General features: G+C 40.9%; 1 protein-coding gene, 1 long non-coding RNA gene, 1 other non-coding gene and 1 pseudogene across 6 annotated transcripts; 3 read left to right on the forward strand and 1 right to left on the reverse strand.

Annotated features, from left to right (window-relative positions):
- The first annotated feature begins 16354 nt into the window (after nucleotides 1-16354).
- CAND1 (cullin associated and neddylation dissociated 1) lies at nucleotides 16355-59795 on the forward strand. Of its 2 annotated transcripts, XM_045465764.1 has the most exons (15): nucleotides 16355-16902; nucleotides 28228-28371; nucleotides 38621-38775; nucleotides 40554-40677; nucleotides 42274-42530; nucleotides 42610-42715; nucleotides 44092-44237; nucleotides 47640-47932; nucleotides 49690-49831; nucleotides 50162-51655; nucleotides 52371-52466; nucleotides 55131-55300; nucleotides 55382-55546; nucleotides 57159-57266; nucleotides 58239-59795. In XM_045465764.1, the coding sequence occupies exons 1-15, from the start codon at nucleotides 16835-16837 to the stop codon at nucleotides 58461-58463; spliced, it is 3693 nt and encodes a 1230-aa protein (XP_045321720.1). In that variant the 5' UTR covers nucleotides 16355-16834; the 3' UTR covers nucleotides 58464-59795. The 2 variants fall into 2 exon arrangements, with proteins under 2 accessions (XP_045321720.1, XP_045321721.1); XM_045465765.1 differs by lacking the exons at nucleotides 16355-16902; nucleotides 38621-38775 and having other exon boundaries at nucleotides 28259-28371.
- Nucleotides 22037-229093, reverse strand: LOC123591443. Of its 3 annotated transcripts, XR_006709322.1 has the most exons (12): nucleotides 228851-229093; nucleotides 228526-228607; nucleotides 220109-220191; nucleotides 188502-188640; nucleotides 169643-169748; nucleotides 158093-158148; nucleotides 153506-153723; nucleotides 131424-131628; nucleotides 130024-130099; nucleotides 54967-55015; nucleotides 48874-48951; nucleotides 22037-22217 (listed from the first exon to the last, which is right to left on the reverse strand). It is a non-coding gene; the product is annotated as an uncharacterized LOC123591443 (long non-coding RNA). The 3 variants fall into 3 exon arrangements; XR_006709324.1 differs by lacking the exon at nucleotides 48874-48951; XR_006709323.1 differs by lacking the exons at nucleotides 22037-22217; nucleotides 48874-48951; nucleotides 54967-55015; ... (3 more) ...; nucleotides 158093-158148; nucleotides 169643-169748 and adding an exon at nucleotides 186421-186772.
- LOC123591441 lies at nucleotides 76830-77408 on the forward strand (annotated as a pseudogene).
- On the forward strand, nucleotides 120320-120426 carry LOC123592250. Its single transcript, XR_006709650.1, has one exon. It is a non-coding gene; the product is annotated as a U6 spliceosomal RNA (small nuclear RNA).
- Nucleotides 229094-250181: the final 21088 nt, after the last annotated feature.

Here is a 250181-nt window from a genome sequence, read left to right on the forward strand (position 1 = left end):
ATTCAATAAATGATAGCACTGTGGCAATTATGAAGTTACTGCTAATTATTTGCTATTGCCAATCTCAAGCTGATAAATAGAACAGCACAATGATACTTACTGAAGCCGGGGGCCAAGCAATATGGAGTGCTTCTGTTTTTGTTGTTGTTGTTTAAAAAAAAAATAAAATAAAAAACACCTACAATGGTGAAGCAAGCATAAAAGTCCAAATGTAGCTCATAAACCCATCTACTCTCTGACAGAAGATATGCTAAATGACACTGAAGGTTCGGGTTATTTCTGTTGTGTGACCAACCCCAACTTAGTCCCTGGAGCATAAGATTCAAAGGGCACTAACTCTTATGCAGTGCATCAGTGTTTGCAATTGCACATCCCTAACATTTAAAAATAACTGAGCACATCCCCCCAACTTACCTAAATGCTTTTTTTGTTTTGTACAAATTGGATACATATGTTATGATGGTAACCAAGTATGCGCAGGATGAAACAACATATACAAGGAGAATGTAAAAAACATGTATGTAAACATAAGTCCTCATATTTTCCAGCTGTATCTCAGTGGGTGGTTTTGAGCATGCCTGCATGCACAAACCTCCCCCCACCCCCCACTTGGTGCACTGCTAGTCTGAACTAGACAAGTACAGGCTGGCCTGTCCTTTCTTTGGAATCCACAAGTCCCCTGATTAGCAACTATCTTAATGTATTTAACTTTCAGGAACAAGATTAGGGAACATTAAAAAAAAAAAAAACAACAAAAAAACAGCACATTCATTTAGAAACAACAGTTCTAGAGAGATTGTGTGCAATAGTGAAAAAACAATTTCCCTACCGTCTAAGCTATTTGTCACGTTGTGAAGCATTCTGCTTAAAACAGAGTTGCACCCAGTTTGAAAGAAGCCAGGAAAATAGATTTTGGGCTGTGCAAGATTTTAACACAAGGTTAGTAATAAAGACCCCACTGGATAAAGGTGGGACTAATGTACAGAATTCTTTAATTATTTACTTTAAAGATCATTTTTGGTTAACTATATACCATAGTAGGTCAAAAAGTGGTATGTGCTTTGGGTTTTATCAGATTATAATATTTTCAAAGCATATTCACTTGGATGTGTCATAAAATATAAACAACAAAGTAGCACATTTATGTACAGTGGTAAAACAACATGTATGTTCATTATGTATAGTTAATTATTACATTTATATTATATAATTACTATAATATAATTAATTATAACATTTAGAACCCTTATATTAATTAAATGGATAGGGCAAATAAGAAGACATAAATACTTTTAAACTTTGGATGTTTTATTTATAAACCAAGGAGTATTCTTTTTCTCCTGGCCCTGCCTTAGTTTCACCCTCTGCAGTCCTACTCATGTTTGAAAGTTTCCTTCTAATTCCATTTCTTTGTCAAATATTTTCAAATTCATCCTTACTAATCTCAGAACTAGTCACTTCCCTTCAGTGCATACGCTGAACATTGTGGTACTTTTCATCAGCAGCCTGAATAATAATAATAATAATAATAATAGCTATTTTGCCCAATATCACAGTTTGTAAATGGCAGATCAAAGAAGAGCTGAAATCGATCTGACTTCCAAGTCCATGCCCTTCTGCCATACTGTATCTTGTGAATTATAATAACCAGATTGGGGTTGTTAAAGGGTTGGTATGGTATTGCAACAGCTAACACAGCACCTTGTACAAAATGTGGAATCACAAATGTTTGGTAATTTGAGTCAATAAATGCAAAACAGCTACCTTGAATGTATACATTCAAATTATATTTATTCATATAATTTAATAAGTCCTTAAATTGACATTTAAAATTCATATTGTTCTTTAAATATATTTTTGTCATCTTTTGAAGGAAAAGAATGTGGAAAGGAATGTGGGAAGAGAATCAGTGGACAACAATAATGTACTGTTCTAAAGAAAAGTACTAGGAGCACCTGGGTGGCTTAGTTAGTTGAGTGCCCAATTCTTGATTTCGGCTCAGGTCATGATCTCACAGTTTGTGAGATGGAGCCCCCGTGATGGGCTCTGTGCTGACAGCACAGAGCCTGCTCATGCTCTCTCTCTCTTTCTCCCTCAAAATAAATAAGAAAACATTAAAGAAATAAAGAAAAGTATTAGGAAATAAAAGAACACAATTTAAGTGGGAAAATACTGAAAAATTCATCACTTGAGAGAATGGGCTACTTTTGTGATCTACATTGAAAATTTTTGTTCTTTTTTGACTTTTCTCAATTCACAGTATATGCTTAATGATACATATTAAAAATATAGAAGAATTTGACAGGAAATTCACTGCCACATAGTAGTATTTGCACACCCTTGTCAACAATTCCGGATGTCAGAATAGGCCATCAGAAATACTCTTTGACTGGAGCTTCCCAGGAGAAACCATGAAGATACCTTTGTTGAGACCCTTGGGAATGCCGGTGTAGGGGATTACAGGATACTAGCAGATGCCTAGGGAGACAGAAATTCCTTCCAGAGATAGGAGAGAATTATGTCATGGAAGATGAGTCTGGCCTTGGGAATTTCAGCTTGGATACAAGAGAGCTTTTTTGAGAATAAACTCTGGAGGGTTTCTGAATACGCTCCAGGGCAGCTCTTGAGAAATTGTTCTAAATGTCCCGTAGAGAAGCTTCTAAAGCTAAAAGAGTATGGCTAACTCATCAGAGCCCCAAATAGCTGTATTCATCATGTAAAGTCAATTCAAGGTCTTCTAAGAGAAGTAAAGACAAAACAAAACAACTCTTTGGACTTAAAAGACACAAAGCTCAACACGTTAGGAAAGCTCTCAAAAAAAAAAAAATGAAGTTCTGATAATAAAGTTATGAATGACTCTGTTGTAGAACTATTTTGAAATATCTTCTGGTGTATTTTCCTTTTTCAAGAACTCGTCTTTACCATCCATGGTCCTTCTGCCAGGTAGAGTTGGCTTACCTGTGGGCATCTTATCTCTGGGAAAAGGAAACAAGTAGAGTTTTGAAAGAAAAAGTCATTGATCAGCCTTTAGTTCCAAATTTGACTTGTAAAAATTTATAGGAAGACAACAGTCTTGAAAGATGATTTTTAAGAGAGAAAAAAGGATTGTCTCACCATCATCAAAGTTTAAATTTTATTCTAGAACCAAAGTTTAAAGGATTGACCAGAGGGGTGCTTGGTGGCTCAATTGGTTAAGTGTCTGACTCTTGATTTCAGCTCAGGTTATGATCTCACAATTCATGGGATCGAGCCCTGTGTTGGGCTTTGAGCTGGTGGCTCAGAGTCTACTGGGGACTCTCTCTTTCCCTCTCTCTCTGCCCCTCCCCTGTGCTTGCTCTCTCTCCCTCAAAATAAATAAACTTTAAAGAAAAAGGACTGACCATAACTTGGATATACAGAAGAAACAATGAGAATGTAATGTGGAAAAGTTCTTGCCACCCTGTAAGGGAAAGAAATAGTCTGCCTGCTGCTGAGAGGTGGAAACAGGAGAGCTGTGGCTCTCTCCCTCCCTAGCCTAGAGGTGAATTTCAGAGGAGAACACAGCAGTAGAAGCAACCAGATATGTTTAGGAGAATTCCAGGTCAGAAGTCTGTAGCTGGCTTCCTCAGGTGAAGACTGAAAACACTTTCAATGCCTCCCAAAGAAAACCATGGTTAAAATAGCATCACAGACTTTAGGCTATAGAAATGGTAGAGTAGAAGGCTGAGGGAGGGCCCTAGATTTGTGGGTCGGAAGGCAGCCTCCCAGTGTCCAGCACAGTCTGACTTCATGCAAAGAAAGTATCTCACTGAGAGGTCCTGAGCCTACAAGAAGATAGCATAAATAGAGAAGAGACAATGATAACCAAACAGGCTTCATTTGGGGCAGGCCATAGAGAATAGGCACTTTGGAATAAGAGTCAGGAGAAAGGTCATGTTCATCATCAATGGCTGCCAGTGTATGACCCAAAACACTAGGTAGGACCAACTATACCTCAGTCAGGAAGACAAAGCTGTACCATAGTGAAGGAAGTGAGATTGGACACGAGGGTATAGAGACCCTGGGTTAAGAAATCTCAGTTGGAAAAAAAAAGTCTCAGTTGGGTTAAGAAGTCACAATTGACATCAACCATAGGTCATAGAAGACCAGGCCCTCCATCCCAAATGTAGCCATGACATATAAATGTTTCTTGTATGGCCTGATGCCATTTTGGAAAGCAAGACAGCATAGAAGAGAAGAGAGAGAACCCCTGAGGAAATAAACAAATATCCAGAAGAGACCTTTACAAACCTTGAGGCTGAGATACCATCATTTGCAAGGTGAATTTGTATGTGTTTCTATTTTAATTTCCTATGGCTGTTGTAACAAAGTAAAACTAACTGTGTGGTTCAAAACAACAGTAATTTATTCTCCCATGGCTGGCTAGAAGTTCAAAATCAAGGTGTTGGTAGTACCATGTTTTCTCTGAAGGCTCTGGGGAAGAATCTGTTCTACGCCATTCTCTTAGCTTCTACTGCTGCCGATAACCCTGCAGGTAATACTCTGCTTCTTTACAGAAAAAAATCTTGTACCTCTGATCTACATTGATGGGGGAGAAAAAGGGAGAAAGATAAAGTGATGGATATGAATGCATGGAGAAATCTCCAGGAAGTTCATATTTAAAGGACTCTTGAAAAAATGAAAAAAGAAATACAATGCAAAGGCAGAAGGAGGAGGAGGAGGACAAGAAGAAGGGGAGGAGGAGGAGGAGGGGAAGGAAGAGGTAGAGGTGAAAGGAGGAGGGGGAGGAGGGGAATTTGTGGAGGAGGAAGAAGGGGAAATAATTGGGAGGAGTAGCAAGGAATATATGGAAATGTCAGTGAAGCTAAAAGTTCACAAGATACTGAGGCTTGTGAAAATTATGAATAGCAAAAAAAAAAAAAAAGACTTGTAAGTTAAGGAAACAAGAATGGGGTACAAGGCTACACCTGGGGGTGAATGGCACAATGCTACTGAATAGAAAAAAATTAAATTCAGCTACAGAACTCTCTTTACTAACTTTACTTTTACTAACTTTAAAGGCGTTTCCATTTTTTTTCTGTGAAGATTTATCATCTCTTGGAAAGGACAAAATAAATAGTAACAAGAAGCAAGGGAGATCAAGAGAGTAAAGTAGCAAAGAAATACCCATCTGGTCAAGTTTATCTCAAGGCCTGGGTGAACAATATGTCAAAAAGATACCATCATATCTATCCATCAAAGAGCTGTGGATGATTACTAAGTGGCTATTGATAATCTTCAGGAATTTTGAGAGAACTGAAGGGTGCTTAAAATATTGGAAAATAAAATCTCAAATTAAAAAGAAAAAAAAAGAATCTGCAAGCTATTGAGTTGAGAGCATGCTATAACTCCCAGTGAGACTCTAGGATGAGCTGTTGAGTCTTTACGAACTGAGAAAGGAAACTTGTGATCAGGAGGAGAGCAGGTTTACTAGAAAAATCAGGCCATACAAACTTCATATCATTTTTAGATAGGATCATAATATATATATTGATTTTAGAGAGTCCTTAACAAGGTCTCTTATAGTACCCTTAGTAGGAAAAGATTTAGAAGGAGTGATGTTTGCACATCAAGAAATATTGTCAGTGTAGTTATGTGGATTTATAATTAGAGTAATCGATTAATGATATTCCCCAAAGTGCTGACTAATGAGTTGATGCCAAGTTATGGAGAATTCTCCAGGAGTATGTTAGGGTCTTATTCTCTAATTTTTATGAATGATTTGGTTAAGGACATTGCTGACACGATGGCTAAATTTGCAGAAACTGGGTAGTACAAGGGGTAGGTAGCATGTCTTATGGTAAAACCAAGATCCAAAAATATCTTCAGAAATGGATGCAAAATTCTACAAGTAGGTCCGAAACAAAACCAAGCAAACATGAACAATGCAACTGAACGCAAACCAGCAAAACAAAGCTGCGGTTCTCAATGCCAACACTGCATGTTAGAATTGACGTAGAGAGATTTTTATTTAATTGGTCTGAGTGTGGCCTGAGCATCAGTATTTTTAGGGGCATTCCAGTTCACTCTCAGTTGAGCCAGCTGAGAATCACTAACTATGCAAGGAGAGGAGGATGGTATGTAGAATAACCGAAGCCCAGGGTGTGTAGGGAAATGTTCGGAGGCTTTGTGGGCTGTAAAATCAGCGAAGCAACAGTGAGACGTGGTGACTGAAAAAGCTAACATGATCTTAAGTTGTAAATATTGAACAGAGAATTAGAAAATGGTAAAAGTAACCCCCCGTTTGTCAGATAATTACTCTTGTACGGGCACCGGAAAAAGGATTTTTAGTCCTCGCAGAACTCTACGAGGTCGATATTACCACCCCCCACCCCGCATTTGTAGTGGAGACACTGAAGCTTGCTGAGGCTAAGTAACCCAGCTAGTGCCTCAATCACCCAGCTAGTGTCTACTGTGGTTATGGTTTGCTGAACAACTATATAGCAAAGAGTTCAAGAGGGTCTGGAGAGACCAACTGTACTGGGAGTCGATTAGAAAAGAAAAATCTAAGTAACCTTCTCATGAAAAATTGGTGTTCCAGTGAATGAAGATAATGAAGGGAACACAAAATTCAAATATTTTCCCAAGATTTTCAGTCTAAAAGATGCGAATATTTGCGGGAGCTACAAAAAGAAATATGGTGATAGGGAAGGAGGGTTAAATTTTTAGAGAAAACTAATTTTGTTCTTAAATAAGAATGGGTAATATTTATTTATTTATTTATTTATTTATTTATTTATTTTAACAAATTGTCAATGTAATTTTATTTTTTTCTTTTTTTTAAGTATATGAAATTTATTGCCAAATTGGTTTCCATATAACACCCAGTGCTCATCCCAAAAGATGCCCTCTTCAATGCCCACCACCCACCCTCCCCTCCCTCCCACCCCCCATCAACCCTCAGTTTGTTCTCAGTTTTTTTTTAAATATATGAAATTTATTGTCAAATTGGTTTCCATACAACACCCACTGCTCATCCCAAAAGGTGCCCTCCTCAATACCCCTCCCCCCCTAACCCCCCCCCCCCCCATCAACCCTCAGTTTGTTCTCAGTTTTTAAGAGTCTCTTATGCTTTGGCTCTCTCCCACTCTAACCTCTTTTTTTTTCCCCCTTTCCCTCCCCCATGGGTTCCTGGTAAGTTTCTCAGGATCCACATAAGAGTGAACACATATGGTATCTGTCTTTCTCTGTAGGTAATATTTATTAAGTACCTGTGCCAGGCGTTTCATATAGATCTAGTTTAAGCCTCATACAATCCTAGGTACTATCAGTAGTATTCTCATTTTAGAGACCTTGCCCAAGATTACAGGATAAGTGGTATAGCCAGGCTTTGAATCCAGGTCTCTGTGAGGTCGAGTCTGCTCTCTGAATCACCTGGCTATACAATATGGCAACTTGGGTTTAAGGTGAACGTGCAATTTGTAAGCAGAAACATGCCAGAACACTTGGACCTATGGGGATGGAGCACAGGCAAAATGGTTTATGTTTGAGTAGTGAATAGTTTTTAAATAAATGTATATACTAAGTTATTTCAAATGAGGCATTAGCACATAAATATTTTTAAGTGTCATAAATATAGTATCACTAGTTCCTAAAATTTTTTTATCAAGACTGTAAATGTATTTTATTTGTTTGTGTTTGAGAGAGAGAGAGAGTAGGAGGGGCAGAGAGGAAGAGAGAGAATCTTAAGCAGGTTCCGCGCCCAATGTAGAACTCTATCCCACCACCCTGGGATTATAACTTGAGCCGAAATCAACAGTTGACGCTTAACCAACTGAGCCACCCAGGCACCCCAAGACTGTAAATAGGTATATGGTCAATATATACTCTTTTTTCTACAATTCCTGGTTCCTCCTTTGAAGTATCTCTTGCTCTCCAGGGGTGACAATACTGAATTATTCTTCTAATGTCTTGGAGCAAATGCTCTCTTTGAGGGAAAATCCATGAAAGAAACTGAAGTTATTCTGACTCTTGTATTTTAAAAAAGTTTGTTTATTTTTAGGTAACTCGCCTCTATTTTAATCATTATTTTGGCATCTTTGTTGAGGTATAATTGACATCCAACAAACAGCACACATTTAAAGTGCACACGTTAATGGATTTTGACATATGTATACACTTGCAAAATCATCACTACAGTTAAAATAACACACATTTCCATCAATTCCAAAACCGTCCTGGAGTCTTAATCCGTCCTCCACCCTCATCCCTTGGCCACCCATTGATCTGCTTTGTGTCTTTACAGATGAGTTTGCAGTTTCTAAAATTACATATCAATAGACTCAGAGTCTGTACTCTTTTTTTCCTCTGATTTCTCTCATGTAAAATGATGCTTTTGAGATTCATCCATGCTGGTGGGTTTATCAGTGGTTCCTTCCACTTTGCTGCTAGGAAGTAATCCACTGTGTACATATATCACAGGTTGTCTTTCTGTTCACCTGTCGGCAGACATTTGGGTTGTTTCCAGTTTGCACTACTACAAATAAATCTGATATTAACATTCATGTTCTTCTCTTTGCGGTAGACACCCAGGAATGGAGTGGCTGGGATATATGGTAGATGTGTGTTTCACTTTTGGAGAAACTGCCAAATTGATATCCAAGAGCAGTGTCTTAATGTTCCAGTTGTGCTGTATCCTTACCGACACATAGTATGAGCAGCCTTTTTGATTTTAATATTCTGAAAACTTTGTAGCAGCATCTCGTTGTAGCTTTGATTTGTCCTTTGATGCTAATGATATTGGGCACGTTTTCATGTGTTTATTTGTCATCCTGTAACTTCTTTTGTGAAGAGTTTGGTCATATCTTTTGTCCATTTCGTTAATAGGAATTTCTGTCTTCTTATTGAGCTCTGTAAGTTCTGAGTACAAGTCCTTTCTCAAATGTATCTTCTGTAAGTATTTTCTCCTGTTTTAAGCCTTATTTGGACTATTAAAAGTAATAGTTTGCCCCAAACAAGAAACATTTTCCTTAAACCAATTCTAGATTGTGACATATGTTAAGAGTTAACAACTGCTTCCATTATAATAAAGCTCTCACACTTGTTAGGAAATGATGCAATTTTTTTGTAGCATTCTCCACGAAATGTAAAATGAGTTTGAGGTTTTTTTGCTTAGATCATACAGAAAATTTTGTATTTTCCAAAGTGATATAAATACAATAAAAAAGTATTTTATATAATCAGCAATTTCTTTCTAGAATGTGTTATTTCTATCACTTCACCTATTAGTATACATAATAATGATGGACTAATTTCACTGTATAAATACCCACTGTTGAAAGAATCCCAATACCATTTCATTTAATTTATTTTTATTAAAATTGCCATTTTTTCCAACCTCATTTTACTGTACCATTTTTTTCAATCTCTGATCCTGTGGACTCATTATTTCCCTTTAATTACTTTTTCACACTTTTTCTCAAAAGTCAAAACTTGCATCTGGTGGTAAGCAGAATACCATTTTAAACAACGGGATCAGACCTCATCAGTACAACATCCATATTTAAAGCAAAATGCAGCGTTTGCTGAATTCTAGCACTTTCTTCTGCATCCTTCTGTAAAAACTGATAACCAGATTTACATTTGTAAAGTTATATTTTTAGTTGTCTGAAAATCCTGGACAGTGTTCTTATAAATTTAAATCAGAGGGTGTTATGATTTTAAAATGCCAGACTTATGAGTCAAAAGTAATAATGCAATGGTAGATGTTCCAAAGGAAACACCTCTGTGATATAAATAATCTTTGTAATGTTCTCTAATACGCTACAAATGTATTTCTAACTCTAAAAGAATAATCCCTTCATAGAATAACAATTCAGTTTGATTTAGAGTGCCACTAAAAATTAACCAAGAGCGTCTAGCAGTTGTTTAGAAGAGAGTAGATCATAGAAAAAACTCTAGCTGTGGAATTGTTTCCAAACAATTGGAAATAAATCTTCTTAAGATCAGTCTTCTACAGCATTTACTTCCGTTTTCATCTAAGGTGAATTCATTATTAACGAATGATCTGTTACAGGTGCATTTTGTGTTTATTTGTGTGCAAAGCTGTCTATGCTGACACACAATGACAACCGCCCTTTTTCTCCACTATTAACACATCAGCTTTGACATTTTACAAAGAATTATATTTCAGAAATTAGTAACTGGTTGAATAAGTATAGTTCTGTTCTCTTTATTTCCTTTAACTCAGTTTACAGCAAATCTATGAATTAAGCACAATCCACATTTATTTGGCAGAAGGCTGTTTTAAAATGAATGTCAAATACACTTATTTTCTGCCAAGATTGTCTTTTTCCCCATCACCCATGCAGCATTCAATTCAGAATAAAATTCACCAATGAAACAAGATTTTCAATGTTTTGTGGTACTCATTCCTTGAAATGGTAATAGGTAGGACTCTAAAAAAACCTCTATGCTCAAATGTGTAAAGTACCTGCATACTTGTATTAGTCAGCTTAAGCTGCTATAAGAAAATACCATAGACTGGGGTGGCTTAAAACAACAGAAACTTATTTCCCACAGTTCTGGAGGCTGGAAGTCCCAGATTAGGGCGTCAGCATGGTTGAGTACCAGTGAGAGCTCTCCCCCTGGCTTGTAGTTGACTGCCTTCTTTCTGTGTCCTCACATGACCCAGAGAGAGAAAGAACTCTCGGTGTTTCTTCTTAAGGGCATTAATCTCATCATGAGGGCTCCATCCTTATGACCTCATCAAAACCAAAATACCTCCCAAAGGTCCTGTCTCCAAATACCATACCGCTGGAAGCTGGCCCTTCAGCATCTGAACCTGTCACCCCTGTAAGGGTAGGGAGTGAATGAAACACACAGGTCAGTCCATAGGAATTCTATATATTCTTCTTGGGTATTCACATCACATTAGCATATGGAATGTCCTGAGATTTTTCTGGATTTAATAAAACTGTTTCCTAAACTTTTTTTTAAACCAAAATGCTACCCTCCATAACACACACACCCCAATAGTATCTGATTCTATTGACATCTTATGGAACTAGTATTTGGGACCAGTACATGGTTTGGGAAATGCTATGTTATAGCCCCCTTGTAATAATGGGGAGCCTCCTTGTAACAATGGAAACTGATATAAAGCCCTGAAGCATCTTTTGGAAAATTAACCTGAACTGAGTAGCATTCCTCTCAAATCACTGGGAAATTGTACGGTACTTATTAAGGCTTCAATAGTCATGAAACAGAAAAAGAAAGTTTCATTCTTTGTCATATACTCCAGACCTATCATTTCCCTATACAAGAGTCATTGTCATTTTAAACTTGTCTTTGTTGCCCTTCCACATTCTCAGATGTCTCTTCACATTCCCTCCACATATGTATAAAATGAGACACTTCTATTTTCTTAGAAGCCCTTAGGTTGAAAATGTTAGGCATAAAATATCCCATTTTTAAAGAGACCCACCAAGCCATCCCTCTTAGAAGTGACTTTGTTACCATCATCCTAGCAACATCCTCTCAGTCCATAGAAGAGGGCTACCATGGGATAAGAGAACATTCTAAGAGAAATGTGGAAATCATCAGTTGACAGAAAGTGCTCGGTGCTGGGTCTTTCCTCCCCTTCCCGTTCTAAAAAACCAACCAACCAACAAACAAAATATCCCCACCACCCAGAAGAAATGAGAATCTCTGAAGGAAGAGAAAGTTCTGGAGAGCTTTGAGGTCTGCCCAAGATGTGTTCTTAAGGGTAAAGGAAAGTATTTGACAGAGTGTATTTGAAAGCAGTGATGAAAAAAACCAAAACAATAAATAAATTTCATGTTGGTACCCCCCAACTCCCCCTTGGGTGGTCGCCTACTGATTTGTGCCCTTTTGAGGAGAGCAGAAGAAAAATGGTGAGAAATGGCAGTACAGGAAGAGGTCTTGCGGTGCAGCAGCCTGAACCCCCTCCATAATGGCGAGGATGCCTGAGTTTCAGCAGGCGAAGTAAGCAACTCCCTTCAAAATAAGATAGGCAGGAGCCTTCGTGAGGGCCTCCATCTGTGAGTGCTATTTGCCACCTGGAGGACTAGGGAATGCTCAGATGTGTTAAGTCATGGACGTGTGCAGAAGGAAGACCTCTGAAAGACACGTTAAAGAACTTACAACCTTGACCCTCACGAGCCAGTCGGTCTTTGGGTATCTGCGATCAACAGTCAAGAGAGAGGTAGAACTGTAAGCAGGTAAATAAAGAAAAATTTCCTCTTTCCCCTTATCTTCTCCCTTGTCATTCCCTTTAACTGTAAGGGGTATAGAAGCAGGAGGTGGTGTCAGGATGGACGTTGAACAAAACTAGACTGAACTTTGAAGACTTCAAAGGTAAAGTTCTGGGATCTGCCCAATATGTCATTAAGAGTCATGTAAAAGAATTAACAGCGTTTGTTTGAAAAACAAAACACAAAGTAACATTTCATGCTTGTACCCCAACAACTTCATATGAGTCAATTGTATTGTTTCCATTGCCTTCTCTTTACTGATATTTATCTTTTAATAGTTATTTACATTTTACCATATTTACCTTTTATCATATTTACATCTTAAAGGCAATTTCAGGATCCATTCTTTTAGGCAAAATACAAAAAAAAATTGTATGAAATTTAAGATTTGGTCAACATGAATGTCTCCCCCAAAGGAAGGAAAATGTCTTCTTTCTCATCTTTGCATCCCCAGTATCTAGTACACTGCCTAGAACAGTGTAGTCACTCAATAAATGTTTGTGAATTAAGCCAACCTACTGGTTGATATTTGAAGAAACTTCGAAGAACTGAAGGACACCATTTTTCTTCTTTTCTTGTCTCAGTTTTCCATTATGACCATTGACTAGAAAGACAACTCTTGGACGACAGCCTTGTCTAGGTTTATTTATTTCCTTTTGCACTTAAAATTAATTTAGCAATTACAGATCCTTAAAGGAAAGCATTTTCCCACTGTTTAGTTACAAGCTATATTCAACAATACACAGATCAAATCTCTAAGAGGTCAAGAATACAAAATAGAATTAAGTATTTTTTGTGTGTGTGAAAAAGAAAGAGAGCGTGAGCAGGGGAAAGGGGGAGAGAGAGGGAGAGAGAGAGACAGAGAGAGAGAGAGAGAAAGAGAGAGAGAGAGAATCTTAAGAAGGCTCCATGCCTGGTGTGGAACCCAACATGGGGATCTATCTCATGATCATGAGATCATGACCTGAGCTGAAATCGAGAGTCTAATGCTTAGCTGACTGAGGCACCCCCAAATTAAATACTTTTGAGTGTCTCTTATGAATTTGGCATGGGCTAAGTACTTGAAAGAAGCAGTAGTTGTTTAAAGTTGGTATACGCTCTTAAGAAACTTACACTCTAGTTGGAGGCTAGAATATAAACACTATTATAGTGGTTCAAGATCCTAGAAAGAGACAGGGGAGATGAATAGCATTCCAGGTGGGGACAAGCGTTTTAGTACCAAGATTTGGAGCATAGGCTCTGAAACCACATTGCCTGGATTTTAATCCCAACTGTACCTTATTGGTGACCTTTAGGAAGTTACTTCAGCTGTTTGTGCCTCTCATACTTAAAATGCGGATTAAATGAATTTAGCACCTGACCTATAAGTAAGGGCTTATTATTACAGTGATGATTGTACAAAAACTTGGAGTTGGGTCTTTGAGGGACTCCAAAAATTGATGGGAGCAATTCCTATACTAGAATAGTGGGAGAAAGTTCAGGAAAAAAAGGGTTAGGGACAGATGAAGGGGGCCACTGATTGCCAAAACATTTGGACTTCATTCAGTAGTAGAGAGCCACTGAACTTTTTAAATTGCTGAGTGGCACTCTAAAAATGATGTTTTAAAACACTCTAAACTGGCTATGCAGAATGGTTTGGGATAGGACAAGTAAAAGACCGAGAGAATATACTACTAATAATAGCTGACTTTTATTAGATGCTTTCCACGACCTTTATAATGCCAGAAATATTATTTACAAATATTATTATGTTCCAAGTACTGTGCTGAACAGTTTATATGGGATATCTGTTATAGACTGAACTGTGTGCCCCCCAAAATTCAAACGTTGAAGCCCTAACTTCCAGTGTGACTATATTTGAAGACAGAACCGCTAAAGAGATCTCTGAGGTTAAATGAGGACCAACTACAATTGAATGAAGTTAAAAGGGAGGGACCCTAATGCAATAGGATTGGTGTCCTTAAAAGAAGAGAAGGAGATACTAGGGGTGTGGGTGCACACAGGAAAGACTACATGAGGACACAATGAGAAGGCCACCATCTGCAAACTAAGCCCTTAGGATAAACTGACCTTGCTATTACCTTGGACTTGGATTTCTAGCCTCCAAAACTATGAGAAATCAAGTTTTTGTTGTTTGAGCCACCCAATCTATGGTATTTAGTTATGGCAACACTAGCTGGCTCAGACAATGGCTCCTTTGACTCTTTTTTTTTTTTTTTAATGTTTTTACTTTATCTTAGAGAGAGAGAGAGAGCATGAGAAGGGGAGGGGCAGAGAGAGAGGGAGACACAGAATCTGAGGCAGGCTCCGGGCTCTGAGCTCTCGGCACAGAACCCCAAGCGGGTCTCAACCCCACAAACCGTGAGATCATGACCTGAGCTGAAGACGGTCGCTTAACCTGCTGAGCCACCCTGACTCTTAAAACAGCCAGATTGGATAATACTGTACTCTGATGATTGTAGTGTTAGCCATAAAGAAAGGAGGCTCAGAGACCTTAAAATGAATTGCTTAAGACAGCTAATAAGTGTCAGTAAGCAGAATTTATATTCAAGCTGTCTGGCAACAAATATCATAGTTCAGTTGGAAACTGAAAAATGAAAGGATTTAATACACAAATGGAGAAAACGTGAGTTGGTGTCTGACTAGATTCAGGCTAAAAAAAAAATGTTATCACCAGATGACTGAGATTTTAAGCCTTGGGGTCCACCCGAGGTAAATGACCAGCTTGTTTGTGTGTGATGTGCATAGCATAGTTTGTATAAATATTGTGGAAAGGTTGTTCAGAAGGGAGTCAACTGTGGCTGAAACTCTTAGAGAATGATGGTTGACTTGGGTAAAATGAGTGAAAAGATACGGTGCTACTAGGGAGAAACACAGCATTAAAGTAAAAGGACATGTGGGGGTAAAGGAGGGGAAAATTTAGGTATGAATTATGAGGCCAGATCACATTTCATCGGTTTTAACCGTTATTGATTATAACAGTGCCTGACTTTTAAAAAAAGACAACTACAGGAAAGAACAGTAGGGAAGCGTCAGATTTTATAGTTGGAAGGAAGGAGCTTTTTCTTTTTCTTAACAAGAACAGTAAGAGAGACCATTTTCGTTGTCGCCTGACTGCGCTTTCCCATTCTTTAGAAAGCCCTGTTAGCTAGCTCCAATTCCAATTAAACAGATAAAAACGTGGGTACTAAAGCAAAAGATTTGGTATCTGATCTCCCACTGCTGTGTGTGTGTATGTGTGTGTCTGGAAACAATAAAATACACAACTGCAGGATTATTAAATCCATAAGAGCTGACTACAGAGGATAGTCCTTTAGGTAATCTGAATAAAACGAGTAGGCCTGAATACAATCGTTCGTCGTTGACCTTCCTTGCTTTAGGGAGCTAGCTAGCTCTTTCACGCACTGAGGGAGCCAGCAGAGACTCCGCTACCTTCAGAGGATGAGACTACCATCATTCTCAAGGATTAGCGCTAGGAAATCTCTATTACATCTCTGCCAAGAACACTAACTGATCCGCAATGCGCCTGCCCAAACCGCAGCAGCCAAGCTCTGCAGACACCCCACAACAGCAAAAAGAGCTGCAAGAGGAAATCCGAACCCACGGCAGAAACCAAGGGCGCGGGGAGCTAAACGTTTTATCCACCACAACTGCCTCGCTAGACTACAAATCCCGGCATCCACTCCTCTCACGGAAGCCAATGAGGAAGCTGCAAGTTCCTTCAGCCAATCACATCCTGACTCAGTGTAACAACCCCGACTGCATTCTGGGATTTGTGGTTTTCACGTGGCAACACTATTCCCCCGTGGTGAAGGCGAAGTAGGCCACGCGTCCGATTCGAAATGAAAGCTCCTTTTAATAATTCTTATGTTGGTTCCCACGCTGCACCTTAATTATCAGTACTCTATGGCCTTATACTCCTTAAGAATCGTAAACCTTCCCCAGTACTGTCGTACAGAAAAAAAAAAAAATCAAGTTATTCTCAGATTACAGCATGCTCTTCCCCCTCACCCCCCCGTCCTTTAACCGTCGCTTTCAAGTCTCGCGAGAACAGCCCCTTTTGGTCGTTGTCATGCTTTCTGAAAGGCGGGCCACGCGAAGACTGACGGAATCTTCAGCCAACAGGATTGCCTTTTAACTAGCGTCGCTACAGCGTGCGTGGGGAGACCTTCGTGAACCCTGACCTCAGCTTTCCGTGGCGTCCCGCGTTCGCCGCCCCCGCCCCTGGAGCGAAGGAGGCGGGTTTTGGCCTCTTGCCCTAGGGAGCGAGTGCGGAGAGAGTGGGAGCGAGACGGATCCGAGTAGAGGCGTCTAGCTCCCCGGAGAGGCCCTGCTGTATTCCTCGCTGCCCATGAGCTCGTTCTCCTGCGAGCAGCGCCGTCGTTAGGCCGGCCCCGAAGCCTCTGCTTCCTCCGGGACAGGCCCGCTCCTCGCCGAGGAGGAGGCAGCCTGTCGAGGCGCCTCCCTAGTCCGCGTCGGCGTCGCGCTGCGACCCTGGAAGCGGGAGCCGCCGCAAGCGAGAGGAGGAGCCCCAGCTACAGCGGCGCCGGCAGCGGGCAGCAGCACCAGCAACGCCAGCGGGCGGGATCGAGGCCGTCAACATGGCGAGCGCCTCGTACCACATTTCCAATTTGCTGGAAAAAATGACATCCAGCGACAAGGACTTCAGGTGAGGCCGAAATCCGACCCTGCGCCCACCTTGGGGTGCCCCATCCGCGGCCCTGGCCCTCACACAGGCCTTGCCCCACCCCTTTGGCCTTGGCGGGTCCCTCTGCCTTCCCGAGGTCTCCGGCCCACCACCCCGCTCCCCGCTGCCGCAGGCTCCTGTGCGCTCCCACCTTCCAGCCCCCTCCCCCCATTCTTTACTCTAGGCGGTTGCCCGCCGCTGGTCTGAGGCCCCTTCTGCGTCCCCAGACGCCGCCACTGCATTCCCTGCCCCCACCCCCAATCCCGAGACATGATTCTCGCGTCCCAGGTGGCGTGAAGGGGCAAAATCACCCGCCGTTGTGGGGAAGGGACTTGCTCTAGGCTTGGGGACCGGGAGGCCGGGCCTGCCGGCCCTCCCGCCTCAGGCACTAGGCCGCCCTGCTCGCTGGGGCTCTGGCTGCTGCCCACTCCGGGCCCCAGGTGCCGCCTCTTTTCCCGCAGCTGGGAGTGGGCCTAGGTGCATTCAGCTTCAATGATGTGCTTGTTTTGGGGTGGCTGTTCCTGGATTGGGTTATAAACTTTTTCTTTGGACCATTCCTTTCGGGAAGGTGGGAAGAAGGGGGTGGGGTGGAGGGGAGCCAGGCTGGGGAAACTTGACTCGCAGGGTTTTCCCGCCAGCGTCTCTTGTCATTTTTCCTTGTCAGGTAAAAACTAAGCAGGAATTGGGGATTCCAGTCTCATTTCCTTATATCCAGAATTACTGCCAGAAAGGTGAATTCCTGAACCTTAAACAGAAGAGTAAAATGAGCAAATGGATCTTACTGATAGAAGTTTTCAAATACGAGGGTGGTGAATATGAAGCCTCATTTATTAGCAGTTCTGTTCCAGAAGACTTGTACAATCGTTTCCAAACCTTGTAGCATGCATATTGAAGAAATATTATATTTTCACGGGTTATCTTGGTTTTTCTCTCTCTCTGTCTCTCTTTTATTTTTATTTTTTGCATTACAGTATTTGTTGGATTTCTTCCTTCCTACCTCCTATCCTTACTGATCACAGAATAAATAAGCTCCTGGTCTAAAAACAAGCTTTATATTTCTTTGATACCTGTTTTGTTCTCTAAGGCTCGTTGATTGTGTTTTGTGTGCATTTTAAAGAAAAGAACAGATAGTCTTCTATTAAAATCGTGGCTGAAGTCAAAGTCTTAAGGCTATAAGTTATAAGTCTACACAAGTTTTATGTAGATATGAACAGTACCCTTTAACACCTGAAAACCCATCCAGACCTTATCTGCCAGGAAGAAATTTCCCCATTTGTGAAAAGAGAACCATGAAAAATGTAATGATCACGTTCCTAATTAAATTGATGTGCTGGCGTATTCAAATGGCCAGTGAAATACAGTTCTGGTTCTGTGACTTCAAAGCCAGAAATGAATTTTTTAAAGTTTTGCTACCTACGGAGTTAAGTATTGCATTTGAAACTTTTTAAACCCGGTTTGCTAATACCGAAGATTTTAGTGTTGTGACTTTTTGGAAGAGACATGTTTGTTTTGGGTAGTGTAGATCAAAATCAAGATTATTGGAGAAAATAAAAGTTTTGGTGTTTTTTTTTTTTTTTTTTTTTTTTTTTTTTGCTTTTTTTAGAGTTAGAATTCTGTTTACTTCCCTTTGGAGCTTTGCTTGCTCCCAGTGCAAGACACTGAAATTGAAATACATATTTGGGTGATATGTACACACACACATTTAAGTGTGTGTGTGTGTGTGTGTGTGTGTGTGTGTGTGTGTGTGTATTCATACTTACGGCTGTGTAGAGTGTGTGGTGAGATTTGCCCCCTTCCCATTTCTGTTGGTTTGGCTCATTCTGTAAAAGTACTCAATATCATTCTGATTGTATGCAATTTCATACTAGAGGTAGGTAGCACTTTCCTATAATGGCACTGTTTTGGTCAGCCAGTAAGACTTGTGTATGGGTGATATGTTTGGTATAAACAAATCAAGTCATGTGAATGTTGCATATGTGATTTTTGACTGAAGATACTTAAATTTCTTATAAAGATAATACATACATGCTTTCATGTTTTCTTTTTTAAATAAACTATATGAAAGAAATATTGCTCTGATGTTAAGTTACAGTCAGTGTTGAACTTGATAAGAATTATCTACCAGTTTCAGCCAGAGTAAATCAAAACACTGCTTGGTGGATTATTTTTCTAAAAGTGTAATATTGATATATTTCTTTTTTTTTTTTTTTAATTTTTTTTTTCAACGTTTATTTATTTTTGGGACAGAGAGAGACAGCATGAATGGGGGAGGGGCAGAGAGAGAGGGAGACACAGAATCGGAAACAGGCTCCAGGCTCTGAGCCGTCAGCCCAGAGCCCGACGCGGGGCTCGAACTCACGGACCGCGAGATCGTGACCTGGCTGAAGTCGGACGCTTAACTGACTGCGCCACCCAGGCGCCCCGATATATTTCTAATAGTTGGTGAACATTATAGAAAGATAAGTGTGGAAACCGTGACTTGAGCAATTTGACATTAAGATTTTTTTAAAAAAATTTTTAATGTTTATTTTCGAGAGAGAAAGAGAGAGACACACACACAGAATGTGAGTGGGGGAGGGGCAGAGAGAGAGGGAGACACCGAATCTGAGCCAGGCTCCAGGCTCTGAGCTGTCATCACAGAGCCCGACGTGGGGCTCAAACTCACGGAGTGTGAGATCATGACCTGAGCTGAAGTCGGACGCTTAACCGACTGAGCCACCCAGGTGCCCCTTGACATTAAGATTTTTATTAACTCTGTTCTAAAGACCTGTCTTATGTTCAAGCCATCTAGTTAACAGACAAGTCTTTGGAACTAAAGCACTGTGTATATTAAGTTACAGATATTTAACAGATTGATTAAAATAGTGAGCACTTGAAGTCAAGTATTTTGAACATTTTTCTGTATAATTGCAGTACAGACATTTGAATGTACGTGTTCTATTTTAAAATTATGCCTTTTAACTTCTCACTTGAAATTTATTTTGGTATAAATATCATACTTTGTTGCTACATGTTTTAAAATATCTACCAACAGAAAGATCTTGAGGACAAAGTTAAAAGTCTGGAATATCAAACATGTGCAAGGGCACTTAGCACTACTTGTGCTAAGGGCAGAAGAAAACAATGCTATATCTAAAAGGAAAAAAAAGATTATTATTCTCATGGTGGAATCCATAGAGAATATGACCTGCTGGTCACAAAATATGGGTTCTAGTCATGGGTTCTAAGGAGTCTTTTCTTTGAACCATCTGTGAAATCTTGGGCAGGCTACTTTACTTGGGATTAAATTTTCACTTTGTACATGAGTGATTACAAAAAGTCCCTAATAGGCCTGAAATTTTAGGTCTCTGGATAACTACATAGTCCGTTCATGTAAAGAAATGGGTATAGGCTTCAAAATTTTCAGATGTCAGCATTTTTAAAGAACCATTTTGTAAGATTTAAATCATGGGTTCAATTGGGGGGGGGTCTAACGTCCTTTTCTTTCGTGTTTTAGTATTCTGTATTCTTTGAAGGTGGTATCTTTTTTTCTTAACGTTTATTTTTGAGAGAGAGAGAGAGCGAGCACACGAGCACGAGCTTGAGAGGGGAAGGGCCAGAGAGAGAGGGAGACACAGAATCCGAAGTAGGCTCCAGGCTCTGAGCTGTCAGCACAGAGCTCGATGCCGGGCTCGAACTCACAAACTGGGAGATCATGACCTGAGCCGAAGTTGGACGCTTAACCAACTGAGCCACCCAGGCATCCCTGAAGGTGGTATGTTAAGGTTTAGTGCCAGTAGTTAGGTAATTCTGTAGATAACAAAATGAAAACTTTAGTGGTCATGAATCATGTGAATGCTCCACTTATGAATGTTAATGTTGAAAATTCAGTGAGTTGAGGTAACTAAAGTTTTGCTTTTATTTTCATATGCTTCACCACTAACTGAATTATGGTATTACGAGGAATCAAGAGCTAAAGAAAATTTACCATTATTTTATTTTTTTCTATATAGTAGTTAACATTAATGCTTACTGTCGACTTCGTACACTTGATTCTAATTATCTTTATTATGATACTAGTAAAGTGAGTACTAACAGTCTCTTTTCCAGTTGAGGAATCTTAGATGTGGTGATATTAATTAAGTACTTGCCCAAGGTGGGTTTGACATTAGATCTGGGATTTCCAGACACCCCCAGAGCATGAACTCTTAGCTACCATGTTACATTACTTCTCCAGAATTTTGACTAGGGTACATTTAAGACTAAGAACTTAAATTTCAGTTCCTTCTCAGGAATATTCAGTTCCTTTGGGAATATTATGGAATATTTTGTGCTAGAAGATGCTTTTAGTAATTCCCTGAGAAGGACTACAAAATGTTTAAGATCTAGTGCTTGCCCTCAGTAATACTCCATGCTTGTGGAATGGTTAAGACATTTTTATAAAAAGGTGGAGAACCCAGGGCAGTATGTAGTTATTAGGCTTAAGTGGCAGAGAAGATGAAAGCAAGGAGGTTGATGTTCATAGAGTGATCTGAGCTAGGCCTTGAAATTGTAGGTAGAGAAAATGAGTATAAGTATGAAAGCACACTGTACAAAACTCCATTGGGGGAGAGGGAGTAGGTAATTTTGACTGGAGCTGGGGGTCAGTATTGTGTAGGGAACTGATTGAGGGTGGGGACCTTGTTTCACTGAACTGAATCCTGTACTGTTTTGGCCTTGCGGGTTCTTAATAAGTGCTTGTTTTAGTTGAATTGGATTTTAATTCCAGAGTTGAGAGAAAAGCATGTAAGGATTTTGGGAAATGTCTTCCAGAAACCACTGTAAAATCTCGCAATCTTTTTTTTTTTAATATCATTTGATACAATTTAAAATAATTTTTTAGTGCATTGCAGAATTTCCTAGCTTGATAATGGTTTATGTTACCAAATTTATTTATTTATGTATTGTTTTGGACATTAGAAGGTATTTTCTCTTGGAAACTTTAAAATGCTAATTAATAAAAACATCAGGTCTGGTATGGAATCATAGCTTTTCAGAGCTGGAAGGGACCGTAGAGGTCTTACAGCTGAAAGTACTACATGGGCATTTACAATAATGTAACAATAAATACTAGCTAAGTTCTCTGGACAACTTGTGTTTGCAGAAAAGTAAGTTTAATCAGAAGAAATAGATTTGTAGAGGTTAAGAAGGTGATGTCTGGGCACTTTTTACGTACTTTGCTGGTTGATGGCAGTAAGCTACTGGATTTCACTTACGTGATTTTTCTTGATAAAGGTGTACTGCTAATGCTGATTATCAGCAATGATTAAGGCTCACCACTGAAAAATAGAAGAAAGACCTCATTGAGGAAACTGGAAAGAAGAAGGAGTACTAAAAATTAGTCTTATTTACATGAACAATACTAAGACTGTCCTAAATTCATGTTCTAAGGGAATAAATAAGAAAAAATGAGATAGTGGTAAGTTCTTTGAAAGATAATTGGTTCACTACATGATGCACTTGGCCGGTATTATTTAGCTTTCTTTTGGTAACAAGGGTAAAATTGTGTTTGTACATGAGGGGAGGGTTGTGAGAGCTGCTCATTGTGCAATACAAGGTGTCTATTTCTACCACTGTTTCTACATCTCTACCTTGGATTTACTAGAGATGAATAACTCACCTCAAGGAACTTTCAGTTCCAGAATAAGCCAGGTGTTCCTAACTGTTTGCAGAGCCTGGCACGGTTCCTAATGATGGTACCCCCCAACTGCTTATTGAATAATGAATGAAATGGCACTGCCTGTAGGTTACATCCACCTAGGACTCCTGTAGAAGCCTGGAAGTTAACGTTCTAACTTCCCTGTCTCCCGTCTTAAGCCATTTTTATTCTTATTTTGTCCTGTTAGATTACCATCTACCAGATGGCCCAATTTGGAAAACCTTGATGTCACCCTTCTACCTTTCTCTGTCTCATTTAGTTCCCTGATGAGTATTTCTCAAATTAGTCTTCCTGTCCCAGGCCTCTTTTTAATCCAGTCTGTTGGTAATTCTTCCGTTGGAGTTTTCTTTCTAAATGTCACAGCTGATCATTGCCTTCCCCACTAATTCCCATTGACTGCAAGACAAACTCTAAACTCCTTAGCTGTTGCCCACCTAAGATCACCAATGCTACTTTTCCCCAAATTTCTAACAAGCTCTATGTAACTAATTCAGTGGATATTTTCTTTGTTTATCTACTTGATATACAAGGACTGTTTACCACTTGTTACTCCTTGAAATTCTCTGTAGAGTCATCCCTGACACAGGTTGGGTTTATTACCATTACAGTGAGGGAGAACACACACTATGCGAAGTCTCAGTAAAAAGATGTTGGGTCCTATTCATTTGGGTAATTTTGGGAAGGGTCTGAGGAAGTGGAGTTTCACATTAGATTGGATTGTTGGAAAGTGGGGCAATTCCATCATTTGACATCCTAATACACAGAGGGCAAGACTAAAGCAGAGGCAAAACTAATTGAAGAAGCAGCAGTCACTTAATGAGTTAGAAAGGGGATGTTCCGTATTTTGTGGTAAGTGAACTTGTCTGAGATGGATGTTCTATGAGGTTGTTTATGTACAGGAAAACAATATGTTTTAGCTGTAAGCATCAGATTGGTTTGAAATAACATTGAGATAGAGGTATAAGCCTCAGATCAGTTCCTGAAGTGCAGAGCTACAGTTTTTTTCCTTCTCAGTCCTCACTTTTGGCTGCAGGGCATTGATTTATGGTGTTCACACCTTCACTCTTGCCGAGATTTTGTTGATTAGGATTCTGAGGAATGGACATTCAGTGTAGTCTGTGGTTGAGCCAGGTTTCTTAATCCTTTCTCCTGTTGTAAGATGAGTGGTTGAACCATCCAATGTGGCAGTGGCTGTTAAATCACAGTAAGACTCCTGCAGGGGTACATAACCTGACTGTAACACCCAAGTCCTGTGGTTTTCCTCCTCCTTCTTTGTCCATTTTCTAACTCATCCCTTACCATCCCCATATCTAATCCATTTCAAAGACTTACTTTAACCTTTTAAATCTCAAATGATTGGTTCTTATTATTCTCAGTAGTTAGTACTATAAAGTTACTATGAATGTTGAATTAGTGATTCTAAGCCTTCTAGAAGTACAGTGGTAGGTTCCTGTGAGCCTCTAGTCACAACATTTTCATAGTTGGTTAGCTCATAACCTTGTTTTGTGTATTCCTGTTTAAAGACACCTTATTTAAACTACGTTGTTGATTCATTCACACATGCTCATGACCAGCAGCACTAACTTCATGCTTGAAAGAAGCTTATCTAATACATGTGTTTTTTTCTGGAAGATACATCACAGCCTTCTTGTAGTTTGGTAACACTAGACAGTACTTCACTATGCTTGGGGTTCATTTTAAACAGCAAAATTACTAACAAAGCACAAACATGCAAAAGATGTGGCAATACATAGAGAAGAGGATACTCTACAGTGTGTGAGCTGAAACAAGAATGCATTTACTCTGCTAATAATGAGGATCGATTGTATGTCCAATTTTCTTCCTCCATTGATTGTCATAACCCTGATTCTGGCTACCATCATTTCTCACTTAGACTGCTGCACGAACTCTTCTAACTGTTCTCCATTCAAGTTGGCTGAAGGAAGCTTGGTTCTCTCCAAACTCTTACCATAGTGTATGTAGCTGGAGGAATGTTTCTGAAATGCACATTTAATCATTTCCATAGTCTCCCCATCTCTACCTCAGATGCCTTTCAATAGCTTCCCATTGCTTTTAAAATAAAGACTAAAATCCTAATAAGACCCCCAAATCTCTTTAACCTCCTGGTCCTTGCTTACTTGGCCATCTCCCTGCTCCCCACCCCCCCAAAAAAATTTCCTGCTCATGCTTCAGGTCTCACTCTTCCCTGGTGCACAACCCCCAATGCAGTCTACATCAGGTTATTTTGTTATACCATTGAGTTCTCTTTGTGCCATATTCCTTTTCTTCCCTTCTTAGCATTTATCTCTGTTCATAATTACGTATATAATTAACCCATATATGTAGTTTTTTTTTTTTAATTAAAATGTCTCTATTTGACTGTATTGTAAGCTTCAAGACCGCAGAACTATGTGCTTTTACCATCTCTTGTTTATACAGAGCCTAGCATAGTACTTGGTACATAATAGGTTCTCACTACATAGTCAGTGAGTATGTAAGATCTTTCTTATCCTGACCTCAACCTACATTTCCATCTTCTTCCTGTTAGGTTTGTTTCTATTTGTGCCCCAGCCATTCTTAACTGCTTCTTGGCCCTTCACTCATGAAGCGTTACATCCCTTAGCATTGCTGTTGGTGCTACCAACCCCACCCCACACTAACACAGACAAAAATGAAAATTTTAAATCCCAAACCAGCTTTCCCCATGCAAATTAACACTCAAAGGTATTAATCCTTTGAGATCCAAACCAATAGTCTGTTCTTTGGTGGGATGATTGTCAAATGTCCTTGAGTATTTTTCAAAATCTGTAAGATTGGGATTTGTACATTTACCTGTCTGCCGTATTAGATGAAAAGGTTAAGAGGAAGGGACTGAGTCTGTTTTATCATCTTCGTTCTTGGCACCATACCTAAAATAGTAAATGCTTAAGAGACATTTTACAAATTGTCTTTTGAATCTGCTATGGACAGATTTTAAGCTCGTCAAACAACTTTCTTATAAGATGATTTATAGTGCAAATTTTTATATCAAATTAACAGAAGGAAGAAATTCTTAGAACCTTCTGGTTTTGGGGTCACCATAAAAAGTAACTTTTGGTATAACTTAATACTATTTCAATCTGTTTTTCCTCATTTGTAAAAATACCTGTTGCTAATTTTACTGGTGCTTATTTCAACTTTAAAAAAAATGTTTGACCATTAATCATAGGTTTAAATTAAAAAATACTTCTATTGAAGTGTAGTTGACATACAGTGTTATATTTCAGGTGTATAACATAACGATTCGACAGTTTTAATTTTGTACATTACACATTCGTCACCATAAGTATAGTCACTATCTGTCATCATACTAAATTATTACAATATTGACTATATTCCCTATGCTTTACTTTTCATCCCTGCCATTTATTTCATAACTAGAGTTTGTGCCTCTGAATCCCCTTTAATACCCTCTAGGTCCATATATGCTGTTGAAAATGACAAGACTTCATTCTTTTTTATGGCTGAGTAATATTTCATCATTCTTTATCTATCAGTGGACAGTTAGGTTGCTTCCGTATCTTGGCTATTATAAATAATGGTGCAATGAAGATAGGGGTGCATATATCTTTTTTTTTTAATTTGTTTAATGTTCATTTATTTTTGAGAGAGACAGAGAGAGAGGGAGACACAGAATCTGAAGCAGGCTCCAGGCTCTGAGCTGTCAGCACAGAGCCCGACACAGGGCTCGAACTCACAGAGTCTGAGATCATGACCTGAGCTGAAGTCAAACGCTCGGCCAACTGAGCTACCCAGGTGCTCCGTGTATATATCTTTTTGAATTAGTGCTTTTGTTTTTGGGGGGCAGATACCCATCAGTGGAATTGCTGCGTCCTATGGTATTTCTATTTTCAATTTTTTGAGGAACCTCCATACTGTTTTTCCTAGTGACTACCAGTTTGCGTCTTAACCATCAGGGCATGAGGGTTCCCTTTTTTCCACATCCTTGCCAGTACTTGTTATTTCTTGTATTTTTGATATTGGCCAATCTGACTGGTGTGAGGTGATACCTTGTGGTTTTGGATTAATCATAGATTTTTGAAAATGAGTAGACTCCTCTGAGGTCAGGAGCCAAGGTTTATTTACTTTTTGTCCTTTGCTCATAGTCCAACCTTTGTAGCATAATAGGCAGTGAATAAATAAGTGGTAAATAAAGGAAAGAACCTGTGTACCAGTAGACTCCCTTCAGAACCATAAAACAACTTTTTGCCTTTAGATTATTTGCTTTGTTACCTAAGTTGAAGTTTGCCATATTCTCTTCAACCAGATAATAAGCGTTTCAGGGGTCTTTAGAGCACCTAACTACTAACTACTGACGTTTTATTTCATGGATTTTATGTAAGTTGAATGGCTAAGATGTTAAATGGCTTAAGGTGTGTAAAGTGCCTGCATTAGTATGCTGCTCATTTCTGTTTTTTATTTTCTAGAATATCGTGTGGTTTTAATTTCATTTGTCATCATATAAAATGGAGAGGAGCTTCCAATTAGAACTGTGTTCATTTAAAAAAAAGTGCATGCTTACTTTACCTTGTATAATGCCAATTTGAACACAGGCTTTTCTTTATAAGCTGTTTCATAAAACTTGGTAAGAATTGTGCTTGCATTATAGTTTAAAACTTTGTCAAATCAGCATTAAGTGAATGAACATACTAACTCCTTAAATTCCTAAATAAGTTGTTTTGCTAGTCCTTATCCCATAGTTTATTGCCTATATTGCCAGACTATTTGTGTAGTTATTTATCGTTTCAGCTCCAATAGTTGTGTTTTTTAATTGATCTAAACATGGATTTGACATTTCTGTACGTAACATAAAATAACTACACTTTTCCTCAAACTGGATCTGGTTCAAATACAGGAGAAAAGCATTAAGTAATTGTTATTTAAGTAAGGTTATTTCAATAAGTAGAGAAGAACCAAGAACTATGGGAAAAATTCATTTGGCCCTTAAACAGATTTGAGAGGCTTTATTTCAATGTGATTATATATTACTACGAGAAATTACTTTTAAGACCGTTGTTTGGTGAGGTATATGAGGAAAAAATCTGAACATCTGTTTACCTTATTTTTGTCTCCTGTTAACCCTTTACTTTAAAGCTGAGATTAGACAGTTGATCAGTCTGGGTTTTTTGTCAGACTATTCAGTATTAAACTTGTCTGTGGAAGTGGTTTTTGAGGGGTCTGGATGTCAGATGGAATGATGTTCTAGAATCACCTCTTTATCATTTTGAAAATACACCTGATACCTTGTGATGGGAGTTGGGGTAGAGGTGAGAATTTGTATTTTGGAAGTTTCCCAGTAATTTTGTAATGTGTGACCCACCCCCCGTGCCCCAACACACACAATATTAAACAAGAAGGTATTCTTAATGTTTGTAGTTAAAGGCTTCCTAGATAAAATTCAAACTGCATGCAAAGAAAAAATAAAGGCACCTTTCTCCTCCTGGAAGCAATGATGCTATTAATTAGAATGAAAGAGCATTCACTGTAGGTCCTGTCAGTAACTTAAAACAGGACTAACCTGGAGGAGAATCTTTTTTTTAAAATTAATGCTTAAAAATGTTTAATTACCAATCAATTTAATTTTTTGATAGGTTTATGGCTACAAATGATTTGATGACAGAACTGCAGAAAGATTCCATCAAGTTGGATGATGATAGTGAAAGGAAAGTAGTGAAAATGATTTTGAAGTTACTGGAAGATAAAAATGGAGAGGTACAGAATTTAGCTGTCAAATGGTAAGTGTTTTTTACTTGCTTCCCACCTCCACCACCCCGTTAAAAAATTTAGTGTAATGGTTGGTAAATTATCTTAGTCTTGTGCTGTGTCTTTCTGTAGTTTTCTTTAGGGTTTGCAGGTGAGTCGTGGGTGTTTAATGTTTGTAAGTGGTACATACACACTTCTTAAAGTTTCTATATTGACTAGATGTGGCTTTTTATGGTATTATTTAAAAAAATTTTTAATGTTCATTTATTTTTGAGAGAGAGACACACACCGTGTGAGTGGAGGAGGGGCAGAGAGAGAGAGGGAGACACAGAATCTGAAGCAGGCTCCAGGCTCTGAGCTGTCAGCACAGAGCCCAACGTGGAGCCTCGACCCTTATACCTAGAGATCATGAAGTTGGACACTCAACCGACCGAGCCACCCAGATGCCCCTATTTATTTATTTTTAAAGTTTTGAGAGAGGGAGGGAGGGAGGGAGGGGAGGGGGAGAGAGAGTGGGAGAGAGAGAATTCTAAGCAGGCTCTGCACTGTTGGCATGGAGCCCAATGCGGGGCTCAAACTCATGAACCCTGAGATCATGACCTAAGCTGAAGTTGGATGCTAAACCAGCTGAGCCACCCAAGTGCACCTATGGTATTTTAATTTGCGTGAAATACATATATGAAACTTCAGAAAGAGCGGTTCTTTCACTTGTTTGACTTGATTTTTTTTAGCTGGGTTACAAGGCCTCCCTGCCTCTAGTCATCTCTGTATGAAAATTTAGGAACCAATGATCAAGGGAAATAAAAAATAAGCAGACTTTGTAAACAATAGCAGCAGTTAAAACCATAGTTAGTCCAAATTAACAGTGATGACACAGCAGTTACAAAGAATTGTTCCTAAAAATTGTGGGAATTCCAATTGTCTTTGTGTACAGTGCAGTAGGAGCATCTAATTGGGCACGATGTTGACAGTTTGCCTCTTACTTTTAGTAATCAGGTACAGAATTTGAGTTCTCAGTAAATTCTATTAACAAATAGTTTAATTTATGCATATCAAATACTAGAAAACCTTAACAATTTACATAGTAAGTTATTAGAAAGTATAACGTTTAGTTTCATATGACAGATTAGGGAATTTTGTCATTTTGTATGCCCTATGATAATTAGGCATCAGTTTAAATAAAGCATTGTCTCATGACTACTTTTTTATTGCATTTTATTTATAAAGGTTTTAAGTTTGTTTTAGGCTAAGCTTTTACATACTTGCTGTAAAAACAGGCAAAAATGTGAGAAATCATTGGTCATCATAGAATTTCTAGACCTGCAGTACAATTTTCTTTAACTTGGGACATTTGCAAGTTTAAAATAAAATGTGTCTTCAAAAGATAAGATGCAGAATAATGTAAATGAGTATAATTTACTTTAATCATGATTTTTTATCTTTTATTGTTTTTGCCTGTGCTTAATAAAATAAAGTTCTGTTCAAAATATATGCTGAGCATTTACCAGCTTTTGAAAGTAGTGTTTGTCCCAGATTGAGAGTTGAGAGGTACATAGCTCTTACTTGGATGTATCATTAGGAACCTGAGCTTTTGATGTTTTGAAGACCTTTTATACTTAAAATCAACACGTTGGGGGAAGAAATGACATATGTTCAGGAAAAAAGAAAGGAATTAAGATGTAAACAAAAGTAATACAGTAGGAGATAAAACCCAAGAGTGATTCTTGGAGGAGGGAAAATCACAGTAGATAAATTACTAAGTAGCCTTATTGAGAAATTGGGAAAATTGTTAAAGAACCTATCACCCAAAAGAAACTCAGGCCCAGAAATCTTTCACACGAGTCTTCGAAACCTCAAAGAACAGATAATTCCAGTACAGAGAGTTCTAGGACTATTTCAGAACATAAAGTATGAAAACTTCCCTGTCTTTCATTTAAACCCAACTACTGATAACAAATCCTGACTGAAGATAATACTAAAAAAGAAAAGTACAAACCATTTAAATGTTAAAAGTATAATCCAACAATATAGTAAGTGTAATAGACCACGATCAAGTGAGATCAATCCCAGGAATATGAGGACAATTCAGTATTATGTGCTTGATCAGTATATCTCATCATGTTAACAGATAAGAGGAAGAAAAAACAGTTGTCAATGCACTGGTAAGATTCAGCATTGACAATTAAAAAACAACAACACAAAACACAACACTTAGGTCAACAACAACAGCAACACAAAACAGAACACTTAGTTAGGTTACTTAGTGTAATTAGAGGAGTGAAACCCCTTCCAAAGACCAATATCCTACTTAATATGTCATTGGAGTGAAAAACAGGTCAGGTCAGGGATGCTTTATCTGACTAGGGAAAATTCGCTGTTTTCAAGGGAAACATTTAATAACATGGAGTTGACAAGACCTTTTTTAGCATTACAAGTACACAAACATATACATTCATACCTCAGCCCAAAAGCCAATAAATTACCAGATACCTTTACACTAAAATCAGCTACAAAGCAAAGATGGTCTCTATCTCCACTAGATTCTCTTTGAAGGTATTAGTCACTGTCGGACAAGTGGGTAATAAAACTGGTCACGTAAGAATTGGAAGAGGTTCATGGGAATGTGGGAATAATCAAGTCAGTCAAAAAAATTTAACGCAAATAGGAAGAATTCAGTGAAGTAATACGATGTGAAAGTAATGAACAAAAATCTGTAGCTTTCATATAAGCAAGCAGTAACCAATTGGAGTATCTCATGGAATCAAATGTTCATTTATTACAGCAACAGAAAGACAAAATGCCTAGGAATGAAATGTAACAAGAAATGTGAAGTGGTGACCTTGAGTAAGGGTATTGTATGGTGTATGTAAGGTTATAGTTTTATCTTTTTCAAAACTTAAGGAAAACTTTAAAATATTTTTGACCCCTAACAAAAATGTACTTGGAATAAATGGAAAGACATTCCATGCGCTTGGATAGGATAACTCAACAAAGTTGTTGGTTCTCTCCAAGCTTAGTGCTAACTTACTTGTAAAAATCAGTTATTTCCGCAAGCTAGACAAGTTGATTCTAAAGTATATTTTAATAAATATTTTTAAATTTTCTTTTAATGTTTATTTATTTTTGAGAGAGTGAGCACGAGATGGGGAGGGGCAGAGAGAGAGGGAGACGATGAATCTGAAGCAGGGTCCAGGCTCTGAGCTGGCAGCATAGAGCCCGACGTGGAGCTTGAACTCATGAACTCTGTGAGATGATGACCTGAGCCAAAGTTGGACGCTTAACCAACTGAGCCACCTAGGCGCCCCATTCTAAAGTATATTTTGATGGGAGAGGGAAGGAGGCAGGTGTTTGCCAAGAAGTCTGAAAAAGTATATCAGTTGCTGAAGTTGGAGAGGTATTGCTTAGCCCTGCTAGATATGAAGAGACTATTATGTTTCTCTAATCAAGTAGTGAGGCATTAATGGACAAATGGAGTTAAATAGAATAGAAACTACGTGATGGGAAGTTGAACTTTTTTTTTTTTTAAACACTGGTTAACCATTTGAAAAAGATAAAATTGTATCCTTATCTCACATACAACATTCCTACTTAAGGTCACCATTGTTTTGTTTACCTTAAAGTAGTTTTGCCTGTTTTAGAACTTCATATAAATGGAGTTATACAGTATGTCCTCTTTTGTGTCAGCTGTTCTCACTCACCATATCTGTGAGATTCATCCATGTTGAGTGTATTAGTATTTCTTGACTTTTTATTACTGATTAGTAGTCCATTGATATCTGTTTATGTATTTGGTTTCTTTCTTGGGTTTGGCCATTTTGAATAGAGATAAAATGAACATTCTTGTATGAGTCCTCTTTATGATATAGATCTTTCCTTATGGATAAATACCTAAGAATGAAATTGCTGTTGTCCATTTAGATTTTTAAGAAACTGCCCAGTTGTTTCCCAAAGTATTTTATCATTTTACACGAATGTCCCAGTTGTCTCCACATTCTCCTCAGCGTTTGGTTTTGTCACTTTTTAATTTTAGCCATTCCAATAAGTGTATAGGTGTAGTTTTTTTGTTTTTGTTTTTGTATAGGTGTAGTTTTAATTACATGTCCATGATGACAGTGCTGTTTTGTGTTTGTTAGACTGTTTTTTTTTTTTTTTTTTGCTGGACTTTTCCCAATTGACGCAGGGAAATATATGCAATTCATATATATGCATATATTTTATATTTTCTTCCAACTTGATAAGCTTAAGTTTTTAATTTTAGTTTTAAATTCAGTTTTGTTTGATTTAACTTATAAATTAATTTTAACTTTCATGGTAATTGTTTTCCCTATCATAAGAAACCTTAGTTTTACCTTTTGTTGCAACAATTTTCTCTTGTTTTTTTCTAAAAGCCTAGGAGTTTCAGCTTTTACTTTTAGTCCTGTGATCTGTCTTGAATTTTTTGTGAAGAATTGAGTTTTTTTTTTAATTTAATTTTTTTAATGTTTATTTAGAGAGAGAGCACGTGTGCAAGTGGGGGAGGGAGAGAGGGATACACAGAATTGAAGCAGGCTCCAGGCTCCGAGTTGTCAGCACAGAGCCTGATGTGGGGCTCGAACGCAGGAAATTAAGTATCATGACCTGAGCCAAAGTCGGATGCTTAAGCAACTGAGCTACCCCAAGTTCATTTTTTTCACATAAATTTCCAGTTGCTGAAGCAACATTTCTTGAAAACACCTTCTTTTCTCTATTGAATTGCATTGATATCTTTGTCAAAAATCATTGACTATTAAAATGTGGGTTTATTCCGAGGCTCTGTTGTGTCTCTGTGTATTCTTTTGCCAGTACAAAACTGTTACATTAGTGTAGTGTATTAGTCAGCCTTGCCACTATTGACTTTTTGGGCAGATAATTCTTTGTTGTGAAGAGCTATCCTGTGCCTCCTGTGTATTGTAGGATGTTTAGTAGCATCGTGGCCATTAGCCACTATTTGCTAGTACCATTCATTCCTTCTTCCCCCGGGAGTGACAACCAAAAATGTCTCCAGATATTGGTAGCTGTCTGTTGGAGGGTAAAAATTGCCCTTTGTGCAAAAATGCTGGTATAGATCTGTAGAAGCCTGATGTAAGGTAGTGTAAGTTCTGTAGCTTCATTCTTCCTTTCCCAAGAGAACTTTGATTTTTAGTTGTTGGTTTTTGTTTTTGTTGTTTTGAATTTCCATGTAAATTTTAGAATCAGTTTGTCAATTTCTCTTCTTCAAATAAGTTTGCTAAAATTTTGATGGGGATTGTGTTGAAGCGATATAGATTTCTGAAGAGAATCAACATCTTAACAATACTGAGTGTTTTCACAGGGAACCATAGTATCTCATACTTCCCTGGTTAATAGTAGTTTTTGTTAATTCCTTGGGATTTTCTACCTAAACAGGGGTCATCAGTGTCATCGGTGAATATCCTCTTTCAGTTCTGATTTTGATAATTTGTGTTTTCTCTTTTTTTCCCCTCAATTCATCTAATTAGGGATTTACCAACTTTACTTACTAAAGAACTAAGTTTTGTTAATTTTCTCTATTGTTTGTTGCCTATTTCATAGATTGCTTCTCTTTTACTATTTTCTTTTCATCTTCTTCCTTTCACATTTTTAAGCATTTAAAGACATATATGTGCCTCTAATTACTTCTTGAGCTACATTCTACAAATTCTGGTACAAATCTATTTTTTAAGATTTTAATTTTATTTTTAATTTTTTTTTTAATGTTTATTTATTTATTTTTGAGAGCGAGAGACAGAGCACGAGCAGGGGAGGAGCAGAGAGAGAGGGAGACACAGAATCCGAAACAGGCTCCAAGCTGTCAGCCCAGAGCCCGACGTGGGGCTCGAACTCAAAAACCATGAGATCATGACCTGAGCTGAAGCCGGACGGATGCTCAACCGACTGAGCCACCCAGGCACCCCAAGATTTTATTTTTAAATAATCTCCATATCCAATGTGGAGCTTAAACTCACAGCCCTGAGAACAAGCGTTGCATGCTCTACTGAGCCAGCCAGTACCCCTAGTCTGAAACATTTTTAATTCAGCGTGATTTTTCTTTGATCCATGGGTTATTAGAAGCAATTGTCAAATGTTTGGAGGTTATCTAGATGTTTATTTTTACTGGTATCTAATTTAATTTCCATTTTGGTCAGAGAACCATACTCTTTAAAATTTCAGGATGTTTGTTTTGTCTACTTAGGTTTCTTTTATGGTTCAGCGTGTGGTACGCCTTGGTGAATGTCCCATCTATACTTGGAAGAAAGTATATTCTGCAGTAGTTGGGTATAATGTTTTAGAAAGGTCAGGGTAGTTGATAAGGTTCAGATTTATATCCTTTGTGATTTTTTTGTTGTTGTTGGTATTAAATACCGAGGAGTGTTTAAGATTTCCAACTATGATAGTTTATCTTTGATAATCAGTTTTTGCTCCCATGTATTTTAAAGCTATATGACTTAAGTGCATATACATTTATAATTATGTCTTCTTGATGTTTGACCTTTATGGGCATAGAATATTTCTCTTTAAATATACCTTATTGTGAAATATATTTTCTCTTATGTTAATATGGAAAAGCCACCCTAGCTTTTTTTCAAAGCTTTTTAAAAAATGTTTTGTTTACTTTAGAGAGAGAATAAAAACAGGTAGGTAGGGGAGGGGCAGAGAGGGGGAGGTGCCGAGGATCTGAAGCAGGGTACGCACTGAGAGTAGTGAGCCGGATGTGGGGCTCAAACTCAGAAACCATGAGATCATGACCTAAGCCGAAGTTGGACACTCAACTGACTGAGCCACCCAGGCACCCCCACCCCAGCTTTTTTAAGATTAGTGTTTGCATAATGTATCTTTATTTTTCAGTTTAATCTGAATCTGTGTTTTTATCTTTATTTTTTTTTTTTTAATTTTTTTTTTTTTCAACGTTTATTTATTTTTGGGACAGGGAGAGACAGAGCATGAATGGGGGAGGGGCAGAGAGAGAGGGAGACACAGAATCGGAAACAGGCTCCAGGCTCTGAGCCATCAGCCCAGAGCCCGACGCGGGGCTCGAACTCCCGGACCGTGAGATCGTGACCTGGCTGAAGTCGGACGCTTAACCGACTGCACCACCCAGGCGCCCCTGTGTTTTTATCTTTAAATGATGTGTCTTGTAGACAGCAGATAGTTAATTCTTGCTTTTTTTTCTGATTGTTTCATGGTTTTTGCCCTTTAATAGGAGTGCCTATGTAGTCCATTGACATTTATTGTAAATATTTGATTTGTTTGGATTTAGGTGTGTGTCATTCTTCTTATTTTGTTTTTGTTGTTGTTCTGGGTTCTTTTTTTTTTTTTTCCCTGCCTTCTTTTGGGTTAATCAAATATATTTTTAAAAAATGTTTATTTACTTTTGAGACAGAGACAGAGACAAAGAAAGAACAGGAGTGGGGGAGCAGAGAGAGGGAGACAGAATCCCAAGCAGGCTATGCACTGTCAGCTCAAAGCCTGACTGGGCGATCTCAGGACTGCAAGATCATGACCTGAACTGATAGGAAGGGTTGACACTCAACTGACTGAGCCACCCAGGGGCCCCTGGATTAATCAAATATTTTATAGCAGCAGTTCTTAAAGTTTGATTCAGGGGACCTTGGAACATCCCATGACCCTGGAAGCATCAAAATTATCATGTGAATAATTCTAAGGTGTTATTTTCCCCTTGGCTCTCCATTTTCTTTTAAGTGCATGGTTTAATTTTCCAGAGGCCACATGACATGTGATATCACAACAGACTGAATGCAAAATCAGATAATGAGATCCATTTTTTTAAGCGCAAACATATAAAACAGTGCTATTATTCTCACCTTTTTTGAGAGTATAGTTTATTTTCATTACTTGTAATTTTTAATATGGTATAAACATCGACAGATACAGTGCACATAAAGAAAAGCTCTTTGGGATCTTGATTGATTTTCAAAGTGTTAAAACCAAAAAGTTGAGAATTGTCACTCTAGGGGTTATAAATTGCATCTTAAATTTATGGCAATCTATTAAAAGTTAATATTGTACTAGTTGATATAAATTGTATAAAAACCTTGAAACATTTTTCATTTACTTTCTTCCTGTATTTGTGCTTTTTTTTTTTTTTTTTTTTCCAACGTTTATTTATTTTTGGGACAGAGAGAGACAGAGCATGAACGGGGGAGGGGCAGAGAGAGAGGGAGACACAGAATCGGAAACAGGCTCCAGGCTCTGAGCCATCAGCCCAGAGCCCGACGCGGGGCTCGAACTCACGGACCACAAGATCGTGACCTGGCTGAAGTCGGACGCTTAACCGACTGCGCCACCCAGGCGCCCCTGTGCTTTTTTTTTAAAATATATGTATGTGTGTCTATAATACAATATTATAGTTTGAAGAAAAACTATATAGTCTTTTTAAATTTTAAATTTATTTACTTGTTTTTTAGTACTCTATACCCAGTGGGAGGGCTTGAGATCAAGAGTTGCATGCCCTACCACTGAGCCAGCCAGGTGCCCCATATAGTCTTCTAAATATAGCCTTTTATGTTTACGCACATTTACATTTCTGGTGATCTTTGTAAATCTGAGTATCTGGTTTAATTTTTCTTCAGCCTAAAGAACTTTTCTTTGGCAATTCTTGTAGTATAGGTTTGGTGGTGATAAATTTTCAGCTTGTGATAATAAATTATCTTTACAGTTTTAAGGAATAATTTCATTGGATTTGGAGTTCTGGGTAGATCTTTCTCTGGTTTTAGTTACATCATTATCTGGCATTCAAGTTGTTGTTTTCAAAAATACAGTTTTAGAGAGTTGACAGACATTATTGCAGAAGGGTTAGTCCAACAAAACTATTTTGCCATTGCCAGAAGCTAAACTCTTTAAATTCCTTTTTGGAATCCCTTTTATTTTCACTCTCAATGTTTTCATTGTTTCACCTGGGTCTCTACATATATGCCATGTCTCTTTTGTCATTGCCATCATTTTGGATTGGACTGTTGTTGGAGAAATCCAATCTTCCTGATTTTTTTTCGTCCTTCTCCTAATTCTCCAAATTGCACTGTCTTTGACTTCCCTAGTCAAGTAGTTGACAGCTAATTGAGCATCTGTATATGAAACATTGATCTGACATTTATCAAATTAAACTATTTTTATCATGTCACGTGTGCTTGACAAAGTGCATTGGCTCCCAATTTTACCACATCACATTTAAATTTGCTGGCCTGACTTTAAAGGTTTCCATAATGTCTCAGGGGCCTACCTTTCCTGTTTTCTTTTATGTGTATTTTGTATCAAACAGTTCTTTTCACCCCTCATTTCTTTCAGTATGCATTCCACTCATTCTGTTCTCTGATCTTTCCATTTGAAATGCTCTTCTTTTTTTAACAATATTCCACCAAAGTCCAGTACCTAAAAATCTGTCCGTAAGGTTCAGTCTCCTGTCCTGTAAATGCTAATAACATTGAATTTAAAAGTTTTTTTTTGTTTTTTTTTTTTTTTTTAAGAAATTGTGCAGAGTAGTGAATGCCTTCATTTCTCAAGTAGTTGTGTGAATTCCTTACCTTATCAACCAGTGGTAAATGTATGGAGATAGGAGCCATATTTTTCTTATTCAGTATAGTCTTGAATACAATGGCTCTTCAGTGAAAATTCATGCACCAAACATCTATTTTAAATTCTATGGGAAGCATGCAAAGGAAGAACTTTTCTTCATCCTCAAACAGTTGACCTGCATGCAAACCTATAATAATAGTGTAAGATACTAATATGGAAGGAATATACAAGGTTCTTTGGGAAGACAGAGTAGTACTAACTTTTTGCAGCAGATTATTTAGTGCTTTAAAAATTTAAACAAGAAAATAAGAGGGATGTAAATTTTTTTGGTTCACAAGATAGAGTTGGTGATGATAGGAGGAAGGAAGGGTTAAAATTGGCAAAGTGAAATATTGGATGGCATTGCTATTTCATTTAAACTGTAGAATCCCTGTTAGGAGCAGACTCCTAATTAGCCTTTTTATTACTAAAAAAATGTGTTGTGTATTTGAAGGGTTGGGGGGGTGGTAAGCATCTTGTTTCATGATACCATGGTAGAAATCAGTGGGGAGATGTGGGAAACCCATCAATCAAATTTGTTTTAAACCCTTAATTCATATACTATCTGTGATTCAGGCATAGTGTATTTGCTTTGTGCCGGTAGTTGCTAGGCAGAAGAAATTCTTTTACTTGTCTATTTTTCTGTTTTTGTATTTAATGTAAATTAAAAACTTTATTTTCTATTTTATATTACAGTCTTGGCCCCTTAGTGAGTAAAGTGAAAGAATATCAAGTAGAGACAATTGTAGATACCCTCTGCACTAACATGCTTTCTGATAAAGAACAACTTCGAGATATTTCAAGTATTGGCCTTAAAACAGTAATTGGAGAACTTCCTCCAGCTTCCAGTGGTAAGCAAGAGCACCATTTTCTTCCTAGTTCCTTTTTACTTGGAGGTATTTGCCCTCCACCTTTTTTTTCTCCTGGTCAGGGAGGGAGAGCAGTGCCTGTCAAAAGGTCTTTGTAAAGATCCCATTGAACAATCAAGGGAAAAAAAAGCCTGAAGTCCTATTTTTGCTTAAAAATAAATTCAATTTTCAGTTTTAAATTAATATCTTTTGATTGAATTTAAGTATCTTGTAGGAATACCAAGATTTTATATTGTTGTATGTACCATAACTACAGAATAGAGTTAATGCCAACCTATGCAATGAGGGAAAAGATAACCAAAATTTTGAGTTATTTCTGATTAGTTCTCTATTTTCAGTATTAATTTTGCTTTGTATCAAAATTCATGATGTGTAATACTTAACACCATTAAAACAGCTGTGAAATAGTTGAGTTTACTAGTATCTTTAAGGCTGAATCTACAGCTACCTTGGTAATTTAAAACTACAATTAATGAATTTGTCTATTAATTAGATTTTGGTCTCTGGCACAAATATTTAGGTAATGCAGATTTTAGAATTGGTTTTGACTACTAAGCTATCAGCTAAAATCAGCAGGCTAAGGTTTTTGATGGTCTGATTCACAGATGGGGTGAAATTATTACCTCCCTATTTCGTGGAAAGATGGAGACTAGTGGTAATGTAGTCTAAGTGTGTAGGTTTTACTCCTTTACTTAACAAGTATTGATTAATCATTTGCTCTACTAGCTACCGTGCTAGATGATTCACGTGTATTATTTCAGTCTAAAGATCAGCCATATGGGAGGTCTTAATATTTCCAGTTTATTGTTGAGGGAACTGAAAGAAAGACTAGGTTAATTCACCCAAAGTTTTGATTACCTGTTTGGGTAAAGATTCAAATCCTCCATTATCTTTTAATCCAAAGCTGATGCTTTATCTACTGTATCTTACCAGTTTGTCCTTACTCTTATTATTTCAATAAAATATCTCTTATATTATTACATTGATTAATTATGTCAATAAAATATCTCTTGTATTAGTTAACACTGATAATCATCCTTAGTTCTTTTCTCTCATTGAAACATGTTTTAGTTGGTTTCTGGTTCTAACAAGAATTCTAACCATTTAGATTATTTCTTGTTCCTTTTTTTCTTCCACTTGCCAGTAACAATACGAATCTACGTCAGAGTAGTAATAACCTTGATTTATGAGTTCTTTGGAACAGCATTTCTACTTCATAATGAAGTTTTGGGATCTTTGGATTGGAGTACGAAGGATCTTATTTTAGGTTACAGCTCTCTCTCTCTCTCTTTTTTTTAAGAGACCATGTTAGGTGTTGGAGATTAGAATATATTTGGTTTTTAGTTCACAGAAATTTTAAAATATCTAGGTTACTAGTAATAAGAGTATTCAAGTAGAAGAATAATCATTTCTGCTTTCCAGTCTAGAGGTGCAAACACTATAGCCATTACTGGCTCCACAGGCGAGTCATTTCTGTATATAGAAGTAGTTGTCCAGGAGAGTCTGTTGAATTGGTATTGTTTTGCCTATGTCGTGTACTCCTTCTGCAGTTATTATCTCTTATTGTTTATGTCTAATAAATTATTTTATTGGAAAACAATCTGTTTTGAAATACATATTTTTCTGACATGAATCTCTTGAGTCAGTCTTGATTATAATCAAGTTTTGAGTTGTTGAATATCTGGTAACCACCATAAATACAAGGTGGAATCAACATACTTACTTGCCTTGAAATTATAATTGGTTTATTATTTATGCAGGCTCTGCATTAGCTGCTAATGTATGTAAAAAGATTACTGGACGTCTTACCAGTGCAATAGCAAAGCAGGAAGATGTCTCTGTTCAGCTAGAAGCTTTGGATATTATGGCTGATATGTTGAGCAGGTAAACATGCCTGTGATTTATATTACTTGTAATACAAAAACTGTGCATTTATTAAAACGCCTTTTGATAAAAATAAAATTTGGCCTAAAATTGTTCATGTTTGTTTATTTTTAATATTGTTATTTTTTAATTGTTCATATTTAAATTGTGGCTGTTTTATAGATATGTGGTTAGGGGTAAGAGGAGAAATAAGCTAATTATTTATCATGTAATCCTGCACAGCAAGCATTTTTTGTAGTTTTGAAAAGTAATAAAATTTGTCATTTGAATGTTTCATCACAGTTTTTATATTTAGTTTTTTACTCTTATATTTTGAATATAATGATCTATTTAGATAAGAGTTGTGTGGGTAGAAGTAACAAATTTTCCAGTTAAAATCATGCTGGTATACATTTTAGCACCCATGATTATACTGCATGTTTTGGGAGGAGGGAGCTTGACTTTGTACATTTGTTCTGTGTTTGCTTTCATCTGGAGGTCAAACTTGGGAAGATAGGAAGATCTAAGCAACTCTTAGGGGGAATATACCTTAAAAGACCTGTCAATTTCATTTTGTCCCTAATTCTCCAAATCATTATGTCTTCATTGTATATTGTTTTTGCCTGATCCACTGCAACTTGAAAATAATCAAATGCCTTCGTCTGGTACATACTTATAGTGAAAGGTAAGAGTGGTCATCCTGGCACACACAAGAGCTTATGTGGTACTATAGGAGATAAGGACAAAAATGACTACAATGTAAGATTGAATGAGACTAAATACTGAAACTATTAAGTGTATTTTTGGGTTTAAAATGGACGATTCCAAGAAAGACTGGCATTTGAATTTAATTTTGAAGAATGGATAGGACACTGGTGTATGTGCCCAGGCTTAGAATATATTAGCATTAAGTAATCTTGGAGTTGGGAAACATTGTATTCTTGTTTTCCATCATATATGAAATGAATAGAAGAGTAGTAGGAAATCATTTTCATAGGTTGTGGTTATGTTGAAGAGGGTGAAGGATTTATACTTAATTTGGTTAAGTAGGAACTATTCAGTTAGACTTCTTGTCCTGTGACTGGATCAGTTGCAGTGTCCTGGCACATAGATGCTTAACTGCTATTGACTCCCTGAACTGCCCATGTGAAATGATTTAGAAGAGAGGGTTGAATCAACAAGATCAATGCAACTTTGTATATAGATGTGTTGAGGAAGGCCGCAGGGATAGTCAAGAGATGCTGAGATTTTGAGTGTTGTGAACTCCCAAAAAGCTATAATAGAGAAAAAGCTATTAATAGAGAAAACAATTAGAAATCTGGGAGGGGGAGAAAGGGACAAGACCATTGGTTTTTTCATGTATTCTCAAGCTTGTTGGTTGGATAGGGATACAGTTCTAGATTGCAGAAGGAATTTTGGGATACAAATTTCAAAACTGTATTTACTTAACTTTTTAGTTGGGTTGGTAGAGTAAGAATTTAGTTTTACTTGAATTCTGAATTTGAATTAGTGCCTTCTAACATTTTTACTCTTTGACTACATTGGGGTCAGAGGCCAGATATTTAAGTAGTGCTCAAACATCTTGAATTTATTTATTGTTTTCTTTTTTATTTTAAGGCAAGGAGGACTTCTTGTTAATTTCCATCCTTCAATTCTGACCTGTCTGCTCCCCCAGTTGACCAGCCCTAGACTTGCAGTGAGGAAAAGAACCATTATTGCTCTTGGCCATCTGGTTATGAGCTGTGGAAATATAGTTTTTGTAGATCTTATTGAACATCTGTTGTCAGAATTGTCCAAAAATGATTCCATGTCAACAACAAGGACCTACATACAATGTATTGCTGCAATTAGTAGGCAAGCTGGTCATAGAATAGGTAAGAAATATTTAAATACTTTAAAATTTTCTTTAAAGAAAAAAATGAATATTTTTAAGAACCAATATGCTTTTCTTAGGTGAATACCTTGAGAAGATAATTCCTTTGGTGGTAAAATTTTGTAATGTAGATGACGATGAACTAAGAGAGTATTGCATTCAAGCCTTTGAGTCATTTGTGAGAAGGTAAGTCTTAAGATCTCTGTTTTTCAAATAAAAATGTTCCCTTAGAGTAATAATTACGCTCTAGGTTAGGTGGGTGTGGAGAAATGGATTGTTTTGACAGTCAGGATTTGAGTTTTGGATTTCAGATGTATCTTGATTAAATTATTAAGCTGATCATATAGTATTTGAAGTGGATATCATCTTATATTTCAGAATACAGTCTTTATTTTGAAATGTTTCCATTTCATTCTTAGGACTTGAACTTAGAAAGTCATTTATCGTTGTCTTTTGGTTTAATTTGATAATGTGGTTACTATCCTAAAGGGCATTAGGGTAAATTAATTATCTGGCCAAAAATCAATAGTGAATTTTATATCTTTTCAGCAATTGTTGAGGTTTATCACCTCCATTTTGCTAGGACAGGGGATCTCAATTTGGAAACCTTGGTTCTAATAATAAAATCTGCATTTATGTGCTAGAAGGCCATACTGGCTAAGTAGCAGATTTTTTTTTTTTTTTTTTTTTTTTTTTTTTTTGCCTTTGGTGAGAATTAAGTTTGGTAGCACAGTGTCTTGAGACTTCACTTGTTATCTGCAATAATCCTTTGTCCCACTCATGGTTTTGAGAAGCAGCTTCATGGTCATACCAAATTTTTTTTTTTTTTATGTTTATTTTTGAGAGACAGAGCATGGGTAGGGGAGGGGCAGAGAGAGAGAGGGAGACACAGAATCCGAAGCGGGCACCAGGCTCCGAGCTGTCCGCACAGAGCCCGACGCGGGGCTCGAACTCATCAACCGTGAGATCATGACCTGAACCGAAGTCGGATGCTTAACCAACTGGGCCACCCAGGCGCCCCCATACCAAATTTTTAAAATCAGAAATTGTGGGATTTGTTTCTGTTCTTTTAATTATTCCTTTATTGTGGGGCATTTCTGTGTTCTGTCTCAGAACATATAGCCAGAGCTAGAACGTATAGCATATAGCTAGAAGACCTAGCCTAGAAGAGTGTGCACTGGCATTTTTACAAACAGTCCTAGTTGCTGAAGAGCATGTTCACTTAGGCTTGGTCTTCTAGTCATATGTTCAGAAGATAGACATAAATATACAGATTTCTATTCCACCCTAAATTAACCACAGTATATCATTTATTGTAAGAATCATCCTGATTTCAGAGATGTGAAAATGCGAGGGGGAAAAGTTCATCTTAAAATTAAGTGTCATTTGAAAAGTAAATATTTTAAAATATGTCGAGTCATTGCTATTGAAAAGGCTAAGAACCACTTTTTCTGTGCTACGTTAAAGGGAAGAAAGAAATCTGGTAATAAAGCAAAATGTGTCAGATAGTAAATGAAGGGGAAAAATAGTTATTCAAGGCAGCTTTTATTTTTTTTCTTCAGATGTCCTAAGGAAGTATATCCTCATGTTTCTACCATTATAAATATTTGTCTTAAATATCTTACCTATGATCCAAATTATAATTATGATGATGAAGATGAAGATGAAAATGCCATGGATGCAGACGGTGGTGATGATGATGACCAAGGTATTTCAAATTATATAGAAGCAATGTGTTAAATTTTCATCAAAGAGCCAGTGTTATAGATGGAGAGGATTCTTTTTTTTTATTTTATTTTTATTTTTTTATTTAAAAAAAAAAAATTTTTTTTTTCAACGTTTATTTATTTTTGGGACAGAGAGAGACAGAGCATGAACGGGGGAGGGGTAGAGAGAGAGGGAAACACAGAATCGGAAACAGGCTCCAGGGTCTGAGCCATCAGCCCAGAGCCCGACGCGGGGCTCGAACTCACGGACCGTGAGATCGTGACCTGGCTGAAGTCGGACGCTTAACCGACTGCGCCACCCAGGCGCCCCTAGATGGAGAGGATTCTTAACCCCAAATTGTACCATTTATTTATAATAGTGAAAGTGGAAATGACCTCAGTATTCAACAATAGCAAGTTGATTAAATAAATTATGGGGCATCTATGTATTAAACTGCTATACAACATTTTCAGAGTCCTGTTTTAGAAAAATATTAAGGCACTTATTAATAAGCTTTGTGAAAAAGTGGGACAAAGTTATGTCCCAGTTTTATTTTTTTTTAATATACAGAAAAAAAAGATGTTAGTATTTTTCCCTTAGCTAGCAATATAAACGATACTTGTGTTTTGTGTGTGTGTGTGTTTTGTTTTGTTTTTATTTATTCAAATTTCTACAAAGATTTTGTAAGGAGGGAAATGAATGTTATTTTAAACTGTGATGTAGATATACATATTCAGTTGTTTGGCTGGTTGTATACATACTTTCATGAAAAATCCTAAATATTGTTTGAGGCTCCGTTTAACTTTCATAAATAATCTAGACGTTTCTCAGGCTCCTAAGATTGATGTCCTCATGCTGATTTGTAGTATTTACTCTGGAAAGGGATAGCACTTGTAGGAACATAGATGTTTGTGTTAAGTTGTTTCTGCTAGTATTAAAAGAATCATAGTGGAGATAATTAAATAGGCAAGTTATGTGGTATATGGGTTGGTGGATTTCATGATAGTTTTCATACTTTCGATTTTTGAATTTATGTCCTCTTAAGTCTATAATTTCATTTGTCTTAAAACAACAAGCGACTATAAAAAAAAAAATCTCTCTTAACCCAATATTACACGGGCAGCTAATGCCCAGTGTCTCTTACAACCGAACTGAAAAGAACGCTCTCCAGTTCCTTTTTTCTTCTCTCTTAAATCTAGTCTTCAGTGATGGACAGGATCACCAGCGATCTCAAATGTTTGCCTGTTACTAAGTTCGGCAGTGTTTCTTGAACTTCCAGGGTACCACACTCTCCTGGGTGTAGTCCTGTTTTTGTGATTATCCCTTTTCAGTCTCTGTGCTGGTTGCTCTTCATAATCCTGACCACTAAACTTCAGAGTATTCCAGGGCTTAGACTTCTCTGTGAACTCATATTCTTGTTAATCTTACCTAGTCTCCTAGGTTTAATATCCTTAAATGTCATTTAATATCATTATGCTGAAAACCCAAATTTTTCTTTATTCCAGATCTTTCCTGTGACTTTTAAGTTCATGTATACATCTGCTTAATTGATTCACTGCTTAGATGTATAAAATATCTTCTCCCCACTTTTCCCCTATCTCCTGCCTAACCAGTTTATTCTTTAGCCTTTTCCATCTCATCTTAGTCTCTCAGGCCAAAAACTTTGAGGTTATACATAATTACTTTTTCTTGTATACCCCCCTCATTCAGTCTCTCATCTCCGGGCTTTCCTCTTTATTTATTCTTTCTCAGTGTTTTTATTTTCATTGCATTTAATCCCTTTTGACATATTGTAATTATTTTCCACATCTAGGATGTAAGTTTCATGAAGACAGAGAGTTTTAGTCTCTCTGTTGACTGCTTTATCCCAGTGCCTAGGGTAGTGCTTGACACACAGTAGGCACTCAGTAAATGTGTTGTATTAATGAAGGGATTATAATAGAATATCCTTTGAAAAAAGCAGTAGCAATATCTTCCAAGTTTTGATTGTTGGTTTTTAGTGTGCCAGGTACTTATGTTGAATAACTAACCAAGTCCTTTAGCTGTTACATCAGTTTTCATGGGTTATACCTAATGACTGTCTTTGCACCATAGTGTTACTATAACATAAAAGCACCATAATTTCAGTGATTAGGATATTTAATGTTTTAATAACCCTTTTTTTCCAATAAAGTATATTTCTACAAAATAATTCACATGGGTTGCCATGGGGAAAACTTCATTTATTTGTTTGCTTTTAAATAATCTATTTTGATATAGTACCTTTTAATTTTCAAGTATGTATTTGCAAATAAGTCATATGCCTTGGGTTTAGTAGTATTTGGTTAGGTTTTCCTATAATATGCCAAAATGAGATTAAGTAAACAAAACTTTAATATAATCCTAGGATTTTGTAAGGCATAGCTGGCCACATTTAGCTGTCATTAAGCTAATTGGAATATAAGCCAGTGAAGAGATGACATCTTTTCCCCCCACTGAGGAATCAGCGTGTCAGGGCTATAATCTTATCTAATAACAAAATTATTGTTAATTTTAGACTGTTCTAAGAACTGCTAGCATTTTTGCCATCCTCCTGACTTTATGTTGCCCAACTGATTCAGTCTGATAGTGTTGGAAGGAAATAATTTTCAGAGATTTCACACACATTACATATGTATGTAATGAAGCATACATAAGTGAGGTGGAGTTGATAATGCTTATACTTGGAATGCTTATTGTTTTAAGGTTTAACAGGAATTTGGAGAAGATGGTGCTTTGTTGTTAGAAGGATTTTCTTGTAATTGAGGAAGTATTGTGTTTTTAAACTGTCATGAGAATACGTTGAAAGGTTGAAAATACACATATTTTTTCCTAAAAGCCCATCATTAAATGTAGTGAAAACCCTTGTAATCTCAAAGAAAGCTGATGTCAGTCAGGATTCTTTCTCTCCCCAGAAAATTAGTCTACAGCATGTCCTAGGATTGTAACCATGCTTTTTAATATATCATCTATAGTCACAAATCATATTTGCTGGTTTATCTTATTAACGCCTTCTGTGATTGATTGATTGCTTTTCCTATAGTGTCAAGTAAGTAAACATACTGTTTAAAAGGTTGGGATGAGAGATTTATGTTTTACAAGTTTCATGTGTTAATAATTTAAAAATGATGTAAATGATTTAAGCTGCTCATTACCCGTAATAAGTGAGAAGATGATTAACAAGTTAAAAACAATTACGATTATTTTCTTTAGAGGTTAATTTATATGTAACTTGGTATAATTTCTATCTGTTAAGTACTTGCTCTTTTAAGACTTGCTGTACTTAAGTGAAAAGTTTTAAAACTGTCTTAGTTTGAATATCGATTCACTTTCTGTATTAAATGATAAACTTTTCTTACCTGTTAACATTAAAACTTCTCTCTAGGGAGTGACGACGAATACAGCGATGATGACGACATGAGCTGGAAAGTGAGACGTGCGGCCGCTAAGTGCTTGGATGCTGTAGTTAGCACAAGGCATGAAATGCTTCCAGAATTCTACAAGACTGTCTCTCCTGCACTGATATCGAGATTTAAAGAGCGTGAAGAGAATGTAAAGGCAGATGTTTTTCATGCCTACCTTTCTCTTTTGAAGCAAACTCGTCCTGTACAAAGTTGGCTGTGTGACCCTGATGCTATGGAGCAGGGAGAAACACCTCTGACAATGCTTCAGAGTCAGGTCAGTTTAAAAGTATGATTGAGGGGCGCCTGGGTGGCTCAGTCGGTTAAGCAGCCGACTTCGGCTCAGGTCATGATCTCGCGGTCCGTGACTTCGAGCCCCGCGTCAGCGCGTCAGGCTCTGTGCTGACAGCTCAGAGCCTGGAGCCTGTTTCGGATTCTTTGCCTCCCTCTCTCTGACCGTCCCCCGTTCATCCTCTGTCTCTCTCTGTCTCAAAAATAAATAAACATTAAAAAAAAAAAAAATTAAAAGTATGATTGAAAGTCATGTTCATAAGTATGATCTTGTAAAATTGGGTTTTTATATGGAAATGTGAGTGTCAGAACATCTTCAGAGAAGCAGAGTTCTGGGATATACTTCTATAGGAGTTTATGTATACTCATTCATGCTATGTCACTTATAGTTTATCCTGATTGAGGTATTCTTGATTTATTAGATAAGCAATATTAAAATAATTTTAAGATTCAGTAAAATTATCTCTGATGTTAACAGAGGAATCTTAGGAGTGAAGCAAAGTATGAACACAAGTAGTGTGACTCCACAGCTCTAATTTAGCTGCATGATCCTGGACAAGGTAGTTATTTTTTTAAACCTCACTTTTCTCACGCGTAGTAATGGTTTACTTAGAATTGTCTACCCAGGGAAGTAAGAGATGAGATGATCTATGTAAACATTTAGTGTAGTGCCTAGTACATAGTAAGTACGTACGGATTTTTATTAATAAGAGCTGGCATTGATATTTTTCACTTTAGGACATCTCTAAGATTCTAAAGATCAGAGCTAGATAGCTCCTATTGAATGTTTGGTGCACACTAGGCATTTTCCTATCTTGTATTTAATCCCTACAGCGGCCCAATGGTGTACACATTGGTTCATTTTTATAAATTACAAAACAGATGTTGAGAGGGACTGAACAACGAAACTATGGGAGATGTACATACCGTATGTCTCTTGCTTTCAAGTAGTACAAATTAACAGAAAATTCCTGGTGAACTTAAAGGTGAACATTGAAGAATGCACTGTAGAAGGAAACGAGATAAAGTGTATGGAGGACACAGCCATTAAATAAATGTATAGAAGTCAGGTAAAATCATGGGACATTCTGATGGTTTGACAAATCAGGTTGTCGTCTTTTGTCTCTAGCCCTCAGATCACTCTTCAACATGGTATGTGTCTGTATGTATCCTCCCACCCAAATACCCTATTTATGTTTTACCAGCTAACAAAACGGTAGAAAGTTTAGAAGCAGATGTCTTTGAATCATAAACTTGCTGCATGTAGCTATATTTTGAAGTGAGGTCTTATTTCATTGTGAGAGCAAACTAAAAGCAAAAATAAAGACCTGTTTAATGGTTTATTTTCCATAATTTGTCCCTTTTCGTTTAATGCGTATCTGTGCTATTTTTGTTCAAAAAGCCATTTATAAATTATGTTGCTAAAATTTTGGTTGAAAATTTACTATTTGGTTAGATTTCTACTTAGTCTTATGTATTTCAGAATCAAAAATTAAGGAAGACTTGTTGCTCTGTTAGAGAGCTAATGCTAGCTTTTCTCTGTTATCAGTATAAAGCAAATACAGTTCAAAGAAAACAAATGTAGTAGGTACAACAAAAGCTGCATCAGACAATCTTGTTAGTAGATAGCGGAATTAGGAATTTGACAAAAAAAGATAAACTGTTCATTCTCCCCGTCCCCTATAATTTGTGGTAAGTGTACTGAGGAAATACCAATAGCTAATGAGTGTGTGATAATTACAGGTTCCCAACATTGTTAAAGCTCTGCACAAACAGATGAAAGAAAAAAGTGTCAAGACCCGGCAGTGTTGTTTTAACATGTTAACTGAACTGGTGAATGTACTACCTGGAGCCCTAACGCAACACATTCCTGTACTTGTACCAGGTATGAAAGATAAATCACTTTGGGGACTTATCACAGACTATTAAGTCTTTGATAAGCTTAAATCGTTGTTTCCTTCAAAAGCGTAATTTGTGACAACTTAATTTGCACGTACAACCATCTTGAACTCAAGTTAGAAACTTTCAAGTACAAAGTTTAAAACCTTACTGTAACTTTCTTGGCTGTCCTATTTATCATAGATTGTGGAGTCTCTACTACTTTAGAGATAGTATGACGAAGTGGGAACTTTAGTAATATTTTAGGGATTAGGTTTTAATTTTTTTCTTTCATGAAACTAAGAATTATTGGACTTTTTTTTTGTTGGCTTTTTAGGAATCATTTTCTCACTGAATGATAAATCAAGTTCATCAAATTTGAAGATTGATGCTCTGTCGTGTCTGTATGTAATCCTCTGTAACCACTCTCCTCAAGTCTTCCATCCTCACGTTCAGGCTTTGGTCCCTCCAGTGGTGGCTTGTGTCGGAGACCCATTTTACAAGATTACATCTGAAGCACTTCTTGTTACCCAACAGCTTGTCAAAGTAATTCGTCCTTTAGATCAGCCTTCCTCGTTTGATGCAACTCCTTATATCAAAGATCTATTTACCTGCACCATTAAGAGGTTAAAAGCAGCCGACATTGATCAGGAAGTCAAGGAAAGGGCTATTTCTTGTATGGGGCAAATTATTTGCAACCTTGGAGACAATTTGGGTTCTGATTTGCCTAATACGCTTCAGATTTTCTTGGAGAGACTAAAGAATGAAATTACCCGGTTAACCACAGTGAAGGCGTTGACACTGATTGCTGGGTCGCCTTTGAAGATAGATTTGAGGCCTGTCCTGGGAGAAGGGGTTCCTATCCTTGCTTCATTTCTCAGGAAAAACCAGAGAGCTTTGAAACTGGGTACCCTTTCTGCTCTAGATATTCTAATTAAAAACTATAGTGACAGCTTGACAGCTGCCATGATAGATGCAGTTCTAGATGAGCTCCCACCTCTTATCAGCGAAAGCGATATGCATGTTTCACAGATGGCTATCAGTTTTCTTACCACACTGGCGAAAGTGTATCCCTCCTCCCTTTCAAAAATAAGTGGATCCATTCTCAATGAACTTATTGGACTTGTGAGATCACCTTTATTGCAGGGGGGAGCTCTTAGCGCCATGCTAGACTTTTTCCAAGCTCTGGTTGTCACTGGAACAAATAATCTAGGCTACATGGATTTGTTGCGCATGCTGACTGGTCCAGTTTATTCTCAGAGCACAGCTCTTACTCACAAGCAGTCTTACTATTCTATTGCCAAATGTGTAGCTGCCCTTACTCGAGCATGCCCTAAAGAAGGACCAGCCGTAGTAGGTCAATTTATTCAAGATGTTAAGAACTCAAGGTCTACAGATTCCATTCGTCTCTTAGCTCTGCTTTCTCTTGGAGAAGTTGGGCATCATATTGACTTAAGTGGGCAGCTGGAACTAAAATCTGTAATATTAGAAGCCTTTTCATCTCCTAGTGAAGAAGTTAAATCAGCCGCCTCCTATGCACTAGGCAGCATTAGCGTGGGCAACCTTCCTGAGTATCTGCCATTTGTCTTACAAGAAATAACCAGTCAACCCAAAAGGCAGTATCTTCTGCTTCATTCCTTGAAGGAAATTATTAGCTCTGCATCAGTGGTGGGCCTTAAACCATATGTTGAAAATATCTGGGCCTTATTGCTAAAGCACTGTGAGTGTGCAGAAGAAGGAACCAGAAATGTTGTTGCTGAATGTCTAGGGAAACTCACTCTAATTGATCCAGAAACTCTCCTTCCACGGCTTAAGGGGTATTTGATATCAGGTGGGTACCTAGATTTTCTTACTTAAAATTTTATTAGCAGTTGGTAACCTTGAAAGATGCCTAATGCAGAAGCTAAAACAATCTTGTGTTATATGTAGAACCTATTGCCATATTCAAGTGACATTTTGTTGTTTAAAAAGATAGAATAATAAGATAACGGTTAAATGAATCTGTTCTAATTTCCAGTGTTCATTATGTTTCAGTGCTACTTTTTAATCTTAAAATTGTGGAAAAGACAGATGTTTGTTGAATTAACGTCTCCTAAGGAGCTTGGTAGTACTAATTATAATACTAAAATTAATGAATTTAGCTCAAAGGAAAGAACCTAGGAGAGTTTTATTTTCAGATTACCAGTGTCAACTCCTTTCGACCAAATAGGGGATAATAATAGCCATTGCTTTTTTTAGAAACTGCTTTTTTAAGAAATTGTGGGTTTAAACACTTCCCTTTTGTGAGGGCTTAGATCCCCCACTGCTGTTCTTTCAGCCCTTCTCCTTCCCAGAAGACATTATTTCTTTTGAAACCTAATGGGATTATAGTTTACGAGTAAAACTTTGCTTCCCTGAGAACAGTAAGTGTCACCCCTCTGGACCAAAGAGAATTTTAAGGAATTGAAGACACTGGTATTAGTTGAAAGTGGTTTGAAAATGATAAAGATGCCCGTGGATTTTAGTGAATTTACATACCAGTAGACTTAAAATTTATTTTTAATTAGGCTCATCGTATGCCCGAAGCTCTGTGGTTACAGCTGTGAAGTTTACTATTTCTGATCATCCGCAACCTATTGATCCATTGTTAAAGAACTGCATAGGTAAGTGGAAACAAAGATGAACATACTGATTAATAATTTCAGTAGCCAAAAATACTACCAAGGAACTAAAATGCTTTTAAGGGTCTGGTAATTATTTCATTAAAAAGATAATTGATAATGTGTGATTATCTATCATCCCTCAGTTTGCAGTTGTTACCAGATAATTTTGCAAATCACTGAAATTGGTAAATAACACTAGGATGTGCTTCAGAGTCAACTACATATTTGGTTCTTGCTTTATCTGTGGGAGCCCCGGTTTTCTGTTATTACTTGTAAACCCTCCAGCTCCCAGGGAGATCTGTGAAGACTTCATATGTAAGGTGGAAACGGTGGAAGAATAAAAAACTGAGTCTGGTAGAACTAAGCCAAGAAAGACTAGGGCTGTCTCTTTCTGTGACGTCAAGAATTAGCTTCTAGGATTATTGGTGATGATTTTATAATTTCTTGTGTTGATTTCATCATCATCAATTTTCTTAGAGTTGGTAAAACTAAAAACCTTTAGAACTTAGTTTGGTGTTTTCTTGGAAACAGAGCAATGACAATAACAGCAGAGAGAATAGAGGGATATGACAAAGAAGCTTTGTAGTTTCATGCCATTGTGCAGTAGGCCAACAAAGGGAAAAAACACAATTTAAAAGAATTGCAGTGGATTACCTGGTGACCAAAAAGAAGGAAATCTTGTCATTTGTAACAACATGGATGGAACTAGAATGTATTACGCTAAGAGATAAATCAGAGCAAGATGAATATCATGATTTCACTCATGTGGAATTTAAGAAAACAGATGAACATAGGGAAGGGAAGGAAAAATAAGGTTAAAACAGGGAGGCAAATCATAAGAGACTCTTAAATACAGAGAACAAACTGAGGGTTGCTGGAGGGGTACTGGGTGGGGAGATGGGCTGAGTGATGGGCATGAAGGAGGGCACTTGTTGGGATGAGCACTGGGTGTTATATGTAAGTGATGAATCACTAAATTCTACTCCTGAAACCATGATTACACTACATGTTAACTAACTTGGATTAAATAAAAATGAAAATGGATTTTCAGTTAAGAAATGGATTACCAGTTAATAAGAGGGATGCAGGGATAAATGGATGCTATCGCTGGGACCTAGAAATAATTTAAAGAAGGTCTGTATTGGAAGATTCTTGCCTTTGTTCTCCTCACCTGTTTTTTTGCTTTGATATATTTGTTGACATTTTTTGTGTTGTACAAGATAGGACAAAGAATCCTGCGCCACATCTCTAGAGACATATTTCCAAGTTGACAAGTCAACTATTGTGTATCGTTGGTGTAGTTATTTGATCAGATGATTGTCATTCTCTTTGAATTATGATCTAGTTTAGTATTATTTGTGACTAATATGAACATCAGAACCACCTAGGAAGCTTTTTAAAAATTATAATTTTTAAACTGAAGATTTGGGGATCTTTGATCCTAGTCCATGTCATCGTTTGTCCATAATAATAGCAATATTTTAGATGCTTTTCTGAAAGCAGATAATTAGAATAAAGTATTATTCTCATTTACTGTCTTAGTAATTCTAAGCAAAGAGAGGGATGAGGAGATTTAGTCTGGTGTATTTGAATTCTTTTTGAATCCAAGGTATCTCCTGAACTTTTTTGTAATCAGAAGTTTCCTGGGGGGTCAGCCTTGAGTTTGCCCCCCAGTGTATGGTGTCTGAAGTATTACTTCCTTTCCATTTTTTCAAATTGCTGTTGTGATACAGTCAAATGTTGGCACTGCTCTTTTTCCCCATGTATTTCAAAAGATTGCTGATTATAGGGTTGAGACTGCATAATGAAGAATGGTAGCTCCATAAGAATACCAGGTATGTCCCAGACTATTCAACAGTGTACATGCAGCTTATTCTACTCATGTAGTCTTAAAAGGTTTGCAATGCGCATTTTATAAGCTGAGAAACTGAGGCTCTTGCCTAAAGTACCTTGCCAAAAGTCATAAAATTGGCAAATGAAGTGATTTGGATCCCCCTCTGTGTGACTCCAAACATCTTTGCACTATAATTTCTTCCCCACGTTTGCAGTTTCTACTTTTTGTTCTGTGTTGAGTTTCAGGTTCCTCCTTCTGTATTCTTAACCTCTTAAGAGGTTACATTCGGCATTAAAGATAGAAATAAAAGTATTTTGAAGGCGCATGTCTCCTTATCATCCGATAAATTGTGTACTTGTTAATAGTGTTCAGTTTATCAAGCAGCGGATCTGTCTCAGGCTAATTATTTTATTTGAACTCAGTTTTTTCTATTTTTGTTGCTTTTAGTGAAAATACTAATTTTGAACTCTTGAGTGCACCATTCGCAATATTTTTATACCTGCTGGTTCCGTCACTTCTCTGTGCAACCTACCTTTTTTTTAAATTAAGTATCTGTAAACGTAATTGAAGAACTTTTGGGGCTCACTCATTCCATACCCTCTGCATTATATAATGGTGCTAAGAATCGGTTATCATGTCTGAATGTGAGTGGGTCTAATTGATTACCTGTTGCCAAAAGAAGTTCTGTATTTCACTTATCGTGTCCTTCTGTCACCTGCATGGAAGAAATAATAATATCAACATAAACTTAGCCATTTAGAAAAAGTATATAATGTATATTGTATTTTAAGCCTACCACGACTATATGATGTTTCTCTTAAAATTTTCAGGTGATTTCCTAAAAACATTGGAAGACCCAGATTTGAATGTAAGAAGAGTAGCCTTGGTCACATTCAATTCAGCAGCACATAATAAACCGTCATTAATAAGGGATCTTCTAGATACTGTTCTGCCACATCTTTATAATGAAACAAAAGTTAGAAAGGAGCTTATAAGAGAGGTAAGTTAGTTACATTACTGTTTATCTAAGCTTGTCCTTTACATTTTAAGAATGTCCACACATTCTTTTTTGTTTCAACAGGTAGAAATGGGTCCATTTAAGCATACAGTTGATGATGGACTGGATATTAGAAAGGCAGCTTTTGAGTGTATGTACACACTTTTAGACAGTTGTCTTGATAGACTAGATATCTTTGAATTTCTAAATCATGTTGAAGATGGTTTGAAGGACCATTATGATATTAAGGTAAGATATTTGTGCCTGTTTATAAATTGCTTTAGAGGAAGACTTTGCTACAGTGACTTTCACCCTTGCAATTTACTCCTGTGTATTAAGAAAAATTGATTTGCTTGTCATGATTTAATAAGTGTACTATAAACTAGAATATGCAAAAGTAATAGTAATACAGTGTAACATTACAGGGAAAATCCAGAAACCTCATTGGAGGAGGAAGTCAAGTCTAAGTTATGGATGGAAAATTCTCAAATTCTGTATGCCAGCTTGCTTTAATGCATAGACCAGAGATCTTTCCATTACTTAAAAGAAGAGTCCAGGCAGGTTTTGGTGTTCAGAGTATAAGGAGTGAAATTATTACTACTACTACTACTACTACTATTTTTTTTTTTTTTTTTTTTTGGCCTGTCTTAATATTGGACAGTAATCTTCTCAAGGGAGTTTTTTCTTTTCCTTTTTAGTTTTCCATCAGTGTCTTGGCTAATTCTTTTGTCTGTCTTTAGAGCTGTTCTATATGATAACTGTTTTACTTACATGAATGGGGGATTTTTATTTTCCAGTATAATAGGCTTAGTATCAAAAGTATTGTTAAAGGATAATACAGAAGGACTGTTTCCACATATACATAGCAATCTGTAGAAATTAGAGAGAAATACCCTTAGCTGCTCTGTTTTATTTGCTCATGTCCATTTTAAATATGAACTATAAAAGGGTGATTTAAAAAACATTGTCTCTTCTTCAGGCCCTTTAGTCAAGCAGGGCAAAAGTGGTAGTTGAAAAGTAATTCAGCCATACTATCAGAATTCCAACTTGTTTCCTATGTGGTAGTAACCTGACCCTCCCAAATTCAATGAAGATAACCCCAAAAGAAGTAATAGGATCCTCCTGTTTTATTCTGTAGTTTATAGTGTAAGAGAAAAAAAAGATTATGAGTTACTGGGCTTTATATGGATAATATAAGGATAACATAATATATTATAATATATATTCTATACATATATTCTATATATTTATATATAATATATAGATATATAGAATATATATAATCTATAGAATATATATAATCTATATTATATATATAATCTATATATTATAAGGATAATATAAGGATAATATAATATATGGATAATATAAGACTGAATAACCAGCCTTTTTGATTTTTTTAGGAATATCTGCTAAGACAGTGGAAACTTATTACAGAGCTTTTCTCCTAGTTATTTTCTTGTTCAGTGGTTTCCATTCTGTTATACACAAGGCTTTTTAACAAATACTGTATCTGTGATCCTATCCTGACAGGTTAAGTAAAAATCTCTGGGAAAGGGGTTGAGGAGTTGGGCAGATTTCTAAAGCTTTCCAGCGCTGATGTGCAGCCAGGATTGAGAACCACTTTACTAGTTTTGGACTCTAGGACCACATTATAAGGTCGATCTGCCTAATGCTCATAATTAATATTCCTCAGAATAAAGTTTGAAACAAATTTATGTGATTCCAAATGGCAGATTACATTAAAATGAAACTTGATGGTACATGCTATGCATTTCCTCTTAAAAGCTTTGTCAGAATTTGGAATTTTGTCTTTAGAAAATAATGCAAAGTCTAAATTTTTTGTTTTAATTTCTAATAGATGCTCACATTTTTAATGTTGGTGAGACTCTCCACCCTTTGTCCAAGTGCAGTGCTACAGAGGTTGGACCGACTTGTTGAGCCATTACGTGCCACATGTACAACTAAGGTAATCACTGATAGACATCACCCTAGGCCAGACTTGGTATATTCAAGAATCCTAGTTGATTCCATACTGTAGTTTTCCAGATTTAACCATGCTAACACCCTATGTATTAGTTGGCTTTAAAAGTGAATCTTTTAGGGGCTCCTGGGTAGCTTAGTTAAGCATCCGACTTTGGCTCAGGTCACGATCTTGAGGTTGGTGGGTTCGAGCCCCGCGTTGGTCTCTGTGCTAACAGCTCAGAGCCTGGAGCCTACTTCAGATTCTGTGTCTTCCTCTCTCTCTGCCCCTTCCCCACTCACACTCTGTGTTTCTCTCAAAAACAAACATTTAAAAAAAAATTTAAAAAGTTCACCTTTTAAATGTGGATGTTTTAGAAAACGTAGCACCATTAAATGCCATTCTTAAAAGCTTTTACTTAATGTTATAGATATGTATCATGTGTTGAAGTATCGATTCTGAGACCATAAAGGAGGAAATGGTGTATTCTGGTAGAGGAGGTGGTGAGTGGGAGTCCTAGAAAACTTCATATGAGCACGATGACATATAAAATGGACCTTGAAAAGTTAGAATTATTTTTAGATTCAGAAGGAAACAGGACTTTTCATAGAAGAAATACACAGTACATGGCAGTACATGACATGTTTGAAGAAAAATGAGTGAACAGGGTAGCTAGAAGAATAGTTTCTTAGAGGCCAGAGTAGGACTTGCTTAAGCAGGTAAGGCTCTGGGTCCCATTCTGTTTTCAACCATGAGGGCTCTGGATTTTGTTTTTATAAGGGGGCTTTGTATAAAATGTTCCCTCAAAGGTAGAGAGCTACTGCTCAACAGTTTAAAAATAACTGTGTTTAGGTATAATGTATCTTTTGGACCTATAAGACAGTGGCTTTGCTTTATTTACCAGAAATTTCTACATGCTTAAATTTTGTTCAGGAGCTGTCTTTATAACCTAAAATATAAATTTACTCAATGTTACAGGTGAAAGCAAATTCAGTAAAGCAGGAGTTTGAAAAGCAAGATGAACTGAAGCGATCTGCCATGAGAGCAGTAGCAGCATTGCTAACCATTCCAGAAGCAGAGAAGAGTCCACTGATGAGTGAATTCCAGTCACAGATCAGTTCTAACCCTGAGCTGGCGGCCATCTTTGAAAGTATCCAAAAAGATTCATCGTCTACTAACTTGGAATCAATGGACACTAGTTAGATGTTTGTTCAACACGGGGACCATTACTTTGACCATATGATGCACTGAATTGACAGGTTAACCATAAGACATGGAAAGAGAAGTATTTAAGGCTTCAAAATGTTCCATTTTTTTCCCTCTTCTCATGGAGACAGTTTGGCTTTCTTCCATTGTTGTTTTTGTAGCATTTATTTCAGAAACATGTATTTCCACAATCTCCAGAGGTTGTAAAGCCACTAATGTTTTAGTGGTTAGGGCAACATTTAAAAAATGGAAATTAAAATTTAGGATTTATGGAGATAGGGTCCAGTATCTATTTGCCCTGTAATGTTTAGGATTAAAATGTTGAAATTTTGTGACCATGAATTTCTTTCTTTTATAATTTTTCTTTAAAAAAAAAAATCAAAAAATTTTACAAGACGAAAACCATGTTTTTCTCGTATAACTTTTTGTTTCAGCAACATAAATCGATTTTTAGCTGGCAGACAAGAATATCTGTGTAAGATTTGTTACGTTTCAGAGGGTTTGGCAGTTTAAAAAAAGATAAGGTCTCATTTTTTTTTAAGTATGGGGATTAACAGTATCCCTATTGTGCACACTAATTTTGCATGAGCAAGTTTACAAATATGTATTGTCTGTAAAGCAGCATGTGCAGATTATTCATAATAACAAAAGTGAAAATAGTATTATTGTATTAGTGCAATTTTCAGATATTTATTTTTGCACAGAAAACATATCTGGAGAAAGAGAGAGAGAGGAGTAAATTTTTGAAACTTTGGTTTTCTTAATGCCAGTGTGAATTTGCAGATGTTTTCAGCAAATCAAGTCACAATAACAGTTTGCCACTTTTTCTATTATAAATTTTCTTACACATTTAAAATTTGAATATTTAAGTACTCAGTTTTTCTCAGTTACCCATTTGTGTGCGTGTGTTTCAGCTTAGAAATTTTTAAAGCCAGATGTTTCTTTCATTCCCTTTGGATCCCTACATTCCTTATTGAAGGATACAAATACTGTGTACGCTTTTGAATTTTATTTTTAGGAAAATTCTGAAGCTGTCACAGGTTTGTTAGCTAATATAGTGTTTTCTTTTAGTTGAGTTAGATTTTCCCCCCTCTTGTAGCGCTAATTCACATATTGTATTTGGTAAGTGTTGACTACTTTTCCTGATTAAGGGTCTGTGCTGGGGGGAAGCAAAGCTTTGCAGTACTTTATATTGTAGTTAAATTTTTATTTAACATATCCTTCAGTGAGCTCATTTCACACTGTAGCCTCTTCCTTCAAATTTGTGGTGCTCCTGTAACAGTAAGAACTAACTTCTGAAATAAAAGACATCTCCTAATGCTGTGCAAACATAGTTTACATGTATTGAAGGAGGCAGTTGTTAAATCGACCAATTTAAGCAATCAGATATTTGAAAACTGCACCCTTTATTTTTGAAACTGTGAATTAGAAATATTTTTCCTGCTGTATAACTTCCTGCTTTAACATCTGAATATGCAGTGATTTTAATTGATAACATACTGTGGTTATTCGATTAACAGCTTGATTTCAAATGTTCAGATGATAATGCATAAGACATCATTACCAGTAAGGATTTTAGTACATTAATCTAGAACGTTACATGAAGTTGGTGCCATTTCAAAATGTGGCAGGTGATAATCTTCTACCATAATTTGCATAAAACTGTAATAGAAATTTATTTTGAGATGTTAGTATATTATGTACTATGCATTACCGTGGTATAGATGTTGTGGATATATTTAAGTATTTGGTTACATGGTTTCACAATAAATTACAATACTGCAGGCTCTAGGACCATATAGGAGACTGACATGCATATGTTGTGTGACTGTCTTAGTTAATTGTCTAACGTTAAATCCAAATACTTCTCATGTATTGGATTTTTTTTTTTTTTTTAACTTCCAAGATGCATGGTTTTTTTTGTCTTGGAAGACGGCTGATTTTTCTAACAGCTGAAATTCTTTTAATACGAAAGTAGATTACACTTTTTTTCTAGTAGATCTGGTTTTAGTAGTTTTTAAAATATATATATTCACATATATATATTTACATACATGACAAAATTAATTAACAGAGAAGAATACTCCGATTTTAAATGTTGAGTCATACCGATTAACTTGGTACTTCTAGTGGCGATGTACCAATTCTGGAACCGAGGTTGCGAGCTGTGGGGTCTGGTCGTAGTCTGCCATTCATACTACTAAGTGGTCTTTTACCTACTATGGCAACCATTAAGCAAAACCTCCTTAATATGTAGGTTTCTCTGGAGAGCTACAAGTTAATAGAAAACAGCTGTTTGCCGATTTTCTTGAGGACATATAAACTGTTTAGATCTGCTTTTTAAAAAAAAAGTTCAATACAGGGTTGCATTTTGAGGCTATTTTATGAAACCAAGGCAGAAAGGAAATTTGGTATGGCAAGGCCTAACCTAAAAATTTATATATAAAATCAATAGCACTGAATAATTTTTAATTTTGGAGAGCGTAAGCAGGGGAGAGGAGATGAGAGAGAATCTTAAGCAGGCTCCATGCTCCACGCAGAACCCAACATGGGGCTTGATCCCATGACTCTGGGATCACACTACCTGAGCTGAAATCAAGAGTCGGATGCTTAACCAACTGAGCCACCCAGGCACCCCTGAATGATAATTTTTGAAAAGGTGGTCATGTCTTCAGTAGTGATGGCTAAAACTTTCTGACCGTTGGGAATTAGAATGCTTAAAAGATTGAATAGTTACAAAAAATTTTATGTAACCATAATTAAATCAGTTTTTTTTTTTTTTTTTTTTTTTTTTTTTACATTTTTGTTGGGTAAATAACATACCAGCATATCTATTTTAACCATTTCTAAGTGATTTTTGTTTATACCTCGTTCAGGCTTGGGGACAACAAACGAATATGATTATACAGTCATGGTTGAAGTTCAAAAGAATGAGATATTTAAAATCCCTAGTCAGTGAAACATTTCACTAGTTAATAAGCCATGAGCTTTATTCAGCCACGTGACAAAGTATATAGCAATACTTCACAATTAAAATGTTGAAGTAACATTTTCTGCCCACATTAAATTTTACCAAAAATTTAGATTGTTAAAGTTAACTGCCATTCTTTACATATATTATGCTTCGTAAATATTTTGATATTAAAGAGCTTAAAAATTTCAGCATGTTTTGGATTCTAGCTCTATCTTAAATTGAATCCTGTTTTTCCAAGCAATGCCACCCCAGATCCATCTTTTTAAAATCTTATTTAATCTGTAGAATGGAAAATGGAGTAACACTTCATATTACTGTTTGGGAAAAGGATATTCTGGTTTTAAATGTGATAAGTTTTCCTTTGATACCTTTGGTTGTAAATATGGAACACTATGGAAGTCTTTGGTGGCGAGCTCCCAAAGGGCTCACCAGAGGAGGCCATTTTCTCAAGCATACACAGTAAAATTACTTCTTTTCCTATTCCTAGAAAAGATGTTGTGAACACCTGTGCTGCACATTAGGACGAGATCTATCAGCAACACGTTTCTGCTTATAAAGTTCTAATTGAAATTGGGATTTTTCATTGGGCATCATAAAAAACCAACTTCAATTAAAACTACTAGAGGGGATATTGCAGGTTTTACTTTATTTAGACCCTGTGATGTCAATGTGTGTCAGGTTTCAGAATAGAATAAAATTTTTACTAGAGGGAATCTTAATACCCTGACCTCTTCCTACCTTTTAATTCTGATCTTAAGTAATTATTCTTGATGATTTTGGCAAATTGAATTTTCACTTAGGTCTTAGAAAAAGCTTACATTCTATCAACTGGAAATTTTCCAGATTAGGTAGTATTGGAATTAGTGTGTATTTAGCCATTATCAGTAACTAAGGACATTGAGTGATATTATTCTAGAATGCTCACACACACACACACACAGATGTAAAGAATTGTACTCCAGAACTGGTTAATGTATGGCATCATAGTAACCTCATGTTTTAATAGCCTGGACTAATAACCCTGTTATTCTGAAAAGCTGTTTTACTTGTTTCACAGACATCTCACTTTTAATAGAAGCCCAACTGCTTTCTTAGGTAAGGGCAGCTAAATGTGTGTGATGGTAGCTTACTATAATCCTAGTGTAGTATTTTTAGAAGACACACAAATGTGTGATTCTGTTTGGAATCATTACCATCTATGAACTCAGTTTAGTTAGGCTTTCCTAAAAGGGCTGGAAATAAACTCCTGGCTCTTTATTCTAGATCTAAAATCCGTGCTTTCCTCCAAGGTTTAGATTTCAATGGAGAAAGACCTGTTCTTTTTTAGACCGGGATTTCTTATCCTTGGCACAATGGACATTCTGGACTAGATAATTCTGTAGCATGAGGGCTGCCCTGTGCAGTAAGATATCCCCTTGCCTCTACCCACTTAGATACCAGTAGTACCATCACCAGCCCCGGGTGTTGACTACCAAAATTGTCTCCAGATATTGCCAAATGTCCCTCCCCCGTGTATGCAAAATTGCCCCGATTAAGAAACATTGTGGCAGAGATTTCTTTCTAGCAGCTAAACCCAACCGAGAACTGTAGAAGCTTTCAGACCTTCTTGTGTCAGTTCATCTTCCTAAGTACTACTTCAGATGAACCTATTTTCTTCCTAATCGTTAAGTTCAAGTCTCATGATTTAGTGAAAATAGGTTTCTACTCTCTATACTGTTCGCGCCTCTGATTGAAATGGGTGGTCTTAAATCCCTTAACACACACTTTTTCTCTGGCTGTAAAATGCTTTCTGCATACCTAATAGAAATACGAACATAAAGGGGCTGCTACTATACAGGGGACGTGAAGCAGTTTGAACGCTTTGGGACCAATGCACTGTATACAAAAGTTTAGGGACAGGAGCCATGAGCAACTGGTACATTTTCCTTAATTCTTACAAAAAGAATAAGATTTGTTAATTTTCTCTTCAAGAGAGTAGTTGATTAATTTACCTTATTGAAGTAATGATTTCTTTCCCAGTACAGGTAATTTCCTATTTAGCTAGAATATGTGAAGACCTGCCGAATAGTGCTGTTTTTTGTAAGTCCAAGGCAATATCTACTTCAACCTTGAAAAGCTGACTATAGCAGATTTTTGCTATTTTTCTGGCATTAGTTGATGTTTGGAGACAATAAAATGCTTCCGTATGAATCTTGATACCCACACATGGGATTTTAAAGACAGATGGTGGTAGGCAAGTGGCAGAAAAACGACCACAAGGTTGCCTGTTCTTTGAAACAAGACTACTGTGTGAGTCCTCTTTCAAGTACCACTTGGGAGAATTGGCATGAGCAAAAATAAGAGTTTCTCTCCTTTTACATGATACTGAAATATTAATGAGGTTATTGGTTCACAGCGTAGGTCCAGAATAACCTTGACAAATGAGTCTTCAAAATTGCCATTTAAAAGATTCAGAAATTTGTTTCAGCATCAGTTGTCTTCTAAGATGCAGTCAAGGATTATCAGAGGAACATGCGTTGCTCTCCAGATAAGAGCCCTGACTGATAAGTGTTCTGCAATAGCCCCTACTCACAGAGCTCTACATGTCAAGATTTATATAAAATATACTACCATGCTTCCCTTCCTGTAAATGTATCAGAGGCAAAGCTAATTACCTCCCCCCCCCCCCCCACCTTTCCTTGGTACCTCCTACTTTTTAGTACTATGTGCTTGGTAGTGGAGACAGTACCTACAGGGAAAACACACTGCATAATTACTATTAGTGTTGTAACAGAGGAAATACAAGGTTGTGCATGGTTTGTATCACAGTGGTTCCTGGTCTGGGGTTCAGAACAAGCCTAAGCCAAGGAAGCTGTGTACTCCAATGGGAACAGAACTGGCAAAAGCGTAGAGACAAGGGGACATGGCATATTCAGAAGCTGAGTATGGCTGTACTTGGCAATATAATAATGAGAGGCTAAAAAGGGCAGATTATATGGGGGCCTTGTAAACAGTTTGGATTTAATTTCAGGGATGATGACAAACCATAGACTGACAAGCTAGACAGTCATGTGATCAGATTTGTATTTTTTTGAAAAATTAGCTAGAGAATGGGTTAAAAGGAAGGTCAGACATTTGTTGATGAATTAGGACATTACTGGTATAAACAGGTGAGAAGGAATGCTAACGCTGAACAAATAATGAATATAGTTTGGAATGGAAGTCAGGATGTTTGAAATAAAATGGACAGAAGTATATACAATAATACTGCAATATGAAGAGTCCCCCAAATAGGGAGTTTAGGACAACCTGTTTATTATTCTACATGTCTACTGTAGGTAGCATGGGGGGTCGCCTTCCCATCTCACTAGGATGCAGTATGACCAGGCTATCTGTCCATTGCTGTGATGGAGGGAAAGTGAATCACATCTGTCTCCTATTGCTTGTGCCCAACCATAACATATCACTTATGATCACATTTTGATGGGCAAGAAGTCATGACCATATGTAACAGCTGAACGTTCACTCAAGGCAATTGTGATAGTAAGCTCAGCTGAGTTGTGATTTTTGTTTTTTAAGTTGGGGCAAGGGATGTAGAAGAGTTGTCACTTTGCATGCTCCACGATAACTCAAAATTAGATGTTCCTACCTAAAACAAGTTCTTTTCAATCAACATGCCAAGTTTCTCTGAAACTTTTTCACTCAGTGCCAGTGTCTGACTCCTCTCCATCTTTTCTCTTTATCCTCTATGACTACCCTCACCCTTTCCAGAATAAAATTTTACCCGTTTTTAACACTGGCACCCAGGGCCATGGGAAATGGATCACCTACCTCAAGTCCCCTTTGTCCCTCCCCATTTCAAGTGTATTCAAATAAAAGTACCAGCAATGTTGGTTATTTTCTAACATAACGTATGTAGATAACCAACCCTATGATCTCTCCTTTTATCAACTTTCATCTTTACTATTTCAACCAACCATTCTGAAGGATATGGCTTATTTTCATTTAGAGCTATTTGAACTTAACCCCAGATATCCTACTTCAACTACAACTTCCTGTCCATCAAATTCTGTGCTCACTGGCTCTAAACTGATCTTGACCTCATAGAGTCCTGCAGTATTTCCCACACTTTTTTTCTCAGTCCTTCCTAACCTGTTTTCCACCCAGTATTGATCTCCTGGTTTGATTTTCTAAAAGGCTCGCTCATAAAATTATTTGCATTTAAGGATGCTCACTCCCTAAATCTTGCTTTAAGTTTTATACTTAGCTTCCATCTCCATACCTACTGGATTACCATTAGTCTAATTTTATCAGTAAAATTAAGGTCATCCTTCCATCTAAAATTCTCACATCCATTCCCATCTTCACTCATACCCTCATCTCAGAGATTGAGTTGTTACCCATTAGCTCAAGACCAACCATTAGCTCCCAGAGCCCTGTGCTCTCCAGCCTTTCCCAGGTTTTGGTTAGGTTGGTTCATTTCTTCCCTTTATTCTCAACACCACTTCTACTGGTTCCAGCTGCTGGCCGCAAAAGTACACTGAAGTCTCATCTTAAAAACTTCATTTTGTTTAATTGCATCTCCACAAGATATCCTGTTATCTATAGAGAATGAGGTTTGCTTTCCCAATTTTCTTGCCACCTTTCCACTGAACATAGTCTAATCTGGCTTTCGTCCCTTTATCAGTGACGTCTTAGATGCCAAAAGACGAATGGCCTTCGTTCTTTTGGCCAAAAGATGGCCTTCGTTCTTTTTCTTAGTTGAATGTATGGATACTAATACTGTTCATCACTTCCTTCATGAGACTACCTGCTGCCTTGGCTTCTAAGACTCTGCTGTCTCCTGGGGTTTCCTTATGAGGCCCCTGCATCTCAAGATTCCCTCAAATATTGTTCACTAGGGCTTTCGGTCCACATGTCTTCTTATATACACAGGTTTCCCCTGCTACCAAAAGTTGAGCCTTCTATCAAAGCTTTCATAAGACGAAATGGCATAAAGTGAAGACGCAACTATCGTTGACTTACATGGAAACATTTCTGAGTGTTCCCAAAGCCAAAAACTAACCTGCCAGCTTTTCTGACACCTTTGAACACGTCTTTCCAACAGAATGAATGAGTGAATGAATGAAAATGGAGACAAAGCGCATCTGCCCACAGACACAGTTCAAAGCTATGGCAGCTTGTTGCTGAGCTGCTGGGTGTGGTTCCAGGGAAGGAGTTGGTGGCGCCACTCTCGGAGCGTGCACTGCCTCTATTAACTGCTGCAAAACAACCACTGAATGCTGTTTTTGCTTTTTTTTCATAAAAGCAGAAACCCTCTTGGGGTTTCTTTTTGTTAGTAAGCACACGTACTCATGTAGGCCTCTCATAAAAGCACAGCGGCGTAACATTAACTTTTGAAAAGTGGGGATACCCGTAACAAATACTTCCTAGGTCACTTCATCCATTCTCATTGTTTACATGTTGGTTTTAAAATCCGTATACTGAGCCCAGTCCATGCCCCTGTATTTCAGACTATTACATCAAACCACTGGCTAGACCCCCTGCCAAGGTATGTGAAACACAGCATATCTAAGGCTGACCTCAGCATCTTCCCCGAGTTTTTCCTGTCTTTATGTCTTTGGGGAAGGCCCTCCATTTACCCAACCACTCAAAATCTTAGCACAAGTTTGGAGGCAGAATAATGTCAAGCCCAAGGATTCTGCTGCCAAACATTGCCTGGGTTTGAATGTCGGCTGAATATTAGCTGCTCGACTTGGGTAAATTTCTTAGCCTCAGTTTCCTCATTTATAGCATGGGGATAAAAATAGTAGCTACCTCATTGGGTTATCGTGAGGGTGAGTAGAAATACTTGTAAAGCCCATAAGACCGCTTGGTACAAAGTAAGTGCTATGTAATTGTTAGCTCTTATTAGCATCTGCCCATTTGATTTCCTGAACACTTCTTAGGTCCATCCCAACTCCTCTTGGCTCAAGACCTCACTTTCTCCTTAGCTCGATTGGACTACTGCAAATGCCTCCTAATAGGTATTTTTTGTGTTCATGCATTCAGCAAGCTAATTTATTAAGTGGTTTGCTAGGTCCTGCTGGCCTGCAAAGGCGGGTGAGAGTCAGTACCTGATACGAAGAAGTGGGCTCATTGCCACGACAGAACAGACCTACAGAAGCACCAAAAAATTCTACTATATAAGGAGGGATAGGGGACTGAGAGGATGACAATGGAGAATATGATCCACTCTACCTGGGCGAGGCAGAAAAGGTTTGTAGGAAAGATGAAATGCTTCAAGGTAAGAGGTCTTTCTTAGAAGAGTGGTTTCAAGTGAGTATGCATCACAATCACCTGGAAGGCTTGTTAAGACAGATCGCTGGGCCCTACCTTCAGAGGTTCAGGTCCAGTAGGCTGGTGTGGGGCCCAACAATTTGCGTTTCTCATAAGTTACCTGGCCCGGATTCTGCCTCTCCAGACCACACTTTGGGAACTACCGTATTAAAATACCCAGAGAGCATGCATTCCCAACTCCTTTCTCTACACAATTGCCAAAACAACGGTCTTGACCATTTCATATCCTTGCAGTACATCCCTCAGTGGTTCCCTTCTGCCCATAGGGCAAGTACAATCTCCAGATGTGGTTACTTACTGTCTGTCCCGCTAGCCTTAGCATCTGTCACACCAAGGACTGACCTTTATCCTCTGGCAAGAAAGAACTGTTTTCCTGAGCCACCACACTGTTCTTTACCTTCGTATCTTTGCTCAAGTTTAAAAGATGCCTTTGACTAGAATATATTGTTTTCTCTTCCCTTTAATATGACTGGATACTGTCTTGTAGGCTGAGACAAGGAGTCTGGGGAGTTTTCCTTGCCGCTAAGTGACAAAGAGGGCATAATCTAGGGGCCGACTCCCATGTTTGGAGCCTGTCACATTTCCACACATGTAGTATAGTCCAATTTTTTTTTTTTTTTTAAAGCACCTCTGTTACCGTTGTGCTGACACTGCTATTCCTCATGCCATTGCCTATGATCGCTGAGTAGGGGAGGACAAAGGGAAGAGTTGACTGAATCAACTGTTCTCAGACAGTCCTTTATGTATAACCTAATACTACCAGCAACCCGGGCCTCCTCTGTACCTAATGTCTCACAGTTTGGAGTCCTCTCTGGGACTTGGCTGGCCTAAAAGGATTCCTGTTTTGTCTGGTTTGTGACTTCCTTTATTCCATTGCCCACCCTGCTTTCTGTCTTCTAGAAATTTGCCAGAATATCTGAAATACTTGGACGTTCCCTTTTGCTCTCTATATTGTTTGGATTTATATTTTACAAATGTTTGCTATCATTTCAGTAGAATTTTGAAACTGAATAAATAGTATGTGACATACGTCTGCCATCTTGAAGCTTCTGTTATTTCTTGTTCTTTCTAATGGATTAATGGGAAACCTTATGACATAGGTGGTGAAAGCTCAGGCTGTGATCCTGAGTTCAAACCTGATTCTATCTTAATTGTGGGACTTTGGCCAAATTATTAATGTCCTCAGGTCTGTTTCTTCATCAGTAAAATAGAATCAGGTGTACCAGCCTCAAAAGATTGTTAAGAAGGTTAACACACACATACCCACACCACAGAGGATGGCACATAATTTAGCACTCAAATATATTTTGAGAAATACATTTATTCATACATGAATGACTATGGGAGCTTAATAGTCCACTTACAGATTTTCCTTATATTACTCCCATTGCTGACTAGTTGGATTTTTCCAAATGGGGAGGAAGGGATATACTTTGAGGGGGAACATTTTACACCAAATTTTGAAGCTGCTAGTGTGGCTTAATATTTGAAGCCATAAAAACATAAGTCATTATACTAGAAAACCAAAATAATAAAATTATAGAGTAGTTACCAGAAATGATAATAAATAGTATCCTGAATGGTGAAACATTAAAACAATTTGATTTAGTGTAAGGTGCTAGGCCATCAGCATAATATAGCGTTTTCCTGGAGGCTTAAAAAAAAATGAAAGAAATGGTAATGAATGTTATTAATTAGAAAAGAGAGGGGCACCTGGGTAGCTCAGTCAGTTAAGAGTGTGACTTGATTTCGGCTCAGGTTATGATCTCATGGTTGCGAGATGGAGCCCCGCATCAGGCTCTGTGTTGGTGGTGCAGAGCAGGCTTGGATTCTCTCCCCTTCTCTCTCTCTGCCCCTCCCCTATTTGTGCTCTCTTGCTCTCTCTCTCTCTCTCAAAATAAATAACTTCAAAAAGAGAGAGAGAGAAGAGGGTGGTTCCAGATGGCAATGGAGGAAGATCCTAAACCCAACTCCTCCCATAGACACATTGAATCTACAAGTACACGTGGAAAAATTTGCTCCGAAAAAGATCTGAAAGCTAGCTGAGCAGCTCATTCACATTGGCAAACAAGAAAGGGGACCACATCAGGGGGTGGGTAGAAGAGGCTGAGACATGGTCTCACCACAAAGACCATCCCTGGTGCAGCAATCTACAATTGAGAGGGAAATCACAAATGAGGAACATCTCCCCAAGAGTGAAGGATTTGTACCCCACATCAGGCACCCAAATTTGTATCACCTGCACAAGATGACCCCTCAAAATATCTAGCTTTAAAAACCAACAGCAGCGGGCTCCTGGGTGGCTCAGTTGGTTAAGCACCCAACTTTGGCTCAGGTCACGATCTCACGGTTTGTGAGTCCCAGCCCCCAGTTGGGCTCTGTGCTGACAGCTCAGAGCCTGGAGCCTTTTTCAGATTCTGTGCCTCCTTCACTCTCTGCCCCTCCCCCACTTGTGCTCTGTCTCTGTCTCTCAAAACTAAATAGATGTTAAGAACAAACAAACCAACAGCATACATGCTGGTGAGACCCAAAGGAGACAGAAGTCTCTTAAAGGGCTAATGCGTTAATTACTCATCCCAAAGATCAGCACAAAAGCAGCCGTTTGAAGGGTCCCAGACATTATTATGGGGAAGAGATTTATTGGCTAATTTTAAAAAATGTTTTATTTTATTTATTTTTGAGAGAGAATGTGGGGGAGGGGCAGAGAGAGAAGGAGATGGAGAATCTCAAGCAGGCTCTCTACTATCAGCAGAGAGCCCCACGTGGGACTTGAACTCAAGAACCGTGAGATCATGACCTGAGCCAAAGTCAGGCATTTAGATGACTGAGCCACTCAGGCACCCCAAGATTCATTGGATAATCTTAATGTATAATCAGTAGGGGCAGGGAGACATTGGGATACTCTCTGGGAACAAGGGAAATAGTAAGAGTCAGCTTTTCTTTTTTTCCTTTGTCTTAGGAGGTGCCATCTTCGCAATCTGCTTCTGCCACTATCGACACAGTCTATCCTGAGGGAGCGAATGCACAAAACTGATGTCCTGATTTTTACGGCCAAGGCTAGAATACACCACTTGTCACCTGATTCTGAAGAGCAGGGAGGTTAAAATTCAAAATATATAAAGAAAGCATACAGCTCAACACCAAACACCCAAATACTTCAACTGAAAACAAAAATGGGCAGAGGGCCTGAATAGATATTTTTCCAAAGAAGACATACAGAGGGCTGACACATGAAAAGATGCCCAATGCCACCAATCATCAGGGAACTGCCAGTTAAAACCACAATGACCTATCACTTTACACTGTCAGAATCACTAAGCTTAAAAAGCACAGGGAATAACACACGTGTGGGGCAGGATATGAAGAAAAAGGAACCCTCATGCATTGTGGGTGTCAAGGCCATGTAGTGGAACCGCTGTGGAAAACACTATGGAGCTTCCTCAGAAACCTAATAGAATTACTGTAGGCTCCAGTAATTTGACTCCTGTGTATTGACCCAAAGGAGATGAAAAACACTAACACCAAGAGGTACATGCACCCATATGTTTCTTGCAGCATCATTTACAATAGCCCAGGAATAGCAGCAACCCACATGTCCAACCACAGGTGAATGGATACAGAAGATGTGGTGTCTGCCTAATAGATAGTACACAGCCACAAAAAGGAATGAAATCTTGCCATTTGCAGCAACATGGATGAACCTAGAGGGTGTAAGGCTAAGTGAAATAAGTCAGTAGAGAAAGACAAATACTGTATGATTTCACTCAAACGTGGCACTTAAGACCCAAAACAGAGGAACACACAAAGAAAAAAGAGACAAGCACAAAAAACACAGTCTTAAATACAGAGAAATATTAATCGTTGCCAGATGAAGGTGGGAGGGGGACAGGTGAAATGATGAAAAGGATTAAGAGTACACTAATCTTGAGCACAGAAAATGTGTAGGACTGTTCCATCATATTATAAACCTGAAACTAATATAACACTGTTAATTGTACTTCAATTTAAAAAAATCATCAGGAGAAAAATCCAAGTCTAAGTGGACCCACGCAGTTCAAACCTGTTGTTAAGGATCCACTGTATCAGCACAGTACTAAAGAAAATCATCAAACCACAAAGGAACAGAGCAAGGGAGAAAGAAAGGAATAGAGAGACACTATGAAAACAGCCAGAAAATAGTCAGTAACAAAATGGCAGTAAGCACATGCCTTTCAATAATTACATTAAATGTAAATGGATTAAATGCTCCAACTAAAAGACAGAATGGCTGAATGATTGGCAAAACCAGACCCATCTGTCTGTGGCCTAAAACAGATTCATCTAAGATGTAAGGACACACACAGATCAAACATGAATGGATACAGAAATATGTTCCATGCAAATGGAAACCAAGAGAAACCTGAAGGAGCTATGCTTCTGTCAGACAAAACAGACTTAAATGGGAAGGCTGTTACAAGAGACAACGAAGCACATTATATAATAGTAAAGGGGTCATTCCAACGGGAAGACATGACAACATTTATAAGTATTTGTGCACCCAAAGGGGCACCTAAATATGTCAAGCCAACATTAAAAGGCTTAAAGGGAGAAACAGAAAGTGACAGCAGGGGACTCTAGTACCTCACTCACATCAAGGAATAGGTCGTCCATCAGAAAGTCAATAGGGAAACCTATTAGCCTTCAGTGACACATTAGGCCAGATGGACTTTGTGGGTATATATACAATACCCATCCCAAAGCAGCACAGCATACATTTGCTCATGAGCACAAAGAACATTCTCCAAGACAGATCCTATGTTGGCCCACAACACAAGCCTTGATACATTTAAGAAGATTGAAATGCTATGAAGCGTGATCTCAGGACACTCAAGTATGAGAAGGAAACTGGGAAATTCACAACTATGTAGAGATTAAACCCCATGTTCCTGAGCGACCTGTGAGTCAAGGAAAAAATTAGGAGGAAAAACTAAACAAAGCAAAACAAACCCTGAGACAGGTGAGAACAGATTGGCATCATACCAAAACTAATGGGATGCAGATAAAGCAGTTCTAGGAGGGAAGTTCATAGCAATACATGCCTACCTCAAGAAATCAGGAAAATCTCAAACAACCAAAGTTTACACCTCAGAGAACTTGAGAGAGAAGATCAAAAATGAATCCCAATGTCAGGCAAAGGAACAGAATAACAAAGATCCCCATGGAAATAAATCAAATGGAGTCTAACAAGGCATTAGAAAAAAAAAAAAAATCAATGAAACTAAGAACTGGTTCTTTGAAAACAAACAAAATTGACAGTCTTTAGCCACACCCACCAAGAAAAAAAAAGGGGGGGGCCTCAAATAAAATCACAAATGAAAGGGGAGACATTCCGATTGATACCACAGAAATGCAAAGGATCATAAGAGACGCCAATGAGCAAGTATTTTCAGAAAACAGGGGACACCATGGAAATGGATAAATTCCTGGAAACCTATAACCTCCTAAGACTGAACCCTCAAGAAATAGAAAATTTGATTGGACCAAGTACCAGTACCAGCTTGCATCAGTAATCAGAAGCCTCCCAATAAGAATCCGGGACCACACAGCTTCACCAGTCGATTCTACAAAGCATTCAAAGAAAACAAATACCAATCCTTCTCACACTCTTCCCCAAACAGAAGAGGTGAGGACACTTCCAAACTCACCTAATGAAGCCAGCATCAACCTAATAGCAAAACCAGGGCACCCACAGAAAGAAAAATAGAGGCCAATATCCCTGATGAACAGAGCTGTAACAAATTGTCAACAAAATACTGGCAAAGCAAATTCAACAATACATTACAGTAGTCATACACCATGATCCATGGGGATTTCTTCCTGTGAGACACTGATGGTTCAACATCCATAAATTTGCACGTGTGATACACAAATAAAATGAAGGACAAAAATCAGATGCCCCTCTCAGGAGATTCAGAAAAAGCATTTGAAAGTAACCTTCATATCTGGTGATGGCCAAATCTCTCAACCAAATGGGTTGAGAGGGAACATACTATAGGCTGTACATGGCAATGCCAGAGATGACATCATACTCAAAGTGCAAATGGAGTGTTTTTCCTGTAAGAGAAGGAACATGACCAGGATGCCCACACTCTTGTCATGTTTAGTCAACATAATGGTGGAAGTCCTGGCCACAGCATTTAAGCCGGGAAAAGGAGGAAAACTCCTCCAAATCAGAAAGGGATAAGTAAACTGTCACTATTTGCAGGAGGCATTACACTACACACGGAGTACCCTAAAGATTCTGCCAAAACACAGAACTAGGAAACAAATTCAGTAAAGTTGCAGGATGCAAATTCCATATACAAAAATTCTGTTTCATTTCTACACACCGTCCATTAACCAACAGAGTGAGAAATAAAGAAAAGAATCCCACTTACAAGTGCATCAGAAAGAATAAAACATTTCAGAATGAATCTGTTTCAGGAGGTGAAAGACCTGATTACGGAAAACCACAACACGTGAATGAAAGTGAAGACAATAAGCCAATGGAAAGATACTCCTTGCTAGTGGATTGGAAGAGTTAGTGTTTTTAAAATGTCCCCACTACCCTAAGTCATACACAGATTGCATGCAACCCCTATCCATGGCATTTTTCACACAAAGAGAAAAACCCTGAAATGTGAATTGTGGTGGGGGGACTCTGAATAGCCACAGCGATGCTGACAAAGAAGGAATCCCAGTCCCAGAACTCAAACTATACTACACATCTACGCTGATCAAAACAGTATGATGTTGGCACAAAAATAGACCAATGTTCAATAGAACAGAAAGCCCAGATACACCCACAATGATATGACCAATTAATCTATGGCACAGGAGGCAAGAATACACAATGGAGGAAAGACAGTATCTTCAACACATGGTGTTGGCTAAACTGGACAGCCACATGCAAAAGAGTGGAACTGGGCTCCCTTTGTATACCATAAACAAAACTAAACTGAAAATGGATTAAAGACTTTAATGTTAAGTCTTGGAACCATAAAAATCCTAGAAATATTGATAGAGAAAATGATGGTAGAGTAGGAGGATCTTGACCTCACCTCCACCCAAGGACAAACTTACGCAAGAACATCATGTAATGCAACTTACTCTGAAAATTACTTCAGAATCAGAGATCTTATACAACTAATGGCATAAAGTTTTCATTTAGAATGTAGTTGCTATGAAATGCAGTATAGAATAAAATTCTGCAGTCCAACAGCAACCTCACATGAGAAGGATATCACAGACATTCCCTGAGAAGGAATAGGATTAATACTCAAACTGGACCTGCCTGGCCTTGAGGAAGTAGACTGTGGTGGCAATTCCCTATAACGTCGGCCCTTGAAAAATCAGTAGTGCATAACTCTGGGGGAGCTACAGGGTTAAACCAAGTCTCTGCTGTTAAAGGGCCAGCACTCTATATCACTTGTCCTGAGACCTAGGATGAAGCAACAGTTTGAAAAACAGCTGCAGTGTATGTGAAGGTGATTCACTGACTAATTTAGTATATGTGCTACAGAGGCAGGAATTTTCAAGGATAACTCTGGGAATGGATGTACCATTTTCTTTCCTTCTTGTTTGACTAGCCAGATGGCTGCTTACTGGAACTAGTACTGACACGATCTATCTACATTGCTAGCACTGCTTGGCCCACCTAGGTATTTCCCTGTGGACCGAATCCACTCACACTGGCAGGTGGTCCTCCCATGTGACTCCCTCTCTACCACACTAGCAAGTAGCTTCTCTGGTGTTCCCTCGGAGTGACTACTGCCCTGCCATACTTGGCAGGCAGTCCTTGCTGTCAACAGCAAGTTAGGCACACAGTTAGGTCAACTCCCACCCCAGGGACATGGGGGCAGCAAGCCACATCCACCAGCATGCCTGCTGTAGCTATATCTGGGTTTCTTATTTAGCTGCTCCAGGGTAAACCCTGTCCATCAGTGCTCCCAGAGTAGTTGTGGCTCATCCACAACAAGAGGGCTCATGCAACCCACACAGGGGATATTTTTTGAATGTTTAGTTCTGGTGACCAGGGGGGATTATGCTTCTAGTCACCACAAGAGACCTTTTATATAAGCCCATTACTTATGAGGCCAGGGGACATAGCTGTCCTACACAAGGTATAGTAACAAACAGGATTCAGACAAAAGGAGGAGACAGAGGAATAATATCCAAACGAAGGAACACGACAAATTCCCAGTAGAAGAGCTAAACAAAATGGAGGCAAGCAACATACTTGATAAAGAGTTCAAAGTAACGGACTTAAAGATATCCACTGAAATAAGAGAAGAGTGAGTGAAATTAGTGAGGACTTCAGCAGGACCTTCAGCAGAAGGTCAAAAATATAAAAATGAACCAGCCATAGTTGATGAACACAAGAACTGAAATTAAAACAAGCTGGAGGGAATCAATAGCATATTAAAGAATGCAGAAAGATGGATCAGCACTATGAAATAGTGGAAAGAAAACCAACCTGATCTGCAAAAAGAAAAAGAATATAAAAACAAGATTAGGCTAGGTTAAGGTATCTCTGTGACAACATGAAGCACCCACATTATAAGGATTCCTAAAGAAGAAGAGAGGTAAAAGGGTAAAAAACTTATATGAAACAATACAATCTGACCACCTCCTTAACTTGAGAAGGAGACAAACATCCAGTTTCAGCATATACAGAGCGCCCCAAATAAGATGAATGCAAGGATGTCCACACCAATACTCATAATAATTAAAATGGCAAAAATTAAAGATAAAGAGAAACTTAAAAGCAACAAGAGAAAAGCAAACTGTTACATACAAGGGTAACACTGTAAGGCCGTCAGAGGATTTTTCAGTAGAAACTTTGCAGGCCAGGAGAGGAGAAGCAGACTAGGCAGACCAGAGTGACTGCAAGCACTAGCCAGAGAGGCAGTGGCAGAGATGGGGGCCTCCTGGCTCAGCCCACCATTGGAGAGGGCCTCCAGTGTGCTGGCCCCTCCCTGAGCCTGCCCTGGGCTGGTGTGCATTGGTCATCGAAGCCCAGGCTGCCTCCAATATGGTCTGTTCTTGAAATCATGAATCCCATTTATAGTCTTGGTTCTTTTGGGGTTCCCTATGCAAATGTCAAAACAATTATTATCCAGCTGATTTTCCCATGGGCTATGGAGGCACAGCTCCTGCCTACTCTCAACATGTACCCTGGAGTGAATCCTACCTTCCAAACAGGTTACATTCCTAACACCCCTTACAAAGCATCCTGTTCCCCCACCAGCATGACAGTGCCACCATATTCCTGCTCTCCCAACCCCTACCAGACCACCCCATGTGGAAGCGCTTATCCCCAGCAGAGTCCCTGTGTACAGCAAGGCCATGTACCACACACAGCCACTGTATGCAGGACCCCCTCACATCATCCATCACACCATGGTGGTACAGCCCAATGACATGTTAGTGACAGTGTACCCTGTTCCCATCTCTCCACTTAGGGGCAGCAGTGTTACTATAGGCATGGTGGCTGGAACCACTATGGCCATGTCAGCAGGTATCCTGCTGACCGCCCACTCCCCAACTCCTATTGCCCCCACCCAGTCACTGTGCTTAAATATTGGTCTCCAGGAATGCCCACCTACAGCTAAGTGCTCCCTCAGTGGTGATCACCCTGCAAATGTTCAAGGATGGAGCTATGCAGTCACATCAAGGATGTTTCACAGCAGGTGCTGCAGACCTACTGCCTCAAACCTGGACTTTCTTCTTGATGGTTTTGACATTTTAGCTAAATGCTACTATGGCCTGGCCCAGCAAGTCCCAGCACCATTAGTCACCAACTAACTCTGTGTGTTGGTCTTAAAGCAAATCCTGCCTTGTGGTCTCCTGGCAATTTTTTAGATAAGTGTAATGATAAAAAGGGAGTATTAATCTATTCTGATTCATATATAGTTGAATGCACATGGAAAACCCGGGAGACTCCACCAAAATCCACTAAAAAACTGCTAGAACTGATCCATGAATTCAACAAAGTCGCAGAATATAAAATCAACGTACAGAAATTGTTTGCATTTCTCTACACCAATAATGAGGCAGCAGAGCAGAAAGAGAAATCAAGGAATCGATCCCATTTCCACTGACACTGAAAACCATAAAATACCTAGGAATAAACCTTACCAAAGAGGTAAAAGATCTATATGCTGAAAACTATAGAAAACTTATGAAAGAAATGAAGAAGACACACACAAAAAAATGGAAAAACATTCCATGCTAATGGACTGGAAGAACAAATATTGTTAAAATGTCGATACTACCCAAAGCAATCTACATGTTCAACGCAATCCCTATCAAAATAACACCAGCATTCTTCACAGAGCTCAAACAATCCTAAAATTTGTATGGAAACAGAAAAGACCCTGAATAGCAAAGTAATATTGAAAAAGAAAACCAAAGCTGGAGGCATCATATTTCCAGACTCTAAGCTGTATTACAAAGCTGTAATCATCAAGACAGTATGGTATTGGCACACACAAAAAAGACATATAGATCGATGAAATAGACTAGAGAACCCATAAATGGAGCCACAAATGTATGGCCAACTAACCTTTGACAAAGCAGAAAAGAATATCCAGTGGAATAAAGACAGTCTCTTCAGAAATGGTGTTGGGAAAACTGGACAGCAACATGCAGAAGAATGAACTTGGACCACTTTCTTACACCATACACAAAAATAAACTCAAAATGAATAAAAGGCCTAAACATAAGACAGGAAGCAATCAAAATCCTAGAGGACAAAACAGGCAACAACCTCTTGGACTTCAGCTGTAGCAACTTCTTACCTGACAGGTCTCCAGAGGCAGGGGAAACAAAAGCAAAAATGAATTATTGGGACCTCCTCAAGATAAAAAGCAAAGGAGTCAACAAAACTAAAAGGCAACTGATGGAATGGGAGATGTTTGCAAATGACAGATAAAGGGTTAGTATCCAAAATCTATAAATAACTTACCAAACTCAACATCAAAAAAACAAATAATCCAGTGAAAAAATGGGCAAAAGACATGAATAGACACTTTTACAAAGAAGACATCCAGATGGTTAAGACACATATGAAAAGATGCTCAATATCACTCATCATTAGGGAAATACAAGTCAAAACCACAAGGAGATACAACCTCACACCTGTCAGAATGGCTAAAATTAACAACTCAGGAAACAACAGATGTTGGTGAGGAGGCAGAGAAAGAGGAACCCTTTTGCACTGCTGGTGGGAATGCAAACTGGTGCAACCGCTCTGAAAAACAGTACGGCGTTTCCTCAAAAAATTAAAAATAGAACTACCCTACAACCCAGTAATTGCACAGCTAGGAATTATCCAAAGGATACGAAAATGTGGATTCGAAGGGGCACATGCACCCCAGTGTTTATAGCAGCACTATTGACAATAGCCAAAGCATGGAAAGAGACCAAATGTCGATTGACAATGAATAAAGATGTGGTGTGTGTCTACACACACACACACACACACACACACACACACACACTAAACGGATTACTTGGCGATCAAAAAGAATGAAATCTTGCCATTTGCAACAATGGAGATGGAACAAGAGTGTATTATGTTAAGCAAAAGAAGTCAAAGAAAGACAAATATGATAAATTCCACATATGAGTGAAATAATAAGAAACAAAATAGATGAACATAGGGGAAGGGAAGCAAAAATAAGATAAAAACAGAGAGGGAGACAAACCATAAAAGACTCTTAAATACAGAGAACAAACTCAGACTTGCTGGAGGGATGTTGGGTATGGGGATGGGCTAAATGGGTGATGGGCATTAAGGGGGCACTTGCTGGGATGAGCACTGGGTGTTATATGTAAGTGATGAATCACTAAATTCTATTCCTGAGATCATTATTACACTATACATTAACTAACTTGGATTAATTAAAAAAGTGGGGTGCCTGGGTGGCTCGGTTGAGTGTCTGACTTCAGCTCAGGTCATGATCTCACATGCCATGAGTTCGAGCCCCATGTCGGGCTCTGTGCTGACAGCTCAGAGCCTGGAGGCCGCTTCAGATTCTGTGTCTACCTCTCTCTTCCCCTCCCCTGCTCATTCTCTGTCTCTCTCTGTCTCAAAAATAAATAAAAACATTTAAAAAAAAGTTTAAGGGGCACCTGGGTGGCGCAGTCGGTTAAGCGTCCGACTTCAGCCAGGTCACGATCTCGCGGTCCGTGAGTTCGAGCCCCGCGTCGGGCTCTGGGCTGATGGCTCAGAGCCTGGAGCCTGTTTCCGATTCTGTGTCTCCCTCTCTCTCTGCCCCTCGCCCGTTCATGCTCTCTCTCTGTCCCAAAAATAAATAAACGTTGAAAAAAAAAATTAAAAAAAAAAAAAGTTTAAAAGAAAAAAAAGCTAAAAAAATCTCCATAGAAATAAAGCTTGATCAATCTACCTGTAGTGACTAGTGAAAAATCATCATATGTGAAACCCAAAGGAGTGGAAAACATTTTACAACCTGTATCACCAATGCACTGTTGTAATGTACGCAGTCTTAAAGTTATGTGTTAATGTGACAAAAAAGAAAAAGAACTTTGCAGGCCAGAAGTGAGTCGCACAATATATTCTTTTTTTAAAGTTTATTTATTTTGAGAGAGAAAGAGAAAGACAGGCAGAGAGAGAGGGAGACAGAGAAGCCCAAGCAGGATCCACACTATCAAGGCAGAGCCTGACGTGGAGCTCAAGCCCACGAACCGTGAGATTATGACCTGGACCACGATCAAAAGTTGGACACTCAAATGCCCAAGCCACCCTGGTGTCCCAGCATGATGTATTCTAAGTGCTGAAAGGAAAAAACCTACAAACTAAAATATGTTACATAGCAAGGTTGTCAGTCAGAATTGAAGGACAGATAAAAAGTTTCCCAAACAAAAGTTAAAGGAGTTCATTAAACTGCCCTGACAAGAAATGTTAAAGAAATTTTGTTCAGTGAAGAGAAAAAGCCATAAGTATAAAAAAAATTATGAAAGGTGGGAGTCTGGGTGGCTCAGTCGGTTAAGCATCCACCTTCAGCTCAGGTCATGATCTCATGGTTCATGAGTTCGAGTCCCACATCGGGCTCTGTGCTGACAGCTTACAGCCTGGAGCCTGCTTCAGATTCTGTGCCTCCCTGTCTGCCCCTTCCCCACTCACACTCTGTCTCTGTCTCTCAAAAATAAACATTAAAAAAACGATGGAAGGAAAAAACTTAATTGGTGGAAGCAAACGTACAGTAAAGGTAATAATCAGTCATTTTGAAAGCTATCAAGAAGATTAAAAAACAAAAGTAGTAAAATCAGTGAGAGCTACAATAATTAGTTATGGGATACACGAATAAGATGTAAAATAGGACATCATATATGTAAAACATGGAGGAGGGGGTAAAAAATGTAATGCATTTAGAATGTGTTCTAACTTAAGCTACATTAACTTAATATAGATTGCTATAAACCAGGATGTTCTGTATCAACTTCATGTCGACCACCAACCAAAAACTTGTGATACATAAAAATTAAGAGAAAGGAATACAAGCATAACATTTAAAAAAGTCATCAGATCACAAGGGTGGAGAGCAAGAGGAGAAAAGAACAGAGAAAAACTACAAAAGCAGCTAAGAAAATAATTAACAAAATGGCAATAAGCACATAGCTATCAATAATTACTTCAAATGTAAATGGACTAAATGCTCAAAGGATACAGGGTAACTGATTGGATAGAAAAACAAGATTCATCTATATGCTTCCTCCAAAAGACTTACTTCGGACCAAAAGACATATACACACTAAAAATGAAGGGATGGAAAAAATAGACCATGCAAGTGGAAGAAAAAAAATTGCTGGGTAGCAAATTATATCAGACAAAAATAGACTTTAAGACAAAGACTGTAAAAAGAGACAAAGAAGGCCATTCTATAATGATAACAGGGTCAATCTGACAACTATATAACCACTGTAAATATCTATGCATATAGAGGTACCTAAAGATATAAAGCAAATATTAACAGACCTACAGGAAGAGATTGACAGTAATAAAATACTAGCAGGGACTTAACACTCCCTTACATCAATGGATAGATCATGCAGACTGAAAATTAACAAGGAAACAGTGGCTTTGCAAGACATTAGACCAGATGGACTTCACAGATGTATACAGAACATTCTATCCAAAAAGAGCAGTATACACATTCTTTTCAAGTGCATATGGAAACATTTTTTTTAGGATAGATCACATGTTAGGCCACAAATCAAATCTCAGTAAATTTAAGAAGGTTGAAACCATATCCAGCATCTTTTCTGACCATAATGCTATGACTCTATAATTGTAGAAATCAATAACAAGAAAAAAAAATTGGGAAAAAACACAAACACCTGGAGGTTAACCAACATGCTAGTAACCAACCAATGGATCAATGGAGAAACCAGAAGAAATAAAAAAATATCTAGAGACAAATGGAAACGGAAACACAATGGTTCAAAAATCTTTGGGATGCAACAAAAGGCATGCTAAAAAGGAAGTATAGAGCAATATAGGCCTACCTCAAGAAACAAGAAAAACCTCAAACAATATAACCTTACACTTAAAGAAACTAGTAAAAAACAAAGCCCCAAATTAATAGAATGAAGGAAATAATAAAGATTAGAATGGAAATAAATACAGACTAAAAAATTATAAAAAAGATCAATAGAACTAAGTGCTGTTTTTTTTTAAAAGATTAAATTGATAAACCATTAGTTAGACTCACCAAGAAAAAAAAGAGAACTCAAAAGCAGAAATAAAAGAGAAATTACAATAGACACCACAGAAATACAAAGAAATACAAGGTTCTACTATGAAAAATTATCTGTCAACAAATTAAACAACCTTGCAGAAATGGATAGGCTGCAGATACAATCTCCCAAGATTGACTAAGAAATAGAAAATCTGAATTGACCAATTACTACTAATGAAATTGAATCAGTAATCAAAAAATTCCCAACAAAAGTCCAGAACCAGATGGCTTCACAGATAAATTTTACCAAACATTTAAAGAAGAGTTAATATCTATCTTTCTCTAACTATTCCAAAAAAGAGGAGAAATTTAGGCTTCCAAGTTTAGTTTACAAGGCTAGCATTAGTCTGACTCTAAAACCAGATAAGGACACTACACACACACACACACACACACACACACACAAAGAGACAACAAAAAAAGAAGTAAATAACAGACAATTACAGACCAATAGCCCTGATGTCTGAACAGATGAACATAGATATAAAAAAATGCAAAAAAAAGCAAAAATATTTAGCAAACTGAATTCAAAAATAATTTAAAAAATAATTCACCTCATTCAAGTGGGATTTAATCCAGGGATGCAAGACTTATTTATTATCCACAAATCAAAGTAATACACATTAACAAAATGAAGGATAAAAATTATTATGATCACTTCAATAGATGCAAAAAAGCATTTCACAAAATTCAACATCCATTCATGATAAAAATTCTCAGCAAGTGAGTTTAAAGGGAACACACCTCTAAAGGCCATGTAATATAGGCCTATAATAAAGGCCATGTAAACAAACCCACAACAAACATCATAGTCAATGGTGAAAAGCTGAAAACATTTCCTTTAAGATCAGGAACAAGACAGGGATGCTTACTCTTGCCACTTTTATTCAACATAGTACTGGAAATCCTGTCCACAGCAGTCAGTAAGGAAAAGGAAATAAGAGACATTCAAATGGGTAAAGAAGTAAAAATGTCTTATTTACACGTGACATTGTAACATATGTAGAGAATCCTAAAGACTCTACCAAAAAACTATTAGAATAAATAAATTCAATAAAATCACAAGATACAAAAATCAATATACAGAAATCTGTTGTAAAAAAAAAAAAAAAGAAATCTGTTGTGTTTTCATACACTAATGACAAACTATCCAAAAGAGAAATTAAGACAGCAATTCCAATGAAAATTGCATCAAACATAATAAAATACCTAGGAATAAATTTAACCTAGGAAGTAAAAAGTTGTACTCTGAAAAATAGGACATTGATGAAAGACACCGAGGATGGCACAAATAGAAGATATTCCACGCTCATGGATTAGAGGAATATTGTTAAAAAGCCCATACTATTCAGAGTAATACCCAGATGCATTGCAATCCCTACCAATATTCCAATGGTGTTTTTCACAGAAAGAGAACAAAGAACCCTGAAATGTGTATGGAGACACAAAAAGCTCTAAATAGCCAAAGCAATCTTTTCTTTTTTTTAAATTAAAAATGTTCTTACAGTTTATTTTTTGTGAGAGAGACAGAGTGCGAGTGGGGGAGGAGCTGAGAGAGGAGGAAACAGAATCTGAAGCAGATTCCAGGCTCCAAGCCATCAGCACAGAGGCAGATGCAGGGCTTGAACCCATGAACCATGGGATCATGACCTGGGCCAAAATCAGACGCTTAACTGATTGAGCCACCCAGGGGCCCCAATAGCCAGAGCAATCTTGACGAAGAAGGACAAAGCTTGAGGAAACACAATCCCAGAACTTAAGCAATATTACATATCGACAGTGATCAAAACAGTATGGCATTGGTACAAAAATAGATCATAGTTCAGTGGAACAGCATAGAGAGCCCGGATAAACCCATGCTTAGTGGTCAATCTATGACACGGGAGGCAAGAATACACAGTGGGGAAAAGAGGGTCTCTTTAACATACAGTGATGGTTAAACCAGAGAGCTACGTGTAGAAGAATGGAACTGGGCAGCTTTTTTACACCATATATAAAATTCAACTCAAAATGGATTAAGGATCTGAAACCTTAAAACCCTAAACAAAACCAGAGGCAGTAATCTCTTGGACGTTGGCCCTGGCAATATTTTTATGGATATGTCTGCCCAGGCAAGGGAAACAAACAAAAGCCAAAATAAACAACAGGGACTACATCAAATAGAAAAGCTTTTGCACAGTGAAGGCAACCATTCACAAAAGGAAAAGGCAACCTGATTTGGAGAAGATATTTGTAAATTGTTTGGTGTGTTGTATTTGGGAATGGTTGCCAAACACCCAAATACTTAAACTGCAAACAAAAATGGGCAGAGGGCCTGAATATGCATTTTCCAAAGAAGACATAAGATGGCCGACATGCACATGAAGGATGCTCAATGTCACTGATCATCAGGGAAATGCAAATCCAAATCAAAACCATAATGAGCTGTCACCGCACACCAATCAGAATAGCTAGCATAAAAAACTCAAAAAGTAAGAGGTGGCAAGGATGTGCAGAAAACGGAACTTTTATGCACTGCTGGTGGCCATGCAAATTGGTGAAGCCACCATGGAAAACAGTATGGAGGTTACTCAAAAAATTAAGAGGAGTAAAAAAAAGTTAAAAATAGAAGTACTATAGGACCCAGTAATTCCACTTCTGGGTGTTTTCCAAAGAAAATTAAAACACTATTTCAAAAAGACATGCACTTCTATGTTTACTGCAGCATTACTTACAATAGCCAAGATATAGTAACAACTTAAGTGTCTCCCAATAGATGAATGTTTAAAGTCCATAAAATGGACTGTTACTCAGCTACAATAAAAAGTATGAAATCTTGCCATTTGTGACAACATGAATGGACCCAGACGGTATTATCTTAAGTGAAATCAGTTGGACAGAGAAAGACAAATGCTATGTGAATTCAGGTGTATCTTGAATCTAGAAAACAAATGAACAGCAAGAAGGAGACTCATAAATACAGTGGACAAATGGTGGTTTTCAGAGTAGAGGGAGTAGAGGGATGGGTGAAATAAGTTAAGGGGATTGAGAGGTACAAACTGTCAGTTATAAAATAAAGTATAGCATAGAAAATATAGTCAATAATATTGAAATGAATGTGAGGACAGTGGTGAACATTTCATAATGTATTTGTTGAATTAGTAGGCTATGCGTCTGAAACTACTATAACTTTATATGTCAACTATACTTCAATTAAAAAAGAAACTTCTAGGGGCACCTGGGTGACTCAGTTGGTTAAAGCATCCAACTTCAGCTCAGGTAATGATGTCGCATTTCATGAGTTCTAGCCCCATGGTGGGCTCGGTGCTGACAGCTCGCAGCCTGGAGCCTGCTTCGGATTCTGTGTCTCCCTCTCTCTCTGCCCCTCCCCTACTCACACTCTGTCTCTCTCTCTCTCAAAAATAAACATTAAAAAAATTTAAAAAAGAAACTTCTAGAAGAAAACACAGGCAGTAATATCCTTGACCTCAGTCTTGACAGTCACGTTTTTAATCTGACACCAAAAGCCAAAGCTACAAAGGCAAAAATAAGCAAGTGGGACTACATCTTGCTTATTAAAACTTTCTGCACAGCAAATAAATGAATGCATCAACAAAATGAAAAGGCAATGTATTGAAAGAAAATATTTTCACATCATGTACCTGATAAGGGGCTAATACGCAAAATGTATAAAAAACTTGCACAACTCAGTAGCAAAAAAACCCACAATCCAATTAAAAAATGGACTGAATATTTGAATAGACATTTTCCAAAGAAGACATACAGATGGCCGACAGGTATGTGAAAAGATACCCTACATTGCTCATCAACAGGGACATGCAAATGAAACCATAATAAGATATCACCTCACCCCTGTTAGAATGACTATTATCAAAAAGGCTAGAAATAACATGTGTTGGTGAGGCTATGGGAAAAATGGAACTTCTTTTGTTGGTGGGAATGTAAATTGGTACAATCACTATGGAAAACGGTTTGGAAGTTTCTAAAAAAATGAAAAATAGAAGTACCTTATGAACCGTTAATTCTACTTCTGGGCATTTATCTGAAGAAAAGGATATTTGTACCCCCAACGTACATTGCATCATTATTTACAATCGTCTATGTGTTCATTGATGGATAAATGAATAAAGAAATCATGAGATACACACCACACACATACATACAGGAATATTATTCAGCTATAAAAAAAAAAAAGAAACTATTGCTTTTGCAACATCATGGATGGACCTTAAGGAATTATGCTAAGTGATAAAAGTCAGATAGGGAGAGCTCTATTATAGGTGGACTCTAAATAAAAGGGGAAAAGCACGCACATAGATACAGAGAACATACTGCTGTTTGCAATAGGCAGGTGGGAAAAATGGATACATTTTTTGTTTTTGATTTTAGTTTAAATAAAGTGACTTAAAACATATTTTAACGAAGTAGTTTGTAAACCAATTGTTCTTTTCTTCTCTTTTGGTTTGTTTTGACCACACGAAAATGTCCCTATTAAAAGTTCAACATATTTAGCCTTACTTCATCATCAGCTACCATTCCTAGGGTGTGAATCAGGATCAGTATGGGTCAGATGGTCTCTGCAGTTGCCCTGTTACTGAACTTCTTCCTTACTCTGCTCCATCGCCCCCAGTGCTCTGTCTATCCTGCCTCTGAACGATGCTGCAGGCAAGCTGTATCACCAGGTTACTGCACTGCCATCCATTTTCCAAAGCATATTATCTGCACATTTTCTAATCTAGATTTTATAAATTATTTTTCTTTGAGCATTATTAATGTACATTTTTACTACTAAGTCATTGCTTAATGAAACATTGTTTTCAATCTGAAAATCCTGAGAATGGATTCTAGACCCTACGAGTCACAATTATGCTATTGTCAACCTTCCCTGAGAGTGAGAAGTTGGACGCTGAATCTGGAACAAAATATGATCCCTTATTCTCACGTCTGGATGGCACAGGCAATCCTCAGATTTATAACAGATACCTTGTCTCAGTTATAAACATGTTTTATATTTAAGATTGAAACACTCATTAAAAAAATTTTTTTTAAACGTTTATTTTTGAAGGAGAGATAGAGTGTGAGCAGGGGAGGGGCAGAGAGAGAGGGAGATACAGAATCCAAAGCAGGCTCCAGGCTGTCAGCACAAAGCCTGACCCGGGCTGGGACTAATGAGCCAAAGTCCAACCAACTGATGCCCAACCGAGCCACCCAGGTGCTCTGAAAAACTCCTTTAAAATGGTGTCTTGAGAGAGAGGATTGGGATACCCTTAGAGGCTAACTCAGTTTTAAAAGACTTTTAAAAATTATGCATAATTGGGGCGCCTGGGTGGCCCGGTCGGTTAAGCGTCCGACTTTGGCTGGGGTCATGATCTCACAGTTCGTGAGTTCGAGCCCCACGTCGGGCTCTGTGCTGACCGCTCAGAGCCTGGAGCCTGCTTCAGATTCTGTGTCAGATTCTGTGTCTCCCTCTCTCTCTGTCCCTCCCCTGCTCACTCTCCCCCTCAAAAATAAATAAACATTAAAAAAAATTATACATTATATAATTATATATATTTACATATAGAATATAAATACATATATGTTTATTTTTATTTAAGAGCGAGCGAGCGTGTGCACCAGCACGACAGTGGAGGAGGCTGAGGGGGAGAAGAGAGAGAGGATCCATGCTGAGTGTGGAGCCAGTTGCGGCTGGGGGGGGGGGGGGGGCCGTGCTCAATCCCATGACCCTGGGGTCGTGACTTAAGCCGATCAAGAGTTAGACTCTCAAACAACTGAGCTGCCAGGTGCCCCTGAAATATTTTTGTATTTTAAACATATATAGTTTATAATGGTAATAACACACACAAGGTGAAAAAACCCAAATATAGAACTGAATAAGTCTCCTGTAGTCAGGATTGGGTTACTAGATGCAGTAAAAGTCAGTTATGTCTATTTTGCATATTATTTTTGTAATAAAACGTAAGACTCCAGAGATTTAGGTTTTAGATAGGATGATTTTGATTCAAGTGTGTTCAAATGGCCTGGCTTGTCATTTTGTCCACCCCGTGTGGCCCATCTGTCCCTCTGTCCTCCATCCACAACTTCTGGTGTCTTCTTTCCCGGATTTGCTCTTTACATAACTTTTCTACAGTTAACAGTCAAAATACACATAAAAGACTAGTGATCTATTTTTTAAATTAAATTTATTAACTTTTTTAAGACTTAGTTGAGTGTTAATGTGTATCTTGTGGTGGAAATTCTTTTTTCTTTGGGTTTTCGCTTGATCCTTTTGCCTCTGCAGATTTGGTGCCTTAATAGAAAAGAATTACGAGTATTTGATGTTCATGGAGTATTGGCTATAAAATTTCTGAACCCTTCCATAGACAAAGAATTATAAAAATGAACTTGTCAGCATTTTATTTTGGTGACTTCCATAATAGCCTTAGGTGTGGGAATTTAAATACAAATAAGTAAACAATTCTAATGAACTGTGAAGGAGTTGAAGTGATTAATGGGGATAGAAAGGAGATTTCTCTAGAAATAAATATCAAAAATAGTTTAAGCCACACATTATGATATTAAACTCTTGGACTTGTTTTACTAGCAATGAAAATGGGAAAATATTTAACATGTGATATTTAAAGGTCAAAGTGTTTTCTAGATAAAGAAATTGTAGGACATGATAATTATGTGATATTGGTATAATGTTTCAAAGCCTAGGAAATTCTGAAGGCTATCCCAGAATAGCCTTATTTTATAGACTTCTAGATCTCTATACAGCTTTTGCTTACTGAGGTTAATTTTTTCCTTCAAGGACACAATCATGAAAAATGCATATTTAATATTAGGTTTTTAAATACTTACAGGAAAAGAAATGATTTATGAATTTAAAATTCCATAAGATAAATAGGGTTAAAAAAAATCTAACGAAATGAAACTTTGTACAAGGTAATATCCTAGGTTGTTTCATTAAAAATTTCAAGTGGAATTTGAAAACTATTATCAACTATTGATAGGAAGTTGCCATAACTTTCATTTTCAGTTGATAACACTATCAAATTAAATATTGTACTATAACAAACATCTGTATTATCCTTTAATGGTTAGAGGCAAGTTTACATAGGATGTCTAAAATAACCTTTATTCTAAATCTAGTAATGTCATTAAAAATTTTTAAACACGAAGAAAAAAATCATTTCATCCCTTAAAATATAGCATTGTGGTAAATCGCTTTCCAGAGTTTTCTATGCATAGATTTTTCTTAAACAATTGTCAAGTAGTACATACAATTTTAAACTATACCGTCTATACTTATTATATAGTAATAATTTTTTCTGGTCATTAAAACTTATTTCTAATTTAGTTTTAGTAGTTCATGGAGCATATGTACCATTGTTTACTTATTGGTCTCATTTTTGGTTATACTGTTTATTTCTTCTAGTACCAATTAAAAAATCTATCATCTATCTAGTTATGGTTAAAATGTGCATGTTTTGATGCCGCTGTTAGAATAAATTTCCAGGAGTAAAATTACTAGATCAAATGGTTATTAAACCATTCTTATGTAACTTTTAGAAGTTTATACTACCAACAACAGTCCAATAATACCAACTGTAGATTGAATACTGTTAAATTTGGAATATAGAGACTACAACTCACACTAAATCTTCAGTTTCACAGTCCATAGATCAATTTCTAGTATTTGTCTTCATTTCAGTGCAAACAATAAAGATTACGCTGCCACCCTATGCAAAAGCTGGTGCTCCCTTGCTATTATCGCTTTTTTCATGGAAATCCAAGTTTTCTACATTTTACCCGCTAAATCTCTTTCATTGCTTCTAGAAGTTTTTATACATTCTTTGTAAATATTGGAAGTTTTTCAGAAGTACCAGGGTTAAAGCTATAGGAGAAACCAAACACGTGTGCTCCTCTCTCCACAGCGTGGGATGGACAATGGGAGGCTGCTGCCCAGCCATGAATTCCACGGCCACACCTACACGAAGAGCAGTTTAAAAATGGAGGAGTTCCTGATGGGGAACTAATCCGGTGAGAAGTGAGCGAGGTGGTGAGAAGTGAAGAAGTGAGCGAGGTCGCTTTGGACCTCTTTGGTTTGTAAGAAGCAGGTGTGCCTTCTCTCTGGTGTTTTCTCCACCCCCCCATAAGAAACCTGAGTAGCTGCAACTGAGCGCGCTCGCTTGAAGCTCAGCAGGGACACCTCCTTCCCCCTCCCCCCTCTCTGCTGAGTAACCCTTCCTCCTGGCAGCAAGGCCACAGGCAGAGCCACCGTGCTCAGCTCAGTCCTTGGATGCCCCCTGGGACATCCCTGGAATGAGGGGAGCTCGGGAGGCAAATGCTGTCCCGCCAGCGACCAATCTCCTACTCCTGTCCTCTCCTTCCCTTTGTGGGGCCAAACTCCTCTCCACCTGGACACCAAGGACTTCCAAACTTCTGACGGGAAGGTCGCCCTGCTCTCCAGTCTCTAAGTGCAGGAGGGAGTCCACCTGTAAGGTTCAGCCCACGGAGGGGGGCAGCACACATTCTAGTCTACTTTTCCAGTTTACTTGAATCCTCTCTCCCTCCTCTCTGTTTGAGAGCCTTTTTTTTGTTTGTTTGTTTTTTTGAAGAGGCAGGAAAAAAACTGGCTTGGCCACCTCCTATCCATTTTCAAATCTTCACTTTCTCATACTTCAGCCTTTTGCTCTTGAACTTGGGAGACAAGAATTTCTTTGTATTTTTTTAGTTTCTTTCTTAATCTATTTCTAAAACTCCTCCTAGTGTTTTGGGGGTCCCGCGTTTCAAAGTCTGAGTGGGAGATCATCATGGGGGTGGGGGGTGAAGAATAATTAATACTTTCAAGTAGTATTCTAGTTCACTTTCAGAAAATAGCACTAGGTTATAGCCTCTGTTCTGTAAGGTGTCTTAGTTTCTAAAATGTCAACAATTTCTTGTCACAATCAATACATACACATCTGTATTCACTTCAATATCTTTATTGAAATTCATTATCTGAATGAAGTCCATTATTTTGAAAAAACCTAAACATCCTTAATTTTAGATATTTAGGGTAGTTCCAATCTTTATGATTAAAGAACACCCTAAACATACCTATAGTAAATTTTTGCACATGTGCAAAAATACTCCCTGGAAATGGAATTGCTGGAGAAGACGTTATGCACATAGGAAGCCTTCTTGAAACATAGTGTCCTGGCCAGAAAGGCTCAAAACTTACACCTGAACCTGTCTGAAAGTGTCCAATTCCCCCACTCCCACTAATACCGGGTATCATCATGATCATGGTTAACCCCCAACAACAGGATGCTATTAGATATAAAATGGTTAAGAAGGCAGACCCTGCTGTTAGGAGAACATTTAATAGTATTATAGTAGGAGTGTGATTCTCCCATATGTACAGGGGATTGGTGTTCACGGACTCCAAAAAGGAAGTTAATCTTCCTACTGTAAGTGCTTTAAAGCCCAGACTGACCTATCAGAGAGTCCTGAAATACAATACTCTAACAATAGCGAAGGCAGTTACTGTCAGCAAATGTAGGATTAGACCTCATCTTTGCCACTTTCCCTGCCTTCCCTTCTCCTTTGCAAGGACTTGGTCCTATGGTCAGATTTCTCAAACGCTCTATTTTCCATCATGCTCTCTTGGGAAAAATGATTATCTACGCAGATGATTTGACACCAGAACCCCTCTTTACAAGTTTTGAGAAACATCACCCCATGTTTGTCCTTAGAGCCTTGGCAAGATAGTCAACTTGGGGGAGATCTCACCTAACTGTGATGAACATAGTATGGGTTAAAGGTTTTCTTGGATTGAAAAGCAAAGCAAAACAGCACAGAATAGCAAAGAGAAGGAAGAGGCATATTTCAGAATGCCTTTCTTTTTCTGCGTTCTTTATCTTTGTGCATGGCATTGCCACCTACCTGGTCAGACAGTCTGATAATCTCCTACATTCTCATGCATCCGTCTCTGAATAGATGCGATCACTATCAGTTCTCAATTCTACCTCCTAAAAAATACTTCTTTTGATTTCCCTCATATCCTCTGGCCTGATTCGGTACCAGTCTCCTAATTGGTTTTTTGACTCTCACAGCAGTGGGGAGGATAGATTGGAAGAAGAAAGAAATCAATGTTGTCTTTCTAAAGTAAAATACTTGGGGTGCCTGGGTGGCTCAGTTGGTTGAGCAACCGATTCTTGGCATCGGCTTGGGTGGTTGATCTCACAGTTGTGGCATTGAGCCCCCATGTCAGCCTCCCCACTGGGCGTGGAGCCTGCTTGGGATTCTCTCTCCCTCCCCTTCTGCCCCTCTCTCACTTGCATGCATGTGTGTTTTCTCGCTCTCTCAAAAATAAACATTAAAAATAATTTTAAAATATTTATTTAACTTTATTAAACTTATTTTAAATTTAAATAAAAATTAATTTTTTTAATGTTTAGTTTTGAGACACAGCAAGAGAGCGAGTGAGCATGAGAGGGGGGAGGGGCAGATAGCAAGGGAGACATAGAATCCAAAGCAGGTTCCAGGCTCCGAGCTGTCAGCACAGAGCTGGATGCAGGGCTCCAACCCACAGATAGTGAGATCATGACCTGAGCCCAAGTCGGACGCTCAACCGACTGAGCAACCCCGGTGCCCCAAAATGAACATTTTAAAGTGAAATATTTGATGGTATTCATCTTTCAGTTAAAATCTTTCAGTAATTCCCCATTGCCTAGAGATAAGTATAAATCTTGAGGTTTTCACTGTCTTCTGGTCTTTCCTAAGCGTTCCCCCATCTCCCTGTCCTGTCCCCTCACCTGCCACTTTATCTCCTACTTCTCCTAATCTAGATGATTCAGGTTTACACATTCCCTGCTAGTCCATGCATTTTCACAAGCTGTTACTCTTTTTTGGATGCTCTTCTTGCTATTTCCCCCACTCCTGGTACATCCAAACTCATCTGTCAGACTTGTTTGAAGTGCTACCTTCTCTTTGAAACTTCCCCTAACTTCCCCTGGAAGTTAATCACTGCCCCTATTGTTTTCCTGTAGGCACGTTCTTCATTAACACATGCTTTTTGACTTAGTATGTTTAAGGAATTAGGATACAAGGATGAAAAAGACATAATCCCTGCCCTTAAAGAGCATCCTCAGTCTAGTGGGGATGCTTAAACTGAGTCTTAAAAAAATAGTGGACAATTGTGCTTTAGTCATCTAGCGGCCATTCATGGTACTTAGGGTAACTGCCCCCGTTTTTTAGCAGAAGATCCATCCCTTTGCTATTTTTAGTCCTTGTGGTCTGGTGGAGCAATGGCATAGGCTCATGACAAACAGGGTGACCCAGATCTAAGCCAACAAATGCTTTCATTTTCTCTGGGTTTAGCAGTTGGGGCTAGGGTGGTCACATGACTTGAGTCAGTCAGAGCTACTGAGATGCCTGGAAAGAGATATTCTCTCATCCTAGCTAGACTTAAGCCTCAAGAATAGAGGTTGGAATTATCACAGCCACTTGCTAGTGTGAGGTCACTGAGAATTAAATCAACACATGTCAAAAAGCAGGGATAAGCAGAGTGATGGAGAAAAACAGAGTCCCCGTGACAAATTTTGAGCCCTTAATCCAGTTATTCCTGAAGCCAGCTTACCCCACAAATTCAGCTCCATAAGCCAACCAATTCCCTTTCTATACTTACCCGAGCTTGAGTTGTTTTTTCTTCCACTTGTAACCACTAGAATCTTAAATCACGTAATAAGATTTTGATAGGTGAATAATGGAAGTACTGGAAAATGAAAATGCAGGGGGGACAGAAGAATAGAAGAGAAAGCTAAATTGCAGGATGTGAAAAGATGGATAGGAAAAAGAGAACATGGGAGAAAAGGAAAACAGAATCAATGTTTAGACCAGATGAAAACTGACAAGAGCTAGCTTGACAAGTGCTAACCAGACTAAAGGATCAACTCTCTTGGGATCTGAAGAAAGAGGAGGACACAGGACAAACCACTGTCCCTAAGATGGAGAGACAGACAAATGCAGGGAGTCACAGCTTACCTGAACAGAGACCAGTGGAAACCATATTGGAAAGCATGGCTGGAAGGAAATTCCAACTGTAACTGCAAATTGCTGGGAGTTTGGTGCAGACCACTCTGTTAAGAATTCCACGCAGACTCAGTCTTAGGGGGCCCCCACACTCCCTACCTCTAGGATTTTGACCAGGTTCTCATAGTAAGTATCGGTGAAAAATCTTGGGCTTCCAGCAGGGTGAGGAGCCATTTTGAAATACGCAAGAGCCCTCTGTTCTTCTTAATAAGGCCTGCCTTCAGGGGAAACTAATTAACCACACCCTAAAGGGTTAGAGTATTATCAGCATCTAACTGACCAGGGAGAATGGAAATACCCAAGTCCAGCTGGCTCTAGCCTTCCACATGGGAGGAGGAAAATAGCCAACTTCAGCCCAATCTAGCCATCCTGTCCCACCTGAGAGGGGCAGAACTGAGCAACACCTGTGAAGTTCACAGCTTACTAAAAGACTGAGGCCTAATCCTAGGACTACAAAAATGCTTCTCTTCCCACCCCCCCTCCACCTCACAACCACATTACTAAAAGCCTACTTACATCAATTCAATTCACCCAGTCCATAGTGTCCAGCGATCAAGAAAAACTCACGAAGCATACCGAAAGGCAGAAAACACAACTGAAGAGACAGAACAGGCATCAGAACCAGACGTGTCAGGGATGTTGGGATTATCAGACAGGGTTTTTTTTTTTTTTATTGAACTATGGTTATAATGGTGTTATATTAATTATAATGAGTGGTTTGACAATTCCATACCTTACGTAATGTTCACCATGATAAGTACAGTCACCATATAAAATGATTCCAATATTACTGACTATATTCCCTACATTAAACTTTTCATTCCCTTGACTTATTTATTTCCTAACTGGAAGTTTGTACCTCTTAGTAATGCCCTTCACCTATTTCACCCATTCCCCACCCCATCTCCTCTGGCAACCGCAAGTTCTCTGTATTTGTGAGTCTGTTTCTATTTTTTTGTTTGCTCATTTGTTTGTTTGTTTGTTGTTGTTTTTGACTCCACATATAAGTGAAATCACATGGTATTTGTCTTTCTCGGACAGAGAATTTAAAACAACTCTAATCAAATGCCAGGAGTGCTAGTGGATAAAGCAGACAGCATGCAAGGATGGGCAACGGGGGCCGAGAAATGGGAATCCTAAGAAAAAAAACAAAAAGAAATACTAGAGATTAAAAACATTGTAAAAGGAATGAGGAATGCCTTTGATGGGCTTATTAGCAGATTGGACACAGCTGAGGGAAGAGTCGCTGCTTGAGGATATTTCAATAAAAACCTTTACAACTGAAAAGCAAAAAAAATAAAGATTGAAAAGGACAGAGTAAAATATCCAAGGACTGTGTAGGACAACTACAAATGATGTAACATATTCATAATGGGAATACCACAAGGAAAAGAAAGAAAGGAACAGACAAAATCTTTGAAATGATGATTGAGAATTTCCCCCAAATTAAAAAAAATTTTTTTAATGTTTATTTATTTTTGAGAGAGAGGCAGAATGCAAACAAGGAGAGGCAGAGAGAGAGAGAGAGGGAGACACAGAATCTGAAGCAGGCTCCAGGCTCTGAGCTGTCAGCACAGAGTCCTATGCGGGGCTCGAACCCACGGACCATGAGATCATGACCTAAGCCAAAGTGAGAGGCTTAACTGACTGAGCCACCCAGGTGCCCCAAGAATTTTCCCCAAATTAATGTCAGACACTAAACCATAGCTACAGGAAGTTCAGAGAACACCAAGTAGGACAAATGCCAAAACAAACAAAACCCCACAAACTACACTTGGGTATATCATTTTCCAATGAAAGTAAATCAAGGATAAAGAAAAAAATCCCAAAGAAACCCGAGGAGGAAGAAAGAACACCTTAAGTGTCGAGGAACAAAGATAAAAATTGTATCTGACTTCTGCTCAAAAACCATGTAAACAAGAAGAGAGTGGAGTAAAATATTTTATGCATGGAGAGGAAACAAAAAAACCCATCAAGCTAGAATTTAGAATTCTGTAGCCTGCAAAATTAAACAAACTGATTCTAAAAATTGGTCAGACTTTAACAGGCATCTCACCAAAGAAGATATACAGATGGCAAATGAGCATATGAGAAGACGCCCCAGATCAAATGTCGTCAGGGAAATGCAAATTAGAATAACAAGGCGATACCACTATACATCTATTAGATGGCCAAAATCTCGCACACGAACACCAAATGCTGGTGAGGATGTGAAGCAACAGGAACTCTCGTTTATTGCTGGTGGAATGCAAAATGGCACAGCCACTTTGGAAGACAGTTTGTGGTTTCTTAAAAAACTAAGCATTCTTACCTTATGATCTAGCAATCATGCTCTTTGGTATTTACCTAAACGGAATCGAAAAACTTATTTCCACTCAAACGCCTACACACGGATGTTTATGCATAGCAGCTTTATTCATAGAGAACCCTTACATGTATATCACTAAGTAAAAGAAGTCAATCTGAAAAGTCTATATATTGTAAGATTCCAACTATATGGTATTCTGGAAGAGGTAAAATTATTTGGACAGGAGAAAGATCAGTGTTTTCTGAGGTTTGTAGGGGTGAGGGGCAATGAATAGGCAAAGCACGGGGATTTTCAGGGCAGTGAAAATACCCTTCAGGATGCCATAGTGATGAATATGTGTCATATTATACATTTGTCCAAACCCGCAGAATGTACAACACCAAGAGTGGACTCTAATGTCATCTATGGATTTAGGGTGATTATGATGTGTCGATGTGGGTTCATCAGTTGTGATGATTGTACCACCGTGGTGGGGGATGTTGATCTTGGGAGAGGCTCTTCTTCATTCCTTAACCTGCTCCCTACCATATGGACCCTCTGATCCCTGTGTCTTTCTGGGTTTCTGTTGGTTGGTATCTGCCTCTGTGAGCACTTGGGTTCAGTTTTCTCTCTTCTGTCAGGGCCGTTCACCATGTCTCTATCCATTTTCATTTTCCAAATGCTTGTCAACATCTCTTGTTCATACTCTTATTTTCCTTGTCCTGGAAGCTTTGCCTTGTGTTATTCTTTTACTGTAATTTGAGTGCATTTGGGGGGGGGGACAGAGGAGATAAGTGAATGTGCTCAACCCACTATGTTTATTCCAGAATCTGTGATTTCTCAATTTCTATCTTTATTTAAAAGTAATGCAAATGTTACTTGACCTGAGAATAAGCAAATCTGTGAATTCTGTTTTATGGTTTTAGTATTTGATTTCCGACTGTGGTTGGTGTAATTCTAAACTAGCCCTCATGATTCCTGTCACCTGGTGTATATACCCCATGTAATCCCTTCCCCTTGAGTAGGGGCAGGAGGTGTGAAAGTGATGGATATCATGGTTATCCATGGTTAGGTTATATATGTTATCATATGTCAAACATATGTTATTGTATGACAAAGATGGAGGGATTTTTTTGCAGATGTCATTAAGGTCCCCAGTCGTTTGACTGAATTAATTGAAAGGGAATTTGTCCTGGGTGGGCTGGACCTAATCAGGTGGGGGGTGGGGGTGGGTGGTGAAATCTATAGGTCAGGGAAATTCCAAGCAGCAGAGATGCTCTCCTGCTGGCTTTGAAGAAGCAAACAATCATGTGAACTGCTCCTGGTGGGCACCATGTGTCAGGGACCTAAGAAGATGGCATGTAGTAACAGAGTAATTCCCAGGCAACAGTCAGCTAGAAAGATGAGGACACAGTCCTATAATCACACGGAACTGATTCTACCAACAACCAGCAAACTTGGAAGAGGACCCAGGTCTTGGATGAGATTGAGGCCATGATTGACATTTTAGCCTCATAAGATCCCCGAGGAGAGTACCCAGCTAACATGTACCTGGACACCTAATCCATGTGATGTAATAGTTTGTATTGTTTCAAGCCACTAAATTTTGGTAATTTATTAGATAGTAGTGGAAAACCCCAGTTTGCCATACTTTGTATTCTTTTCCATTGAGGTCAATTTTTTTTTTCTCTCTGAGGCTTTAGAACAGGACATTGGGGTTATGGGGGCACGCTGTGATGACTGGTTGGCTGTTTTATTTAGTTATGTATGCTATTTCCCCGTGTAAAACTGTAGGATGGCTTTACTTTTAGATGCCTTTCCAAAAAGAACATTAATTGAGTGAGTCTTCATCATTTCTGTATTTATGGAGACTAACTCGTTTGGTAATGAAGTAACAATAGGAACAAGGATAGCAATCTCTCCTAACATTTATTGAGTGTTCGCCAGGTGGCAAACACCGTGAAAAATGCTTTTTGTGTAATCCTCCCCAAACCCCATCAAGTAAGTATTATTATTCCCTCTGGAGAGTTGAGGACACAAAGTCCCGAGGAATATGCTCAAGGTCACATACTTTGTGATGACAGGCTGAGAATTCCGTCTCGGGCTGCCTAACTCCGCAGCCCGTGCATTTAACACCTACGTAAGGCTGCCCGCAGGAATCTACAGAATGTCGACATTGCTGAAAATAAAACAGTGGACACAGCAATCTTGCAGTTCACACTGACAGATTTGACTGCTCACAAGCAGCCCTGCAGGTTCATGTGGTTTCGCTGTAATGTAATTTCACGTCATCTAAATTAGGGAGAGCAGATTAACTGGTGAGGGAGCCCCACCAATCGCCGGGGTGGTTCTCAGCCAATGGCCGTTGTGCTCTCATGCTCATTACGAAACCCAAGGGATCATGCCAGAGTGGATACGTTTCTCTGTACACTGTAGGGGGAAATTATATGTAGAGCGGAATAAAAGGCAGAGTTCTAATAGTATCGAGCAAGGGGGAGATGGATATAAGGACCAGTAGCACATGGGAAACAAAGGAAAGGGGTCACTTCACTGTTGGGGGGAGGGGAGACTAGGCCAATACGGTCTCTCAATGGTATACATGAAGGGAACTTTTGGCTTACGTTTGAGGCCTCAATGGGACTTCTGAGTTCCTCTGGAGCCTACAACCAAAGTTTGGAGTCTTACCACCTCTGCTTGGCCTCCCAGTAGAGGAGCTCTCTCATCAGTGACCAACATGTGTGGGCATGTGATGGGACAGAGCAAGACTGCTGGGCCCCAGAGGCAGCCCTGACCCAGGGACTATTCCTGCCCTATGGAATGAACAGGAGGCAGAGATTCACCCAAGGGAAACAGCTACCTGAAACATATTAATCAACATGTCCTATTCTGACCAATCAGATTGGCTCCTTCTGTTGAGACTGTCTAGGGAGGGCACAAGCATGCCTCTTCCTATGATGGCAATTACAGGAGTCTAGAAGGATCTCCCAAGATGTGAGATGAATCGACTGCATGCTATTTATCTTATGGTTAAAACAAAAGCGCTTATATCTTCCCCTATACTCACATGTTGAGCTTGATCTGACTTCTAAGTTTAAGGGGAAAAAATCGCAAAAGTGTGGGATTGAGCTTCAGTTTCCTTCTGAGCTGCACTCCCCAGCCTATCTACCCGCATTATAACTTTCATCGCGAGCCTGCCTATGTTGTCACCACAGGCACATCCTATGAGATAAAATTTAAAGTTGGAAATGGGAGAGCTTTTGAAAGCTATAATTAATTTTGAATTCCTTATAAACAACCCACATCTACCCCCTTTTATTACTGCATTAAAAATGTTTTAGTGTGTTAATATTTTAACATCTAGTTCCAAACCCAGGCTTAATTGCCTAGCCAGCCTTTTGGGATTAATTATAAGTCCAGAGCTGTCATTACAACTGACTGGTTTCTCTGGTCAGGAGCGGCCTGCCTCGTTGTGCGCTTGACTATCTGGTTTGAAAGGTTTTGAAGTTTTGTTGGAAAAGCTGCGCCGCTGCCTCCCTTATGAGCTCATCTTCCAATTTGTTTTGATGAAGGTCACGTGGAGTGCGAATATTGGATTTCTGACCCCAGAACCTGTGGTTTCGTTGTTTACGTGTGCAAAGACAAAGATACTGAAAATAGTCGAAGTGGAAAGAAGTCTAGAGGCAGAAGATAGCAGTGATTTGAATTCACTCAAACCAGAAAGATGTACTGAGTGTTTCCTCTGCGGTTGGCGCTGTTATAGGCAGCGGGGACACAGGAGTGAGCCCGACAACCCCCTGCTTTCCAGGTGCTCATGTTCTCATGGGGAAGAAAGGAGATGATGATCACAAATTAACAAGTGCAGAGCATGTCAAATGGTGATACATGCTAAGAAAAATTAAAGCAGAGAAAGGAGACGGAGAGTGCTCTTTCATACAGAAGGTTGAAGGAAGGCCTCTCTGATAAGGTGACGTATGACCAGGGACTTGATGGAAGTGAGGCAGCATAAGAGGAGGAAGAACCTTTGGTCAGAGGAGGCAGCAAATACAAAGGCCCTGGGGTGAGTGAGCGAGGATGTTCAAAGAACAGCAAGGAGGCCAGTGGGTCTGGGACAAAGGGAGTGAGGGGAAGTGCAAAAGGAGGTCATGCCTCTCCGCTAATTTCTGGCATTTTGCTAGCAGTCTTTGGCATTCTTTGGGCTTCTAGAAGCATCACCCCGAGCATGTCTGTCTCCAAATTTCCTCTTTATAAACACAACAGTCATATTGGAAGAGAACCCACACTGACGAGCTCGTTCTAACTTGATTACCTCTGTAAAGGCTCTATCTTCAAAGAAGATCACATTCTGAGGTACTAGGAGTTAGGACTCCTACATATTTCTGGGGGGGAGGCCCACTTCAGTCTATAACCTGGGGCTAAAGTCAAAGTGATGTCAGGGCGGCTGTCCCTCTGGGAACTTCACGGGAGAACCCGTTTCCTGACTTTTCTATCTTCAAGAGGCTGCCCACATTCCTCGGCTCATTGCCCTCCTCCAGCAATGACACAGTTCCAACCTCTCCTTCTGTGGTCACATCTCTTTTTCTGACTCTGACACTCTTGCCTCCCTCTTTATAAGGACACTTGTGATTACATCTGGAAAATCAAGAATAATCTACCCCCACCTTAAAATCCTTAACTTCACCACATCTGCAAAGATCCTTTTGCCATGAAAGGGAACATATCCACCGATGCCGGGGATTAGGACTCAGACATTTCTGAGGGGGCAATATCTGCTTCCCTTATTTTATTTTATTTTATTTTATTTTTTTTAATTTTTTTTTTCAACGTTTATTTATTTTTGGGACAGAGAGAGACAGAGCATGAACGGGGGAGGGGCAGAGAGAGAGGGAGACACAGAATCGGAAACAGGCTCCAGGCTCTGAGCCATCAGCCTAGAGCCCGACGCGGGGCTCGAACTCACGGACCGCGAGATCGTGACCTGGCTGAAGTCGGACGCTTAACCGACTGCGCCACCCAGGCGCCCCTGCTTCCCTTATTTTAAAGTTTATCTATTTATTTTGAGAGAGAGAGAGAGAGAGAGAGAGAGCACATACCGGGGAGGGGCAGAGAGAGAGGGAGAATCCCAAGCAGCCTCTGCACTGTCAACGCAGAGCCTGATGTGGGGCTCAAATTCACGAACAGCGAGATTATGACCTGAGCTGAAACCAACACTTAGCTGACTGAGCCACCCGGGGGCCCCTCTGCATGGTATTTTGAAAGCCATCACCCTGCCTGTCGTGTGCAAGGGGGAAAGACTGTGTAGCAGGAGACCCATTAGCAGGCTGTGGCCGTGATGCTGGTGTCCTGGACCAGGGCAGAGGTGTTGAGAAGTGATCAAATTCCAGAATCATTGTGAAGAATGAGTTGCTCATGGAGCCCATGAGAGGCGTAAGACAGTAACAGAGAACTCCTCGTTGTAGCTTTCTCAGAAAAACAATAACTGACATTTGTTTACCCCAGTAAAATGTTCAACATGACTTTGCACTAATTTTCTCGTCGGAACTCCCTATGCCGTTGTTGTGTATCATTTTAATACTTAATTTAAGTAACAGGGAGTTAAGGATCAGAGAGGGGGCTTCTAGTGATTCTCGTTTTATTTCATAAAAGTTATTTTCTTGAAATTGGCTATTTCAATGCTTTGATTTTTTTTTTTTCTTTAGGTAGATGCCACGCCCAGCATGGACCCCAGCACGGAGCTTGAACTCACAGCCCTGAGATCAAGACCTAAGCTGAGATCGACAGTCAGACGCTTAACTGACTAAACCATCCAGGCACCCCAATCCTTTGATAGGTTTTAAACACAGACATGACTAGTTAAGCCTAGACTGGTGATGAAGAGAAACAGATGCCATTCGATATCACCAGTGTTTTCTAAATAAGTTTACTAATCACAAAGCCAGAGAGAGTTCCGTATTTTTGGTGAGAATAAATGAGTTAATGTACATAAAGAGTCTAGAACATTGTCTGACATATGTCAGTCCTATAAAATGTTAGCAATCATTACAGATATTACTTGTCACTTAGATTCTGTATTCCCAAAAGATACTGAAAATGTCAATTCAGGGGGAAACAAAAAAGCAAAACAAAACAAAGAAACAGAGTAGAGGAAAAAATTGCACTCATGTAGCTAGAATAAATTAGTTGCTACACTCAAACATTTAATTTAGTTCTGAGCACCCAGGCAGCTAGATCAAAACAAGGAAACACGTTATGTAAGATAGTTCTTGTTGATGCGTAATTGAAATCAAATTAGGTGGTCTAAAGAAACAGAACTTTTCATGGACTTCTAATCATAATTTAATGCGTAGATCCTCACATTAGGGGCTCTAGAAACAGAATTGTTTTTTTTGTTTTTGTTTTCTTTTGTTTTGGTAAAAGCCATTAAACCTCAGTGCGGTCCTCCATGCATGTGCTAAACCCACATATCCCGCTGTTTACTTCTTGTAAGTTGTTCATCCTCCCTCTTGTTGCCAGAGTGACTTTTAAAAAGGCAATCCTGATCATGTTACTCCCTTGCTTAAAATTTATCCTTGACACTCACTCCATTGCTCCACAGTGGTGTTTTCAGGCCTATTTTTAGCCAGAGGACCGTTTCTTCAAATCAGAGTGTTCGTGGAAGTCCAATAGGTATTGGAAATAGGCTGAGCTGCTCCAGGCGGAGTGGGTGTGGGGGGACCTGTCTGCCTGGCTTCACCTCCTCTCTCCGCTTGCATCCGGTCTGGTCCTCTGAACTGTCAGGATCCAATCAGAGCCCCTCAGCACGGCCTCAAAGGCCTTGTTCCCACCCTCCGGTGTTGCCCCCCAGTCTGCACTTGGGCTGAGCTTCGATAAGAATATAATTTATGAACCAAACTGTTTTTGAGATTAAGTAATTATTTTAAAAATAATTAAAATCATCTGACTTTGGAAATGTTTACTTTTTGATCAACCAATTGGCTTTATCTTATTGGTGGATATATAAAACAATTCCGAAAAATGAGGTTTTATAACAGCATTAAAGCAGACATACTGATGATCTAAATGTTAAAAAATAACATAAGTATAACAATTACTCTAGAAACATTACTGTATTTTATTTCGTTTCTTAGCTGGATCTATGAATCTGTATTTCTCCTTTTTCTTTCATTTTGTCAATATAGTTCTAACATTTTCATAAAGTTCCCTATAATATTCAAAATTGGATTTATGGTATATAACTTGGAAGTTTTTGACACTCTTTTTTTTTTTTTTTTTCAACGTTTATTTATTTTTGGGACAGAGAGAGACAGAGCATGAACGGGGGAGGGGCAGAGAGAGAGGGAGACACAGAATCGGAAACAGGCTCCAGGCTCTGAGCCATCAGCCCAGAGCCCGACGCGGGGCTCGAACTCACGGACCGCGAGATCGTGACCTGGCTGAAGTCGGACGCTTAACCGACTCCGCCACCCAGGCGCCCCAGTTTTTGACACTCTTAATTGACTTTTCTCTGAAGATCCTATTTTTTAATGAGAATATATTCTCTCTGTGGGCGCTGGGGTACTTAGTAAGCTCAGAGCAAATTCTGCTCAGTTGAAGATATTCTCAGTTCTATTTTTTTAAATATTAAAGCGAGTAAAAATTTTAGCCCAGATATTTTTGTTTCAATCCAGAATACTTTTCTTTGACATGTATTTTTATAAGACAAAATTCATCAAAGAGGTTGTCTTTATGATTATTTGAAATGGTTCACCAAATGCAAATGTTGTAAAAAAGTATAAGCTTCTCAACCATATTCCGTTCTCTTCTGGAACTGAATGCAATTTCCCTAATTAAAAATAGGTGCTCCATCAAAAGATTTTCCCCAAGTCAAGACATTATGAAAGCGCAATTATGAAATTTCAAAATTAAACACTGTAACCATTTTAATCGTTTATTGTCACAGTCGTTCAGTTCCTTGCTTTCATGGGGACTACATTCCCTGCTTGTCTGTTTGTAATGTCTGTTTTCAATAGCCTTAATTTCCTAAAACATTTAGCAAGCTGAAGTTTTTTTGGTCCTCCATTTGTTGAGTGCCTTGATTAATAAAGATCCCATACTTTCAAATAAAATGCAACCAAAATGTAGAGAATTTGCTTACAAAAATGCCTCATGCCGTTGTAGGCTGCCTATGTCGATTTAAAAAGTAATTTGTTTAAAGAATCAAGCACTTCAAAAATCAAACTGATAAAAGGCAGCAGAGAAAACATGCTAAATTACTGTTTTTCAACATCAGCTTCCTCACCTCAGTTTTGTAGTTTAGTTATTTTAACTGTGTATAGTGATATAAAATATGTAAAAATCACTCTATTTTAATTGGCAGATTCTTCCATAATCATTGGACAGATTTATGTATGATTTGTGAATTACATATTAGTGCTTCCTGGATTTCTTAATTTAGCAAATATTGATTTTACCACAATTTTGGTTTTAGACTCTGGCCTCCAGAAGTGTGAGAAAATGACTGTTGTTTCAAGTCACCAAGTTTATGGTAATTTGTTACAGCAGCCTCAGAAAACAAATACATATGCCTTTACAATAGTACTTATCACATGTAACTATAGGGTCTCCTACACTAAAACATAAATTTCTTAAAGACATCTTATTTACCTTATATCTCTAGCTTACATCATAGTGCTTGGAATATTCGATTCTTGGTTGAATGAATGAATGATGTCAACGTATTAAGCTGCCATTTTTATAGAGCAAGGACTTAAAGTATAAACAGACTTATAATCTTGTTTTAAAAATATATTTGAAAAAGCTTAAATTTGTTTTATTAAAATTAAAATTGGCGTAAGTCATAAGCCTCCATTTTTACTGGGTAATGGAAAACTCAGTCTTTCGTAGATCTGTTCTGGTTTAAGGCTCCGCCTCTTTCAGAATTCTCTACCCTTTTCCTCAGAAGAGGTTCAGGTGGCCTAACTTCCTCAGGGCCTGCTATCGACTGACTTCCACAAAACTCTTATGTTAAAACCTAATCACCCCCAAAATGATGGTATTAGGAGGTGGGCCTTTGGGAGGTGATTAGGTCATGAGGGTGGAGACCTCAGAAGCAGAATTAGTGATCTTATACAAGAGGCCCAAGAGAGCTTTCTCACCCTTCCTGCCACGTGAGGACCCAGTGAGAAGACAGCCACATACCAGGAAGAGTGTTCTCCCCAGACACGGAATCTGTAGGTGTCTTGTTCTTGGACATCCCAGCCTCCAGAACTGTGAGAAATTTCTGTTGTTGATAAGCCAGCTAGTGTATGGTATTTTGTTCTAGCAGCCCCAACGGATTATGATAGGCCTCATCCTGGCATTGGAAGTCAGTCCAGTCTCCGTGGAGATGTGGGTCTCCGCCTGGTTCTCAGGCTTCAGGCCTCATGGCCATTACTTCCCTTGAGGGGGCTGTGATCCCACTGAGGCATCTGGTTGTCACCACCACCGCCTTCACACTGCTTCCCCAGGCAGCTCTTGGGAGCTGCGGGCCAGTTCTCAGCCACTTCGTACACTTCCCTGGAAGCTTGGGAGTGAGGAGGGTGGGACTTGCTGGGACCTCCCCCACACCCAACAGCCTACTTATCTTCTCTGTCCATTGCCGCCAGATTAAATGCGGCCTTCTTCCTAAGACTTGTACCCTCCTGGACAATACTCTGGGAAGCTTCTGCTCTGGGATCCCCTCACATTTTCCTGGGATTTCTGTTGTAGTTTCTGTAGTCCTGCCGTCTCCTTGCTCCCAGGATTCGATCTACGGCCTGGAGCGCTGGGCGTTTCTGCGGGGCCCTCCGGCTTCTTTATGCTGTCACAGCCCTTCTGATTCTCCCTTTTCCGCTCTCTAGTCAAACTCTTGTTTTATTTATTTCAGGGGTACGGTAGCAACTCTTGTCATCGCACTGTAGGGGTTATTGTGTAAAGTCTGTGTCCTCGGTCAGCACCTATAGGGGAAACCCTGCGGCTGCCCCAGTGTGGGTGTGGGGCCCAGAGCTGCGGGGGGGGGGGGGGGCGGGGGGGGAAGGGGGGCAGGGACACATACTATAGGTCAGTATTAAAATATTACTCTATTATTATAGCATGGCAAAAGTGTACTATTGAAAGCAAAATAATTACTTGGAGACTTAAAAGAAAAAGGCTTTCCTGAAAGGGGATATTTGAACAAAGTGTTAGTGATGAGTAGACCGAAAAACTGACATTATAAAATATGTGCATTCTGACCTTTATGTATCTCAAGGTTTCACAGATCATCAAAATTGGTGAACGGAGTAAGCTGACAGTTCATAATCTGGAATATTGAGATCGTAAATAATATTGGAAACTATATGTCAAGTCTGTTTTCTAGCAAGCCTGGTATTTTCTGACATTGACACCAAAGCATGTTAATTTGGGGAGCTATGGTTTCCCTTGGTCACGGGCTCTTCAGAAGTTAAGAGATTTGCCCGAATATCCTCCTTCTCTGGATTTAGTAATGGTGCCTTTATAGAGTCAGTGAGAAATTTTAAGTATGGACTGATTAGTTAATTTCTACACTGGAAACAGAACTCCCTTTATAACAAAGTTGACTTTAGGAGAAAAAATAATGAAGCCTAGATTTTGAGCGAGTTGAGCTGGGAGAAGAGGGAAAGTTCTGATGTCTGTTCTGAGTCCATGACTAAAAAAATCAGATTTGCATAATACCCAAGTGTCATGGCATGCCTGGCATGGTGCTATGTGCCTGCATATTAGAGGGACTAGTCACATGGGCATGGGTGGCCCATTCATTGTTGGACTTCAGAGAGACTTAGTGGTTCTCCAGGGAAGCCTGGAAAGGCTGAGAAGTTATAACCACTTCCACGAAAGGTTTATTCCTGTGGGTCCAAAACTTTGGCTGATGGGGAAATGGGACTGTCTAGAACACCAAATAGATGGTAAGAGGGAGAAGGAGGAAAGTAAGTGGTCCTGTCTTCCTGCCTGTGTGAACTGGCAGGCTGTCCATAGTGTCCATGCAAACGTCTGCAACTTGCTTGCTGTGTGTTAGACACAGTCCCGAGTGCTAAGGTAGTCAATGGTTAGTCCTTACCCATGGGTGGCAGGAGGGGAAAACAAACAACTTTACTGGTTTGCAATGGCATCACGATGGAGGTATAAACAGGGTCTTGTAGGAGCATGGAGGTGAAGGACTCCGGACTCCCTGGAGGAGATAAAGGGAAAGCAACTTCTGAGCTGCAGTTTAAAGAACAAATAGGCATTATCTAGAGGTCAAGGGGGACGCTATTAGAGGCAGAAAGAAGCGAGAGCGTAGGTGAAGCACAGAGACCCGAGGGAACCTGGCACACTTCGAGAAACTTCTAAGTAGCTCTGTGTGCTACTAGTTGAGCTCGTGGTGAGAGACTGGAAGATGAGAAATTGTCTAAACTCAACCCATGAGAGACTGGTGAAATCTACAGGGAAAGGATCCATGGCAATTTAGATATATTTGTGAAATATATTTGTAGATATATATTTGAAATGAATTTGATGAAGGCAGCCAGCCTCTCAGTTTACTTTTATGTAGTCTTACTGTCAGGTTAGCACATGGCTGTCTCATTTTGAGGACAGGATGCAGGAAGTTGAAAGATAATCGCCAACTCGATTGCATCAAAACCTTTTATGTCTTGGTCACGTGTCTGACTTCCATGGATTTATCGTTAAACACAATGATGTTCTGCAAATATTCAGCTGGCAAATAGCTGAAAGTGAACGGGAAGTTTAGCCAAAACTGCTCGATTGTCGTGGCAACCCTGATTTCATCGTGAGAGAGGAAAAGGAAAAAAAGAGGACAGGACGGACTATAAAGATTCCAAGAATTTGGTTGTGTGCCAGTGAAGCACTTCAATTTTTTGGATATTTATGAACATTGCACTTCTGACCCCAAATGTGGATTGAATGCGAGGCTGGGATGCTGAACTGTTGTTGAGGGTGTGTGGGCAGAGTTCCTGCCGTAAGAAATTTAGCAGTAACAAAGGGTAATTCTCTTTCTGGCCAGCAGCTTTGGAAAGAGTTCCGAGGTGGTGACTGACTGTCAAGTAACCCTCCTGAGTAGCATGTTGCATGAGATACACTGTAAAGAGACAGAACCCAGGAAAGGATGAGGCTTCTTTGTATCCACTTTTCTAACGGACCACCACACTTTTCCTTTCAGTTTATGGGTAGCTTGGGAAGCCCAATTCAGACAACATAGTCAACCTTTGGGGAATAGAAATAAATCTTCTAGAGGTTCCCCACAGTGCTTTTTACAGGGCAAGCCCTCAGGAAAAGTTGAATTAAAAAAAAAAAAAAAGGCCTGACATATTTTAATGCCATGTTCAAACCTGCCATCTTTCAAAATAGGCCATCAGGTATCACCAACAAATCACTTTTATCGGTTATGAAGGAGAGGTCCCTTCCAATTCTAAAATCTGAAACCTGTTTCATATTCTGTGCTTTGTGAATAAGCATAATGTATATTCAGAAAAGAAGTCAACAATTCCTGGCTACTTCAGGATGTTGGTGAGTTGTATAAGCTGTAAAACTCCCCTAAAGTCAGGATGGTCGGGCAGGATGGGAGAACAATTTCAGGGAGAACAGATGACTCATGAGAATTAACCTTAGAGTTCCCCTCTTTGTGTGACTGAAGCTTGGATTTGGGACTATGAAGTGGTTGGACTAAAATACTTCTTATTCTACAGTTTTATGATTTTTTTCACCACCCCCCCCGCCCCCCGCATGAGGATATTGATGGAGAAGACATGGTGACCAAAATAGAATTGCGTTTTAAAACAATATTTTAAAGCGTTACACTATGAGCCTTTGTTGATATGTAAACTAAACCTTGAGATATGAAGACTGATGGGATCTTGTGTAGAGTGAGTCAAGCATTTCAATTCATTCGGCTGTATTTGTGCCAAATGTGTGCATAACTCCAACACCAGCTAGCCTGGGAAGAAGAGTTAATCTGGAAAAATTCTTAAAACATTCATAATGTTTTAAAATCCTTGGCACGGTTTTGCCAAATTCTGAGACTTAAAAAGCAAAGATAAGGATGATTACTTTCCATGCCAAGTGTGGAAATCCTTCCTTCGGTATCTCTTTGTGCTCCTGGAGTGCAATTGACTCTTGCAAAATGGGATCTCGTATCTCTTTACTAATGAGAATGCAGACCTTCTCTGGGGACTGGCAACTGGAAAGACTCATCACTCATAGGCTTGATGTTATCTCTCGCTCTCAAATAACAGACGCTGGCCTTCTGAACATTTGCCTCTTAGCTTTCTTGGTTGCCCAACGTTATGCTAATTCACCCGGAACGTGATGTAAGTATGTCTCTTCAGTGACTGCAGGGTCTTCACCTTTCTTGAGAACTGAAGAAAATTCTCTTCCCGGAAGTCTGGTATCCTTTTTGTGTGTTCTTGGTCTTTCCTTCCAGGAGATGGCGATAGAACATCATAAATATCAAATTACAATATGCAAGGGTTTGGCCCCCTCAAGCCCTCCCATTCTAGAGCCTACACTAGTGTGGATAATTATTCAGGATTTGAGCCCTGTGTGAGCTCTTTCATTGCAAAATAGGCTCTCATATCTCTTTGCTAATGAGAACCCAGGCCTTCTCTGGGGACTGGCAACTCTACAGACTGTTCAAGTTGGTATTTGGCCGGCCTCCCTTCTCCGCTTAGGATACAGGCAAGCAAAAGAAACAAAAGGATATTTGCCAAGAAACCATTTCACATGACCTTGGTTGGGAATGGAAATTCTGCATCCTGCTTGTCCATCCACCAGCGGACTTCTGGTTTCCTTATTAGGAGGGAGAAATTATTCCGAGGTCTATCATCGGTAGCTGCCTGTCTGAAATTAGCGACCTTTCAGAGTGATCTAATTTGAAAATATCAATTGTTTGATTACCTTGGAGGTTTTATTAAAATAAAAATTCCTGATTTAGCAAACCAACTCCAAGAAAAATTGGAATAGGTGAGCAAAAGGGAATCCAATGGAGAGTTAAGTATAAGAATCTAGAAGGGGAGAGACGTTGGGCATGTAGAGGCCAGCTGCCAAGGGCAGCTTGGCAACTAAGGATAGGGACTTTCCGTAGGGTGGCCCCGAATGCTTTTTTCTAAATGTATTTATTTTGAGAGAGAGAGAGACAGAGAGAGAGAGCATGAGTAGGAGAGGGGAGAGAGAGGAGGAGAGACAGGGTCCCAAGCAGGCTCTGCGCTGTCAGGGCAGAGTCCTATGCAAGGCTCGAACTCACAAACTGTGAGATCATGACCTAAGCGGAAAGCAAAAGTCGGTCGCTTAACTGACTCAGCCACCCAGGCGTCCCCTGAATACTTTTCTATTCACAAAAAAATAGAACCATACTGCAGTCCTCCATAATTGAAGAGTGGCAAAGATAAATGCTCCTTTCCAGGCCAGTATTTTTGTAACTGCTCTTTTACTGACAAGAAGGGTTCTGAGATTGATGAATTTCTTTTAACGTATATATAAGTGACCAACAAGTGTTTAGCCAATTTATTCATGACACAGACATTTTTGAGCTCCTGCTATAAGCTGGGTCCTGTGTTAGGAAGTAGGAATGCAAACCTAATTAAATTTGGGTACGCACATATAAAGGAGACAAAGTACTGCCGTCTCAGGATGTTTGCTGTCTAGTAGATGAACAAGTGAACCGACATCGGTAAATAGTACTTTCTAAAATACATGGATTTTTCCGCTTTCAGGGGTCATCTAGGCCAGCTGTATGCTAGACTGGGAAGCTGGGAAAATATCATAACAGCAAATCCCCGGTTTTAAGCCCTGTCTTATCACTCACTAACTGTATGACCTTGGGCAAATTCTTGAAACTCTCTAAACTTTAGTTTCCTCATGGAAAGTGGGAATAATAATACTCGATGTGGGAATCGGATGAAATAATGTAAGTCAAGCGTTTGGTATGGTACTTGGTTCAGATTCAGTAAGTGGTAGCTACGGTGATCATTTCTGCTTGTCTCCCTTTGGCTGGCTCCCTTCCCACTAGTGAGGGCTTGGTGCCCTCTGCTTGCTTGTTGCTGTGATCCTAGGGAAACACTCCCCGCCCCCCCGGCCTTTTCAAAGTTGCATTTACACTGTGGTGCGTCCTGTAGGCCTGCTGTCTCCAGAGGCATAGGGTTCTATTTCTAGAACTTCTCTCAGACTCCCAGTCCTTGTCTGATACCATCCAGCTAATCTGATGAACTAGCCTGTGCCTAAGAGATCTAGGATAAATGTCACCTTTTAGCTTGTATTAAGGAGGGCTGCTGGGGCACCTAGGTGGCTCAGTCGGTTAAGGGCCCAACTCTTGCCTTCAACTCAGGTCATGATCTCACGGTTTGTGGGTTCGAGCCCCACACTGGGCTCTACGCTGGCGGTGTGGAGCCTGCTGGGATTCTCTCTCTCCTTCCCTCTTTTTTTTTTTTTAATTTTTTTTTTCCAACGTTTATTTATTTTTGGGACAGAGAGAGAGACAGAGCATGAACGGGGGAGGGGCAGAGAGAGAGGGAGACACAGAGTCGGAAACAGGCTCCAGGCTCTGAGCCATCAGCCCAGAGCCCGACGCGGGGCTCGAACTCACGGACCGCGAGATCGTGACCTGGCTGAAGTCGGACGCTTAACCGACTGCGCCACCCAGGCGCCCCGACTCTCTCCTTCCCTCTTGTGCACCTCTCTCTCTCTCAAAATAGAAAAATAAAAACTTAAAAAAAAAAAAAAAAGGAGTTTGTTTCTGCTGAGACAAACTGTTAGTGTACGTTCTCAGGCTTTGTGACATTTTTTTTTCCTGAGGAGGGATGTGTGTGGTCCTGGAACCGTTTTAATTCTGTTTCCGGCGGTAGGTAGGACAGCCCATGTATTCGTTATAACATGTTTATGGAGTGGCTCTTTATTTCTCGATGCTGGGTATACAATGGGGGACAAAGCGGACGCTGGTGTCTCACTGAATTTGGAGAGAAAAGTGGGACCCAGACATTACACCGACAGACCCGAAAAAAATATCTACAGATTATTGTTGGAGGTAATCCACTACCGTGAGGAAAGCAATAGGAGACAAAGGAGCCGGGATTCTCATTCAGATTGCGGGAGTGTGTTAATTTCTTAGGGCTGCTGTAACCAAGCACCAAGAACAGAGAGGCTGAACCAACAGAAATTTGTTATTTCACGCTTCTGGAGGCTACCAGTGTGAGATCAAGGCTTCAGTAGGATTGGTTCCCTTTGAGGGTCATGAGGAGAATCTGTTTGGTGCATCTCTCCTATCTCCTGGTGGTTGGCTAGCCATCCTTGTGTCGCTGGGCTTCTGGAAGCATCACCCTGATCCCTTCATGTGGTGCACATTTGTGTCCAAATTTCCCCTTTTTATAAGGACACTAGTCATATTGGATCAGGAACTCACCCTACTCTAATATGACCTCATCACACCCAAGAGATAGGGCAGGAGGCTTTTCTCTTAAACCATTTGTAGTTTGCCATTAATGTAACCCTCTAGCTTGGTCTTTCTAATCACAGGGCAGAGAATGGAGATCTGGCCAGCGTGACAGATTCATGTAATTTTCTGTCATGTCAGCATTGTGCAGTAACTGTAGAAACTAAGGAAAGTATCACCTGAGTGTTCACTTATTCATTCATTCAACCAGTGCTATAGGCCAGCACGGTGCCAGCCGATGGCCATCCACTCAAGTGATAGGAAAGGTATTTAATCACAACTGATGGCAAGGCACCGACCCAAATTGACCACATCAGTAAACGGCTGGTATGGGCCCCCAGTGGCAAATGTATGGGGTACCAGCCATGACTATAATAGTCAACACACAGCAACTATCCTAAATCCCGTGAAGCCGGCAGCTGACTAACAGAAACATGCCATGTGCGCGCGTGTCCAACAGCTGCGTTAAAAAGGAGCAAGAAACCAGTGAAGTTAATCTTAGTCTATTTTATGAATCCCAGTACATCAAAACTCTCTTTTCAACCTGTGACCAATATAAAGATTAAGAATGCAATATATTACATTCTGTTTTAAGACTTAGTCTTCAATATCTGGTGTGCCATTTAATACACTTAGAGCACATCTTAACTCGGATGAGCCACATTTCAAGTGCTCAACAGCGACATGTGGTTAGTGGCTACCATGTTGAACAGCTCCGACCCACGGGGTGAATGCAGGGGGCTAGTTCTCACTTACAAAGAGATCTAGATAAGAAAAAAGGTCCTCTGAGGGCACAAAAATATATACACCAGAGGGAGCACACAGTGGGAGGAAGACGTTAAAATACTAAATGAATATATTTTTCATTTCTTTTTCCTCCAACTGGAAATCATGTTTTCCTACAGCCTTTCTGTCAGTATGATTCCCCAGAAAGCAGTGAATATAAATAACACTTTGGGGAGAAGGAAATAATCTGGGGCGAGCCTCCATCAAATAAGACAAAGAAGTAAAAGCAGATGTTTCTGATCTAAGGAGGAGACAAGTAGACGGCAGAGAGGATGAGACGAAGGGGGTAGAGTGAGATATCGGTGTCTGTGCTTTCTCCTCCTCTCTTAGGGCTGAGGGGTGAGGTATCCACGCACCCATGTAAGCATGAGGGGACATAATGGAATTGAAGGTAGTGGCCTGCTTCCATGGGAATAGCCTAGGGAAGAATGCAAGCTTCTAGACACCCTGTATTTAAGTGGACACCATATCCAAAAAAGGAGAAAAGGCAGTAAAGTGGAATGGGGTGGGGGACAGGGAGAGAAAGAGAGTGACAGAGAGACAGCCTGAGGCCATGGGGAACCACAGCCTTCGGGAGACCTCAGAGCACCTATGTGCCCTGATGAAGGGACTTGGAGGTGCTCAGAAGCCAGAGAACCACAGAGGTTTGGGGTCAGAGAAACTGGTGCAGAATTTGAGGACCTGTCTTAACTGGAGGCAAACAGTTGGGATCATAGACTGTAGCCTATTGAGACATCGGCTCAATGCCCCTTAAGGCTTGAAGGGAGACAAGGGACCTCAGAGGATGTTGTGGAGGCCCACAGAAGATCAGCCATTCTTCAAACACCCGCAAAACCTGGAGCACATGCCGATAACCACTGTTGAGGTGTGTTTGCATTGGTCAGGGTCTAGTCAGGAAGGCAGAACCCACCACAGGTAGTAGAGGGTATTTATTAGGGACACTGGTTAGAGAGGTGTTGGGAGAGTTTAATAGGGGAAAGGGTGAGGCAACCCTGCAATTCACAAAGGCAGGAAGCCACCATTTCTTCCAGGGCCTCACTAGCGCCCTGTAGGGAGGATGTCAACCCAACTACTCAGTATTTCTCTGGCTGGTTGGCAGGGAGCAAGGGAAGGAGAACGGAGGTGTTTGAAGAATAGGAGAGGTTGATAAAAAGAAGTGAGAGTGAATGCGAGGTGTGAGCTGGTTGTTACATCAGGGCGGGTAGGAGCAGCCATGGAAACTTTCGGAACAGCAGCCAAGGGGGCGTGGTCTTGGAGCAGGCTCTTGGCTTGCTTAAGTGTGGGGTGGCCCTGCCCTTGAGGTGCCACTCCACCCTGGGGAGCTGAGGACTTGGGCTCAGTGCTCTCCGCTTATCTCAAGTGTATCTCAAGTGTGATGGAGAGCCAGCTGTGTTTGTTCACGTTTCTAGGAGCCAAGCTACCTGGGAGGCCATTCTTGCCAGTCAAACTACCTAGGGGGTCTGGCAGCAGCATTTCCGAAGATGCTGTGGATGTTGGCAATTCTTATTCTTCTAAAACACTTGTTCCCAGAGGCTACCAGTGAGGCTCTAATTGAGGGAGGGCGTGAAGAAGCTTTGAGGAAAAATTCTCACTGTGCTTTAGAGGAGACTGTGCTTATCACTGGGAAATATCACTGGGGGTGATATTTTAAGAGGAAACGCTGGAGTCTAAAATTCTGGTTTCCCAGTGATATCCTCACCCAACTTCATCTGAAGGGAAAACAATTCTGAGCAAAGGTCATCTGGTACTTTTGGAGGAAACTTTTGATGATTTTATTTTCTGCTTTGAGCTATAAGGATTAGAAGGGGGGAAAAAAAACCCATTAGACACAAGAGAAACAAAAAGAAGAAATAGTTTCATAAATGGTAATAGATATTTCCCACCACACTGATATGAAAATACTGTCTCTGGCACTTTCAAAGCCAAGGTCAAAGATTTTATTTCAAGGAAAAATGATAAATGATTCAGAAATCATTCAGCTAATAGATTCTCTATGTCTTTCCATTTCTTCCCCTGTCTGTGCTTTTCCTTTTCTCATTAAGCTCTCCACCAGTGTTGGAGTCATCATAATTATGTTCTAGTATCTGTAAAACTGGTTGGCTTTCTTGTTTATCGATATCTTTGATAAAATATTTGCGGTAAGACAGGTTGAGAAAGATGACAGAAAGTAACATCTAGGTTCATAGATGATCTATGATCCTAATGCAAACAATTCCCAGTTTCTGCAAGTCGAATTACTTTTGCAATTTGTAACGCAATGGGTTTTTTCTTATATGAAGAAGGATATTCCTTTGTCACAAATTCCGACTTTAGGGGGAAAAAAACGTTAAAGTTATTGAACTATTACAGTTATTACAGTTTTGTGAAATAAAACTTTGGTTTTGGTACTTTGCACTGATATTTCTTGGAGTCAGAGTGATGGTGCTAAGGGAGGAAAAAGTGTAGCCCAAGGGTCTCCAGGAGAAAAAGCACCCACAGTGTAAGAGTCATCTCCCCCCAAAGAAGCGACACTTAGGAATGACCACCTTGGCCATTGTGCCAATAAGGGCTCCCGTTAATACAATAATTTAAAGGGTATGGGTGCCAAGCCTGTCCTCACCCTAAATGCCTCTCCTATACAACAGGATTTCTTCTGTTTGATTTGCTGCCTGAAATTCTGCCAACGTGTTCTTTTGAATGAACACTCTGGGCTTCCTTTTAAAATGCAAATATCTCTAGATGGGTTAGGCAGTTACTGCCAAATAAGAATTGATTTAACTGGATTGCTTTCCAGCAACCTAAGCCTTCCTGGAGATTATAATGCACATCAGGGAAGGACAGGATTTTGGAGTTTCTGTGGGTGGAGTAGGGGAAGGGGAAGATTGCCAAGACACATTTAGGCAGCATGAAAGAGCAAGGAAGGCAGTTGACTTATGGGAAATTTTGCCCAGAACTTAGCCTGTTGCCTCTTCAAACTTTACTTCCAGAAAGCATATCCCTGATTGGCAGAGCAAATAAAAACTTCTTTGGGACTCCCATTTTCAGTTGACCGAATAAATATTTTTGAAGCCACCATGAAGGGCTAAGATATTGAGTGAGGCGAAAGTGGCATTCCATGAGCACCTATTATGTGACATGAGATTTGCATATATTATTTTACTTCATCTCCTCAGAACCCATTTGGCAGGTGATAAAACCTAAATCCAGAGAATGTTCAGCCACGGGGTGGGGAGTGGCAGAGCTGGAATTCGAATCTAGTTCCTCATGTCCTCCACGAGCCTGAACTCTTAGGTATCAAATTTCTGAATTTTTATTTGGTCTGTGTGTCTAGAAGAGAGCTAACGGGATTTTTTTTTTTTTTTTTGGGGCTTGGTCATAGGACACGTGTATATCTATTTTTATTAAATATACTATCAAAAGCTTTTCATAGTGTTTAAGCCAATTTTCACTCCCACTAACAGGGTATGAGAGGGATTGTCAGTGTTTATTTTTAAATTCAGATATAATTGACTTTTTTTATCCTATATTTGTTTCAGGTGTACAACATGATTTATTGCAAAATGATTACCACAATAAGTCTGGTTCACACCCATCACCACACGTAGTTAACGGTTATTTTCCTGGAATCTTCTTTTTATAGAATGCGTAGAGCTTTTCTAAAAAAAAACACTGAGAAATTACATGAGGGGGAAATACGAAAGGAAATCTAATACCAGGTCTTGTATGTCTCCCTAGGGCAAAATTATCTCCTGTCATAATGTTAGAAGATTTAGATGCAAATAACCTGAGCATGGGACATGAGCTCTCACAGCTGATGGACATACGTGCTGCCACTTAGAAGCATTGAGGACATTTTGTTAAAATGGTGAAGAAAATATATATTGTTACAAGCAAAAATATATTTAATGAAGTTGTAATGCCGTGTGAAGAATCCATATTTCAGAACAAGCCTGGCAGAAGAGTAATACTTTCTTTTAATTGAAGTAATTTTTTACTTTTTCCATGATAATTTTAACGTGTCAGTACACAATAGGAATAACTTTATTCCCTGGCTAATTGGAACGTGTAATTCTGAAAGAGACATAGATCATCTTAATTAGAAATAAGGTTTATGATGTTGAGATAATGGCCTTTGGTTTAGTAATTTGGAGCAAGGTAATTTAGAATAGAAACAGAAGCTTGACCCTGGCTTGCTTCCGGTTCAGGTCTGTTGGTGCACGTGGTTTATTCGCCTTCCAAATGAAGCTCCGCTCTGCAGAGCCTGGGCCAGGCCAAGGCAAGACCTTGCAGGAAAGAGGTAGTGGTCCTGTTGCTGAGTCCTCCCTTCTCTGAGCTGTGATTCCACCGCTCGGTGCTCCCTCGCACCTGCTTCATAAGTATCCCGGGCCTTCAAGGAATCTGTGAGTCTGCCAGTCACTGACATTCGGGATACACTCTCCTCCCTCTCTTCCTCCTCCTCCTCTCATCCACTCAACTTAAACTCTAACACAGGTATGCTGCTCCTACCTAGTTTGAAAGGAAGGACTGGACTACGCCCAGAACCACAGAGGAAGGGTCAGGGTTTTTGCAGTGACCCAAAATACCAAGCCCGGGCAGAGGTCAAACTGTGCATCACCCACCATGCTCTGCCCTTTTCTTGGCCAAGTGGCGCCATTTTTCCCACTGTGTACCCTGTGGGGACTGAGGCAGCCCATGGGGACCTGTATGTAATTCATGCACCCAGAGGGAGTTTCTTGTGCTGTTCTGTACAAGAGCCCCACATGGCAGGCAGTGGCTCCACCTAAATTAATTATTATCACAGTGACATAGACCTTTAAGGATTTTATTTCAAAATGCCCTTATAGACATGATCTCACTTGAAAATTACAATAACCTAGTGACTGAAAATGGGTCAGGGACCATTTATCTCTATGGTGCAGACGAAGAAGGTGTGGTTTGGATTGAATAACTTTTCTAAAGTCCTAGATCTTGATCTTGAACCTTGTGCTTGTAACTTTATTTATTTATTATGTAAAAATGTTTAATGTTTATTTATTTACTTTTGAGAGAGAGAGAGAGAGAGAGAGAGAGAGAGAGAGAGAGAGAAAGTGCACAAGCAGGGGAGGGACAGAGAGAGAGAGGGAAACAGAATCTGAAGCAGGCTCCAGGCTCTGAGCTGTCAGCACAGAGCCCCACGTGGGGCTGGGAATTCACAAACCTTGAGATCATGACCTGAGCTGAAGTCAGACGCTTAATTGACTGAGCCACCCAGGTGCCCCAAAAGCATTTGAGAATACAGAACTAAAAGTTAATTTCCATCACTACCCCACATTTTCTGCTGTCTTTTTTGTAATTCCTACCACCTGTCCCTCCCTGTCCCTCCCTTCTCTCTCACACATATCCCTGAGCAACCAGCGATCTGCTTTCTGTCACCGTAGATAAGTTTGCATTGACAATTTTACAGAAGTGGAATCATGTAGCATGTGCCCTTTCTTGTTTGGCCTCTGTTACTCAGTGTCATTAGTTTGAGATTTATCCATATTGTGCCAAGTATGCCCCATTTGGTTATCCCTCTATTAATGGGCATTTGGGTTGTCTTCAGTTTTTGGCCATTACAAATAAAACCTATGAACATTTTTTGGGCAATTTATGGACATTTATGTCTTTGTATGGACGTATGCTTTCCTTTCTCTTGAGTTAATACCTAGGAATAGAATGGCTGGGTTCAGAAAAGTTGCTCACTCCAGCTGCTGCATGGAACGGAAACCCTCTGGTGGACGAGTTGCGCACAGCCCGTTTTGTACCCAGACGTTGGTGGGAGTCTGTCTCTTTAGTCTGAAAGTTTTGCTCTTTGATGATTCTGCAGTGTTAAACTCTCTAACTTTCAGACCCATGCAAATTCAAAATCTGAGAACTATCTTCGGGAGGAGACCAGTTGTATTTTTGCAGCCTCCTTCTTTCCAGTAGGATTTTGCCTTCTATGCAACAAAAGACTGAGGGCAGCCAATGATCCCTGGTAAAACCTAGTCCTGCATTTGGGTCTCCTGTAGTTTTCAGTCTGCTGGATGTGTGTGAACACAAAAAGCTCTGCTGGTTTCACTCTACCTGGGCCAAGCTCAATCACTGGTCTCTCACCAATGGCATTTATCTCTTGGCGAGTGCCCCAAAGGAAGAAAACAGGTGGTTACGGTCAACTCACCTAGGAAGAGTTTTCCCTACTCTGGATGGGATTTTTGAGTTAATCTAAACCTCATTGCCGTGCTCGCTTCGGCAGCACATACACTAAAATTGGAACGATACAGAGAAGATTAGCATGGCCCCTGCGCAAGGATGACACGCAAATTCGTGAAGCGTTCCATATTTTTCTGATGCATAGGGGCACTTGTACCCCAACGTTCATAGCAGCACTCTCAACAATAGCCAAATTATGGAAAGAGCCTAAATGTCCATCAACTGATGAATGGATAAAGAAACTGTGGTTTATATACACAATGGAATACTACGTGGCAATGAGAAAAAATGAAATATGGCCTTTTGTAGCAACGTGGATGGAACTGGAGAGTGTGATGCTAAGTGAAATAAGCCATACAGAGAAAGACAGATACCATATGGTTTCACTCTTATGTGGATCCTGAGAAACTTAACAGGAACCCATGGGGGAGGGGGAGGAAAAAAGAAAAAAAGAGGTTAGAGTGGGAGAGAGCCAAAGCATAAGAGACTCTTAAAAACTGAGAACAAACTGAGGGTTGATGGGGGTGGGAGGGAGGAGAGGGTGGGTGATGGGTATTGAGGAGGGCACCTTTTGGGATGAGCACTGGGTGTTGTATGGAAACCAATTTGACAATAAATTTCATATAATAATAATAAAAAAAAAATAAACCTCATCGCCTCCAGAAAACTCTAATATCTTAAAATAATGTGAGGTTTTTTTTTTTTTTTTGCAGTTTGTCTTTTGTTTATTGCAGTGGGAATGTTGGCCCTCTGTAACCTGTGACATTCTATTTTACATTTAATAGTGCTGATGTTGGTGGTTGGAGACCTACACCTTCAAATACCAATGTAGTTTACACAAGACAAGGCAATATACTTGCTTAGCCTATGTAAATTGTGTATTAATCTACAACTGAGGATTTAAGGTCTAAATACATTACCAGAGAATGCACAAGAAGACAAAATCTTAGTTTAATCAGCTGCTGAGAATGAAAAATATTCCAAATTCAGTTTGCCATTGGTCATAAAAGTGTCCACACAGTTAAATCGAAATGTATCCAATTCCAAAAGTGTGATTTTTATGAGTGCCTTTTTTCAAAAACGTTAAGTTTGGGAAGCATGCTCTCTAGTCCCTCTCTATTAGATTTGAAATTCAATTTTTAAAACAGGGAAAGAAAAAAAGGTCGAGAAATGATCTTTTGAAGAAGTTCATTCCCTGCTGATTGAACTTCTTTAATTAATTTTTTTTTCATCTTTTCAAACTATTCGTTACGGGGATATAACTTTACAGTTACAAAATTGCACCCATTTAACATTTATATTTCAGTGAGCTTTGACAAATGTATGTACCTGGGCAACTGTCCTCACTGTCAAAATACAGAACAATTCTCAGATGTTCCCACCTTTTATTAGTCTGTTGCAGACCTTCTACTGCAGCAAGTACATTTCCTTCCTTTCTCACATAAATTGCTGTTTCTGACTCAAGCATCTACACAGATCATCACTTACTGCTTCTTCTACTCACCCCTCAAAGACTTTCCTGACTGAGTCCTCTGATCTGTTCCCTCCTTTTTGTTAGAGCCCTCTAAATGCTTATGAGACGAGGCCTCAGAACTGTTTTAAGGGAGGCATGTCGGTATGTTACTTTGTAAAGCTGTTCTCCATGTGATTCATTTTTCTCCACCCTCATGGCCCCTCCAGGAGCCAGAGGGGCTGTTTCTCTTGAAATCCCCCAGAGTGCTCTTTACTATATTTTCTTCTTTCAATGCTATTAATAGAAGCAATTTGCAGAATGTAAATGAACTTCACTTTCCAAAGTCCTAGACGTACCCTAGGGAGCCTCTGTGGGCTTTATTCTGTGCAGAGAGCTCTGAGCACACATTTGCAATACACGGTGCCGTTAGCTCATCCAACCTTTCAGCGTAATTTCATACCTGACTAGTATGGGATTGTTTTTTACAAAAGCACTGACCCACAGCAGTGGCAGCATCTGTCTACTGGTGTGTTGAACACTAAATTGGAATTTTAATGGCTAATAATTAACTAGAATAATATCTCATTTGGACAGAAGCCATTTAATTCTCTCCTGTGAGCTCAAATATTATTTGGGTAACTATCAAGGCCAGGGAAGTCAGAGGAAAATTTTATTATGATGTTTTAAGTAAGAAAGGTAAAATAAGAAATTAAGATTTTATGAAAATCCTTCTTAACAATAATAACCATTCTGAAATGGTGTTGATTGATGCAAAATGATTTTGCTATTGAAATACTATCCCAGGTTTCTGCTATTTTCAAGCCAAGCGAGGCTCAAAGAAATAATATTGGCCCTTATACCTATAATGCTACTACACATTTGAGTTTTTGATAGATTCTAAGGAAAATCTAGAGAAATAAAATTCACCAGTTTTATTTAAGCCTAGTACCAATAACTTTCTTTTATAATATCTTATGAGAATGCTTGCTAAGTCCCCTCTTTGCTTTCCCCTTCTGGTAGGGGTAGCCTTAAGTGAAGAGACTAGAAACTGACAATGACAAAACACAAAGAGAAAGAAAGAGTGTGAGAAAAGATCTGTGTAATCCCTGACCAATGTAATCAACTGATGAATCATCCGGAGTTGGTAGAGGTCAAGGACTTAAAGCAGGACATGAAGATTTATTAAGAACATCCTAAAGCCAGGGGCTTTCCATGTGGTGCCTCATTTAACTCTTTACCACTCTGTACATATAGGATCTCTCTATATAACAGGATCTATCTGTATCTGTATCTATATCTGTATCTATCAATATCTGTATCAGTGCCTCTATCTGTCTGTATCTAGATCGATCGATCGATCTATCTATCTATCTATCATCTGTATTATTTTGGAGATGAAGAAACCGAGACTCAGAGCAGTTTAACTTACTAGATAAGGCCACAGAGATCCAGAGTCAAAACCCTTATTTTCTGACTCAGAGGCTCATGTCACTGCTGCCCACATCCATGTCTAGCTTCTCACAGTCATCAAATGGTGGCAAGGAAGCAAACGTTGCCTCTTAGCGCCTCGCTCTTTGCCAGCATACATGTGAGCAGCAGACCCAGATATGGTAACCTCACTCTTTTGATATTTCCATTTGCTTGACAAGTTGACTTATCTGAAACGTTTCTTGATCGATTCAAAGAGAAATGCATCGGTCCTCGGAGAGTAAGCACCGTTCCTCCTTTCCCTAGGCACTGGCAGGGACTGTCACCTGGCTGTGACACCTCCCAGCCTTCCTAGTTGTGGCTTTTAGGAAGCTTCCTCCTAAGGTGAGCGTTGAGACTCCAGGCCTCAACGCTGCCTTGAGACTGACAGAGGTGGACTCTGTGGGTGACAGAAACCCAGTTAATACACCGAGCACACAAAAACGGTCTCTAAGCGCTGGAAACGGGGCCAGGTGGCAATGACAGAGACAGATGTGCTTTGTCTGCCCTCTGGGTGTCCGCTTTGCCCTGTCCTAACAGCTTCCTTCTCACACTGTCACTGTCACGCGCGTGCTCTCTCTCTCTCTTTTCCTTTTCAAGCAGTGTCATTTGCATTCACACCGTGAAAGGCAGTTTTACAGGTTAGGGCATGTCAGGAATACAAAGTTGTGGAGGTGGAAGGTGTGAGTCCAGTGAGATTTACTTTTACTTTTATGAAATCGATTATGTAAAGCAATTTATTTGGTCGCCACTTGGTTCTGAGGATGGAAAGCTATAGATGAGTGCAAAGTTAGGAACGCCCGATGAATGTAAGTTGTCTGTGTTACACGAGGGGCGGTGGGAGTCCTCCTTAATAGCTGTCATAATACTAACAGTTCAAATTTGTGCGTGCTCACTGCGGGCAAGAAATTGTGCTAAACTTATCAGGTTATTTGGTTATAACATCATCTTTTTTGAGATAGATACTGTTGTATTCACTTAAAGGTAAAGAAACTGACATTTAGAGAGCTTAAGTAATGCAGAGGCACATGGGCACTAGGCGACAGAGCTGGGACAGGAAGCAAGGTTTGTCTGACTTGGGAGTCTGTGCCTTTAGGCACCACACTGTTTCTTCTGTCACTTTATGGTAGAAAGAGTGTAGTAAGCCAAAGGCCCCCAAGCTGCAAGTTGTTAATTTTCTCATTCTGGGTCACCGGCAGAACCACAAATAGAATCCAGATTTTTGAGTCTTGGTCCATTGAAAGCTAATTGGCTGCTTTTGCTTCTTTGGAAAGCGTTTCCTTTTTCACTGTTTCAGGAAATAGATCCGGAGTAAAACATATACCAATAGGAATTATTTTTTTAAAACTGCGCACAAAATGCATGCTTGTGCATTTGGTTACTCTATAGTCCACTCTGGTGAGCAGAATGCAGAATGCCCAAACCCAGGCCAGGCTAGGTCCACCTCAGAACTCTCTTTGTCTTCATGTCAACACCACGTCAACACAGAGAGGGCAGCTCAGAGCCCTGGAAGTCTCCTTATTGGTCACTAGTGATTTTATCACAAAGAGACATCTCAGTGGGAAAGCAGGCATACTGGGTTTCAGAGCCCACCCATCTTTCTAATCTTTTCCTCAGCAGTAGGTAAGGCTGAGGAATCGTTGCTGCCGTAGGATTTCATGCTTGCTGTTGGTTCCAAAGGCAGAGACATTATCACGAATTCCAATAAACCAAATCCTGTTAAGTTGTGCTGTTTTTGGGTTACCTCTTTCAAATTTCACTTAGGAACTATGACTGAGAGACATTACACAATATATATTATTTGTCATCACGTTTGTTATAAATGGGATCCAAGCTGTGAACAAAATGCTCGAAGGCCATAAACCATGGCTTCCTTAAGGTCTACCATAACTGTTGGCATTTCTGACTGAATTCACTCAATTTCCACTGCAAGGCTTTGTGAAAAGTAATACTGTATCCATTCCTGGGACTTTGAGAAAGCATTTGAGACTTTCCAACATTCAATTTAGGTACCTAAAGGTTACTTCCAAAAGTGGGTCTCTTTCCTATAAAAGCTCAGTGTAAGCTGAGGTCAAATGCATTTGACTGAATTTTTAAGCCTTTCTTTTGTCTCTCCAAACTGACTGGCTTTGTGTTTAAAAAACCCCACGCATTTCTATGATACAATGACTTTCCTGCACTCTAACAGTGTGTAAATGGCAGAAAAATGTCACACAATTAGATGTTCAGTGTGACCCTCACTTTATAATGGATATGGATTTCATTTTTAGAGTGAACATAGACTTTATGGATCTATCTCTATATCCCAGTAAATGGGAGTGGAAAGGAGAGCAATTGAATCAAAGATGATTTTGGTAAGAAAACCAAATAGGGAATAGGATTTGGAAAACAGGAACTTCTCACTGGAGATTAGTTCATTAGTTTCCTACTGCTGCTGTAGCAAATTACCACTATCTTAGTAGCTTCAAACAACATCCATTTCTTTTCTTTCAGTTTTGTGGGTTAGATGTCTGGTAGGCTCATCTTATGGTCCCACAGGCTAACATCAAGGTGTCAGTAGGGCTGTGCTCCTTCCTGGAGGCTCTTCGGCCAGAATCTCTCCCTCTAGTCTCATTCAGGTTGTTCGCTCAATCTGGTTCTTTGCTGTTGAAGAACTGAGGCCTTCGTTTTCTTGCTAGCTGCCCACAGGAGGTTTTACTCAGCTCCTAGAGCCACCCGCATTCCCTGGCTCATGGTTCCCTTCCTCCATCTTCAAAGCCAACAAAAGTGGCTCAGATCTTATGACACTTCATATCTCTCAGACCTTCGTTCCATCCTGCCTCATCTTCTCTTTGCTGCTTTCTACTGCTACATCCCACTGACTGCAGCCAGAGACATAGCTCTCCTTTAAGGGCTCCACTGATTATATTTGGCTCATCCAGATAATCCAGGATAATCTCCCTATTTTAAGATCTGTAAATGTAATTACATCTGCAAAGTTGGTTTTTTTTTCCCACAACAATACCTAGATTTGTGTTTGGTTGAATAATCTTGGAGGGCCATCTTTAGAGTTCTGTCTACCATAGCAGTGAATATAGCAGAGGTCACCCATTAGTGTCTCCTTGGCCAGATGTGGATGGGTGGCAAGGTTTGATTTAGAATTCCACATCACTGCTGCCTCTAATATTTTTAGTTTGTAAGAAGAAGACCATCAGATGATCAATAAATTATGTAGTCAGTACACAGAAATAGATTTTAATGTAACCAAAGGGAATTTACATATATACTGAAATGAGAAATCACTTGTGTGTTTATAAAGTCACTGGAAATACGTTGCAGGAGGTCATGGAGAGGACAGGACCAGGGAACCAGACCCAGGCAGTTGGAGGCTACTCAACCCTCCCCTGTCCTTGGAATGTACCTTCTGCCCATGGTTCTTACAGCCAGAGCTGTTTTCAAGGATGCAGCCTTGAGAGAGCAATGTGTTGTTAAGACCATCTGGACAGTATATGTGACTGGACCCAGTTAAGGTCTCTGTATAAACTTTTGAGATGTGGCAGGTGGTGTGGAGATCTATTTGTCTTGTGGCCACCCACAAGGAGACTGGTAAGTTCCCTGCTTATTAAAACTGCCACCTACCAATCTGGAGTGGCCTGCCTCTTTCTCAGGTCTCTCCTTACCCTCTGTGTGTTGGGCCAGTTTCAGATTTTACCCGGGAATCTTCTGAGGTTTCGAACCAACAATATATATACATAAAGTAGAATCCATAGATAATCTTTCTCTGTTTAGCCCAGACGTACCAAGACTCCAAAGGTATCTGTAGAGGGTCAGCATTGCCTTAGCTCTCAGAGTGCTGACTCCCTCATCTGACACAGCCCACTAGGGATCAGGTTAGAGCTGGAGATGGCTTTACTAATGACCTCATGTGGGGCAGTGGGATTGAGAAAGTGATGACTTAGAACTGAGGTCTCCTGGCACATTGAAGCTGAACCTCAAGGAAGCTGAAAGAATAAGGTAGTGGAGAAAGACTCCCAGGGCTGGGAGGGAGGCGGTTTCTCTGTGGTTAGTAGACGATAAAGGAAAGGGAGACCCTGAGAAGTGGGGCATTTTTCTGATGTTCCCTAAATTCCTAAGCCAATGTTTTGGACAGATCCCAGTGACTTTTCCATTTGCCCATCTCTGTGTTCACAGTTCTCATCCTTCAATCCACACTAGGAAGGTTGCAAGGGCTAAGGCAACAGAAAAAGCACATTTACAAATGAACATGATGTAAACTATTCTAGGCAAATAAACATTCACATGGTTTTCGCTTAGCTGAGGGCTCTCATGAATTACGGATTAAGTACGATGAAATATGGAAATGAAAATTTAGGACACTTTCAGCCAATAGTCAAATACAATATACTCTCTGTAATCCAGTATATCCCATTACTTTTTTTTTTAATGTTTATTTATTTTGAAGGAGAGAGAGACAGAGTGTGAGCAGGGGTGGGGGGCAGAGAGAGAGGGAGACACAGAACCCGAAGCAGGCCCCAGGCTTTGAACTGTCAGGACAGAGCCTGGCGTGGGGCTCAAACTCACAAACCGTGAGATCGTAACCTAAGCCGAAGTCTGACGCTTAACCGACTGGGCCACCCAGGTGCCCCAAGTATATCCCATTTAAATTGCACTTTCCTTTTTGGCTGGTAGTTTATACTGAGGTGACTAATGTGTCTGATAATGACCTGGAGACACAACCCATGACTTCTGAATTGCCAAAGAAAGATGAAAACATGCTCAGTTTGGGTTTTAGAAATTATATGCATATTCTTTGGGAACTGACATTTAATGTTCCATACAAATGCTAAAACCTCTGATTTAACTAGAATGTTTGATTGACAGACTGCCCATTCTCTATATAGTGTGTCAGCTCTAGATTGCTATTGGGTTTTTAGCATTCCCTCTCTGTTTTCTTTGCACGATCCCATGGAAAGATTTTCACGAACAATGGCCATAGCTTGGCCCAGGTTCAGAGATTCAGGACAATCCAGTGGTGAAGTGGAGGGCTTGGTCCTGCCAGAACAGTGTCCCCAGGGTGCATGTCAGTGAGAGGTCTGTCAGCACATGGGTTGAAATTATATATATATGGTATTTAACATGGTAAAGCATTTTGAGGGATGTATATCATACTACAAGTAGTTGTGGATTTAAATTCTCTATATTCAAACACAGGGTCTATTAGCTTATTAGCTAATGTAATAGCTAATGTAATGTAATAATGTAATAACTTATTAGCTCTGTAAATCTGGGTAAGGTTACCTCTCTGAGCTTCAGTTTTTTCATTTGTAGAGTGAGAATAGCACTTCAAAACATTGATGTAAAAATTAAATGACACAAGTGATTGACACAGAAGCCCTCGGTAGGCCTTAGCTTTGATTATTGATGTGCAAATCCATCTACTCAATGCTTGTATTATAAAGGCTTGTGAGTAAGCACCAGTAAGGATGATTGTCTTTGGATAACTAAGTAGAGGAGAATTCTTTTTTGTTTTTAATTTTTTTTTTTATGTTTACTTATTTTTGAGAGAGCGAGAGACAGTGAGAGTGGGGAGGGGCAGAGGGAGAGGGAGACACAGAATCCGAAGCAGGCTCCAGGCTCTGAACTGTCAGCTCAGAGCCCGATACGGGGCATGAACCCACGAACCGCGAGATCATGACCTGAGCCAAAGTCGGACGCTTAACCAACCGAGCCACCCAGGCACCCGAAGGGAATTCTAATTTAAGCAGATTCAATATAAGAACGTCTTAATATTAAAAACAGTAAAAAGCTATGGTGAGGTTGTCTTGACCCCAAGGGCTGGGATACAACTGTCAGGACGGAAAGGAGAGCAAATCCACATGCCTTTGATCCTTCTGACCACCACCTGGACTGGGCTAGCAAGCTGACTAGTGAGAGTTCACTGAATCCCACTGCGTGTTTGACGACACTGTCTCATTCAATCCTTGCACGAGCTACTGGGGATACTATTATAATCGATCTCCAATTTACAGATGAAGAAACTGAGATTGAATAGTGTTCACTGTCACAGTCCCAAGCTAATAAATGGTGGGGCTGACATTGAAATCCCAGTCTTCGTCCACACGGTGAGTACGGCATCACCAAGGCGTATCACCTCTGACACATGCTCGGGGGTCACTCCTGCAGGCACTAAGGAAGCTGGGAAGAGACTTCCCACAGGGACAGCCTGGCCATTCTGACCCAAAGGACAAGTTCGCCTGGAGGCCCATAGAACAGGGTTATTCATTTGTAACTGTTTCATTATAATGGCACCTCCTTCATTTACTTAAGTAGTCAGATAAGTTTAAGGCAAATAATTATAATAATAGGCATCAAATATTGGCTTACTCTGTACTAGGTAGTACAAGCAGAACTTTACATATATTTAATCTCCATAATGACCCACAAAGTACGTATCATTATTCCCTTACTACAGATGAGTAGAAAGACTCAGGGAGGAGAAGTAACTTGCCCAAGGCACAAAGTGAGCTGTAGGAATGAGAAATGGTCAGTATCTCTGCAGTGTTCATATAAGACAGTGGGAATCAAGGGATCATCAAAGAGCTATCTAGAAAGCCAGCAGTTGCTGGCAAATGGGTCACTTCTGCCCCTCCAAACCTTGTGAATTCAGCCGTGGGTAGTTTGGGAAACTAAAAGTTCTTCTTGTGGTCAGAGGGGGAGCAGATGGCTTGAGAAAACCAAAATCACAAAGGACCTGAATAATAGTAGGTGCTCTATCAGAAAGAATTCAATAGCAGCTGCGTAACAAAATAATATAATACAAAAATATGCTCACAGTGATGGCATTCTTCTCTCTCACGTTTGATGAAATATTCATGACGTTTTCTCAGAAAGGCATGAGCGAGAATCACCTAGAGAGAAAAAGAAAAAAAACCGTGACTGTTTTAGGTTCGTTTGCAACTTGTCACCACAGATATTTGAAAGCCTTAAAGCTTTTTCAAGTTTGCCAGTTGACAGAGGAAACGATGATAAAAAAACAAAGTGAGGTTGAAGAGGACAGAACGCAAAAGCTGCTCACCAACACCACGCAGCTCACGTCCCACACCTTTTCCCCCCGGGTAGCTCAATCCACACAGATCGACAGCATTTAAACTTTTTTTCTGTTTTAAATTGCTTTTTAAAAACCCTCACAAAACAGGCTACATTAATGCTTAATTTAAACTTTCATTACAGAAAATGTATCAATGAGCAAGGTTTAAATTGATTAAAAAAAACCCCAAACCCTCCAAAAATGATGATTGATCAGTGAACAGCCTTTGACGTATGGCTCCCTTTTGAGATCTGGGGTGGAGTCAGTAGAAAACTGCACATGTGCATGAATGTAGATATTCTGGAGAGTGGCAATTTGTAGGCCTTCTCCTTGCTTGTAAGTTGGCAGGCCCTCCGTCCCATGAATAGGAAAGAGATGTCTCCTGCATTTCTTTCTTTTTCTTTTTAAATGCTTAAAAAAATGTTTATTCATGTCTGGACGACAGAGAGAGACAGAGCACAAGCAGGGTGGGGCAGAGAGAGAGGGGGACACAGAATCTGAAGCAGGCCCCAGGCTCTGAGCTGTCAGCACAGAGCCCAACGCGGGGCTCAAACTCAGGAACCGCAAGATCATGACCTGAGCTGAAGCCGGACACTCAACCGACTGAGCCACCCAGGTGCCCCTCTTTTTTTTTTTTTTTTTTAATGTTTTATTTATTTTTGAGAGAGAGAAAAAGAGCACGAGTGGGGGAGGGCAGAGAGGGAGACACAGAATCCGAAGCAGGCTCCAGGCTCTGAGCTGTCAGCACAGAGCCCGACGCGGGGCTCGAACTGTGAGATCATGACCTGAGCCAAAGTCAGGTGCTTAACCGACTGAGCCACCAGGCGCCCCAAGTCTCCCACATTTCAATGTTAGCCCTTCTTGCAGCTCTGCTTTAATCACAGATTTTCCAGAACGATGTGCTCTAAGCTTGTCCGTGTGGCACAAAAACCATTGCAAATGGGAGGCACGCTCAAGGAAGCCTTTAGAAACTTGTGGTCAAATCAGAAAAAGGAAGCCTTTGGATTGGCATTATTGTTATATCCCCAACATTATATAATAAGATAACCATAATAATAATAAGAGCAGCTACAATTGGTAGAGCACTTTACATGGGTCAGGCAGTAGGCCAGGTTCTTTAATCCAAGATCTCACTTCACTCTTACCTAACAGATGAGAAATCTGGAGTTTGGAGAGGAGCTGGGTCATGAAGCTGGTGGCTGTGATGCGAAGCTGATGGCCATCAGCTGATGGCCTGATGGTATAAGATCTAAGAACCCAGGCTCAAGGATCCAACGAATTGGGTACACCACTTTTGCTTGTGTAATTTGGACCACGTTATATAACTCGTCCATGCGTCTGTTTCGTCATCTGTAAAAAAAAGGGTGAAAATAAGACCTCCCTGGTTGACTCAATTCATGTCAACTAACCGACATCCTGAAGGTTATGTCCTCGAGCCACACACCATGCACCAGCCCCTGAAGCCAAGAGTCTGTGTTGAGAGAGCAAACCACAGATTCTGTTTGAAATTCCAACTCCTTGACTCCTGTAGGTTGCCATTCTGCTCGCCAAACTGAAGCGTCTTTCCGTTTTAATACACGCTTACATCTGAGGAAGCGCTTCCATTTAGAATGTCAAGAGTAATGGCACGAGGCTCCAGTCAGCAAAGACTATGCTGCACAAGTTGACGCTGGATTTTATTTTCTTCTTTTACCTAAAAATTGGTTAAGTTTTGGGTTTTGGTTACATTTGTCTTTTAAAAATTGAACAAACCACCATAAATTTACTCTTAAAAATGTGTTTTTTTTTAAGTTTATTTATTAGAGAGAGAGAGAGAGAGAGAGAGAGAGAGAGAGACAGCGAGCATGGGAGCATGCAAGCAGAAGAGGGGCAAAGAGAGAGAGGGAGAGAGAGAATCCCAAGCAGGCTCCACACTGCAGCACAGAGACCGAGGCAGGGCTCGATCTCACGAACTGCAACATCAGGACCTGAGCCCAAATCAAGAGTTGGACACCTAACCAACTGAGCCACCGGGCACCCCTCCCCCCCAAATTTGTGTTTTAAATGTATGTAAGTGGTATGTCTATAAGTGAAATATAATACAACCTGTTGTTAAAAAACCCTCAAAACAGAAAACCATGAAACACAGAAATGTGTAAAATAAAAGGCTAATATTTCTCTTTAATCCATTTCAACTCTAACTCCTCCCCAGTCCAGAGGCAGCCACTGATAATAGTTTCTTTGTGTGTATCATACAGATTGTTTTCTGAGCATTTTTCTATGTGGATAAATATGCACCTCTGCCTATTCTTCAATCACAAATGGGATAATATTTAACATAATTTAAGCGGCACTACTAACAATAGCCAAACTATGGAAGGAGTCTAAATGTCCATCAACTGATGAATGGACAAAGAAGACGTGGAATATACATACAATGGAATATTACTCAGCCACCAGAAAGAATGGAATCTTGCCATTTGCAATGATGTGGATGGAGCTAGAATGTATTATGCTAAGTGAAATAAGTCAGTCAGAGAAAGACAAACACCACATAATTTCACTCATATGTGAAATTTAAGAAGCAAAGCAGATGAACATACAGGAGGGAGGAAAAAGAGGGAAACAAACCATGAGAGACTCTTAGAGAACAAACTGAGGGTTGATGGAGGGAGGTGGGTGGGTGGGGGATGGGCTAGATGGGTGATGGGTCCTAAGGGGGGCACACTTGTTGGGATGAGCACTGGGTGTTGTGTGCAATTGACGAGTCACTGAATTCTACTCCTGAAACCAATATTGCACTCTAGGTTAATTAACTAGCAGTTAAATAAAAATCTGGAAGAAGACATATTTGACATGATATGTTCATTTTTAGGGGGGCCTTATTAAACGAAATTTAAAGTCATCATTGCAGCAATGAAGACCCTTACTATCCGCTTGCCCCTCCCCCAACATCAACACCCTGACAGGTGCCCTGTCTTCAGGAAAATGTCCCTGTTATCTTCTAAATGAGACCTGGTCACCATCACCTTTATAGATTTGCTATTCTGGGTCCCTAGCCTGGAATGCCTTATCCTATTTTTTCTACCTTTACAATATCACTCCTTTCTTTTAAAAAAAAATTTTTTTTTAATGTTTATTTTTGAGACGGAGACAGAGCATGAAAGGGGCAGGGTCAGAGAGAGAGAGGGAGACACAGAATCCAAAGCAGGCTCCAGGCTCTGAGCTGTCAGCACAGAGCCCGACGCGGGGCTTGAACTCATGGACCGTGAGATCATGACATGAGCCGAAGTCGGACGCTTAACCGACTGAGCCACCCAGGCACCCCAATATCACTCCTGTCTTTAAGGGCGAGCCAAACCCCCTTTTCTCAGAAGGCCTTCTCAGACTGTCTAATCTCTCTGAGATTACCTAGTATTGTCAACCATGACTTATGTACCTTTTGTATTCTAGTTACCATGCCACAGCCCGCTGGAGCACTTTTGTGCATATCCTGTCTCCTCAATAGAATTTTGGTGTTTAGCATGCACAACGGGCACACTTCAAAGACATATTCAAAGACTTGAACTGAATTGTTTTAAAGGAGGGCAGACCAAATAGGGTCTTTGAATATTATGTCTGTGGTTTGACCTGCTTAGTAACTTTCTGTGAGCAGCTGGGTTGCTTGCAGCTTGGTTCATCTTAGAACCGGTTGAGAAAGGAGTGCCTTCCTTAGTGGATCTTCTGAGGGCCTCTTCCATTGCCTGGGGCTGGGTTTTCCTTGCGACATAAAGGAATGTTGAGAATTGCACTGACATATACTTTCAATATTCCTCAATACATGTCAAGTATTTTTCACTGCTACCGTCTCTCCTTTGGTCAGGATGCATTGGCCCCATAAACACTCAAATCAAGCTGAGTTAGGTGGTTATAGCAAATAAATTGTGTGGTCCATTATAAGATCACCACCCGTGACTGAGAAGAATGGTCATCAATTTCATCCACCTTATGGATAAAAACTTGGTTGTGTAACATAAGGTCCAGCGAACCTTAGCTGGGACGATGCTGGAGCAGTGTGCCCACGGAAAACAGGTGAATTACTTAAAATTATTTACGATTTTTGTTTCTATTAAGATATTTTTAAATAATGGAATGCCAGGTTAATTTATCAAGTTTAGCAAACTGCTGGTGATAATGAAGCTTTGGATTTATTGGATTAAACTTATGTGACTACGTTTGACTTAATAGGTTAACTAAAGTAAACCTCCCAGCAAATGTGACATAGTTAGTCATTTTTACCTAACAGATATATCGTGGTAATCCTTTAAATCCTATTACAGTAACCTTGCTGGGGTGGTGCTAAATTCTTTGGACTGGAATTTAGGCTTTTAATGAGTGGATGGTAAACTGAGCTTTGGAACCCTTTATTTATGGGAAAATTTTGAACCTGTGTAACTTTTTAGCATTTTAATTTTGTTATTATTTTTTATTGAGGTATCATTGACATGTAACATGATATTAGTTTCAGGTGTACAATGTAATGATTTGATATTTGTATATATTGCGACATGATCACCGCAATAAGGCTAGTTAACGTCTGTCAGCATACGTGGTTACAGAAGTTTTTTTTTTTTTGTAATGAGAACTTTTAAGATCTGCTCTCTTAGTAACTTGCAAATAATGCAATACAATGTGACTAACTATATTCTCCGTGCTGTACATTACGTACCCGTGACTTATTTTATAACTGGGGTTTGTACCTTTTGAGTTCCTTCACCCATTTCGCCCACTCTCCATCCCACCTCTGGCAACCGCCAATCTGTTCTCTGGATCTCTGAGCTTGGTTTTCTTGTTTTGTTTTTAAAATTCCACACGTAAATAAGATCATATGGTATTTGTCTTACCTGTGTGGTTTTTAAAAATCGGTCTTTCCCCTAAAACACCTAATACCTCCTTATATTGTTTTTTGCAGATTCAGTACATACAATTTTTTTTCAGTAACTACTTATATTCTTACCTATATTATTCAATAATTAGAGACTCTTACATTAATTCCTCATATTTATTATAGGAAGCTTTCTTGGTAACCTGGTATTCCATTATAGAAATAAATTAGCTATTGATAAATAGAACCTTCATAACCAGAATGCTGTAGAAACACCTCATAAATTTTTTCTCCTTAGCACATTTAAAAAGCATTAAAATAAATGACAAAGAACTTGCTAAATGTTTATGACTTTGGTTTATGCATGTGGGCTAATGGGATGAAAGGCTAATCCGTCACTTGGCTCTTTCTTACTGCATTTAATTAGCTTGGATCACTTTATAGTATACCAGAAACGCCTTATCTCCTTTTCTCTTTTTCTCCAGGACAAAGTAAAATGAACAGTGACAGGAAATAGTTACCTTAAGTTCAGGGTTGATGTAAATGGTGAGAAATACAAGCTTGCTGTAGAAAACAAACAACGAACATACAGCCAGCCGCCACTCTGAACATCTGAATGTCTGAAGAGACCACTTCAATTGTGGACCATATTTGCTTCTTTGTGTCATTGGCTGCTCTCTCTTGTCTGTGACATTATATCAGTGATGTCTGGCGAGAGGCAACTGTTACATAGACAGGCACCCAGTGTTTAGGCAATAAGACTTAAGGATCCATGTTCTCAGTTTTAGGAAACAACTTCATATTCTTATGTCTCAATTATGCACTTTATATTTTTTAATGCTTTTTTTTAAATTTTTTTTTCAACGTTTTTTATTTATTTTTGGGACAGAGAGAGACAGAGCATGAGTGGGGGAGGGGCAGAGAGAGCGGGAGACACAGAATTGGAAACAGGCTCCAGGCTCCGAGCCATCAGCCCAGAGCCTGATGCGGGGCTCGAACTCACGGACAGCGAGATCGTGACCTGGCTGAAGTCGGACGCTTAACCGACTGCGCCACCCAGGCGCCCCGTATTTTTTAATGCTTTTTAAATCATTATTAGTTGTTCATAAGACAAATTTGACAATCAGAGGGTTGTTCTTGGTGGAGATACATGGCGATAGATTATGTGGAATACGCCTAATTTTTTTTTAAATTTCAGCTTTATTGAGATATCATTCACATGTAAAATGATAAGATATTTAAAATGTACATCATGGTGACAATAAAAAACTTACACATTGCAAAAAGATTCCCCCTGTCTAGTTAAATAAAACATCCATCACCTCACTTTTTATTTATTTGTTTCCTTATTTATTTATTTTGGTGAGGATATTTAAGTTCTCTCTTCGCAAATTTTAGTTATACAATACAGTGCCACCAACTACAGTCACCATGTTTTACATTAGATCCTCAGACGTGCTTATCTCATAGCTTAAAGTTTGTACCCATTTACCAACCTCTCCCTATTTTCCCCAACCCCCAGCCCCTGGGTACTTTTCCATTCTGTTTTCATGGGTTTGATTTTTTAAAAAGGATTATACATATATGCGATCCATGCAGTATTTGCCTTTCTCTGGCTTATTTCCCTGAGCATAATGTCCTCAATTTTCATTCATATTGTCACAAAAGGTGGGATTTCCTCCCTTCTCGTGGCTAATATTCCATTGCGTGTATGTGTATATATCATATCTTCTTTATATTCCATTGCGTGTATGTACATATATCGTATCTTCTTTATCAATTCATTTGCTGATGGACACAGGTTGTTTCCATACCTTGGCTCTTGTGAGCAGTACAACAGTTCTATTTTTAACAGAAGAAACGCCATGACTGTGGCTTGACAAATGTTCATTAACTGCTATATCGAATTATGTAATAAAAAATGACTTCTATCTTGGACAATGAAGGCAGCAGCAAATCACTGCTTGGCTTAGTTTGGTGTCATAGACACCTGGATTCTAGTTTCAGGTTAGCAACCAGCTGATTGTGTCAATTTAAGAAAGTAGTTTAACTATTGTGGATTCGTTTTAACCATAAAATGAGAGGGTTTTTTTCCCCCCAGATATCTGCTTTCAACTTCTATACCCTACATTGATATTCCAGGAGCTCTTGGGCTGGGGGCCAGCCAATAGCAAGGAAGGGAGGAAGCCCCAAAGAAATGGGTCTCTAAGACCTTCCTGATGAGAAACTCTGCTTTTTTAAGTTTGTTGTGCCTTTGGAGGCGGGGGTGGGAGGAGTTTCTCTGCTTAACAAATGGGTTGGAAAAACTCTGTCCAAGATGATAACTAGATTTCTTTCTAGCTTTTCATTCCATACTTTGAAGCAGTAGATGTAACTTGCAACATGAATGAAAGATGCATGCAATTTTAAAAACAAATGCAGTTGGAAGAACACAGTAATTCCTGTCCAATTGTGGCTTGAAATTTTATATACGACTGTGATTAATGGAACACACTGCAGAGGGGAAAGGCAGTCTTGGGATCGACATTCTCTTGGCTAATTGCTGCATATGATATTTATCTCTGTGAATCTAATGAAGTCAGGCAGGCTCTACTTGAAGTGACTCTTTAAATTCAGTTCATACGAGCCTGGGTGGCTCGGTCGGTTAAGCGTCATACTTGGACTCAGGTCATGATCTCCCCGTCTGTGAGTTCGAGCCCCACGTTAGGCTCTGTGCTGACAGCTCTGAGTCTGGAGCCTGCTTTGGATTCTGTATCTCCCTCTCTCTGCCCTTCCCCTGCTCTCTCTCTTTCTCTCTCTCTCAAAAATAAACATTAAAAACATAAAAAAAAAATAAAGTAAATTCAGTTCATATAAACAGTTCTCTCAGTTAAAAATGTCCCTATATTGAATCAATTTCACTATCTAATTTAATTGGGAACATTGGTTTTATTAATCACAATTACCAATACGTTGTGTTTTCTTAGTCTGAGAGGTATTTTTTTTTTAATTTGGAATTTCCTTGGAAGTATTTTAAAAATATTTAAAAAAAAACTCCCAAGGTTTATAGAAATGGTGAGAGTGGAGGGAAAAAGAAAGAAAAAAATAAGGATTTAGCAAAAAGAAATTTAAAATATACCTGGGATACAGGGAGCTGCTTGGCATTTGTTCAGTATATGGATAAAGAGTCCCTGCAATTGAAGCAGAAGCCAGTTTGAGAATTGCTTCTCTGGTTTGGAAAACTGGTGCTGTGACTCGATCTGGTGCAAAGGGACACCAAAGGGGACAGAGGGAGGGGGGTCCTATTTCATTTTCCTATGGTTTCACATCCTCACATCTGCCACCTGTCTTCTCACCCTGCAGGGCTTCTAGGGACCCAACTCTATTTGAACTTACTCGTCTTGATTTCTACAGGAGGTGGCAAGGCATCACACTGTCTGTCCCCTGTGCTCTCGCTCTCTTCCAAGAAACTTTGTCCTTTAAACCTATTAATACTTTGCCCCGAGAAATGTGCCCCTAGGTAGAGGTGGGACATCAGGGTCAGGATTTTCTGTGCTTGAGCTTAGAAGGGCTTCTGCAGCCAATAGTCAGGAAATGTCACTGCGGCTAAACAGGGACAATAAATCCCCAAGCTACCCAGTAATGCAATCTCCCTCAACATGGAAAAAGGTCAGGCTTGAACTGTAAATAAATTCCTGTCACACAGCAGCGTATGTCTTCAGGTGAGATAGTAAATCTTCTTGGAGATAAATAGCCACAGATACCATAATTCTCTTCCTATGGTCCTGGGCTTCATCAGTTAATTTTTCTACAGTCAATCTTCCATAAAGCTTGGGTATTAACATTCCCTCGGTGTGTAAAGACCTCCCTGAGCACACAAGCTCAATGAGGTGGGGGTGGGGGGCTGGGCTCCAGAGGGTTCTATAGTCTATAAACCACGAACAAAATTTATAGAGTATAGGCTCTAATACCCCGAGAGGGAAGAAAATTTTGATATACAGCCTGTTTGTATTTAAAAGAAGATAGGACATAATTGATGCTTCCTTTGGTATATAAAATTCTTCAATTTTTTTTTGTGTCAAACCTTTTCAAATGCTATAAATGGAATATCCAACACATTACAACGTATTACATTCAGTTTTCTTTATCTTAACAGTCCAGAGGTTAGTACTTGGAGTCAAACACCTGAAGTCTCAATTCTGATTCTTTACTCAGTTGATCAGCATTTATGAAGCTACCAAGCTATAAATATACAAAGATGAATGAAGTTGGCTGCCCCAAAGAACTCACAGCCTGGCTGCAGGGGAGAAACACATGCACACACACACACACACACACACACACACACACACACTTAAAATATAATATCCTAAGTGCTATAACCAGGGTTTCCCCAAAAGGCGACAGAGGAGGGAGCCAGTAACTAGGAAATTTGGGAAGGTTTCACCAAGGGAATTGTATGATCAGTTTCTTGGAGAATGAGTTTTCCTCAAGGTAGAAAAGGAAGGAGAAATACATACAGATCGAGAAAGGTTGTGTACAAAGACCCAGAAATGTGAAAGACCTTGGCATATCTAAATACCTGAAAATTTCAAATATGATAGAAGCTTAAGGTATATGTTGGGAAGTGGTAGGAGGTTTAACTTTGAAAGGTTAGCACAGTTTAGGTCAAGGCCAAAGACATGCACAACAAAGACAAAGGAGGTTGCATCTAGCAAATTTCATCATGTCTCTGACAGCCAAATGTAAAGCAAGATGAGGTCTCTTTCTATACCTAAGACACACCCCTATCTTTGCAAAATAAAAACTTATCCTAGAGAGCCAGATGAGCTGTAGTACTTCATTGAAATCTGCTGGCTTTGAACTCTGATCATGAAGGAGTCCTTAAATAGCAGTGCATTTTAGAAGAGCCCTTGTCTTTGACCTCTGCTTTTTTCATTTGGCAGAAGTTAAGAATGACAGTTTTTAGAATATAGGGTCAAGCCCTTTGAGTGATCCAAGAGCTCCTGGAAAAAAGGAAGTCTTTAGGGAAGTTATTCGTACTTCTCTTTGTTTCATATTTTGGCAATATTATTTTGTGTTTTTGTAGAGCAACTGACATTTGAAATATAAACTGAAGTTTTTTTTATTGCTCAGCATTTGGCATTTGTTTTATAACTCTTGTGAATGTATGCAAAGAGGAGAAGGTCACTAGGGAGTAAGCATTTTGATATATGTTGACAGAGCACTACCTTGCCAGAATCTGAGTTCTTACTTAATAGCAAGCAGGATCATTACTAATTTCTAAGTCTCACAGTGAAACATGAGTTCAGGTCCATTACAGCCAGCTGTTTGAACTAGGGACTAAAATGTTTGCAGTGTCTTAGGAGAAGTGCTAAAACCAGCTCTGAAAGGACACATACAAAGAACAGCAGTGTTTTTTCTTTTCTTTTCTTTTCTTTTCTTTTCTTTTCTTTTCTTTTGTTTTCTTTTGTTTTTTTTTTTTCTTTTCTTCGTTTTTTAAGGAATTCCAGTGTATGTAAAATGGACTTCTAATAGGATGGAAGATGCTGGAATGGATTTCTAAGAATCCTACTTCCTTGGATATTTTGATCTGAATGCAAGGATATATTCATTTAAATTTTTTTTTCAAATTTTTGTTTAAATTATGGTTAACATATAGTGCGATATTGGTTTCAGGAGTGGAATCTAGTGATCACTTACATATAACACCCAGTGCTCATCACAAGTGCCTTCCTTCATATCCATCACCCATTTAGCCCAAACTCCACCCCGCCCCCCACACACCTGCCTTCCTGCAACCCTCAGTTTGTTCTCTTAAGAATCTCTTATGGTTTGCTTCCCTCTCTTTCTTTGTTTTCCCTTCTCAAATGCTTATCTGTTTTGTTTCTTAAATGCCACATGTAAGTGAAATCATATGCTACTTCTCTTTCTCTGACTGACTTATTTTGTTTAACACAATACACTCTAACTCCATCCATGTCATTGCAAATGGCAAGATTCCATTCTTTTCGATGGCTGAGTCATGTTCCATTGTGTGTGTGTGTGTGTGTGTGTGTGTGTGTGTGTGTGTATACAAAATCTTCTTTATCCATTATCCATATTTGGGTTCTTTCCATATTTGGGGTATTGTTGATAATGCTGCTGTAAACATCAGGGTGCATGTAATCCTCTGAATCTGTATGTTTATATCTTTTGGGTAAATACCTAGTAGTGCAATTGCTGGGTCATAGAGTAGTTCTATTTTTAACTTTCTGAGGAATCTCCATACTGTTTTCCAGAGAGGCTGCACCAGTTGGCATTCCCACTAACAGTGGAAAGGGGTTCCCCTTTCTCTTCATCCTCGCCAACATCTGTTGTTTCCTGAGTTGTTAATTGCAGCCATCCTGACAGGTGTGAGGTGGTATCTTATCTTAGTTTTGATTTGTATTTCCCTGATGATGAGTGATGTGGAGCATTTTTTCATGTGTCAGTTGGCCATCTGGATGTCTTCTTTGGAGAAGTGTCTATTCATGTCTTTTGCCCATCTCTTTACTGGTTTCTTTGTTTTTTGGGTGTTGAGTTTGATAAGTTCTTTGTAGACTGTGGATATTAACCCCTTATCAGATATTTCATTTACAAATATCTTCTCCCATTCCATCAGTTGCATTTTAGTTTTATTGACAGTTACTTCACTGTGCAGGAACTTTTCATCTTAATGAAGTCCTAATAGTTCATTTTTGCTTTGGTTTTCCTTGCCTCTGACGACGTGTCTAGTAAGAAGTTGCTGTGGCCAAGGCCAATAAGGTTGCTGCCTGTGTTCTCCTCTAGGATTTTGATGGTTTTCTGTCTCACATTTAGGTCTTTCATGCATTTTTGAGTTTATTTTTATGTATGGTGTAAGTAAATGGTCCAGTTTTATTCTTCTGAATGTTGCTGTCTAGTTTTCCCAATACCATTTGTTGAAGAGACTATTAACATTGGATATTCTTTTTAAAAATGTTTATTTATTTTTGAGAGAGAGAGAGAGAGAGAGACAGAGAGAGAGAAGTGGGGGAGGAGCAGAGACAATAGGAGACACAGGATCTGAGGCAGGCTCTAGGCTCTGAGTTGTCAGTGAGGAGCCTGACACAGGGCTCAAACCTACAGACTATGAGATCATGACCTGAGCCGAAGTCAGACACTTAATCGACTGAGCCACCCAGACACTCCTTTCATTCTTCCTGCTTTGTTGAAGATGGGTTGACCATACATTTGTGGGTCTACTTCTGGGTTCTCTATTCTGTTCCATTGATCTATGTGTCTGTTTTTGTGCCAATACCATACTGTCTTGATGACTATAGCTTTGTAATACAGCTTAAAATCCAGAATTGTGATGCCTCCAGCTTTGCTTTGCTTTTTCAGGATTGCTTTAGCTATTTGAAGTCTTTTGTAGTTCCATACAATTTTTAGGATTGTTTGTTCTAGCTCTGTGAAAAATGCTGGTGGTATTTTAATAGGGATTGCATTAAAAATGTAGATAGCTTTGGGTAGTGTCAACATTTTAACAATGTTCATTCTTCCACCTCATGAGCATGGAATGTTTTTCCATTTTGGGGGGTAAGCGTTCAGTAGTTTTCAGAGTACAGATGTTTTACCTCTTTGGTTAGGTTTATTCCTTGGCATCTTGCTTTGGGTACAATTGTAAATGGGATCAATTCCTTGATTTCCTTTTTTTCTGTTTCATTATTTCATTATAGAAATGCAACAGATTTTTGTACATTGATTTTATATCCTGAAATTTTGCTGAATTCATGTATTTGTTCTAGCAATTCTTTGGTGAAGTCTTTTAGGTTTTCTACATAGAGTACCATGTTGTCTGCAAACAGTGAAAGTTTGACTTCCTCCTTGCTGATTTGGATGCCTTTTATTTATTTTTATTTTCTGATTGCTGAGGCTAGGACTTCCAGTACTGTGTTAAATAATAATGGTGAGAGCAGACATCCCTGTCTTATTTTTGACCTTAGAAGAAAAGCTCTCAGTTTTTCCCCATTGACAATGATATTAGCTATAGGTCTTTCGTATAGGATGTTGGGGGTATGTTCCATCTCTATGCTTTTTGTTGAGGGTTTTTATCAAGAACGGATGATGTATTTTGTGAAATGTTTTTTTTCTGCATCTATCGAGAGGATCATATGGTTCTTATCCTTTCCTTTATTAACATGGTGTATCACGTTAATTGGTTTGTGAATATTGAACCACCCCTGCAGCCCAGGAATAAATCTCAGTTGATTGTGGTGAATAATTCTTTTACTGTCCTATTGGATTCAATTTACTAGTATCTTGTTGAGAATTTTTTCATCCATGTTCACCAGGGATATTGGCCTGTAATTCTCCATTCTAGCAGGGTCTTTTTCTCATTTTGGAATCAAGGTAATGCTGGCCTTATAGAATAAGTTTGGAAGTTTTCCTTCCATCTCTACTTTCTTGAACAGTTTGAGAATAATAGGTACTAACTCTGCTTTAAATGTCTGATAGCATTCCCTTGGGAAGCCATCTGGCCCTGGACTTTTGTTTCTTGGGAGATTTTTGCCAACTGATTCAATTTCTTTGCTGGTTATGGGTCTGATCAAATTTTCTATTTCTTCCTATTTCAGTTTTGGTAGTTTGTATGTTTCTAGGAATTAATCCATTTCTTCCAGGTTGCCCAGTTTGCTGAAATATAATTTTTCATAATATTCTCTTATGATTGTTTATACTTCTGTGGTGTTGGTTATGATCTCTCCTCTTTCATTCATGATTTTATTTATTTGGGTCCTCTCTCTTTTCTTTTTGTTAAGTCTGGCTAGGGGTTTATCAAGTTTATTAATTCTTTCAAAGAACCAGCTCTTAGTTTCAGTGGTCTGTTCTACTAGGTTTTTGTTGTTGTTGTTGTTTTTTGTTTGTTTCTATATCATTTATTTCTACTCCAATCCTTATTATTTCTCTTCTTGTACCAACATTAGGCTTAATTTGTCTTCCCTTTCTAGCTCCTTTAGGTGTAAGGTTAGGTTGTGTATTTGAGTCTTGCTTCTTGAGATCAGTCTCTATTGCAATACACTTCCCTTTTAGGACCACCTTTGCGGCATCCCAGAGGTTTTGGAGTGTCGTGTTTTCATTTTAATTTGTACCTGTGTATTTTTTTATATCTTCTTTAATATTCTGGTTAACCCATTCATTCTTTAGTAGGATGTTCTTTAACCTCCATGTATTTGTGGTCTTTCCAAATTGTTTCTTGTGGTTGACTTTCACTAATGGTCTGGAAATATGCATGGTATGATCTTGATCTTTATCTTTCTGTATCTATCGAGGACTGATTTGTGACCTAGAATGTGGTCTATTCTGAAGAATGTTCCATGTGCACTTGAAAAGAATGTGTATTCTGCTGCTTTAGGATGAAATGCTCTGAATATATATATATATATATATATATATATATATTTTTTTTTTTTTTTTTTTTTTTTGAGAGAGAGAGAGAGGGTGCAAGTGAGCGAGGGACAGAGACAGAATCCCATGATGGTGGGGGGAGGGGTGGCAAGAGAGGAAGGGAGAGGGAGAGAGAGAGAATAAAGCAGGGCTCACCTGGGGCTTGTGTTTTTATCTGAAGCTGGGCTGGAGCTCACCAGAAGCAGAGCGCTGGCTCACCTGAAGCAGGGCTCATGTTCAAATGATGTGGGGCTTGGGTTTACCCAAAGCGGGGCTTGTCCTCACCAACTGTGAGATCATGACCTGAGCTGAAGTCAAATGCCCACCTGACTGAGCCACACAGGCACCCTCCTGAATATATCTGTTAAGTTCATCTGGTCCAGTGTGCCATTCAAAGCCATTGTTTCCTTGTTGATTATCTCCTTAGATGATCTGTCCATTGTTGTAAGTGGGGTATTAAAGTCTCCTACTCTTATGGTGTTATTATCAATGAGTTTCTTTATGTTTGCTATTAATTGATTTATATGTTTGGGTGTTTTCAAGTTGGGGGCATAAATATTTACAATTATTATATCTTGTTGATGGATAGACCCCTTAATTATGATATAATGCCCTTCTTCATCTCTTGTTACAGTCTTTGTTTTAAAATCTAGTCTGCCTCTTAAAGGCAGCATATAGATGGGTCTTGTTTTTTTATTCATTCTGGTACCCTATGTCTTTTGATTGGAGCATTTAGTGCATTTACATTCAGAGTGATCACTGAAAGTTATGAATTTAGTGCCATTGTGTTACCTGATGAGTTGGTGTTTCTGGTGATATTGTCTGATCCTTTGTAGACTTTGTTGCTTTGTTCTTCTTCTTCTTTTTTTTGTCCACTCAGAGTTCCCCTTAAAATTTCTTGCAGGGCTGGTTTAATGGTCACAAACTCCTTTAGTTATTGTTTATCTGATAAAGTCTTTATCTCTCTTTCCATTCTGAATGACAACCTTGCTGGATCAAGGATTCTTGACTGCATATTTTTCCCATTCAGCACATTGAATATTTCCTGCCACTCTCTTCTGGCCTACCCCAGCTTCTGTGGACAGTTCTACTACTAACCTTATGTGCCTACCCTTGTAGGTTTAGGACCATTTGTCCCTAAATGCTTTCAGAATTCTCTCTTTACCTTTGTATTTTGCAAGTTTCATTATGTTATGTCATGGTGTTGACCCGTTATTGTTGATTTTGAGCAGAGTTCTCTGTGCCTCTTGGACTTGAATGTCTATTTCCTTCCCCAGATTAGGGGAGTTCTCAGCTATAATTTGTTCAAATAAACTTTCTACTCCTTTTCCTTGCTTTTCTTCTTCTGAGACTCCTATGATGTGGATATTGCTTCATTTCATGGAATCACTTAGTTCCCTAAGTCTCCCCTCATGACTTACTAATTTCTGTTCCCTCTTTTTTCAACTTCATTATTTTCCATAATTTTATCTTCTATTTCACCTCTTCTCTCCTCTGCTTCTTTAATCCTCATTGTCACTGTATTCCATTTGTTTTGCATCTCACTTATAGTATTTTTTATTTTATTCTGACTAGTTCTTAGGTCTTTGATCTCTGTAGCATGTTTCTCTGGTGTCTTCTATGCTTTTTTTCAGGCCCAGCTAGGAGTCTTATGACTGTTGTTCTAAATTCTTGTTCAGCTATTTTGCTTAGATCTTTTTTTGAGCCAGTCCCTGGCTGTGACTTATTCTTGGCCTTACTTTATGTGTGTGTGGGGGGGGGGGTGGGGGGGTTGGGGGGGTGGGAGGGGTTCCTCCATCTTATCATTTGGCTACATCTGTATTTTGTGTGTTTTAAAAGCCTGTTATGTTTCCTGCATCTGAGAGTACTGCTATATTAAAAAGGGGTCATACACTGTCCAGGGCCTGGAACTTCAGAAAGTGTTTCTGGTGCTTGCTGTGTGCACTCTGCTGTTGCATTTTGGCTGCTCTTTCTCATGGTCAGTCCTCTGCAGAGCTCCTCCTTCCTTGCAGTGGTGGAGCGTTTGGACCTTTAACTAGGTGTGCTTTGATTTGTTTGTTGAAGTACCCCTGGAAAAAACATTGGGGAGAAAGCCTGATCCTTAAAAAAGAGAAAAGGAAAGGGGACAAAAAATATCAGAGAATCAAAAAACTATCAGGATTATTCCAAAGAAGAAGAAAGAAAAAAGAAGAAGAAAAGAAAAACAAAAAAAGAAAAAAAAAGTCTAATCCAAAAAAAGGAAAAAAGGAAATAAAAAAAAAAACAAATAAGAAACTAGAAGACTGATTCAAGAAGAAGAAAGAAACAAAGCAAAAAGAACTATAGGTGTCATTTTGAAGTTCCGGATTTTCAGTGCACTTGGTTCATGGGGGGTGTTGGATACGCTGGTCTTCTAGAGGAGAGGTCTGCTGCTTTGGCTTAGAGTCAGTCTTGTCCCAGTAAATAAGCAGTTGCCAGGCATGGGGGTGAGTGGATTTGGGGTTTGGCATAAGTGGGTTCTGCCTCCATGGGCAACCACTGTGTTGCTCTCTGAATTCCCACCGTGCTGGTATTGGGAGAAAATTGTGCCTCCCCAGTCTTGTCTCCTCTCTGACTGTGGATCTCACACACCTTCTGTTCAGACAGACGTCACAGAATAGCGAGGGCAGTAAGCTCACCCTGAGCCACAACTCTCCTGTGTTTTTTCCTTGGTGGGTGGCTAGAATTCAAAACCCAAAATCTTATGGAGCACCTGGGTGGCTCAGTTGGTTAAGCAAACGACTCTTGATTTGAGCTCAGGTCATCATCTCACAGCTTGTGACTTTGAGCCCCACGTTAGGCTCTGTGTTGACAGTGGGGAGTCTGCTTGGGATTTTCTCTCTCTCCCTCTCTCTCTGCCCCAGCCCCCTGCTCATGCTCTCTCTCTCTCCCTCTTTCTCCAAATAAATAAAGAAACTGAAAAAGAATCTTAAAGGACTCCATCCTCCAGAGTAGGACCCCTCTATGCTATGTGAAGTCTTCTGTCCCTGAGAAACAGCCCCACACCTGCACAGTGCATGAAATCTATGGTGTAGCACTGCTAAAAGCAGCAAAGGTTATATTCTCTCTGGGTGTGCCTCTGCACCCTGCTGATGAAAGGCCTTTGGCTAGTGCCTGCAGTGTCTTTTGTCCTTGGAAGGCAATAAACCCTCTTCCAAAAGTCCTCCAGGAAGGGGACTATTCTCTCTCAGTGCACCCTTGAGACTGCTACACCCTGCTATGCTCTTCAGGGCCAGCACCCTCCTCCCCAGGAATGCACACCACGGCTCTGCTCCAGAGAAAGTTGCACTCTTCCAAACATCTGGGTTTGAGCTTCAAATGCCGTTTGCAAAAAAATAACTGGGACACTCAGTACTTCTCTGTGGTCTAGAGGGGTTTTCCTCTTGTGCTAACTCAACACCACACTTTCTCAATCCCTTCTCTTTCTCTCCCTTTTGTCTTTCCACAGAAGGTTCCCTCTCCTCCACAGCACTACCATTTTTCTCTCCCCCAATTCACTTCCACACACCTCATACCTACCAACCTGTCTCCCTCCAACTGTGGAGATCCTTCTGTCAGTCCGCAGATTGATTTTCTGGGTATTCCAAGCGATCTGATCTGAACACAGCTGTGTTTGAGGGACAAGGAAAGCCCAGAGTCCCCCTACTTCTCTGCCATCTTAACTTTTCCTTGTACCTGATTTCCTCAGCAATGAGCTGTGACCAGCAAAGCTCATTAGAGACTCAATGTCCAGGATTCTTGCTGGAAACTGGTCACATAGGCTTACTTTCCTTAGCATACACTAAAATTCTAGACTCCCAGAAAGAAAGCAGGTGTTCAGCATAGATCACATGGTTTGCACAATTTTGCAGAGTAAGCCATTAGTATCAGTTCTTGGAATGGTGGGAGTTGTCCTGAAATCCAAGTTCCCATGTGTCAGTCAGAGGGCAAGCTTGGTAGCAGGCCTTTCTAGAAAGAGGAATTTTCAGGCCTGCTGTGTTTACTCCTTTCTGCACAGGTAGGTTGCTCTACCAGCATAAACTCTTCCATGCTCTTCCATGTGGCTGGCCCATGACAACCTTGGCCCAGTCTATCAGCAAATTGGACATATCTAGACAGACATGCAGATAGAATGGCTTTTGCCAGACTGCAGAGTATCAGAAAGGGAGGTCTGGTGTAGCAAGTTCTTGTCTTATATCCATGTGCTAGTCAGGCTTGATGTGGTCTACATGACTCATGTCTCAGCTTTGAGTTGATTTGCATCCCTTGGCCCATGAAACTTGGCTAATCCTCACAAGGCTGTGCTCTTCTAGATGCCCTTGGTACCTTCGAACTTGTATATGGCCCTTATCCTATGTTGTATCACCTCACAGCTCTACTGGAGACAGAGTTATTGTTATGTGAGTAGAAACAGTCTTGCTGACTCCCTTGGACCTGCTAGTAAAGGCAAAGGACATTTGATTGGTGGAACAGCTTCCAGGCTTGGACTTTACTCATTAAGAAAATAAAACTGCACATGCTCAAAAAAAAAAAAAAAAAAAAAAAGCCAAACAACAACAACAAAAAATCTTGAATGGCTACAAAGGTCCTGGAGCTACTTCTGAAAGAACAGGTCTAGTTTGGGATGTTAGACTAAGGTAAGGGGATTGAGAGAGAGAAAGAAAAAGGTAACCCCTTGCTGGAATTGGGATAGGAGAATAGATTTAAAGGAAGCAGACACTGAAGGGTTTTGAGGAAAGGATCCTTAGGACAGCTGCTTTGGGTTGTACACTGTCAGGTCTGTTAGTTGCTTATTTGAAAGACTTCAGTACATTTATACATTTCTTTTCAATATTTAAAAATTTTCTTCAATGTCATCTGATGTGTTTAAGCGCAACGTCATTCTGAAACATGAGGTGGTCTGCATTTGTTGCCTGGCTGAGTTTGTTTTTCTATCATCTATTCCCTCAGCTTCTCGAGGACAGGAAATGTAAAGGATACTTTGCACATTTTGGATACTAATAAAGATGTGAAGTAATGAATGAACACACGCATACATTATTTGGCAAAAGAAAAGGAGAGTGATGTTGTTTTGTAATATGCCCAGCAATCAGGATCTAAGTAATGCCAGAAAGGATTTTTTCTGGAAGGAGCAAATTAGTTGTACCAGATGCCAAACCACACTCTAAATGAGCAAGGGGTAAAGGTGAGAGAGCTGGGGACAGGCAAAAATTTTAGGCATAGTTCTGAAGCATTTCAAATGATATAGCAGCAGGATTTTGAAGAGCTCTAAAAGGACAGCAAATATTCTAATCCAGTATCAAAAGTAAATCGGATGTTTTTGAACAACGCAATACAAGACTTCTCTAAAGCAGTCTAAAGTAAAGTCACAGCCAATTGGCTAATGTAAACTTCGGCAATAAACTAAAAAGGCCTTTACAAAGACCCAACCAAATGATTTTTTAAATTTTCAGACAATTTTGCTATGAGCTGGCATTAAATTTCATTTCACACCTGCTACAAGCAAAGAGATCTTACCAATGCAAAGATATTCTTTCGGTAAGAATGTTTTCTAGGAAAAGAGAATGGCTGGATAGTCTTTGTTTGACAGGAATAAACAAAAACAATGTCTGGTTAAATACCATTTGATTCCTGACAGAGAACTGAAAGTGTGGGTAGCAAGTTCCCAGAAGAGATCTGAGGCTAATTAAAGTTTATCAGAAAATCCTTTAAGCATTTTTATTCAGGAATGGTAATTTTTCCCCAGAAGAATTTGTAAATAATCTTATAAAATGATTTTTGTAATCAGACCACGTTTGGGCATTTTTCCATATTAATAAATAACATAGTTGATTTTTTCAATCATATCAGTATTCACAGACACATGTTGTGCATATAGATCTTCAAATGTAAAGGAAGCTGTCATATGTCATCTGAACTGTTATAGTTGGAAAAAGAATGACTTCAGTCACCATAGGGGGAGGGACACGGAACGTCTCTTGTCTTGAGAATATGTCATTCATTATCAAGTGTAAGTAGGCACATTAGGTAGATCCCTTGCTGCAGGTTGCTATCTTTAGAATAGCCAAAATGATTATAAGAAAGAGGGGTGGCTTATGGAACCCAACGGCTAGAATGCAGCTGGGCCTTGGGAAGGTTGCAATAGTCGCCTGGAAACCTGTGGGAAATCCTGAGTACTCTCTCTGGTCTCTTGCTTCTTTCTGTGCATCTGTTGCCTTCTTTCTTGGGGAACAGCTTTTCCTGTGTCTCAGCCCAGTGGAAGATGGCAGCCAGCAGTTTCCATGTTCACAAGGTCTAGCCACACTGAGGGACCAACTTTCATTCTTGCTCCCAATTTCAGATTTCTAGGAGGTTGGAGCTTCTCACTTGCTCAGCTTGGAACATTCCCATTCCACTAAACTGAGACCAGGGAATTCAGTTGTATCATATAAAAAGGTCTGCTGGGTCCTCCCGATAGATTGGGAAGTTCTTAGAGAAGGAAGAATTGTTGTAAGTGGGGCAAACATACTCTAAAGTGTATGACATTAGGCTTGATCAAAAGCAGGGATTATTATTTAAAAGTTCAATATAGCAAGACAAAAACCTGTTAACTACTGAGCAGCCCTAGAGAACAAAAAGTTTGAAACTATGGAGTGCCTAGGTGGCTCAGTCAATTAAGCGTCCAACTCCTGATTTTGACTCAGGTCATGGGCTCACAGTTTACGACTTTGAGTTCTGCATTGGGCTCTGTGCTGGCAGTGCGGAGCCTGCTTGGGATTCTTTCTCTCCCTCTGCCCCTCCCTTGCTAGCACACACTCTCTATGTGTCTCTCTCCCAAAATAAATAAATAGACATCAAAAAAATTAAAAAAAAAATTTGATCTTAGCTCTGGAAGGTTCAATAGGATGTCATGCTCACAATGGCTCCCAAACCTGGACAATTACCAGAAACAGATTTAGATTTAGATATTTAGATTTAGAAATAAGTTTCCTGGTTCTCCTTTAAGATTCTGATTCATTAAATCTGAAATCTGCATTTAAAATCTTCTTTACGGATGCTATTAATTAAGTAGATTTGGGGACCACCGATCTACTGTATACTCTGGCTTCTGGATAGCAAAGATCTTATTTAAAGGGTTTTCAGGGAAAGACACTCATAATCTGGAACATTTCTTCTTATTTTTTGACCTGAGAGTCAGAAACTTTTTCTTTACAACCAAATAAAAATTTCCACCTACAATGAAAGGTTCAAAGCATGTTTTGCCTTATATTTATTCTATGCTTATTCTTTCCTAGCTTCTATCCAAATCCTGTACACATTTCCAGTTCTATTATATGTGCATTATTCAAATCCAACTATGTATATCTGGACAAAAACATTTCCCTTTAAAATATGCTGGAACTTTTGCCAGACCACTGTTCAGTTCTCTTCAGGGCCTGACACCATCCCAGAAGCAACTTCAATCTTATTGGCTAGTTCCAGCCTGGATTTTGTCTGGGGGACATGCTGGACAATGCCTGGATGTTCTCTGGAGCAAATGTAATTTGAGGGGTGAATGCAGTTTCAGGGAACCAAGTTCACTATGAGAGAAGCTATGATATCTGGCATTGGACAAAGTGAGGAGGTCAGAGGCAGCAGCTTACAAGAGATGTCTGATGCTGGAGTCATCAGAACAGGCTAGAAAATATGAGTGTGGGGTGTGGCCAGGCAGAATGGCCTGGTATTGCTCAGGGAACAAAGGAGACTTCTTGGGGTGCCCTCTCACTCAGGCTGGGAAGCAATGGGCAGATTGGCCCTGATGCCAGGTATTAGAAACTTACCATTTGGTTGTCACTTCATGCAATACTTGCTTGATTTCCTATATCTCTTACTGACTTCTGTCCAATTTTCTATTCTATAACTCATGCAGTCTATTAAAAATTCTCTTGGACTTTTCTAGTTTATTCTTCCAGTATCTTCATTCTGGCATGTTAATCCTGTGGTGCACCATACAATGGCACATGAGTCTTTAGTGGAGAGGCTCAGTAATACTAATTGATTTGATTTTTCAGTGCTTTCATTTTTTTTCCAGGAAGTACAGAGGTACAAATAAGCAGGGGGTGTACAAATAAGGGGAGAGAAAGAGGGGGCCATGAGTATGGGCCTTTTAAAACAATATCTCATTGGGGTGCTGCAGTGAATTTTTGAGCACCATGTTTTAAGAATAGGCTTTGGAGAAAAAGGATGGAAACATGTGAAGGACTGAAGAGTTGAGGCCCATGTGCATGGGTTAAGAGAATCGGGGTGGTTGACTGAAAAGTTGAGAAGTCTGTGGGGTGCAGTCATATGGAAGCATAATCTGTGGGAATATAGTTTTGAAGGTGGTCTTTGCAAAGACATGACACATCTTCCCAGGGCATCAATTTATGTAAATATCAGTGTGGGGGAGAAGATTATTTTTTTATGTTTATTTATTTTGAGACAGAGATAGCACAAGTGAGGAAGGAGCAGAGAGAGAGAGAGTGAGAGAGAGAGAGGGAGAGAATCCCAAGCAGACTCTGAGCCGCCAGCACAGAGCCTGATGTGGGGCTCAAACCCACGAAGCCACGAGATCATGACCTGAGCCCAAACCAAGAGTTGTCCACTTAACTGACTGAGCCACCCAGGCGCCCTGGGAGAAGATCATTTTTGTGTGACTCCGTCATAGCTATATGATGAGATTGCAAAATTCTCACAAATTGTTAACATAAAACACAAAAGAAATGTTAAGCTTTCATCTGAGTTGCCATGGTTTAGTTTTTTGAATCCTGGGTATACACACTTAATTTCTTTAGCTGTCTAGAAGCACCCAGTTTTCAATTACAACATGGAGGAAGATGGTGACCAACTTCCTACCAGCTCAAAAGAACTAGAATTATGGGATACACAGAGGATTTTTAACTTCAATACAAAGGAGGACTTTCATCAGGGTGAATACAAACACATCAGATCATCAAGTGAATTTAGAAACAAGAATATACTTCTTACCTTAAAGAAAAGGGTAACGTGGAGCGGACTGGATATGCTGCCCTCCAAACCTTGGGTGTCTTCTCTCTGAGATGGAGTCTCACCTGGGGGGTGTGATTCCTTCTTCTGATGAGCCTTCTTTGCTGAACTGGAATCATGGTGAACACACTTCTCGCTAATGATCTCAGAGGACAGGGCTGAGGCAAAATTTCCCAGAATGTTGTTATATTTAGACCTATCTGGAAGCAAGTTACCAGATTTGAATGGAGTATTTTCATATCAAGAAATTCTGATTCCAATTGCAAAAGAAATAGCATGGATTTAAGTGAAAAGTGAATGTCATACTCCTTTTCAGTCTCATCTTCCAAAAGTAACTACTGATAACACTTTCTTATACATCCTTTCAAATATTTCACGTGCATGAATAAGGAGATAGACACATGCATGCGCACACGCACTCATGATCCTATTATTCACATTTCTTTACCTTGCTTTTTTCATTTAAAATGTGCAGAACATTTACTATACAATTTCCTACGGCATCTTTCCTAATAGCTACAGACAGCTGCAGAGTATTCCACCCCGTGGCTGTACCATTCGTTACTTAAACAATCCCATATTTCAGGAAATTTAAGCTGTGTGACAGATGTAGCAAGTTGCTTATGAATATCCATTCTTCTTTCTGATGAAGACAACTCTGATTTTGTTCAAAACAGCAATACTCTCGGGGCGCCTGGGTGGCTCAGTCGGTGGAGCGTCGGACTTCGGCTCAGGTCATGATGTCAAGGTCTGTGAGTTTGAGCCCCGGAAGCTCTGCACATGGAGACTGTTTTTGAATTATTTCTGTTATAAATAAAGTTTCAATCACTGCCCGTTTGCCTGATTATTTCCTTAGACGAAAGAATCACGTGTGGGGCGGAAGTTTGAGAAGTAGCCAGTGGATGAGACAGTGTTTGGGGGTGGGGAGCAGCCATCTTTTTGGGTGTATTCCACAGTACAATGACCCTCCGGATTTTGTTGATAATACAAGTTGACTCAGTGGCACATCGTGCATCACCAACATAATTCTTGTAGTTACTCATATCCCTGTTTCTTCCTGGCTTCCTTCCTGCCTGTCTGCTCCTGGCACTTTGTGGTCAGAGGTCAGCCTCCTGTCTGTGTCTTTGACAGTCTGGATGTTATTGCCATTTGCATTCCGCCCGGGTCTGTTCTGATTATTTCAGCACGACTTGGTCAAAGGAGAAGAGCAAACGAAGTCAGTCCCTCTCATGGGGAGACAGTTCATCCAGGCTGCAGGCAAATTTATTTCTGTTGCATCTTGATATCCAAGGTGGAAAAAATTGAGGTCACACATCACAGGCAGGCAGAAAACAGAATTCTCAAACGTTTCGAAGCCATTTCACTTTATTGAAAATATATTGCAGCGCAGGGATAGGCAAGGGTGATCATCAAGATACTTAACAATCATAAAATGTGGATGTTCCTTATCAGAATGGATGCTGGCATTAAGCAACCGGCAAGGCTGCCCTGGTGTGTACCCCCTATCAGCTGGGGGACAGGGAAATGGGATTCTCCGTTTTTATCCTCAGGAACTAAATTATGAAATTCTTGCCAGTTGGACTTCCCTTCAGCAGGTGCTTATCTCTCCTAACCAGTCTATGAGAAAGAATCTTCCTAAATCCCCCTTAAAAAAAAAAAAAATCTCTCTTTGATTATATCATCAGTGGATATTTTTTCTTAAAGGTCCAAAAATTCTAACTTGGATGTATGAGAACTCTTTGGGTTGCAAGCAAGTAACAGAGCCTAAGTCAGATTATATTCAACATAAAGGGGAAGTTTTGGGGTTCCATGACTAGGAAGTCTAGGATGGAAACCACCAGGTATGTTTGGATTCAGGCTCAATGGTACTGTTAAGACTCTTCAGTGATTATCTCTGTTCCTCTTTGGATGCTGGCCCCATTCTTTTCTTTGGCACGTGGTCTTCTTCCAGACTAGTGGTCAAGGCCAGTCTCATGGGTATGTGACTTTCATGCTCACAAAGGTGCTGGCACTGGAAGGGACCTGAGCACAGGCATGTGAACAAGCCCATCCCCGAGTAACTGAGCCAGACTTGGATCAGCAGAACCCCCCACCTGGCTTATGAACAATAATAAATGCTTGCTGCGTTTGAGTTTGGGGACACTTCGTTATGTAGTATTACAGCAATAGATAACAAATCTAGGTGACTGTTAATACTCTCCCAATGCTTTACCAACCATTGTGAGACTTTTTAAAACAGGCACTATGTGGTATTCACCTTTCTGTTCCCAACAGTACTTAGCACAGCACCTTACACTTAGCACTTGGCCAATAAATATTTGTTGGGACAAAATTACCCTCCATTACTTCCTTATTACTCTGTTTCTCTTTTCAGTGAAATGTCCTAAGTGACTTCTCTGTGGTTAAGGACATCATCCCCATTTTACTGGGCTTCTGACCTGACCCCTCCATCGAGGCTGTTCTGGAACTACTCGCCAGTGCCATCTGCGCTGCTTACTGGTTATGATGGTCACCCTTCTTCCCTTCCCTTACTTGGCATCTCCACAGCTTTAGGTACAGTTGGTTCCTTCTTTCTTTAGAGGACACTTTCTTTTTCTGGCTTTTGTGGCACCACATTTGCTTGGTTTTTCTTTTTGCTGGCTACCTTTCTGCAGGCTCCTTTGATGGAGCTTCTTTCTTCTTAATATAAACAATTGGACCTTGGATTTCTTCTTTACTTTTCTTTCTGTTCTTCTCTCCTTTGGTGACTTCAACTATCCTCTTGGCATCAAATACCATTTCTATACTCATCACCCTTAAATACTTATTTCCAGCACAGACTTCCCCAAAATCTGTCTGTTTGCCTGGCGACTCCACTTGGGTTTCCAGATGATATTTTATTTATTTTTAAATGTTTATTTATTTATTTATTTATTTATTTATTTATTTAGAGACTGAGTGAGTGAGTAGGGGAGGAGCAGAGACAGAACCCCAAGCTGTCGGTGCAGAGCCCAACACGTGCCACAATCTCATGACTGTGAGATCATGACCTGAGACAACATCAGGAGTCAGATGCTCAACCGGCTGAGCCCCACAGGTATTCCTCCAGAGGATATTTTAAACCTAATACCACTAAAACAACCATTCTTTGTGGACCTCCTCACTCTGCTCCTATTCCTTAGGTCCCATTGCAGTAAGTGGCACCACTACCCCACCCTGTTGGGCATGACAAAAATCTAGGCATTGTTCTTGTTTCCTCTATTTCCTTTACTCCAACATTTATCTCTCAGAAAGATCTACCAATTCTACTTCAAAATCTATCCTGCATTCTTCCACTTTTCTACATCTTTACTATCCCCTAATCCAAGACATCATCATCTCTTGTCTGGAGGAATATAACAGTTTCTGTATTAATTCTCTATCTTGTCTCATCATCCATTCTTCCCTTTGCAGCCAGAACACAATATTAAAACATTGTAGATCAGATTATGGTTATGTTATTCTTCCGACTTAAATAACCTTCTTGTCTGAGTTCTTCTAAAACTTGGGGAAAAAAAAAATCCAGTCTTTATCCCTTCTTAGGAAGGCCTCATCTTATGACCCTGTGCTCAACTTTTAGCATCTTCACATCAGCAACAACTCTCCAGCCACACTAAGTTTCTTTTGGCTCCCTGAAATTGGTTCCTACTGTAGGTGCTTTGCATTAACATTTTTCTCTGGAATGTGTTTATTATTCCTTGATCTTTGCATGACTGTTTCTCATCACACAGATCAACTTTATTTTTCCTTCTTTTTATTTGAGAGAGAGAGAGAGAAAGAGAGGGAGAGAGAGAGAGAGAGCGAGCACGAGTTGGGGAGAAGGGCAGAGGGAGGGAGACAGAGAATCTCAAGCAGGCTCCATGCTCAGTGCAGAGCCCCATGTGGGGCTCAATTCCACGACCCTGGGATCATGACCTGAGCCAAATCAAGGGGCGGATGCTCAACCAGGCTGAGCCACTCAGGCGTCCCCAGTGTTAATTTACCTTCAAAGAGAGGCCTTTCCTAGACCACTCAATCTAAGTTTACTACAAAGTCACTCTCTTACCTCCTCCTACTTTTACATCCTGGCATAACATTGATCACCCACTAATACTGTTCTTGGCCTTGTCTCTTTCTCTGTCATATCCCAAGGCCTAGTATTTTCCCACATTTTCTCAAATGTGGTGGGCTCTCCCTACATATTTGTTGAATAAAAATGAGAAAAGAAATGTTGAATAGTGTGAAAGGCTGAACTTACCTAATTTTCCTTTCATTAAGAATGGTATTTATAACTCAAACCTGAAAATAGCACTCTGACAGTTTTCCACATAATCCAACATTTTGAAGACAAAAGTTCAGTTTTGATTAAGAGTCTTTTATTCTTTTTTTTAAAATCAATTTTTTAAATGTTTATTCATTTTTGGGAGAGAGACAGAGACAGAGACAGAGAGAAAAAGGGAGATACAGAACTTGAAACAGGCTCCAGGTTCTGAGCTGTCAGCACAGAGCCCAACATGGGGCTCGAACGCACAAAATGTGAGATCATGACCTGAGCCAAAGTCTGATGCTTACCTGACTGAGCCACCCAGGCACCCCAAGAGTCTTTTATTCTTGATGACAATGAGATGCTGAAAAAAGAAAGCAAAAGAGGGGGTAAAAACCCAATTCACTACTAACTTTAGATAAATAATTGCTATTGCATATATATGAAATTCTCAAAAATAAAATGATTATTGCAGTTGGCAGTCAACCAAGATTCATATAACCATCAACCTCCTCTCTCTCTCTCTCACTCTTTTTCTCATCGCCATTTCTTGGGTGGATGTTGTGGAATTTTAAAAGAAGAAAAATTATCCAAGTAAATGTGATGCATATGACACCTGTAATGCATATTACACCTGTGAGAACTGTATAAATCAGGAGATAGACACGTATCCATGCTCCCTAGTGGCAGCTAATAGGTTAAGAAGAGAACTTCACTGTGATCAAACACAAAGCAAAACACTGGGAAATACCATAATAGAATTATACCATTATCAAGAAAAGCGTGTCTGTGTGGTAGCAGTTGGAGACAATGAAGAGGAGTCACACATTTTGGAAAAGGTGGATGAATGAGTTAGATAATCTGATGACATAACATGCATAGCACAAAGGCACTAAGATCAATAGAAGATGACGCCATTTGCTTTAAAAACCTTTTCAGCTCCAACAAATCAGATGTCTTAACAAAAGTCAGATGGATTTTCATACTGTTGTCTTCGCTAGTGTAAGAGCTGAGAATGAATAAAGCTTTCCACCGATCCTTGCAAATGCTCCAGGGGCCCCATTCAGTGCAGAGTAAGATCAGCACCCCCTATAATTAGCCATTTGCTCTGAATCGCAGGCCACAGATAAGCTTTCCAGCAGCCCTTGGAAAGGCACGAGAGCCCTCAGAAAGGTGACCCTGCTGGCAAATTAAAAGCATCTAAGTGGATGTGCACACTTTACTTGAAGAAAGACATAAATTAGTCATGATATTTATTGCAGGACAAAAGAATCCCCAGTTATCTTCTCTAACCAAATATCTGTCTTGGACTGTTGGAGAAACTGGACAGGACAACGAGTCAATAATGTTCACACTGCTGAGTGGCCTTTTTGGTGAGCTCCTTGTCAAGAGTTTGCAAAAGGCGACTGAGATGGGTGATGTCACCACCTGTTTCTCCATAATAGCTGGGGTCTTCAGCTAAGAAAAGAAAAGAAAAGAAAACGCTGGACTCTGCGATTGTATACGCCCTAGTATTTTGGAAAAGCAAGTGTGGTTAAATCAACATATAACTTATTTTCTTTTTTCTCAACATCAGTCATGACTTTCTTGACTCTTAGGTAAACAGGTCTATTGTCATTTTAAATTGGAAATGCATTCTGAGTTCAGAAATTAAGTGTATTTGGCCCAAGACCTCTGAAATGGATTTAATTCAAATATTCTTTTCTTTCTCAGCTCTGTCTTTGTCAGGCTGGATGTTTCCTGGGACGAGAGGGTGGTTGCTGCTCTCTCTTTATATCTCTTCGTCTGGCTTTTCCTTCTCTCCCTATCCAGCTTGCCAGTCAGTTTCTAACTCCTCGAGGGTAGCAGGATGGCAGGATGCTAGGGTAGACTGGGTCTTCATGGGCTTTTCCACAGCCGGGGTCTGCTCTGCTTTCTTCCTCTTCCTTTGGGACAGGCTGATGAGTCTAGAGCACAGCTGGTGAAGTATGGCTGTGGGCCACATCCAGCATGCTACCTGTATTTGTTAATAAAGTTTTAGTGCAACAGAGACATATGTATTTATTTATGGATTGTTTATGGTTGCTTTCATGCTACAAACAGAGAGTTGAGTAGTTGTGACACAGATCATACAGCCCTAAAAGCCTAAATTATTTATTATTGGGCTCTTTCCAAAACAAGTTTGCTAACTGCTTTGTCTAGAGTTTGAGCAGTCGTTTTTAACTTCTTCTGGAACCGGTAGACATCCAACTTTCCCCTCCAACTTCTTACTGATAGTTTTCTTCCAGCACTGCGGGAGGTCCTATTGCTGACCCTACTTTGGCTTTCTCCCATGGCCCACATCTGTCTAAGGGAAACATTCATGCATCCCTTGCCTTAAACTGCAGAACAACAGGCGACCTATTCCTACATTTCTACAGGCTTAAGGAAGAGTCTTGTGGGTAGAGGGCGTGGTGTAGGGACTCATAGTATGTTAATAGCTCTACAGAGGAAAATTTCTTCATAAATCCTTCCTTTGCCTATCTTTATTCGGGCTGAGCATCTCAATATCACTTTTTATATATGGTTTTTATATTTTCTTTAAGTTGGTTTTAAATATTTCCTTTATAAATTCTGTACACTTACAGCGTGTCAACATCCTATACTTACAATATGGAATCCCGTATCTATAATATGGGTACTTCAGTTGAAACTTTGGTTAATATGCTAAAAATATATAATAATCTATACCGCTTGGGAAGTAGATATTCACCTCTGTAGTTAGATTAAAATAATTTGATAAAAGGGTTTCACCCAAATATTTCCCTGTTATGGGTTGGACACTCTACCATTTGGGACTCATTTCTTTGGGTTTTTATTCCAGTATAGCAAGCTTTTAAAGAACATATGCTTCATGTGACATGAATTTACATGAAAGCAGAATTAGCAAAATGTTTCCAAGTTCCAAACCATTTTCAAATTAATTCAAAATCTTAAACACTTCCTTTAAAAAGTTCTCCATGTAGCATATGAGAAAAAAGTAATTTTCTGAAAAAAAAATAATCTTAAATATTATATTTTTGAAATTAATTTTAAATGTCATAATGCTCAACTATGTAAAGATAAGTTTTACTTTTCTAATTCAAAAAAACAATAAGTGATATGAGGTATTTCACTTTCTTTAAATAAAAGTATAAAATGTTAAAATATTTTTAAAGTGACATGCTTTGAGTAGACATATTTTTAAAAATGTAGACTGAAATTTAAAAATACAACATGAAAAGAGATGAATTTTGTTTTTCAAAATCTGATGCTCACATTCTTAACATTTGAGCCATAAAAATTAACTGGGAAATTTTAAAATAAATTTGTTTTTCCTGCCATAATTATCTGATAGGACAGAAAGTGTTAGGCTGTTATTTTTAAGCACATCTCTGCAAGTAGCATATTCCAATATGCAAGGTCTCCATTTCCATTAAGTTTAAAGCCAAATTGGGTGCAAAAGTTGCTGCATTTTTTTAACATTGATTTTTTTTTTTAAAAAGCACTAGAAACATCTTGATGCAGTATATAACATTTTGATCAGATGCATGTGATGTATGTATCTGATGAAAAGAACCAGGTGATGCACTTGCTGAATTAATATAGTATGATTCTAAGTTGGGGCTCCACATCGACTTAAATTTCAATGTTTTTCTTTACAATGGTCCATTATGGGTAAAAGACAAATGACAAAAAATAAACACTATAAAACTCTACAGCAGTCAAATCCACCATGGTGGCTAGGGCCATTCACCTTTCTGCTGACAAAACGGTTTGAGTGACTGAGCCTTGAGCTCACTTTATCTGATCTGAAAAAACAGACAAATAAACTCACAATTGGGGGTTTTCAACTGTTATTTTCAAGGTAAAAAAAAAAATCAATGAATTAATCTATTGATTGATTTTTTTACAAGTTTCATGAGACCCAGGTGGCAAGTTTTGCCTTCTGACAATGGGGTGACTGTTGGCGGTCTGGGTTGGGAGAGCCTGGGAGATGCCGGTAGAGGAAGAGGATGGCAGTATTGATGGCATCAATGTGACATGTGCATGTCACCAATGGGACATATGGTTCAGAGTCTAGAGAATAAGAAGATTTAACATAACAGCATAGCAAGTATTTGAGACATTATTTTTACCTGCAGGAAAAAAATATCAAATTCTTTATTAGAACAAATACAAATATATTGCAGAATAGAAAGCTACATTTCTATAGAATTTCAAGGTAAAACGTATCATACCAGGTCTTCTAGAGGTTCCTGCTCAGTTCAGAGCTCTTTTAGTGGAAAAGGAGAGACTCTGAGGAAGGGATTTTGGAGGAGGAATTATTCTGGGTCCAAATTGCCCCTACTTTACTTCCCAGCCAAATGACCTGATCTAAGTAGATCTCAGATTCTTCACTTGTGAATGGGGATGACCTAATTTTTCTCTAGGAAATGCTTCCCACTCCACTCCAACCCAGTTTTAGGTTTAAAGGGTAGAGTCTATAAGGCCAGGGATGGGCTAGGAAGTTTTCCCCTTCACTATGGGGGTGACGACAGCACCAGAGAGAGAGAGAGAGCTGGGCTGAAACGTGAGTGAGGAAACCTGGTTCAAGAGTGTAAGAGGGGGAGGGAAATGGAGGCATCCAGAGCCAGAGCACTGTTCTGAAGGCTTAGGACCAGAAATACATAAAAACGTGAAGCTAGCGCGTTTTTGAAGGGTTAGGCACCACTGCCTAGAACCAGCTCATCCTGCAGCTGTTGTGCTAGGTCTCTGGGAAGCAGTAGGTGATTGGATGGACTGTGTCTGAAGCAGATGATGTAAAATGGCGGCCAGATCCAGCCCACATATATGTTTTGTTCAGCCCACAGAGTTTTGTTTGTTTGTTTGTTTTTAACGTTTATTTATTTTTGAGACAGAGAGAGACAAAGCATGAACAGGGGAGGGGCAGAGAGAGAGGGAGACACAGAATTGGAAGCAGGCTCCAGGCTCCGAGCATCAGCCCAGAGCCCGACGTGGGGCTCGAACTCATGGTCCGCGAGATCGTGACCTGAGCTGAAGTCGGACGCTTAACCGACTGAGCCACCCAGGCGCCCCTTGTTTGTTTTGTTTTTAACTGAACCACTTGGCTATATTAAAAAAAAAATTAAAGTATTGCCATGAAAATCAGATTTTGCCATAGTCTCTGCCATTCCCTGTGTCTCCTCACTATTGAGAAGTCGCCAGTTTTAGTTGTGTTTCTACTATTTCACCTTGTTCATTTCCTTTATTTACCTTATTAACCTGTCTGGCCTCAAAGGTATTTAATTTGACCCTTAGTTTATTTATTTTTTATATATTTTTAAAGTTTATTTATTTACTTTGACACAGAGAGAGAGACAGACAGAGAGAGAGTGCACGCACACAGGGGAGGGGACAGAGAGAGAGAATCCCAAGCAGGTTCCACACCATCAGCACTGAGCCCAATGCGGGGCTCAAACTCATGAACTGTGAGATCATGACCTGAGCTGAAGTCAAGAGTCAGACGCTTAACCAACTGAGCCACCCAGGCGCCCAACCCTTGGTTTAAAAGGACAGAACAAGAATGGACAGGGCAAATAATCTCTTAGGTTTTCTGTAAAGATTGCTTAAAATAATATACAACATGCCTGGATAGAGCTTGGCAAATGTTAAGTGTTCAGTGAACACAGGGTCCACCCCCCCGTTTCCTTCCTAGTCACCATTTTGCCTCAGGTATATTTTGGGGCTGTCAGGAAGTCATAGGCTTGCATGGGGGAGAAGAGAGATTTCTGCCTTTAAGCATATACCACTTGGCATTTTACAGGAGAGATAGGCAATGTCATTGTGTTTGGCTGTCAGAATGAGCTGTTAGATTCACAATGATTAAATACTTGTTGATGGCGGGTCAGGGTTCTAATGACTGGGGATATGACATCCACTGGAGTGTGTTTATGCCAGATAAGCTGTTCAAGCAAAACTGTATTTAGTCCTGCAGTCACCTTGAGGCTGTCCACCTTCAGAGGGAATAGAAGGACAAATGTTAAGTGGAAACTCAAACTGCTCAGTCTCACAAGGTACTTTCTGGTTCTGTCATTGGATTTTGCACTTTGCTTGAACCAGAGAAATGATGAAAAGATCACCCTGGGCTCTATGTTTACTATCGAACATGAAATGAGACTGTAATTGGATCTGTCAAAGGAGTCCATTTTACAAAAGAAATAATATAGGGGCGCCTGGGTGGCTCAGTCGGTTGAGGGTCTGACTTCGGCTCGGGTCATGATCTCACGGTTTGTGAGTTCGAGCCTCGCGTTGGGCTCTGTGCTGACAGCTGGGAGCCTGGAGACTGCTTCAGATTGTGTCTCCCTCTCTCCCTGCCCCTCCCTAGCTTGTGCTCTGTTTCTCTCTCTCAAATTAAGAATGAATGAATGAATGAATGAGAGAGAGAGAGAAAGAGAGGGAGGGAGGGAGGGAGGAAGGAAGGAAGAAAAATGTACTCTACCTCTCCCCCACCACCGACACTCCAGGGACAAAGGAGCCCAGAGACAATCTCAACAAGTGTGCGGTATACTGCCTTTGAGTCTGAAATGTGGTGGTGAAGAGAAGTTTACAAAGTTAAGAGGAAAAAGTGACGAACACCAGTCTGGGAATATTTTTATACCTCTAGATTTTTCTCTTCCCCAGATTACTAAAAGACTAGACCATAACAAAGCTATATCTGTCAGCAGGGCCCATTTTACGTCTCAATTTACAAAGTCTGTAAAAACATAAACTTCATAATGAGATTCTGCTTACTTGATTATCTCTATTCCTGGATAATTCCTAACTACTTTAAAGACAAAACGCAAGACTTTCTTTTGCATACCATATTTGTTTTTGTTTTTGTTTTTTTTTTTTTTTTGTTGTTGTTCTTTTAGGAAATATCGAAAAGCATGGGAAAACTAGTGATTACAATTTTAACAGAATTTGGACACATAACACCTAGCAATAATAGCACATATTTGCATTATTACTGGTTCTCAAACTGTGCTGTACATAAGGATCCCCCGGAGGCAGTGATCTGCAAATAAATGTCTAACAAGCCACAGCCCGGGAGAGAGAAACGCCCTGCACTGTAGCATTTGCTGATTTTCATGGTGTAAATATTCTCACCATGGCAAATGTCAGTCTACCAACATAGCATCAATTAGCTCACAAATTCCTACTGTTCCTGAAATTTTAACTATTTAATTCTGCTATTCAAAGTTGGTACTTACCAACAGCACTACAGCATTGTCCCACTGGGGACAATTCCAGCCCCCACTGGGGAGCTTGGGAAGGCTGATATATCTGGACTCCATCTCCAAAGATGCTGATTCAGTAAGTCAGGGGGTGGGGCTGAAGAATTTGCCGGTTGAAGGAACGCCCTGCATCTACCAAGTGGGAGGTGATGCTTAGAGCAGCATTTCCTATGTAGGTTTTGTGGAGGTCTAGTTTAGAAAATGATAATAAATGTTTCAGAGGGAAAATAAATAGACTTCGGTGGTCAAATGTTGGGAAATGGTAAGGCAAGCAAAGTTCAAGAAGTTTTCTCCAGTGCAGGGCATGTTATGCTCCAATATGCTCTTCTGTAAGGTGATCCATCAATGAGAGGGGACCAAGGACGGTGTTTTGGAACTTTATGTGACCCTAGAGCCTTTTTCCCAGGCACACTGTTCTTAGGAATGATATTAGTATATACACTTCCGTCTGGGGAACTAGCGTTAGATCTCCGAGTCGTGGGATTTTGTAAACAATTTTGTCTTCACGGTATGGGGGGTGAGGCTGTATGCCGCAGACTTTCCAGAATAAAGTTGAAACTCAGTGAGTAGCACATGGGAAGTCCTTTGTATAAATATAACCTTTGCCACCTCTTTCAGTACCAAACTGAGGCAGCGAGGGAATGGATACGGAGCTCTTCAGCGTTCTTGATGCTTGTGGCCGAGAGGAGTTTGAATTATTCAGTTCCCAAATTTTACAGCTAGAAGAGGCCTTAGAGATTACAGTCAGAGAATTTCAGGGCTAGAAGAGATTGGAGAGGTCATCTGGTCAAATCCTCTTTTTTTAAACATATGAGGAAGTAAAAGCCCAGGGGGATTAGGTACCTTTCCCAGTGCTGGGGCTAAGACTGTCTGAAGACATCCACTGCTCTTTTATATTGAAATCTCTTCCCTTTCCTGGAAAAAGTTCAAGATTCCAGCCGCCTCTGATGCCTGTTTGAGCGAACGGTTAGGGGGCTCAAAGTCCAAATGCCCTACTCGGAGCTGTTTTGGAATAATCCTCTTAAATTAAACTGGATATCTGCATCCTTTGAAATCCTGATTAGCCAGGGGTGTTTGATTCTGATAACCCACGAGGGAGGAAATTATGCTCTGAGGTCCAGCAGCTGCCAGAAGTCAAGCTGTCAGAGTCATACCAGCTCACGAGGTCTCTTTCTCTCCATTTGATCAGCAAAACAGCTAGGAACAAAGGCATGGAGGGGAGAGCTGTATGAGGAAATACCGCAGAAAGCTGGCCTGTGTCCAGCTCTGTTCCTGTAAGGGCAATAATATTTTCTGATGTTACTTAATTAGAGTGAAATAGAAATATCAAACAAAACACCTGTGATGGGTGACAGTAGAAAGCTCCAGATCTGAGTTACCCACAACAGAATGAATGTTCTTCTGTACTCATGTCAACAACACTGTCTGCGTTGCATTTTACGTTCATTCCGCCATTGAAACATGATCTGGAAGGGTGTGGCTGAGTTCAGGAAATAGAAGAATTCTCTTAGCTCCCTCTCAATACCCCCCACCACGCTCCCAACCTCATATATAAGCCACAGGTGACTGAGGAAGTACAAAGATTGCCATTGAGGTGACACAGTTAAAATCAACAAGGCTCACTCTTTCCCCTTATTGATCAGACACATTTATTGAGTATCAGGTCTGTGCCAGGTACTGTGCTAGGCTAGGACACTGACAGCAGCATGCCTGGTGCCCGCTGTCACGAAGCTAGGCGTCTGTGTAGGAGACGGTGTAAAAAACAAAAAAATCTATGGGAAACTACCATTCATGATAAATGCTTTGAATGGAAGGTATCTGGTACTATGAGTGGGTATCACATGGCAACGTGACCTTGACCCATGCTTCTCGGACCCTGTGTGATAGAGGATCAGTTTTCCTCTCTAATCTGTCATGGATGATACTTGGCGCCATGAGAGACTCACCACATGAGTTAGATAACATTTGGCCTGGTCCTTTCCCTTTTCAACAAGATTTGTCTACTGATCGCGTGTTTGGATGTCATAATTAAAATACTGTCAATGTTTCTAAATGCTCATCTCTCGATTTCTGCAATGATCTCATTATGGACAGCTTGTGGACCGGCACTGAACTGTGGACCTAGACTATCAAATCAAGGAAGTCTTCCTAGAGGAAACGACTTCTGCTTAGTGATCGGACGAAGGCATAGGCAAAACTGAGATGGGAAGGAGAGTCCATGTTTGAGATGGCAGGAGAAACCGCATACCGTTGGAACGTGAGAAGGAGTGGGGGAATCAATCGAGATGAGTCAGCTGGAAAATGCCAGGCCTGCTCTGCTTTCTTCCTGGCAAAGGGCAGCTCTGGGAAGGTTTAAACCAGTGGACTGCAGTGTGGGTGGCACATTAGGGGGACAGAAGTGGAGGTCGGGAGATCCAGTAATGGATGGCCATGCATTGGCCATCGCTGGCCCTTCAGTGGCCCAGGCAGCTGGACCCAGGGTGGGGGCAGTGGGTGTGTGAGAAGTGGGATACTGAGAAGGGAGGTAGGATTTGGTGGTGGAGTGGGTAGGGGGTTGAAGAATGGGGGGGGGGGAAGGTGGATCTTCTGGAAGCTCACTAATCATCCCAATTCTTCACTCTAAAGCAGACGAGGAATATTGTTTCTTTTCTGTTCAGGATCCGAGGAGCCTCTTTACCCCGCTGGCAGTTTCCTGACAGGGAATGGAAGCCCAGTTCCCACGTCCAGAGGCCTGGTCAATATTTTTAGATATTCTTCACAACTGCCTTTCTTTCTCCTTTTGACTGTCCATTTATGGGACTAATCGAGCTCTTCCTTTATATATAAATTCTCTGCAAGATGTTCCCTCAGTGTTTCCCTTAAGACACGAGTTCTAGAAAATGTAAGTACTGGAGAAAATCGGAATCCCATCAAAGAATACATTTGGGAAATGCTGCTAGGCAGAACCAGACATTTTTTTTTTTTTTTTTTTTTTAATGCAGGACTTCTCAGAGCATTTAACATGCTAATGTACATTTTCAATTTCCAAGAGGATAAATTGAAAATATAGTGTTTTAAACTATAGTTCTAAATATAGTGTTTCCTTATTCAGTTATGGAGTCTTTTTTTGCCAGGAGCATCTATTAGGCTAGTGTTCTTTGGAACATTCTTCAGGAAAGAATGCTTCCTGGTGACTAGAGAAGCCTTATCCTCAGCACTGGAAGATCAGTTCTGTTTCACATATTTTGAGGCAAGAAGAGTTTTTTGTTTTGTTTTGTTCGTATCATTAAACAACCTAGGTCCATTTCAAAAGGTGCTTTTACTGCAATTCTAAGTGAGTCTTTGGCATCAGGAATAACTCCTGCCCGGTATCTGACTAAGCTTGTAGTTCCAGCTCCGTGGTGACACTTGCTATGCCAGCTCTAAGGGTCGATCAGGGGCAGCAACTGATGTGTCTGTCGGGGGTGATATGTCCCACCCAGGCAGTGAGTCTGGAAGGAAGAACGTAAGAGTGATGCCCTGACAGACTCCAGTGACATCTGTGAAACAGCAGTAAATTTTCCACCCGAGCTGAATGCAGAGCGACGGTCATCATAAATGATAGCTATGTCTGCTGAGGCTGCCCTTCTCCCTACCTTTCCTTCTTCCTGGCGGCTGAAGGCAACCAGAGAGAACAGCAAAGAAAAGCCTTTAAAAAAACCTTGGCAAATGAGTGTTGTGCACCTGTAACACCTGCATTTGTAAGCAGGTGATCTGGATCAGGACCTCTCAAACTTCAGAGTGTAAGGAATCACCTGGGGGATCATATGAAAGATGCAGGGTCAGATGCAGCCAGTCTTTGTGGGGTCAGAGATTCCACGTTTCTAACGAGCTCCCAAATGAGGCCAGAGCTGCCGTGAGCACCACCCACTTGCAGCAGCGACGATATATATTTCATGCGTTCTCAAACTTGAGTGTGCCTGAAAATCCCTTGGCCCATTTTCTACAAGCTGCTTGGTGTCTGGGCTTCACTTCTAGAGAGTCTCATTTTGTAGATCTGGATTTTTATCTTGTCCCTGTACCCTCATACACTTCAGTGTGCATTTCTTAAAAATAAGATTATCCGTTACCTCTTCCCCCACCCCCCCAAACCTAAATAAATCAATAAATAAACAAATAAATAGATGTAAGTTCTGGCCCAGGCCAAAGAGGGCAGGTGTTTAATACTATCAAATTATCTCAGGCCTAAGATAATAGGATATGGTGTGAATTGTGGCTCCCCAGGGTGGGTGCCACGCCTGAGGCCTTTTAATTAGAGGGTCTTCAAACCAAGCCCAAGTTCCTTGCAGTCACCCACACACCCTTTCACCCCTGCCCCCAGCTCCTCTCAGCCTCCTCTGCCCCAACTACAGAGTCCTTGAGGTGTTAGACCTCCCGAACGTGACGCTTCCTGTCTGCAGCTCCCTCCCTTCGCCTAACACAACCACCATGCTTTGCCACAAAACACAACCACAACCGGTTATTAGGCCCAAGAGGTGATCCATCATCCATTGAGACGGATGTTTAAAGGCTGGTTGTGAAGGCCAGGTGACCCTGTGAGCTGTGAAGCTTGTGAAGTGGGAGACAAAATCTTGTCTGAACTACCTGGTTGATGATGCTGGTTTGCATCAAAGATCACACCCGGAAAACTAGGGCTGTTGAGAATCTGTAGCCGGTGATAATCAAGTACCATCCTGGTATTCAGGGTTCCCTAGGAAAGAAGACAACAGCCAAGGTCAACTTAATACAGCTTTCCTCAGAGGTGACTAAGAGACACTGCCTTCCTTCAGAAAGGCACGCTCTCTCCCTTTGTGTTTTGAGGAAGTCGGAAGTCAGATGTCTGACTTTTCTGCTAAGTGGAATCTGGGCCATCAAGGCCACCGTAAGCATAAATGAGGACCTTGGTCAATCCCAGCATGCAGAGCAACGCACAGATCCCGCCCCTCAGTGCTGCCAGGCCCACAAGCTCTTACCTGAACCCCTGGTGGCCAGATGTGTTTCCGAATCCAGATGCTTTTGGATTTTAGAAAAGCAATGCAGAGCACATGCCGTGTATTATGCAACATACCAGCAGAATCTGGGGCCGTACCTCATACCCAAACACACTAATAGGTCGGCAGCAAAACTATGACTGTTCACGATCAAGTACAGTAAATAAAGACTAAATAGATTTCCTCAGGAGTTCCAGCAAGGGTGTACAACCATGTGACCTAGGTCAGCTCAGATTTTACTCCCAAAGGACATGGGAAAAAACTTGCAAATTTTTACGTCTTTCTGTATTTCGGTTGCAGATAAGGCACTATGGACTGGCTCAGGGATCTGTTACCGTAGATTTTGATCTGTAGTGCTCCATAACACAGATGAGAAAACAAGTGGCAACTGTGAAGATTAGGAAAACCAAATTTAAGTTAGACAGGATGATAAAAGGTGGAATACTGGCTTCTTCTGTCCGTTTTAATAAATCACATCAGGTAGAATGCTTTGTCAGGATGTCAGGAATCGTGTTGGGTGCTCACCATTGATAATATCATTTATTACACTTCAGATCTTTCTGAGGAATGCACTATTTTATGACCCCCCCCCCTTTTTTAATAGACAAGAAAACTGAGGATCAGAGTGGCTAAGTAACTTGCCCAGGGCCAGCTGGCTAATAAAGAATAGAGCTGAGAGTAGAACCCAGGGCAGTCTGACTCGAATGGGCTTGAGTCTGTGGTCACGATGCCATTGTACCCAGGCCAAGTTGGAGGGCGGTGCTCTTTGCTTACTGTGCCTGCGTGTCTCGTGGGAATGTAATTAGCCATCCTGAAATATAATCAGATTACCTCTGTGCTCCTACTTCAATTTTCAGCATTTCGGTCAATGCATGGACCCAAAGCCTGCTCTCCCCATTCTACATTCTTACCCTATCAGAATAATGTATGTTGAGTTTCTGGAGGTGATTCGCTGTGTTACACTTCTTTTCTCAAGAGTAGGTGTGGATTTAATTTTTTTTTTTAAACTGATATACTGAGGGCTCCTCAAGAAGTTGCAGCTATTGCCCACATACAAAGTAGCCACTGAGTTCAGTTTAAATGAGAAGGCCATTATTCAGCTCCTGTTTTGTGCCCTGTAGTTAGCTTGTGCTCGAGTTACAAAAACGAGTGAAGCTCTTGCCCGCAAGTCATTCATAATCAGGGGGAAGACAGACAAGTAGATAAGTAACTATATGACTATGTGGAAAGAGCCATCCCAGGCATGTGAAGCAAGGAGCTTAGAGGAGAAGAGCCATAGAGGAGAGATTGTCACCATATAGGCATGACATACACCAGCACACGGCCATTCCCTCGGTGGGCTGCTCATAGTTTTAATGGTTCCACTAAAAAGTAGTAAGAACACACTTTCTTAATGTGTGTGTGTGTGTGTGGCAAACCCAGCCTTGATTGTGAAATGAGGAAAATTATTAGCATGTTTTCAAACAATTTTTTTAAACATTTATTTATTTTTGAGAGACAGAGAGCGTGAGCAGGGAAGGGGCAAAGAGAGAGAGGGAGACACAGCATCCGAAGCAGGCTTCAAGGCTCTGAGCTGTCAGCACAGAGCCTGATGCGGGGCTGGAACTCACGAACCGTGAGATCATGACCCGAGCCAAAGTCAGATGCTTAACCGACTGAGCCACCCAGGCATCCCTAGCATGTTTTCAATTTAGGGTTATGCTTACATTTCCGAAATGCCTGGCTTAATCAAATCCCCCCTCCCAACCTTATGTCAGTGGCATTACCTTCTCTCTCTCGCCCACTCCACACCAGCCACGTGGATGCCGCAGACAGGCTTTCACCCTGGGGCTTTTGTACTTGCTGTATTTTGTTGGAACAGTCCTCTCCCAGGGAAGCACATGGCTGGCTCCCTCGCCTCCTTCGGGTTCGACCTCAGTGCAGCCTACCCTGATCACTTGCATCACCGGCGATTCTGGTGCTCCTTCCTTGCGTTAGTTTTTTTCACTGCCCTCGTCACCATGGGAGTACATTCTGTACTTTAGTTATGTGTTTGTTTACTAGTTACGTTTATGCAACGATAACTAATAGCCCCCCAAGGGCAAGGGTTTGGTCTAATTCACTGCCGCATCCTGGTTTTGGGACAGCACCTGGAGGCAGCAAGTGCTCATTCAATATTCGCTGAACGATTGAATACGTTTCTATGGTCAGCCTGGCCACGGCTACTTAACCTGGTGTCAGCCAAGAGGTCATTAGAGTTGTCATCCTCTGTTAATAAGAAAGAAGCCCAAAGAATGCAAGCATTAGATTATCCTTTAGTGTTTTCCTTCAGGAAAGCCCCTCAGTCCACACTGTCATGGAGAGCACTGTCTCAGCACAATTTACTGACACTGAAAAACAATTAGCTTCGCAGCAAAACAAGATTCAGGACTATGTAAATTGGAAATCCAAGTATGGAAGCCATGTATCTACAGGAGGTATTTCCAGGAGCTAGCTGGTAGAATTACCAGCTTAACAGGTAGAATTGCTTTGGTGAAAACACCCCAACCCGGGACATGCCTCACAGGGTGGGAACCTCAATCTTGTTAATGTCCTAGAGTTCATGAGTCTGGGGGAGGCTAACTCATGCTACCAAATTCAGAAGGGATTGAAGAACATGCCAGAATATGAGATATAAAGTTCAGAATGAGAAATGGACCTGTTACTCACCCATGCGGACTAGAACTCTCACCCACGTGGCTTAAGTGGCATCTTTGCTCCCCATCGGCAGATGACCACAGGGGCTCAAATGACAGAAGCCATGCCGGTCAGGGTGGAATCTGGTGATGTGACTGCTAAGGCACTTCAGGTTTCAGTAGTGAGATGGTCCAATCGCTCACTGGGGATTACGATGCTGCCACAGAACCAGGGCCAGGGAACCTCTTTCTCTGCTACATTACCCAAACATGCCTCTCTCGCTCTCTCCAGCTTTCCTGGGATGACCAGCTACCAAAGGAACACTGTTTTGCTTTGGATGCATCAGTCCCTTCCAACAACACACAGCTAAGTCTTGCTCTGGCCTGTGGACTGCTTTATCTGTTTTAAGGTAACTGCACATCTCTAACACCTCCATTGCTGATTTGATCATTTGACTCTGGGAGAGCAACCTTGTTTTTAATTTCTTACAGAGCACCTCCTCTATGACTTCAAAGTACCCTCTATGGTTCCTAATTAACGTTGCCTCTGCCCCTCCACCCCCCATATCTTACTACCAGAAAATGCTTCCGGAGAACGACTTCTTCCATCGGGATCGTATGTGTGGCAGCAGAAGGTAGCTTCTAGGATGCATGCACATTCAGGCCAACTGCTTGGCTTTTAACCTGTGTCCTCTCTGTGCGATGATCTGTGGGCACCGAACCGATGTCAGAGCACTGTCTTATAACTTTATTGAAGAGACATCTAGTGGGGCTGAGGTAGAAAATTGTCACTCTGAATTCTACACCACGAGGGCTGGAAGATTCAGTGCCAAGAGGGACCTCTAGTGTTCTGCGAAAAGTCGAGCTCCATAAGGCAGAAGATTCTTTAGATGTCATTTCCTAGTTTCCAGCTGTCAAACAAGAGTGTACTTCTATTTACAGCCTGCCATTCTACCTATGAAATACAGAGGCAAAGCCTATTCAGGATTCCCATCCAGGCATTTTGAACTGGGTGAATTTAAATACCTTCTCTGTACAGGAAATGTTCTCCACGGAGCTCCAGGATACACTGTCTCCATCAGCCTATAGTGACACCACATCTAATCTCCTGAGCATTTACTGCAAGCCCTGCCCTGGCACCTGGCTCAGCACTGTCAGCCATCGCTGCTTTTAAGCGTTAACCACACTATTATTTTTCTCCTTGCTTTGCAGGTGAAGAACCGGAGACCTGGGGAGGTCAAGTGACCGACTTTAGGTAACAATTCAGTGGCAGGGTCCGACCTTGATATCCTGAGTCCAAAGCCGGTCTTCTTCTTTTTTCAATTGAAATATTTTTTCTTGAACAGCTTTATGGAGATATAATCCACACATCACATAATTCACCCATTTAACGTATACAATTCGGTGACTTCTTATATTTACAGAATTGTAGAACCATCGCTATAATTCCTTTTAGGACATTTTCATCACCCCAAAAGGGAACCCTGAGCCCCTTAGCGATCACTCTCTAAGGCAATCAATTTTTTAAATGTTATTCTATTTTTTAAAGTTTATTTATTTATTAAGAGAGAGAAAGCAGGGGAGAGGCAGAGAGAGAGGGAGAGAGAAATCCCAAGCAGGCTCTGCTGCCAGCACACAGCCCGACGCGGGGCTTGAACCATAAACCGTGAGATCATGACCTGAGCTGGACGCTTAACCGACTGAGCCACCCGGGCGCCCCAAGGCAATCAATTTTTTTTAAAAACTACTTCACTGGGGTAGGATTGATACATTAAAAAACTGTACATATTTAATGTGTACCACTTGATGAGTTTGAGGATAAGCAGACACACGTGAAAACATCACAACCATCAAGGCCACAGACATTATCCGTTACCTCCCCAACTTGCCTCCTGCCCCCTTTATTATCATCATTGACACTATCATTATCATTAGTATTGTGGTAAAAACCCTTAACATAAGATTTACCCTCTTAGCAAATTTTAAGTATACAAAATGGTATTGTTGGCTCCAGGCTCCAGGCTGTACAGCAGATATCCAGAATTTACTCATCGTGCAAAACTAAATATTTGTACCCTTTGACCACCACCTCTCATTTCCCTCTCCCCCCAACCCCTGGCAACCACCATGGTACTCTCTGCTTCTAGGAGTTTGACTATTTTATTATTTCACATATTTCACATCACAGTATTTGTCTGTTTCTGGTCAAAGCCTGTATTCTTAATTATTACACTTTTCACACAAATCTGGAGCAGGCTAAAGGGTCACCTTTCTCTCACACTCTCTTCTTCTCTTTCATTTATTCTTTCCTCCCTCCTTCTCTCGCTTTCTCCCTCCCTCCCTCCCTCTCTCACTCCTTCCAGCGTTCTCTTTATTCTTCTAGGCTGGCAAATGTATCCATTTTCCATCAAAAGCTTGGTGACACTTGCAATGGGAGTGGATTTGTTTTTTTCAGGGTTGTGCTTATAATGGCATTTTTTTTGACAACCCATGGGAATTGGCATGTTTTGTCTTGACACTGCTAAATACTCTCCCGCATGAAATCAAAGCAGATCTTTCACGTGTCACTGCTGGGTAATGGCTTTTCTTGGGTGGCGTCCAGTCCAGAGAACGGATGCTATCTTATTCCCCTGATGAAAACGTTATTTGGCTTTTTCCGGCTCTTAAATTATCCTGCCTCAGAATCTCCATCTTAGCTGAAGAGGTAAATCTGTTTTAAAGAACACGTACTTTTTCGCTGAAACTGAGGCATCACGGTTGAGCGAGTATTTGTCAGAAGTTGAGCATTCAAAGTCTTTTATGTTGTTACAGCGTCTGGAACCTCATGGCTTCTCCAACCACAAGTGGTTTTTGTTTTGTTTTGTTTTGCTTTGCTTTGAACTACACCTAGGAGTAAATTTTTCAGGCCTTTCAGGAAAAATATACGATTAGGCCACATATAGGGAGGTTGTAGACACAGTGCTTGAGGAGACACGACACATAGATCTTGGCTCTGACTCTGTATGCCCAGCATCTTTCAGTTGGGAAATTCTCCTCCCATATTTGGTGGTCTGTCCCTCACAAGGAGATTTCCCCCGAGGGTTGGGCATCTGAACCAGACTGGACAGTCATACCCCATCTCTCTAATACAGCAATATGTCCCATGGTGGACATCCAACTCAAGCAGAGCCATTCATTCAGAGTCATATTAGGGGCTCACAGAGAGAAGTTTGCTCCTTCTGAAGACTGCAAGAGCAAAGACCCATTGAAGTCTGTAGCTGCTGAGATAATCTGTGCTGCCAAGTAGAGAAAACTTGCTTAAGGAGGAGTGAAGCAGAGCCTAACGGGGGAGCTGGAGCAATTGCATCTTAATGACATAATCTGATGTCCTGGATCCAGCCACACCTGAACTCAGACCCATTCCTCCTCATCTTTTCTTAAATTTTTTTTTTCAACGTTTATTTTATTTTTGGGACAGAAAGAGACAGAGCATGAACGGGGGAGGGGCAGAGAGAGAGGGAGACACAGAATTGGAAACAGGCTCCAGGCTCTGAGCCATCAGCCCAGAGCCTGATGCGGGGCTCAAACTCACGGACCGCGAGATCGTGACCTGGCTGAAGTCGGACGCCCAACCGACTGCGCCACCCAGGTGCCCCCCTCCTCATCTTTTCAAATATGAGAACGAATAAATTGACATTTGGGTCCAACAAAGTTGGATATTCGTCATTTGAAACTGGCAATGCCTTGACCAATACAACAACATACGCAGAAACTTCTGGTCACACAAACAGGAAGTGAACAAATAGGATTCATTTACCTCCCATACTGGTACCATCCCAAGGAGGACCTCGTGAGGGCCAGTAAGTTAGCTCCTGGTATCAGCTATGAACGAATGAAGGCTTTGCTTTGTTCCTGCTTTTCTGTCATCCATATGGAATACTTGAAAGTTTTAACTCAGTCTCCTGATTCTTCTCCATCCACCTCACGTAGCCATGTCTGTATAACGAAGGACACAGCTGTTGTGACCGCAGTTTTTGACGAAAGTAAATACTAGAGATATCTAATTTTTCAAAATTGAGTTGCACTGCACTGGCTCTCAAGCTATTCAGCACCAAGAACCCCTTTTATTTCTTCTTTGTGTGCAAGATTTTGCTTCCCAAAACACTGTACTAAGTAATTATGGATTTGTTTTTGCTCTATGAAATAAATCAATTTATAAAAAGCAATGAATCAGAACAGCTTGTCATTTGCTAAAACCAGCATTTCTACCTCAAACTGATATAATTTTTTTTTTAATTTTTTTTAACGTTTTATTTATTGTTGAGACAGGGAGAGACAGAGCATGAACAGGGGAGGGTCAGAGAGAGGGAGACACAGAATCTGAAACAGGCTCCAGGCTCTGAGCTGTCAGCAGAGCCCGATGCGGGGCTCCAACTCGCAGACGGAGAGATTATGACCTGAGCCGAAGTCGGCCGCTCAACGGACTGAGCCACCCAGGCGCCCCTACAATTTCTGCTATGAACAGCCATGTTGAGTGTAATGTTATAGTTTAGGGTTTTTGTAATATTACATATATTGTCAATATGTTATAAAAATGACACATGAAAAATGTGGAGATAGACATAGATATATACAGAGGATATAGATATAGACATAGATATATACACACACATCTATCTTTACCTTTGGAGACTCCTAATTGAGAACATCTGACATATTAAGTGTTGGCACTGCGTTAAGTGTCAGGAAGATGCGCGGCATGGACCCTGTCCTCATGGAATTCTTAGTTCAGTTTTATTCATCCCTCCACACAAAGTTTATAGACTGCTTACCAAGCGGAATTCCTTGAGATACACAGCTGAAGGAGTTATGGCCTCTGCTCTCAAGGAATTCGCAGCTTGATTGACGAGAAAGGCAACTACTACAACTCTCAGGCCACGAAAGGCTCTCATAGATTAATGCGTCTCTGACACGTTAATTAGGATTCCATGAGAACACTGCCATAGCCTCTGGCCAACCTGCTGTTTTCGGTTCCTTTTAGCTCCCATGATAATAGAGGCAAAACGGGTGCAAACCGCCCGCGCGGTGATCCCCACTGCGCAGCCGCAGCACCACGGGCATGCGCCGTGGGCCTGTGCAGGAGGCAGGGTGGTGGCGCTGCGCTGGACGAACCAGGGTGTTGACGTAGGAGGCACGTTTTGGTACAGGCTGTTTTTCCAAGTCACATAAATTAATAATGTTGGACTTTTGCGTTGATGTGGTCAGGGTTCTGCGAGGACTGTAGGGCACAACTCGAAACTCACTGTAACCTTTCGGAACATCGCCATAACACCACCAATGTGAATAGGTGTCCGTAAGTTAAGGGGAACGTTGGGAATCCACATCCACCAACTCCCTCCCTGTCTGATTTTTGAACAGTGTGGCCCTGGTGAGAATGCACACGTTGCCATTATCGTACTCACTTCTCATTTCTGTGAGATGTATGTGTGAGGGGCTCAGTTCACCAAGCCGACCAAGTCCTTTTAGGATTCTTTCAGGCACAGGAGGGACCCCACTTCTCACTGGGCAGGGTTAGGGAAGGCTTCCTGGAGGAGGTGATGGCTACACTGACTTTAGAAGTACATTTAGAAAGGCAGAGGGAGAAGAATGGATAGTTCCAGGAGGGGAAGCATCAGGTCCAGGAGTGTGAAACAGCAGTGACCTTTTTGAGCAAGGGGGACAGCAAAAAAAAAATGTTTGTAGAATTAGATGCAGAGTAGTATCTTGGTGTATGTGGAGAGACACTGAAGGATTTACATCAGGGAGCAAGGTCAGAGCTGTGTTTGTGTTGCTGTGACCATCAGTGTGGAGGAAGTATGGTGTGTGTATGTGTGTGTGTGTGGGGGGGGGGGTATCAGGGGAGGTGGGAATGATCTGGCAACAAGCAGTGAAACCATTAGAAGGCCAGAGATAAGAGTGATCACATGGTCAGAGGAGAGCCAACAGTGCCTGATCTAAGCGACTAGCAATGAGATGGAGAAGGGATTTGGAGGCAAAAATCAGGGAGAGTGGATCTGGAGTTCAGGGTCCTGAGAGGTCTGAGAAGGGAGCAAAGGCGGCTTTTCCAGAAGTGTGCCATGGAAGCAGCCCGGATGGTTGGTGCTAAAGAAAAATTATTCAGATACTTGTTAAAGACCAAAAGGATGGCTTTATTAAGAGAAACTGTTGCAATGGGAGTTTCACAGTAGGAGAGAGAGATCAAGTTCAATTCCAAATACCACAAGGAAAAGTAGAAATGTATAGCCAAGGAGCAGAGTAGGGGTCAGTGGATAGAAAATTACCGAGAGAAAACATCAAGGCTAGGGCGGTCTGGCCAAACTGATGTGACGGGACTCTGACTGAAGGCAGACTAGTGTGATGAGACATCGAGGGTGCAGGGTGAGGAATTTGATCAGATGTCAAGGGTGATCAGATACTAAGAGTGAGGGATTTTTACTTAACTTACACGGCAGGTTTCTTGTTAAAACTGGACTAAGTGAGCCAAGGATAGAGATCGGACTTACAGGAGCCTGCCTCAGAACTGGTCAAAGGAAAGAGCTTTGTCAATGGCAGTAAATAAAAACGAATAGGAGAGATCCCACGGAGCCTTCACAGTTCTCAAGACTGGTCAGTTCAGCCCTGTGTCATTCTTACTTTACCTTAGGTGGTAAGGCAAGGTAGGGAGGTAAGGCAGGCCTCAGCCTGCAGAGAGGTTGCTCAATTCTCACTTAGCGGGGCCATCATTGGCCTTTGAAAGAACAGTTCAGGCGAGAACAGGAAGTAAGGGCAGATTACAAGTAGAATGACCCCCAGAAGGACTTGAAGAGGAAAGCGATGGGGAGGTCCGTATTGAAAAGCAATTCTTTACAATGGTCTGCAATAGACCATGGCGGAACAATTTGACACACAGTTACTGTCAGAACTTTCTATAATACTTGCCATCGTGGGTGTAGAAATCTTAAGAGAATACCCTCTTTCAGCAACGTAAGATCTGTAGCTAGGTACGTCTAATAGTGCCTCTCAGATCTTTAAGATACACTGACTTCAGAGGACATCACTTCCAGAGTAGAAAGTTCATCCTTCTTCCAGAGGAACAACTTGACTCTTCCCTTAAAATCATGTCTTTGTCACAGTCGTGCAGATTTCCAGGCCCATAGATTTATTGCTCTTTCCATTGCCACCCCAAAAGCTCATAGGAAAGTTTTCTCTGTACATAAAGAAATCCTGCTCTGGCAGCTGTATCCTGAGTAATCACTTTTGAGATAGAAGTATTTTTCTAGCTGTAAGGGCTATATTTGAATTTCACCAGCTGCTTTCCTAATGATTATCAGAATATTTTGGTAATGGCCCCAGCTGCAGGGACAGTAGTGATGCTACCTAATCTTTAATAAGGGAGATTTTTGCATCAGGCGAGATGACACTTATTGAATGTAATCCAGATACCGTCTGTCTGGGTGTTCCCCAATTCTGCCAGGCTTATAGATCACCCTACCCATTAGCACTCACATAAAAAAATGGCTTGAGACCCCCATCACATGCACGTAAAGGGAAATCCAGCATACATTTCTACTCACTCTCTATGGAAATTCTCAGGGGCTGGGGTGGGGTGGGGTAACTCTTCTAGCTTTTCTGCTTCTACTAAATTCTTGATCTTACTTCTAACTTGCCTCCTGTGGTTTTTTCTTTCCTCAATCTCAAACAGTTATTTTTTTCTTTGATGCCGTTTGTGTATAGCCCATTTTTACAAAGAGTTTGAGACAGCGGGGATTGCATTGCCTCAGAACACAGCAAATTCTTTAAAACTACATATGAGATATCTCTATTGATTTCTAGATTGAGATATTCCCAGCTCTTTCCACCAGTGTGAGAATTTCTCTTGAGCTCTCCTCTCCTGGACCCTCTCCTTCCTGCCTTGTGTCTTTACCTACCTATTTCTTCTATCAACTTATTCTGTCCCTACCATCTCAGTCTGCCCTTGGAAACTTATTTTTTCTTATATTATTGGGTACAAAAATATACTTTTCTTGGGCTTAATGGTCTTCCTTCTGAACAATATTTCAAAAGCCTACTTTTCCACCACCAATGGCTCTTCAAGGCATTTTGCTAAGCCAAAGATGCTTTCTCCTTAAGAGAAATTTCATCAACAGCTTTAAAAATAAAATTTTGTTATTTCCTTGCTCTATTAAAGTCATGTCCAGATTTTAGTAACTAGCTTATCAGCATTACTTTTATAGTATTGCCAAAATAAAGCGATAATTTAAAATCACTGAGTCAGGAGACATAAAACGCAGTATGGCCGGATTTTATATTCCTGTTCTTTTTTTTTTTTTCCATTGTCTTTGGTCATTTCTACATATTGCCTCCTAAGGCTGAGGGCCTTTCCCATAAGCAGCCTTTCCATCCTCTTATTTAGACTTTTTCTTTTTCTTTTTTTTTTTTTTTTTTTTTTTTTTTGGTAATATAAGGCTTTATATCCAGGACGCTGTGAGTTAGCTGGTGATGGATATTAAAACTAAAATAATAGACCTGAGGTTAAATCTAATTGTGCAATAAAGAGTTGGAAAAAGGTAAAATGCTTACTTACTTGCTTATCATTTTTGTTACAGTCAGAAGTTCACACATGGAACCAAAATCCAGGAACACACTCCAAGATGAAGTTGTTCCTGGCTTTGCGCCGTAAGGGTTTTTTTCTTGGTCCCTCAGTTACATCTTGAGACTAAAAAGCCCTTCCTTCAGATCTTATTTGGGAAATGAGAGTTGATCAGTTTCCACAGTTTTAATGTTGACAGCAGTTCCATAATTACTTGGAAGTGGTTTGCATTTTCTCCTTGATTATTGAATCCCACCTCACCTCACATCTTAGAGAGAATTTGTTTTTCTTGTTTGCATGGTTTGTTACGAAATTCCTAGGTCAGTTTTGGTACAACATCTTATCATCATGGAAGCCTCCCACTAGGTATCCTTCTAGCATTCCAAAATGGATGTGATCTGAACATGATTTTATGGGGTTGACAAACAGGGCAAGTCAGCTCCCTCACGGTGCATCAACTGGCATGTGAGCTTCATGATCATCACGTGACTTCACATAGTGACATCATGGCTGGAGCGGTACCTCCAGGGGTGCAGCCAGGACCAAGCCATCAGGGCACTGCTCTAGCCTGACTCTCCAGACTTCAACTGTGAGGCCATACGTGAAGTATACATCTGCTTAGCATTACATTTCTTTCTAGATGTCTCTTGGTTGTACCAGCTAGAATCCTATAAATATGGTAAAATGTTAATATCTCCGAGATCCCTCCTTCTGCGTAAGTATGAACTCAGCACCCTTGAAATTGTTCCTAGTCATCCCTGCAAGTTTCCCATGGGGGTTTTACAAGTGCCACAGAGCAGTCATCTGGTGGCCTCCCATGCTTATTCTTTCTTATTCTCTTATTTCAGCCCCCGTCATCACTGATGTGTCAGTCGTGTATCAAAATAAAAATAGTAAACATAGCAGAGTCACCTCTATGTACTGGGAATTATCCCATAGCCATATGCATATTAAGTCATTTTATCCTATAGCCATACTCAGATGTAGGTCCTGTTGTCCCCGTTTCACAGGTGAGAAAACTGAAGTTCAGACAAGTACCATCAAGGAACTGGTAGAGACCAGAGTCTCTGCTTTAACCACTTTGCTCCTTGCCTGGTGTAGTCATGTTAGGTGTTGACTTTAAACTCTGTGGATGAGAGCACAAGCTTTGACATGAGTCAGACTTGGGTCTGAATCAGCTACTTACTTATTGTGTCATCTTGGCAAGTTTTGTAATTTCCTTGGCCCACAGTATCTTTATCTCTAAATGGGGTTAATACTACTACTTTCCTCGTGAGAGGACTGTGGATGGTCAATAAAATAGTGCACGTGACAACGTGAAGTGGAACCCATGGTGTGTTATAAGCATGCGATGAATCTTACGTCTGAATATAATAGCATTAATCCACTTTTATACTAATATTCTTTTTATGAGCAAACTGAGACTTGGGGAAGTGGAAAACTTGCCCAAGGTTAAACAGCTTTAAAGAGGCCATCTAGGTTTGAGACTCAGCTCTGGGGCACCAGAGTCTGTGTTCCTTCCACCCATATTGCATCTAACTACATGGCATCACTGCCCGTGAGCTCCATGGGTGAAGACTATGTGGAAGGTTCTATGTGGTTTTGATCAAGAGGTAGTCTCTGCCCCGATCTTACATACAATGGCCTGTGATAAGAGCCACGTGTGAGAAGTTCCAAATGAATGGAATAAATGACGTGAGGCTAGAGTGCTGAGCAGAGGGAGGCCATGTGACTGTGAGCTCAGTCATTTCTGGGTAATCTCAAACCTCTGGCGGAGTGCCTGACTCTTCATTTCACCTCTTGCCGTGGAACTCTTGTTTTTCTTTAAGCCCAAGAGTCCAGCTCCACGTGTAACATAATATCATGTAAATGAGGGTAATCTTGGAAGGCAGGCTGCTTGTCATACTATAGTTGCTTTGTTGCTGTAACGAAAACCACATGCTTCATGGTATTTTTAGACTAGTTAATATCAGCAGGTCGGCAGCATTTTTATTTAGATATTGCTATTACAGCTGTGCTACCTCTAGTTACTTCAAGAAAATTCAGAATTTCTACCAAATTGTAAGCTTTCAGGAGAGTAGATTATCAGAAGAAAACGACAGCACTTTCCTCTGGGCTCTTTTGGTTTCCACATGGAGTTTTTATTTGCTTCCCTGAGTCTCTGTGAAAGGAAGATATGGCTGACCAAGTGGCTTGCTTTCAAAGAACGGTGGAACCAATAACAAGGTGGGATAAATGACGGAGAAACAATTTGAGTTCATCCTGGATGAGAGTGAAGTGAATAGAAAAGAGGAAAGAAGGAGAAAAGGGGATGTCCACATACATCCCTGAGTTCTTGATGTTTACTGGCATGGTATGGGTTTTTTTTGTTGTGATTTGTTTTATTGTTTTGAGAAAGGAAGGATCATTCCAGTCCATTCTTGAGCCCTCTTTGAAGTCATTTGGATTTCTAAATTTGCTTCTTTCTGAAAAAGTTTTTATTTCTTGGGAAAGGTCCTTAAATTACTTTTCTCCAAACTAAATTGTACCTCTCCTTCTCCACCCAGCATTAAATACCCAAAGTCTTTGTGGCCAGAAAAATAAAAATGCCACTTCTCTCTCCCTAGAGAGAAATTGAGATCTATGGGTAGGTCTTTGTGGGTTCAAGGAGTGATTGAAGGGTATACTTTCCTCTGCCCAGCAGGCTGGAGGAAAAGGGAGTAAAAGAAAGGAATGAACTAGGTCCTTCATAAGTCTTACAGACAAAGACCTTTTTGCCAAGGATCAGGTGAGTTTATGACAAGCCTGTGCAAGCAACAACTCAGAACTCTTTGTTGGTGGAGGGCAGAACTGATGAAATTTTGCTTGGCATATGTTTTGTTTTGTTTTGACTAACGTATTGTGAATGCATTGCCCAACAGCTACGCACAGGAACCTGCCAAATTATTGCCACCACGACCGCCTTGAAAATGTATGCTGCTCAGTTTTCTTCCCCTGTCCCCTTCTAAAGTCTGGTCATTTTCACATTAAAAAAACAAACAAATCTTAATTTGATAATTGTGACTCCTCAAGTATTAAAAGACTCAATAGAGTCTAAATCAAATCTTGGATCTCAGATCCAATTCAAAACTTCTCTTGTTTCCATAGCATAGGCCTGACCATTAACTGGGGGTCCTGAAATGGGGAAGGAGGGTCTGATCTTAGAGTCTGCTTAAGCAATATTCTTTCTGACTCGCTCCCCCTCCACCACTTTCTTTGCTGTTTTTGGTTTCTCCAGGTTAAGGAGTTAGGCAAAAGGGAAAGAGGGGCAAATAGCCTTTTATGTAATTGGGGCTCTTTTTGATTTTCTCTTGGCTGGCACTGCTAAGGTGCTGGGCCCTTTGATACCTTTTTTCACGATGTGCTTCACGATCCTCCACTTTGAGACTTTTGTGCTGTACTGGTTCCTGAAATGGGTGATATATTCTTCAGCTGACCTCTTGTGACCCACTTTCTTCCTTCCATCTCAACTCCTGTCCCAGTGGTCTTATTTCCCGCCTCTTATGGGAGGAGTCTCCTCCCATATGGGAGTCTCCTTGCTCTAGCAGGCCACGTTGTAGGGTGGGGTCCTTTTAAGATGTCTCAATACATATTCCATGGTGCCCGCAAGGCTCATGAGGACTCATACAGTCATGCTCCACCATCATGAGAACATGCTCCCCTGCTGCTGCTGTCTTTGCCTGCTCTCTTGGGCAGCTTCAGGCAGACTCCTGCCTTCAGAAATGGTCTGCACATGAGGCGGGCTGTGGTCTCTGTTCAACTACTATGTCCTCAAACCTTCAAAGCAAAATAAAAATAACCAAGTAATCTCTATTCCTAGGAATTCCCTTCGATGAGCTCCCTTTGAGAATTTCAAGATTCAAGCACCAGATCAAGAAGCTGAATATTATGAGTACACAAAGCACCCCTCATGTCCCTTTCTAGTCTCTCCAGGCTTTTAGCAAGTGTGGCTTAGTCTCCTTTTATATAGTCTGGGTGTGAAAGACCAGGTGGGCTACCTTTTAGTGAGTTTTGGTATCCAGTAGGTCCCTATAGAACTGAGGAAGGAGGTGCTTGCTATTTATTGTTGTCACCTTAGGGACTCCAGCCAAAATGCAGAGAGCAGGAAAAGTTCTATTTGCACCTAATGGACCCCTGTAAGTTGAAGGTTCATAAGGAGTGAACTTTATGTACTGACTCCACTTTGAGATTTCCTCCTGAGTCATTCAGAAAAATGTTCCCAGATTGTGCTTTCTCTGGGAATTAGTATTTGTTCTCAGAAGATGCCTGTGAATGTGTTTATGTCCGCTTCAACAATTACTTGCTAAACAGAAAAAGTGATAGACATGTCTACATTAATGGGGAAATGTATATATAGCGGTAGCCAGAATTTATTGAGCACTTTTTCTTTGCTAAGCTCTGTTCTATTAATGTCTTAACTCTTTAAAGCCTCACTACTTGCAAAGTATCACTATTATTATCATCATATCACAAATAAGGAGGCTGAGGTGTAGACAGGTTAAGAAACATGACCAGGGGTACCTAGGTGGCCCAGTCAATTAAACGTCTGACTCTTGGTTTCAGCTCAAGTGATGATCTCATGGTTTGTGGATTTGAGCCCCACATTAGAGCCTGCTTTGGATCCTCTGTCCTCCCCCTCTCTGTCCACCACACCCCCAGCTCTCACGTGCTCTATTTCTCTTTCAAAAATAAATAAACATTAAAAAAAAAAAAAAAAAAGAATCGTGACAAAAGTCACACAGCTGGGAAAATCAGAGCCATATTCAAGCCCTGGTCACCTGGGTGCAGAAATCCTGCTTGGAGCCACAGCACTCTCCTACTCTGGGGTCCAGACTTCACTGGAATCAGGATGTTCCCCCATTGCTGATGAAGTGCCTCTGAGTTTCCTCAGGCTGACTGACCCAGACTTAGAGAAATGTATCACTGGGAAGGTGATGGATTCTGGATCAGTTTTGGGTAGTGAGTTAGATTTTTCAGTTTGGGGTCATTGCTCTGCAGAGTGGGAAGAATGAGGCATTTGAAGAAGTGAGAGCCTCTTCTGGAATAGGCATGTGCCCATGATGGAAACCCCATGAGAAACATCTACTTATTTGATATTTCTCCCTTAGGCCATAGAAAGAATCATGAGCAGTGTACAGACTTGAGTTTTGTAATAGGAAAATATGTTGTTTGTTTCTTGAATTACCCTAGTTTTCAGACAAGACCAAAATACCTCTACTCCTTTGTGTTGACACAATGTAGAATGGAAGGTCCACACACTTGACTGAGGTGTGGTCAGACCCACATCAACTTCTTGTCTGATCCTATGAGAGGGAGAGGAACCCATTAAAGGGGGTTGACTGGGAGTTCCCAGTGGTGATCAGTGAGGAGGGGCAGAGGCCCATGGCAGAATGGGAAGGAGAACAGGGTGCTAAGAAGCAAGTTCCAAGTAGAGAAGTGATGTGAAGTATATCTCCCCTTCCAATATGTTCTTAGAAAATCTGACCTGTAGGAGGGGAAGAGGAAGAAAGGAGGATACTTGAGTTAGATCTTTCTTCACTAAAGACCAATAGAACTGTTATTTAGTCACATGGTTTGAAAGATAGCAAGTTAGAGTGAATCTTAGGTAACCCTTTGAGTGGGACTGTGCTATATCAACAAAGGTAGGAGAAGATCAGGCATTGAGCTTTGTTTGGTTGGGGTCTTGGCTGGAGTGTCATAGGTAGGTGGCAGAATGTGTTCAAAAGGAAAGCCAGAAGTCTCAGCTTCAAGGGAAGGTGGAGTCTGGGCTAAAGTGGGGGGGAAGGGGGGAGGAAGGTCTGGCCATGAGGACAACTGCAAGTATTAGCCACAGCAACGTGGAAAAATATCCTGGAGCATGCTCTAATATGTCTAACTTCTAATGCACTAACTTTTATCTCAGAACCACATAAATAGCGACGGAACAGCATTTACTTTTTTTTTTTTAATTTTTTTTAAAATTTCAATTAATTTTACAAACATATATTGGATGCGTCATATATGTCTTGTCTTGCACTAAGCCCTAGAGATACTATGCCATTAGAAGGACATGGTTTCTGCTCACACAGAGTCCACAGTCCAGGGACATGATGGAAAATCAATACGGTAGTGTAACAAGTGCTTCGATGAATATGCATAGATGCCCTGGACTCATGGGAGGGCACACAACTTAAACTTTAACTGGGGGAGGTGGTGTTAAAGAAGACTTCCTGGAGGAAGTGACATCTATAAAGAGGCTTGTTGGATGAGTGGCTATCAGCCTGGAAAATGGGTGTGGGGTGGGAGATTGTTTCAGGCAGATGAATCTTGACTTGAATGAGAACCAGAGACCAGAGGGAGCCCTGAGTAGCCTGTTATGACTAAAGAACACTGTGCCCATGGGAAGTGGCTAGAAAACAGAGGCAGGAGTTAGGGACAGAGCATGATGGATTTTATAACCAGCCTATAAGGCAGGTAGCACTGTAATTTTACACTTGCAGCCAATGAGCTCAGTGGGTTAAGTGACATGCCCCAAATCACACAGTGGGTGGCAGAACTGGGATTGGATATAATATCTGCCTCACCCAAAGACAGAACTACCTTTACATTATTCCTCTGCATGTTTTTTTTTTATTTGGGAAAAAGTCTAATTAAAATTTATACCCGAATAAACAATGTCCATCTCCAATAGACCCCTCTGCTCCATTTTGACACAGAAGTCATTCCCTCTTCTATGGATTAAACAGATTGAAATGCAGTAAAGAATATTCTTCTCTGATCCTGATGGAGGCAGCAAATCACTGAGAACTCAGCTCCGTTCTCAGGCCTAAATTGTTGCAAAAGCCAGGCTGCATTTGAATTCCAAGTGAGAGTCCAGAGAGAAAAATGCACAGCGGTTTCTTTCATAAACATTTTAAAGGGACTAGTTTGTTCATCACCTTGGTTGATTAGGGTCAGAAACTTGACGTGATAAGGCTGAATATATCAGAAAAATCTATGTTTGCTCACTGGCCCATGTTCCTGACTAGTCTTCTCCAGCTCTAACTTTTCTGGATTTAGCCCTTGGTATATGCAAGTTGGTTTTGAAGGGTGTGTGTGTGTGTGTGTGTGTGTGTGTGTGTGCGTGTGTGTTTTGCTTCTTTTCCTAGTTTGGGACAAAATCCTGCATAATTGTGGCATTTAAATACCATTAAGTGAAAAATAAAGTTCGCTGAAAACAATGAGTGTTGTCATACCTCATAAGAACTCACAGTACTTCCATCCAGATGCCTCCTTCTTGGGTCAAATATCTGCTGACGGTCTTTTCATTTCACCACTGGACCTTGGACTTCAGTCACTCTATGTCTCCCTCCCTGCTGCACTGCAGAGCCCAGCCTGTATCGAGAAATAGGCAAAGAATGTCTTTAGGGCTATCAACCTTCCTCTTCTTCCTCTCTGTGTGGGGCCTCACACCGAGTGGCTTAGGTACCCAGCGCCATGTTGAATGTTCATCCTCTTCCATCAAAATGATGACCAAGAAAGAATCTCAAACTTAATGATTAGAAGAGAGGAAGGAGTGATTATGTTGATAATAGCTTAGGCTTAGTGCATACTATGTGCAAGACACATGGTGCCCAGAGTTTTGTGAATGTTGAGTTAATGAGTTACTCTAATAACTCTCTGCACTAGAGAATATAATTATCCCTCTGTGTTACACAGAAGTTAGTTTACTTACCCAAGGTCATGTCAGTAGAATGTTGTAGAGCATGGTTTGGACCCACAGAGTCTGGTTTTGTCCACGATCTTAGTTATTATATAAGGAGAATGGGAAAGATTCATTGACCAAGATGTTGAAGGCACTGTGCGAGATACCATAAGCATTATTTTACTTAATGCTCCTAATGAGCTCTTGATATAAAATTTTATAACCCCAATTTGCAAAAAGGAAGGCAAGAAGTAAGTGACTTGCTGAGCTTTCACAACTACTTACGTGGTGGGGTAGGAATTGGAACCATGGTCTGAATGATTGCAAATTTCATGTTCTGTCTACCATAGCACTTCAGGATTCAGACCATCAATCACACACTAAATGTCAGATTAAGTGTCAGACTAAGTGTCAGTCTTTTCAGATTTTGTACTTTAAATAGTATCAGAGTATTAGATTATTGCAGCCATGATCACATGGGGTTGGAACTTTGGGTGGCAACTAGGAGGCAGGACAAACATTGTGTTTGGGAATTGGGGGAGTGGGCACTGAGATAATCTTGGATGTAGAAGTTACAGTTGGTAGGCTGGTGACCACTTGGCCATCCTGGCATGCCAGCTTCACCCAGAAGCTTTTTCTCTTCAGTTCGAGCCTGCTGTATTTGCCTGTGTCCAAGCCAATAGTTTGCAGCCTCTCCAAAGGAGCCCTGTCTGAAACTAAACTCACCTTTACATCCTCCCCCAGGTTTAACAGTGTTGCCTAAGCTAGAAACGCCTTTTTTTTTTTTCACCTGTCACAAGTAATGAGTCTTTGAGTTCTATTCTGCCTTTTGCAGACATTTCCAGTCTATTCTCTTATACCTCATCACTCATCTTATGCTTGCAAGGTCACTCATCATCATTTGCCTACATGATCATAGTTGTTTCCCAAGTGACCTCCTCTCTCCTGGTATCTCTCTCCTCTAATGTGACATCATTGCTGCCCCTGGCATAATTGCCCCAAGATGGAAATCTGATCACATCACTTTCTTGTTCAAAGTCTGTCAGCGATGGGCCCCAAGCACTTATGTAATATTTCCTCAAACTTCAGGCTATGGTCTTTAGTAAAGTGCTCTTGGGGCTGATGGGTTCTCTCAGACATTTTTAAACATCTTTTTTTTTTTTTAATTTTAAGGACAGTTTAAAATGTAAATAGAGGCATCTTCTAGGACATTTAATGGCCACTTGTAATCAAGGAGCCAAGTTGCCCTATTTTTATTGTCCCAGGCTACCGAGAAAGGACGTGCAGTTGACGCACAGGCAAGGGATGTGGTGGCCACGTGACATCACCACAGTCTCTTTTGATGACAGTTTCATGCTAGTTTGACTAGAAAGAAGGATTGGAAGAGTTAGTGCGTGGTCATGTAGGCATGCTGAATTAAAAATAACGCACATGCTTGTAGTGAGTGCCGTGTTCACATGCCAGTAGTCATTTGCTTTCAGTTAAATAATAACATCCGTTGCCTCGAGTGGGTTTTGTTAATTTGAATTAGATTGGGTTTTATTTTATAAATTTGTTTCGGTTTTATTATTGTATCATGGTTATAAACATTGGGAAATTATACCTGGTTTGTGTTTGTATACATCTGGATGATGTTGTAATAAAAATAAGTTGTGGATACATAAGAATAGGTGATACGTTCTCTTTTAGAATATTTTTTTAAGTTTATTTATTTTGAGAGAGAGACAGAGAGGGTGAGAGGGGGAAGGGCAGGGAGAGAGGGATAGAGAGAATCCCGAGCAGGCTCTGCACTGTCAGCCCAGAGCCAGATATGGGGCTCGAACCTATGGACCATGAGATCGTGACCTGAACTGAAACCAAGAGTCAGCCACTTAACCGACTGAGCCACCCAGGCGCCCCTCTTTTTTAGAATATTGATCAACACAATTTTCCACACCATGTTCAGGAAATACTGACCTGTGGGATCAAGTGCAAATTCCTTAGAATAGCACACGAGGCCCTTTGTGTGTTCTCTCTACCACTCTTCAGCCTCGTTCCTGCACCTTCCCCCCATACCTGCTCCTCCTTACTTGACTAGAGCTCCTTGGCAGTAGAGATGATTTCTTATTCGTATCTGTACCTATATGTGGACAATGAATGAATGTTTGTAGGACAAATGAATGAACGAACGTGTGATGGGAGGTGAGAGGAAAAGGAAGGCCATTCCACAGGCTTGATGGCCAACTTCTAACTATTTTATTTTATTTTATTTTATTTTATTTTATTTATTTTAAATGTTTATTTTTTTTAGAGAGAGCTCAAGCAGGGGAGGGGCAGAGAGAGAGGGAGACACAGAATCCAAGGCAGGCTCCTGTCTCTGAGCTGCCAGCACAGAACCTGACGCGGGGCTTGAACCCATGAATTGTGAGATCATGACCTGAGCTGAAGTTGGATGTTTAGCCCACTGAGCCACTCAGGCGCCCCTAACCTTATTTTAAATAAGGTTCCTTGTTTGGCTCCAGGCTAGGACACATTGCAGCCTCTCTCATCTCCTCAGCCACAATTTACTGAGTAAGTCATTTACAGGCAGGCAAGGGAGAGAGGAAGGGGAAGGAGAAGGAGGGGTGGGGGAGGGAAGGGGAGGAGAGAGAGGGTGAGAGAGAGAGGGAGAGAGAGTCAAAACTAACACTCATAGGGGAAGGTCAGACACAGCCCATATCCCGAGGGAAGGAGTCATCTCCACATGGTGTTTTCAACTTGGAAATTCTCAGAGGATCAAAGAGAGACTGTTCACATTGCCAGTAGTCCCAGAGCATATCAGCTGCTCTTCTCCCTCTCCTTTTTAGCTTCCAAAAGAAGAATGATTCATTTAAACAGACTTTTATGTGTACTTTATTTTTAGTCCAGGAAGTATTTGCTTTAAATATTGGTGTGTGGAATGTGAGTTGAGATCAGCTGATAGGGGCAAACAAGTGCCCGCAGAGGGGCGTAAGTAACTTAGCAAACAAAACTGCGTGGCTTAGTATGACCTCTAAGGTCTCTGTCAGTTCCAGAATTCTGCTTAGTCAGTTCCTATTTACTGAGTGTGAGTCAACTGCAGTGGGTTTCTGCCATAACATCATTCTCATAAGGAGGGTTTGGGTGTACTGTGTGGCCAATGTCATTCCCTACAACAGAAGAACTTTCTTCTTCCCTTTCCCTCCTTCTTTCTTTTCACCATTCAATAATTGCTTTTTGTGCCAGGCACCACACTAAGCCTGTCTAGCCATGGATCCTGATCAGACACACCAAAATTATAAGACAGGTTCTTCTTGTATCCGCATACAACTTTATGTAGAGATAATGGGGCGCCTGGGCAGCTCAGGCAGTTAAGTGACCGTCTCTTGATTTCGGCTCAGGTCATGGTCTCATGGTTCATGATTTTGAGCCCCACATTGGCCTCGGTGCTGGCAGCAAGGAGCCTGCTTGGGATTCTCTCTCCCTCTTTCTCTGCCCTTCCCTGGCTCACTCACGCTCCTCCTCAAAACAAACAAATAAACTTAAACAAAAATACACTTTACGTAGAGATAATTTGGTTGTGACAAAAGAGACTGTCAGTGTTTGTTCTCTAGAAATTTGCCTTTTGATGCTGCATCTGGAGATGAGGACACCTGAGTCCTCCCACCTCCGGGACCTAGAGCAACTCGTTCACCTCTTTTGACCTCAGATTTTTTTCCTCTATAAAATGATGGTGGCAAAATACCTGCTCCTTTTTACATGAAGGGCAGTGATGAGGATTCCAATGAAAACAAGACGATCTGTATGAGGGAGCTATCAACTGCATCAGGCACCGAACAACCTCATGGGAGGGTTACTGTTCCCAGCATGCCTTTCCCCCACCCCTCTCGTTAGAACACTGCATCTTCTATAAGTGAAGTGATTGACAAATAAGGCATTAACTCCATACTGTTAAGTAGTCATGGTGAATATCTTCCCTCATTCTACCAAATAAAGGTACTCAGAGAGAAGGAGGCTAGAGCAGGGACACCTCTGGACAGAGGGGGCAGGCCACCACTGCTCCAGGAAGAATTGGCCCGAGGGTGTGCACCGTGAGTGAGGGCCACCGTGGAAAGACCCATTTCTCCTTCGTCTTCTGAGCTGCACGGATAGGTGGAAAACAACCGAACGAGGGCTGTCTAGGCTTGCTCGTGTCCCTTTCCTGAGCACCTTCCCGTGGACAGCAGTTTTTCAAAGGAGTGACACAAGCTCCCAGAGAGTTTTGATTAGTTATATTTTCTCACTGCGCCCAAATGGTAAGACAAAGCCAGCCTCTGTGTCTTGGGGCTGTATGTAAACACTCTGTTCTACATCACGGTGATAACTCGGCAAGTTTGTAACTCCGTACTGCCTGGCCCCCAGCCCGCTCCCTTCCCATCCCAGCTTCACAGCTGCCTTCTGGTGTGGAAATATTTCCTCTGGGGAGGAAATATTAGCGCTTCAATGTGGAAATAAAGGGCTTTCCCTTTGATGTAAATATCCACTTGGTTCCTTACTGTTAAGAAATGCCTATTTCCTCTTCAAGGGAAGAGACCTACCCTACTGGTAATGGAAAGTACTTTCTCATTGCTATTTTGAACCTCATATTCAGCCTATTCCATTCATTCAGTCATCCCTTCGTTCACTCACTCGTTTACTTGTAAATTGAGGGCCTACTATGTGCGAGATGCTGTTCTAAGTGCTTGTAATAAAGTAGTGAATAAAAGAGACAGGGTCCCTTCTTTTATGAAGTGGGAGGACACAGTCAATAAAACAAACAAGCCTATGTACAAAACAGCTTCAGACAGCGAATGAAGGAGAAAGAGTGATGCACTAGAGAATGACCAAGGAGGGGCATACCTAGGAAGGCCTCTCTGAAGAAATGCATTTGAGCTGAGACCTGAGGACAAGGGGATCTGGGACAGAGCAGTCTCTGTTAGGGGAACTCAAGTGTGAGGGTGGAAAAGGCCCAGCTCACGTGCTGAGAAACTCATGCTGTTTCACTGATACTGAAAACAGCTGGGCGTACAGACTCCCAGATGTTTTCTGCTCCCTAAACCATGTCACTTAAACCCGTAGGTTTAAGAAAATGGGCTATCTACTTCGCTGCTGATTTTCTCCCCTTTTGCCAGGCTTTTTCTAACAAAGAGAGTAACACAGATGGTATAACGGGCTTCAAGTTACTGCCTTTCCTCAATTACCCCTATTTCTAGCTAAGCTCCCTAAACCTTTGCAGAGATCTCTGTCTACAATGCTTACTGAAGCCAAAATTGGTATACAATTTTTCCTAACTCTTCCCCCACCTCCTCCTCTACTAGACATTGTGACCTTTAATCTTCAGACATAGACCTCAGTCTGGGAACTTTTAATGGGATTTAAGAATGCCCATTTAAGAAAGGACACCTGTGAACAGACACCAGCCTCCTGGTTTGTATTGATGGGCTTTATCAAGAAGAATTGGGAGTGAAAAAACTCCCTTTATAAGTCAGTGATGTAGGAGAAAGAGAAGCAGCCTTCAGATAGGAAAATTATTTGCTAGACGTTAAGAACTATCTTACTTGCAATGTAACGCCCCATGAGAGCATTCTTATACAAGTGCCCCAAGATGCCTAAAAGAAATTGCCTGGTGACGTGGCCTCTCTCTCTCCATCCTTTTTCTGTTTATGTGCCCATCAGTCCTGGGAGTATTTAAAATACATAGCAACCACTTTTTCCCACAGAGTTAAATTAAAAGATATAAGGAACCAGGACGCCCGGGTGGCTCAGTCAGTTGAGCATCCAACTCTTGATTTCAGCTCAGGTCATGATCTCATGGTTCGTGGAATCAAGCCCTGTGTTGGGCTCTGTGCTGACAGCATAGCATGGAGCTTGCTTGGGATTCTCTGTCTCCTTCTCCCTCTGCCCCTCCTCTGCTCTCTCTCTCTCTCTCCCTCAAAATAAATATATAAACATTTAAAAAAAAAGGCATAAGGAACCAAAGAAAATATTCTACAACTCATATCACACAAAGTGGGTGTTGCAAGTGCACGAGATTTCTAGGCCAATTCAATTCCAGAGGCTCATTCATCTCATCAACAAGTAATGACAGAGTTCTCTCTGCCTCCTTGTTAAAACCTGTCCCTGAAGTCCACCCAAGGGGCTGACTTTGATCTCCAAGTTCTGTGCCGTGTACGTCTTTGTTAGGATGTGTTGTTCATTCCTACTTTAGGACTAATTTCTGCATACATCATTCACTGATTCATATTTATCAAGCATTTACTATGAACCTGCAGTGTGCAAGGCTCAGACAATACCAACCTACCCACCATTACGGATGAGTAAATATGGCTCTTACTCAGAGGAAGCCTGAAATTTACTAAGAGGCACAGATCAATAGGCAAGAGTTACATGGGGTGACAAGTGCTTTAATAGAAGTAAAACAGGATGTATGGGGAACACAGAGGAGGGAAAGGAGGGATGCTACTATTTTGAAGAGGGGCAGAAAAGCCTCTCTGTGCTTCTGCCAGTCTCCTCTTCTAGGTGCTTCCATTGCCTTTCCTTCTTTTTTCCTGACTCTGCAGACCCACAGGCCACAAATCATTACTGCTCATTTGGTTGACTTTCTAGGTAGTTTGAAGACATTATCTTTTCACCTTTCCTGTTCCGTCTGCCTCATTTTTGCCAAACCAAGCTTCCCTCCTAGCCTCCTCTGGCCACCCCACAACAAATGACCAATGACTTCCTGTTTATGGGAACACAGGGATACTGTCTCAGTGGGACAAGGATTTAGGGTTGTTTTCCCAGGAGTTATGATGCCTCATGCTCCTTCTGACATATCTAGGTTAAGGGCTTAGGTTTTATGGCTATGGGGAAAATTCTCTCTCTGAAGCTAACAAGACTGTATGGGAATAAAATAAGCTCCTGAGGCTTCATTAGATCTGAGCTCTAACCAGATGATATAGGGTAGAACTAACAATAATAAATCAACTATTAAAATGAGGAGATTTGCATGCATTTCCAAGCCCAGGACCTGGTATACTCACTAGAATTTTAATAATATAAGCTGTGACCTTCAGGACTCTTATTACACATTGACTGACGATACTAAGTAGGGAAAATGCATTAATAAAGTCTGTTAGATACTTCTGAGGAGAGAGTGAGAGTTTTTTCAAGATGAATAGTATTTCTGTGACAACTATCACAGTTCTTCTCTTATTCTTTATAATTCTTACCCAGCCCATGTCAAAGGCAATGAATGAGGAGTTTACACCTTTGCTGTATTCTAGAGACCTTCTTCCTTTTACAGAATCATTACGTTGCTCAGTCACCCATTGGTCACTCATCGGCTTGAAACTAAATATTTTTATTAGGTTTTGATGTTATTTCTTCCTCCACCCACACTCTAGGGGCAACTCTCTCTTTATCTCTAATTTAGGCCTCCTCTGATAAGTGAGCACAATAGTGCTGATTGAACAGAAATCTCAGATGAGGGCCTGAGTCATCCTAGATAAGGGCTCCAGTGGGGTAGAGCTCTGGCCGGGGTGCCTCTTCTTCCATAGAAGTGCAGGGTGTCCTCAAAGAACCCCTGGCCTCAAAAGTCTCCCATTGATCTTCTCCAGAGGCCAGAATTATTTATTTTATATATAACTCTTAGTAGGGGTTATTATATTATATAATTATATTATTATTAATATAGTTATATATTATATAATAGTTACATTAATATAATTAACATATAATTAATCAATGATACAATTATAATATTTATATAATTATAATTAATAATATAATTAATATAGTTATATTAATATAACTATTAATAGGGTTTTTTCCTGTAATACCCCAATAATATATGTTCTTTATAGAACAGTAAAAAATAAAGGCCAAAAGTATAAAAATTAAAGAAAATTCTCAATTCCAACCTTCTTAGATTATAACAAACATGCTTGTTGACATGTATTCTTCTGGACTCCTCAGTATGCATTCTACCTATGTGCATTTTAAATGTCTACTATATACATGTTGTTTGATTATTTTTTCTCTGTTAATTCCTTGTTATGGACTCTTTTTAATATTATTACATGTTGCTCTATGTCATTTTAATGGATGCATAATAATTCATTATGTAGAGAGATTTAATGAAACCACTCCATTGTGGGATAGAGTTTCCAATTTTACACAAGTCTATAATAGACATTTCTCACAGAAAAATCTTTGCAAAGCGTCTCTAGATACTTATCTTTAGGAACATTTCTCTGAGTCAAGGCAACTTGGATGTTTTAGCCCATTTTGGCTGCCTATAACAAATACCACACTCTGGTGGCTTATAAACAAATTTATTTCTCATAGTTCAAGATCAGAGTAACAGCGTGGCTGAGTTCTGGTGACAACCATTTTTGGGGGGCGGGGGGTTGCAGGCTACCAACTTCTCATTGTATGCTCACATGGTGGAAAGCAGAGGGCAATAACTCTCATGACTCTTTAAGGGCGCTAATCCCATTCATGAGGGTTCTGTTCTTATGACCTCATCTGATTGCTTCCCAAAGACCCTCACCTCCTAATATCACCACATTGTGGGTTATGGTTTCAACATGGGAATTCTAGGGGGACTCAAACATTCAGTCTGTAACACTGATTCATCTATGACAAGAGAGATTCATAGTATAGATTCTCAAGAAGAAACTCAGTGATCCTTTCTTTGCTGAAATGTGAACATAATAATACAACCTAGTTCAACTTTTCCCTCCTCTCATCTTTACTCCTGCGAATCAAGTAATGTTTGAACAGCTCCAGGGTTAGGTACTCAGTATGTTTACATAGCTCCTTATAACTCACAAAAAAATTTCACGTACAGTATCTTATGTTAGCCCCAGAATAACCTATACAGTAGAACAGATATTTTTATTATCATTTTTTTTTTCAAGTAAGAAGGCTGAACTCAGAGGGGATGAGTGACCCCTCTAATTTCTGCTGCTGGCACACGGTAGAATCTTGGTTTCTGAATTCAGATATGTGGGGGAGTGGGGGGTGTAGGTGGGGGTGGGAGTAAAGGTCTTTTCGCAAAGCTCTGCTGCCTGCCTAGTATGTTACGTCACTCCCTTGGTCAGGAGAGACCAAAGCTAGATGGTCTTCACTTGTGGCTAGATGGGGCACATCTATTATTTCATTCATCAGTTAGTCCTCCCTGACTGTCTTTGAGGAGGTGAGTTTAGAACTGGGGATGAGGGAGTAGGATAGAGGCCATGGGATTTAGATCAGGAAGAAACGGCCCTAGGGGCACAGCTTAGTGTGAGGCAGAGGTGTGTCTAGGGGGAGGAGGGAAATGATGATGAGGGTGAAGGGTGTGCTGAAATACACCTGGCCCTGCCAATTGTCACTGCTTGATTGGTGCCATGGCGGTTCCTGACTTTGGGCTAGACACAGATAACTGTGATAAATGTACTTCCGTTTTATCATGCTCTTACCATTAGAGTGTCAAGAGAGTGAACACACATAGATCACGATGGAGAGAAGTCAACCTAGATGTATTCGTTTTTTTCCCTTTTAAAGTTTTGCTTGCTTTCCCCTCATTTGAAACTGCTTCTGTGATGTCACAGAGATAGCATTTGCCAGCCAGAAAGCTGTCACAGAAGCAGCATTCTTCAGGACACAGAGCCTTTGCTTTTATGAGCACACACTGTAGAGGGCAAAGACCTGCCAACCATCTGGGAAATGCCGAGCACTGGGTTTGACGGAAGGGTGGCAAGGACGCCCTCTGGTGGAACCCTACTCATCCTCTAATCTGCCTGACAACAGGCTATATTTTGTAGCTCTAAACCAATAGTTATTTTCTTTCCCTGAATTTGTGTTTGAGGGTATTCTTAGAATATTCTGAGTACAATTCCTAGCTGCTTTTAATATCCACCACGAGCTGATAGTCTCAAGTCAGTGTGCAATGGAAAAGGTTACATTATTTTTTTTTTTAAAGGGTCAGATTAAATGTGAATTGTCTCCCACGCTGGCATGTTGGTTAATTATTTTCATATTTTTGTGCAAAGCCTCACAAAGTATGGTTTTGCAATGAGCCCTTTTTTAAAACCACCTCTCCCACCTGGGTGGGATTTAAGCAAAGCTCGGGCAGTTTGAGGCTATTTTTAGTCCTGATTAATTATTAGGCCAAGATAATTCCGAGTTTAGCAGCTTACTTGAAGGAGTCATGACAGCTGGGCTCTCAGGGCTGCCTCCGGTCAAAGCCGACATCTTTATGAAAAAATGGTGCTTTCCCTGCTCGTAGGGGGAGTGCAGGGGCAAGGGGAGGGCACATTCTGTGAAAAGTAGTATCAGCTTTGCCAGCTTGGAGCTAGTGAGTGGAGGAGAAACTGCTGATTCAGGGGCCTGCAGACATGGCTGGTCTCACCGCATTGAAACTAGGTCACTAATGACACATGGCAATAAGCCAAAAAGCCTCAGCCAGGATCTCTGAACCGTCCACTGGTGGCAAGATCCATTTTGCTGGAACTCCAGAAAGAAAGCAATCTGCCTGAATTTGTTTAGAACAACCACAGGATTGCAAAACACACATGCTCAGATTGTGATCTCACTCCCCCTTCCTTTATTTTCCGAAGCATTTAAGTTGCTTGTTTTACGGTTTCAGTTTATCCTGTTTCTATTCCCATGCGCTGAAATAACTCTGAAGCTCCTGGTTGGTTGGTTGGTTGGTTTGTGCAGCCGAGCTGATATGGTTGGTCTTTAAAAATATCTTTTTAATGAAATTTAAATTAAAAAAAAAAAAAATTCGTCTCCACCGCTAAGTGGCAGGGAGCAGAATGGAGACGAGAATGACATTACCCCTGTTGATTCCTTCTATGATGACACTGAAATGGTTCTGACCCGTCTAGTCCATACCACAACAATCTTCATGAAGCTGTCCATCTCCGTGGTTCTAGCGGGAAGGGTCTGGGGTTGCCATTACATGATAAAACAGCATTCTACTTTGTTTTGGGTAGTGTCACTCTGGTTGGTGTTTTCCATTTCTGTCAGGAGTTCCCTGAGAAGGGGAATTTTGGACAGGAAGTCTGGGAATGGCTAATGATTCAATGCTGAGCTTAGGCCAGAGAATCCCAAACAGAAATGAGCTCTGTCGTCTCCTGCAGGGCCTGCTAACACCCAGATTGCTGGGCCCCACGTCCCAAATTCTAATTCAGTGGATCTGGAAGAAGGGCTCAAGGTCGTGTACAGGCTGCTTTTAGGCAAACAGACTTGAGGGATGGAATGTAGGCAGGGGCCCATAGAGAACCCCTGGCTGAACACAGACAGGCCCATCAGGTGACCCACCTCAAAATACCCATAGACCCTAACTGACCAAGGGGCTACTTACAACCAGACACAGTTATCAAAAAAGGGGAAATCACATACGTTGCCATACCCCCTCACTTTCCTCCTTTACATACAGCCTCCACCCACTAGCACATTGCAGACAGCCTCTCCCTCACTGTCCTGCCCGCTGCTCCGCTTGTGGTGGACTCAAGAAACTTCTATCTCCTTTGTTCTGATTTGGGTGAATTCTTTCAGGACCCGCCATCGACTTCCATCCAATTGTCATCCCACAGTTGGGGGTCCCCATTCAATTGGAATGGACACCACAGGCTGTGAATTTCTAAGCAGTTCCCAGATGACCATATTACAAGAAGCACTAGCTCGGGCAGGTCAACTGTGGCCTCAACGCTGTCTGTGCCTAAGCAGTTTCCATGTCCTCGAGCTTCTTCCACTGTGCAGTCTGAGGGCAGAGACCATGCCTCATTCACTATCAGGTCTCCAGAATCCAGCATAGTGTCTGACACAGAGAGAGTGCTCATTAAATTTTTTTAAAGCTTATTTCTTTTTGAGAGAGAGAGATTGGGGGAGAGGCAGAGAAAGAGGGAGGGAGAGAGAATCCCAAGCAGGCTCTGCACTGTCAGGACAGAGCCAATGTGCAGCTCGAACTCACAAACTATGAGATCATGACATGAGCTGACACCAAGAGTCGGACACTTAACCGACTAAGCTACCCAGGTGCCCCTAGAAAGTAGTCATTAGGGGCGCCTGGGTGACTCGGTCGGTTAAGCGTCCGACTTCGGCTCAGGTCATGATCTCACAGTCCGTGAGTTCGAGCCCCGCGTTGGGCTCTGTGCTGACAGCTCGGAGCCTGGAGCCTGTTTCGGATTCTGTGTCTCCCTCTCTCTCTGCCCCTCCCCTGTTCATGCTGTCTCTCTCTGTCTCAAAAATAAATAAACATTAAAAAAAAATTAAAAAAAAAACAGAAAGTAGTCATTAAATGCTTGTTGCGTTAATTAATGACTGAATCCTACCAGTTGATCTTAACACAGAAGCAGGTTTTCTAAAGGCCTGGGACTGCCTTCAATGGGTTGCACTGATTGTAAATCATTAAATTACTAAGATTTATATTAAAAACACAATGGAATAAGGAGAAATTAGGCAATATACTCTTTCCAGGCCTGCCCAGGTTGAACAAGAAGAGCTGGGTTTGAGGAGGACACTGAGCAAAGATGGGCCCATCACATTTGATAAGGTGTTTTACCCATAATTTGTAGTTAAGGACAGAAACCTTCCACGAGTGTCAAGCAGGTGACATGGCAACTCCCCTGTGGAGCTCCCCTCCACCCATGTACTGAATCTCATGGGGCAGGGTATAGAATGGTTCTTAGAGAAGAGTTTTTAGTGTGTTTTGTGTCTCAGGGACTCCTGTCTATGCTGGGAACAAATGGGTAACCCCTGGAGATCAGCTTCTGAGACTATTTGAAGCTGTGTGTTCATTTATTTCGATGGCAACAAAAGGGAAAATAGAGTTTGAGTCTGGTTTGGTCACAACCCTCCATGCTCCATGACCTTATTCTAGCTGCCCCAACTTGTCCTCTACTCATACCCTACCTCACATTTTGCCCTCTATCAACACCATTTTGCTGGGGTTTTCTAACATAGACCGTGTTGCCCTCCTGCTTCTACCTCCCAAGCATTCCCAAGTCTGGGTAACTCTGATGTTGCATTTACGACTTCATTTAGCAGCCACTTTTTACGGGAGGTCTCTTTTGGTGTATCTTCTCTGCATTCTCATAATACCCTGTGAACATATCCATCACTCATTTAATTATCTATTTTTTAAAAAAAATTTTTTTTTTCAACGTTTATTTATTTTTTGGGACAGAGAGACAGAGCATGAACGGGGGAGGGGCAGAGAGAGAGGGAGACACAGAATCGGAAACAGGCTCCAGGCTCTGAGCCATCAGCCCAGAGCCTGACGCGGGGCTCGAACTCCCAGACCGCGAGATCGTGACCTGGCTGAAGTCGGATGCTTAACCGACTGCGCCACCCAGGCGCCCCCCATTTAATTATCTATTGAGTTACTGTTATGTGCTAGACATCAAAGACACAAAGATGGACACGACACTTGTCCTTAAGTTCCTCATTATTTAGTAAGGGAATATGTAAACAAGATACGTAAACAAGTAACTATACTAGAAAGTACAAAGTCCTAAGATATGATTGCCATGGAAATATATAGAAAAGGCACCTAACCCTGACTTGAAGTGTTTTTTTTTTAAGTTTATTTATTTATTTTGAGAGAGAGAGAGAGAGTGTGTGTGTGTGCAAGTTAGGGAGGGAGAGAGAGAGGGAGAAATAAAATCTCAAGCAGGCTCCACACTGTCAGCACAGAGCCTGACAGAGGGCTCAATTCCATGAACCATGAGATTATGACCTGAGACGATATCAAGAGTTGGATGCTTAACAGACTGAGCCACTGAGGTGCCCCCTGACTTGAAGTGTTAAGGGAAGCTTTCCAGATGAAGTAACATCCTAGTCAAGTTCTAAAGAGTTGAATAGAATTAGCCAGACAAAGATATGGGAGAAGAGCATACCAGGGAGAAAAAAGAATTTGCAAAGGTCATTTTCTGCTTATATGATTATAGACCATAGATTTTGGAGGCTGAGACTATATTTTGTTCATTGGTCCAGCCCTAACTCAAAGCACAGAACGTGGCACCCAAACAGATCTCCAAGAAAATGTTGGTTGAATGAATGAATGAGTAAATAAATGACTTAACCTCTGGTAAGAGGGCTGGTGAGGGTACTAATTAATCACAGAAAGTGAGCACTCTTAGAAAGTACACATTTGCTGGCTTAATGGTTGTCTATTCTAGTTCTTCTATGTTCCTTCCTGTATGCTTATCAATGGGTTAGCAGACATTATTAAAATTGCATGGACTCCCTGTGCAAGTGGATTTCATGTCCTGAGTATGATCGTTGACATGGTTTCCACGTAGCAGCAAAATGTTCCAACCCGATGCTTTGAAAACAAATGGGCAATTTCTGTCGAGATTAATGCAAACAAGGTTAGAACTGATTGTGTATTTTAACACTGCCCGAAATCTAGAGAAATCAAAATTTGTTTTCAGACTTAGGCTCTCTATTTTATCATAGCTGGACAAATACTCATTTTCGTTGTTGTTGGCATTGCCAGTTACCTCTCAAGGTGTATTCTGCCATTAATGGAACAGTGAAGTGTGTCCACAGCCCCCCACACCTGCTCACTCACTTTCAGGGAGCTCTGAATTTCTGAATCACCTTGGGAAAATGGAAAATGATTAACTCAAAGCAAAAAGGTGATTTACGTTTTCTGAATGGATGATAGTGATTGAAGTGCTAATTGCTAAGAAATTTGCAGAGGAGTTCATGAAAGAACAGAGAGCACCCTTGTGTTCTCAGAAGTCACTTAAATGACAGGAGCGCTACTTTGAAGAGTAGGAAAGGCAAAAAAAAAAAAAAAAAAAAAAAAAAAAGGCAGAAAGCAGTGAGTGGGGGAATTTGGATGACTTGGAGATTCCTTGTGCTACTTCTCCGTGCCGTGATTGCATATGCACTGACATCTGGATACACATAGATGCTCTCAGCAAGGACTCACGGCTACCATGGCTCCTAGTGGTTCCTCACAACGGCGGGTACATATTAGAATCATTTGCAGGGGGGCACCTGGGTGGCTCAGTCGGTTAAGTGGCCTCTTGATTTTGGCTCAGGTCATGATCTGTTTGTGAATTCGAGCCCCATATCGGGCTCTGCACAGAGGGCTTAGACCCTGCTTGGGATTCTGTGTCTTCTTCTCTTTCTGGCCTTCCCCTGTGTATGCTGTCTCTCTTTCTTAAAGATAAATATATATGTTTTTTAAATAATGTATTTTAAAAAAATCATGTAAAAAAATTTTTTTTTACGTTTATTTATTTTTGAGACAGAGAGAGAGCATGAACAGGGGAGGGTCAGAGAGAGAGGGAGACACAGAATCTGAAATAGGCTCCAGGCTCCGAGCTGTCAGCACAGAGCCCGATGCGGGGCTCGAACTCACGGAGTACGAGATCATGACCTGAGCCGAAGTTGGTCGCCCAACTGACTGAGCCACCCAGGCGCCCCTAAAAAAAAAATCATTCTGATGCTAGAGCTTTATGCTAAAGTGTGGGATGGGACCTGACATTAGTGTATTTTTCTTTAAGTTCCCAGGTAATTGTATTCAAAAACTAGGGTTGAGATTACCTGGTTGAAGTAGATTAGGAGTGCCTCAAGCCAGCTAGGGAGTGGCTCCTTGACTGACAGTCATTCCGCTCGGTGATCTCTCCGCAGGCACACTGGCTTGGAAAGGAGAAGAAGCAAAGAGGAATAATTAAGGGTTTAATATGATCCTTTAAAAATCCCAGGCTGAAGAGGCCTTAGGAAACACAGGTTACGTGCACTTTGGTTGGTATTATTACCCTCGGAATCAAAAAAATATGGAAAATGAAGAGTTAGCTGAATTTTTTAAAGTTTATTTATTTTTGAGAGAGAGCGAACACAAGTGGGGGAGGGGCAGAGAGCGAGAAGGAGACGCAGACTCTGAAGCAGGCTCCAGGCGCCGAGCTGTCAGCACCGGGCCCCACTTGTGGCTCGAACCCATGAGCCATGAGATCATGACAGGAGCCAAAGTTGGATGCTTAACTGACTGAGCCACCCAGGCAGGCGCCCCTATCTTTTTAAACGATGGGACAGTGGGTTTCCGGCAAGATACTTCCAGGAGGTCTTGAAAGATGTTAAGCAAGAAACTCACTGATCAGATACAGGGATCTATAAAGTGAAATTTGATGGGAATGAAAGTGCCGGCGGGGTGGGAGGCAGAGCTAGATAGCTATCAAGAAATAAATGGCTAGAACTTTACCTGAAAAAAAAAAAGAAATTGGAGACCTCTCAGTGACGCCTAGGAGAAAACAAGGAAGAGTTCTGGGATAAGAGTCATAGCAACAAAACTCAGATTTTCGTTTAGAGAACTGAATATAATTTTAAAAGTTAATTATTTTCAGTACCATCAAAACTGTTAGGGTGGGATGTATAAGGAGGACACGGCACCCGAGTTCTGCCCACTAAAGATTTCCACAGGTGTAAAGCTTTCCAACATTCATATATTCCACTCAAAGCTCTGTACGTCTTTCAGAACCATACTATAGGACTCCTGGGCAAGTGTCTTCATAGAGGACATTCCAGTTCCCATTTTAATAACATACCATCACATAGTTGGAATTTGTGCTCATCTCAACGTCACATTCAAATTCACCTATAGAAAACTCTGGTCAGTCCAACAGGACTGGGTCTCTTTCCTTGACCGTTAGCTGTTCTGAGTTTCCCTTTAGCGCCTCCCTGCTGGAGCCATTAGATTTACCAGAGCCCCAGAAGTAAGAAGCCTCACTGACTCCATCCTGGAAAGCCCCCAAGTTCTGTCGCGTAAAGAAAACTGTATCTCCCTGGACCCTGGGGATCTCACAGGGCTCTGACTCCTTCAAGAGATGTGGCATCTTGTGGATGAAGCTACAAGAGGACAGCAGTCCTGAAAATAGTCACCCAACACTACCACCCGCTACCGTTGTCATCTCCTGCTTGGCATGGTGGGCCCAGAGGTGAGAGGGTTTTTGTTGATTATCCTTGTACCTCACATGCACACTTCCTAAAACTTGTATCTCACTGCCTAACTTAGGGCCAGAATCTCTGATTTGCAAACAGGATATTGGATCCCACAGAGTTCAAGCTTCTGCAGCAAAATTTAGCCATGTTTCAGCATCTTCCTGAGATAGTCCAACTCTGAAGCTCCCCATATAGGTGCCAGTGTGTTTAAACTAAGGGATTTAAAACCAGGTGCTATCAGCCAATACTAGTCAAGATCCTGGTTGAAAAAGGGCCACTAAGGCTTTGAGCGTCTGCTTGTAGGTCTTCCCTTACCAGAGTTCAAAGACTTCTGCTCTGGCGTCTCTTTGTCCACGGATGCCTCTTCTGGCCCCTTTTCTTTTTAGCTTGGGCCTGATATTCCTGGGTCAGGTCAGAGAAAGGGTTTGTCCTAATGGCATGGCTACCCTCAAATCTCCTATAACATCCACTAAGCCTCTGAGTTCTTTGATTCTCCAAGATTTGTGGGAAATGGCCAATGAGTGTTAGGAAAGATCCACTCAGGATATGCCCATACCTTGTTATGATGCTATGCATCCGGTGGAGCCTGTATTTGAAAATGGACAAGGTCAACCCTGATTCTTCCAGGCAGCTCTGAATCTGGGGGATCAGAATTCCTGTGCTCCTGAGGCCTTGTAAAATATGTTATTATCTAAAGAAATCAGTACTTCCGTATATTTCATATCAGCATCATCCTTTCTATCAACCCCTTGCAAGTATCAGGAGCCCCAGGATATCTTGTGAATATCACTTAAAACTGAGGCAGCAGTTATGTGCCTCAGTTATGTGAATATCACTTAAAACCAGGCAGCAAAATTGTCTTTTCCTTGTTCTTGGTAGCATCTGGGTCTGATTCTGTTTGCTCCTGAAAATTGGCTTTAAAAACTGTCTCCGGTAAGCAGTGTTGGGCATTCTCGACCTAGGTTTCGGGTTCGGGTCTCTTTTGGTGTCTCTTTAGAAAGCAATAGTCTACCCAAATGTAACTTTTATCTGAATTTTTATTCTTCCCAACACACATGCGGTGAGGCTCAGAGCTAGTAGCTGCTATCTCTTATTCTCCTCAGAAAGTGCAATTCCCTAAATGGTCAGGAGTTTTGCCTGTCGACTCTAGATTGCTCTCAGCCTAGGAACAGTGAACCCTGCGCTCACAGAAGGTCAACTGACTTGACCTCGGCTTGGAACCTCCTTATTAGCCTCATCTGCATTTCCTCAGGTAAAACAACCGAAACTTTCCATCCTCTGAGGGATCGGTTTGGGACACTCTCGCGAGAGGAAATGGGACAAGCCAGCGCTTGAATATTCGTGTAGCTTTCTGCACATGGGGCGTGCTTAAGGATAGCCATGCTAACTGCCCAAATATGCTGCCTATAGGTCCGGACACGTACAGTAAGCATGCTAGAGCCGGCCCTGTGCACCCATCTACCTCTTGCAAACATCCTGCATTTGCCGTGTTCTTCTCTGACCACCACCCACTCCCACTCCTTCCCCGTCTCTCACGTATATGAGTGCTGGGAGGCTTCTGCCCTGCGGCCGCAGAATCCGAGGGCAGGATGATGGCCAGGTGCTGGCTCTTGAGTGTCATTAAAGACTCCCTAACTAGCAACGCTGAGATCCAAATCTCTCCTCTCTTGGCAGCCTTTTCTGCTGGGCCTTTCCAGATCCGGGGGACTGAGGGCTGGAGGTTGTCTCCAGCAAGAGCCTGCTCCTGGAAGGCTGGAAACGATGCACATCCTTGGCTAATTCATTGTTTCCCAACCTTCTCCAAGTGGCCTATAACCCTGCAATACTGAAGAAAGGTTCTCTTTCAGCTACACGTCTTTGTCTGTCCCCTTCCTTTCCATAGCGATTGAATGTCACGGGATCGTCTTTTTCTTCCTTCAGGTCCTGCCTTGCTCCCAGGCCTACGCTCTCCAGTGTTAGCAGTGGGATCCTCGAAGCTTTGCCGGGGACGCTGTGCTGCGTGCTCCAAAGCGTGTAGGTTGGCGGTGGGGTGAGCCATCAACACCCTAGTGGGGCCTCGTAGCTCCTATATGTTCTGGCCCTCCTTTTCCTGTTTATTTTTGCTAATGGGAAGAAACATGGGGCTCTAGCCTGTCAGCCAGTTTCTGCTGCAGCGTTCTCTTCGGAAATTACTCAGGACCTGCCCTCTAGCTATGTTTTTTCTCTCTGCTGTTTTTCTGCCGCCTTCTAAAACAAAGTTTCCACATTCAGCTTCTAAGCAGAGGGTATTCTCCTTCAATATCTGGTTAGAAAAGCGCCCTGCACAGCCTGTGGCTGCTCTCCCAAAGGCTGGCTGGAGAGTCTTCACAATTCTGCCCCTGATGGGAGGCAGCGTTTGCCCTGGGGCCATAAGTGACCTAAGACAGCAGGCACTCAAGGCTCTCCACCGGCTTTCTTCCCCCCTCCCCCGCATCAGGCTCCCGCCATTTTGCATTCTGGCAGCATCTCAGCGGTGTGTTTCTGCCACAGTTGGAAGGTGCCCTCCACCCCACCCTATTCCACCTCCACAGGGCTGGAGCAGGGCTTCCCCGAATAGGTTCCGTTTGTGGGAAGTGACAAGTCGCTTCAACAAATGAGCGGCCCGCACCTCTGAGGCTTTTCAGCAAATTTTACGTGCACAAGAGTCGACATATAAGTATACAGCTCGACGAATCTTCAAAAGATGGATATCCCTGTGCGACCAGCGCTCAGATCAAAAAGCACAGTGCCATCAGAAGCCCAGAGAGTGCCGCTCACATGCCTTCCTAGTCTCTCCAGACTTCCTAGCAGAACGGATTAGTTTTACTTGCTTGTAATCTTACACAGATGGAAACACACACGAGACGCTGTTTTGTGTCTTTTTCGTTCGGCGTTCCGTCTGCGCACTTCATCCACATGATTGCACGGGGTTATAGATCATGCATTTCATGTCCGGTGCGGTATTCTACTCCGGGAACATAGCACATTTTCAAAAATCGATTTTCCTGTTTTGCTCCAGATTTCGGCCACTGCAAACAGTACTGCTGTGAACATCGTGTCTCCTGTCTTTCGCAGGGGCACTCGTCGACCTTTCAGCTCTGTGCTACCGGTTTTTCAACACGTGTCCGAATTCTCCCCTCCCCACCCTTGCCACGGTTGGCATTTTCTGTATTTTCATTTTAGCCAGCGTGGTGGGTGTGTGGTGATATCGCACGGTGGTTTCAGCTTACATTTCATCTTGCTTGGCTTTTGTGGAAGCCTCAGGTATGAAGTTCAGGTATCTAATGAAAGAAGTCACCATAGGCGCGTGCCTGTTGTAACTTTCAAGAGACGCAGCCTTTCATCCCCACTTTAGAAATGACTTGTTTGCAGAGCAGAGGCTAGCTTGAAAATCCAGAGTCCTTCAGGCAGCTGCATTCTGAGGAAACACGTTATTGGTAGCAGACCTAGACACGTTCCAAAGTATTGTGCAAGTGACGCCGTCCGGCCGGCACGCTCATTTGTTCACTCATCCACAGTCAGTTGCGAAGCCCTGTACGGGACAGGCAGTGTTCCAGGTGTTGAAAGAAATCGGGGAACAACACACAGCGAACCCTCTTAGGAAGTTCACGTTCTTGGGTGGACAGACAGACAATAAACAAGAAGTAAAATAGCGTGTTGAGCAGTGACCAGGGCTATTGAGAAAAGTAAATCAGCGAGCGGGAAGGGCCGGCACGGGTTTAAATGGGATGGTGAGGGACGGCCTCACCAAGCTGATGTTTGAGCACAGCACTCACACTGACTTGGAAACAAGCAATGTGGGTATTGGGGGAAGAAACTTCCAGGGGGATCAGCACACGCGCAAATGCCCTGAGGTACGAATATGTTTGAGGAACAGTAAAGAGGCTGTTGGGAACAGGGTGAACAAGAGATAATGGGGTGCAGAGAAGAAGGCGGCTGCATTGGGCCTTGTGGATAATAATTCTGAGCGCTCTGGTTTTCCCTCAGCTGTGACTGAAATGTCCTCAAAAGCTGTTCTGGTCCCACCTCTATGAAGCCTCCCAGTATCAGATCTTCCTTCCAACTGGGCCCACTTGGTTCTCCTCCCACCACCTGGGATGGATCAGGTTAGTGTCTCCTTCCTCTCACATCTTTCCTAGTAATTTAGAGGTTACATGGCTGAGGCCACAGGAAGGAGAGAGACCAGATGGAATTTGAAGACACTAATTTTTCTGTGATAGAATGCACCCAGGGTTCAAACATTCCTGAGGGAATCCAACAGGCTATAATCCCAACTAGGCCTCAGCAGAACATGAGTATTGGCAGGCACAGTAACAGTTAAAATCAAAGGCCCGTGGGGCCTATCTTTCCCATCTGCATCGTAGAAAACCAAATCCTGGGGCGCCTGGGTGGCGCAGTCGGTTAAGCGTCCGACTTCAGCCAGGTCACGATCTCGCGGTCCAGGAGTTCGAGCCCCGCGTCGGGCTCTGGGCTGATGGCTCAGAGCCTGGAGCCTGTTTCCGATTCTGTGTCTCCCTCTCTCTCTGCCCCTCCCCCGTTCATGCTCTGTCTCTCTCTGTCCCAAAAATAAAAATAAAACGTTGAAAAAAAAATTTTTAAAAAGAAAACCAAATCCTACTTTCAAGGTCCCTCACACCCTGCCCAAGTGTCTCCTGGGGCAACTCTGAGGGGGAAACAACATGTGCTCTCGATTCCGGCCAACGTAGCTGTGACTTTTCTGAAAGGAAATAGGAAAGCAGGGGTCTTGGCATCAGAACAGACTGATCAGGAGAGAAAAATCTAGACAAAGTAACAGTAAATGATAAAGGGAAACGTTATCAACGTATGGTGTTGGAAAAACTTAACCACTGGGGGAAAAGGTAAACTCTTTGCTTTATAGCTAATACCCATATTAATTTCCATAAAAATACTAACTTTCAAAACAATACTATGAATAGTTTTTGTGTGTGTGTTTTTTTTTTAACATTTATTTATTTTTGAGACAGAGAGAGACAGAGCATGAACGGGGGAGGGGCAGAGAGAGAGGGAGACATAGAATCCGAACCAGGCTCCAGGCTCCGAGCTGTCAGCACAGAGCCTGACGCGGGGCTCAAACTCACGGACCGCGAGATGGTGATCTGAGCCGAAGTTGGACGCTCAACCGACTGAGCCACCCAGGCACCCCTGAATAGTTTTTTTTTTTTTTTTTTTACGACATGTATAATGGGGAAAGACTTTCTCCATCATCCAAAAAATAACCCATCATCATTATATGACACTCTGTGTCAAAAACAATTCTAAAGCTTTATCTGTATTAAGTGATTTAATCCTCACAAAAGCTTATAGGTATATGTACTTTTCCCGTTTTCTCAATGATACAGTTGAGCCATAGAGAGGTTAAGTAATTCTCCCAAGATCCCCACAAGTAATGGTGCCAGGATTCAAAGCAAATAATTGTGACTTCAGGGTCCATATTCTAAATTACTTAACGGCAAAGGAAAATACGGAGAGATTTCAATACATGAATTAAACAGTGTATGGAAAAAATCATGCAGAGTAAAAGACAAACGGTAATAGGGAAAAATCATGCCACATACCTAACACATAAAGCATTAATATCTTACATAGAACATTTTCTCAAATGTTATTGCCCAGAACACTCGTGTCCTGAATGATGCCAGAGGGTATTCTGTGTGTGTGTGTGGGGGGGGGGCGGGGAGAGAAGAAGAAGAAGGAGGAGAAGGAGGAGGAGGAGGAGGAGGAGGAGGAGGAGGAGGAGGAGGAGAAGGAGAAGAAGAAGAAGAAAATGTTTGATGGTCAATTAAGCTTAGGAAATGACGTGTTAAATCTGACCATGGAAGTCTTTTCCTCCCCTCAACACACCTATTAACATCTCAAAGTGCAATAAATTCCCTGAAATACAGTCTAGAAAATGTCATCTTTGTGCGTAATGAGTTCCTACAATCAGGAAGGAAAATATGAATATCCCAAAAGAAAAATGAGCACAAGAGAATAGACAATGCAAAAAAGAAAAAAAAGTACAAACAATTATTAGCATATGAAAACCTTGTTAATAATAATAATAAACCCCACAAACTTCTCAGGGATGATGACAGCGTAGGAGGACCCTAAGCTCACCTTGTCCCATGGTTACACCTACATAACACCTACATCAGAAATAGGTGTTGACCCAGAAAACAACCCAAACGCTGGCAGAACAGACTCTCCAGAGCAAAATGTAGAGAAGAGGCCACAAAGAATGGAGATACAGTTGGGAACTAAAGGGACCCATGGGACTGTCTGCTGGAGGGAGGGATGTCACGTGCCAAGAGAAGGGGGAGGAGCATACCCCACCCCAGGCACCCCAGGCATGGGGAACCTGCATAGGGACGATGAACCACTAACATTTGGTCTTAAAAACAGAGAGGCTTAATTTCTTGAGTTCTTATAATCAGTGGGGCTTACCACCTGGAAGTTTAAAAATCAGCGGGCTTATCTCTGTGAGACCAGGGATGGTGAGAGGAAATGGAGTCCCTGTCCTTAAGGAGCAAAACAAACGGTCCAAGAGAGATATAGCTTAGAAGAAGCAATTTGAAAAATACGTGGGGTATACGGGAGGGAGATTTACTTACCGATCTAAGAGTTTGTGTTAGAGAGGCAGGGATCCTTGGGAGACCTAAGAACAGAGGAGCTGGCAAGTGCCATTTCCCTCCCTTACCCCCAAGCCTAGATACACAGACACCCATGGGAACCAGCTTAGCACGAAAACTCTCCACCTAGTTTGCTAACGATGTGTTCTGCCCCTGTGTTCTCCTGCAGACTGGCCTCCCCCCTCCTGGCCTCAGCAGGAGTCTTTCTGGGTGACTGCAGAACCCCCTCCATAGCAGACCAGCATGAACCTTGCTGGCATCACAGCTCTGACCCTGCCTTTTTTCTATGGACCTGCCACTGGCAGGAGTCTATCCGAAGTGGTGCCATAAGCCCGGCAGTGTGCAAGCAGCCTCGACAAGGGTCAGTGCCACTCCAAAATGGAAAGGGGAAGATAGCCACACACACCAATCCAACTGTAGCTCCAGCATTGGACTGGGAGAAGACATGTGGTCTGACTCCAGGTCATGGCCACCAATAAAAGCTTCTCGGGGGGATAACCCAGGGAAAGCATCTAGCTCTGGCAAATGCCTTTTCTGACTCAACTCAGGCCCAAGGGGGCGGCCTCGGACTGGCCTACTGACAGCACAGGGACTAAACCCTGCCAATAGGCAAAGAGAGCCTTTGTAGATGACTGGGCTGAAGGAAAACGTGGCTCAGCCACACTAGTAGGGTGTACACAACACACACAGGAAATGTTCCTGAAGTGCCAGGCTCTGGTGAACTGGGGACACTGTACTGCAGGGCACTACAGGAACTTCTTTTTTTCACAAGGCCACTACTTTCAAAAGCAAGCAACATAGAAACAGACACAGAGAGTGAGACAAAATGAGGAGACTGAGGACTATGTCCCAGATGAAATAACAGGACAAAATCCCAAGAGAGCTAAGTGAAATGGAGATAACTAATATGCCTGCCAGAGAATTTACAGTAATGGTCATAAAGATACTCAATGGGCTGAGAAAATAGTGGAGAGCCTCAGTGAGACATCGACAAGGAGATAGAAGACAAAAAAAGGAACCGATCAGAGGTGAAGAACTCAATAACTGAAATGTAAAATACACTAGAGGGAATAAATACACCAGAGAAAGCAGAATGGATCAGTGACCGGGTGGAAAGCAATCAAGCTGAACAGGTGAGAGGAAAAAAATAGTAATAATAAATGAAAATAGACTAAAGGAACTCAGCAACACCATGAAATGTAATGATAGGGATCCCAGAAGGAGAAGAGAGAGAAAAGGGGCAGAAACTTTATTTGAAGGAATAGTAGTTGAAATCTTCTAAATCTGGGGAAGGAAATAGAAATCCAGATCCAGGAAGCACAGAGAGCCCCCGACAAAATCAATTCAAGGAGGTCCACACCAAGCCACATAATAATTGTGGGGCGCCTGGGTGGCTCAGTCGATTAAGCGTCCGACTTCAGCTCAGGTCACGATCTCGCGGTCCGTGAGTTCGAGCCCCGCGTCGGGCTCTGGGCTGATGGCTCAGAGCCTGGAGCCTGTTTCCGATTCTGTGTCTCCCTCTCTCTCTGCCCCTCCCCCGTTCATGCTCTGTCTCTGTCTCAAAAATAAATAAGCGTTAAAAAAAATAATTAAATGACAAAAGGTAGCGATAAAAAGAGAATTTTAAAAGCAGCGAAAGAAAACAGTTACGTGGAAAGGGAATTCTCCAAGGTGATCATCTGATTTTTCAGTAGAAACTTTGCAGATCAGAAGGGAGTGGCATGATATATTCAAAGTGCTGAGAGAAAAAAAAATCTGCAACCAAGAATACTCTATGTGTCGAGGCTATCATTTAGAAATCCAAGTATATCACTAAAGAAAGCCAAGAAACCATGAGAGAAGAGAGCGAGAGAAGAAAGAAACAGAGAAGAACTACAAAAACAACCATACAAGTAACAAAATGGCAATAAGTATGTAGCTATCAATAATTACTGTGAATGTAAAGGGACTAAGTGCTTCAATCGAAAGACATAGGGTGACGGGATGTATAAAAAAGCAAGACCCATCTACATGCTGCCTACAAGAGGCTCATTTGAGACCTAAAGACACATGCAGATGAAAAGGGAACAGACAGAAAAGCATTTACCATGCGAATGGAAGTGCAAAAGCCAGAGTAGCAATACTTACATCAGATAAAATAGACTTTAAAACAGACAAGAATCTTTAGTCTTTCTTTAGAAATACAGTACATAATAATAAATGGAATGATCCAATAGGAAGATATAAATGATTATCAACATTTATGCACCCAATATGGAGGAACCCAAATAAATAAAGCAGCTAATAACAAACAAACAGAATATTATCGACAGTAATAAAATAGGGGACTTTAACACTCTACTTACATCAATGGATGGCTCATTCAAACAGAAAATCAACAAGGACACAGTGACTTAGGTTGAGAGGGAATAATACACCTCAACCTGATAAAGGCCACATATAAAAAAACGCATAGCTAACATACTCAATGGCGAAAAACTGATCAGGAACAAGATAAGGGTGTCTACTCTGACCACTTTTATTCAATATAGTACTGGAAGTCCTAGGCACAGCACTCAGACAAGAAAAAGCAAAAAAAGGCATCCAAGTTGGTAAGGAAGAAGTAAAGCCTTTACTATTTGCAGATGATATGGTACTATACATAGAAAACCCTAATGACTCCACCAAAAAAAAAAACCTTCCAAAACTGATAAATGAATTCAATAAAGTTGCACGATACAAAATCAATATATAGAAATCCATTGCATTTATATACATTCATGATGAAATAGCAGAAAGAGAATTTAAGAAAAAAGCCCCATTTACGATGGCACCAAAAACAATATCTAGGAATAAACTTAACCGAGGAAGGGAAAGACCTGTACTCTGAGAACTGTAAAAACATTGATGAAAGAAACTGAAGATGACAAAAACAAGTGGAAAGATAGTCCATGCTCGTGGACTGGGAGAACAAATATTGTTAAAATGTCCACACAACCCAAAGCAATGTACAGACTTAATACAATCCCTATCAAAACACCAACAGCATTTTTCACAAAATTAGAACAAATAATCCTAAAATTCGTGTGGAACCACAAAAGACCCCAAATAGCCAAAGCAATCTTGGAAAAATAGAACAAAACTGGAGGTATCACAATCCCCGATCTCAAGATATACTACAAAACTATAGTAATAAAAAATACTATGATACTAGCTAAAAACAGACCCATAGATCAATGAAGCAGAATAGAGAATCTGGAAATAAAACCATGATATTATGGTCAATTATCTTTGATAAAGGAGACATGAATGAGAAGTGGGAAAAAGACCATCTCTTTCCCAAATGGAGCTGGGAAAACTGGATAGCTACATGCAAAAAATGAAACTGGACCACTTACACCATACACAAAAATAAACTTGAAATGGATTAAACACCTAATTGTGAGACGTGAAAAATCCTGATAAAAACCCTAGAAGAGAGCACAGACAGTAACCTCTTTGACACTGGCCATAGCAACATTTTCCTGCACATGTCTCCTGAGGCAATGCAAACAAAAGCAAAAATAAACTGTTGGGACTGCATCAAGATAAAAAGTTTCTGCACCGAAAAGGAACTAATAAACACAACTAAAAGACACCCTGCTGAATGGAAGAAGGTATCTGTAAATGACATATCAGATAAAGGGTTAGTATCAAAAATATATAAAGAATTTATACAACTTCACACACACACACACACACAATTTAAAAATGGGCAGAAGACATGAACAGACATTTCTCCAAAGAAGACATACAGATGGCCAACAGACACATGAAAAGATGCACGGTATCACTAATCAGGGAGATGCGGATCAAAACCACAGTGAGATATCACCTCACAGCAGTCAGAGTGGTTAAAATCAGCAACACAAGAAACAACAGATATCGGTATGGATATATCGAAAGAGGAACCCTCTTGCGTTGTTGGCAGGAATGCAAAGTGGTGCAGCCACATTGGAAAACCGTATGAAGCTTCCCCCCCAAATTAAAAATAGAATGACCATACGATCCAGTAATGCCACTACTCTTTACCCAAAGAATACAAAAACACCAGTTCGAGAAGACACATGCACTCTTACATTTATTGCAGCATTGTTTACAACAGCCAAATTATGGAAGGAGCCTGAGTGTCCATCCATCCATAGAACTGACAAATAAGATGTGGTATATATATATATATATATATATATATATATATATATATATATATATATATATAATAGAATGTTACTCAGCCATAAAAAATGAAATCTCGCCATATGCAACAACATAGGTGGATCTAGAGAGTATAACGCCAAGTGAAATAAGTCCGAGAAAGACAAATAACGCATGATTTCACTCATGGAATTTAAGAAACAAAACAAACAAAAAAGACACAAACCAAAAAACACTCTTAACTATGGAGAAGAAACTGATGGCCACCAGAGGGGAGGCAGGTGGGCGAATGGGTGAAAGAGGTGGAGGGGATTAAAAGCACAGTTGGCATGATGAGTACTGAGTAACGTATACAAGTGTTCAATTACTGTATTGTTCACCCGAAACTAACGTAACACTGTATATTAATTATACTAGAATTAAAAATTTTTTTAAAAAAAGCATGGAGGTACCATTTTTTTCCTCTCTCAAATGAGCAAAAATTTTAAAAAGACCTATTTTACTTAGTATTTGTGAGAATTTGATTTTAAAAATGCACCCTAGGGGCACCTGGGTGGCTCAGTCGGTTAAGAGTCTGACTTCGGCTCAGGTCATGATCTCGTGGTCTGTGAGTTCGAGCCCTGCATCGGGCTCTGTGCAGACAACTCAAAGCCTGGAGCCTGTTTCAGATTCTGTGTCTCCCTCTCTCTCTGACCCTCCCCCGTTCATGTTCTGTCTCTGTCTCAAAAATAAATAAACATGAAAAAAAATTTTTTTTAAATGCACTCTAATGAAGTCAGTGAGGTTGAAAATGAGGCCAAGTTTTCTGGGGGGGGAGACGTGATTTGGCATATGTATCAGAGGCCTTGAAAAAAAATGTATATGATCTGACCTAGCAAAGTTTGTTTATAGGAATTATCACAAGGAATAGACTAGTGAGCAAGGAATGTATGTCCAAGTTCATTGCAGCAGTATATGTAGTAGCAAAATATCCATTGTTATAGGTAGATTAAAGCATGTTAATATTTTGCAGCATTCTGCCCCTCTTAAAAACAGTGACATTTATCTATTCTATTTTCATCTAACATCCAAAATGTAAAAAAAAAAAAAAAATCAAATTATTAAATAGCTTGTAATTTGTGGGGAAAAAATAATGAAAATCATAGACATTAAAATGTTAATGGTGGTTAGTCTTCTCTAGTGGTGGGATTTGGGAGGATTTTTTTTATCCCAATTAATTTTCTTTTGCATTGATTACTTGTTACATTGAAAATAAGAAAGGCTAGGACCATTTTGAAACATGAAATTTTTATTATTCTGAAATGGTGACTCACAGATTAGGAAACTAAGAGGATTTCATTCTCCAACAAATATGAAGGTCTTTATTGTGCTAGTAAACTCAGCCTCAGTCTAAAAACTAACCTCGAAGTGAGGGTGAGTAGGATTCATGAGGAAGAAAAAGAAGCTTAAGAAAAAATCTGGAATCTGCAGACATAATAGATCTTCATAAAAGGGGATTTGGAGAAAAAGGGGAATTAACCTTTGCTTGGTGTAATTGCTGCACTGAAGCACAGACTTGTCGGAGGAAGAACCCAGACAGCTGAACGGTCCTTTTTGTATCAGGTGGAGAGACAAGTGCACCTGCAGAGCCACCCTCCAGCAATTTCTGAAGGGAATGGCGAATCCTTGCTCCTGAACGTGTGAAACAGGATCTGGGCCAACCCCTTCCCTTTTTTGACGAACCAAAAATGAACTCCTCATGTGAAATCTGGATCAGTGCCAACACACCCAGGGCTCAAGGTTGTCAGCCAGCTGTTGGTAGCTCACACTAATTCTCTTTTCTCTTAAATGATGCAGAAATAGGTTGCTTTACGCACACGGGGGGAAATGAATCAAAGGACCTAATTGGCAAATAACCTCAAACCTCCTAAAATTAGCCTTAAGACCTGGTCAGTGTTTACCCACTCATTCAGTTGCACTAATCTGTGTTGAGAGGGGAGGGGTCACATGGAGAACTGTCCTCTTTACTTCTGATATGGAAGGGAACTTCCCCAGCAAATTTCCTTGGAAAGGACGGGGCATGAACACTAAGGAGGAACATGTCTGCTTTGCCACTTTCTTGCCATTAGCCAAACTCTCCAAAAGCTTACTGCCTCTCAGGACTTCTCAAGTGGGGGTCCAGGGAGAGGTGACAGGACCAGTTTGCTGTACGGGACAAGCTGCTAGGACCTCCATGCCCTGAAGGGGAGGTCAAGGTTCATGGCTGCTTTCACTAGTCCCTTAAAGAATCAGTTTTGATTCTTATGCCTTCATGTGGGTGACCAAGGAGACCCTTCCTCGTACACATTTGTACTAAATGAACGCATTCGCCCACTTAGAAGCTGAGTCTTAAACCACCTGGTAGGCCAGATTTTATTTTACTCAGGGGGGAACCTTTCAAGTTCTAATGAAAAGTACAGCTTCCTGTATTTATTTAAAGTAGAATCTTTCATAAAAATATATTTTAGGGAGTAGAGTATTTGGGGAAAGTAGTATCTTTATTCTCGTTAGGAGGGAGCATTGTCCGGTGGTCAAGGTCAGAAGCACTGGAGACTTTGTTCCTCCATCCATAAGATAGTTGGGTTGTCGTGAGAACGAAATAAAACAATGTTTTGGAAGTACACACTGCCGGCTTGGCACAGACCAATTAATGGTGGCCAGTGGTAAATACCACCACCGCTGCAGGGTCACAATCCACCTTAGCCAGCACCTTCCCAGAATTCTTTGGGATTTAGAAAGGCTGGCATTGGCAACTTTTGTTGTGGTGGTGAGTTGTTTAAAAACACTCTGCCCATCCAGAAACCCTACAGCTTGTTGTGTTACGGGGTAAATTCCTCCACTCCAGCCCCACATCCACTGACCTACGAGGCTGGGTCTTTTCCCTTCACGAACGCCTGCCAAGGGGTCAATGGGTCCAGTTTGCGAGTGCTGTTGGACTGTGGACAGAGGGCCGGCCACGTGGGGGCAGTTTGGGTGGGCTCGGCAACTGCCCAGGTCAGGGGAAGATCACGTGGGATGATGGGGACATGCCCTGGGAGGGTGGGAGACCCCCATGCAGCCAGGAAGGGAACCGGTGGCAGGGGTCTCTGCCTGGAGAGACCACCACTAATCTTTGTGGATATAAACGTTGAAAAAAAATTTTTTTTAAATGCACTCTAATGAAGTCAGTGAGGTTGAAAACGAGGCCAAGTTTTCTGGGGGGGGAGACGCGATTTTGGCATATGTATCAGAGGCCTTGAAAAAAATGTCTATGATCTGATCTAGCAAAGTTTGTTGATAGGAATTGTCACATGGAATAGACTAGTGAGCAAGGAATGTATGTCCAAGTTCATTGCAGCAGTATGTGTAGTAGCAAAATATCCATTGTTATAGGTAGATCTGTGATCTGTGTTGAGTGGAAATAAAGCTTCTGAAAACTAACCTTTCCTTCCAGCCTTCCAGTCACAACATTAGTTCTTCTGCAAAGTAGATACTTCTGCCCACTAGGGGAAGGGTCAGGAAGTGCTGGAAAGAAAGAAAACAACAGTGATTAATATTTCAAGGTTTTCTTAACTTCTGTGTAATTGTTGGGAAAGCAAGGAAAATAGAGATAACTGGGGGTGTGGCCTCCCTGGGAATTTCTCTGGATGTTATCTTATCTCTTTGTCTTAAAGGTTTGTCTTTTTATTTTTAAGGCATCTCTGTACCCAACATGGGGCTCTAACTTAAACCCCTGAAATCAAGAGTCACAGGCTCCACCGACTGAGCCAGCCAGACGCCCTGGAGGATGTTAAATTAGGAAGCCAAAGAATTCCTGCGAAGCTTTGAGGGGGCGGGGGGAGAGGTAGGGGTGAGGGTGGGGTTGGAGGGGGACAGGAGCGGCCACTGTGGCTCTCTCGCTTTCTCCATGTGCTCAGTGTCCCTAGAAAATGCCACGCTTGGCACTGGGGCCTTCCTTTTCCTCCCTGAAGCCCTTTCCAAGTCCTGGGAGAGCCAGGAAAACAGTGGCTGGGACAGCAGCTGTTTTAAGCAAGACTGAGTCTGTTAGCGGACTCCCCTGCCATCTCCTGCTAGATGCGAGGTGGGCATACTGAGCAGTGGTTAAGAACTGCTATACTTTAAGCCTGGGCCTGTCTCCAGTGTTTCTCTGATTCACGGATTAAAGTGGAATTTTCCAGGAAGGCTTGATCTAGAAGGAATCCTTCTCTTGGGTCTACAAGTTCTCTTTGTGCAGCAGGAAAATCCTACCCCGTGACCATCTGCGGGCAGGGTCTGCTCACTCCGCCGACCGTTTCCTGAACGAAAGAGAGGAAACACCATCCTGAGCAGAAAGGATCCCCCGGGCAGTGTGGTTTTCACACTGTGACAAAAGTCAGAGCCACAGGCTTATTGATAAAATGTGTATCGGGCTTGGAGTTTTCAATTTTTGTTAAATTTATTTGATTAAATAAGAACCTAAAAGGAATTTTGGAGTATAATTACCCTGAGCGAGTCACTTAATCTCTGTGTCTGTTTTTTTTTTTTTTTTTAACCTGGAAAATAAAGGGTTGTAAAATTTTTTTATAGCCATCCTAGCATTAATGCTTTTCTTTTTTTTAGAAATATTCTAAAGTATCAAATACGTATATGGGGTGTTCTAGACAAAATTTTTCCATTAAAAAAAAAAAGCTCCAGGAGCGCCTGGGTGGCTCAGTTGGTTGAGCATCTGTCTTCGACTCAGGTCATGATCTCACGGCTCGGAAGTTCGAGCCCCATGTTGGGGTCTGCAGTGACAGCAAGAAGCTTGCTTTTTGGGTTCTGTCTCTTCCCCGCCCCCCGCACCTCTCCCACTTGCTCTCTTTTGCTCTCTTTCAAAAATAAACAAACATTAAAAAAAAAAAAAGCCAGCTGACAAAATTTAGCCGTTGGAGTATTTATATCTTGCTTGTTTTCTAGATAGTGGTGAGTGTATTTCCTAAAGGTTAGACTAACCTGACTGGCTTCTTGAGTGCCTGGCAATAGGATTTACAATTACATTTCAGAATGCTTAATCCCTAAAGTGTGGTCCCTGGGACACAATACTAAGTGAGACTTGAAGGTCAGAACCCAGGAAGGATATGAAGGACTCTCCATTACTGAGGGACGGAGTAGCAGATCTTGAAGAGAACCCTGGGAGCGGGAACATCGGCCGCAAGATTTGTCGGAACTCTTGAGAAACCAAGACTTTCCCAACTGTGGGGAACGAGCGAGCACGGCCCACAGTGGCAGCCGTCATGTTCATTTCCCAGCCCCTCCCTTCAGGGTTATTTCTGTAAACAGGCAACCACTGTGGTTGGAGCAGGAATGGGAGGGATTCAGGGAAGGATGCTTTGGTGTCTTTGAAGTGAATACCTCAACTTGCTGAAAGGGAGGTCATTATTTATTTGGTTTGACTTGTTCTTCCTATTCAGCAAAACCCGCCAGGAGGACCTACTACTCACTTTCTTCATGTCACTCAGAGTCAAAACACCGGGGATGAAAACCTAGATCTCCACTTGCAGAGGTTTATTGACCTCTTCTGTCTGCCATACGACCAGCGTGCCTTGAGTGGCCAGATCTGAATATACCAGAGGGCAGCCCACACGTATTTAGAAGGCACATGGTCACAGGCATCACGAGCTGTGACATCAGTAGACGGTAGGAGTAACATCTATGCTCATAGGTCCCGTGCTGTTGATGGGGACCTACTGGTCCAGTTTTGGATGCGAGGGAGTCAGTAGCTTCTTCCTCCTGCACCCGCGCACCAATATTTCTTCCCTTATTCCAGAGCACCCTGAAGAAAAACACCACCTTATGCTCATTCTTAACCTAGACTTACCTCATTTCAGACACCGAGAGGATTTTTATTTCCCATCCTGTCGCTTCCTCACAAGACTCCACTCATGCTTTCTTCATCCCAATCTTGGGCCTTTTGCATTAATGGGCCTATAGGAATCACTTTGTATCATCCCCATGAAATATTTTCCTGTCTTTATTGCTGACTCCAGGGCTCATTCTATTTTCTGGCTTTGATGATTTTTCTACTAACATTGTCAAAAATTTTTTTAAAAGTTATGTACCCTAGAAACTTAAAGCCATATTATGACAACTCTTTTAATGCATTAAAAAAAAATTTTTTTTTAATGTTTATTTTTGAGAGAGACAGAGACCGAATGCGAGTGGGTTAGGGGCAGAGAGAGAGGAAGACACAGAATCCGAAGCAGGCTCCAGGCTCTGAGCTGTCAGCACAGAGCCTGACGTGGGGCTCGAACTCACAAGCTGTGAGATCATGACCTGAGATGAAGTCAGACGCTCAGCCGACGGGGCCACCCAGGCACCCCTCTTTTAATGCGTTTGATAGGAGTAGCTGGTAAAATATTGAAGACACCCAACCATCATTGTCACCAAAACAATATACACCTCTAGACTGCACATTAATTATATTTTGTCTGGAGGGAGTTTACAATCTAACATACAACTACCGTATTGACAACAATGTATTTAGCCTACCAAGTTAGTGCCAAATATTCAGGATTAAATATTCTCACCGGGGCACTGGGTGTAGGAATAGTAGGGTGGAATTCTATCTCTACACACAGTTCATACATGTGCATGTCAACTGAAGAGTTTGTTAAACTAAGATTACCTAGTGAGAACGGTAGAAATTTAGTCTCTAAAAATAATATTCATCACCAATTTAGAGAAATGGCAAAGCCCCTTTTTATTAACACTCAAGTTTCAGGGTATAGATTCTGGTATAATAGTTGTGTCTCTTGTGATTCACGTTCTTCCCTTTCAGTTCGATTGAGCCCCATTAAAACCAGGTTACAATGAACTGATATCTTTTATTTTATTCCATCCTGTGAGATCAATGTGTCCAAGCAGACATCTGCATAATTTAAGGTAAGTTAGCTTTTCGGTAAGCCCACAGCTACCTCCTCTGAGTGGGTAGGAGCTACACGAACCCATCTCTCAGAGATATGATTAGCATTACATATTTATTTGTTTGTAATTTGAATAGGATATATGATTTAAGCACACTGTAAATTAATTTAAATAGGCCAGTTGTTAGAATAGGATTTTCTCAGATTATCAAATTTATGTTTGCTGCCTGCAGGTGCCTGGAATTATTGACTGGCTCTGAGGATCACACGTAGGCATTCATTCCAAGGCTTCTGTTCACTTTAAGAAACGATACACAATTCTGCATTCTTGATCCTCCTGCAGACTTTTCATCATGTAGCATGGAAAATCATGTAGAAGAGAAACTCACAGACCAAAAAAGCATAGCAAAGATTTTTTCTCTTTTTAAATATCAGGAAGGGAGAGGGGAAATTCCTGAATGTAAATGGCAGGGTCTAAAAGTCAGAGTGGAGTTTCCAAGGTCTATTTATAGTGGTGTAATCCTATCATGGGAATTCGAGACTGTGTACTTGTCGTAAGTGGCTGAAAAAATGAAAAGAAAGCAAAATGTTTTTCCCACGTGGAAGACTGGAAGGTAAATCTGAGAAATAAATATACCTTAATTTTTCTCAGGACCCAATTAGTCACCCATTTCACTCTCCATTCTGACAGTTGTTTATCAATTTAATAATATTGGACAACCTGGGAGCTACTCACCCTGATATCTGCCAAGTGCGTGCTTAATTTTTGCCTGATAATCTATTTTGAATTCATTTCCATGAATTTATGCTTTTTTTTTTTTTTTTTTTTTTGGTGGCCATGATGGCACCATCAGATGGTTACTGTCATTTTTAAATAAGAAGACATCGGGGTGCCTGGGTGGCTCAGTCGGTTGAGCGTCCGACTTCAGCTCAGGTCATGATCTCACGGTCCGTGAGTTCGAGCCCCGTGTCGGGCTCTGTGCTGACAGCTCAGAGCCTGGAGCCTGCTTCCGATTCTGTGTCTCCCTCTCTCTCTGACCCTCCCCCGTTCATGCTCTGCCTCTGTCTCAAAAATAAACATTAAAAAAAAATAAGACATCCAGTAAGAGTCTGAAGGAGTGTACTCACATAGCCAGATGTATATAAAGGGGCAGGTGACAGTCACAAAACTATTTTGTTTTCATTTCTCCCCCTTCAAGCTAACAAGCTCCATCTACTCTCTCCCCATTGTGAAGAAGGGTTTCTGCCCCCTCTGGGCTGCCTCTATGCATAAAGCAGTGCGGGGTTGGTTGGCACTTGAGACAAACAGAGGCATAGCTGATGGAAAGCAAGGACAGTTTTGGCACAAGGGAAGGTATCTTTGTCACTTGTCAAATCCCTCTTCTGTTTCCTCTTTGCCTCCTTGCACTTGTGGCCGCCCTAAGATGGAACTGATGCTGTTGTCTGCTACCTGCCCGAAGTTAGGCAAGAGTCTGAAAAGGTCTTGAAGGTTCAAAGGACTTTTTCCCGCAGAGGTAGCAGTCATTTTAATTAGGTAAGGGGACGTGTTTGAAATGGGTCAGTTTCTTAAGAACTTTTGTTGGCAGTCTGCCTAGAAGCTGGTCTTTCCTGCACCACATCATAGGGTGGCCCCTCCTGGGAAGCGGGACCTGAACAATAACACACAGAGAATTATTGATGGCCAGTATGGATCCTGTGGTTATTGGAGCCTGGGGTAAATGTTCTGTAGTCAGTGAAGTCATTAACTTGGCAGTTGCTTGGGCAAGCTTGTGATGTTAAAGGACCCAAAGACCTTAGACTTACTTTAAGGGGGCAGGTGCCAAAGACAAATCACGACCTTGAGAAATGATGCAAAAAGCACAGTTAGAGGCACAGATTCGTTATCTGGTTAGGGTTGCGCAGGATAAATTGAGCCAAGTGAACCTAAATGAAAGATATCACGGACAAAGTGTGTGAGATTCAAACAAAGAGTTATCAACTTTCATAACTAGCCAGAGGTATTTCTCAGAAGTGTAATTCAGGTGGGATTTTGCAGATACAAAGACAGACAGACAGAGAGAGAGAGAGAATTATAGCAGCAACAACACCCAAACCAGATAGGGCAGAAACTCCAAGTAATGCAAGCTTAGTGTGAGAAAATCCTAGGGGTGATACCTTTCTGGAGGTGGGGCAAGTCTGTTTGAAGAACAACCGATAACCCAAAGACGAACATGCTGCAGAGGAGATAATTTTTAGGTGACCCTAACACTACTGTTATGCACATGTGATTATTTTGGGCGTCTATTTAATACAGCTGTAGCTCGAAGATGGCAAATGCATTCTTCGTGTCTCCCCCCTCCCCCGTTCAGAGCCCTCCGTGAACCTCTCTGATAGACCACACCACCACCAGACATGAAAATGGCCTCAGAGCCATTCTCTAAGCAGGATTCGGTGGTGCGGATTGGCGTGGGAGGGGAGATCTATTTGCAGTCTCTACAGTGTTTTCGGTCTTTTCCATATGTTTGTTTGCAAAGCGACAAATAAGAAAGCGCTATTCAGGGTTGTTAAAAGAGAAACTCCTAAACTGGGCATCAGGTTACTACGTTCCTGGACAAAGTTTCGCAGCACCCAACACTGCACTGCCATGTTATCTGCGTTCACAAAAATGGCACCAAGATGGAACTATCCTGGCAAGAGTGAGTGGATATCACCTTTCAGTGCGTGTGAGAGAGAAAGAGACAGAGAGGAGCTCTGAGCCTGGGGAATGGAGGCACTACAGTTTTTTTGGTTTTGTTTTTTTTTCAGCCCACTGCAATTCTAACTCCTGCCTCCTTGGTTTCTGCTATTTCACCTCAACACCAGCTCCTGTTTTCTTTGGAGGATGTAATGGGATCCAGTGTCAGCCCAGCCATGGGGGACTCTGGTCCCCAGGCCCACCAGCTTCTTTCGGGTGCTGAATAATAGCAGAAATGTACAAAAGTTCATCTAGGAACTTGTTTAGTTCTGTCTCACGTAACTTGGGTGAGAAGAGGGACAAGGTAGCCTCACATAAGCACGTGGGTGCAAATATGGGACGCGGCCGTATCCCAGGGTCCTACGATGGGATCTTTACCTTAGGGAAGACTGTTTCCCTGTAGCTCACCCACTGCTTCCTGATGTTGCTCTTTTCTTCTTTCTCTCTCAACAGACCATAATATGGCTCTGAGAGCTACCTTATTTATTGAAAGAATTTGGGGGCTTTTTTCCTTTACTAAACTTAGAAGTTGAAAGTTACAGTTTATCATTTGGTAGGCCTAATATATAACTCTTCCCATTCACCTTGGAGTCAGTAAAGAACCCAACCTCTCGCAAAATTGACAGAAAATTTAGCAAACTGTGTACTAGGAAGGTTCGTTAGTTGTTTCGGTTTGCGCCCCCTCCCCCCGCCTTTTAAGTTTCTTGGTACCTTTTCTGTTTTCAATCTAGGAAGTTGAAATACTAAGCCTCACATAAATGCAAACAAAGTGTTCAGAGCGCGGTCCGTGAATTATTTCTTTTCATGCCCCAAACATCAGTCTCATTGGCCACAGTCTTACACACTCATAGCAATAACTGAGGTCAGGATTCAATTCTTGAGCAGAGAAGGACGCTAGCAAGTTAGGGAAGAAAGAAAGATTCTATTTGTACAGTGAACACAACAGCCATAACTTCTTCCGGGTGAACACAACAGCCATAACTTCTTCCGGGTGAACACAATAGCCATAACTTCTTCCGGGTGAACACAACAGCCATAACAACCATTTAGAAAGCCTCCGATATGGGGCGCCTGGGTGGCGCAGTCGGTTAAGCGTCCGACTTCAGCCAGGTCACAATCTCGCGGTCCGTGAGTTCGAGCCCCGCGTCAGGCTCTGGGCTGATGGCTCAGAGCCTGGAGCCTGTTTCTGATTCTGTGTCTCCCTCTCTCTCTGCCCCTCCCCCGTTCATGCTCTGTCTCTCTCTGTCCCAAAAAAAATAAATAAACGTTGAAAAAAAAATTTATAAAAAACAAAGCCTCCACTATGTGTTAGGCATCGCAGTGCAAGAGGGTATCCTTTTAACTCTTGCCATAGCTTGGTGAGAGTGGATATTGTTTTCTTAATAATACAGGTAAGAATATCAAGCCTTTAAGAATTTAATTAGCTTGTTAAAGTTCATACCGCTAGAAAATGGCTAAGAATGCATGCTCCCAGAATCCTCTTCTTATATCTAAATGAATAAACTTGGCTATTGATCAATGGATCTTCTTAATGATGGTTATTTCCCCCAGCCTGCCCCTCCCCCACAGTTTACAAAGCTGTCATATACACCGTTTCCTGTTATTCAAGCCTCATAACAATTCTGTGAGGAAGTGATTGTAATCCCACTGCACAATGAAAAAACTAAGGCCCAAATTCAGGAAACTGTGAAAGCAAATCAATCCTAGGGGCGTTTGTGAGTATACTCTGGCTAAGCACTGATGCTGTATTTCCTAAGGGGAAGCTGATTGAACAGGCTCCTCTCCAGACGGGATTCTGATTTATCAGATAGGAGCAAAATAAAAATAAGTTTAATAGTCTCCACAGCCTATAAATTCAGTGAGAAGGAAGGAGAGAGTCCCAGGCCAAAGGAGAGCAAGGAATGCTGTTTTCAGCAAGCTGGGCCGGTGCACACGCAAGGCTGGAGTGTGTGTGTGCACACGTGTGCACATCAGTGTTATCCTGGCAGCCTGAGTGCCTGAAGAGTGCCAAGGTCTTTCTTATCCCATCAGGACAAGGAAAGGCAATCGTATCGGTGGGTTATTGCCAGGACCAGAGTGTGCTTCTTATCGTCTCAGACTCTGTGATTGAGAGAGACTCATCATCTTCTTCTGGGGCCAAATTGGACCTTGCCAAGAGCATCCAGACATTTAAGATACAGCGTTCACCTACAGATATCCACCAGATCCAATGGTCTCCCCCCAAACCTTCACGCTCTCTCAATTCAAACATGGCGTCACGCTTACCTTCAAACTCTGCATTGTGACGAAACTGAAGGCTCTTTTCATAATTCAGGGCCTGCAGGCTACAGCTACGTTAGGGAACTGCCTGTGGGCCAAAGAGAAAAATACTCATTATAAGGTGGCTTTTGCCAGAGGCTTTTTCTCTGAGAACAATTATCAATAAATCCAAACAAAGAGGCCACCCTTGAACCCACCCATGGCGCACGTGGTCACTGCACTCTTTCCTTTTGGGTGTTATTGATTCTGGGCAATCTCTTCAAATCCCTGGGCCATAGTGTTCCTCTTTATGATATCACAAGAACTCGCCCATGGAATAGGAGATATCCACAAATCTGCATTTACGCCAAGGGTCAAAGTAGTCAAGGTAACGTTGCATTGGGGCTGCGCTGAAATAATTAGACAAGTGTAGTAGTTTTTTCCTGGCCTCTGTCCCTTCCCTGTGATGCTGTACAGTTGTTTAAGGAATCGGCTCCGTGTGATGGTCCTTAATGCCAGAGGTATTGTCTGTGCCGCGTCTCAGAGACATGTTTCCACTTGACACGGTCTTGGTTGGAGGGAGGGGCAGGTCTGAGTGTGGCAGCCCGGGTGTTATTGTTAGTACCGTCTGGGTCAGCACGGGCTGCGTGTCAGCTTGTTTGTCACATGTCACTGAGCCTCACCGGGCAACCACTGGGATAATAGCCCTAATCCAGCCCCACAGAGAAAGCTGGAACCCTCCGGGAGCTGAGTGCCGTTTCTCTCTCTGTCTAACTGCAACTAGGCGTTTACATCCCAAGTCAGCCTTTACCTAAACACATTCTATTTTTAGAAAAAGGAAGAAAGGCATCCTTGAAGGGTTACCACCAGTGAACGGTTAGGAACTTAAGAGATTTTCCCCCCTAACGTATTTTAGAGTTTAGGAAAACCTAGAAATGAGATACCCTAAAAAAAAAAAAAAAAAAAAAAAAAAAAAACCAAGTTTCTCTCTATGCTCCCAAATCATCTTTGTATCTTAAAAAAAAAAAAAAAAAGTGTGTGCAATCTTCAAGGGAAGGAGAATATATATACCACTGCTGACTTCCTATTTCTAAAGATAGTATCCTAATATCTATAAATCAAACTCACTACTTTGACTTTATATAGCAAAAGACAGAGCTTTGAAATACTGCAGTTCTGAGACCATCTGCAATCCCCTCTTCTCATCATTTTTAGCTTTCCTAAAGTGCAGAGACCTTTGGAATCCTGAATTTGGGACTCACTTTTTTTTTTTTTTTGGGAGCCTGGTTAAGTTTACCTTTGCCTCATCTGTATGTAGCCAGTAGAATTTACGAAGTAAGAGGATAGTAAAAACTCATTTTGGGATGATTGCTTCATTTACTAAAGAAAGGGTGTTTTCATCACATTTTAAACAATTGTAACATCATTTGTTTGAAGGCAAACAGTGAACAGATTACAAAGCAGTATTTCAGATATGAAGGGGTTTTTTTTTTTTTTTTTGAGCTTCCGCGAAAATACCAAAACTTTTAAAATCCTATAATTTCTCCCTAATTCACACTAGGCTTCCCTCCATTTATTCCAAATGGGTGAGATTTTACTGAGCACTGAAAATGGGACACTCCTGGGAGAATTCCCAATTAGGGTAAAGCCTTGGCTAGCTATGTGGGTTAGCCAGATGGTATAGCAGAGGTGGACCCTACATTCATGATCTCATTCATTTGGGCCGTAAATATTTTTAGCACCTCCAGGCACTGTGGTATGTGAAGATAATAGAAAATAGAATATACACTTTGCCTGGACTTGGCTCCACAGCACTTATAGTCCAACAGAGACAAGTTCTCTTCCAATACGTATCCGATGGGTGTTATCAACTGAACGGTGTCCCACCAATTTTCGTGCTGAAGCCTGAACCCCCAATGGACTGTTTTTGAGATCGGGCCTTTAAGGAGGTGAGGAAAGCTAAGTGAGGGCCTAAGAGTGGGGCCCTCATCCTACAGGACTGATGTCCTTATGAGAAAGAGAGACACCAGTGCATTCTCTGCATTCACGCACAGAGGAAAGGCCACGTGAGGGCACAGCAAGAAGGCAGCCGTCTGGAAGCCAAGGAGAGAGTCCTCACCAGAAACCAACAGTGATGGCACCTTGATGTTGGACGTCTAGCCTCCAAAACTGTGAGAAAATAAGCCTCTATTTTCCCAGTCTATAGGATTCTGTTATGGCAGCCCAGACAAATTCAACAGGAGAAGTGTTGGGTTCCTGGGGGGCATAGGGTAGGGACCCCACAACCACATCTGAAGCAGCAGTGTCTGAGTTGAGACCTGGAACAGCAGCAGGAGTTGGAGAGGGGAGACGAAGGGGGGCGTGTTTCATGTGGAGGTTGCAACGTAGGTGAAGCCAGAGGTAAGGAGAGTACAGCCTGAGATGTGACACAGAGGAAGAGGAAGTTCAGTAACCTGGAGCATAGGGGGCAAGGGTGCAGGTTCTGGAACAGAGGAAGCTCTGTAGGTCCCGAAGCGCTTAGAGCAGGATTTCTCACAAATGTTCAATGCAATCCAACTCCTCTTTTCTCTTGAGATTCCTTTTTTCCCCTTTGTTCTTCGGTAGCACCCTGTTCTGGTTTCCGTCCTACTTCATTGGTCACTCTGAGTCTCTTTGATAGCTTTTCCCCTGCTCAACTTCTAAATATCTGAGTGCCCCACGGCACCGTTTTGAGGTCTCTGCTCTTTTTTACAATCCTTCTGATGTGGTTTCGTCTAGTCACGTGACTCTAAGTAACATCTATATGCCTAGGACCTTCAAATATCTATCTCCTGCCCTTATCTCTGTTTCCAAATATAGATTCACATGTCCATTTGTTTCCTTCATATCTCCCTTTAGTTGTTCAAGAAGCAACTCAAACATAATATTCGATCAGATAGGATGTTAGTAGCTGTGAGCAACAGAAGACTCCAACTTAAATGGTTTAAATAGCAAGGGCATTCTTAGAGTATGGTTCCTGACCTGGTGGGCCATAGAGATGGTGCTGCATGAGAGGGGAAAGCCTTTCCTGCACTCACTTAGGTGGAGTGACTGAGTCCTGCAAATTAAGTTGACAAAAAGACAGATTAACAGGAGAAAAAAAAATGATTTACACATACAACGTGGATACATGGAGGCATGCTTGATGAGGAGTTAAAGGGGTTATAATTGGGTCTCATACACCTTAATAGGGTAAAAGAGGGAGAAAACGTTTCTATGGAAAAAAAGTTTTTTTTTTTTTTAGGATGACGAAGTTTTAGGAGAACAAGAGAGATGAAAGTTTGTGATTCTGGTCTATATAGGAATCATGCTGTATATATGCTCTTTCAGGGCCATAAAATTTCCCTAGAGAGAGGATTTATGGTAGATTTACTCTTGGTCTCTGTTCCAGGAACAGACGCACCCCAATGAGGGAATTTATGGTGGCCTGATTTCCCAGGAATTTCTGCTTTTCATCAGCTAAGCTCCATGAAGCCACTATTCTGCATCTGTTGAATTTCAAATGTCTTCAGTTTAAAACAATTCTGATATCAAAATGGCATATTTGGGGGTGGGTGGCATATCTTGGTCTCTGGCATTACTGCATTCTTTCAGTTGGTCAGAGTTACACAAAGCGGTCAATCCAGTATTCTGAATGAGGTTTTAGGCTAATTCTAGAATTACAAGTCACCGAAGGGCCTCGGTTGGTAGGATTCTTAGCTGTAACCCAGCCACTTTTACCATTCTGTTCACCATATGATTTAAATTCAAGTTGAGAGACTCATTTGAGGTCTAAGAGTGCCTACCTTGGCCTTCCCCCTACAGTTGTTTCCTTCCATTCTGACCTTGAGCTCATCATGAGACTTGCGTTAGCCGGTGGACCGTTAGCAAACGTACCACAGCCAGTGGCTTCAAAACTTCTTACATGTGGGGATTTACTTTTTTCCTCTCTTCAACCCACATCATCACCATGAGAATGAACCCAGGCTAGCCTGGTAGAGATAGAGGGGAGTTCTCCTAGCTCAGGCCATACTAGGGCAGCCCGCTTCCTGATGATTAACCAGTCAACCACAGATGCATGTGTATGCCCAGCTAAAATCAGCTAAGTCAAGCTCGAATCAGCAGAACTCCCCAGCCAATCAGATTCATAATAAAAGACAAGTGCAAGCAATTTTAAGCCACTAGTATTAGAGGTGGGTTCTTATGTAACAAAGCCTAATTCGTATGCATGGAGAAGTCCTAACTTTTTGAATGGGGAAGATGAGGGGACACTTTAAGAGAGGGGGGAATAGGAATAGGGTTCCCCTAAACCAGGTCTTCCAAGTCTGGCCATTTTTATTCCCAGATTTCCTGAGATGGGAAATTTTCAGACTGGGCGTTCTTCCCACAGAAAATATTGCCGTGGCCCTCGGGGAGTAGTTCTCTGATAGGCAGAATTATATCATTGTCAACTTCTCATCCCTAGGTGTGGAAGACTGTAGTGCAGCGTGGAAGAAGTCTGGTCACTGCTTTGAGACGTGTGGAGTCTATTAGAAGAGGCCACACAAGGCTGTCCCATTAGCAGAGGAGATAGGGTCTTTAAATGGGAGCAATCATGGCAGTACACGGAATGGCCCCCGTGGAGACGGATTTCCGGCAAGTTCTTTGGCGTTAGCTTTTCTGTCTTCTTCAGATCCTGAGGTTATGGGCAAGCCTCCAGCCAGAGCTTCACACAATGGCTGGTGACTGCTCCCAGGCCACAGTGGTGCCCTTCATTTGCCAAAGGATTGCCACCAACCCCTAGTTGCCCACTAATCTTTACCCTCTGTTTCCTCCACTGTGTCCTCGGACACGCTATCAAACTTTAACATCCAGCTTGGTGTCTTCTGTTATTTTTCTGTAGGAGGTCAGGTGCCATCATTTAGACATCTCTTGACACACACATAGAGGTCACACAGAGAGGCCCCCAGGAAGAAAACAACGCACATTTCCAGTATGCTTGATACAGCTCTCATTGGTTGAGTGGCTGCAGCGTGGTGGGGACGTGCTCACTGATAGACGGATCTGCCAGGCTGGGTCTCAGGGCGTGAGAAGATAGGATAGTTCTCAGAGTATCAGGAAAGTATATATCAATGTCATGCACTGTATTACTCCATGAGGTGACTATTTCAAAGTTCAGTAGTGCTATAACAAATGTAGCTTGCTGGCTAAGCATGCAGCCTTTGGAATCAGACAGACCTGGATGCATATTAGGATTTGTGATTCACTAGTGCTATCGTTGTGCTCTGCACCACTGGACAATGAATAATGCCCATCACCCAGAGATGTTGAAAGGATTAAGTGAGATACAGCATGTAAAATCCCCAACAGTACTCAATATCTAGTAAGCACTCAGTGTAGGTGATGATAATGATGACGATTACTTAATGTTCCTCAAAATATATTCCACCCAGGAATAGTGCACTTGGGTATGTTAACAACCATAATGTGGGGAAAAAGTTTCAGAGGTCACAGAGAATATCAACGTACTCACAGCTCTGTGGGGTTGTGCAGTAAAGCGGCCAGTAGAGTTTTGTGTAACCCACCTTGTCCCAAGTTTATTTGAAGACGGAATCTATTTTCCTCTTAGAACTACTAACCTCACTAGCGTGCCCCAGAGCACTGTTTCAATGATGCTCATTTGTGAAAATAATTCTTAGTTGTGTGACTAGTTAATCAGAATCTACTGTTTTAACTGCTGGCTTCACTCTGAAACAGAAGCCACCCAGGGGCGCCTGGGTGGCTCAGTCGGTTAGGCGTCCGACTTCGGCTCAGGTCATGATCTCACTGTCCATGAGTTCGAGCCCCGCGTCGGGCTCTGTGCCGACAGCTCGGAGCCTGGAGCCTGCTTCAGGTTCTGTGTCTCCCTCTCTGACCCTCCCCCCTTCATGCTCTGTCTCTGTCTCAAAAATAAATAAACATAAAAAAAAATTGAAACAGAAGCCACCCAGACCTCTAAGTGGCACCTCCATCCCCTGAAGAAAAGCCCTGAGTTCTTCACTAGCCTCACTAGGACCACCCAGGCCAAACACTGACTCTCTTTTTAAAGTCAGGAATGGCCACACATATTTTCAACTTTTGTTTGGGTTCGTTTTGTAGGAAACCACATGAAGTGTCAAACAAGTCAGCCTAGGCTGGTCTCCGTGTAGAAGAAGCTCCACACAGTGATGCTTTTGAAGAGGAAAGTTACATTTGTCAAAGAACATAGGATGGATTCCTAAAACAAGATGACTCATAAAGAGACCAGGGGTTTGGATGGCTACCCCACTTGAAAAACAGCTGGCTGGCTATTCCTACAGGATTTTTTTTTTTTTTTTTTTTTAGGGGAGAGGTTTACAGAGAGTTACAGAAAGCATGTAGGAGATCCAAAAGGCAGAAAAAGAAGGGTCATGTTGTTGTAAGGGTAAGGTACATTTTTAAAAAAATATTGGTGTTTAACGTAATATTAATTTGATATAATGTTAATACAGAGCCAATGGAAGGAAATCTGCAAGGGAAGGAAACACCAGATTACTTTCGTAATGACACAGTCTATGTATCTTGCCGCAAGAACACGTTTGGTCCCATGCTTTATGAATCGTCACATGGCACAGAAACACGGCATGCTGACCAACCCACTTTGTGACGGGAGCAAAACAGAAATACCAAGTTTTAACAAAGGTCCCACAAACAGACCCTCCTGCCCAAACCATGAAAAATAAAACCCTCAGACAACTGACACCGACTTAGGAATCCAAATTAAAAACGAACTGGAATACTAAGAAATTACATGCAGCAGCATCTTTGAAAAGACTACAATCTGACCAAGTAAGATTTACCATGGGAATGCAAGGAATAGTTTATTAATAGGAAACCTATAAATAAAACACTTCAATAAGTCAAAAGAGAAAAATTATATAATCATCTTAGCAGATGGTACCCATTTAGGATTAAAAATATACTAAAGTGGAGTTAGAGAATAGTTTCTTAACTGTAGTTAATAGAGATACCAACTGAAGACCTGGGCAGCATTCTTGTCAGAACTAGAAACAGGATACGGATCTCCAGGATTACTTTTAGGATTTTATATTTTTCTGGAAGCTTTAGCCACGGATAGAAGATAGGGAACAATTAACCATGTGATAGTTAATTTTACACATCAACATGGCGAGGCTATGGTACTGAGACGTTTGGTCAAATATCCGTTTAGATGTTGCTATGATGATTTTTTGAAGTGTAATTAATTTAAAAAAATTTTTTTTAGATTTAATTTTGAGAGACAGGGTGAGACAAAATGAGAGTGGGGAGGGCAGAGAGAGAGGGAGACACAGGATCGGAAGCAGGCTCCAGGCTCTGAGCACAGAGCCCGATGTGGGGCTTGAACCCACAGATCGTGAGATCATGCCCTGAGCCGAGGTCAGACACTCAACCGACTGAGCCACCCAGGTGTCCCTGAAGTGGAATTAATTTTTAAATCCACAGACTTTGAGGGGCACCTGGGTGGCTCAGTCGGTTAAGCGTCTGACTTCAACTCAGGTCATGATCTCACAGTTCATGAGTTCAAGCCCCACTTTGGGCTCTGTGCTGACAGCTCGGAGCCTGGAACCTGCTTTGGATTCGGTGTCTCCCTCTCTCTCTGCCCCTCCCCCGTTCACACTCTGTCTCTCAAAAATAAATCAACATTGAAAAAAAATTTTTTTTTAATCTGTAGACTTCAAATAAAGCAGATAACTCTCCATAATGTGGGTGGGCCTTATCCAATCAGTGGAAGGCCTTCAGAGAAAGACTCAAGTCCCCAGGGAAGGACAGATTCTGCTTTTAGACTGCCTTTGAATTCAAGACCTCATTAATTCTTCCCTAGGTCTCCAGTCAGTTGGCCTGCCCTGCAGATTTCAGATTTGCCAGACCTCACAATTGTGTCAGTCAAACCCTTAAAGTAAATTTCTCTATGTGTATAACACACACACACACACACACACACCCCTTATTGGTTCTGTTTCTCTAGAGAACTATGACTAATACGAATAACCGCTAACACCTACTAAAGACGTTAAAAAGTGCCCGGCAATGTTTTAAGGGCCACACCTGGCTGTATTAACTCTTAATCCTCATAGTAACCCGAAAAGGAGGCCGATGTTTGTCCCTGTTAGAAACTAATCAGAATGACATATTCTGATGACTCCTATGAATGTTTCTGGGCTAATTCAAGGAGAAGAACCAAAAGCCTCAAGTTCCTGCCCTTTTACTTTTAGGCAAAGGACTCCAGCTGGCTCTTTCCGGGTAAGATAGCAGGGTTCCGAGACCACGCAATGGTGGTGAAATCAACCCCACTGTCCTGGCAACGGCCAACTAAATTGGACCCAGGCTAGGAAACAGTGGTGTTCGGGAACCACCGCGGAGACTTGGCCTGCACTTGACTTGTACTCTGACAATCCCATATTAGTTTCCTATTGCTGCTGTGACAAATTAAACAAACGCAGTGGCTTAAACAACACAGATTTGTTGTTTTACAGCTCTGAAGGTCAGAAGTCCTAAAACCAAGGTGTCAGCACGGCTGCATTCCTTCTGGAAGCTCTAAGGGAGAATCTATTTCCTGGACTTTTCCAGGCCCCTATAAGCCACCTGCAATTCTTGGCTCATGGCCCTTTCCTCTATCTTGAAAGTTAGCAGCATAGCATTTTCAAATTTCTTTCTTTGTCTCTGACCTCTGCTTACATTGTCATTACCTTCTCTGATTCTGACCCTTGTTCTCCCTCTTCCAAAGGCCTTTGTGATTACTTTGGGCCCTCTGGGATAATCTCATTATCTCAAGATCATTAACCTAATCATATCTGCAAAATCCTTTGCCACAGAAGGGAACGTATTCACAAGTTTCAAGGACTAGGATATGTACATTTTTGGAGGATATTATTCCATCTACCATACGTTAGATGAAAGACCCCATCATGTCCTTCCTATGGAGAAGTACACATGCTAATGGAACAAAGAGAAGCTGGCTTCTCAACTCCTATTACAATCATGAAACAGGTCAACTTTCAGTGTTTCGCTGTTCCTGGTTCTTTAGTGAGAAGCCTGTTGCGCAACCAAGATTTGGACAAACCATACCGCAGGAGAGGGGAGTATCTTTGCAACACTGCTTTCTAACCTTCCCATACACACATAACGTAAGAAACTTTTACAAAACTAGAAGGAGGGGTGCCTTGGTGGCTCAGGCAGTTGAGCGTCTGACTCTTGGTTTCTGTTCAGGTCATGATCTCATGGTTCGTGCGATTGAGCCCCGTGTCTGCACTGTCAGTGCAGAGTCTGCTTGGGATTCTCTAGCTCTTTCTGTCTCTCTCTCAAAATAAATGCACTTTAAACAATTAAGAAAAACCCCACCAAATTATAAAGAAACATGGACCCGTTACTTTCTCACTTTATTGAGGGCAAGGCTATTCCAAACATAAAACCAAAGACCGAATTCACAGTGGAGAAGATTAATAGCTAGGACTTACTTAAAAATTAATAACCTATACAGGCTTTTAGAGTTTACTTATTTGGAGAGAGAGTGCACACGTGTGTGTGAGCAGGGGAGGGTCAGAGAGAATCTTAAGCAGACTCCATGCTGTCAGCAGAGACCCCCAACCCGGGGCTCAAACTCACAAACCGTGGGATCGTGACCTGTGTCAAAACCAAGAGTCCGACGCTTAACTGAGTCACCCAGGCACCCCGCAACTTATATAGGCTTTTAAAAAGCAAACAAATGTCCAGTTTCTCGTCCCACATGCAAATAGCTTAGAGGTTGCCACTCCATCCAAACCAGCACAAATCTGAACTGAAAAACCAACAACTCTTCTTGGATTCGTAAGAGAGGGGAGGACACAGGTCAGACTACTGCCCCCAGGATGAGAGAAGCAGGGAGTCGCTGCTTACCAGGGCAGAGAATCACGGGTGGAAAAGCCAGGCTGTGAACACCTGATGAATGTTGGCTGCCCCAAGTGGATGACTCTGAGAGCCAAAAACCCCAGGGAGAGCCAGTCATAGAAGGGACCCCACAGTTTTGTGGGATTTACCTCCAGTTGCTCCAGCAGGTTGTCATGGTAAATAGAGAGAAAAAGTTCATGTGCTCCTAGGAGGCTGAGACGAAGAGGATCCATCTTGAAATCTGCCAGAGCCCTCCGTTCTCCTTAATAAGGCCTTCCATCAGCAGAAACGAGTTAACCGGCACCTAGCCTGCCGGGATATTATCAGAGCCTAATTAACCCCAGGGGAAGAGAAATACCAAATTCCAGCTGGCTCCAGCCTTCCGCCTGGGAGGAGGAAATACCCAGATTCAGCCCACACTGGCCATTCTGTCCTACCTGATGAGGAAAAAAAAACCCTGAGGAACCCTTGTGAAGTTCACGGTCCAGAGGCATGGGCTCCCTAAAAGAGTGAGATCTAATCACAGGACTCTAGAAGGCTTCTCTCCCCATCCGTGCCATCTCCATACAGCAGTTCCGTTTACCCAGTCCATCATGCCCAGCTACCAACAAAAAATGACAAGGCATACCAAAAGGCAAAACACACAATTTGAAGGGACAGAGCAGGCATCAGAAGTAGACATGTGAGAGATGTTGGAATTATCAGAGAGGGAATTTAAAACAATAACGATCAATATGCCAGGAGCGCTAGTGGATAAAGTAGACAGCATGCAGGAACGGACGGGCAGCGTAAGCAGAGAGATGGAAATTTTAAAGAAGAACCAGAAAGAAGTGCTAGAGATCAAAAACACTCTAACAGAAATAAAGAATGCCTTTGATGGGCTTATAAGTAGATTGGACACAGCTGAGGGAAGAATCTCAGTGCTCAAGGATATCTCAATAGAAACCTCCAGAACTGAAAAGTAAAGAGAACAGCCCCCACCAAAAACACTAGAATATTCAAGGACTGTGGGACAGCTACAAATGATATAACATATGCACAATAGGGAGACCACAAGGCAAAGAAAGAGAGAAAGGAACAGAAAAAATCTTTGAAACAATGATGACTTAAAAATTACTCCTCAATTGAAGTCAGATACCAAAGCACAGAAGCTCAGAGAATGCCAAACAATATAAATGCCAAGAAAAAAAAAAAAAACGCACGCAACACAAAACAAAATAACCCAACACGTAGGCATATCATTTTCAAAGTACAGAAAAAGAAGATATAGAAAAAAATCTTGAAAGAATCAGGAGAAAACCAACACCTTACCTACAGAGGAACAAGAGTTATGCTGACTTCTGCTCAGAAGCCATGCAAGCAAGGAGAGAACGGGGTGAAAATTTAAAGTGTTAAAGAGAAAAAAACCCCTGCAAACCTAGAATTCTGTACCCTGTGAAATCCTCCTTCAAAATGAGAATAACAAAGGCTTTCTCAGACAAAAATTGAGGGAATTTGTTACTAGTAGACCTGCCGTGCAATAAATGTTAAAAGAAGTTTAGACTGAAGGAAAATAATATAGGTCAAAAACTCAGATCTACCTAAAGAAAGAAAAAGCTAAGAAGGAGTAAGTGAATGTAGAATAAAAATGCTTATTTTTCTTATTCTTAAATTTTTGAAGTTTATTTACTTATTTGGAGAGAGAAACAGAGCACACAAGTGGGGAAGGGGCAGAGAGAGGGGGATGAGAGAGAGAATCCCAAGCAGGCTCTGTGCTGTTAGTGCAGAGCCTGATGAGGGGCTCAAACTCACAAACTGTGCGATCATGACCTGAGCCGAAGTCAAGAGCTGGACACTTAACTGACTGAGCCACCCAAGAGCCCCTATTTTTCTTATTCTTAATTGATCTAACAGTTAACAGTTTATTTGAAATAATAACAACAATGTGTTCTATTATGTATGTTCATATATAAGCATGCATATATGTACAGAGTGAATGAATGACAACAAAGATACAAGGGATAGGAGGGAGGAATTGGGATTATTTTGTTATTTTAAGGTATTTCTACTATCTGTGGAGTGGCATAGTGTTATTTGAAAGTGCACTTGGATTAGCTGTAGTATATGTTGCAAATTCTAAAGCCACCACTAAAAGAGGTAAAAATATAACCGATATCCTAAGAAAAGAGAGAAAATGGAATCTTATGAAATGCTCAGTTAAAACAGCAAAAGGCAAAAAAAGAACGGAAGACAAAATAAGAACAAAGAACGAAGTAGAAAACAGTAACAAATATGGTGGACATTAATCCAACTATATCAGTAACCCATTTGAACATTAATGGTCCAAATGCACCAATTAAAAGACAAGATTGTCAGAGTGAATTAAAAGACAAGGGGTGCCTGGGTGGCGCAGTCGGTTAAGCGTCCGACTTCAGCCAGGTCACGATCTCGCGGTCCGTGAGTTCGAGCCCCGCGTCAGGCTCTGGGTCAGGCTTTGGGCTGATGGCTCAGAGCCTGGAGCCTGTTTCCAATTCTGTGTCTCCCTCTCTCTCTGCCCCTCCCCCGTTCATGCTCTGTCTCTCTCTGTCCCAAAAATAAATAAACGTTGAAAAAAAAAATTAAAAAAAAAAAAAATAAATAAAAAACAAGTCAACTATGGGGGCGCCTGGGTGGCTCAGTCCGTTAAGTGTCCGACTTCAGCTCAGGTCATGATCTCACTGTTGGTGGGTTCAAGCCCCATGTCGGGGTCTGTGCTGACAGCTCGGAGCCTGGAGCTGCTTCAGATTCTGTGTCTCCCTCTCTCTCTGCCCTTCCCGCACTCATGCTCTGTCTTTCTCTCTCTCTCTCTCAAAAATAAATAAACATTAAAAAAAAAAAAACCAAGTCAACCGTGTATTTTTTACAAGAAACTCACTTTAAAGATAAAGGCACTTAATCTATATAAGTACATGGATGGAGAAAACCATATCATGCTAATAAGAGGAAAACAAAAGTAGTAGCTGTATTAATTTCGTAAAAGAAAAAACAAGGAAAGTTATCAGGGACAAAGAAGGGAATTACATAATAATTAAGGGGCCAATTATCCAAGAAGACATCAATCCTTAATGTGTATGTGCCTAACAAATGAGAGGCAAAACCTGATAGAACCGCAAGGAGAGAGATGTGAATCCTCCAGCACAGTTAAAGACTTCAACAACCCTCTATCAGAAATGGACAGATCCAGCAGGCAGAAAATCAGTAAGGACTTAGTTGAACTCAACAGCACCATCAATCAATTGGATATAATGGACATTTATAGACTACTTCATCCAACAACAGCAAAATACACATTTTTCCTGAGTTCACATGGAACATTCACCAACATAGACGACATTCTGGGCCATAAAATACACCTTGACAAATCTAAAAGAATATAAGTCATGCAATGCCGGCTCTCAGACCACAGAATTAAACTAGAAATCAATAACAGAAAGGTAACTGGAAAATCCTAAAACCTGTGGAGATTAAACAACATACTTCGAAATAATATGTTTTTCCAAAAAAAAAAAAAAAAAATCAAAAACAAAACCCAGAAACAAAGTTAAAAGATGAACAATAAATTAGAAAAAGATTTACAAACTGTATAACAAAGGGTTAATATCTTTAATATATAAAGAGCAGTTACAAATTAATAAGGAGAAAAGGCAAACACATCAAAGGCAAAATGGGCAGAGGAAATGGACACTTGACAAAAGAAGATATCAAATGGCTTATGCACATGTCAAAATGTTTCAGCTCATGGGTATAAAGGGAATTTAAGTAAAAATAACTTGACAAATATGAAAATAAATGACAACTAATGCTAGAAAACGTGTGATAAAGCTTTTGGGGCACCCTCCTGATTGCAGGTAGGAGTGTGTATGGCACGGCATTGCTGGGCATCCGCTTGGCAATAGGTATTAAAAACTTAAAAATTGTGTACACTCAATGACTCAGATATTCCATTTAAAAGAAATTTATCTGAAGGAAATCAGGAGTACATGCAAAAATTGATATATACATATATGACAGCAAGATACATATATATGTATATGTACATGTATATATATAGCACAAATATATAACAGCTAAAGAAAGGAAATTAGATATCTGAAGGAAAGATGGGTTAACTATACTGTGATCATCTGTAAAATAAAATACACTTCAGTCATTTAAGATCCATTTGATCTCATTTATTATCAGATTGATATCAGACTGTTTCCCCTCACTACAAAATGAGGGCAGGGACTCTTTCTTTAACTGCTGTACCCTTAGAAACTGCCATGTACTCTCCTAAATGTTTGCTGATTGGCTTAGTAAAAAATATATTTTCAAATAATATAATAGCATGTGAAGTGCCCACAATTTAAAAGGAAAATAAAATCAAGATTAAAAAATTTATGGAGGGCGTGATGTAAAAACAAACAAAAAAAAAGATGAAAAGGAAACACATCAAAATGTTTATACAGATTCTCTCTGGATGATGAGATTGAAGGTGATTTGATTTTTCCCCTTGTACATTTTACAGTTTCCAACTTCGCCACAATGATTGTGTGTTAACTCCATAATTAGAAAAATTTCAATAAGTAGTAAAGACGTGAAAGACGAGTAATAGCGTCTTTTGTCAAAATCGCGACTTGTCCTCCCTGATCTTTTCGAAACTATTTATTCAACGTGAGCTCTGCGGACCAACCGAACCCAAAACTTATTTGAAATACAGAATCTTCTGCCTTGCCTGACTGCTATGTCAGAATCTGAATTTCATCAAGATACTCAGCTAACATACGCACTGACGCTTGAGAAGCACTGTTTTCGGGCACTCTCAGCTGATTGTTTCATCACTGCTGTTTCATTACTGCATTCGCTTGGCTAATTACTATCGAGAGGTAGCATTTGGCTTTCTGTGCAAGGAGGTTAATAAGATTTCAAGTGCCTTTCTGGCGTTGAAATAACTTTCACACGTTTTTAGTAGTTAGGATGTGAATGATTCAGAAATACCTGTGTGAAACTTGCCATTAGATTGGCCTTTGCTGCCAGCTGGTTTACCCTCTGAGTCAGCAGCCGCTCTAAGCATTCACTGCTCTCTTTCCCTCACCTCATTGTCTCCATTTACTCACCCCTGCACTCACTACCTAATTCAGCTTTTGTTCACCTGCTCAGTCATGCTCATCTACATGCTTCCATTCAAAATGGTAAAATACGCTGTCACTTCTGAGATTGCCCCAACCAAGATTTGAAGTGTATTGATCGCACCTGGGTAGAGATTTCTTTCTTCCATTCACTGGACATTTACGAGGGGACTGATTGAGATGATCCGTGACCTTAAAGACCCCTCAGCGAAATGGCAGGGATGGCAGGAGTGGGGGAGGCATCATCTAGAAACGCCATGCAGTAACCCGATGGGATGATACTTGCCTTTGAGTAGACATGAGAATGAAAGAGCGACAGTGGCCTCAGGAAAGCCAGGAAGGATTTGGAGAGTAGGCGGCACCCTTCTGTGACCCCCAACCCCACCCAAATGAGGTCACTCCCATAACAGATACATCCTCCGGAAGTGCATATGACACTCTTTACTTGTCATCTTTCTTGGTAGACCGATAGCTCAGTGATGGCTCAAAAGTGGGTGCTTACGCCATATTTGTTGAATGAAGGGATAAGATCTGAATCTTGGAGGGAGGGTTGAGCTGGGCCTTGGGGCCGGGTAGACGTGCTCAGGGGCAGAGGAGATACAAGGCAAGAGGGAGAAAACAACATAGCTGGCTCTAACTATCGTTAGCATGCCTTCCCCAAACTATGTGTCGGTTGATCAGGGAGACATCTCCACTCTGAAGCCGACTTTTGTGGATCTACCCTAGCTGGAGGCTATGGAGGTTAAAGCCTTCTGGCCGATCAAGCTGTGGCAGACTGAAAGGTGACCTGCCAGCCACAAGCGCATGTCAGAAGGTGGTCCCCTCTTTCAGAGTGTGCTGAAGTCTGCCCACGACTCCCCCCGTCGCTTTACTTATGGCTGTCCCCTTCAAAGCAGAGTGCAAATGTGCTCCGGATGAGCAGGCAGCACAGTGCAGAGTCTGGGCACCTAGAACTTTCCGAAAAGAAAGCAGAGCTGGAGGGCTGCCAAGGCAGTAAGCTGTCTGCTGCACGACCAGGAAAAGAAAAGCTGGGCTTCTGCCTCCAGCTCCTCCCCACCAATTTCTCGATATCCTTCGGCATTTGAACAGGCTGCTGTTGCTTTGGGGGAGAGTGACGTGCACAGTGACATTTGTCTTAATACCTTCCTGATGACTGCCTTCTGTTTACCAACCCATAGTACGAAAGTGGAATCTGTTCCAGAAAACTTAAAGTACATGTGTGCTAAGGGCAAAGAACGCGCCAGGTTTAGAAGATGGGTCCTACGGCTGCTGGAAAGGGACCTATCACAGGGCCCCTGGTCTCATCAACCATTTGCCCTGTTGTTGGGGGCACTGGGCAGGCGTGATGGGACCGTCCAGGCCAAGAGGAGGCTCTCCCGGTGAGTGAGTACTGTGGCGTCGGGAGCCACAAGCTGGAGGTGAGCGGGCCGAAGGGGAGCCTGCGGGATCCTAAATTGCTGGTTTCAGAACCCTGCTCCCTCATGGAGGCAGCCACCCCCCGCGACCATGCCACCCTGCTTCGGGCTCATGGGGCTTTGCCAGGCATGAACTCCAAGTCACCCAAGAGAAATCACACCCTCAGCTTCGGAAGGGGGTCATTGCCTCTGCACGCTCCGGCAGGAGGGTATGAAAAGAACGCCCGGGTTGTAGGAATCTGTGTGTTGAGCCCGAGGACACTGCACAGCTGTTTGCCTCAGTCCCAAACCAGCTTCGTTCAAACCTCTAGCAAAAGCGGTTCCATGTTTTCAAGGTAAACATGCCGGCAAAGTCTGACCGGCACCCGGATGTACAGAAACCACGGTAGGGAGCAAGAGCTTTCTCCCTTATTCTTCACCCAGAGCATAAACTACATTTTCTTGCTTCTCTTCAGTACACCTGAGCGCTTATACTGTTCAACTATTTGGGGGGCATGCCTCCAAGAACTGGGTCCTGGACCGCAGGGAGCTGAATAGAACAGCTCCCTTTTATAGCAAAAGTTTTACGTGCTCCTGAACATTTTTACGCACTTGCGGGCTCCTCGGAAAGACACAAGCCATCCTGTGAGGTGCCCGGGATCCACGTTGTATTCTTTTGATGTATGTGGAACAAAGAGAGCTGTGATGGACCCGGGACTCCAGATTCTGGTGCCTCCCCCCTGCCCCACAGAGGACTTGTCTTCACCCCTTCATCAGAGGCCTGGAAGGGTGCTGCCTTCTGAAGAAGGTGCAGACAGCATGGTTTGGCAAATTCACTTCCTTCTACATCTGGGACTCACATCGCAAGCTTTTTGTGGGATCTCGGGTGCAGTATCTTTCTTCGTTTGGTTTAAATATAATCTTCAGTAGGCAAAAGAGGAATGCTTAGAAAGCACCCAACTTGCTGATGTCAAGGGGAAAGAGATCTAATTTCTATAGCATATAATTCCGCTTTTATACCACTCATATTTGTTTATTCAGCTGCCATTGTCCTAATTCTCATCTGCATACCGCCTAAAATAATTAATCTTTGGGTCTGCAGTAGCTTCCCCTTTGGTAATCTTGCCAACATATTCCTGGAAGAATCCTATTTCACTGGCTTGCAGTGGAGGATGGCAAGGCTCTGAACAGAGCTCAATACAAAAGAAACGTCTGCGTTCTAGGGAAGGTTTTTTTTTGACAGGGGCTGTTGTTCCTAATTTGCACAAAAGCCCCCAGTGGGATAATAGTGTCTCTGGGAGAAGGAGAACTCTGGCCCATGCTTTATAGATATTATTCCTTGTCTCTGAGCATGGGGTTTTGAGGAGAGAAAGCCTGTTCTCTCTGCAAATCCCAGCCGCTTTTAATCGTTAAAATATGATAACAAACAGGGGTGCCTGGGTGGCTCAGTTGGTTTAGGCAACCGACTTTGGCTCAGGTCACGATCTCGCAGACTGTGAGTTCAAGCCCCGTGTCGGGCTCTGTGCTGACAGCTCAGATCCTGGAGCCTGCTTCGGATTCTGTGTCTCCCCCTGTCTCTACTCCTCCCCTGCTCACGCTCTGTGTCTCTCTGTCTCTCAATAATAAATAAACGTTAAAAAAATTTAAAAAATATATATATTATAACAAACATTCTAAACAGCTTTGGAAAAACTGCCACAGATATTCTTGCATGTTCTGTTGCTTCTATCCATATGTAATTTGCATGTTACATCAGAATATAGTCACAATTTTTATGCTACCTTTTTTGGCTGACCATTATACCGTAAGCACCTCACGTTTCCTATGGGTTTTTGATTTTCATAATTATGATGTTGATGCTACATAATTTCCACTGAAGGTACGAATGACAATGAATTTAACTACTCCTCTCTTGTCGGACTTTAGCGTTGCTTGTGGTGTTTTGCCTTCATGGCTAACACCTCTGTAAGCATCAGGGGATCTATAACTTATTCTTCTTTTGTATTTGAATAAATTCCCAGGAGTGGGGTAAAGCATAACTAGTTTCATGGCCCTTCATGTGTGTTACCACGTTGATTTCTTAACGGGTAGTAAAGGTTTACATGCCGTGGATTCTTTGTGATTGAATAACGCACAAGCCAAGGCAGGGATGAGATTCAAAATGTATCAACTAGTTGATGCACTGGTACTGACTGACCTAAACTGGAACCAACTGGTCAGCCTGCCTGGGCACACTGCCTGAATATTGGCCCTACTTGGGTGGCCAGCTTAGTTACCTCCAAGGTATCCTTCTCATCGGTTCTCTTTTCTGTCAGCCTGTGTTTCGTTCTGTAGTTCTTTTCTGCCCTTTTAGCAAGGTAGTAATCATAACGGCAATAGCTGATACTTTGTCGAGTATTTACTCTGTAGTCACATGAATTAGCCCAGTTAACGCTTGGAACAACCCGATGCCGTGAGTTTCGTTCCATTTTCCAGACATGAACACTAAGGCTTGGGAGGTTAAGTTACTGGCCGGGGCACACAGAAATGAAACAGCACGCGGCTGAGATTCAAACCCAGTCTGGCTGGCTGGCTCCAAAGTTCTCAGCCAGGAGGCTGCCCAACCTGTAGGGTGTTGGGGTGGCTGGGTGGCAAAGCAGAAGAGAGAGAGAAGTTGAAATCATGGGGGGACTGAAGGTGGGTTATTTCCGTTTCCTCTTTGCTCTTTTGTTTCCTGCCTCCTTAAACTATTTGATTAGCTTCTCCTGGTGTCATATTTATTTGCAGCTGTTAAACATTAGAAGACTTCAGAGGGGGGATTTATTTAAAGCATAGTTATTAAAATGTCTATTTTGATTTAAGGATTTCTTCTGCTTTGTATTACTCAGTTGTCTCATCTCTCTTTAATCTATAGTCATTTCTAATAAAGAATGTTCAGAACCTACCAGCCAAAGCACTTTAAGTGATTTTTGCCAAGTCTCATTTAAACATATTATCTCTCAGCCGAATTATCACTCAGCCATATCCCTGTCCTTTTATCATTTATAAACTTGGCAATGTGTCCATTCAGGTCCATTACAAAGTCATTTATGTATTTCGAGACTATGTCTTCCTTACAGTATCCCATGTTCTCTTGACTGGAAGAGATCCCTGATAATTTTTAATTTTTCCCTATAATGTGCAATTGTTTTCGGTTAAATTTCCATGAGTTGGGCTAGATATCAACCTTTGAAGCAGGGATGGATGATAGATGTCTTGAAGGAGTTAAGGAAAAGCTCTGTTTCCTGTTGCAAACTTCATAGATCTTGGGAAAAAATTAGAAACTGGAATATGAGGGTGGCATCTCCTGGGTGTTCTCTTCAAGAGCCTTGAGCCAGGACAGGGAACTGTATGTGTTTGGTAGGGGCAGAGCTTGCTGGTAAATGAGAAATAGAGTAGGCAAATTCCCTGTCTTAGTTTGAGTTCCCCCAAAGCAGAGGCCGAAACAAGGAATTGAGTGAAGGCAGCTTATTTGGGAGGTGATCCTAGGAGGCAGGAGTGAGAAGGCAGGAAGAGCAGAGGAAGAAGGACGAGTTAAGATAAGGGTATGTGCCCCAGGTCACTGACACAGGCCTTGAACTGACATATACTCTGAGAAGTATATAGAATGCCTTTTAGAACCTTCCACCTGAAAGGAAGCTGGAGCATTTTTTTTTTTTTTTTTTTTTTTAAAGCTTAGGATTCTCTACTTTTTTTTTTTTTTTCAACGTTTATTTTTGGGACAGAGAGAGACAGAGCATGAACGGGGGAGGGGCAGAGAGAGAGGGAGACACAGAATCGGAAACAGGCTCCAGGCTCTGAGCCATCAGCCCAGAGCCCGACGCGGGGCTCGAACTCACGGACCGCGAGATCGTGACCTGGCTGAAGTCGGACGCTTAACCGACTGCGCCACCCAGGTGCCCCGGAAGCTGGAGCATTTGTATGACTCCAGTCTCCTATTGGTTGAGGGTTGCCCCGGTGTCTAATACCTCTAGCCTGCACTCCCCGTGAGCCTGTCTGTAGGCCAAGAGGACTCCTTTGGTACTGGAGAAGTAGCCCCAGGCGAGTGAGCTTCTGGGAACTGTCCACCACAGTCACAACTGAAATCAGAGGTGAGTCAAAGGCAAGTAACACAGGCATCCGAGCTTTCCACCACATACCCACAAAGTGAGATTTAAGTGTGTGATTTCAAAATATAACTGGAGCTTTAGCCCTTCTCCCCACCTTCACCATGACTTCATCTTAACTGGTTATATGCGCAATGACCCTTTCTCCAACGTGGTCACATTCTGAGATCCTGGGGGTTGGGACTTCGCCATAAGAATTTTCAGGAGACATCGAGACCAATTAAAATCGCATCTATGAAACTATTGCTACATTCTCGTAAGGGGTTACAAAGTGTAAGATTCTGTGTTTGTCACAAATGATCACATCTTAAAGCATCTAGTAACCTATTCGTTGCACCACACAGCAAGAACTTAGCTTGGCACAGATTAGACAGTTTGGGGGAACGATGCTAACAGAGCTTGTCCAGGGACTCTTTAAAGCAAGCGCTCTGTTGGGTTCTAAATCTGTCCTCGGTAATCGATTGCTTTAGCTCAGCTAACAGAGAAAAATCCATTCTGTAAAGAGTTACTAGATACATGGGGTTTGTCCAGGCCACCTTCGTCTGTCACTTGAACCTCCGTAGAGCCTCCCGACTGGTCTTCCTGCTTCTTTACTTGTCTTCTTACATTCTTTTTGCCTTATGCGCCCCTGAAAGCACATCATCTCATCATTCTGGGAAAATTTTTCCACTGGCTTCCTATTACCCTAAGAATATCTGGTCCATGGCTCCTCAAGCTTCATTCTTTTTTTTTTTTTTTTTTAATTTTTTTTTTTTTTCTCAACGTTTTTATTTATTTTTGGGACAGAGAGAGACAGAGCATGAACGGGGGAGGGGCAGAGAGAGAGGGAGACACAGAGTCGGAAACAGGCTCCAGGCTCTGAGCCATCAGCCCAGAGCCTGACGCGGGGCTCGAACTCACGGAGCGCGAGATCGTGACCTGGCTGAAGTCGGACGCTTAACCGACTGCGCCACCCAGGCGCCCATCCTCAAGCTTCATTCTGAACGACAGTTCCACTTGTTCTCTGTGCTCCAGCCACACAGACCTTCTTATCCTCAACAGTGATTGTCCCTCCTTCCTTTCCTTCAGCCTAGCATGATCTTCCTTCTGATTTTCACTTGGCCCATGGCCTCAGTGCTGTCTCCTCAGTGTGGACTTCCCTT

The sequence above is a fragment of the Leopardus geoffroyi genome, chromosome B4 (assembly GCF_018350155.1).
Source record: "Leopardus geoffroyi isolate Oge1 chromosome B4, O.geoffroyi_Oge1_pat1.0, whole genome shotgun sequence".
Lineage (NCBI taxonomy): Eukaryota > Metazoa > Chordata > Mammalia > Carnivora > Felidae > Leopardus > Leopardus geoffroyi.

Bases quoted from the DNA above. Each gene is read 5' to 3' on its own strand.
- CAND1 (XM_045465764.1), top strand. From the start codon at position 16,835: ATGGCGAGCGCCTCGTACCACATTTCCAATTTGCTGGAAAAAATGACA. The intron at 42,531-42,609 runs GTAAGAAATATT...TGCTTTTCTTAG, and splicing joins GCAAGCTGGTCATAGAATAG to GTGAATACCTTGAGAAGATA. The intron at 44,238-47,639 runs GTATTTCAAATT...ACTTCTCTCTAG, and splicing joins TGGTGATGATGATGACCAAG to GGAGTGACGACGAATACAGC.